Source organism: Xenopus laevis, chromosome 1S (assembly GCF_017654675.1).
Source record: "Xenopus laevis strain J_2021 chromosome 1S, Xenopus_laevis_v10.1, whole genome shotgun sequence".
NCBI classification, from domain to species: domain Eukaryota; kingdom Metazoa; phylum Chordata; class Amphibia; order Anura; family Pipidae; genus Xenopus; species Xenopus laevis.
Window position 1 is genome coordinate 53638749 of NC_054372.1, and position 288358 is coordinate 53927106.

At 38.0% G+C, this 288358-nt stretch overlaps 1 protein-coding gene and 1 pseudogene across 1 annotated transcript; one reads left to right on the forward strand and one right to left on the reverse strand.

Moving 5' to 3' along the window:
- Positions 1 to 18527: 18527 nt before the first annotated feature.
- fat4.S (FAT atypical cadherin 4 S homeolog) lies at positions 18528 to 206560 on the reverse strand. Its single transcript, XM_018243327.2, has 17 exons — positions 200549 to 206560; positions 82376 to 82507; positions 77222 to 77483; positions 73516 to 73866; positions 67258 to 68180; positions 66787 to 66961; positions 52118 to 52298; positions 50003 to 50250; positions 45257 to 49606; positions 43000 to 43104; positions 37408 to 37715; positions 34633 to 34718; positions 33090 to 33269; positions 32639 to 32763; positions 30681 to 30892; positions 22806 to 23067; positions 18528 to 21456 (listed from the first exon to the last, which is right to left on the reverse strand). The coding sequence occupies exons 1-17, from the start codon at positions 205667 to 205669 to the stop codon at positions 19601 to 19603; spliced, it is 14877 nt and encodes a 4958-aa protein (XP_018098816.1). The 5' UTR covers positions 205670 to 206560; the 3' UTR covers positions 18528 to 19600.
- Positions 96438 to 96496, forward strand: LOC121399610 (annotated as a pseudogene).
- Positions 206561 to 288358: the final 81798 nt, after the last annotated feature.

Here is a 288358-nt window from a genome sequence, read left to right on the forward strand (position 1 = left end):
AAGCGATGGGGGGTAGGCAGCATAGCAGAAAGGCAGAGTGATAAAGAGTGTGTATTTGTGTGTATTATAGCATTGTTCATGACCAGTGCATCAATTACAAATTTTTAACCTAAAGCTTGCACTTTTGTCAAAACATGTGTTAGAAGCTTTCTGAATGGGATGTGATTTAATATGCAAGATTTAAATGCAAAACATTAAACTAAGTCCAACTGTTTAAATAAATATTCTGATCATAATTTATGTCCAAATAGTATTTATATAGCATTCCACCCACTGGCATGTGTCCTATGTACATACTGTTTTGGAAATAATGTATAGAAAACTATAAAACATCCTTTTCTTTAGGAAAAGGCAAGGAAGTCTACCAAAAACAAACTGCTTTTTAAATTCAAACAAGATTAAATAATAATTTAATGGTGATAACTACAATGTACTTTTTTTAACTTTGAAGTGCAAAGCACAGAAAGAATAACAACCAAAATACGGAATAATACAACATTATGAAAACAGAGAAAAAAATAATATATTGTGCCAATTCAGTGGTTAATCCAGGGATGTAGTACGGAGTCTTCTTTCGTCCTGTACAGCACATGTCCATAATATACAATGGGCAGTACCAGGAAACTGCACCTAGGTAAGCTGTATTTGGCAACTTACTTTGTTCATACATTACAGGTTCTGTATGGGATCTGTTATCCAGGAAATCCATTTATTTCCCTTTTCTCTGTAGGAATAGAACAATACCTTGTACTTTTTAATATGTTATTAATCCTTATTGGAAGCAAAACCAGATTATTTGGTTTATTTAAAGTTTATATGATTTTGCTCTAGAACAACATGTTGCTCACCAACCCCTTGTAGGTTGCTCCCAGTGGCCTCATTTTTTTAATTCCTGACTTGAAGGCAAGCTTTAGTTGCATAAAAACCAGGTGTACTGGCTAACATATAGCCAATCCCAGCCCTTATTTGGCACCCCCAGGAGTGTTGCTCGCAGAATCTATTTACAATTAATTGTGGCTCACGGATTTAAAAAGTTTGGGCTACCTTGACTTAAGGTATAAAGATCGAAATAACAGAAAGATCTGATTTCAGGAAATCCCCAGGTCCAGAGCATTCGGGATAAAAGATCCCATACCTGTACAACATTACATTGGAATATGCATTCAAGTGTAATAACTTGCTATAGGCTTAGCCAAAGGAATCTCTGAATGATCACATTTTTTGCAAACTAACTAGCACTTAAAGGAGAAATGATTCCCCCCCCTAATAAGAAAATCCGCTACGTACTACCCTAGGTAGTCCCCCTCCCTGCTTCCTCCCTACATATTTAGTTACACCTGAAATTGCCCCTAAGAGTTTGCACCATCTTCCGGATCTCCGGCCTTTTTTGGGTCCTCTACCTTCCTTTTGGCAATTTTTGGGACTTTTGGTGCATGCACAGTTGCTACGAACCGGACGACTACTCCAACTGTGCATGTGCCAATACTGAGCTCACTTACAGAAGTAGACCGGAGATCTGGAAGGTGGTGCACATGAGCTCCGCTCTTAGGGGCAATTTCAGGGGTAACTAACTATGTGGGGGGAAGCAGGGTACTATTTAGAGTAGTAGGTAGGGCAATTTCTTATTCGGGGGGGGGTTTAGTTCTCTTTTGAAGGGGCAAATGTAATAAATGTTCAAATGCAAAAATGTATTCCTTCATGTTTTTTTTGCCAACATTAGCTTTTCCAAATCAGAAACTGTTTAGTGACCACATCTTTTTGTGGAAGAAAGATTGGGAATTTATAGTTCCACCAGCAATTTAATAAAATGCTTTACTGAAAAAGTTCATGTTTGCACCAAAAGGGTACTCCACATTCAAGCACATAGCCCCCAACTGTACCGTTTTTGCGGGACAGTCCCACTTTCAGCTGCCTGGTCCGCTGTCCCAGATTGTGGACTCAATATCCTGCTTCACTGATTTTTTTTTTTGGCACTGTGCTTAGTGAAGCACAATAGATTATGCACGTGACGTCCATGAGACACCTCCCTGAGACCAATGGAGTAGGGAGGGCTGAAGGCTGAGGAGGGAGAACACATACAGGATAGAGGTGCGACTGCAGCCTTGGGATGGATGAAAGAATATACAGGCTGTGGTGTTTATGCGAATGGCCTGTATATGTCACTGTGCTCAAGACATACTATACATACTTCCTGTCAGCTTAAAAGTGAAAGTGAAAGTTACTGTTGTGTAATGCCTGCATGAGCATGCTAATAAAGCACTGTTAAACTCTACTCATCCTCGGCTACCCAAAACATAACAAATGGCGACAAGGATGGCTCTTCTACCTCTGCATCAGCCTGCACCTTTTCTTCCAAATCCTGGTGAGCCTACAATACCTTTTACTGCTTGGATCCGTATGTATGAAAATTACATTATTGCTGCTGACCAAGGGGAGATTTCTGCTGCTAGAAAGTGTGCTTTACTTATTCACTGCCTGGGAGCAGAGGGACAGCGTATATTCTATACATTACCATTTCCTGATGAGACTTATGAAACTGCTCTTACTGCTATAAAGAACTTTTTCATGCCAAGTGTAAGTGTGTTTGCTGAAAGATATGAATTCCACCAACATGGACAGCGTAATGGCGAATCCACAGAACAATTTGTAGCAGCTTTGAGAGAGCTGGTTGTTACCTGTGACTTTGGGAATCTAACAGATGAAATGCTAAGAGACCAAATAGTGGAAAAAACAAACTCACCTCGCATTAGAGAGAGAGACTGCTCCTTGAGCAGGATTTAACCCATGCAAGGCTATTACAGTTGCTAGCCAAATTGAAATGCAGTGGCAGAGGCTAAAACTCTCAGTCAGGGAACTGCTGGGAATGTACAGATTGTGAATTCAGCACTGTGGCCTAATAATGCACAGTCACAGGCAAAATACAGAGCTAAGGAAAGGGATTCACCTACACTGCAAAACCATACAGCAAATACAAATAGAAAATACTGCTTTCACTGTGGTTCAACACAACACTGCAAATCATGTTACATGTCCTGCCAAAGCTAAACGGTGCCGCAAATGCACAAAAGTAGGACATTTTGCTAAGATCTGCTGTAGTTCTGCTAAAGATATTCATGAAGTCACTACTACAAATGTTACAGTATTAAGTGTGGATAAAGCTGGTACATTTATTCCAGACACGTTTATATTCACTGTCAGTGTCAGTAAGTACTGCTTCTGCTGACAAGGGACACTCCATTAACCTGATGCTTGATACAGGTTCAGCTGTTTCTATACTAACAAAAGATATTTTCTTGAAATACTTTGCAAAAGATCTGCTTGTTGCACCTGCCCTGAAACTGGTTAGTTACTTAAAGGATCCAATCCCTGTGCGTGGTTGTCTTCCAGTGACTGTACAATTTGAATCAAATACTGCAAAATGTGACTTTTACATTGGGCACTGCTATACTTGGAAGGGATCTCTTTGCTGCATTAAACCTACAATTAGTTGATGGTCTCATTACTACAGCACCAGTGCCTGCCACACAGCCAGTGTCTAAAATGTCACCACAAAGCAACACTTCACTGGGTTGTGCAAAGATCTTTGTACACAAAGTTAAGTTGAGACCAGATGTAAAACCAGTACCATTTCCTGATTCATCATGGGAAAAACGTGCTTTTGATATTGTTGATCCTTTTACAGATGCTCCTATAGACTGTAGATTTGCTATAACCTTGATAGACTATTACAGTAAATGGCCTGAAATTGCATTTGTTTCTCATATAACATCAGCTACAGTAATAACATTTCTGTCCACAGTCTTCAGCAGAGAAGGTAATCCAAAGGAGTTAATATCAGACAACGGACCACAGTTTGTCTCATCTGAGTTTGAATCCTTTCTGAGAGAGAGGAATATTGTGCATTGGAAATCTTCTGTGTATTACCCACAAGCAAATGGAGAAATCGAGCAATTCAACAGAAGTCTGAAAGAAGCACTACAGACAGCAAATCTTACTGGGAAATCATGGAAAGTATTTACAACAGAGTTCCTACATAACTACAGAGCAACGTGCCATGCAACAACCCAATCATCGCCAGCTGAATTATTACATGGCAGACAGATGCGCACTAAGTTACATGTTGCAGACATCAAACTTCTGTAAAATACTGTGCCTACAAAATCATCTGCTGCTGACATTGTGAAACGTCACCAAGCCAAATGCGAGACTTATACTGACAGAAAACGTGGTGCAAGAGAAGTACACTTTCAGCCTGAATCTTTAGTCAGAATTAAGAAACCAGGAATACTGAAACAAGGACAATCTAAATTTACTACACCACTTGAAGTGAGACGCAGCCAACGAGGACCATACACATATGAACTGTCTGATGGATGCATATGGAATGCAAGTCGTCTTGCTCCTGTTAAATATGACTTTGGAGAAGCTTCATTTGATGAAGGACATTTTCCTACTCCTGATGTCAACTGCAATAGGCCTGAAGAAAGTTAACCTATAAGGCGTACTGAGAGAATCAGAAAACTACCTGCATGGACCCAGGACTATGTGATGTGAATAATGTATATTATTGCTTTAAGATGCATTGCTGTTGTTTAATACATTTGCCCAAATGCGTTCCTATTATAGGGGGAATATGTGGTGTTTATGCAAATGGCCTGTAGATGCCACTGTGCTCAAGACATACTGTGCATACTTCCAGCTTAAAAGTGAAAGTTACTGTTGTGTAATGCCTGCAGAGAGCCTGCTAATAAAGCACTGTTTTACTCTACTCATCCTCGGCTACCTAAAATACAACACAGGCGATTCTGCATTCCTCTGCTGAAACTATTTCAGGACATCCTCAGCCAAAGTCCATGCTATGAGATCTCCTAAGAAAAGGGAATGCGGCTTCTCAAGTCCTGTTATGTCCCCCTTCTAATAAGCCTCTATTAAATCTTCCGTCCTGGCAGTGTATCTCTCTCAGATCTCATCCCTCCTCTCACCTTACTTAGCCTTCACAACTCAGCTGGGCTTTCCTACTTTAACAATTTTCCCCCTCCTCCCTCAGCCTTGACCCCTCATTCATCAGCCTTATCATCAGCCAGGCTCCCAGAGAATATGAACACTGACGAATGAGGACACAGGACTCCTCCAGAGGGAGGAGATAGTTATTGTAGGAGAGGTGATGAGGAGGGATCAGAGGAAATCATTAAAGCAGGAAAACTGAGACTTGAAGGCTGAGTAACTTGACAGGAGGGCTAGATGTGAGCGAGGTATGCAGGCAGGACTGAGGAGTCTTAGGAGTCTTATTTGAAGGGTGAGAAACATAACAAGTGAAGCTGCATTTGTGTGCTTAGTTAGGAAATTGCATCGCTGACTTTGGCTGATTATGTCCTAAAATGGGCGTGACTTGTGGGTTGAGTGGCCATAAAGTTGGCGTGTCCAAAAATTTTGACAGGCTACGCGTGGCAGAACTTTTTGGCCCTCTTTCTTAGTCTCAAATGTTGGGAGGTATGCAAGCCCACCTTGAAAGACAGTGCAATAACTGTCTGATGAAGAATGTTACATTGTGAAAAACTATTTTTTATTCTTATTTATTTTATTTTGTAAATACTTTTATTACATTACCCCTAAATCTCTGCTAAATTACACCAGTGCATTCATTTTCTAACTTGTATCAGCTGAATGAGCACCTGGGTGTGACTGCAAAATGGTGAAGCCGGTTTATTATTAGTTATTATTAATATATTGTATATGTATATGGATGGTATAAAGTTGTAATGTATGTAATATGTGTCTGAAAATGTTCTTTCTTTCAATAATGCCGGGGTTTTATACAGCGTGTGGTAAATGAATGCAATTTATAGGAAAAAAAATATATAAAAAATATTTAACTTTCATAGAAGCAACATATAGGTTTCTGGGAAAATTACCTCTTGTTAAAATATTACAACAGCTACATAAATTAATTCAGTTGGATGGTTTACTCAAAATCTCTGATGCTTGTGTAGTGTTATTTACAAGTAATTTACTTTTAGTAAGCCAGACGAATAATCGAACCAAAAAAATCAAAATAAAAGTAAAACAGCATAAAAGCATAAATCAGCTCTATTTCTGTAAACCCTAGATATAGTTAAGGCTACTAAAGGGATTTTTATTTTACAATAGTGCTTGTCCAGCAGAATCCTGCAAAGATCAAACTGATTTTTAGCATCAATTTTGAAATTTAATGTGGGGCTAGACATGTTAGTTTCCCAGCTGTTTGGGCACCTCTCCCTGGAAGGTTTGCTAACACATCAAAGCTCCAATCTTGCTAATACAATCAACCCCTAACTTAATTACATCATAGTTATGATAAACAGATTATGCTGATTGGGGCAACATTCCAGAGGATATATAGTGAAGCAAGATCCTATGTACAAGTTCTTCTGAATTGAGAAAGCCGGTTGGATGACTGGTGAAACGTCTTCAAGAAAAACACAGCAAGTCCATTTGATTTGACTTATTTCTATAGATACACAATGACCTGGATGAATGAGAACTTTCACAAACATGCCCATGGGCAAATTTTGGGGTTTTAAATTAATCATGAAACCCAATTTTTTTATTAAAACATCCATACCTGTTATACAGTAAATGTATTTAAAAATCTCAGCTGTCAGCCATATATTGCCTGCCCCACCTCTATGCCTTAGGTATAGGCAATTACGTTTACTTTCTATTTTGTACTTCCTAGATGTCACTGCCCTCCTCACTAAGGGGCAAATTCACTTCGCCGCACTTCGCCAGGCGTAGTTTCGCCAGCGCTCTGCAAATTCACTAAAATCCGAACTTGCGCTCAGGGGTAGCGTAAGGTTGCGAAGTTGCGCTAGCGTTGATTCACTATGTAAAGCAAAGTTACGCTAGCGAAGGCTAATTTGCATACGGCGCCAAATTCAAATTTCAATGGAGGAATACGTATCAGCACTACAAATGCCTAGAAAACCTTCAAATCAGCAAATAAAAATTTTATTTTGCCCTACACATGTGCCCACTGTCTAGGTAAGTTGCCATGAGTCAGGAAATGTAGGGGGGAAGGAGGGGAGCCCCAAATAAATTTTCGATCTTTTTCAGCCTATCACCCATTATGTAGAAAACACGCCAGCGTTTTTTTGGGACTTAGAAAAAATTTTGACTTTTTTTGAAACAATCCCTATCTACTCTATTGCGCTTCGCCAGGTCTGAGGTGGCGAAGGAAGTCTAGCGTAAAAGGTAGCGTTCAGTACACTGCGCAAGTTAGTGAATTTGCGTAGTTACATCGCTAGCGAAAATTCGCCAGGCGTAAGGGTGCGAAGTAACACTAGCGAAACTACGCCAGCGTTCGTTAGTGAATTTGCGCAGTAACGAAAATGCCAAACGCTAGCGAATTAACGCTAGCGTTCGGCGCTTAGTGAATTTGCCCCTAATTGTTTAGCCAGTTCATGGACATGGGCACCAGATCCCACATTCTGGCACATAAAGAAGATTTTGGTATGATGTAAAGCTTTCTTAATAACATTGTTCACAAAATGCTGTCTACTTGATGTGATTGTCAATTCCAAGACTGCAGGAAACAACTTTAAATAATTTATATAGTGTAAGTAAAGTTTATATTGCTGACAAACACAATAGAATATAATTTTGAATTATTCCTTAGGGCGAAAGGTCTCCTCTAATTGATTCAAGAATTCAATTTTAAATGGTAGAATGAATTATTTGCAGTGTTCACAGTATAATTTAATAATAAAAAGGATACCATAAGAACCATAACCAAAGCCCTTTAATATTATTCTACATGCTTCTCAGCAGAGTACAGGGAAAACTTTAAGAATGTAAAAAATATGATCACGTTCATAATAGAGGTACATCTGCAAATTACAAGGACAGCACTTCTGAATTAGATTTGTTTGCATGAGCAACGTACAAAGCAAAGAAATTTTCTTTTTGAGGTTATTCATTCTTTAGCACAGTATAAAAAAAAGGAAACTTAGGCTGATGGAAAGATATTCTTTTAACTCATTTTCATTCCCATGTATTTTTAACTGCTGCTGCTTCTCTTACCTTATAGAAAGCCTGTGACACTGATGACGTTTTCATTGGTTGGGGCAATTTTTATGTAAAATAAATATTAATTATATTAAATAAATATTAATGTAAAATATATTTGTCCAGCCTCCTTACCAGTCATATGATTATAATGTATTAATCTTACCAGAGTATATTCATGTTGGTGCCATTCACATAACTAGAAGGTGCCCTCTTTTATTGCATAGGGTTGTCTAAAGGATACTTGCTGTATGTGAGCTAAATGCAAATGTGTGGTATAAGGGAGGGGAGCCCGCTTCCTTAGTTACCATCAAAAGGTTCTGCAAGAAAAGAGAATGAATCACAGAACTATTCAGTCTAAAAGATTGTGCACAATGTTCATGCTGGGTCTATCAATTCATTTTGTTCAGACTCTTCAGTATTATTCAGTAGCTAAAAACACCCAAGCTAATGGGAAATGAAGTTGTATAAAGTGTTGCATACACATAGCATTATAATGTTCTAATTTGCTCTAGATAAATGAAAATCCAGATTTCCAGTTTCTTTTTCTGTTCATTTGTTCGTTTGTGGTTGAAATAATATCAAAGAATGTCAACTATCTGATACCTTCTTGGGAAACCAAAAAACAAGAAAGAATATTAATTTAGCTTATTTTATTCTTTCAAACTCACTGCTAGACTCAAGATAAATGCACTTTTATATGGTTTCCAACTTTGTGTATCCAATGTATTTTGCCCAGAAAATTATCAGAATAAACATATTATAACTAACATCAGACAAAGGTTGTAAAGTTTAATCATGAGATTTCAAACTGATGGAGAAGCAGGGAAGGTGTTATCCTGTTCTAAAGGGTTAGCCTTTTCCTGGATCAACTAAAACTTCTGTATGAGGCTAGTATGGAAGTATGTAATGGCATAGACCGCGAGCACTCACCCGCACTTGTCCCACGGGTCCAAACAGCACTTGTGCTGCAACACAGATCTCGTTCCCGGATTCAGACAAACTTGGTAAAAGTATAAGCAGTGGTACGGAGCACACGGTAGTTGGAGAAATTAAAACAGTATTTATTGAATATCCATTAAAAGCATGAGTTCATTTCATAGATGTAACAATGCCCCCACACTTGACGCGTTTCGTGGCGTCTCGCCACTTCCTCAGAAGCAGTATGGAAGTATTATATGACATGTATTCATCCCTATATAAAGTGCATCCATTATTATAGCAACAGTTACAAAGCATTATGTACTGGTTGTTTGTTTTAGGAATCTGAAGGGACATCGCCAATTTTCTAACAGGCATAGAGGAAAATTTGCTAGCCAAAGAGACCGTCTCTAGTGCAGTTTTGCGCCCTATTGCCAGGCAAATTTTCGCTCAGGCTTTTGTCAGTGACATCATATCCTGTATGTTGGAAATTCATAAAAGTTTTAAAAAACGCTGGTGTTTTTTCATTTTTAAAGCGGGATTGCCTTCAAAAGTCCTGAATATTAAAGATTTTTGTGTTAACATCTCTTTCCCAACCATTTGAGGGGCATACCACTGAACAACACAAGAATAAAGATGCTGAACACTAATTAGACTAAGTCATATAGTGTGAAAGGAGAAGTAAATCCTAAAAACAAATACAGGTATAAATGTTGCATTGTATATACTGAACTTACTGCATGAGCCTTAAAGTTGATAATCTCTATTGCAATAATGATCAGGGGCTTCACAATTGTGTACAGGAGGTCACCATCTTTTGTGCACATGCTCAGTGAGCTTTGAGCAGCTGTTGAAAAGTTAAGTTTAGGGGTCATCACAAATCATCAAGCAAAGGAGTTTTTTTTCTTGCTAATTGTTCATTTCTAAAAGCTCGAGCAATCATGAATGAGACCTATAATGTGCAGCATTTCCGGCCTACTTCTTTGTTTAGTTCTGTTTAGTTAGTGTTAGTTCTCCTTTAAAGGCATGGTGCCATTTACAATGGAAGAAATTCAGGGCACTAAAAGTCACAGCAATAGTCCAGAGTTTAATACAAAAAATGTGCCACTAGGCCTATAAAAACCTACCAAGCATTCATCTATTTAAAAAGTGTCCACTGCTTCTCCTCTCTACCATCGACCAGGTGCGGACAGTGACATCTTCAAACTAAAAGGTCTTAAAGGGATTCTGTCATGATTTTTATGGTGAAGTTTTTATTTATTACTTACACTGTTTACACTGCAAATATTTCACTTGTGTAGCCTGCCATCCGTAATCCAGTATATATTTTTCTAGTTGTAATATTGGTGAGTAAGCAGCCCCCTTAGGTAATTTTGTCTGGTCATGTGCTTTCAGAAAGAGCCAGAGCTGCACTATGGAACTGCTTTCTGACAAGCTATTGTTTCGCCTACTCAATGTAACTGAAGAAGTATCAGTGGGACATGGATTTTTACTATTGAGTAATGTTCTTTTATCTACCAGGGAGCTGTTATCTGGTTACCTTCCCATTGTTCTGCTGATGGGCTTCTGTGGGGGGAAAGGGAGGAGGTGATATCACTCCGACTTGCAATACAGCAGTGAAGAGTGACTGAAGTTTATCAGAGCACAAGTCACATGACTGGGGGCACTTGGAAAACTGACAATATGTCTACCCCCATGTTAGATTTCAAAATTAAATATAACAAAATCCATTTGCTCGGAATTTCTGTCCGGAAAATAGTGGAGCAGCACTATTAGCTGATGTACACGTTTTCCTACGAGAGTAGGATGACAGGACAAAGTCTAGATAGACTGGAAGACAAAGTAAGCTGTAGCATATCCTATCAGGTCTTTGTCTGGTTGCTGGAACACACGGATTCCTTATGATTGATAAGGAAATAACATTTTTGTTATGGTCTAGTAGCCATTATTGTAAAGCACATTCACCCTATATTAATGAAAGATGGTGTCTGTATGGTTTTACTCCGGCTTACCCTGAGAAAATATGCAATTGTAATTACATAATTGTAATATGTGCATGTATTGCGTGTGCTATAGGAGAATTAGGACAAAGCCAGATGTAAACATTAAACACTCTCTTTAATGGGGTATCTAACATGTCAGTACTGCATGCAAAATCTCTATGGGGCAAATTTACTAAAGTGTGAAGCAGCTAACGCTAGCGCAAATTCACCAGCGTGATGTCATTTACTAATGGGCACTGGCGTAAATTCGCTAACGAAGTGGACCTACTCTAGCGCTACTTCGCACCCTTACGCCAGGCGAAGTTTCACTATGGCGAAGGGACGTAACTACACTAATTCACTAACTTGCTCATTTTACTGAACGTTACCTCTTGAGCCAGACTTGCCTTTGCCACCTCAGACCAGGCGAAGTGCAATAGAGTAGATAGGGATTGCTTCAAAAAAGTTGGAATTTCTAAGTCCCATAAAACACTGGCATCTTTTCCTTTTTTAAGGGTGATAGGCTGAAAAAGATCGTACATTTTTTTGGGGGCACCCTACTTCCCCCCTACATTTCCTAACATATGGCATCTAAAATATACAGTGGACACATGTGTAGGGCAATATAACAACTGTATTTTATTTTATGAAGCTTTCCCAGGCTGTGTAGTGTAATGTATTTGCTGCTACATATACGTCCATTGTACTTTAACTTGGCGGCGTAAGCAAATTAGGCATTGCTAGCGTAACTTTGCTTTGCTTGACGAATTAGCGCTAGCGCAACATCGCTACCTTTAGCCTCCCTGAGCGCAACTTCGGATTTTAGTGAATTAGCGGCGCCCTGGGGAAGTGCGGCGAAGGCTGCGATAGCAAAACTCCACAGGTTAATGAATTTGCCCCCTATGAGTCTATATGATGTCTTGCTTGACAGTACACTTATGGTGCCACTTCCTTCTAGAAAACTGCATGCTCAACTCTACTGCATTTAAGGCCACATTCTGATACACTATGGGGCTGATTCATTAAGGGTCAAATATCGAGGATTAATTAACCCTCGATATTCGACTAGGAATTGAAATCCTTCGACTTCAAATAAGGAATATCCTTCGATCAAAAAAACGTAGGAAAGCCTATGGGGACCTTCCCAATAGGCTAACATTGACTTCGGTAGCTTTTAGCTGCCGAACTAGGGGGTCGAAGTTTTTTTTAAAGAGACAGTACTTCGACTATCGAATGGTCATATAATCGAACGATTTTTAGTTCGAATCCTTCGATTCGAAGTCGTAGTCGAAGGTCGAAGTAGCTCATTCAATGGTCGAAGTAGCCCAAAAAATACTTCGAAATTCAAAGTTTTTTTACTTCGAATCCTTCACTCGAATATAGTGAATCGGCCCCTATATGTTCTACTTGAATGACATTGACACTTAATGCGTTGGTAAACTGGTTGTTGCTGGGCTACTGTACACAGGCAATATGAAAGTATCACCAATAGCTCAGACCTTGGTGGCTGAAGTCTATGTTCGCCAGTTGGAAAACCCAGTGAGGTGTACAGCCCTGGTTTCCACAAATCATATAGTGGAGTGTCTATATGAAACCTGAGTTTTATTACTGTATCAGCACCAATAAAACTTGGACAGCAACTTAATTTTCCTTTAGGTCTATGACAAACACAAGATGTTTTGATTTTGACAGTTGAATAACAATGACATGAAGGTTTTGTTTAGCAAGCAGAGCGACATATAAGCCTGCCAATGTTATTAACTAGCAAATATTCCTTGGAAACAATTTCTGTTCATAGCACAGTAGATGCTGTTTTCGTCATATATAATTACATCTGACGATTTCAATTATTTATATTGCCAATATTGGTGTAATTTCAGCACTAAAAAGGGAAAATATGGAACATTTTGAGAGAATGCTATGCTGTAAAAGCATATACACATGCATAACCACAAGGGTTCCTCAACTTTGCAGACTGAGGTACATTCTTGCTGAGCATTCAAAAGAAGGTTTGACAATAAGAATTCCTTTAGTCTTTTGCACATTTGTTCATTTTTCATGACCAATAGACATGGCAGCATTGGTTTTTTGGGTCAGAAGATTTTAACAGTTCTAAGTTGGTATGTCAAACAAGACCATTGATCACGCGCTTCATTCTGTTGCTCATGCACTCGTGTGTGAAAATCTACATTAAAAAGTCTATTGATGGTGATCGTTTGGAATCCAGTGCACACCAATTAAACAAAAGAAATGACAGCATTCCCATCACGGATAACCAGGCCTGAAGTATCGAAAGGCCTTGTTTTAACACTAAATAAGAGCTAACCCAACGCATACACTACAATCTATTGCTAGAAGGCAGGTTTGTTCAGGGCTGATAGTGTTGTGAATTTCTCTTTTTTTTCAGTTTTCAGTGTTTGTTTCACATAGTCCTCAGATTCTGAAAAGAACTAGTTCCTTTGTTGTGATTGAACGGCTTTCTTTTGAAATGTGCTGCATCCATCCTTTTTTTCTCTTGAATAGTTTTTCACAGCGTTTTGTAGTTTATCATGATATCATTCAGTGGTGAAAGAACAATATTGGAATATATATAATTACTGGCTGAAATGCATATCATTGTGGTGTGTCTTTATACCACTTTCAAAATTATAATTTTTAATATACAGTTTGATCCCAATTATATTTATGGAATGTTACATGGGCAAAAACATGTTGTCATAATGTTCCGTATTTGTTGTAGTTATTTATTTTCATTATCTCTCAGTTCATTCTCAAAATATTGTGTGCATGCTAATACAACAGAAAAAGTTACAATAATTACTAACAAAGGTTTTTAAGTGTTTACAATATGTAGGGTTTATATATATATATATATATATATATATATATATATATATATATATATATATATATATATATATATATATATATATGTATACTGTATATATGTGTGTGTGAATGGCACATTTAATGACTTTATATAGTTTATATACCTGGTGGTCTACTGGTGCGGGGACACCCGCCCACATTCTCCTCTATAATCGCACAAGTGCTATGTATGATATCATCTCGCTTGGCATGAAATTCAAATATTTAAAGGGCCCATGGCCAATAATTCACTGCCCAAGGTAGGTCTGTTTCCTGGGTGTGATTCTAAGTGTGTTTAACCTGTTCTTGACCTTGCCTGTCCCTGACCTTGTCAAGTTTGCTGCCTGTCCTGACTCTTGCCTGTTTTTGACTATTCTCTTGGATCAGGATTCTGTACTGTGCTACGGATGTGTTTGGTCCGGCTTATGACCTTGACTACCCTCTTACCTTCTGATTTGGTACTGTTCCGATTGTTATTGACCTGGCCTGTTCCATGATCACGCTCCTAGTTCCCTGTTCTACCTGTTAACATTTAGTTCCCTTGCTTGCCCAGAACTCTATCCCTGGTCCTCTCACTTTAAGACCTGGTGGCATCCGAGTAGCGGAGGGCTCCTCCTTGGAGGCAGTTGTTATAGGCAGAAGAGTGAGCTGAGGCCTGGGACCTTGGGATTTGTTTTGGGGTTGGGTTAACATTTGTAACACTAAGAAACTAACCTCAACATTCTCAAAAGAATAGGGAATGGTTAATTTACAGATCCCAATCATAGATCTGCTATAGATGAAGTTGACAGGCTATTGGCCTGTATGATGCCAAAATACTTTGTTGTAAATTAGGACAAACCCCAAAGTTCCAAAAAGAATGGATAAGGTTCTTATAACGGATACCAATCATTGGGCCAAATTCAGTTGAGTGAGAAAAAAGTTCATCACGTGAAAACTGATTGACGAGATTCAATTTGAGATGCATTTAAATTCAGAAGAACTTATCTCACAGTTTATCGTGTGAAAATTCTATTGAAGTATATGGAAAAAAACTGGTAGTGAATTAGGAGAATATTTTTTTTATCTCTTGCATGAGTTTTGACGTGATAAATCTGGGCCAGATTCATTCTCACTGAACTGAATATAGCCCATAGTCTACTATAGAGGAATATAACAGCCTACTGACCTGTGTATCGGTTCAAAATCATTGAGGCTTATCATTTATGGATCAGGAAGACTGGAGATTATGTCAGGTCTTCACGGGACCATATTTACTTTAAAATTTGGCAAAGTTCAAACGATCAGATCATCCAAATTTGGCCCATTAGTTGGGTGGCCATATCGGGCAGAGATCTTATTGTTAGGTGACACTGTTTTCCATTAATGTTTAGCTTAGCATAGTTACATACAGTATTCATATGTCCATTCCAATTGCTAATTTTATATTTTATGTGTTTAGCCATTTCTTTGCTTGGTCCATTAATAGCTGCAGGGACCCTCCAAAAAGCTATACAAAAGATACCAGTCCCGGTTCCCCCTTCCTTACAATACTGCAGAAGGTTCACAGGTTTGCCTGAACGACAGCAGGTACATGTCACAGAATTGTGTAAAACTGAACTCCAGATAGAGACATAAGGAGATTGTAACTACTGTATGCAGCACATATTGAACATAAACCCTCTCAAGAGCCAGACAGAAACTGATGTGTAGGATCTTCAACAAGTGGCCATCTAGCTGCATTTAAATGAAAACACCTAACAAGACTTTAAGTGACCTTTGCATAGGATTCTTTCAATATATGTTGATGGCCAGCACAACAAACATAAACCACTTTCAGAATTTAAAAAGGGTATCAGATCCACTGACCAGGCTGTCCTTCCTTTTAAAGAAACTTTAGTGTTCATATAATTAGGGATGGGCGAATTTGACCCGTTTCGTTAAAAATTTGCCACCTGCGAAATGTTGCCGACACCCATTTTTTTAGACACGCGTCTTTTTGACGCCCAAAGCCATACAAGTCTATGGGCGTAATTTTTGCGGCAAAACAAGGCGAAAAAAAGTGCCCATCCCTATTCATATTAAAAGCAATACTTCACATTTTGATCAATGTCTTATCAGTGCCTGTTCAAAGAACACACTAAGCATTATTTACCCGTGGGGAAGAAGTGCAAAGGCTGCCCCTTAATGCTCATTCAGCAAGCACTTCATCCCCCACTGGGGCTACAGTTTGCATCTTGCACTAGATAAAAAAAGATCCAGTATGAGGAGCAGACCACAGTTTTGCATGTCAGATCAGGCGTCCAAGCTTCATACACAAATAGCTATGTTTTAAACCCATAATACAAGGTAGTTGAAGGTTTCAGCTAAATAGGGCCCATCACACAATGCTCCAATATACTTTGTAACAATTGTGTAATAAATAATTTTTGCAATAGGTGATTTCCAGTGCACCAATGCCTGTGGCATCACTAATGCCATTATATTAGCAGGAATCAGTTGAGTCCATGGATAAAGCCTACAAAGTGTACTTGGAATGCACTTTTTCGATGCTCGTAATTCAATACATGTTAGTGTCCTACTATATAGTAGTAGTAGTATTATGGTTTCAGTATGTATTTATATCAGGTACGTGTAATGTGGCAGATTAATTATTATAGTCTGGACAACACACTGTTGAATTCCAGTATCTGTACTTTAGATAAAATATGTATATCCCAGCACTTATGTATAACTCTTTCTATTAAAAATATTATTAGAGGGGAACTATCACAAAAATGTAATATAAGCTTCATCATTCTGAAACAAGAAACGTACTTAAATATTCTGCATTGTTTCTGAAATAATCTTATCTTCACTATCCCTCTCTCAGCATCTGGCTCTCTTCATTCTCTCTTCATGCAGGAGTTGGGTGTCAGATATTCATTGACAGTTAGATCCAATATAGCTTATAGGGTGGTTGTCTTTCCAAGCATATGTTTTAGAGCTCACTCAAATAACTGATTCCAGTACAAACAAAATCTCACAAAGTATCTGTTTTTGCACAAATCCTGCATGTAGAGAGACATGGGGGCAGATTTATCATGGGTCGAATTTTGAGGGTTAAAAAACCCTTGAATTCGACCCTCGAAGTAAAATCCTTCGAATTTGATATTCGAATTCGAAGGATTTTAGCGCAAAAGCTTCGATCAAACGTTCAAATAAAAATTGTTCGATCAAACGATGAAATTGTTAGAATCGAACAATTCGAACGATTTTAAGCGATCGATCGAAGGATTTTTATTCAACCAAAAAAAAACTTAGAAAAGTGCTGGGGATGGTCCCCATAGGCTAACATTGGACTTCGGTAGCTTTAATTTGGAGAAGTATGAAGTTGAAGTTTTTTTTAAAGAGACAGTACTTGGATTATCGAATGGTCGAACGATTTTTACTCGATCGAATTAGATAGAATTTGACCAATTCGATGGTCGAAGTACCCAAAAAAATACTTCGAAATTCGAATATTTTTTCATTCGAATGATTCACTCAAGCTTAATAAATCTGCCCCATGATGTCTGATGATTTTAATATAGCGTGCTCTAATACATCTTCTAGGCAAAAGGAGCCCCCTATAAGATATATTGGATCTAACTGTCAATGTCAACTCCTGCATGAAGAAAAAGAATCAAGAGAAACAGATGCTGAGAGAGAGATAGTGAAGATTAACTTTATTATTTCAGAAAAAGTACAGAATTTTTCATTGATTATATTTAGAAAACTAATTTCAGTATGCTGAAGCTCATATTATATGTATATATAGTATGCTTAATTTTTGTGATAGTTCCCCATTAATTATGAAATCCTAGTGCACAAGATAGTCCATGGAAAGCTGAAAAGACTACATGATTTCCAGTTCTAATGTAGCTATGTCCATCCCTGTGAAGTGAACTTCCACAAGATATTCTTGTACTGATTCTGGTACTATGTGCTACTTTGTTTGGATATCGTCCATAATGTTCTAAAAGCAAAAGCATTAACTTTTATGAGAATTTATTGTTAAAGTCTCCAAGGTATGAAAAAGAGGTATTACATTAATGCTGCAACATTTTTGTTTTGTTTTTTCATACTAAAACTTTTAGGGATTTATTAAAGTTCGATGCTGTCCGATTTGTTGTTAATAAATTAGTGATATACTCTTTAGTAGTAAATTAACACAATGGTAGTTAATTTCTAAAACACTAGAAACAGTATAATTAGGAGAGATCCATGGGACAGTTAGACCTTTCACTACAGAAATGGTGCTGGGATACAGGTGATTTGAGGACAGGGCCGTGCAAAAATGTTATACCAGGGCCCATAGACCACAAGTTACAACCCTGCTACTCAGAGCCTCAGTTGAGATTTGCTTTTGATGCCACAGAGGGCATGGTAAAGTATGTGGTGATTGCCTTTACATTTTAGACTAGAAAACAGCCACCTCTTTCACTGGAATTGTTTTATGAATCTCGTCATGAAAAGCACACACGCATAATCGGTAACATGATGACAATTTGTGCCTTGCATTGATGTAGTTGAACACTACAAAGTTGAATTTGACTTCCATAATAAATGATATGATTCCTGTGATTTGTTTTCTATAAAATAATATTATTATAATTTTCCACCATTGATATCACAGCTATAACATTACAACATTGCTACTTATAGAGTTGTCTTAACATGAATTATTTTTTTGCCATCTAAAAATATTTTAGGTGGCACAGTACAGATCAAAACACAATTTTAAATAAATATTTTAAGTTTATTTTTTACATTTACAATGAGAAAAGCATACTTGTATGTTACAGTTGTATCAAAATTTAAAAAATATGAATGTTACACAAGTAACACATTTTTTTTTTACCGAAAAGCATTTTCTTGCTTTCCCTGAAAGTAAGAAAACTATTCAGCATAGGAAAATATCAATATCAAAAACATAGCTCAGATAAAAGCAATTACAAAAACAAAGGTTTTTCTTTTTACCGCACAGTACAAAGTACATTATCACTAATGTGATATTTCTTAGTTCGATGTACAAATGTCCGCAACAGGATTTTTGTAATGTCAGAGTTGAGTTTTATGCTTTACGTTTGTTGAAATTCCAAATCACTTTATTAGTGAATATCTGACGAAAAGGAATTGCTGCTCTTACAAAAATAAACGTTCTCTGTCAAAGTAGAATAGGTTATTTTGAAAAACAGCATCATTTTCACAAAGGGGAATGCATTTTATTAAGAACACATTGTTAAAAAGATCCTAAAGTGCTGTTCATCTTGAACCTACTGTGCTCCGTTTCTTGGAGGACATCCAACAGCAGTCCTCAAGGTTTGGTCTCCCTACGTGGTGTTGTATAAACGTGGGGCTATTATTCTAGAAACTGTGGGCATTTTCTTTTCTTCAGAGACCGTACCTACTATAGCATCTCCACGCATCTTTAAAGAGACATTCCTATTGCTGAAGAATCATAGAAGCATATTGTACCCATCTTGGATGAGAAATTCAATTGAGGTGTCAAACATCAATTATTGCATCACAAAATAGTTGAAGTTAGAAAATCTTTTTTAGGTTGCACGCGGAGTCTTTATTTGTTTAGCATGCATGAGGACTGAATATTGACCAGAATTGCCTCTCCAGCAGCAAAAAGGTTATTATTTTAAATGTGTCTCCCTACATGATAGACTTTTAATGGGCCGTTGTTAAAATGTAGATTTTCAATTGTAAACAACCATACATTTTGTGACTGTCACAAGGTTTTGCATTTTAACAATGTGAATGCAGCTGTAGTTTATCTATACATATTGTTCTGTATCTCCATCTTTGGGAACTGTATTTGCTGCACTGTTTCGGTCATCATTATCACTTGCAGTTGCTTTTTCTGGTAGAGATGCCAAATCTTTAAAAACATCTACATAATGCCCAAATCCTGGACCCCAGTTCAAAAGATTGTCCCAATTAAAATTACCAGCTTGCTGGCTAAGCTTCAAAGGTAATGTACTGTCAGCTGGTAAAGTAGCTGTTGCAGACCCACCTTCAGCTCTGCGGCCTGGATATCTCCTAGGCTTTAATCTAGAACCATAATTGTCTTCATCATCTGCATCTGACTCATTTACTTGAGTTAATTTTGGCATTCTTGATGTGTATACCATGGGCTTGTCTCTATCATACTCCATCTCTGAGCAAGTAAATGAGTCATGGGAATCACTGTCAGATGATGATTCTGGAGCTGGAATGCCATCTGCTGGATTCCTCACTCTTGAAAGAGGCCTTTGACAGTCTTCCTCAGAGGAAGATCTCCCATGGTCTGCACTACAGATGCTTGGATTTCTTGGTCTAGGTGTATTTAGTCTTTCAACTTCCTCTATAGAAAGCCCTACAGGTGGTCCAGTTTCCAAAGGAATTTGTCCTATAGGTTGCTTAAGACGACTTCCTGGCCTCGAGCTATGACCAGCCATTGTCTGTGGACTCTTGCTTCTCCTTCCTAAACGTGTAGCATAATTAAAAATACCAGGCTGGCAAACATCATTATGCATTTCTAAAGGACTGCCTTCCCTTCTTGAAAGGTGTAAGTCTCGTGCAGGACTGCTTCTGTAAAATGTTGATGACTTGGAAAATGGTGCTGGACTGTGGCGGGATAATGGATTAGGAGGAGGGCAACCTGCATGGCCCAGTGTAGCTGTTCTAAGCCCCTGGCTATATGCACTTTGATATGTTAAACTGCTTGCTCCAAGTGGGAGTGGAGATTGTCTTGCAAAACCAAGAGGGCTATGTCTCTGAATAGAAAATTTAGGAGTGTGACTACGGAACTGCTTATAGTGCTGAATTATGTCAGCATCTGATGGAGCAATACTACTGGCATTCTCTATGTCATAGTGTTCTATCTCAGTGTCAGGAACAGCCATGGGAGCACTTGGTATTATTTCAGAGCTGAGTGGTATGTCTGTTTCATCATAGATTAAATATGGATTTTCTCTTTCAATTATATCAGGTTTAGGATTTCCTTCTGGCTGTTTTCGAATAGCCATGTCATCACCATAAGGTGGAATATTGTCAGGATCATCAAAAGCATCATTTTCACTTCCCTTTTTCTTCTTTTCTTTGGGTTTCTTTTCATCTTTTGGCACTTTTGCCTTTCTTCCTCTGCACTGATTGCACAGTATCAAGCTAAGGACCAACAAGGCAAGAATAGTAGCACAGCTGCCTACAATAGCTGGAACAGCCCAAAGTGGAAGAGAAAGTTCTTCTACATGTGTATCCAAGACACATATGTGTCCTTTATGTATTCCACTCTTGCATATATTACCTTGGGGGCAAACAATACCAACACAAGCAACAACAGTTTCACAAAGGTTTCCTGTGTATGACTCAGGACAAATACAGGTAAATCCAGTTTGTGAATTTGGTTCACAACTGCCTCCATGTTGGCATGGGCCTGAGGAGCAATCTCCAGGAGGAACACAGGAGTATGCATGCCACTGATTTATGCACATCAGGTCTCCCCAGCATGGATTACTGGCACAAATATTGGGACCTCTGCATCCAATTTTAGCAGCTGAATCTGACTTGGAAATGCTTACGGTGTTGTGTTTCCCACTGAATGGAAGAATTTCCTTATTATATTTCACGAAGGCAATGCATCCTTCAAAACCTAAAAAATAAAATAAATACATTTTAATACATATAGCATATGTTGGGATATTACTTACCAAAATAAAAATATTTTAGTATCACTAAAAATGAGTCAAGCAGATATCATTAATAATGTACATTTTAAGCAATTTCATTGTTAATTCAATTATTTTTACATAAAAGTAATGATTTTTCCCAATTGTGACAGTATGGGGGGTATTTATTAAAACTCAGATTTTTCTCATTATTTTTAAAATAGAAATTTGACCTAACTCCCATCCACGATTTGGCTTAATTTAATAAAAAATCAAAACCAATTCAAAACCAAATAAAGTGATTGTGCCTAAAATTAATTGTTAAAGAGTGAGTTCATTAACATAAAATTTAGAAAAAGCACCAGCAGCTCATGAGTAAAAGTTCAGAAACAGAAAATAGTACAGCGGTGGAGTTGTCCCGAAGAGTGCTATCTGTTCATTTTTCTAAGCCCTGGGACACCACACGAGAGAAGACAGGACACTGAGGAGTGTGGTCTGGTATTTTACGTTGACTATCTCATTGTGAGAGAACTGACTTCAATAAAAAACACACAAATTCCCAGTGCCTTGGATTACAATGAGATTCAAGAGGACCTGAATGCCGCACTGAGTTGGCTATAATCCTTAGATGGTTTTGCTGATCCGTTAGTTAAAATTTGTTAAAAAGAGAAGAAGATTCTTCAATAATTGTAAATTAAAGGCTTGCCGCCGTGCGTTTCGCATACAATAAATCGTATGCGAAACGCCCATCAGCAAGCCTTTAATTTTAAATGGAAAATCAAAGAATATGTAGACTGAGGAGGCAGCAAACAGAACAGACATCATTTTTGGCACAAGCAGTCTTTATGGAAACCCTGTGTGAGTTGGCCCTCGATTCTTAATTTTATTGTTAAATGAGCATCTGAAAGTGTATTTGTAATTTTTACCCAAACTCTGAGTGCCCCTTTAAAATAGTTACAAATGGCACACAGCATGTAAAACAAAACCCTGATATGACAACAAATGCTTAGAACAAAGCAGTTTTGACTGATGAGAGAATAACACAAATTAAACATATTTAGCCACAAGAATTTGAAGTGCAGCCCTCAACAGTTAAGCAAAGAATGGAGCTGTTACTGCACATTCTTATTGTACAGCTACTTAACTACAAGTATCAAATAGTTGTTTTCAATGTAAAATACCTAACATTTATGAAGACCTGGGATAATTCTTCTATTACCTACTAAAAAATTATTAAATATTATTAAATCATTTTATAGCAAACCCAATATATTTAATAATTACAAGCAAAAGCTATACCACAAATTAAATACTGAAAAAAACAGAAATGTACCATTATGGGAAATTTGGGACACGGATCCAGGCTGAATACCTCCAAGTTGCATTTTAAGAACATTTAAGCCTCCAAAATCTTGTGTTATGTGGTGTATGTCTTTGCTGTACGTTTTGTCCATTGACATAGAAGTAGTAGAACCATTTTTCTCCATTAAAAATGTATGCCAACGACCATCAGATATGTAGATCTCTGGAATGTTCCTCTCTACTTTCCCTGCCACGCCAGCATCAGATACATAGTGTATTTTTCCATTTTTTACCTGTAGTAAGAAATCCACAAAAAAATTAATGCATTGCATACAGTGAAGATTTTTTTCTAAAATAAAAACAGAATAATATATATTGTTCACAGTCATACATAATACTGTACAGGTATGGGACCTGTTATCCAGTATGCTCGGGACCTGGGGTTTTCGGGATAATGGATTTTTCCGTAATTTGGACCTTCATAAAAATTAACCCGCCCGCTACCCCCTGTGCATGCGCCCAAACGTGACTGCGTACAGGTGACTCAATAGCAGGTGGGAGGGAGGGGAAAGTGAAGGAGGGGAGGGGAGTGACTGAGAGGGAGGAGGGGGGAGAGCTACAGAGGTGTAGCGAACAAGGAATAGGGGTAGGCAGAAGACGCTTAATAGGTACCGACTAAGCGATCCCTTATCGTTGCGCAAATGCCTCTTCTGCTGCCCCTTGTTCCGGCCCTAAGGCTGACATTTAAAAAAACAAAGCATAGTAGCCTGAAACGGATCTCGTGTAAAACGCAAAGTTTAGCTTTAATACTAATTGTTTGTTTCCATAAAGCAGAAACTGTATATAATCTATTGGCGTTTGAGAAAAGAGAGCAAGTGCAGAAAAACTCAATGTTTTTGCATACTACTAATGGTTTTCCTAATCCAAAATGTTAAATTAAACTTCAAATAAATCCAAGTTCTTTTTCACCAAATTAAAAGACTTACTCTAAGTCTAAAATAACAAAAGCCTGTTTAATCTTGAAATATAAAATTAATGAGTCATTGTAGTCTCCATGGACAATTTTCAGTGATTTTATTATAAAAGGTGCTAAATAGAGGATAAGAAAACTTTTGTCAGGCAAATAAAATCCCAAGAGTGTAATATTTCACATTAGACACTGTTAGTTCCAAATTAAAGGGATACTGTCATGGGAAAACTTTTTTTTTCCAAAATGAATCAGTTAATAGTGCTGCGCCAGCAGAATTCTGCACTGAAATCCGTTTCTCAAAAGAACAAACAGATTTTTTTATATTCAATTTTGAAATCTGACATGGGGCTAGACATATTGTCAATTTCCCAGCTGCCCCAAGGCATGTGACTTGTGCTCTGATAAACTTCAATCACTCTTTACTGCTGTACTGCAAGTTGGAGTGATATCACCCCCTCCCTTTTCCCCCCCAGCAGCCAAACAAAAGAACAATGGGAAGGTAACCAGATAGCAGCTCCCTAACACAAGATAACAGCTGCCTGGTAGATCTAAGAACAACACTCAATAGTAAAAACCCATGTCCCACTGAGACACATTCAGTTACATTGAGAAGGAAAAACAGCAGCCCTGCCAGAAAGCATTTCTCTCCTAAAGTGCAGGCACAAGTCACATGACTGGGGCAGCTGGGAAATTTACAAAATGTCTAGCCCCATGTCAGATTTCAAAATTGAATATAAAAAAATCTGTTTGTTCTTTTGAGAAATGGATTTCAGTAGAGAATTCTGCTGGAGTAGCACTATTAACTGATGAGTTTTGAAAAAAAACATGTTTTCCCATGACAGTATCCCTTTAAGCAAGACTAAGTTTAGAATTCTACTTGGCGATATAATTCAAAAGAGAAACACAATAAATTCAAGTGTTTGGCATGAATATATGAAATGTTTGAAGGCTGAGCCCCACCAATGCTTAATTCCAAAATAAGTACATGTTTTAACTGGCATTTCAAATCTCTGGATGTAGTAAGGAGTGGCTTATTAAGAAAGTGGACTCAAGATGTCTTGGACTGATTTATGTGTTTCCTCCTGGAGATAGGGGACAAGTCCCTTAATCTACATCTGGTTTAAACCCTCAAAACTCCAATTAGGAAGTTTACTGTGTAAATTTAGAGAAGCAAAAAATTTAATCTGTAGAAACTGTAAGGGTAATGGCACATGGTAAGATTTGTGGCCTGCCATTAAATCTGCGCTACTGTGGATGACAAATCTCCCAAAATAACTTGGCGTTGAATAACATTACAATCACTGCAATTAAAACACGTGCTCGAAGCAATCCATCTTAACCATTCTGCCCACGATAAAGCTGGATCACTGCGAATATAACATTTAATTTTATTGATCTTAATGTTATTCAAGTTATTTTTCAGGTGATTTAACCACAGACGAAAAATCTTACTTTGTGCCATTACCCTAATATTATTTATAAAAAGGTAACCATGATGTCTGTCAATCAAATTGCAAAAGGGCCGTAGGGCTCACAGTTGCATAACAGCTTGTAGTTAAAGGGATCCTGTCATCAGAAAAGGTTTTTTCCAAAACGCATCAGTTAATAGTGCTACTCCAGCAGAATTCTGCACTGAAATCCATTTCTCAAAAGAGCAAACAGATTTTTTTATATTCAATTTTGAAATCTGACATGGGGCTAGACATTTTGTCTGCCCCTGGTCATGTGACTTGTGCCTGCACTTTAGGAGAGAAATGCTTTCTGGCAGGCTGCTGTTTTTCCTTCTCAATGTAACTGAATGTGTCTCAGTGGGACATGGGTTTTTACCATTGAGTGTTGTTCTTAGATCTACCAGACAGTTGTTATCTTGTGTTAGGGAGCTGCTATCTGGTTACCTTCCCATTGTTCTTTTGTTTGGCTGCTGGGGGGAAAGGGAGGGGGGTGATATCACTCCAACTTGCAGTACAGCAGTAAAGAGTGATTGAAGCTTATCAGAGCACAAGTCACATGACTTGGGGCAGCTGGGAAATTGACAATATGTCTAGCCCCATGTCAGATTTCAAAATTGAATATAAAAAAATTTGTTTGCTCTTTTGAGAAATGGATTTCAGTGCAGAATTCTGCTGGAGCAGCACTATTAACTGATTCATTTTGAAAAAAAACTTTTTCCCATGACAGTATCCCTTTAAGCAATTTGGAATACAGTGGATTCATATTCGGAAAGGGTTTTTTTTACAGTGAGAGCTGTGAAGATATGGAATTCTCTCCCTGAATGAGTCATACAGGCTAATACATTAGATAGCTTTAAGAAGGGGTTGGGTGGCTTTTTAGCAAGTGAGAGAAAACAGGGCTATGGAAGATAGCTCATAGTACAAGTTGATCCAGGGACTAGTCCGATTGCCATCTCGGAGTCATGAAGGAATTTTTTCCCCCCTCTGAGGCAAATTGGAGAGGCTTCAGATGGGGATTTTGCCTTCCTCTGGATCAACTGGCAGTTAGGCAGGTTATATAAAGATTTAAAAGGTTGAACTTGATGGACGTGTGTCTTTTTTTAACCTAACTTGCTATGTTACTATGTGTTAGCTGAGAGGAGATCAAAAGGGGGGTCAAATGTACTAAACCTTTGGACCCCAGTGCTAACTTTGTGCCACCCTGCTACCAGTTTAAACAGTATGTATGCTGCCCTGATTATCATTTTGAATATATTGAGGGGGGATCAATAATTGATAAGAATGCACAAAATCCATGATTTTTTATTTGACTGAATATTTAATGTGGAATTACTGAATATTTAATATGTTTGTTGCTTCACATGACATTATGGCTGTATTTCCTTTCCACTGCATGCTAAATATTCTAGATAACTAGATCCAAATATTGCTAGAATACATCCAGTTCTCTGATTCAATCAATTCAATGCTTCCTTACTCAATGTACAGTGTAAAGCTTTATTTGTTCATCACAAGTCCTTTTAATCTTAAAGTACAACCAATAAATGAAATACACATTTCAAAACTAAAAATGCTAAATCAATGTAAAACTAAAAAATCAGGCTTCTTGTGCCAAACAGAAGCTTAATACAAAAAAAAAACATTTGAGCCTTCTTCCCCAATGAGATACAGAATGTATATACATCATATTGTAGGCAGATATCCTTGGAAATTTTGTGGAACTCGTTTTAGAAATGTCTGACTCAAGAATAATTTAAAATGAGACTTTAAAAAAATCCCTTTGACTTGAGTGAATGTAGCGCATGTGTTTTTATATTTGTTTAAAGATGGAAGACTTCACAAAGAATCTTTTAAGATGAAGCCAGAATTTCCCCCTATCATATTCCCTACAGTATAAAAATACAGAGCTCTGCACAAGTTACCTTTCCCAGAAGAACCTGATAAGTTTATTCCCTGGCTATGGCTCAGTCAGCCATGTCATAATTCTAAATGAGTACAGCAGGAATATTGGCAAATCACTTTATTGGACAGGTCACTGGAGAAAAGTTCCAAGTTTCCTGGATTTCTGGGATGTTTCCTTATATATATATATATATATATATATATATATATATATATATATATATATATATATATATATATATATATATATATATATATATATATATATAAATCCTTCGACAGCACCGCTTACCCTAAAGCTACCTAGCTACAAGCTTACATAAAAACCGAAAATAAACGACACCAAGGGTCTTAATGTGAAAAAAATGCTTATATTGTTTCCATTGTATGTGATGCGCTGATGTGTGGATTATGGCATCCGTATACACAATATACTTCTTCAGGGGCAAATCCGCGTTTCGTATACACAATATACTTCTTCAGGGGCAAAATAAAGTGAATTTATTTATCTGAATTAAGAAGAATTTTATTGCCACACGATCCCGTAGTAACGAATCAAATATTACTCCCACGAAACTAAGCTACAACAAAGTTCAAGGTGCATCTACTGACCGGAATCACTTGAAACCGTAATCGCTTTGGACTGAGCTCCACGAGGAAAGCACTTCACCCGGGAAAGGGAACGCCATAATCCACACATCACAGACCGCAGACTGAGGGAACCGATGAGACCATCATAAAACCAGGACATACGACTTGAAAGCTGTGAATCTCGTAAGTACAATCCTGGTGGGGGCCATTTTTGAGACCCTTGCAGTACTTCACCATTTGTGGCTCTTTATTTAATAGGCTGAACCTCGAGGGAGACGTCTGTCCCTATACCGTATGAGTGCTAATTACTACTAATGAATGTGAGTAGTTCTAATTGGGGAAAACGGGTCAAATAAGAAGTTAATACACCATCAGCATATTCTTCTTTTTATGGGCACGTACAGAGCATAGAAAGTGCACTGCTACCTTGACTTATTCTCTCTACTTTAGGGACAAGTGGGTCCCGAAAAATATATTGTTAGTGCTGCTACTATATTTCTAACACAAAGCAAGGAGTCTATCTTTATTGCCATTGTTTACGATTCTCAAGTGCTGTAGCATTCGCACAACTTTAGGCATAGTGGCTGTATGAAATAATGGCTTTCCTTAAAGTGTCATTATGATGTTTGATTGTAAAATTAAAGGGTTTGTTCACCTTCCAAAAACGTTTTTTCAGTTCAGGTGCCATAAACAAAGACTTTTTTCAATTGCTTTCCATATTATTTTTTACCGTTTTCCCAAAATTTTTATTTAAAGTTAAACGTTTACCTGTCTCTAGTGTTTGGCAGCTCAGTGATCCAGGAGCATCTGAACTGTTACAATTTGCTCCATTTAGTTGATACAATTAGTTGATACATTTCTCAGCAGGATCTGTGGAATATGAGCAACTATTGTATCAATTGTAACAGCTGCCTTTAATGAAACTCAGGGATTCTGCTCAGTAGGGACAAAGATAATGAACATATCAACTAACTGTATCAATTTAGAACAGATAAAGAGTCGGCAACCAATCCTCCCAGAGCTGCTTTAGGGTAAGTCCACACTGGGCTCTAATCACGCGCGACGGTTCGTTTCCCGAAGTCGTCCGAATTTGAGGAAACTTCAGGCGACTTCGGGAAACGAATTGCCGCGCGTGATTAGCGCCGGCGTTTTTTAATTTTAGCCGGCTCAGAGTCAGGGAAGGCGTTTGGGGAGATTGGTCGCCGCAAAGACGAGGCGATTAGTCGCCAGGCGACCTTATCTCCCCAAAACGCCCACTTAAGGTGAATAATGAAACTTAACACTTCAACATTAGAAAAATGGTCTCAAAAAGAAAATACGTTTCTGGTGAACTGAACTGAATAACGTGTTTAAAGATGAACAACCCTTTTAAGTGAACTTGGAACCAACCATTCCAGGACCAGCACTCCCTGTGTGACATGGTGTTTTTACTATACAGAAGTCTGCATATGCAAATTAGGGGTGGAAAGGGGAAAACATTTTTTACTTCCTTGTTTTGTCAGAACCGAATTCTGGATTCGGTGCATTCCTAAAATATATATATATATATATATATATATATATATATATTATATATATATATATATATATATATATATATATATATATATATATATATATATATATATATATATATATATATATATATATATATATATATATAAAACATGGAGGAGCAAACACCAAAACACCACATTCATCGCAGTCAGAGTAGCTGATTTTAATAAACAAACAAAAGAAATCTCAACATTCACTTCAATATAGGATAAACGATCACAAAAAGAAAGTAACTGGAACAATTCTTTATTTCTGGGGAACTATCTGAACTGAAAAAAGTGTTTGAAGGTGAAAATCATTTTAAGTTGGCTAATTACAATTTTTGTGTGATATGAATGTTAGATTTAAGGGTGTAACTACAGAGGAAGCAGACCCAGCAGCTGCAGGGGGCCCAGGAGGTATATGGGTCCCATGAGGCACTAATTCATATAGAATTTCAATAAATGTTGGTAAAACAAGTCAACCTCTAGACCTGTAAAATAATTTGCTGTGAGGCCCAGTATTTTCTAGTTACACCACTTGTTAGATTGTAAGGTCCACTGGGGCAGGGACTGAGATGAATGATGTATAATCTCTGTGCCTCATGCCTATTTATGGAAAATTTGTAAAAACGATATTAAATACACACAAAAAAAGGAGGATTGCAGCAGTCCACAGCCTGAAACTAATGTATTCTAGGAAAAAAGGCAAAGAAAAAAATCTGCTTTTTGTGAAGGAAATAATTAAAAAAACACTGCAGTTTTTTCCAAGAGCCTAACAAACAGTGAAAAAGAAAAGAGACAGAAAAAAGAGTGACGGGTCTGGAAATCTGACTGCGAAACGAAGTACCACTAAACCAACTGTAATGGATGACATGGCTAATGAAGATAATTAGATGGTACAGCCTTTGCTGTGGTATTTTACACAGGAAACCAGACTAGCTGCAACTTCAACCAGACCTTTAATGAATAGGTTTGTAGTTCAGGAAGTCAAAATGTTGGTCAAAATGAATGTGAACGGCAATTCCAGACATCAATCCAATAATACATTGGGAACTTTGTCCCAGTATGGCTAAACTTTTTCACCTCTGCTGCTTTCAGACTTAAAACTGTCCATGTTCAATTAGTGATCTGGGCACCCGCACCAGAGTGGGAAATTATAACACGGTATATGTAAACACATAATTGGCTTTCCTCCTTTAATCTTGTATTTTTCTTTTTCTCTGAAAATAGCATCTAAAATTGTTGAAACCTATGTCAATTTGTAAGAAATTGCAAGCCTTCTTTATGGAATGGCAAAACTCAACATATTTCAGAGGCTGAGCACTATAATCTATTTGAATACTGGCACCTCCATGCAATTTATATGTGGAAAACAATTTTTGGGCGTTCAGAGAATAAATGACATACATAAGAACCGCTGTTATCATTGCATAATTATGATGCATAAAACGTACCTTTATAATAGTATAGTTACTGCTCTCAAGGATTTGAAGCAACAGCCCATTCTCACTTCGTGTTCTAAATTTTATTTCCAGCTGATTCACGAACACAGGATCTGAATCCGCACTCCGCGATTTAATCAAATACTCCCGTTTTCTACTCTGACTCAGAGTGTATTCGAGGTAACCTTTGCTTTCAAGTGACAAGGCTGTGTCTGCAGTCATGTCTGGAAAATGGTAAGAAAGAGAAAGGCAAACAAAGCATGACATATTATAAACAAATTGTGCAAAACAACGGTATACACAAATCTAAAATACCATAGAGCAGTACCTGTATACTCTACCATGTAACATTTATTTTAGATTATAAAAATAAATGAGTGCAAGTTGCTGTTACCGCTAAATGAAATATTGTTAATGCCCAGTGATAGCTGCACGAATAAAGACTGTTGTATATCAAGCAGGCAGAAATCCCACTTGCACTAAAAGGAACATTAACATCAAAAATTGAAAGTGATTTAAAGTAATGAAAATAAAGTGTACTGTTTTCCTGCACTGGTACAACTGCTGTGTTTGCTTCAGAAACTCTACTATAGTTTATATGTAACCATTCAAGCACAGGACACATTAGCTCGAGTGAAGGAATAGAAGAAAAAAAACGTTGAATTTCGAATGTTTTTTTTTGGCTACTTTGACTACGACTTCGAATAGAACGATTCTAACTAAAAATCATTCGACTATTCGACCATTCGATAGTCGAAGTACTGTCTCTTTAAAAAAAACACTCGACCAAGTACTTCGCCACCTAAAACCTACCGAACATCAATGTTAGCCTATGGGGAAGGTCCCCATAGGCTTCCTAACAATTTTCTGATCGAAGGAAAATCGTTCGATCGATGGATTAAAATCCTTCAATCGATCGATCGTAGGAAATGCAGTAAATCCTTCGATATTCGAAGTCGAAGGATTTTACTTCGACCCTAAGTAAATGTGCCCCATAGCATATAACAGATAAACTCAGTAGAATCCCATTGTATACTAGAGAATGGATCTGTTATCAACTGTGTATCCTGTACCTTTTCTCCTTTTTTTCAGTTCTGAATGGCTGCCCCCAATAGCTTCACAGCAGTTTGTTTATATAAACTATAATAGTGTTTCTGAAGTAAACAGAGTTTTACCAGTGCAGGCCAACCCTACATTATATAGTGAATAAAGTACCCCCTCTTGTAAAATATAAGGATATTATAAAAATACAGGTCATGGAACTTCTAATATCCTCATTTTTTGCAACTGGGGGTACTTTATTTATTATAATACACAAGTTTCAGTGAGTCATGTGACAGAAATGACATCAGAACTCACCGTTTATAACTGATGACATCAGAACTCACCGTTTATAAGGATATAATTTACAAGATATTCATGGCTTTTGTGTATTATATTTTAATTACTTTCATTATTTGATGTTACTGTTCCTTTTAGAAGACATTGAAGAAAAACACTATGCACAGTTCTAATGGGATATTGCACAAAATGAAAATTTTAGTTTTGTATTTGTCAATTTTATAAATTTATAACTTAACATGGGCCGATAAAAGCTGCCGACAGACCGAGTCAGCAGCTTATTGGCCCGTGTGTGGGGCCATCCAACGGGCATCCCCGATCCATATCTGGCCGAAAGTCGGACAGATGCCGATTGGGCAGGTTAAAAATCCTGTCGGATCGTGGCCGCATCTTTTCATTGTTGCGGTCCAGCGACCGGACCGCCTGTTTGGCCTCCATTCTGATCCGATCATAGGGCCCACTTCAAAGTCGGCATATCAGGGAGAGATCTCCCTGTGTATGGCCACCTTTACATTCCATCAATACAATGCACACACAATATTCTGTTACAATATGATTTAGACTTATGAAATAAGATTCACTAGTCTGCTATACAAAGGACTAGTGCAGCAGCTTACAGCTTAACATACATTTTTCACAGTGCTTGCCAGTAAATCCATCTTTACAGTTGCACTGTTGCCAAGACCAATTATCCACACAGGTTCCTCCATTCTGGCACATACTTGTTGTACACGCACCCTCTACTCTGGGACACCTGTAAGAAAATAATTCAGTTTTATTGTGTGTTCTGCATCCTTGCAATTGCTACATATAAAAGAATGGTTGGTATTGAACTGCATTTAAATAAACATGCATATTGTAACATAGAATGGAATGAAATCAATATATATATATATATATATATATATATATATATATATATATATATATATATATATATATATATATATATATATATATATATATATATATATATATACAGTTCTCTGCCTGTGCTTAGCAGAATAGGTTTACAATGATGCATACAAAAACGAGGACTGATCTAATTATAAGATGCATCTCTTGGCTTGTAAAATTTACCGGTCCAGGATTCCTTGAGCTGACAATGCTTGGCTTGGTTCAAGTGGACGCCCATTAACTGCAAATTCCATTATACAACCTACAAAGTCATGGCTTTGTACTTGTCCTCTCCTTTGTAGAATTGGTTCCAGGGATCTGATACCTCCTACTGTTATTCTGTTTGGCTGAACATCCAGTGTCCTGTTCCAAGAAGAAGAAAAAAAAGAAATCACATTTTTAAAGCAATAATGATCATAGCATAAATCGTCCTTCTTTTGTCTAGACAAAAGAAGTTTATATCATTAACACATGAATAGATATAATTATGTATCACCCCTTCAGACTAGAAGAAAAGAAAATTCAGTTGAAGCAACATAGGTGGTTCTTCACAGTGAGGTTGTGGAATGCACTGCCGGGTGATGCCTTTAAGAGGGGCTTGGGTGATTTCTTGGACAAGCATAATATGCAAGGCTATTGTGATACTAAAATCTATAGTTAGGGGCAAATTTATCAAGGATCGAATTTCGAGTTTATTTTAGTGTAATTCAACTAGGGAATAATCCAAATTCGATTGGAGTGTAAAAAATATTTATTTTTTTTGTGAAAAAACTAGAATCGAATTCGCAGGTCGATCCTATTCACCAAAAATGTAAAAATGTAAACATATTTATTAAATTTCGATTGGTAATTTTTTTTTGCATTTCGAGTTTATGGGGGCATACACTGCCCCCAAGTGTATGAGTATATATAGTTTATGTGAGTGTATATAGGGGTAAGTGTATGTGTGTATGGATGCTGGGTTGAACTTGATGAACTTTGGTCTTTTTTTCAACCCGATCTAACTATGTAACTATCAGCCTTTCAAGCCTTTGTTTATTTGTTAATTACAGTGCATAAGGAATAATATGAATATTGCTTTAGATTGTCAATATTATTATATTGCTGGACATTGTAGGAGAAAAAATGTACATCAAAGATCCAACCAAGAACCTGATGGACTTTTTTGCATTTTCATCTAATATATGAACTGAATGTGGCTGATTCAGCAATCAGAGTGAGTGATGGTAGAACAGAGATGTCAATGGTGACCTTGAGTTGCATAGAATGCTTAGAATTGGCATAGAATAGTGAGATTGTACATGGCAAGTAGGGATAATGTAAGGCATTAAATGATTTGACATTGTAAGAAATGCCTACAACACAAACTGGATAATAATGGCAAGTATGTCTGTAGACAGATACCTTAAAATGGGACATGTGAATCAGCACAAAAAAGCCTAAATCAAAGTTGAACATGGAAAGCTAATTCTGGCTCACAGGTTACACTGCAATGACACCCAAAAAAAACCCACTGCCATGAATGAGCAGCACAAGGCCTTTCAGAAAAGCATGATTTTATGGAAATAAATCAAACACTCAGTCCAATTTGTCTTCAGAATATTCTTCTCAAAAGTAGCTGAACTACAATTAAAAAGCATTGCAGGTTGCATTCATAAGATACTAGAAAAGATGGATTCATATATTAGACTGTTGACTGTAGTTTCTATGGCACAATTCCACTTACCAGTCTGTGGAGAGGGCAGCAGTACTGACAGTGCAGTAGCCAGGTTCCTGCTCATCCAAACAAGTATCAACTGTCAAAGATGCAGACTGAAAAAGATAAACAGTAAGGTCAGAACATGGAACAAAATCTTCCGTCAAAAACAAAACAACACAATTAAGAGTGAATGTGTATTTTTGTGTTACATTGACTGACAAGAAGTTGTGCCATTTTATTCCTCTTTATAACATTTTGGAGAGCCTTATTCTGTGGTATGGGCATGGTCTCCTTTCCATACAGCATGACAGTTAGTTGTGTTGATAAAGAAGACATTTCCATCAAGTTTAGCATTTGAGATTTTTAAAACTGATTCATGTAAGGGAAATCACATGTATAAAAAGTGGAAGCAAAATCCAGAAAATCTAGAAAAGTCTCCTTCTTCATATATCTTTATAATAGTGAAAACCCTTTTATGCTGATTCTGAAACCTTTCCTACTTTGAACATATTTGCTCTAGGGATAAAGTCTTCTAAAGCACAACAAAAGGGTAAACTTTCCAAGAATCTTGTTGGTTGATGACTAAATGCATCGTGTTTGATGTCTTGACTACTCCATGTCTTGGTTTCTCTTTCCCATATTCATGTCATATTCAGGGATCGTGAAATGAACAATCTTTGCAGAAATATGGACTCCCCCAGATATAAATTGTTTTTAAGCAATAGTAATAAGGTGAAGGCATCTGTTGACAGACTTGTAAAAGGCAAAACACTAAGGGGCAGATTTATCAAGGGTCAAAGTGAAAATTCAAATTAAAATAATTTGAGTTTCAAACAATTTTTTTGTACTTCGACTAGGGAATGGTCCAAATTTACTTCGATTCGAGTCATTCGAATGCAGCCTATTCACCCTTCAAATGCAGCCTTCCAAGTATTTTAATAAATTTTGGTTGGTCTTTTTTTTATTCGAATTTCGAAGTTTTTTTTTTATTCGAAATTCGACCCTTGATTAATCGGCCCCTAAGAGGCATAATAATCAAAATTAAAGTTGGTGAATTTTAGAATTTTTTGAAATTTTAATAAACTGGAACGTTTACCAAACTTGAATGTGTGTTTATTTATTAAAACAAATCAAATATAAAAACCTTGATTGAATAAAAATATGAAAAAAAAATTGAATGTATCAAATTCTTCTTTCTACTCTTTAGACCCTTTTCAAAAGGTCTACCAACTCTCAAAAATGTTGAAAAACTTGAATTGAAATATCACCTGAATTTTGTCTAGGACAACTCCCATTAAGTTCTACCGCTGAAAAAATTTGAACTCAAACATTGATAAATCAGGCCCTAAATCTCATCTGTGATTTGCCTGCTCAGTCTGTCATACATTAACTTAAGAGATATTTCAAATGCTGAATGGAGTTGTAGCACAAATTCTTGTTTCCCCTGATTTACCAACTTAATTTCATATGACCAGTATGGTTATAGGAAATGTAAAAGTACACAGAATGGGGTCTGAATGTTTTCATTTGGGGCCAATTGATAGAGTTAAATTGTATACCAGGAACTACAAAATACAGTGCAATTTGTATTATCTTTTGAAATTTCCTTTTGTTAAATCAACAAGCCCCTATGGGTATTATGTGTTTTTCTAACAGTGCAAAGATAAAGTTAAACAAACAGTTTTATCACAAGCAAGGTAAGTGACGCTTGTGAGAAATCATGTAATAAGCAAAAAAAAAAAAAACAGCAACATTTCACATGATTCATTCTGTCGTTTGCCATTATTCATTTCAGTCTGTTATACTGTTGATACTAGAATATTGAATGTTATCAAGGCCTGTGAGACACTGCTTGTTTTTCTTTACACCACTTTTCCAGAGAATGTAGCTGTGGGAAATCACCATGGACTGCTTCTCATTTGTACAATGGGACACTCCTCAACACTCCTAACACACTGCGTATAAGTATTGCTCTAAAACAAGGCACTTGCAGTCACTGTCCATGTTTTATCACTGCTGCTATTCACAAGAGTGCTCAAGTGTAAATATATGCTCCATATGTGTGCAATACTACCTCATGGGTAAATAGGCCAGGATTTATCAACTGATCAAAAAAGTTATAGAATATATTTAAATTTAAATATTTTATTTATATTAAAAAAAACACCTCTTAATTCCAACTCCAACTATGGCGCCCCACTGCTTACAGTTTAGGACTTTTTTTCACGAATCTCAAAAAAATTTTAGTTTTTCTATATTTCTAAAAAGCGCTAAAAATGTTAAATTTATTTACCAAAATTCAACAAGTAAAAGTTGTCAAGGTGCTTTAGAACTCAATCTGATTGGACTGCATTTAATCAATTAAAGTTTTTTTAAAATTTTTTGTAGCTAAGAATTGTCCAAAAAAACTTGAAGTTTTTGTGTATTTTAATGTATTTTAATGTATTTGTATTATTTACCACATCGTTGTGAGCTTTTTTGATTTGCCTTTTATCTGTTTGTATTTTTTTATAAATTAAAGGATAATGGTGGTTGAAGAATTTGTGATCAAACTACCTATGCAACCAATTCACAAGAGTTTTGTAGTCTAGATTTTCCATTGACTTGATGAATTGTGTTTCTACTGTCTGGTATAGAAACAGAAAAAACAAAAATCTGCCCTCAAAATATAAGGAAGCAGAAACATGACTGTTAGTGATCTATTGTCTCGAAATGATTAATTGAACTAACAACAAAGTGATAAGAGGTGAACTGAACAAAATACATTATCCAGAGAGAAAATGTTCAGAGAAAGCAATTTACCATTCCAGCCCTCCGGGCAATCACTGTGTGAAACTGTCCATCCGATACTTTCTTCATTGTTGTTAGCCTGTATGTTCCACTGCCAAGGTTGTACGACAGCCTCATTCTCTCCTCTACTATTTCCAGAGCCAGGAACTCTGCACCATCTCCAGTCTGGTTATCATAATTGTACAGAAGCAAGCCATTGGTTTTGATAGTAGAAAACTTTATATAAATATAGTTGTTGTTGGGATCCAAACTAGGAAACTCCATGTAGGACAACTCTTCAAACCCATAGCTATTTAATTCACAGTGTTTTCCGAAGACACCTAAAGCAAGGAAAGATTGATATCATCACCAATTCAGTAGTGAAACCTACTTTAATTTTTCAAAAATGTTATTGTTGAAATAGAGGCAAAACACCTAAAACCAGAGCAGCAAAATCAAAACATTCTCTATTCCAGACTACATCATAGGTTTATTATATGGTAACAGTATTATTATTCAGGTATAGGTAAAGATAAAAATGTATTCTAGAAGACGTAGAAGGTTTGCTTCCCATGGTAAACAAAGTATATTATCCTAAAATGCATTTTTTTGTACAGATTAGGAAATTGGGGATTCATATCTTGAATGCTGTATGTTGTAACGTTTAACTACATGCTAGAACTGTTGTTATTGAAAGCTGGAGGGCTGCATGTATGAATTTCTTGCAAGGAGAACTTGGCAGAATACAGTTATTGATGCACCTCACTGAAAGAAATGATGGGACCAATGCAGTATGCCCATGACTAAGTGCCTGCAGGGCATGAATCGCTAGGACCTAAGGTGATATGCACATTTTAGATTCTACAAATAAATATTGTTTTTACTGTTTTATTTGGCCCTGCGGACTCCTTTGAGTGCTGGATAGTCCCATTTGTTCTATTTGATTCATCTCGGATGAAGCTGAGGGTCTGGTGCTCCTGGAACACTGATCATAATTGGTAAATTATCCACGTTGGTGCTCTGCAGCACCATTTTTTCTGTTTCTTACAAATGCAGTGCTCCCAGGTATAAAACAAATCATTTCATGCCTTATAAGCTTTAAAACGGCAAATCTTTTCACATAGCATCCATAATTAGTGATGGGCAACGGCGAATTTGCGGGATTCGCCGCCAGCGAATAATTTCGCCCGGAAAAATTCACCGACGGGCAAAAAAACGCTCGCCGGCATCAAAAAAACGGGCACTGGCGTCAAAAACAGGCGCTGGTGTCAAAAACGAGATGCCGGCGCCGTTTCGCAAATTGTTCACGGTTCCCGAATTTTTCGCGAAATTTGCGAATTTTCTGGCGAAGTGAAACGGCGCAAATTCGCCCATCACTATCCATAATTATGGGATAGCAAACCCTCCACAAAGCATTGGATGAACACTAAACCGGAAAGGCAACATCTGTGCAGCTTACCAGCTTTTAGCGACAACTAATATTTTGGTCAAATATTGCAAATATTGTTGGATCTGACCTAATTCTAACCAAATACAGCAGCCCTGATCTGCCTGTACTCTATCATCCCATGAGTTGGTGGCCTAATACATATTTTGTCCCTTTTGAGTATACATTTCCAGCTGTGCAAGTAAACGTGTCACCCAATGCTCATGCATATACAAGGATTAGGTTAGTGGCATCATTGGGCTGCTGTATATCAGGGATATAAGGAATTGCTATGCAAGGCTTTGACATATGGATTTTGTATGAGGTCTTTACAGCCCTCTCTTTTTCCTTTTATCTTAAATGGGTTCTAATCTCCTTTCAGAGGTATAATAAACTGAATATCCAGGAGACCAATTTAAAAGTAATACACAGGTAAAGAACAGAGAACAAGCAATAGCCTCACTAGGCAGGTATTTGTTACTGTTTTTCTTCTTTTGCATGAGAGTCAAACACAGCTTCCTGCACTTCATTAATCATACAGTGTCTTTCATTCCTTCTGGTTTCTTAAGCTAACTTTCACATGTTAACCACTGGAATGAATCTCAAGCCAAAAAACTGAAGCTATATTTTTCATCTAAACGTGTTTTGCATGAGCTCTTTTTCTGCATATTTTCCGAAAAACAAGTTTTAATGATGCACAAAAGTTGAGGAAGTTGGCTTACCTTTTTATGCAGTTCTATTAAATCCTAAATCCTGTTCGTATAAATTTTAGTGAAGTATATCAAATAATCTAGTTAAATTTCTAAAGCAAGGTCATCTGGGAATGTACAGGTCTGGCTTATCTTAAATACGAACATGCACTGCTATACTTTCTTGTAAATCCCAATAATATCAACATACAATATATGAATAATGCAAACGCTGTCTATGGCAGGAAAGGGTTAGCATTGGTACTCCAACTGTTATAAGGCTGCAACTTCCCTGACATTTTTGCTAGCATGCTTTAAAATGTAGTTCTATGTTCTCAAACTATGGAAGAACCTAATGGGCTTACTTACCAACACTGGACAAATTTGCACTTGGGCAGTAACCCATAGCAACCAATCAATTGTTAGCTTTGTAAAAAGAAAAAAAAAACAAAGATAAAGATAAATAAATAAAATGAATTAATGTAGTCCCCTGTATTTCTTAAACAATATTTAGTTTTGTTCAGCCAGCTACAGGTAGATTCATGAAAGCAAAAATATGATTGGTTGTTACAAGTTACTACCCAGGTGCAAATTTATTCAGTGTTGGTAAATGAGCCTATTTTCCCAACAAAATATTATTTTGCTTAAAGGTTACATAATTATGCGAACTTGCAGAAAAACAGCTAAAAGTACAGTCCAAGTTAAACTTGGCTCGATTGGACAAGCAAGAAAGTGCACAGAACATATCTGTGAAACATAAAAAAGCACAAAAGCCCCACAATATGTAAAGATTTTTTTTATCTATGGGAATACCAAGACATACAGGGGCAGATTTACTTAAGGTCGAATTTCGAGGGTTAATTAACCCTCGATATTCGACTGTCGAAGTTAAATCCTTCGACTTCAAATATCGAAGTCAAAGGATTTAGCAATATTCGTTCGATTCAAAGGATTTTAATCCATCGATTGAACGATTTTTGTTCGACTCAAAAAAGCTTAGGAAGCCTATGGGGACCTTCCCCAAAAAAAACCTTCGAAATTTGAAGTTTTTTTTCTTCTATTCCTTCACTCGAGCTAAGTAAATGGGCCCCACAGTGTGCACTGGAGAAAAACATCTTTGGGATTCTTTAATAACTACCTAATGTAATAAGGAGAATAACCATTGCTTATACATGCTGAAAATTAGTTTTAGATGTTTTTCAATACAATACTGCTTCTTGCCAGTTTAGGATAAAGGATAATATTGTTTCAGAGCAGTAGCTCTTTGTTTGCACCTTTTATTACATTACCTCTTATAGACCAGCTAATCACTTCAGGTCATCAGGGACCAGGTTATTTGCCAGTCATTCTAAGGTGCCTATTCTATCACTTATTATAAATTAATTGACCGGCACTTTGTCTCTGTAATCACATAACTTAACTACCTCTTGGGCTGTACAGAAAATTGCATTCACCATCAGCTGAATCGTGAATCGCCAAACAAACCGATCTTTCCCCGATATGCGACTAATGGCCATGGCTATATCGGGGGTAATCTGAACGTTCGGACCTATGGCCAAACGATCAGATTACGATGAGATCACAATGAGCTCCGGCAGGATCGGTCGCGACAAAATCAAACCTGTCCGATCGACCAAAAGAACGATCTCCGCTGGACGAAAAATGTCGGGACTCTCCACACACTGTCTGAAAATCGTACGAATCCTTGATTCGTACGATAGGATCTTTGCGTCTATGGCCACCTTAACTGATGGCTCTAAAGGCAGCAAAATGGCTTTCGCTGGATTAGGTCCACAACTTGGATGGCTAGTTCTAAAAAAAAATTAGCAATTGGCAGCAGTAGTATAATTCAATATTATTATATTAGAAACCCTGTACCCAGTATGGTTGGATGCCCTGTATTTGTAATCATTCAGAAGAGAAATTAGAGATTGAGCACTTAAGATATTTTTACATATAGGGCCCTAGTTATGATTGCTCGCTTGAGTTTGCAAGGCAAATTGCAGAGGGAGTCAGTTAGCAAACTTGCGCAGGGTTTCAATTATGATTGCTCAAGCCCAATGGCTCAAGCAATCATAAATAAGACCCATAGAGTATAAGGGAAAACACAGATGAGAATTATATTTTATTTGTTTCATGTTTCTTATTGTTTTCTTTTTTAATTTACAATTTACCTTTCCCACAACGCTTATTAAAAATAGCATGTTCATGGAAAACATGAAATAAATAAATAAAACCACAAAGAAGGGCAAAATATGTAGCACAAAAGAAGCTGGTGTGGAAAGCACTACTGAAGAACACTGGCTGCAAATTACATGGAAATATGCGCACATTAGCCCTAGGGTGACCCTACACTTATATTGTCTTTGCCAGTATTCCTTTTAGATATTATAAGACTATGGTTTAATAATCATTTCTTTACTGAAATTTGTGCTCTCAATAACATCTGCACTATAACTAATTGACTGTTGTATTCTTCAGTATTCCAACAAATACCAAGCACGCTGTTGATAAATAAGTTATAATCTGGTGGAAAAAAAACTGGAAAACTCACTTTGTCATGAGGTAACTGTAATACAGAGACAATATATCATTTGGCTTTCAAAGAGAATGGAAAGAAGTGATTTGACCAAGTTACTGTTCCAAAATGTATGAAGACATCATTCTAATTATTTAAAGATATCTCTTGCTAAACTTCTCAGCTGTTTTCTCTCCAGCAGTCAATCTTGCTGGCACTTTTCAAAAACAAACTTCCAAATTGAACTCTTATTATTCACAATTAAATATGAGATATGATAAAGGTGAGACTGAAAATACGTGACCTCATTCAAAGAGGAAGTTGTGAGCCATAAATGGAAGTCTGGAGAGTTATTTGAAGTAATAACTCAATGACTTGTATCTTTTTTCTTTCTCTTTCCTGATGAATCTAGCACTTCTTAGTGAGACCACTCAGGTAGGCCAGGGGGGAGGAGGGAGGGGGGCAACACAGGGGAGGGCGAGGGGTTTTGCACCCAGGGGGTTTCCTTCTCCTTTAATTGTAAAACTGCTTGACTATTTACTCCTATTGTAATTTTAATAGTGATGCTTCAATAGTTGATGCTTGGTTACATAGTTACATAGTTAAATTGGGTTGAAAAAAGACAAAGTCCATTAAGTTCAACCCCTCCAAATGAAAACCCAGCATCCATATATACACCCCTCCCTACTTTCACATAAATTCTATATACCCATACCTATACTAACTATAGAGTTTAGTATCACAATAGCCTTTGATAGTATGTCTGTCATAATGTTGCTTGCTATAATAAAATATGTGAGCTCTAAGTGGAAAAAGGAGAAACCCTTGTCTAGACATTCAAAATATTGGTAATACCTTCCCTTTCTCATTAATTAAAAATGTTAAAAGACATCTAGTGGAGGTTCCCAAAATGTAATTGCTAACCCCCAAGAGGGCTCAACTGACAACTGTTAGGTAACTTATTAGGTAAAATGCAGTTTTATTGTACTCACCAAATGGGCAGTGGCAGTAGTACCCATCTACACCACTTTGGCAGGATCCCCCATTAAAACAGGGGTTGCATTCACAGTAGTTAACAGCAGATTCACACAGTGTACCTGCAAGTCAAAAAATGAAAAACATGATGTATTGATATAATATATACACTGCTGTAGTTGACTTTGCACTTGGAAAAAGCACAATTTAGGGTTCATTTCAAATGAAAAAAGGCAGAAAATGAGTGGCAAAAGAATAATAAAAAACTGAAAAAACTATTTTTTCCTTATTTCAGGATCTTTCGAGTGGATCTTCCAATCCCAACACAAAACCCATGCAAGAGGCTTATGGAGGAATGTAATAAAAGTTGCAAAGAGCAAAACAATTTGCACACATAAGAAGGTGTCGTAATCTTTTGGAGCAAACGTAACTTTTTCAGTAAGAAGTTTTATTACATACACTGCGCACTGGTGCAAACTATAAAATGCGCAAACCTTTTTACCTGTCGGAGGTGGTCGCTAAACAGTTTCTGGATTTGCAAAAGCTATATTGAATTTGCGCAAAGGCAAATATGTTCGCACAAAGGCATAACTTTATGCATTGCAAATATTTTTTTCGTTACCGACTTTTATTACATTCCCCCATTACAATTCTATTCAACTTCACCTGTCAAACTGGCCTCTCCGACTTTAGGGAAAAATACTGCCAAAACAAACAATAACCAGGTTTACTTTTCTGGATGTTTTTTAAAGACCAAGCTACAAAAATATATGAGATATCAGAACCATATTTCCAACCATTGCCTGCCCTTTCCACACATTAAGTTTGCCTGCCTTCACATTCCCCAACATGTGGAACTACTGCCATTTTCATATAAATTGGATGCTATAATGGAAAGCCCTACCATTATAATTATGTCCAATGATGTATAAATACATATAATGACTAGATCCACGTTCAAAAACGGTTTCAGTGGTTGCAAGGTTGAAAGCCATTATATTGTTAAATGTTTAACAAAAGGAAAGGCAAGGAGACTTTGCTAACAGTAATTGTTAACATGTTCCAGTCCTTCAAAGCTTTGCATTGTTCTTTACTTGCCATTAGCACAGATCAACCTTGTCTGCAGCCTGTAACTTTAACTTCTTCCTAGTAGCACTATTTTTCTTAGTATATATGGGCTTAAAGTATAATACTAAGGAAAACTTAAACCATATGCATAACAAAATAATGTCACAGATAAAAGTAGGGGGGTGACCAAATGAGCAGTCAAAGGTTGCCAAATAAATCCCATAATAAGGTTTAAATAATGTATCCACTTATTTCTGTATGGCAGTAAGTAATTTTCCTTGCACAGATAAATTCCTGCCCTGTAAAAAAAATGGTATAGATACTAACCAAAATATCTAAATATTTTGGTAGATTTGATAAAAAGAAAAATGTGGCAGTTGGCATAATGAAATTCTGAAGGCTGAATACCTCTGTGACTATATATGGGAGTGGGAACTAGCATAATGGTTATCTGAAGAAATGAATTCCCTGCAGATATCACTAGAACGATAAATGATTTTTGCTTTTCATCTTAGCTGCAATATCCTCTCATGTATTAAAACATATAAAGTAAATAAATGCTTCATGCTGTCACTGAGCAATCGAGTTATAGTTTAAGCACTATTTATAGAGCAAATGAATGTTGATAAAGTGCTTAATTACTATTTTCCAAGTGCAAGATAACTGAGGAGTGCAAAGGAAACCAAAACTGGGCCAAAGTCCTTTTTAGGTTGTGTTCTTTTAAGTAGAGTTATGCAGGGCCCATAGCTGTATGGGGCAGGGGAACCCAGTACACAGGAGGGCAGCAAGTACAGGGCTCTCCAGTCTTTGTGGGACCATTGCTCTCTAGCCTGCATATCTCAAGGACGTTTAAGATATAAGGTTCTCTTTGGGATACCCATAACCTGTCCATGTCCTGTATGTGTGTGGGATTAGTGGTATTAGCTAATGAAACAAAAAAATGTAAGGGCTGTCCAAATGGAGGACTGTATTCCAGATGTTGCCCTCCAATAATTTTATATGACCTTCAGCATGCCCATAAACTCTAATAGTTCCTTTAAAACTCTTCTATTTTGGGTCATTAAAAATCTCCCTATAATAAATGTAATATAATATATCCAGTAATATATACATTTTTTACACATAATTTTAACTTGATAGAAAATGTATAAATATTACAACATTGGCCAACACACTGACACCAAAATGTTGTCATGGATATCATACCTGTTGAGCCAGCTTTGCAGACACAGTTAAAGCCTCCTGGGAAATTCTGGCAAACAGCACCATTTTTGCATGGGGTAGACAGGCACTCGTTGATATCCCTCTCACAGGCTATTCCAGTAAAGCCATCTGGACAACTGCAAGAAAATCCTCCAACCAAATTGTGGCATGTCCCAGCGTTATGACATGGAAGTGGCAGACATTCATCAATATCAGTTTCACAGAATTCTCCTTCATATCCTGGCATACATTTGCACATAAATGTTTTAAGTGGTTCATTTGCAACAATAATTACAGGAACACTTTCCAGGACTTTTGTTAATGGGCTTACGGCAAGTCTCCTCAAACAGCTTCCTCCATTTTGACAAGGGTTATAAGAACAAGAATCATGATCTACAGATTCTATCCATACTCCACTTTGCCTGTGCAGGATTTCTTTGATGCTCTCAAAAAATGTACCTACTCCACTGGGATTTACATATTGGTTACCACCTCTTTTCACAGCTGTCATAATGAAGGTTCGGTTATTTTCTTCATATACTCCATAGATTTGTACTGCAGTTCCTAGTCCAGTAAGCTGTGAACTAGCAATACGCAAGAAATGCAGATAGTGGTTTGTTAAGAAATCCTTCACTGTTGCTACATTAAGGCGAAGAAGTACACTGTTATCAATTGTAGCATTACTGAACCCTGCAAAGAAAACTCGCACATTGTTAGTAACAGGACTGTGTAAACCATCACTGCTGTGAACTGTTAAGTCAAATGTCCCATCAGTTGATCTTGATTGAGAGTTTAGGTCGCAACTGTCAGCTGGAATATTGAATAGACTTGTCACTCCTGAGGTTAGAGAACAATGGAAACTATCCAACACATCTGGGTCTTGAGGCTTTACACTGCCTAAAGTACCACCAGGAAAAAGGTTTCCATAATAATGTACAAAAATATCCACTGCCCTGGGTTCAGAAGGATTGTCATTCTGATCTATCACCATAACGTGAACAGTTCCTGTGGAAGACATCTGTGGAAATCCTGAATCTCTAGTGACAACTGATAAGAAAAACTCATTGATTTGTTCTCTATCAATCTCTCTAGTAGTGGTAAGAATTCCTCCAGGGCTGAGGCTAAAATAACTGGTTGCAGGTCCAGTACTGAGGAGATAATAACTAAATGGACCTTGATTCGGGGGAAGGTCTAAATCTGTTGACTGTAAAGTCATCACATGTGTTCCTGCTCTGTAATTTTCTTTGACTTCCCCTTTGGTAGTAGACAGAGTTGGTCCATTGTCATTGATATCATCCAAAGTAACCAACAGAGCAGCACTTCCTGTAGCAGATGGCAGTCCCGAATCAATGGCTAACACTGTAAGGTTATACAGGGGAGTAATTTCTCTATCCAGTTCTGTGGTAACAGTGACCTGCCCGGTTTGTGGATTTATGGAAAAGGCACCTTTATCGTTTCCAGAGCCAATAAAATAAGAAAATCTGCTCCAGCTGGGAACTGAATCAGAGTCAAAGGCACTTACAAATGTAACATGAGTACCTGGGGGTACGCCTTCACTTATTTGAACATTATATACTTTTAAACTAAAGACGGGAGGATCATTGGCATCAAGTATAGTAATGTTGACATTTACTTCATCAATATCAGCCCCTCGGATACTCCCAACATTTTTTGCTATTATTTTCAAAGAGATCCTTTCTTCTTTTTCTCTGTCTAGGATGCCTGACACAGAGATCTTCCCTGTCTTCTTGTCAATCTGGAAACCTTTTTTCCTGCTGCTGCCAAAGATTAAATAGTGAACATCTCCATCAATGCCTCCGTCTCGATCACTTGCAAACACTTCTCCAACAACTGTAGCTTTGGGAGCAGCCTCAGAAACTTCAAAATAATACATCTTTGATACAAATCTGGGTACATATTCATTGGCCCCCTCTAAATGAACAGTCACCGTGACAAAACTAAATCGCTCTTCATCAGGCACATTAAATGCTTTTACAGTTAGATGATAACGTTGCTTTGTTTCATAGTCCAGAAAACCTTGGGTTGTAATTACCCCCGTGTTTGGGTCGATCACAAAAAGGTCACTGTCAGAGGACTGAATTGAATATGCAATCACTGCATTTGGAGCAGAATCGACATCTGTTGCATTTAAGCGTATCACAGTTGTACCACTTGGGGCATTTTCCATAACACTAGGGAAATATTCATCTGAATTAAAAACAGGAGGATTATCATTTACATCTTTGATGTAAACTGTAACAACACAATAGCCTGTCTTTGCCACCCATCCCCCATCAACAGCACTAACGGTTAAGTCGTGTTTTTGGCACAGTTCGTAATCAAGATTCTTTAAAAGAGATAATGCACCTGTGGATGCATTTATAGCAAAAAATCCAGCGTCATTTCCTGAAGATATGTTATATGTTACTATTCCATTCATGGAAGCATCTCTGTCCCTTGCTAAAATGGTTCTCATAACTGTTCCTACACTGAGGCTTTCAAGGACAGTGACGCTCACATGGCTTTGAGAAAATTCTGGGGTATGATAATTTTCCTCAGTGACAGTTATATTAACCAATGCTTGAGATGACAAGGGGGGTTTGCCTTTGTCCTTAGCTAAAACTTTAATCACAAAGTTTTTATTGATGTCCATAATTAAGGATGAAGCCACTGTTATCCAGCCAGTTGCTTTATCTATCTGAAACTTTCCATTGATGTTTTCAGTTGATAGAGAATATTCCACTTCAGAATTAAGTCCAAAATCCTTTTCATCAACTGCTGTGACCTTAATTAATTTTGTTCCAGTTTTAGCATTCTTTGAAACGGGAGTGAAATATTTTTGTGACATAAACTTTGGGGCATTATCATTGCTATCAACAATATTGATTGACACTGTAGTTTCACTCATTATAGGAGGACTGCCTCGGTCGGAAGCACTAACAATAAAGCTGTGCCTGTTGACATTTATATTGCCGGAAACACTTGGGTTCTGATACTTTAAATGTTGCTTGTTAAAAATGTCTCCAGTAGTAGCGTTGATTCTGAATAATTCAGACTGGGATTTAATAAAGTAATATACTTGACCATTAAGACCCTCATCTGCATCTGTTGCAAGAACTTGGGTTACTTTTGAACCAGCCTCCAATGTTTCTGGAAAATCTAAATAATAGGACGGTTTACTAAATCTGGGGGCATTGTCATTAACGTCAGTCACAAATATTGTCACATCTGTGCTTACTGTCCATCCTGAATCATGTGCAGACACCCGCACAATATAGCGATCGTTATCTTCCCTATTCAGGGGTCTGCTTACTGTAATAACTCCTGTGTTGAGATTGATATGAAAAGGGAGGCTTGTATCTGCTATTGTGTATCTACTTATTGCATGTGCACCAGAGTCTTCATCTGATGTAGTAACTTGTGTAACAAAACAACCCAAAGCAGCATTCTCTGCAACAAAAGCACTAAATATCTGTGAAAATCTTGGTGCATTGTCATTGTCATCTAAAACATAAATAATGACTTTGACCATGGAGCTCTTTGAAGGAGAACCTTTATCAGAAGCTTTAACAGATAAGGTGTATCGAGATGCTTTCTCTCTATCCAGTTGTCTGGTGCTTCTAATCTCACCACTAATTCGATTGATACTAAATAAAGCCTCATCATTACCATCAACTATTGTGTATTCAATCTGACCATTGGAGCCACTGTCTTTATCCTCCGCTGAAACTGTAAGTATTTTGCGCTGGGACAGGTTTTCCATTACTTCTGCTATAAAAGGGTCTTGTTTAAACTGTGGCTGATTGTCATTGACATCCAAAATAGTTATTTCTAATTTCTCATACGAAGAAAATGGAGGAAAGCCCATGTCTCTTGCTTCAACCCAGAGCTCATATTTTGGCATGGTTTCAAAGTCTAGTGGATTTTTGATGTACAATTGTCCATTTAGTTCGTCTATATGAAAGGTGTTGCCAAAATTGCCACTAGCAATGTAAAAAGACAAGGAGCCACCTCTTGACGAGGAGCCAAAGATAGTCGAAAAAAGGGTGCCCACTTCTTGATTCTCAGGAAAAGTGAAAGCCTTGTGATCTGCTCGAATCAGTGGGAAGTCAACTTTGTTAGCAAATCTCACGGTCACTGATGTCGAGTCTGTCTTAGAGTTAAGACCTCCATCTTTAACATTGACAGAAAATGTGATTTCAGAAGCCCCCTCTATTGCACCTGCCGTTCTGATGGCACCACGTAGTGGATCAATGTGAAATTTTTCAGAGTTTCGACCCTTCAGAGAGAAATGCAACTCAGCGTTGGAACCAATATCCTCATCTGTTACTGTCACGGCAAACACAAAAGAGCCTAGAAAAAAAAAGAAGCAGAAATGGAATTATAAATAACAACAATCTAATGAACAAAAGGCATATCATAATTACATCATAAAATATGTACCAATTATATCAAACAACTTATTCAAAATGTCCAGGGAACTGTTTTAGCAACTTTCTAGTTGTGTTAACCTACAATATATATTCCATGTATTAAAACAGACAGCAAAACGAAAAATATTTTACATTAAACTTCCCATGGAAGCACTGTGGGATATATTCTAAGGCCACCCACACAATATGGATGCATGAGGCCATGGTGCAGGAATGGTGGGGCTAGCAAGTCATAACTCTTTTGTCTTGGTAATTTTTGAGGTTAAAGTACCAGATAATATTTGTGTGATAAATGAAGATAAAATAATGTACTTACCTGCTGTTGAGGGTGAAGGGATGTGGGTCACATAGGGGTGATGTAAAAATCTTGGGGGGTTATCATTCACATCGCGAATATTGACTGTCACATTTGTTGTGCTTGTTAGAGGAGGACTTCCCCCATCAGTGGCAAAGACAAGCAATGTGTAGTGGTCCTTCGCCTCTCTGTCTAATAACGAACTGCTGATGATCTGACCAGTCGAAGGGTTAATCGTAAACTGGGAATTGCCGCCATTCATGCTGTAGCTATATTTTAGCAAAATACAACATTAATATTGACAGTTGTTGTAAGAAAATACGTCTTAACGCTTTTCATTTATATATCACCATTACTGAAAAACAAAGACTTGCTAGGCCAAGCATTAAGTGGAAACGGCCTGTGCGAATTCATTAAAATATAAATACTTCATTAAAGCAAGTTCTGCTGAAATAGATTTGATGTAATATTAATAATTCTTCTGCTCCAGATAAGTCCCAGGGATCGTTTCAAATGACTTTAATATTGCAACTATTAGGGCTGGAATCTCATCCTTAATGCATTGCTTCCAAAATAAACAGTTTGTTTTATAAAAAATTAGTTACCCAATATTGACTTCCAATGCAGTATGTTAAGTTCAAAAGAGCTCTCATTTTAATTAAGTTTTTTTTTGGGGGAGGGTATCAAATGTTGGAAGACAAAAATGTGGCACAAAAATGAATGAGAAATGTCACTTTATTTTTTTTTAAAGGAGAAGGAAAGCCCTGTTGTACTTGGGGTGCCAATAGTTAGGCAGCCCCAAGTGATCGCATATACTTACCGGATACATTGGGCCGGGATTCTTCCATCCAGCACCTGCAGCACCTAACTTTTGGCACCCCCAAGTAAAAAAGGACTTTCCTTCTCCTTTAAAAAAAGCAATTTTTTAAAACCTAACCAAAAAATTAGAAATGGGCTTACAAAGTAAAATCATTATGTTTGATAAAAAAATATTCATTTGAATTGGCATGGGAGCAGCTACCAGGAATACTATTGTAAGCAAAAACCATCTTGGCTTTGTAAGCTTTGCCAGTAGACTGTAGCTACCATCTTAAAGAACGTTAGATACCTGACAATAATAAAGTGTAATGGGAGTCAAGTGTAATGAGAAGGTTTGTGTATGGTCTGTGCCCACTGGGTTATAATAATATAGCACTGTGTATATATCAGTGCTGAGCAGAGCACTCCATTCATGCATAAGTTCTTAAAGTTATTAACAAACAGATCACTCCAGGAAGAGAACACGTGCAATTAAAAAGTTAAGAAATCAATGACGCCATACGGCTGCCTTAACTTTGACCAAGTGAGTTTTAATTCAGAATTTTAGTTGCATATACATATATATATATATATATATATATATATATATATATATATATATATATATATATATATATATATATATATATATATATATATATATATATATATATATATATATATATATATATATACACACACACAGGATGTATATACACACAGGTATGGGATCCGTTATTCAGAGACCCATTATACAGAAAGTTCCTAAATTGCAGAAAGGTCATCTCCCATAGACTTCATTTTATCCTAATAATCCAAATTTTCAAAAATGATTTCCTTTTCATCTGTAATAATAAATCAGTAGCTTGTACTAAGGTATAATTCATCCTCATTAGAAGCCGGGCCAGCCTATTGGGAAAGATCCGTTATCTGGAAAACCTTAGGCGTGCGCGCGCGTGCGTGTGTGTGTGTAAAAAGATCTGCACTCTCAGGTCTTATAAAATATTGAAAAATGTATTGTTAAATCACAGATTGACCTTTTAGCCCTCTCCTAACTATCATTAAAAAATGCCTTAAAAACACAGACTGGCGGGAAGACAGCTAATATAAATGAGAGGCATCATAAGAAAAAAGGTTTGAATTCCTGTAGCACTCAGTAGGTAGCACTCTGCCTGTCAATGTTATTTAGCATCCTCATTATACTGCTTAAGGGAAACCTTTAGTAAATATTTAAAATGATGATTTGTCACATGAAGAATAGTAGAGCTAAGAGCAAAGCCATGGGCAGAAAACAGATGTGAATAATGGTGATAAAATTAGCCATTTTACAGAGCTTACCGTATAACACCGTTCTGGCCAGCATCGGCATCCGAACAGTTTACCATGAGAATATCTGTTCCTGTAGGGGCGTCTTCTGGAATAGTTATAAAGTGGTGGTTTAAGGCAAATGTGGGTTTGTTGTCATTGACATCTTCCACTTGTATTGAGATGGTGCCTGTTCCCGTCAGAGCTGGAAATCCTACAACACAGTAACAGAAACGTCAATAACAAGCTTCCTAAATAAGTTTTAAAAACATTCCCGTTTCCAACCCAAACAGCCCCTTTGTTGTCTCCATCTGAGAAACAATATAATAATGTAATAATAAGTATAATATGTCATTTGTTAGGATTGATAGGAAAACAAAAGTAAATCATAACAGCACCGTATAATGTATTAAAACGCATACCATATGGGAAAGATCAGTGAATCAACAAACACCACGACTCTCTCACCTCTGCAAATTTACACATTTTATGAACAGAATAAATAGCAGAGATATTTGTTGATGAAAATTAAAAGCTGCTGTCAGGACAGGGTATGGTCAGGGTATTCTGTAATCAGTAAACTTGAGTTTCTCAAACTGTGAGGCCAGTTTGTAAATTTGGTGAAGCCAGAATGGAATCCCATGTTTTTATTACATGGCAGCAGCTAAACGTAGACTTACAAAGAGCCTATTTAAGAACTGATTGCAGGTAAATATTTTTTTTTAATTACATCAATGTTTATAAGCGATTAAAGGTATTTTAACAAAAATAAATTATTGATTCATCATCTGTGTATTTATTTTTTTACTACTCAGTTCTTTCTAGTTGCACCCAGTCTTCTACTGGAGGAATCAAACTGACGTTGCCTCTGTGGTGATTGTGGACGAATGGAAAGTCTCATATTAAAATATTAGGGCTCGTATCATTTTTGAGCAGTTTAGTATCAGAGAGAAGAATACCCGGAAAATCTAATCACAAAAGTGACATTATGTACAGAACATCAACTCCTAAAAAGTCTCAGGGATCCCATCAGTCAGGTTCATTTCATTCCTATTCGTTGGAGTACAGTCAAGATCATTTTACTGCAGAAATGAGACAGTCTTCTTGATTTCATATAAAATGTGCTGAACACACAAATCTAAAATATTAATTCCCAATTTCACATTTGTCAGCAGCCATAAACTTCAAGTGGGTAAAAAAAAAAACGTGTCATGGCATGTATTATTAAAGAGAGCAGAATTCACAAGCTGATGGTGAAGGTAATAACACTTTCTTTTTCCACTTCTAATTTAATTTCTGTTACTGCACTTGGAAAAAGAGTCTATTCCATCCTGGTTTCCTCTGCACTTTGTTTACAAATTGCACATTATTAACCAATTTAAACATGGTCTCATTGGAAAAACAATCTTTTAATTACTTTATGTGCTGCCATATCTTATCAACAGCCTGTGCTTATACAATTTCTGCTGCATATGCATTAGATTGAAGCTATTCACTTGTATCATCCATACTATAAGACATACCACCCAACTATCCAGTTTTTCGCGGAACAGTCCTGATTTTGACAGCTCAACCCACAGTCCCGTATTGTTATTGAAATGTCCGACTTTCTCTTTGATCTCCTGCACTGCACCAGAAAAAGATACAAAGTTTCTAAAACTTAATTGGCTTTTGGCCAGAGCCCAGAATAAGTGGCAGGTGCACGTAGATACTTTTGTAACAATTTAAGCTAAGAAACAATTGTAACAATTTAAGACAAGCAAGGAAACAATTGTAACAATTTAAGATAAGCAGATCTCTTGGGGGAAACTGTGACTTGCAGTTTATAGGACAATTCACCTTCATGCAAAACTGTAATAACGCATAAAAACCACAGAAATGTGTTTAAACTTTCATAACCTGCCAAATTTGGTAAAATTAACATGATAATTATGGGGTGTGGCCACACAAATGGGTGTGGTCTCCGCACAGCAAATCTTTATCTCCCTCTTTCTATTTCCAAAATCTTTGGAGGTATGCACATGTTACAGTATTCTCAAACCTATGCAGGGCTCATCTCATGATTAAGAGGCATGTTCTTCCAAGGTTCCAAGGTTGATTTCAAATATACTCTATATATTTTACAACAAGGCCATCAAAAAAGTTTCAGGACCTCACAGAGCTCTTAGTGAAAAGGCAGACAGTGCACGGTTGAGATCAATCAACTATTTTTGTATTTTTTCAAATCCTTGTAACTGCAATGAACCTGATTATAAACCTTACTTGGGCACACGGGTAGTCATTTTGTTTATGAATCAGGCCCTAAGAATAACTTTAATATATAAATAATAAAAATATATATGTTAATAGTATAAATATTACATATTTATATATTTATATATTAGCAACGACATTTGTGTAAAGTATTAAGAGTGCTGTGTGTTTATTCAGGTAGTCGTGCATATCTAACCCTATTGATACAGTCCCAGTAGCTAGAGAATGTTTGGTGCTATGCTGGGTTTTTGCTGCTGTGACAACTACTCTGTGTTTAGGCTTTCACAAGGCATGCCATGCATCATTTCATTTCATACAAATCTAATTTGCCCTCAGGGTACTCCTCTCACCTTTCCCTGACCAGTGGGCGACATCCCACCCAGGAGAGCCAACCCTAAGGTCACCTGCATGACCCGTGTCAAATGATGGAATACTTTTTAGGGTTACAGATCCATGGGAATGTTTGCAATGTGCTCACAGCTCACCATTTGGACATTCAATCTGCTCTTGTCACAAGGAACACTGAATACTGGAGCACCAAAGGAATGACTCTGTGAGAAGGAAAAGGAAGCAACTTGCATAATTTCTCTATTTGTTTATCTAATGCAATAGATACAGTTGTCTCCAAGGGCACACTGCAAAAGCAACTATATACATATATAGGGGCACATTGATGATTTGCCAGTGTGACGTCATTTCAATACTTCGCGATTTACTAACAGGCGCGGGCGTCACTTCACTAGCGAAGGAGATAGATGCTCTGGAGAAGGACGTAACTCCGCAAATTCACTAAGATATTACTGGACGTTCCCTCTTTTGCCAGACTTGCCTTCACCAGCTCAGACCAGGCAAAGTGCAATGGAGTGCATAGATCTTCCTCAATATTTAGTGGAAAAAAATTCTAAGTCCCAAAAAACACTTCCTTTTTTCAGCGTGATAGCTTGCAAAAGTCCTAAAAAATATTTTTTGGGTAACCGGGTTCCCCCATACATTTTCTAACATATGGAACACAAACTATAAAGTCAGCTAAAGTTGAGGGCATTATAACAACTTTATTTTCTTTATTAAGGTTCCCTTGCCTTGTGTAATGTAATGTATTTGCTGCAACATATACGTCCATTAATCTTTATAATTTCCTGCCGTATGCAAATTAGCCTGAGCAAAGACCTCTACCGAAGTTGCGCCAGGCATAATTGAAAGCTAGCCCATCTTTTCTTTGATTGCCGACTTAACGCTGGTGAAAATTCGCCAGCGTTCGGCTCCCTGGACGCAACTTCGCATTTTAGTAAATTAGCATTGTCTGAGCGAATTTTCGCCTGGTGAAGTGTAGAGATGGGTGCGAAGCCGTCACTGGCCAATTTTCGCAGGTTAGTAAATTTTCCCCATAGTCTTATAACAACAAAGTCACATTCATGCTCATTTCAATGTATAATGACACAGAGCATATTGGTGCTACTACCCTCCAAATACATTATGTAAAAACTAGCAGAAAATAAGGAGGGTGGGCTGCCTGCATATTCCCATATAAAAACATCTGCATATTATTATTGGCGTTTATTTAAAAATGTCCAGAGTTTTCCTACAACACAAAATATAAAGCAACCAAAAGAACAAACATTGCATCAAACAAAAACAAATGTTTAGCGGCAATGCTTACAATCTAGACTATTTATGCATTGGAATATTTCAATTCACACATTTTTTTTCTGTTCCTATTAAAAACTGGAAGATCTCTAAACATTTGAAATCTAAATATTCGGATGCTCTGATTGCCTACAAGTCATTCTAGTCCTGAGACATAAAGGGGCAGATTAATATCAATCTGGGGAATCGAAAAACATTCTAATATTTTTAATAATTATAGTGAGTGACTAAAGTTTTAATTTGGGTTCTTAAAACAGCTACATAACCTGGGTGCAAAACTACACATTACTATCAATGGGAATTGCCATATATATAAATGTGTAGTAGGAGATACAAGGGAATGGGTTTATAGGCAGTACATAGATGGGATCTGTTATCCAGGAACCTGTTATCAATAAAGCTTCAAATTACGGAAAGCCTGTCTCCCATAGAGTCCATTTTATATAAATAATCTAGATTTTTAAAAACTATTTCCTTTTTCTCTGTAATTATAAAACAGTAGCTTGTACTTGATCCAAACTAATATATAATGAATCCTTATTGGAAGCAAAACCATCCTATTGGGTTTATTTAATGTTTACATGATTTTCTAGAGACTTATGGTATGAAAATCCAAACTATGGAAAGATACATTATCCGGAAAACCCCAGGCCCCAAACATTCTGGATAACAGCACCCATACCTGTATATCAACCTCTTCTTGATGACCCCCCTCAATCTTACATTAATGACAACATATACAGTCAGGAGTCCAAGAACCTATGTGTTTCATGTTTCAGCTAAGAAATACAAAGTGCAATCTATAGCTCTGATTTGCTGCTGAATGTCAGTTCGCTGATTTGTACTATTTATTGCAAATTCAAATTTGGATCAAAACCATATCCTTTTCTTTCACGTGTGGTGGGAGGCAAAAGCAAAAGAATAATTTGTTAGTGAAGTCATGGCCCATAGAAAAGCAGAGTTTGTAACTACTTTACTATGGAGTCTGTGCTTAATACCAAGATCATACTTGTGGTAAGAGATTCTGTTTTTCTTGGTCAGGATCTGTTCCCAGAATTGTTAATTTCACTGAAAGAGCAGTTGCTCCCGAGGCCTGGGTTTTTAATCATTTAACAGTGGACCACCAGAAAGTCTTTCCCAAAGCATCCCTTGACAATCCTCTACACAGGATGACGAAGAAAGCTTTTGTTCTTCAAATGACATGGTCCGTGTACAATTGCTATCAGACGTTACTGTCTTACCATTGAATGTAAATAGTCCTCGTTTAAGCAGAACAAAAATAAACGCCCCATTAGCTATCATTAAATCAATTGAATGATGCAGGTTTGCAGTTTAACTGATGTAAATGAGTTGTTTTTACAGGTGTAAAAACACATTTCTAAAAAGAAAAAAAAGCATATTTAAATCCTAATGCAGACTGAAAGGAGAATGGGTTAGCTCCACAGATGGCAAGCCTGTGTACCAATGCAGTGCTTTGTGGACGCGAGCCAGTTATCCTTAAGACACAGTTCATAGACATAGCTATGTAGTTCATAGACATGGAATCATGTTATATTTGTGCCTAACAAGAACAAACACTTTATTTTCAATGCTTTAAGGATTTATGCACTTATCAGGGGATTAGGGTTGCCACCTTTTGGCCTGTCTAACTCCTGGCAGCTGTGACATAATGGGAGGGGTAGTGACATCTGGGGAGGGGCTATGACACAGCGGCGATTGGCTTCAATTATAGGATATCTTGCCCGGTTTTCCTAAAAACGGACAGGTGGCAACCCTACAGGGGATATAGGAGCCTGGAACCTCAGCACTCCAAAAATATCTGTACATCAGAGGTGTAACTAGCAGACGTTGGGACCCACTGCAGAAAAAATTTCGAAGGGGCCCTGTATCCACACAACCCCCAACCCCGTGCTCTTTAAAGGTTAAAACATGGAAATTCACCGCAAATTTGTGTCTGGCGAATTAATTCGCCCATCACTACTCATAGACTTCGTTTTAGTCAATTTTTTCATAATAATATCTTTTTCTCTGTAATAATAAAATTGCACCTTGTACTTGAACCAAACTAAGCGCATATTGAAGGAAAACAATCCTAAGTTAAAATGATTTTTAAATGACCTTTTAAATGACCTGTTATCCAGAATGCTCGGGACCTGGGGTTTTCCAGATAATGGATATTTCCGTAATTTGGGTCTTCATGCCTTAAGTCTACTAGAAATTCATTTAAACATTAAATAAACCCAATAGCCTGGTTTTGCTTCCACTAAGGAATAATTATATCTTAGTTTTATAAGCATTAAATAAACCCAATAGCCTGGTTTTGCTTCCACTAAGGAATAATTATATCTTAGTTTTGATCAAGTACAAGCTACTGTTTTATTATTACAGAGAAAAAGGAAATCGTTTTTAAAAATTTGGATTATTTGGATAAAATGGAGTCTATGGGAGACAGCCATTCCGTAATTCGGAGCTTTCTGGATATTGGGTTTCCGGATATATATATATATATATATATATATAAAAACAGGCGTGCATGTATTTAATTATTAATTACCAAGTATCAGGTTCAGGAGAATTAATGCTTATCTCACTTGTGTTATCTGGCATTGATTGCTTTTTTAAAAAAATATATATATTAATTAATTTAAAATTAATTATGAAAAGGTAACCTACTCACCAAAACATTAAACAGGGGAAAAATGATCTGTTTATATTTATTTTAATCTGAGTTGTAAATATAACTAAGGGATGTTATCCCTGGCTGTAACACTTGTTTTGATATAATTAAATGATCTTTGTAATCTTGTCCTTTCTTCTTTATACATATTTTGTAAAGCATATAAACCTCTTGTCCCTTGGGCAGGAAGAGTTACACAAAAAAGTAATCTCTGATTAAATCTGCAGACAGCAGACGGTGGCTTTTCAAGCATATGTTACAGCCAGAACTCATGCAGCTTTTGAAGGGAAGGAACTTGTGCAAGCCATGACGTTCCATTACACACAAGCTTTCTAGTCAGGCATTATTGTAAATAGAGAAATTGAGCCAAGCAACTCCATATTTTGTTTTAAATAACTGTGAAATACAAATAAGACAAGATGGCTACAGGACTGAGCCTCCATCTAAACAAAAAGAAATATGACACTCAGCTCCAAGGATATATTAAGTAAAAATAAAATAAACTGTTGTTACTTACTATTAACATTGCACCCCAAGAAACCTTATATCCTTCTCTCGCTGAACCTGTAGCACCCCTAGAAACATCATATTAATATCTCACTAAACCTGTGGCACCACTAGAAACCTCATATCCATCTTTCAATAAACCCGTGGCACCCGTAGAAACCTTATATACTTCTCTTGCTGAACCTCTGGCACCCCTAGACACCTCATATCTATCTCTCAATAAACCTGTGACACCCTTAGAAACCTCATATCCATCTCACACTAAACTGGTGGCACCCCTAGAAACCTCATATCCTTCTCTCACTACACGTGTGGCACCCCTAGAACTGTTGCCTGATGTTCTTCTATTTTAATGGCAGTTTTGCAGCTTGACTTCATAGCACCTTGACTTCATAGCACCTTTGTATTTAACTTCCTGTATGGAGCATATGTATGTCTGGGCCTCTAAGCAGCTCACATTCATATACATTTTCCATTCCTCAATTGTTTCAACTGTGCACCTGGACCATACAAAATATTCAGATATTGGTAAATGATTTTAGTATTATTGCCTCCTGCTTTTAGTTTGAGTACAGAGAATAGATCCAAATTACATTTGGTCTATTTTTTAATCTTTTACATTCCCCCCATGTTTTATTTCCGATTCATTTAGCTTTTAACTTATCCCTTTCCATTCTATTTACAAAGGATTTCCTTGGACTTGCTGACCATAATTTTGGTGACCTTAGTTACGCTCAATTTGTGTGTGACAAAATGAAAATGCTTCCAACTTCTAAAAAATATATCAACACATAAATAGAAAATGGTATAATAAATAGTATAAAGTAATGCAATTTTACCTATTGTGGTGTACTTTTCATTTTGATATTGTTTAATATTTAACTTTTATAAGTATCTACACTTTAGAAATAGTAATTTATAAACAGGCAATTCCGTTTTCTCTTTAAAATTTCAAAATGCATGATTACTAATTTTATTTTTAAATATATTTGGCCTACATTTGTCCTACAGTCAGACTGATGAAATGAATGTCAGCAAATAATGTGGGATCTGAAGCTTGGGCCTGAGGTAAATTTTCCTAACTTATGAGAATGAAGCACACATTGTCTTTCCGTCTCCTTTTCACACCTTAACCAGAACACTGTAACTTCACTGATCTCCAGCCAGTCATTGCTTATACTGTAATTATTATGTTGAATGCACATAGGCAATAAGACAGCGGGAAATTCAAAAGGATATTGAGTTGTAAATAAGACTAAGAGGTGTTCACATGGGACAGTCATATTAGCCTCTGGCCATTGATTGGCTGTAGTTCCCAGCATTAGCCGAGACCTGATAAGGAATACCTCATTCCTATAAATATTTTTATTGGTGTCCTTAGTTAACATTTCCAATTCATTTGCTTTGAGACTTGAATTGAGGTTACCACTTTCCTGAGATCATCCGACATCAATTAAATTATGCCCAGATGTTTCAGACTTAACACGGGAGGATACCAAATTTCATTTAAATCTGGCAAGTTTTGCTGGGGAAAATATTTGATGCTTTACGTTGAGCGTGTTTGTTTTAAAGTGCTCAGCTTAAATGTCCTATAATTTAACCCAAAGTAGCAATATAAACAATATAGTATTTCAGCCACACGGAAAAAACCTGCTTTAAAAAATGTTTTTTCCTTCTGCAAATGCATTTACAATGTGCTCCTTTTGGAAGCTTTATACTACACTTCTCAAATTATTAGAATGACAGCCAGGTGGATAAAGTGGCAATGTAGAAATACCTAGTTGGGGATGTCCAACCTGCCACCCTATGACTGCTGTTAGTATGCAACTCCTAGCAACCTCCCAAGCAGGCAAATTAAAGTTGATTAAAATTGTAGTCATCTTGGATTTAAACCTAGGGGCAAATTTATCAAAGGTCGAGTGATAGATTTTTTTTTACCTCAAATGACCCTGAATGACCTGGACATTCGAATGGCATCTTATTTAAGAAAAAACTCAAAGGTATAAAATTAGTATAAATATTACCGACCCGAAAACTCAAATCGAATTTCGAACGCATATTGAATCAAAAAACTTGAATGTCAGGAAGATTATTAACATCTTTAAATGGGTCAACAGACCTCTGCCATTGACTTCTACATGAACTCGGCAGGTTTTAGGTGGCAACCTTTTGAATTTGAGTTACTTCCAGGGTCGAGGCATGATGAATCTTGAATTCGAGTTTGGATCATTCCCAACTAGTGATGGGCGAATTTATTCGCCAGGCGCGAACTTGCGGCGAATTTGCGTGATTCGCCGTCAGCAAATAAATTCGCAAAACGCCCGCGAAAATTCGCTGGAAAAAATTTGCTTGTCAAAAACGAGACGCCGGTGCCATTTCGCAAATTTTTCGCCATTTCGCGAATTTCGCGTTTTTCGGCGCAAATTCGCCCATCACTGTTCCCAACTCAAGTTTGTGTGTTTTGACCAAAAATTCAAATTCGAATTTACCATTCGAACCTTAATAAATCTGCTCCCTAATGTAATTGCGTAACTACATCATATGGCTGGTGTTATGATAAAGCAAAAAGCCCAAATACTGTAAAATAAATACAGAATAAGTAGAAAATAAACACATAAAACTTCACTGAGCTATAAGACAAATGCTCATAGTCAAGGTCACTGATCTATTGCACTAACCTTCTCAACACAAACAACCAAGGTAATAGTTTGAGAATAAAAGGTGAAACATATCAAAGATCAACCTCATAATTTACTTGTCAGGTTTTGCTTGCCTTTCTATCAGACTTCATTACATCAGTTTTCTTTTTGGCTTCAAATGTTCTTGTTTCTCCAATTACAGTAATTCATTTGTTTGACTACCAAAACCAAAAATCACAGTTTCTTTCTATTCTTTAACAAAGGTGATTTCAGTGTCTACCACAACTGCAACTCATAATTAAAGGCAATAGCAATATGATTGGATGAGCCAGTAGATTTCAGAGTTCAACAGCTTAAACAAGCAATAAAACACCTGGTATTACTCCCTGAGAGCATGCCATTTCCCTAAGTGTCAAATAGGGCAGACAAAACATTTTTAGGATCATAAGTTGAAAGGAAAACCAAACGCCTAACAAAAGACTTCCATTTTTTTTTACCTAAAGTGAAATTTGGCATGAAACATACTTTAATATGTTGACCTGGATGAATGAAAATCTTTCTTGTAAAGCTTTTCCTTGGTACATAGCTATGGATGCACAACTTTTGGGAGACAGCAGTTGTTAAGTGATATTTGCAATGTTTAAACATTATAGGGGTATTTAACAAACCATGGGGCCACAGGTACAAGGGAGCTAATGGGTGCAAGAGAGTGTCCTTTACTGTTTGCTTACAATGCACTCACTTCTCTGGTTTTACTGCTCTCAGCATTAGCACTGGATCAAATATAAGGCATTAGGGGGCATAGCTCAGCCTTGTCCTTGGGAAGGTAGTAAGAATAAGGCCTCAATGTGGGCTGCATCTTCTGTTGCTCCTTACATTGCTCCTCTGTATGACGTATAAGGAAGGGATGGGTAGGGGGATGCCTACATGCTTCCCCCCACTCAGGTCCGGACTGAGAATTAAAATGGGCCCTGGCATTTCAGGGACACAGAGGCCCAATCAGCCCACATAGAGGCCCAAACAGCCCCCACCAGCCCACTAAATACGGACTTTATATGGGACCTTATAGCAGCCCCTCTGGCATTTGCCAGAACCCAGGGATTGCCAGTCTGGCCCTGCCCCCACTCATCCCTCACTAACACAGTATTGTGCAGTATAGCCTGACACCACGCAGAGAGCAAAGTATGAAAAAATGCATGCTTTGTGCCTTTTTTAACTTTGCACACTTTGCAAATATATATATTTGGTGGGGCCTCTAGTGACAGTGTCTGAGAGGTATTCCTTAGATCTATGCAAGTTCCACCTATTATTAACATAATATGATGAATAAGTGGGTGGAGCTCATCTTCAACAATATACAGACATGGGCATTTTTGATCACACTTCACAGCAAAAATTCTGTTGGCTAAATACTGAACAACTTAAAGATTTTTTTCTTGCCATAAAATACTTATATTTGTATACTTTAATATCAATACAATCATCTCAAAAGTATATTATATTTAAAACTACTTCATTTTCCCATTCAAAGTGTTTGTGCTTATGTCAATTAACACTCATTTGTATGACTGGGATGACAGCAATTCTAGCTAAAATACCTGGTCCTTCTCTAGAGAAAGCAACAGCTGTTATATTTTCAGACATTAAACACTAAACTAAAAAGTCACTAATGGCACCAGAAGCTTGCACATTTGATCCATTCAGTAAGAGTGAATGATGAATGAATGGCAAAACACTGCCTACTGCAATTTATAAGGAGTTGTTGGGGAAGTAATGTCTGGAGGTAGAAAGTTATTGAAAGGCTAGTAGAGAAAGTAGAGTAAAAAAAGTGTCATTATGATACATGGAAATGGAGACCTGTGTACCTGAGCAGATGGGCTTGTAGATCAAATTTAAACTATTAGAGGAGGACAAGTGTCCACAGTCCACAGACCAGTATTACTTACTTAAAGGGATACTGCCATGGGAAAAAAATGTTTTTTTCAAAATGAACCATTTCTCAAAAGAGCAAACAGATCTTTTTATATTCAATTTTGAAATCTGACATGGGGCTAGACATATTGTCAATTTCCCAGCTGCCCCAAGTCATGTGACTTGTGCTCTGATAAACTTCAATCACTCTTTACTGCTGTACTGCAAGTTGGAGTGATATCACCCCCCTCCCTCCCCCCCCCCCCAGCAGCCAAACAAAAGAACAATGGGAAGGTAACCAGATAACAGCTCCCTAACACAAGATAACAGCTGCCTGGTAGATCTAAGAACAGCACTCAATAGTAAAAACCCGTGTCCCACTGAGACACATTGAGTTACATTGAGAAGGAAAAACAGCAGCCTGCCAGAAATCATTTCTCTTCTTAAGTGCAGGCACAAAACACATGACCAGGGGCAGCTGGGAAATTGACAAAATGTCTAGCCCCATGTCAGATTTCAAAATTGAATATAAAAAAATCAGTTTGCTCTTTTGAGAAATGGATTTCAGTGCAGAATTCTGCTGGAGCAGCACTATTAACTGATTCAATCTGTCCCATGACAGTACTCCTTTAAGATGATAAAGCTGTTGTTCTATGGAATCTATGGGCTGTGCCCTCATGTGTGATGTTTCATAATTTTGTATTTATAAGCTTGGTATTTTGTCTTTTAACTACATAACTTACTTGGCATCCTAAATAGAACATTCATCTTGTAGTTACTAATGAATGATATTTATGGTCTGAATGCAGCTGTGTTCTTTAAATTGTCTCTTTGGACTAGTAGACCATGACTTTCAGAAGGTTTCCAGATGTGTGGTTCAATGTCCATATAACCAATAAATAAAGGATGTTGAAGACTGAATTTTGGTCATTTCCACCCAAAAAATGTAAGTTAAACACACTTCTCTGTTTGCATTAGTGTCGAGCTTTGTGGTTTGCATTGGTGTCAGGTGTCCAGAGTCTAATGCTTACCTGCCTTTCCTAGGTTAAAAAACGTTCATGTGGGATTTACTCACATATTTATAATCTACAACAATTTCGGAAAACAGACATAAACAACATTGAGCCAGGTGTAAAAGTTTGCCTAGCTTGGACCTAAACACAATTTCTGTTAAACTCCTTCAGGCAACTTTGCAGGCTGCAAAGTAAGTTCAGAAGAAAATATTGGCTCCGCAATAATTTGTGAGCAATTACAAAGTACACAGTTTGGGGGGTGCAAAACACATTTCAGCAACAGCAAGCAGGGCATTATTTACAAATTTTGGTCTAAGATATGGGCTTATGCCAGGAAGGCTACAATCTGTGGTTAGGAAGCCCACACTGAATCTCAAAGAGAGGGTGAATTAGGAAATGCAATTTTTAGCCAACAACTTATTTACAATCTAGAGCCAAGTCCAGCCAGTTTGGGTGGATTTGGGGAAAGACATATTTGGTGACCGAGTTATTCCTGGCAGAAAGATTTGTGCAATAAGGTTGTCTGTAACCCTGTTATAAAGTAATGGGGACCATGACCAAATATAGAACTATTCATTCTATAAACTTATCAGTTTAGTTTGAACAGACACATTACCTGACCCAAACTCAAGCCTCACTGATTCAGCCTAATTATGGAATCCCTTAAGTAATGTACACAAAGATATTTTCTTTAAATTCCATTTACTAGAATTGCTAAATAAGGGTGTACAGTACTTAGAAACCCATAAAAAAGCATTTCTAATTTTTCTGCATAGCCCAAAATTCCCATTCATAGTTAACAATGTCCGAGCATCTGAACTCACAAACACATCCTAATAAAAGGCAGTTGTTTAAAGAAATACACTCTCTAAGGGAGTTTAAATGATTACCACATTTTTTTGCAAAAACATTGGCAATAAATATATGTTGTAAAAATATGAAGATTTTCCATCGTTAATTTTTGTTGCTCAGTTGGAATGAAGAAAAGTGGTGGTACAGATACAACTAAAACCATGTAGCTGATTCTTTTTTCTTTCAATACTGCTACCTGTATATTACTAGAAGTATTTTAGAAAAGGAACCTTTAATGACAATGAAGAAAATGGCAAAAAAAATAGAAAACATTTTTTTTAAAAAATTTAAATTTACATTTTATCTGTAATAATAACAACAATATATTGTCCCTGATCCCAACTAAGATATAATCAAACCTTATTGGTGGCAAAACAATTATTTTACAGAAAGATCCCTTATCCAGAAAATACTAGGTCCCAATCATTCTGTTTGACATGTCTCATACCTGTATACAGTTGCAGAGCTAAATCAAACCATTATGTTTTATGTCAATCAAGCAGTTTCTGTGGCCCCCCAGGTATAGGCTTAATTACAAATAAAGCAATTTCTTGGACAAGTTTTACAAATTGTTAAGTACTTTTTGAATTTGGCCAAATACTAAATCCCACACAAAAGTTTTGATCAAATACCAAAACAAATTCAACCCCTTATTTGTACAGTACATGGAGCAATATCTAAAAGTCTAAGCGTTTTAAAGCTAAAAAATCAACTTTATTTATCAAGTGCTTGAAAATCACTTCTGCTTCCAATCTGAATCATGCAAATAGCACTGGAATTCGTCCAAATTTCTATAAAGGCATAATGATCAGTAATGACTAATTTTTACATACTTACAAGAGACCAATCATAGCTTTACTCCTGTCCCACTAAAATGGATGTGTGGGGCTAAAAACCAGTAAGGTTAAGTACTATTATAAATAAGGACCACTGATTACAATTTAATTTATATTATACTGCATTGATATTGGCTTCTAGGATATTGTCCATCACCATTCATAGGCATTTGATTTTAAAAGCAAAATATTAAAATTTTCATGGTCAATTCTTATCTTATATGCTAAACCCCTGACAGTACTTGACCTTACAGGGTTAAGGCCCACAGTTTTAGTAGAAATTGACTTATCCTTTATGTATGTCAGTTAAATTTAAGTCAGATACAGACATGCAGCTAACTCAACATAAATAATATGTATGTAAACCTACCTGCATCTGTAGCTGTGATATGTAAGCTGTACCACTCCTTTAGTTCCCGATCCAAACTTTTTATAAGGCTTAGCTGTCCACTAGACGACAATGTGAATGCTCCATCTTCATTGCCGGAAGCCAAGACATATGTTAATCTGCTGTTAAGTCCTTGATCATCATCTCTTGCCACAACCTGAAGCAGGAACAATATGAAACACAAAGGGTTAAAAATAGTAATAATAATAATAATGGGTTTCAATCACTATCACTAGAGAAATGTGGTCATTTAGGAATTAAATCAAATCTGTGTTTTAATTTCTTCATCAAGTCAGTGATGTTCAAACTGTTTTACTTCCACTTCCTCCAACCCACTATCTACTAAAATCCTATAACAACTGGAGGACCATCGTCTGGAAATCTAGAATCTAAGAAGTTGTATTGTGACATTCTTTAAAAACAAAATAGTAATACCATTAGACCATAGCTCACCTGAAGTATAATCTTTGGCAGGGTCTCCAGCTTTTCGGGAACACTAACGGTATAGGGTGATAGTTCAAATTTGGGAACAACATCATTGATATCAGTTAGAAGAATACTGACGGTTGCTGTGTCAGAACGAGGGCTGCTTCCCCGGTCCAATGCTTGAATTTTAAGAGAATAAGAAGACTTTCTCTCACGATCTAATGGTCTGGCAATTGATAGAACACCTGTTACTGAATCGATCCTAAATTCATTGCTTGGATTCCCATCAATAATAGCATAGCGAACCATTCCATTTACACCTTCATCTGCATCAGAAGCAATGAGCTGAATAAGGTCTGTTCCTGTTAAGGTGCTTTCACTGATCTCTACTTTAAAGTGTCTCTGTGAAAAGTGAGGGCTGTTATCATTAATATCAAGCACTATAACCATCACATCCATAGTGGAAGAAAGTGAAGGTGCACCTTTGTCTTTTGCTATAATAGTCAGAGTATAATTAGAAATGTCTTCCCGATCCAGTTCTCCAGTGAGACGCATTTCTCCGTCAATAATGCCAATACTGAATTTATTTCCCAGTGAACTAAGTAATGAATATTGGATATAAGAGTTTGGACCACTGTCTGGATCAGTGGCTTGTGCCCTAAATACAATTGTGTCCGTGGGTGTGTTCTCCTGGACATATGTCAGCTTTGGGGAAATAAAGCTTGGTGGGTTATCATTTACATCCAGCAGAATTATAGATACTTCAACGGAGCTGGTGTATCTAGGTGCAGGTGAAACCGCCATATCATGAACTTGAACAACTAAACTGTAGAATGATTGGATTTCTCGATCCAGTAGTTGAAGCACACTTAGGGTTCCATCTTTATTGACTTGAAATTGTCCCATACTGTCTCCAGAAGATATGGAGTATGCTAATTTGGAGTTGAGGCCTGCAGTAAACAAATGCAAGAATGTTATATTCAACAAATTCAGTATTTATTTTTCTCAAATAATGGGGCAGTCTATCTTAGTACTTGCCATAAACTGGTCTGTCCCCATTATGCTAAATAAATTACTGTTAATAAATTACTGTTAATAAAAAGTGTGAAAACTAGTGATTGAACTAGGTCAAACTCCCAGTCTATGATCTGACAGACAGAACCGCCTCAGTCAACAGGCCCACAAAGAAAATGTATCATTTTGGCTAAATTGAAGGTTTGGTTCGCTTTTAGTCATGCATACATTAGTGTACAGCAGGGAGACAACTAATAGAACTTGCTAATCAACACTCAAGGTTGAGAAACAATGTTTGGTTTGGTTGGTTCAGACGGATAAATGTAAAATACTAAACACAATCTTAGCAGACACAAATAATAGATGTTAGAGCATACTGTACTGAACTGAATTCTTAAAGGGATCCTGTCATCGGAAAACATGTTTTTTTCAAAACGCATCAGTTAATAGTGCTACTCCAGCAGAATTCTGCACTGAAATCCATTTCTCAAAAGAGCAAACAGATCTTTTTATATTCAATTTTGAAATCTGACATGGGGCTAGACATTTTGTCAATTTCCAGCTGCCCCGGTCATGTGACTTATGCCTGCACTTTAGGAGAGAAATGCTTTCTGGCAGGCTGCTGTTTTTCCTTCTCAATGTAACTGAATGTGTCTCAGTGGGACATGGGTTTTTACTATTGAGTGTTGTTCTTAGATCTACCAGGCAGCTGTTATCTTGTGTTAGGGAGCTGCTATCTGGTTACCTTCCCATTGTTCTTTTGTTTGGCTGCTGGGGGGAAAAAGGGAGGGGGGGTAATATCACTCTAACTTGCAGTACAGCAGTAAAGAGTGATTGAAGTTTATCAGAGCACAAGTCACATGACTTGGGACAGCTGGGAAATTGACAATATGTCTAGCCCCATGTCAGATTTCGAAATTGAATATAAAAAAATCTGTTTGCTCTTTTGAGAAATGGATTTCAGTGCAGAATGCTGCTTGAGCAGCACTATTAACGGATTCAATTTGAAAAATGTTTTTTTTCCCATGACAGTATCCCTTTAATAAAAGAAAAAAACTAAGTACCTTTGTAAAGGAACTGTGATTGCAATAAAACTCTGTTGCATGCTTAATGAATGTAATATTTAATAGATATAACATAACTATATAATAATAATAATAATAATAATAATAATAATATTTAATAGATTTAACATAACATATAATAAGTTAGTTCCTTAGCCCAAATTTTGTTGGCTGCTTCATTCTAATGCTCAAAAACTCATTGGATAGGAGGAATAACTAGTTGTATCAGTAAAATGACCAAGGTTGAGAGAGAATTTTTGCAGCAGGAAAAAAAAATACTTGAGACACCACACTAATAAAACATTTAACATCTCGATAACTATAAGAAAAATAAAAGTGAAATATGTCATTAAACACCCTCTACACTGTTGGCATAGCTTTGACTACTCTCTTTTCAGTAGGTCTCGTGTTATTTCACTAAAGTCGATTGTACATTTTTGCAGCTGCACTTTATAAATCAATGCAATATGCAATCACACTGAAGTTTTCATAAAAAATGATCAACCACATACATTATGGTCTATTATAGAGTTTACATTCATAATATGATTTATTTTATTTGTATTGCGGCACACTTTGTTTTAGTGTTAAAGACAATCATTTCACGTATTTTCTTAGTGAGTTTTTCCTTCCGCTTTTTCAGAATTTGCACAAAAATACTGCCAAGCACAATAAAGAAATACTTTCACTTACAGAGATTTGTGGTGTTCTTTTCATGTCAGTGGATTTATTTATTTATTTTGGCAATGATGTCTCAGAGCGTTTAGCCTGGAACAGTCTTCGAAATCAAAATCAATGACAGGAAAGAACTTGCAAAATAGATTTTAAATGTCCTATAGAAGGAGAATTTGAAGTCATAAAAAATATTTCACCCCCCAAGGTGGAAATATTGTTCCTATCCATGCTATATATGTTCCACCAGGGCTGGTGCTCAATTCATAGCAATGCAAAGAAGTTAAGGCCATATTGAGTCATGTACATCCATGACACACCCCAAAATGTGCAGAATTCCAGGAAGAACCATGGAGCTTTAGTATAAACTAGTGTGGCATTTACCTTTGGGAGACTTGCTTCCAGTGGGTTATAGCAGGCCTACTCGTCTGATTGGCCCTTATCACTAGCAATTTCTTTAATAGGACCCTATTGCTGAAATTATTGTTTTGGCAATAGGGGCAGAAAGGGGAAGATCACAAAAATGTAACTTTCCCTTGAATAAAACTAATTAGAAATGTATAATTTCATTACACAAGCATTAAGCATGTGATCTTGGAGATAATATGCCATAATAATGAGGTAATATTACCAATATTATCTCAAAAGGTGATTATATGATAAACCATCATGGTGATTCTTTCTCAGGCATCAATGTTAAAGGAAAACCACCCAATCTGCCAAAATTACCTGCCATTTCCTTTGCTACAGTCATACCTGAAACCCCAGCCATAAAATGATGTCTGCTTCTTAGATACAAAGGATGCCTTTCGTCTTGGAATTCTCCCAATTTCTACAAATGGGCTAATTAACTTCTACTCATGTTTCTGCAACTAAGATTGTGAGAGAACATGACAGGTGATTGTCAATGGACACTTATCTCAGATTGGCTTGGTTGCACATCATTTTTATTATTATAATGGGTGCATAAGCATAATCTGTTAGCATGCCAGAAAGTCAGCATGGAAATTTCAAGCAGGTACAACAAAAAAATGGAGCAAAACAAGTAATAAGTTCTAATTAAGAGATAGATTAATTTACCTCAACATGCTAACCATTAGTTCTTATGACAGTTCTCCCTTTAAAGAGAAAGATATGAGATCTCTCTTTAATTGTCTGGCACTTTACCAGCACATCTATCCGATTTATAGCACAATTAAAATATCACCCCTGCTATGAGGCATGAAGTATTTTAGAAATCTAAATGAATGCCTTCCAAAGGTCACTTCATAAAATGCTGAATATTGATTTTGCATAGTGCAAAAAAAGTCCAAAACTATACACTGGTTTACATTAATTAAACCCTGTATGTTTTGGGTGATTCTCTTAAACCCAATATAATATAATCCAGTATATAAGGTAAATGAATATTGCATGTCGTTCAAGTTATTAATTATCTGTAATAATTCAGAGATAGATGAGAGTGCTAGATAATTGTCTACCCCTAGCACCAGTACTCTGCAGGTACTAGAGTTCACCAATGCACTTGGCTTGGCAAGCTTTGGGATTTAGTAAAGCTAGTTATTTCTAGAGTGTGAATGAATTAGGTGAATTGTTAGCGTGCTTGTTGTCTTAATGTATATAATAATGAAATACATGAAAAGTATCAAGTTAGCAGTGAGCTTTTACTAATGACCTTTACACTCATGGTGTTTTTTGAATATACAAAGTTGGTGCAATGTGAAAATTAAACAATTTGTGCAGTCGTGCAATTCATTTGATTGTGATGATCCACAGTACAGTAAGTGAAAGAAAAAAAAAAAATTGGTTGCAAGAATACAGCAATGATACCTGCCACCAGGTGATGCTAGTGTATTTTGGTGTATGCACAATATATGCTTTAAATTAGTTTTAGCAGTGCTGTGCCACATAATAAAGCCTAAAATGCATTCAAACCTTATTTATTAGGCTCCATCACTTAATCCAACAGCTAGTCAAGATATGTCTATCTATCTATTCATCTATGATCATGGTTGTAAATTAATCTATCTACAGAATTAGTTAGAAGCTGTATACAGAATCTTGAAAGTCTACAAGGCTTTGAAATTTGGCATATTTTATTATACAAATTTAAAAATCTTTATTCTAAAAATCTGTATAAACACAATAATGTATAGTTTCTCATCAGGAAACCTCTGAATTACAGAAAAGCCATCTCCCATAGACTACATTATAATTACTTACATCTCGAGGGGAAAAAAAAGTAAAGCCCCTTTTTTTCTTTCTTCTCTTGAATATTTATTATTAGCCATGTTTGGAAAGGCTTAGCCATCCCTAGTCTTAGTGAAAATATGCTCATGAGCCTGATATAAATAATGGCTAATAAAGTGCCACAAGTTGGACTTCTTTAGAATAAAAACAAAATACCAAAAGATAAATATTGGACATAAATAGATTTTGGGAAGCTTCATTGTTATAGGTGAAATATTTTAGACAGACGTCATATGAGTTGCTCACGCTATCTGTTAAAACAAATATTTAAAGCTATTCAATCTAACAATTTACAGAGAAGCTAAATGATGGCTGTCCTTGTATAGAATTAGTATGATGCTTATCTAGTAGATAAACAATTTACTTAAACCATCATCTGACAACTACAAGTACTGACATACGCAAAAAGAAGAAAATATATATTTATTACTCTGCCTGTCTTTAAAAGGTCGCATCTAGAAAAACAATTTCTAAAGGGGTAATATATCTTATTAAAGTATGGTTTGTTGTTCCCTTAATATGGAAAATAGACAGAGTAGCAAGAGGCCCTCACTTGTACACACTAACTCAAAACAGAATGTTTCTTCTCTATATATTTGAATTAATACCAGTGAGTGGGAGCTGTCATATTATTCATCTTAGTTGATGCATTCTCTGTAGCAGTAATGAAGTAGTGCTATTCGAGCCATGACCAATGCTTGGAGAATGAATGTTCTGCGTGCATACACTGAATATACACCCTTTTCATTAGCAAATAAACATATGTGGAAAACAGCTAATGGCTTCATTTTTCTTTTACATCCCAAAATGGAAGACCTATTGCAGAATACAAATTTGCACCCAGGGTTACCTGTACTATTTGTAATTTCTGCTGTATGAACAAGATATTTATATTGTGACTCCTTCAATCAGGTTTCTACATCAATCGGCTCATTTTATATGACATGCTGACCAAAGCCTGGGAAGATACACTCACTGACATGAATGGCCCACATGGGTTAATTGTTCATATTTTGGGTAGTTTTAATAACAGTGGAAAAGCTGAGCTAGTCTTCTAGGTATGACAAAGCCATAAACCATCACATGACTGGCAGAAAGAAAAAATGACATATTCTGTAGCAGTTTCCAAGAACCATGCAAGAAGTTTTCATTTAAGTAAATCCCCTTGTCTAAGCACCACTCTATACTCTTTACTCTTTCATCATACTTCAGGTTGATGACAGCATCCCTTTATATAGAAATCCTTGATTTATTTATTCTGTAGAGGAAGTTGAACGATACATACCATCATCAGCATCTGTGACATTAAAAGTGAGAATTGTTGAACCTGGAGGCAGATTTTCCATTACCGAAGCACTGTAAGAATTCAAGCTGAAAACTGGAGGATTGTCATTCACATCCAAGATGTTGAAATAAACCCTTACACACGAGTCTTGGCCACCGCCATCTTGTGCACACACAGTGAGAACGTAATACTGCTGCAATTCATAATCTAAAGCGCGTGTTACATTGAACACGCCGGTAACTGGGTTCAGAAAGAATATGCCGTCATCATCGTCATCACTAACAATGTAGGTGATTTCTCCATTGACACCAGAATCATCATCGGTTGCTAATATTGCAGCAACTATGGAACCTGCAGCACCAAAACAAGATAAAAAAACAATGAAGACAATATATACATTGTTTGTTGAAAAGTGAGTCTATAAAATATATATATTCTTTAGTTTCATCGATACACAAACCAAAATGGTATGATGCATCTATGCATGTTACACAGACATGACACCAAATCTTTATACAGGGTATGTTTTGGCTTTTGAGCACCATGCAGAAATCAAGAAATGGCATCCCAAATCATTTCTCTTATTTGAACCTTTGAGGACTAAATTGAAGACACTGAGCATGAGCATGGCCATTACTTTTTGTCCACCCACACAGAGCTTCTTTGTTTTTATCTCTATTTAAATTGATTAACGCTAAATGCTGAATGTGAATGTGGCATCAGGACATGAGCACATTTATTTATATCGAAGGACCAAGGTATCCCCTAAGGCAGTGATCCCCAACCAGTAGCTCACGAGCAACATGTTGCTCTCCAACCCCTTGGATGTTGCTCCCAGTGGCCTCAAAGCAGGAGCTTATTTTTGAATTCTAGGCTTGGGGACAAGTTTTGGTTTTATAAAAACCAGGTGCACTGCCAAACAGAGCCTCAATGTAGGTTGACAATCCACATAGGGGCTACCAAATGGCCAATCACAGCCCTTATTTGACATCCCAAGAACTTTTTTCATGCTAGTGTTGCTCCCCAACTCCTTTTACTTCTGAATGTTGCTCACAGGTACAAAAGGTTGGGGATCCCTGCCCTAAGGACTTCCAACTTTTGCTTTGAGTTGCATATAGCAAATTGCATATGTGACAAGCAGTAATGAAATTATTGAAACTTTTTGCATCTGGAGAGTCCGGGGGAGAAAATATGGGTACAGATTTGCTGGAAATGTTCAGAAGTAACATTAATGTGCCATTGATCATAGAAAACTCCTACAAATTAGCTTTTAATGCTTCAGCCTGCTTAATACGGACATGCAGTAGTAAATGTATCTGTAAAATCCATGATCTAAACCCAAGATATCACATGGCTTAGACCAGGGATCCCCAACCTTTTGAACCCGTGAGCAACATTCAGAATTAAAAGGAGTTGGAGAGCAACACAAGCATGAAAAATGTTCTTGGGGTGCCAAATAAGTGCTGTGATGGGCCATTTGGTAGCCCCTATGTGGATTGTCAACCTATACTGAGGCTCTGTTTTGCAGTGCACCTGGTTTTTATACAACCAAACCTTGCCTCCAAGCCAGGAATTAAAAAATAAGCTCCTCCTTTGAGGCCACTGGGAGCAACATCCAAGGGGTTGGAGAGCAACATGTTGCTCACGAGCTACTGGTTGGGGATCCCTGGCTTAGACCATAATGAGTACAGGAAACTATTGTGAATGGCCTTGAAAGACATAAGCACAGAATCCTCTCTAGGTTGTGGGCCATACACACTAAATTGTATTTTAGAAAAGCCAGTTGACAACTCAGAGAAAAAGATTAGTAAGAGCACCATACTCTGCACATGAGAGAGATCATTCAGCTTTAATACCTGAAAATACCAGTTCCTTATTTATTAGATACATTCATCACAGAAAATGTTTAATACAAAATAAATGAACAACAAATGTTTTCATCTTATGATTAACATTCAATTTGATTATAACACAGTTTTGGCGAGTCTTTCTTCCCCAATTATTTGGTACGTGTCCAGGTTAAAAAATAAAAGATGACAGATGCATCTAATAAAATAGTACTTGTTTGAAAAAATGCTTTCAAAAGCAAACCTAATACTACCATAAAAATTCACCACATTTCATTGTTTTCCTTTTCCCAAATAGGAGATACTGACACCAGAAAATAAACTTTTTTAATATCTATCATAACATTATCTTTGAATGCTATTTATAATTTTGCCATAAAAGTATTTGCCTGATGCTTTTGCATTACCTTTCTTAGCCCATGTTCCTCTATGAGGGGGCTGCTATATTTGTGCAGCAGTAGTTGATTAGCATTAGAAACTCTAATGAGATGGGAAAGTCAGGTTGGCTAAACAGTCAGGTTTATGAACTTAAAGGAGAAGGAAAGCTACTGGAGCAGTTTATTGCCAGTAGATTAGCCACAATAGTGCAAGCTATAACACTATATTTATTCTGCAGAATGCTTTACCATACTTGAGTAAACAGCTCTTGAAGTGTTCTGTGTTTATTTTTTTCCTTAAAGTATCACTTTAAGGAAAAAATAAGCACATGTACAAGTGAACAGCAGATGATCTGGCTTTGCAATAGTGGGGCTCATTTATAAATACTGGGCAAATTTGCACTTTGGCAGGACCCCATAGAAACAGTGGTTGCCTTTTTTTCAGCTAGCTGCAGGTTAAGCAGCGAATACAAAAAATTTGATTGGTTGCCACGGGTTACTGCCTGAAGGCAAATTTGCCCAGTGTTTATAAATGAACTTCAGTTGGCAAAAGAACACCAGAATTTATTTTATCTGCAACTATTGTGCTTGGACAATCAACTACATTATGACTGCACAACAATATACATCTATGTATCTATGTTAGGTAAGCTCATGGTGTAGCTAGCATATTGGACCTTCACTTGCCGCATCAAATCCTTGTATTCTATGCAGAGAAGCATATTTGGAACTGCGGCTGCTTTTCAGAACATGTCTTTATTGCTATGACTTTCATTATGACTTATGATAATGCATGAAAATGGAAAATATAATGTAATATCTACACCACAGAGTTTTGTTTGAGTTACTCTATCATTTAGAAGATTTGAGGGATCATTTTTAAAATGATATACGGGGCACTGAACTGGATTTATTTTTTGTAGTTAAGATAATTGCTTGTAAATAGCTGTTGAATCCAACCAAAATTGGCACATAATTCTATGGCCAATAGCACAAACATAAACCATTCTGCACTGACATCCCCTCTGGCTTGTCTGTCTTACCAGAAAGAGAAGAATAACTGCAAATTAATCTTTGTTCAGTACACGTAACAACTTTCAAAGAATATCTGTGATGAGATGCCACAATAAATATGTTTATTTTTGCACTAAACTGCTAAAAGAAAAGGTGACAAGAGGCTTCATGTGGATGATGCCAGACCAAGCCTGTATCAGATCATAGGTACCATACATATTTATACAGTAAAGCCAATTTTCCAAGCTTTAACATTGTGTGTTTCAGTGCATTAAAGACTCATACAAATGTTGCTGCTAGCTCATTTTTACAGGTACAGGTAAGTTATAGGTAAATTATCCGGAAACCCATTATCCAGGAAGCTCCAAATTACGGAAAGTCCGAGCATTCTGGATAACAGGTGCCATACCTGCATTATAAAGACATTTTTAAATGGCCACTGCTTGTAAAATCAGAAAACTGCTTTACCTGGTATTGTGTCTTCTGTCACATCAAATGAGTACACTGCCCTTGAAAACTTGGGTATATGATCATTCACATCACTAATAGTGATATTAATTCTCATGTCGGAGGACTGAAGCCCATCATCAGCTCGGACAAGTAGGGAATATTTAGAGCGGCGTTCTCTGTCTAGGCGTTTTGTGGCAATCAGGTCCCCTGATTCAGGGTCGATGCGGAAGCTATCATCGGCACCACTTATGATAGTGTATGTCACCAGAGCATTCGGACCCTAAAAGAAAATTAGTTGTGGTGTTATAATATTAGCATTATTCTATCTCCATTGATCTTCTAATCTGCTCCATTTGTATTAACATATACCATTCATTATTCCTTTGTTCTTGTTCAGTTTCATTTTGCAGAACAATTACAAGGGCATTTGAAATTTGTGAGACTCCTGCTTAATGTGGTATTTCCTCATAAATCCATTTAAAGAAAAGCTATTTTAAATGCAAGTGTTTAAATCCTCAACGGAATCACCCAGTTCTAATATGTATATAATAACTTGGCAAAATATTGGGCAAACACTTCCTCTTATAAAATATAAGGATACTATGGGGCACATTTACTTAGCTCAAGTGAAGGAATAGAATAAAAAATACTTCGAATTTCGAAGTATTTTTTTGGCTACTTCGACCATCGAATTGGCTACTTCGACCTTCGGCTACGACTTCGAACCAAATGATTCGAACTAAAAATCATTCGACTATTCGACCATTCGATAGTCATAGTACTGTATCTTTAAAAAAAACTTTGACCCCCTACTTCGCCACCTAAAACCTACCGAACCTCAATGTTAGCCTATGGGGAAGGTCCCCATAGGCTTTCTAACTAATTTGTGATCGAAGGAAAATCGTTCGATCGATGAATTAAAATCCTTCGAATCGTTTATTACTTACGATTATTACTTACCGTAGATCGTTCGATCGAATGAATAGCGCTAAATCCTTCAACTTCGATATTCGAAGTCGAAGGATTTAACTTCGACAGTCGAATATCGAGTGTTAATTAACCCTCAATATTCGACCCTAAGTAAATGTGCCCCTAGGAGTCTTGTCACCATGAAAAGCAAGACTCTTACCCCCACATGTAATAAAAGGCACTAAGTTTGCCCAGGAGCAATAACCAGTAGCAACCAATAAGATGTTTGGTTTTAAACATGTGACCTGGAAATTCTACCTGCTGATTGGTTGCTATAGGTTACTGCCCCTGGGCAAACTTAGTGCCTTTAATTACATAACCCCATTAATACTCTCATATAGGTAGTATATTATACAGAAACCCCTAATTTAGAAAGTTCCAAAATTGACCAATATAGATGCAGTGGATGTCCCATTGCAACCAAACAATTCTTAATTTTTGGCACTTTTGGTTACATTTTGTGATAATAATACAATAGGGCTTACTTACTTACTACAGAGCAAAAAAAAAAAAAAAAAAATAGTTTTGTACCCATATGTTCCTTGAGGTCCTCTGGAGCATATGTTGGCACAATTAGACTGAAATTCCTAGAAGTGATGTTCCATTGTGAGTATAAAACTATGGCTAATTATTGAACTTTGCTTTTCTGTAGTAAGTAAGCCCTATTGTATTATTATCATCATAAAATGTAACCAAAAGTGCCAAAAATTAAGAATTGTTTGGTTGCAATGGGACATCCAATGCATCCATATTGGTCAATTTTAAAACTTTCTAAATTAGGGGTTTCTGTATAATATACAGTTAGGCCCATAAATCTTTGGACAGTAACAACTTTTTTTCTAATTTTGGCTCTGTACATTTACACAATGAATTTTAAATGAAACAACTCAGATGCAGTTGAACTGCACATTTCAGCTTTAATTCATTGGGTTGAACAAAAAGATTGCATAAAAATGTGAGGAACTAAAGCATTTTTTTTAACAGGCTCTCATAAAAAATGTGTTCACTGTTGTCCAAACATATAAAGTGAGCACCCATCCCGAACAGGGGCCTCACAGCACAGGAATTTACCATTTATGAAGGGGGGGTGGCTAGAGGGATATGGTAGAAATAGTGCATGAACATTCATGGCTATTGATATTGCACAGAGCTGGTACATGGATTGCTTTAATTAGAGTGAAACATTAATATGGTATTTTCATTACTAGAAAGCACCTTTCTGCGCACTGTCTAGAACTTTAGTATATTTGTTTTATTGCGTGACTATAGAATTTATGTATACCACTAAGAAAATATGTTGAAAATATGTACTGTTGGGTAGACCCAAGGTCTGGATTTCAGAACCTTTGAGCCTAAGGTTGCATCAAAGGCTTTCAGCATGAGCACATTCGTTAAACATCTGTGCTCAGCTCCCAGGTCCTGGCCGTATATAGTATTGTTATATATTTTGTATAAACATCTTTAGAAAATGTAACCTTTCTCAAGTAACCACATTCTTTGCAGATTTCTTTCCTTACGTCTTACAATCCTGCTTCGAAAGCAAATGTTTCGAACCAACATAAATGTCTCATGAAGTCGGTAAAAATTGGAATAATCCAAACATTAACGGCCATGCAATTCACTGTTAAAATAAATATTAGATCGATTTTCATAGCCTCAAACCAAGTAGAGTTTAAGTAAAGTTCATCGCCATTCCCAATTATTCAATTAGGTCCTCTATTCATTTTAGCACTAAAATTGCAATCTCATGGCCTTGTTGTGTTTAGGTGTGATCTCAGATCTCCATCAGTGTGCGTTTGCCATTTTTTTTTACTATATTACTTTATTTATCTTTGTATAAAAATTGATAGATCGTCTACTTAATTAATGCTACAAGTGATTCCTGCTGAAAGATAAGCTGAATGCATAAATGCTTCCCTTGAGTAGTACAGGTGGCTTGGGATCTAGTTACAGACTGAGGATAGGGTTTATGTAACAATACTTGGCCCCAGGCATAATGTGCCAAATAATATTTGCCTTCCTCCGGATCAACTAGCAGTTAGGAAGGTTATATATAGATTTACAAGGTTTAACTTGATGGCTGTTTGTCTTTTTTCAGCCTAACCTACTATGTTACTATGTATTTATACTTGTCCTAAAATGTGACAATAAATAATTTAAAAATGAATACTTTTGTACATTTGCTTTCAACACAAATGAAGTCTTTCATTGCATTGCAAAAAGAGATGAAAAACACAAAATGTCCATCTCTTGGTAAGAACTTGTGGTTTTAGTGGTCCTATTGGTCTATTTGACCAGTCTGATGAAAAAGAAGCAAGGATCTGTCTGATTCGATCACATTTATTTTGTTTTAATAAATACAAATACAGGTAAATTAATTATATCCATTAGAAACGGTTGATCCAAAACAATGTTTATTAAATGTGCCCGTGAGTCAAAGATTGGATGTGGTATATATCTATGAACTGGCCAGATAAAAACAATAACATTTCTGTGCAGAAATACATATCAAGCTGGCAACACCTTAATGCAAAATAATAGTGGTATACGTGAACTATCCACTACCTTTTAAGTAAAGTAATACTTCCCAGTACTGTTCCCAAGCTGTGTCACCAGAAGATAATGTGACTTATCCAGTATCAGAGTGGGCTGACAGCTGTTACATAGCAGACAACTATTTAAGGGTCATAACAGAAGGCAGAGAGAGTGTTTAGCCAATACTTAGTTTCTTGTGAAAAAAAAAATGCATTCTCTTATCTAATTTCTAAATAAATAGGTTTCCTTATAGAACAAAAGTCTTTTTTTGCTAGGGAGACAAATAGGAGACAGGTAAGGTTGGCACATCAGGGACCCTGGCTTCCTGGTGGTATTTTCTTCACACAGTGAATAGCTAAGGTTTGCACATCATGGAATCTGGATTTTATTAAAGAAGGAAAGTCATTTTAACTTAAGGGTGCCAAAAGTTAGGCACCCCCATGTGGTTGTATTTACTTACCTGACACCCCAAGCCGGTGCTCCTACAAGAAGAAAACTGCACCGGCCCGGGGTTCTTCCAGCGAGAACCACAGATCAATCCTCTTCCTGCATCTTCTGTCTTCCTGTGGCTGTGCATGTGCAGTAGAGTGAAAAAACCAAACTTTAACGAAAAAGCCAGCTATTTTATTCTACTGCAGATGCGTCTGCCCTGGGAAATTTAAAGAAGCAAAGAAAATGATCACTCCGTGGTGCTCACTGGGAGAACCCCAGGTTGGTGCAGTTTTCTGCTGATAGGAGCACCGGCCTGGGTTTCTGGTAAGTAAATACAACCACATTGGGGTGCCTAACTTTTGGCACCCCCAAGTTAAAACAGCTTTCCTTCTCGCTATGTGTGGAAAATACAAGTCACCAGGAAGCCAGGGTCCCTGATGTGCCAACCTTAGTTGTCTGCTCTGTGAGGGGAAAGACAATTCACAAGGAAGGTCACTAAATATATTGATCATGGATGGCATAATTTTAGGCCATTTCACGTAATTTAACAGCCAACATAGTTACAAAAGCCATGTAGGCAGCTGACTAATTCATTTTTCTTATCTATCAGAGAACTGGTTTTCTGACCTTGTGGTTCAAGGCTTCCTTAATGGTCCAACCTTTGGTCAGGGGCCACCAGAGCTTATAGCAAAGCTACATATATAATTGTCAGTTATTTAGATATGGTTTCAAGAATATCTTGGATAGCAAATTGTTTGTCTGAAATTAAGCATTTGCCTCCATAGCAATTGGTAGCTCCTTGTAAGGGGGGTAAAACCCTTGATATTGCCCTTCCAACCCCCAATTGTCACTATTATGACAATCTCCTCATATGGGTGCTTTGATGCACTTACTTATTAGAAAACTATGGCTTGGTGTTACACAGTCGTTGGAGATTATTATCTCTAAAGTGAGTGCAACCATACTTGTAGGAGATTTCTCTATTGGTGAATAGGGTGCCAATGCCTTTAAAGGTCTGTAATAACAGAGGAGAAGGTCAGGGTGGCTTACTATACATACAATATATTGCTTACCTCGATAAATTTATGTGCTTCTTCTCAACATTTTACCAGTAAAAATGTTTCCTTTAATAAACTGACAGAACAGAGTTAAGGCTACTGATACTTCAACATTAATGCCAAAAATGGTTGTCAAATGTATAAATCACTGAATTATGCAAAATTTAAATATATGTACCTCATCAGCATCGGTGGCTGTCAGCTGCATTATTTTCGACCCATCGCCTACGTTTTCTTCCACAGTGAGATCAAGTATATCCATGGGAAACACTGGTGGGTTGTCATTAATATCTTGCAGTGTAATTTCCACCTACAACAGTCAATAAATGATAAATTAGAGGGCATATTTCAAATAAGTAGTAATTAAATTTTTGCCAATAATACATCATTGTATAAAGCACTGCGTATCTTGACAGCGCTATATAAATAAATGATGATGATGATGATGATGATAAAGCAAAGCAAATCAATCATTTTGGCAAATATTATATAATTATTTGAAGTTACATTTTATATATTACATGGGACTCTACATTTCTTTCTGATGGCACAATGCTCCCACCTCAATTAACAGAGACCATGAAGAATCCTTTAGACTTGTGGGAGTCTATAAACAATTGATTCATTTGCACCACAGGGACATTATACATTTCCACAGAAGAAGAAGAAGACTTGGGTGGTCTTCTGAAGAAACACTGACATCTTTCTACTGACATGGCATTTCTAACTAGCTGGGAGTCCGAGTGGATGGATTTAAAAGTTGGCCTTCAAAAGATGGTGTTTAATGAGGTTTTGCCTTGTTAATGCCATGAAATGTCATTTTTATTTCAGTCTACATAGGATTCTTGGCATCAGTTGACCATGGTTTGTATATGTTGGCACTATATAAATAAAGGATAATAATAATTTTGTCATCTGCTCCTCTGATTTGTGTTTTAATAAAAACTCAAATTGCATCACTATTTTAAATAGTATAAAAAATAAATGTTATCTTGAGCTCATTAGAGCACTTTAATGAGTTGAAATGAATTACAAGCGTTTAGAGGACCAGTTTAAAGTGTACAACAGAACTAGGTAACTAAAATAGCTAATTTTATATTATACATATGGATTTCAGCAGGAGCAAAACTTTAATATATTAAAACCTGGAATCAGCCATTAGTTTAAAAGGCTCTTTTCTTTGGTATAGCTGGACTTATTCAAATGTGAGCATAATCCAGATTCACACTCTTGGCAGGATGCTATTTGCCAGGAACCATCTGAAAACCTCTATTCAGCCGCTGAATGTAATTGACATACAGATGAGGTAGAATAAAACGTTCTTTGATATGTTTACACGTTGGCATCTCTCAGTGACGGAATACAAATTTCCTATTATATATCAGATCATTGAAGGGGTTTTTTTCCACCCTTGTTTCTTGAAAGCAAACAAAGGTTTTACTCGAGGGCCATCCCAGCCCACTCGTTTATTTGGATCTAAACAAATATCCTTTTTTTTTTTTTACATGTAATGTTTATGTACTTTTCAAATATTAACAAAAGTTTCTGAAAGATACAGGCACGGGCTATTTGCAACTTGTTTTTCACATGCTTGTTTGTTTTACAGGCTCTCAGATGCAAGCAGGAAAGGCTAAACTGCTTGTTTTCTTTACTGGGAGATGGACTGTAGATGGGCGACGCCTGATAAGCAAAAATGAAACAGCTGCTTTGTGTCTACACACAGAATCATTTAGTTCTATACCACCAGGATAACTAAATACTCACTACAGCACAGGGACCACCAGGAAGACAACATTGGGCTGTAGTTTGTCTGAATTTAGCATAATCTGACCTGTGACATTCAGAAGGCTATGAATCATATAATCATATTTTTCCCTTTAATTTCTATGATAATCTGCACTAAGTTTATTGGTAATACCTGTAAGAAAATGTGTATGCGAAGCAATTCCTTTCACATAGATTACATAGTAATCACATAGTAATTATTATAACTATTATAACTATTGATTTTCAATTTTTGCAGACTTTACTTTGGGTAGGTATAGTCTTTTACTCCTCACTTTGAAGTATATACCCTCTACAATTATTTTAATTGCTATAACCCCTTACTGGGTCTGCTATAACCCCTTACTAACTGAGGCCAATAAGATGGTGCAGTATTGATCCATGCTTCAGATCCTGGTTGGTAGATTTCATGAAAGCATTAAGACTTAAGGTGGCCATAGACGCAAAGATCCGTTCGTTTGGCGACATCGCCAAACAAGCGGATCTTTCCCCGATATGGCATTAACGAGAATTGCTATATCGGGGGGGTAATCTGAACGTTCAGCCGTACGGTTACGATGTGCAATGGGCTCCGGCGGGATCGTTCGGGTCAAAATCAAACCTGTCCGATCGACCAAATGACCGATCCTCGCCGGACGAAAAATGACGGCACACTCCACACATGATCCAAAAATCATACGATTAGGATCTTTGTGTCTATGGCCACCTTTAAACCTACTTATCCAACTCGTAACACTACGTAAGTCCTAGTCCACTACCTCTCCTTGCACCTAATTCTTTTGGAATTCATGAAACTGTGGTTCTACACACAAGGATTTTGCTTATGAACCTTCTGCCAACATCTACTTTCCTGTATCAATGTACATGCTGAACTTCTATTTGTGATTTTCACATGTTCTTCATAATTGTATTTTTTTCATGAATTTCCAGACTTTCTCCTAGACTCCAAATTTCTACAGCTCCCTGAAAAGACACCTCTAGGGAAGCTGAACAGGCTCACTAATTACCCTGCCATGACTTCTGTAATTCAGTAGGTTATCCCACTATTAATCACTCCATCTATCTCAGGTTGACATGTTTCTAAACGACCTCATTAAACCACACAGGGCCAATGCACTAATTCTGTTAAATTCATCAACTTCACCCCCATTGCAATGTATTTCTGTGTATTCACTTTGGTCCATGCTGATTGCTCAACCATTTTCTAAGCAGGAGCCTTTTATATGTATATAAAACTCATTATGCTATACTGACATTCCAAATCACTGTTTTATTCCATGCAGCGTACCACAGTTAATGCATAACCATTTGCCTAGTATGCTGTTATCTGTTTCTATGCATTCATTATATGTGGATGAAACCCAGACCCCAAGGCACATAAAATAGTTTTTCCACTAAATCTCCCAGGGAATTCCATGATACTACTAGTTAAAGTTTGTGGTTTTCTATGAGCCTAGACAAGACACAGATGCACACTGTTACAGTTAATATCATTATCATCATCCCTTGTTTGAAACGGACCAAAGCATGCTGTTAAACAATACTGTGAGGTTACTTTAAAATAATGTAACTAATCTAAAACAGGACAGGCTCAGTGTCAATACTTGTGTGGGCAAGCTTGCAACAGGGTGCCTAACAAAAATGGATGTACAAATATGTATACTAGAACAAATCCATGAAATCATCACATTATAGCCTAAATAAGCAGAAAACAAAATAAAGTCTATGGAGTATATGAAACTAACTTTGGTAATTTCTGCAATCTGTTCTACCTTTGGAAGGGTTTTCTTCCCATCATGTTGCTAATTTGGACAGGTCACACCTTTCCATACACAATATAGATACACAGTATTTAAATATTATGACCTTAGGGGGGTTATTTACTAAACTCTGAATGCAAAAATCAGGAAAAATTTGTGATTTTTTTTTTTTTACAAAATCACACTTTTCAAAAATCACAATTAAACCCTGAGGATGGAAAAGTCAGAATCTGAAAATCTGGCATCTCAGACCTGTGGAGGTTGCATATAAGTCAATGGGAGAAGTCCCAATGATTTTTGATGTGCACTTGGTTTCGTGCAATACCCCAAAGTTTTCAGAGTTTTTGGGAAAAAAACTGAGTTTTCAAGTGAAAAATCCAAAAAAAATTTGAAAATCATAATTTTTCCCGCAAAGCAAATTTTCGGGAAAATGTAATAATAAATAAGTGCAAAAAACCAAAGGGGATTAGATCAGAGTTTGTAGCAGAAAATATTGAGATAAATTCGGTCTTTGATAAACAACCCCCTAGGTGTTGAATTACTAATGTGGAGATTACAGCATTAATACCAAAATTGCTTGTAGCTATGTGGAACAGATAATGGCTGCATGTGAGCCCTTACCTGTTGTTAATGGTCATGGTTAGATTGTGAGGTGCAAAGAGGCCACAGGCTTGGCTGAAATAACATTTCATTTGCAGGCCTTAGTGCTCGCCATTTACACTTGGTTTAGCTTGGTAGTGGCCAAAGTGAATGTTTGTACCTAAACTGTATTTTTCTATATCTAAATGGTTGTTGGAAGGATAGCATGTACCACATTCATATTTCAAAACTGTTAATCAGCCAAAGCACTTCTTGACTGTCTCATCCTGGCGCCCCCAACAGTATCAGGCTCTTCTTCATCTTTTTTTTTTTTTTTACATTCCTTACCATGGCTTACTATAGAAATAAAAAAATGTATAAAAGATCAAAGCCCTCACATCCAATTAAAGAGTCAAAAAATACTCTACGTTTCATGCTGACTACAAGGAAAGCCTCCGATTTATGGATGTCTAGGAATGCTATCTGGAAAAGCAGGGAACCTAACATTAGAGACAGTCATATTTCAAACTGAGGGGAACTTGAATTACATAGGACACTAAGTACTCCTTACATTATCTTTTCCCTGCAGGACCATGCATTACATTTTTGTGCATGTGTGAAAGTCTGAATGGAAAAAAAATCCACTCAGCGGAAATAAATTCTTTAACTTGCACTTTCCTTAACATTTTCTACACAGTGTCATCTAAAATCATTATGATAATTATTATGTGGGGTCAAATTGCCATTCATGGTCACTTATTGTTCCCGAGCATAGGCCACTGTTTTGCTTCATAGACCTCATAAAGTATTCATTATTATTATCCATTTAATAATATTATGACACATAGCAGATTACTTACATTACATATCCTGTGAAACTGGCAGATGTAAGTGTCATTCCTTCTACATGTGGGAGCTCAGCCCATGGGTTTTCTTTGACTTTTTTGGAGGGGTCTTTTTGTTAAATTTAGGGGCCCCAAAAAATGAATGTGTAAATAGTCAGAGAACAGCTGGAGAGCTGCAGGTTGGAACATACATAATGTTGGCCACGCACAGTATTACCCCCAGCACTGCCACCACTAAGTACCTGCCAGTTCCAGCCACTGGCCTTTGTGTTCACTTCAAAGACAGATCCAATGATTAGGGAAGCAAGAAGTGTGACTTTTCTTCCAAGAGCAAAGTACATAATGTATATGTATATATGTATAGCAGTAGTGCTACCTGTATACACAGAGTTTTAAAAACATTAACCCTTTAGAATCTAAAGCACCCACATTAAAATCAGTGGCAATGCCATTGATTTAATTTTCCACCCATCACTTTGATCTATGTCATGAGTTACATGGCACACAAAAGTAGGGATGCACTGAATCCAGGATTCGGTTCGGGATTCGGCCAAGATTCTGTCTTTTTCAGCAGGTTTCGGATTCGGCCAAAATCCTTGTGCCTGGCCGAACCGAATCCGAATTCTAATTTGCATATGAAAATTGTGGGGAGGGTGGAATTTCACGTGACTTTTTGTTACAAAACAAGGAAGTAAACCAATTTTTTCCACTTTTTCCTTTCCCGTCCCTAATTTGCATATGCAAATTAAGATTCGGTAAGGTATTCGGCCGAATCTTCCAAGATGGATTCCAAAATAGTGGATTCGGTGCATCCCTACACAAAAGGGTTAATAGTATACAATAGTAAACTGTTTATATATATGCCCCTTTAAAAAAGGAATACATTTCCAATAGAATTGCAAGAGCACTGTAAATAATAGAGTGCATAGATGTTCTAGATAGCTGCCTGATGACTATGAGTGTAATTAGAGCTTTAAGGGAAAGCACTGCCATAAAACAGTTTGATAAGGGTAAGCAGGCAGAAACCCTCTCAGATGCTTCCATCGATTCTCATGCTTAGGTCATTGTTTTTCCAGTAAATTATTACAGATTGTTCGAGGTATGTTATGTTTTATTATTATTATTATCCATCTAAGCTGTTCTAATCAAGCAAAAAAAATAAACAAGAATTAAAAATCAAACTAACTATAGAATGCACGATTAAATGCAAATTCTACTCAATGACTTAAATCGCACTGACCAAATTTGGAATTTCTGTTGGTGCTTCATGCGTTAAAAATATAAACCCAGCGACGAAAACAACACTCCCACTGAATTTCAATCTACCATGTGTTTAAGGTACGTATGAAACTCAAAGAGTTAAAAGACACTTTGCCAACCGACTGTCTAAAAAAGCCTTATTAAGTAAGGTACAGTAGAAAGAAATAAAGAAATTTAGACTCTGGCAATGAGTGCTTTGACATCTGGATTCTCTTATGGTTAAGAAATGGTTTGCATGTGTTTTTACGCTGTAACTTGCTTTCAATTTGTTTTCCAGTTGTGAAGTCCTGAAGGCTGGGTTGCAGGACTGGAGGACAATTATACTGGGAAAGCAAGGGTTGGTTGTTTAATTCTCTGACTACTGCAACAAATGAACACAACACAGTAATCTAAGGACACATAGAGGCATATTTACAGTATCAAAAGTCTAATTTCTAATTCATGTGAGTTTTTAAAAACTCCCCAAAACTTCCATAAATTCCAAATTCGACCAATCGAAATGTATTAATAAAATGGATTTTTCAAATTCTGATGAATAGAATCTACCCAAAAACTCGAATTGAATTTGATTGGAATTTAAAAAACTCGATTGTCAGGAAGGCTTCAAATAACTCAAAAGTGATCCCTGGACCTCTCCCATAGACTTAAACAGCAAGTTTTATGTGACGAATAGTCGAATTTGAGTTCTTAAAGGCCAGAGTATGATAAATTTCAAAACATTTTTTAAAAAAACTTGAATCAAACTCCATAGTCGAATTTGACTGTTTTGACTATAAAAAAAACCTTGAAAATGTGAATTTTCAATTCGACCCTTGATAAATCTGCCCCAAAATGATCAACTTACACTGTACATATAAGTTTGATTAGTTACTTGAACATAAAAATAATAGACCAAGGGCAGATTTATTAAGGTTTTCAAATTTTTTTTGCGTCAAAACACACAAATTCAAATTTAAAAGAACTCGAATGTAAATTTGAATGTGAGATTTATCATACCTCGACCATGGAAACAGTTCTAATTCGAATCTTTGCCCCCTAAAACCTGCCGAGTTCATTTACAAGTCAATGGCAGAGGTCTGTTGAACCATTTGAATACGTTACTTGCCTTCCTGACATTCAAGGTTTTTTGTCAGAGGAAAACTTGAATCGAATTTGATTCAAATTTTCGGGTCAGGACTATTCGATCGAATATTAGACGTTCGAGTTTTTCATAAATAACCTCCCATTCCAGTTGTGAGTACATTCAAATTTATTACAGTAAAAAAATCACATACATTCGAAATTCCACATTTGATAAATAACCCCCGTAATGTAGCCCAAAGACTTGCATCCATCACAATTTTGCTTGTCCCTTTCGTTAAGGTGGGTAGCTTTGCTTTTGTGTTCTACTTGCTTTTTCCCAGCAAAACTGGGGCGATATAACTAATAAAAAATAAGCACAATCCAAAAATCCTTTCTCTGCACCCCTACTAAAGGTTTTGTGAATCTGCAAAAGTGTCTAACAATCCACCAACCAGCAGAGAAAAGGTTATATTAAAAAAGTTAAAACTTGAAAACAAGTACAGGTATGGGACCTGTTCTCCAGAATGCTCGGGACCTGGGGTTTTCCGGATAACGGATCTTTCTGTAATTTGGGTCTTCATTCCTTAAGTCTACTAGAAATTCATTTAAACATGAAATAAACCCAATAGGCTGGTTTTGCTTCCAATAAGGATTAATTATATCTTAGTTGGGATCAAGTACAAGCTACTGTTTTATTATTACAGAGAAAAAGGAAATTATTTTTAGAAATTTGGATTATTTGGATAAAATGGAGTCTATGGGAGACAGCCATTCCGTAATTCAGAGCTTTCTGGATATCAGGTTTCCAGATCCTATACCTGTACTTACAATTTTACTGTTTATTGGGGAAATTTACATAAATACAAACATTTGCATTTCTCAAGGTAATATTCTTCATTAGACAGTTATTGCAGTGAGAATTCTGATTGCACACATAGCAAGACTAGAGGGGTCTTTTTGGCTGCAAATCTAACTTTCCCAGTAAGAAGTTACATTCACAGTGAAGTGGTGCAAAAATAAAATGTGCACTATATTTTTCCACCGGCAGATGGTTCACTAAATACTTTCATGGATGCGTAAAAGCTATATGAAATTCATGCAAATCATTCCACTATATGGGTCTGCAAATACACCTCAGTGCTAATTGTCAGCTTTGATTCACATTGCAGCTAGCAGCAGTCTTTCTAGAGTTGGGAATAGGATTCTACTTCTTTGCTGAATGACAAAGAATCAGATCTTGGGTTTATTTCTAACAAACATAAATGAAGATCAGAATTTAAATGACGTCAAAATGAAATAATTGACCATGCTGTGTACACTAATAGAAAAGGTTCACCAATATGACCCAGTGATTGTGGAATAATAATTGCCACCACTCTGCAAACAGTCAAAAGGAATTGTTTAGTGTAACAAATGCGGTTTGGGTGAGTTAATTAGGGGAGGAGCAATTTTCTTGCATTTTTAAAGGGGCTCCTCTCCTTTAACACTAGCCCCTGCACTATACATACAATATACTAAGGATTTATAAAAACGACCAACAGTAAGGGATACTGTTTTGTCTCATATTGCATTCCAGCTCTCTGCTTCTTACTGCCTCCTCATTTCCCCCCTATTCACTATCATTATTTAATCTCCTGCCAGTTGTATTTAGCTCTACAAAACCAAGCGAGCTTTCTTTGAGTGCCAAAAACTAGTGTTCTTGCATTACAAATACCGCAACATATTCCAGGTGTTCATCTCTCTCAGAGAGCTATATATTAACCAGTATGTACATAATGTACATTTATCCTATCTCATGTGCATCATCTGTCTTGCTATGAGTAATGCTTTGTGTGTCATCTGTTTTGCATGTATGCCAATCTCCATACCGTAGCAGCGTCTTTGCATCCTGACCTGACTCTTATTAGATTATCGTGTTACATGAGCTCTATGAAGCGCATTAAAGTGAGCTCTAAAGTCCAGATATTGTAGAATTACAAGAACAGCAACCTCAAAAATGAAATTATGAATCTGGACAACTTTTTGAGTGACTGGTGAATGACTACCAAAAAAGTTCTCTCTGCTCGCTAACAGTTAAAAACTGTGTATTACAATTAGAAGAATCTCCACTTATTTGACATTTATTATATAGTACATTGTGTGGTCTGTTGTTATGCCCAGTAAGTCAACTAAGGTCAACAGTCATCAAATATAGTGAATTCCTCATAAGTGGGCCTTGCTACAATTTTATTGCACAGCCTAAATTATTAGGACATGACATTTTTATAATGCTGTGGGACTCCACTACATAGCATAACAGAACTGTGAGACCTTTTCTAACTTGAACTACCATGACAGTTTTATTGCTTACTGCATAAAGGATACAAGAATGATTACATTTGAGTTGGTATATGCTGGCAGGCATTTATTCTATGTCAGATCCCAAAGGGATTGCTGCAACCCACTACATTTGTGAAATGCGTTTTTTTAGTTAATATTTTTCAAAAAAACTATTTATTATGACTATATATAGTGCATGAGAATAAAATTCTCCTGGACCTCCCCCCCCTGACTTGGATGTATTCTGTTCTCAAGCTAGCCTTGGTCATTATCACCTTGACCTTGAGGAAGAACCATCTCATCGGTTATATGGGCAGGTTTTTGTTTTTCTGTGCTGTGAAGCAATATCTCTATGCAATAGCAACGGTAATACACTTTTGTGCCTGTAAGTTCTTATGTCATAGGTTCCCAAGTTTATAAAAACTTTAGTTCCTTTGGGTATGCAGAAAATGTGGGTCTATCAGTATTAGCCTGTTACAGAACATCCATGGTGCATCACATTATTTGGTGCTCAAAATTGCTGTTTTGTAGAGTTGCACTCGTTCCTTAGTCCTTCCTGCCTCCTGTTCCAAAATAAATGCTGCGCCTATTGACCCAGCCTCCTAACCAAGTGGTAGCTCTAGTGTTCCCTTGTGTCAATAGGCACACTTACAGCTGAAGAAGCAAACACCGATGTCCCTCGTGGATCGAAGACAAGAAATGGCTCCAGACAGACTTCCACATAGTTGAGTCCAATTTGCTGCGAAGTGTATCCCCAGTTCTAGAATTTTTTCAAATTGGACGCAGTTGCAACAGGCGCAACACTCCCCTTACAACTGCAATGGCGTTGGGATTTTGGGGAACAGAAACACTGAATTGTGGGGAAAATATATGTCAATGTGCTCAAAATTGCACTTTGGTCAATTAACCCAATTATGTTTTGTCCATTATTTCTGTTATTAATAATAATAATAATAATAATAATAAAGACATTTGAATTAAGCAACTTGGCTGTTGTCAACAACAGCGAACAAAAACAAATTAGTCAGAATAGAAATTGGAACAGCATTTTTTCTAATTCAAAAAGCTATGCATGAGAAAGTTAAGCAAATTGCTTCAAACTTTTACCAAACACAGAAATCATCAGAGGTCTGCTCATAAAGAAATATGATATTCTAGTTTGTGCTCAGTAAGATTTCTAATTTTATTTGCCTAAGAGGCACCGCAAAGCAAATGCTTGTATATTTCTGATCACCGCATACATCTGTGAGTAAAGGAGTGATCGGCAATTGGACCGGCTAAAAGAAGTGAGAGGAATGTATCTCTCCTTCCATATCTGCACATTTAACAAACATTTTTCAAGGTGCAATCAATTATTTGTTTAGATTTCTGAAGACTATTTTTAAGGTAACCCTCGAGAATTCTCTCTGCTTGGAGTCTGGATTAATTTTTCTGTGCATCCAGAACACTTCATCATGCAGTTTAGCCAAAATGTGTTCTGGTTTGCTGGTGACTCATGCTGTAGGTATGAGAAAGCCATAATAAAGAACATTTTACATAAAATGCCAAATGCTTGGTAATTTAATCCCTAAACCAAGAAGGTACGCACTGTTTTAGAACCTTACATGGGTTAGCCTCTGCAGACATAGAGGTGTTGTCTGGAAACGGTTATTCTAAATATTACTTGCCATATCTAATTGCACTGTACATAACTATAGCTAAGGCTTTTAATATCTACTGAGACAGAAGCTACAAAATCTTGTGCATACGTTTGTTAAAGGGGTGGTTCACCTTTCAGGTAACTTTTAGTATGTTATAGAATGTCCAATTCCTAGCAACTTTGCAATTTGTCTTGATTATTTTATATAACTTTTTGCGTTTTTGCTTTTCTCTTCTGACCCTTTCCAGTTTTCAAATGGGGGGTCACTGACCCCATCTAAAAAAACAAATGCTCTGTAATACTGCAAATGTATTGTTATTGCTACTCATCTTTTTATGCAGGCCCTCTCCTATTCATATTCCATTCTCTTATTCAAATCAGTGCATGGCTGCTAGGGTAATTTGGACCCTAGCAACCAGATGGCTGAAATTGCAACTGGAGAGCTGCTGAATAAAAAGCAAAATAACTCAAAAACCACAAATAATAGAAAATGAACCTCACAATATCACTCTTTACATCATAGTAAAAGTAAAAAGGTGAACAACCCCGTTGAGGCACTATGATAACAAATACACTTTATTAATTTTTTTATATTTTTTTAAATATTTTTATAACTGCATTGTTAAATGTGTCAGTTTATAATATACTGTAGATATATATCCTGCCCCTTACTGGCTCCCTCTGTGTATTAATGCCACCCAGTGGATTCTATAACATTGATTCAATTAATTAGAATGGCAGAAAATCCATCCGCCATTCGCAGTTAGATAGCAGCTTTTCAAAGTCAGCGCAGAGTAATGATGTATAAGTGCTAACTGTCAAGTAAATAACAAACTCTGACACAAAACCTACATGTAAAAGACAAATTGCTTTAAGGGAGAAAGTGAAGAGTGACTTAATTTCAGAATTGATACAGAAATATTACTCGATTATATAATTTCGCTGGCATGCAACTTTCTTTCCGCGGAAAAACACGTGCAGAAATAAAGGTACAATCCATTCTGGAGCCACGTTCAAAAACCTAGAGTTACCTGTTGATTAAATTTGTGTTCCTTTACAGAATTCTTTGGAGGCAAATGATTTGCCTGATTGTGTGGATAGGTAACTTGCATGCATAGTGAAAAGGAAAGGTTCATTTCTCTGCATCTCCTGTGTTTGTTCAACACAATGTTAGCAGGACTTAGGGATGTAGCGAACGTCGGAAAAAAAGTTCGCGAACATATTCGCGAACTTGCGCAAAAATGCGAGCGGTTCGCGAACCCCATAGACTTCAATGGGAAGGCGAACTTTAACATCTAGAAAAGACATTTCTGGCCAGAAAAATGATTTTAAAGTTGTTTAAAGGGTGCAACGACCTGGACAGTGGCATGCCAGAGGGGGATCAAGGGCAAAAATGTATCTGAAAAATCTGCCTGTGTGTGCTTGGAAGAGATAGTGTAGGGGGAGAGCTGTTAGTGATTTCAGGGACAGATGATAGTAAGTTTGCTGGCTAGTAATCTGCTTGATACTGCTCTGTATTGGAGGGACAGAAGTCTGCAGGGATTTGAGGGACATTTTAGCTTAGGTAGCTTTGCTGGCTAGTAATCTACTGTTCTCTTTAAACAACTGCCATACGTTGACCTTGTAGGCATTGTTTGCCCAGTTTTTTTGGACGCAGCCACTGAAGCAAAGTTGCCATAAAAAATATGCCATATAAATGCTGAAAATAGTAATTTTTCGCCATACGTTGACCTTGTAGACATTGTTTGCCCAGTTTTTTTGGTTGCAGCCACTGAAGCACAGTTGCCAGAAAAAATATGCCATATAAATGCTGAAAATAGTCATTTTTTGCCATACGTTGACCTTGTAGGCATTGTTTGCCCAGTTTTTTTGGTCGCAGCCACTGAAGCACAGTTGCCAGAAAAAATATGCCATATAAATGCTGAAAATAGTAATTTTTTGCCATATACGTTGAGTCAACGTATGGCAAAAAATTTTCAGCATTTATATGGCATATTTTTTCTGGCCTCTGTGCTTCAGTGGCTGCGGCCAAAAAAACTGGGCAAACAATGCCTACAAGGTCAACGTATACACTACTACAGCGGTGGATACGGATTACGTAAAATATATTATGGCTGCTTGAAAAAAGTCACTCCGGTGTTTTTTCTGGAGACGGTAATATTATGGATATTTAGACAGAATGTGAACAAGGTCACACAGCTAGATGGCGGGTTGAAGAAAACAGTGTGCAAATAATGCCTACAGGGCAAATAATGCCTAAAAGGTCAACTTATACACTACTACAGCGGTAGTAAAATAAAAAAAAATGAATATTAAAAAAAAAAATTAAAGTTGGTGCTGCTGAACTACTAGGAGCAGCAGATTAGCACACCAGTCCCACTCCCCAACACTGCTAGACTAATAGCACTGGGCTCTTATAGTAGTAGTAGTAGTAGTAGTAAAACAACAAAAAAATAAATAAAAGCAGTCCTTACAAGGACTACTGTTATTGCAGCAGTCAGCAGATGAGATCAGAAGCAGGACAGCTGCCCACTGCAGCTACATACAGAGCACTGCAGTAGAAGGTAGATTACTAGCCAGCAAAGCTACCTAAGCTTAAATGTCCCTCAAACCCCTGCAGACTTCTGTCCCTCCAATAACAGAGCAGTATCAAAACGATTACTAGCCAGCAAACTTTCAACTGTCCCTGAAATCACTAACAGGCAGCAGCTCTCTCCCTACACTATCTCTTCAGCACACACAGGCAGAGTGAAAAAACGCTGCAGGGCTTCGGTTTTTATAGGGAAGGGGAGTGGTCCAGGGGAGAGCTTCCTGATTGGCTGCCATGTACCTGCTGGTCTGGGGTGAGAGGGCAAAAAAAAGCGCCAACAATGGCGAACCCAAAATGGCGAACGTCGCGCGACGTTCGCGAACTTCCGGCGAGCGCGAACACCCGATGTTCGCGCAAACAAGTTCGCCGGCGAACAGTTCGCGACATCTCTAGCAGGACTCTATTAGCATGGCCCCTGCGCAAGGATGACACGCAAATTCGTGAAGCGTTCCATATTTTTAAAGCTATGGATCCTTTGGGTCTAACATGCTCTGTCTAATTTTAACTATGTTTCTAAATAAATGGATGTTTTAATCAGCCGGTGCTCCGTGATTTCAAGTTTTAGCAGGACTCTATAGTTTAAGTTAATAACATTATCTCATAAAAAATATATATCAATATTTCATCTGCCATGCTTCCTGTCCAGCAATGATTTCTGATATTTGTTATTCACAGAAATTGTCTTGAAAACAAAATACAGAGGACAACTAAATGGTTCTAGTTCATTCTAATATACAGCAGATTATATGTGGGCATGCATTCGTCCAGTATGCTTTTCAGGCTGAAATACTTCTGCCAAGTACTCTAGAAAAGTATATTACCAGATTAGTATTTATTTCACAAGACAAAAATTCAATTAAGATTCAATCCAAGAAAACAATATCCCTCTTGTGGAGCATTTTATACAAAGGCTGAGTATAGATCAGTGTGGTTTTATTACCCTATAAACATGAACTAAAACAGTGAGAGCCCATGTCTGCTGGGAGACGGCGTGTGTAAATAAGCAGCGTGGGTGGGGAAAGAGGTAGGCACTCCTATTTTAAATGGAATACAGGGAAACCTCAATACTATATCATCTGATTTACAGTTTTCCCTCATTCTACACCATTATTTTGTCGTCTCACCAATATACTGTATAGTGCTTCATATATTTCCCTGATTTTGGTCCCCTGAAAATAGTAAAATGGGGGGTAAACAATATACAATATAGAATTCAATATAGATAGATATAGATTAGGAACAAATGAACTTCCTAATTCTACCTCTTCTCTGTCAATTGTCGTACTAGACTAAAACCTTCTGAAAAGAAATACAATAATGTTTTTTTCCAGTATTTTAAGGCAGGCCGGGAAAAAGCCCTCGTGGGCTCCCGCCGACCCAGACCTGCTCCAAAAAACGATAATTTGTGCTATTTGTGTATGCACATGGGCCCTGGAAGTATAGAACCCGGTGGAGCCCCAATGCTCCAGTCTGACCCTGTGTCTAACAATCTATTAAGCACACTTGGTCTGCTTTGTCAGCTGGTATGAACCAAATGGTTTGGACACCAGTATAACTTTTTGTAAAGCAGCCTAAACGAAATTCAGGTTAAATTTTTTTATTTGCCATGGGGTCTAATCCATTAGTCTGCACAGGCCTATCGTTATTCTCAACTGCTACAGATCTTGTATCGACACATGACCAGATCTTTGTGTGGCTAAAATGAAAGCACCCATAGTCAACTGGTTTGATATTTGCAAAGTGTTTCCAGAGCAGCTAGTATGCACCCCAGGGAATATCAATTTCGAATTTGTTTCCTGAGTGCCCTCGCTGCAGTACCCAATTTGTTCCCTTCCGATTGGCTTTTAATCTCTGTCAGAAAGTCAGCATGTGAAAATCAACCTTTATGAAATTGTACCAAGTCACTGTCCCAACAGTAGTTTGTTTTATCAGTTCTTTGGATTATCACTACTATAATCCAGTTAAAAATACAAAACAAAGGGGAAAAGTTAAAGAAAATAAGTAACAGCAAATCAGCCTGTTTTCTTTGTATTTAATGTAATGTTATGTTTCATTTGCCAGCTTCCAGAACAAGCTGACAAAGCCTCTCTGTTCTCTTAGTACTAGCCATCTTAAACTAAACTGAGTAGTTTATATGTTTATATACTCAGTCAATTCATTCCATTTGGAGATTGATAGTGATGTTGTGTTAAGTGCTACAGGGCAAGAAGGGTCAAAGAGACAAATCCATGCATTACTTTACCATGTCTTGAAAGGTTTAAGCTTATGCCTTTCTGTAATAAATACTCGGCAGCTAGCAATAACCCAAACCATGGGCCTAATTTTAGCTGAAGGAAAGAAAAGGGGGAAAACAGAATGGCATTACAAAAAGTCTAGAAATTGACTGCTATTAACTCATACAATATAAGTAAAATCTCACTTGATAAAATACAATTAAGTTATACTGAAATGCTATATAATATGCTGCAAACCAATTAAACTTTACTGAAAGTCTAGTAATTGTAATTGTGTAGAATTTGTGCCAAAAACATTATTGGTAAATGAACGTTAACTCAGAATATACTCTTTCTAAGGGATGTGTCCAGAACTGTTTTCTTTTTATGACTGCGATCAAGTACTGCCACATTGCAATCTGAATAAATACATGTAAAGGTGGTATTAACCTTTATCATCTTTAAATTAGGCATGCAGCAAATTCACTATTTTGGGATTCGGCAAATCCCCGAATCCTTTGTGAAAGATTTGGCCGAATACCGAAACGAATCCGGATCCTATTTTGCTTATGCAAATTAGGGATGGGAAGGGAAAAAATTTGAACATTTTTTCCACTTCCTTGTTTCGTCATGAAAAGTCACGTGATTTCCCTCCCCACCCCTAATTTAGGATTCGGTTCGGCCAGACACAAGGATTCGGCCGAATCCGAATCCTGCTGAAAAAAGACGAACCCTGGCCGAATCCCGAACCGAATCCAGGATTCAGTGCACCCCTACTTTAAATGTTGCTTATCTGGTTCCAGAAATTCTGCAGACAAGTGTAGTCTTTCCTTACAGTTCTGCTACCTGTGACCCACCCCCCAACCCTACCCCCATCCCCCACAGCCATACCACCCAGTGCCCTACCCCTCTTTTCTTGGAACATCTTACCAAATTCATAGGCATTTCACTGATTTAACTGCACAACTAACTGCATTCCAACCACATTGCAGGTCCCTCATTAATCTGCCCAGATTGTCTAGAGAGTCTAGCACCTAGACCACCCCCCCCACTTTCCCTCAGTTTTGGTCACTGGTCTCCAGGACATCCGAAGTCGCATCATTTCATATTGTTTCTCTCTGTATGTGTTTGCCTCTACCGATTGTTGTGCCAGATTCATTTCAGTCTTTATTTTAGTGAGGCTTTTATTTTGTATAGTTTTTAAAGGTCAGCTTTATTTGTTGTATATATATACTGTATCTATATATATGTGTATATATATATATATATATATATATATATATATATATATATATATATATATATATATATATATATATACTAGTTCTTGTGGACGCACACCTTCAGCCAGATCAGAACCCGGGTGCTAGTCAAGGTAGGTTAAATGTAGGTAAGCAAATAGACAGCACTCCAAGGAATATTCACCAGGGTAATATATTCGAATATATTACCCTGGTGAATATTCCTTGGAGTGCTGTCTATTTGCTTACCTATATATATATATATATATATATATATATATATATATATATATATATATATATATATATATATATATATATATATATATATATATATATATATATATATATATATATATATATAGGCTTTGATTCTAGAATAAAAGGTTCATGTCTTGCTTGGCTCTAATAGGGTTAACAGTGAAAAGATACTTCATCCAACAAACCAAAACCACAAAACGTCTCCTGGCAGTCAGCAGCATATGTTCTTTGGACTTAAATGTGTTTGCAGCCATGAAAAAACTAAGAATGTGCAACAGGCAGACCTGGCACACAGCCACAGCTTGCAACAAAGGTCAGAGAGAAAAGACAGTATCTGCTTAGATACATCTTCTAGGGTCACAAGTCTTCCAATATATATTAAGTGTCCAATGACATAACAGGCAGTTTGTTTTCATTAACATTTGTATGTGTGTGTGTAAGTATGTCTTCAAATAGTGTTTTAGGGAATAAAATAAAACAGTGTTTGATGCACTCATGCAAGTCAACATGCTGCCCCTATATGGAACATTTTTCAAGGTAGAAATCTCACACTAAATGTAAACAGAGCCAAAAAGCATGAAAACAAGGTCCGGTATCCGCCATGAAATCACTTGTTTTTTCCTAACAATATAAAGCAAGTATATCCTTATATTTTACAACTTTATTCACTATTTAAATGCTGTAGACATGCCAATATAACACAAACCTATAGCAATAATTTTAAGGTTATTACAAAATGAACTCATAGGGGGTTGTTTATTAAACCCCGAATGCAAAAATCAAGAAAAATTTGTGATTTTTTAAAAGTCAGATTTTCTAAAAAAAAAAAAAAATCAAGAATTTTTCGGAATGTATTAAATCCCTAGGATGGAAAATCCGAATCTGAAAATCCTGTATCTCAGACCTGTCAAGGTTGCATATAAATCAATGGCAGAAGTCCCAATGATTATTTGATCAGAGTTTGTAGCAGAAACTATTGAGATAAATTCGGACTTTGATAAATAACCCCTTGAGTGTTTCTTTTATGGCCCATTGCAACTGACCATGACCCCACTTACATCAAAGCACACCATGGCACCAACAGGAGGTATATGGGAGAAGAAAAATCAAAGCTGCATTAAACCACTTGTTGGGTAATAGAAGCATCAGCTAGACTAAAACAGCAGTCATTAACATTATTGAAACTTAGAGGTAAAAGAAATAAGACTGCTGCTTAATATTTGCAAATAGATCCTTTAATATGGAATCTAGCATTTCCTGTAATAATGAAGACCAGAGTTTAAATGTATATGTGTCTTAAAGATTTGCTTCTTTAGCCATGAGGATATTCTTTTTATGGTACAATAGTTCATTTTTTTTCTTGCATGCGTGTAATTCATGCTTTTATTTATTCAGTGGGCAAGACTTACTTTGTTTTATAATTATTTAATTGCATATTATATAACTCTGTTATATTATGATGCTGTTGGATGGTTTTCTCAACGTCCTTACTAGACAAAGACATAGCAGATATTGTTAATTTATGATTTTGTATCTTCATTCATTCAAATTGCATGATTGATTTTGCTTGTGTGAAAAAGAATAAAGATTTTCTTCTCTATGCAAAACTACAATTAAAGGCTCTTAAGGAAAAAACAGGGTGTAACGGCAAAACTTGTGGTGCCTGGTGGGTCCAAATGAATGGTGAGCAAAAGGAAGCTCGAATGACATGCAGCTTAATTATATGCATATGAATCAATATATACCACAACCCCCTGTTTTGTGGTAAGAAGGGATCACAAGAAGATCTCACAGCAAGGCCAAGTAATTTCTAGTTATGCTAGTATGGTCGTGGAAACCTAAACTTTAATTGAATGGTGAAGCAATAAGAGTCCTCCACTCATTACACTTCTATAAGGGTAATGTTATAACATTTCCTAGGAATTCACTGTATCTTGCAACAGCTGAAGGGCTGCAAGGTTATTATCACAGGCCTAATGTATTCAAGACAATAATATTAACACAGATAAGTGACATACCAAAGATTTCTGATGCAGAATTAGTCAACATTACTGAAGTCCAAATTTAGTTAAAATATCACTTTTACAATATTCCTAAGGAGGGCTATCCACCCATATTGATAACCACACAGAAGCGCTACAGCAGGTGTCAGAATGGTGATTTATAAAGCTAAAATGAGAGGGAGCAGGGAGGGACCTAAACAAACACTTCAGAGAGAAGATAAATGGAATTTGTATCACTTTCCCTTTGGCCATCAGCCAGTGTTCACGCATCTCTTTCATACTTGTCCTGTCTATGTTGGGTACATTTTAATTAGAAGCAAACATTAATCATAATGAAATTGAAAAAATGTTGATATTTCAACAGGCACGTCTTTTCAACTGGGGATTCATCGAACACTCATTTGTTAACAGCACTGCTTATTGGTGGGATTAACAGCTCTGCATCACCTGATATGACACAGGAGTTTATTTATAAACAAGGTACTTTGGGAATTTACCTTTTGACACTGCTATTGTTGCTTATAGAAAATGATTGTGGTAGCAAAAAAGAAAAAAGCACACTGTTAGGGGGTTACTTACTAAATGCCAAAAACCCGAAAAATTTGTAAAATCCAATTTTTTTGTAAAAAAAAAAAACATGAACTTTTCAATATTTATTATACCCCAAGGATGGAAAAAGTCTGAATCCGAAAATCCGGCATCTCAGATCTGTTGAGGTTGCATATAATTCAATAGGAGAAGCCCCAAAGATTTTTTGATCTGCGCTGGGTTTCGTGTAATAACTCAAAGATTTCATGGTTTTCGGGAGTTTTCTGTGTTAAAATCTGTAGAATTTGTACGATTCGTTTTTTTTCATGATTTTTTTGTTTTTTTTTCCCGCAAACAAAATTTTCGGAAAAATGTATTAATAAATAAGGCGAAAAAACCTATGCAGATTTTTTTTCAGAAAAAATGGAGATAACTTAGGACTTCGATAAATAACCCCCTACGTGTGTGTGTGTTGGCAATCAACAGCATTATACACAGCACCCCAAGAGCATTGATTTCACATTGGGAAACACCATAATGGGAAACAAAGTGTAGATGTTTTCTATCACTGCTGTGTGACTGTGTTGTGATAGGAAATAGGAAGCACATGAATGCTCACTATCACTTGGTCAGTGGAATAAGTACCCTGCTAGCAGACACAGTCTTACGAAAGGTATGCAACCTCTACTTAAATGGAGTTTTGCACATAAGGCTTTTTTTTTTTAATCCTTTAGATATTGACGGTGATGTCTATAAAACTGTGTGAAATGACTTTCAACAAAAACAGTGTAAAAATAAACGGAGTATTTGCGAAGTTTACATGTAAATTAAACACGATGCATCATGGAAATCATCCTTTATAAATATGTGCATTTTTCTTCCACCAGACTAAACGCCATTATTTCATACCACTGTAGGCTTGGCATAACTGAAGTCAATTCTGGTGCAAAGGCAAATCAGAAGGTTGGTTTATTAAAATAGGTGCTAATGTGTACCAGTGCAATTGTTCATGGCAACAAATCAGATTTTGCTTTCATTCTCTTGGTAGTAGCATGCCTGGATTTGTGGCGACGCCTAGGGTGGTAAAATTTAAGGGGTGGCATGCCACCCAACCACATCCTAAGGAGCACAGGGGCTGCACAGCTTGTGTGTGAGTTCACGTGAGGGGGGTTGCGAAAACAGCACAGCCCTGGTTGGAAGACCAACAAAAGCTATTACTGATTGGATCCCACACATATATGCACTAGCGCAATTAAGCACCTATGTTTTCAAATGAGACTTCTTATGTAGTGTAAATAGTTCTAAAAAGCGGCAGATATCTAAACTTTTTAATGTCCGAATTTTGCGCTTGGCTACACATGTGCATAAAATAATTACCTGACATTCGGACTCTGCAGTGGTGTTAGTTTGGCAATGATTAGGACTATTTTGTGTGTGTATTGTGTACCCCATCTTTCTTTTATTTGCATACTTGAGGGCAGCCCCCATAGGCACATGACCTAATGTGCCCATATAGAAAACACAGCCCTGCCTTATAAATGACTATCCACACCAGACACACCATAATACATATGAGAATCAACAAACATACATTTTAAAAAAAACTGTTATGGGTGAATCTGTCATTTTTATGGCTGTGAACAAATCAAACATTTCAAAATTATATATTGTACAATGTTAGTGAAGGCCTGGTCCATATATTTTAAAATAAGTACATATCCTTTCCAAGACACATTTCTCTGCATCCCTATAAAACCGATGACTCTGGTGTACAGTTCAGCTTGAACATGTTTATAGGGCAGTTGCAGGCATATAGCTTTTATATAATAACCCAACCTAGAAGCCTCCTCCTACCAAATCACTGTGATTCATGTAATAACACCACAACTGTACTCTTTAAAGGTGTGAATCAGTAAAAAAACAGCTAATTTCTGATAGTTTTACCTACTAACTGCTGCCTTCAGTGGCAGGTGGGTTTCATTATTTTGATGCTGTGTTTTGAGGGAAAAATCCACTAAATTAGCTTGGGCTCTCAAGTAACTATAATGAAATGGTTATTTTTAGATAAAGGTACAAATGCAATGTGTCTAGTAGATTGCAGATTTAAGATAACCTTCAGGAGTGTCAGAAGGAACAGAAGAGCAGCCTTGGTGTGAGAACATTCACTACAATGGTTTCTGGTGACCAGCATGGACACAGGCTTTGCTGTTCTGGGAATGTTTCTCAGAGACAAGAACCAGACATATCTTGAGAATGTGATAAAGCTGAAAAAACTGTCATTAAACGTTAATTAACCTTTTGACTGTAGCAAACCTTTAAAGCTATTTCGGGCTAAATACAAATTGCTTAAATATGACATATGTCTCTTGCTCCAATGGTGTCAATATGTGTACAAAGTTAAAACACAATATCCCATAAAGGTTGATGCATTTTGCAGCTAAATTTCACGGTCAATGTAAGTCCAGCAGACAAGGCTAGGGGGGTAAATGGACAGCCCAGTCTGCCAGCCCACCCTTGGAACTTCCATGTATATATATCACTTTTATCGTATTTTTTCTGTGTGTTTGCTTCTTGTATATCACAGATAGAACAAATGCAGCCTTTTTCAACAGGATTTTAAAAAACAAAGGAACATGATCAGTTAATATGAAATGTTATGATGAAAATCTGAAAAAAAATTGAAAAATTTATAAAAGGAAAAGCATAGGAAAAAAAGGAACAGCATCTTATTCAGTTTAGTGTCTAATACTCTTTTAATATGAAAAATATACCAATGGAAAATAAGCAACAGATTGGATATGTTTTTTTTAGACAAATCTTTAAATCTGTCCTAGCAGACACTGTCAGCGCAATAACAGACAGGCTAACACATACAGCATGTTTTGTTTTATGGCCTTCCAAGGTTTTGCATTAAAGAATTATGTTTTGCAAAATTAAATCTTACGTTTCCTTGAAAGGGGACCTAAGAAACCATGCGGAGAAATACTAAATTTGGTAAATGTTGGACTATACGTTAGTGTGCATATGCAATCATTTATAACCTCGCAATGAAATAAATGACTGTGCTTTACCGCACATTTTACAATTTTATCACAATGTATAAGTTATGCTAACGTTTTAAGGCAAAGACATGAATGTGGTTAATTAGTAAATTCCTGACATGTGGATGTCTACCAGTTCAATTATGGCAGTTTCTAGAATGTTGTGTGAAATGTTTCAGTGAATATTGCAGATGATCTGAAACACCATCAAGTCTACCATGGGTTTTCTCATCTTATATGTGTACTGTCAAAAAGAGAACCAATCATTCTCTACTGTGAAATATACATTGAGTGAAATACTCCTTGGTTGAGCTGGGGCAGGTGGTAGAAAAGAACGCTTGGACTGGTGCATTTGTTCAGGATAATTTGTAAGTGCAGTCATGTGACTATACATTTATGCCAGGGGTGTCCAAACTTTTTGCAACGAGGGCCAGATTTGGTGAGGTAAAATTAGGTTGGGGCAGACCATTCAGAATGCGCACAATGTTTCGGGGTAGTGACCCTTCCTAAGGTGAAAAAAGTTAGAAGTGACTTGTGATATTATATTTTCAACATAATGAGTAATAAGCATGCTCTTATTATGCAGTTATATGGAACACTTGGGAATAATTATCTTTTAACTCCACCCATTATGTTGGAAACAGTCACTTGTACCTTTTTTCACCCCAGGAAGGGTTACTACCCTGAAACATTCTGCGCTTTCCTTTTTCTACAATACATGTGGCTATATAAGCCTTGCACCTTCCTTATCTGGGTTGTCCCATTCTAGTTTTGTTGATGTAGGAAGACGCTGGTAGCACTCCCACTTCTACAAGCTTGGTAACCATGGTCACATATCTCTTGTTTACAAAGAACTGGGTAAATTAAAACCGTTTGGAGTTAATAAGCAACAGCACAGTCCACCACAATTGTCCATATGAAAGTCCAGTAATCCATGTTTATAAACATGTAATAACTGTAATCCAATCATTATAACAGCCAGTAAGTAGCAGAAAATTTATTTTCATTATCATATTATATTGTTGCAGTTGGACTGCGCGTATCATTCTCACCTCCGGCGAGAACTAGCACCTAATCCAGTGATTACGTGACCGCGCGCAGCCGGCGCAGCAAGAAGATAGACGGCACTGCTCAGCGACCGACTCCTGGCTCAAGCTGGCCAATTGGGTGCCAATTTTTATCTGGGCCTGTCCTTGAATGGGCAAATATTTGTTTAAGGTCTAAATTTGAAAACGGGCCGCAATTGGCCCGCGGGCCAGAGTTTAGACATGCCTGTTGTATACAAAGTAATTTCCTATCCTTTAGCTTTCATTACGTCATTTGCATATTTCAAATTGTTATGTGTAATAACTGTTAATACAGAGTTTGCTGAATTAAAGGGCAGCTATGCCTCAAACATTTGCAGGTGAATTGTCCTTATTACGGTGAAATGGTACAGGTACATGTTATCCAGAACGCTCCTGGGGTATTCCGGATAATGGATCTTTCTGTAATTTGGATCTTCTAGAAAATGATGTAAACATTAAATAAACCCAACAGGCTGATTTTGCTTCCAATAAAGATGAATGATATCATAGTTTGGATCAAGTACAAGATACTATTTTAGTATTAACGAGAAAAAGGAAATCATTTTTAGAAATTTGGATAAAATGGAGACTCTGGGAGATGGCCTTTCCGTAATTTGGATCTTTGTGGATAACAGGTTTCAGGTTAACGCATCCTATACCTGTATTATGCTTAGCATAGTATCTATTTGAAGGCAGGCATACATTCTGAAGTTGAAAAATGCTTGCGAAATATATGCCCTGTTGGCCATGGTCCATAAGCACCCAACAGATGGATTTCAGTTATAAAATACTCATTTGAGCTATTGCCCTCTCTGCACTAGCAATTTGGCACCCCTCAACCTGTTCAATTGCAAGAGGGGCAATCACAGAGGAAGAGTTTATGCCCCTGCCAAGCAGTTTGTATGTTCATCCTGGATATGTATGGGTTTCTTCTGGGCACTATGGTTTCTTCAAACAGTCATCTGGCTGTAGGTTCATAGATCTCCACTGGGGTTGGGACAGAATGATGTAGAATCTCTGTAATGAGCTGCAGAATATGTTGTGTTATATAAATAAAGGACTTTCAAAATTTGAAAATCACTGTAAAGAAAGATAAATCTTGTTTGCAATGAATCCAAGTAAAAGACCTACAGATGATCAACAAAAGAATTCTGAGCTAAGATTAAAAATGAACAAGTAAATGTCCTTATATGAAGCTCAAGCAATTCCATAATCATTCAGATGATATAGCCATTCCAAATTTGCTGTAATTACATCTGTTTTATGAATAATGGTGCAGTAGACAGGGTGGAAGCAGGTCAGAAGCAGCTGAGAGGTTTTTTTCTCTGTTATTAGTACTCACCTTTATTCATATAAAATAATATATATATATATATATATATATATATATATATATATATATATATATATATATATATATATATATATATATATTTTGTCTTGAGCACTGTCACCTGCTGCTTTACAAGAGCAGTTAGTTCTATGTGTGATAAAGTAAAACATGTATTTTTATATGTGTTTAATTTACACCAAAAAATTAAAATGTTTCAAAGGAATGACAATATAATGTACTGCACTGTTGCCCTGCACTGGTAAAAATGGTGTGTTTGCTTGAGAAACTATAGTCTATATATAAACAAGCTGCTGTGTAGCCATGGGAACAGCCCATGGCCAGGTTCAGAATACTCAGTAGATAACAGATAAGTTCTGAAGAATCCCATTGTATACTATAGAACGTATCTGTTATCTGCTGTGTATCCTGTGCCTTTTCTCCTTTTTCTGCTTTGAATGCCTGCCCCCATGGCTACACAGCAACTTTTTATATGAACTATAGTTGTGTTTCTGAAGAAAAAATATCAATTGTACTAGTACAGCACAACAGTACATTATATTTTTATTAGTTTAAAACACTTTCACTTTTTTGTTGTTACTGTTTCTTTACGGGCCCTGCTTTTAAAGTGCTTCAGTAGCAGCATTGTCTTTTCCATGGTTGCAATTGACAACTTCAAATACATTATCGACAGATAATATATATTGATGAAAGCTTCCTAATTTTGACAAAAAGTTCTAAATCCTCCCATAGAAATTAACATATTTGAGCTGGTGAACCAATATTAGGGGTTATTTATTAAAGTCTGAATGGTAAAAACTCGAAGCAAAGAATCTAGCCTGGTTAGGGCAGAGACACACTCTGCAAATCGGGGAGATTACTCGCGCGGCGACAAATCTCCTCTTCTTCTGGACGACTAATTTCCCCGAACTGCCTCCCCGCCGGCTAGAATGAAAATAGCCGACGGGATGGTGTTTCGTTTACCGACGTCGTCCGAAGTTTCCTCATGACTTCAGAAAAGGAAGCGCTCTGTGTGCCATCCCGACGGCGATTTTTATTCTAGCTGGCGGGAAGGCAGGGGAGGCCGTTCAGGGAGATTAGTCGCCGTGAAGAAGGACATTTGTCGCCGGGCGACTAATCTCCCCGAATTGCAGAGTGTGTCTCCGCCCTTAGGGTGAGACGGTCTAAAAGGAGCCAAAAAAAGCCATTCATGTGCAAAACATGCAGCACAGAAGGTATTTACTTGCCTTGTGCAATATACATAGCACTGCCTTAATACCAAAAAAGAGAGTTTAACTCTCCCATAAGGAATTATGGGTGGAGACATGCAAATCACTCCTTTATGTCCCTTTGGCCAACTATGCATCCAGAACTGCTGATTTTACAGCACAGATACAGCCTAATGGTTCAGAACCATATATCCAAATTGGTATTTACTATAAATTGAAAACAGCATGTGAGCTCCAATCTTAAATCCAAGTCCCTATGGAATTAATTGCAAAGAAAACGTTATCACTGCCAGACCTTTCACCTTTCCTTTTGAAACAAACTGTTTGTGTTTCTTGGTTTGCTTTTAAATGCTTATTGCTATGCTATGTATATGACATGAGACAAGTTTATGCCTTCTGTTTTTAGAAGGCCTTATGCTGCATGTTTAGCACGTGAAGGGCTTTTTGGATCCTTTTAGCCTGACTCACCCTAACCAGGCTAAGTTCTTTGCTTAGTTAATGAAGCAAATTTTTACCAACAATACATTTTCATTAACTGGTCAAAAATTTCAGAGCACTCTCACATGGGTAATTGAAGTTTGACAGATATATATATATATATATATATATATATATCTCACTGGCTAATTCTAATTATGCTTGTGACCAGTCTACAAGCTGTTGCGTAACTTTGTAGCTTGTTCAAATGTGTCACTTTTATAGACTTCTTGCCAGTTCAAGGCTGATAAATGAAGCATGTGGACTCTGACATTAGTGAATCATGTTAGAGACTCCAATTATTTGTATACTTAGATCTATAAGTTAAAGACAGCATCTGAGCTCCCATTTGAAATCCAAGTCCATATGGAATTAATTGCAAAGAAAACGTTATCACAGCCAGACCTTTCACCTTTCTTAACAAACTGCTTGTGCTTCTTGGTTTTGCTTTTAAATGCTTATTGCTGTCATGGAAAAAGTGTTCACTCTGCACAGATTACTGTTCCAGACAAGATATGCGTATCGCATATTCGGCCCATGTACAGCATTCTATTTTTGTGAAGCTATCCATTTACATTGTTTAGTAGACAAGCTTCTAGGCTGAAACATTAACAACAGTAAACTAACCAACAGACAAATAAATAACTGTAGTAAAACCCTTGTAGGTTGGCTGGTGAGTCATCTCCCTTAACTAGTGATTGGCGACTTTCTCCAGTTTGGATCCGCCGAAAAAAAATCACGAATTTCCCGCAAAATTCGTGAAACGGTGAAAAATTTGCGAAAGCCGAAAACTGTAAACAAACAGTGTCTTTTTAACCCTTTAAGTGCCAGCAGAATTTGACATTTTGGTTACGCGAAATGCCAGCCGTTTTTGAAACATTTTGTGCTCTCTCACTTTAGGGGCATTTTCTGAGGGGAAACCTATAGTTTACCTAGGAAAACTATACATTGTTTTTTTCGGTAGAAACTGAGCTTTCTAAATCTGCCTGAGTTTTCATGTATTTCCACCTGTGCAAAAAAATTTATAGTGCTAAATACCAAAAAAAAATGAAAAATTACCATTTTTCATTGTATATCAATTTATACCAGAAAAATATTTCATTTTACGGATGAAAATCCAACTGATTTGGAAAGCCCCATGTCTCTCGAACGTGCCAATACCAGATATGTATAGTTTTAGAGAGATTTAGGATTTCTGTACAGCAAAAACTCCCGGCAGTATATTACCGAATTTTGAAAGCACTAAGGCAGAAAACGGCATGCTTTAGATTCCAAGGCAAAAAAACCTGAAACCATAGGTTTACCCCAGAAAACCATAAATTTTTGAAAAGTACACATTCTGCCGATTACAAAATGGGTAACTATGTCTCTCTACTCCAAACTACCAAACATAAAAGCTTGTCTGAACATAGCGGTTTTTCAAAAAAAAATTCAAAATTCTGAAAAATCATTTCAAAGGTTTTATTTTGCTGCTCTGTATATCCCAAACTATATTAGGTACCAAGAAAAACCACCTGAAATATGATTGCCAGGGGTCCACTGAACAGTTTGATACCCATTATGCATAGGTTTACCAAAGTATCTGGCATTTAGAGACACCAATATGAAGTTAGCACATCCAAATTGTTCAGGACTTTACTTCAGCTACTGAGAAATCAACACATTGACTGCATTTTTTGTGGGGTAAAAACACAGAAATATATGTTTACCCCCCAAACCCATATATTTTTGGAAAGTACACATTCTACAGAATCTAAAATGGGTACCCATGCCTTTCTGCTCCAAACTACTGAGTCACAAGGCTTTCCCAAAATTGTCGGTTTTGGTGAAATATCTGAAAATTGCCTCAAAACTTCAACTTCCCAGCACAATATCACCCATGTAGCGTTACGCACCAAGAAAAAGCACCCTAAATATGATTGCCAGGATTCCTCCAAACAGTTTGTTGGCCATTGTTCATAGGTTTACAAAAGTATCTGGCATTTAGAGGCCCCAAAATGAAGTTAGCGCATACAAATAGTCCTGTGGGTAACTTCATCTAATGAGAAATCAACACATTGAATGCATTTTTGTGGGGTAAAAACACAGAAATATATGTTTACCCCCCAAAACCCATATATTTTTGGAAAGTACACATTCTACTGAATCTAAAATGGGTACCCATGCCTTTCTGCTCCAAACTACTGAGTCGCAAGGCTTTCCCAAAGTTGTTGGTTTTGGTGAAATATGTGAAAATTGCCTCAAAGCTTCAACTTCCCAGCACCATATTACCCATGTGTCATTACGTACTAAGAAAAAGCACCCTAAATATGATTGCCAGGGTTCCTCTGAACATTTTGTTGGCCATTGTTCATAAGTTTACCAAAGTATCTGGCATTTAGAGGCCCCAAAATGAAGTTAGCGCATACAAACAGTCCCGTGGGTAACTACAGCTAATGAAAAATCAACACATTGACTGCATTTTTGTGGGGTAAAAACACAGAAATATATGTTTACCCCCCAAAACCCATATATTTTTGGAAAGTACACATTCTACAGAATCTAAAATGGGTACCCATGCCTTTCTGGTCCAAACTACTGAGTCGCAAGGCTTTCCCACAATTGTCGGTTTTGGTGAACTAACTGAAAATTGGCTCAAAGCTTCAACTTCTCAGCACCATATCACCCATGTATCGTTATGCACCAAGAAAAAGCACCCTAAATATGATTGCCAGGGTTCCTCCGAACAGTTTGGTGGCCATTGTTCATAGGTTTACCAAAGTATCTGGCATTTAGAGGCCCCAAAATGAAGTTAGCGCATACAAATAGTCCTGTGGGTAACTTCAGCTAATGAAAGATCAACACATTGACTGCATTTTTGTGGGGTAAAAACACAGAAATATATGTTTACCCCCCAAACCCATACTTTTTTGGAAAGTACACATTCTACCGAATCTAAAATGGGTACCCATGCCTGCTGCTCCAAACGAATGAGTCGCAAGGCTTTCCCACAATTGTCGGTTTTGGTGAAATATCTGAAAATTGCCTCAAAGCTTCAACTTCTCAGCACCATATCACCCGTGTATCGTTATGCACCAATAAAAAGCACCCTAAATATGATTGCCAGGGTTCCTCCGAACAGTTTGGTGGCCATTGTTCATAGGTTTACCAAAGTATCTGGCATTTAGAGGCCCCAAAATGAAGTTAGCGCATACAAACAGTCCCGTGGGTAACTTCAGCTAATGAAAAATCAACACATTGACTGCATTTTTTTGTGGGGTAAAAACACAGAAATATATGTTTACCCCCCAAACCCATACATTTTTGGAAAGTACACATTCTACAGAATCTAAAATGGGTACCCATACCTTATTGCTCCAAACTACTGAGTCACAAGGCTTTCCCAAAGTTGTCGGTTTTGGTGAAATATCTGAAAATTGCCTCAAAGCTTCAACTTCCCAGCACCATATTACCCATGTGTCATTACGTACCAAGAAAAAGCACCCTAAATATGATTGCCAGGGTTCCTCTGAACATTTTGGTGGCCATTGTTCATAAGTTTACCAAAGTATCTGCCATTTAGAGGCCCCAAAATGAAGTTAGCGCATACAAACAGTCCCGTGGGTAACTTCAGCTAATGAAAAATCAACACATTGACTGCATTTTTGTGGGGTAAAAACACAGAAATATATGTTTACCCCCCAAAACCCATATATTTTTGGAAAGTACACATTCTACCGAATCTAAAATGGGTACCCATGCCTTTCTGCTCCAAACTAATGAATCGCAAGGCTTTCCCACAATTGTCGGTTTTGGTAAAATATCTGAAAATTGCCTCAAAGCTTCAACTTCTCAGCACCATATCACCCGTGTATCGTTATGCACCAATAAAAAGCACCCTAAATATGATTGCCAGGGTTCCTCCGAACAGTTTGGTGGCCATTGTTCATAGGTTTACCAAAGTATCTGGCATTTAGAGGCCCCAAAATGAAGTTAGCGCATACAAATAGTCCTGTGGGTAACTTCAGCTAATGAAAGATCAACACATTGACTGCATTTTTGTGGGGTAAAAACACAGAAATATATGTTTACCCCCCAAACCCATAAATTTTTGGAAAGTACACATTCTACAGAATCTAAAATGGGTACCCATGCCTTATTGCTCCAAACTACTGAGTCGCAAGGCTTTCCCAAAATTGGCGGTTTTGGTGAAATATCTGAAAATTGCCTCAAAGCTTCAACTTTCCAGCAACGTATTGTCCATGTATCATTACCAGCATAAAGCATCCTAAATATAAACATAGGGGTCTACTAAACAGTTTGATGCCCAATGTGCATAGATATACCAAACTATGTGGTGCACAGAGACCCCCAAATGACAATATGTATAGACATTTTCACGGCTGACACTCTGGCTGCTGCAATATAAGCACCTGGTGTGTGTATTATGCGACATTAGACCCCCCCTAACAGTACAGAGACCCCAGAAAACCATATATTTTCAGAAAGTACACATTCTGACGAATCCAATATGGGTAAATAAGTGTTTCTACTGCAAACTGCCAAACTGCAAAGCAATGCTGAACATAACGGTTTTTATCAAATTTCTGAAAATCGTCACAAAGCTTGAATTTTACCCCATTATATGCCCCACATTTTGTAACTTATCAGCATAAAACATCCTAAATATGAACGGCAGGGGTCTACTGAACACTTTGATGCCCAATATGCATAGATATACCAAACTATGTGGCGCACAGAGACCCCCAAATGACAATAGTGTATATACATTTTCACAGCTGACGCGCTGGCTGCTGCAATATAAGCACCTGGTGTGTGTATTATGCGACATTAGACCCCCCCCCCTAACAGTACAGAGACCCCAGAAAACCATATATTTTCAGAAAGTACACATTCTGACGAATCCAATATGGGTAAATAAGTGTTTCTACTGCAAACTGCCAAACTGCAAAGCAATGCTGAACATAACGGTTTTTATCAAATTTCTGAAAATCGTCACAAAGCTTGAATTTTACCCCATTATATGCCCCACATTTTGTAACTTATCAGCATAAAACATCCTAAATATGAACGGCAGGGGTCTACTGAACACTTTGATGCCCAATATGCATAGATATACCAAACTATGTGGCGCACAGAGACCCCCAAATGACAATAGTGTATATACATTTTCACAGCTGACGCGCTGGCTGCTGCAATATAAGCACCTGGTGTGTGTATTATGCGACATTAGACCCCCCCTAACAGTACAGAGACCCAAGAAAACCATATATTTTCAGAAAGTACACATTCTGACAAATCCAATATGGGTAAATAAGTGTTTCTACTGCAAACAGCCAAACTGCAAAGCAATGCTGAACATAACGGTTTTTATCAAATTTCTGAAAATCGTCACAAAGCTTGAATTTTACCCCATTATATGCCCCACATTTCGTAACTTAGCAGCATAAAACATCCTAAATATGAACTCCAGGGGTCTACTGAACACTTTGATTCCCAATATGCATAGATATACCAAACTATGTGGCGCACAGAGACCCCCAAATGACAATAGTGTATATACATTTTCACGGCTGACGCGCTGGCTGCTGCAATATAAGCACCTGGTGTGTGTATTATGCGACATTAGACCCCCTAACAGTACAGAGACCCCAGAAAACCATATATTTTCAGAAAGTACACATTCTGACGAATCCAATATGGGTAAATAAGTGTTTCTACTGCAAACTGCCAAACTGCAAATCAATGCTGAACGTAACGGTTTTTATCAAATTTCTGAAAATCGTCACAAAGCTTGAATTTTACCCCATTATATGCCCCACATTTTGTAACTTATCAGCATAAAACATCCTAAATATGAACGCCAGGGGTCTACTGAACACTTTGATGCCCAATATGCATAGATATACCAAACTATGTGGCGCACAGAGACCCCCAAATGAAAATAGTGTATATACATTTTCACGGCTGACGCGCTGGCTGCTGCAATATAAGCACCTGGTGTGTGTATTATGCGACATTAGACCCCCCTAACAGTACAGAGACCCCAGAAAACCATATATTTTCAGAAAGTACACATTCTGATGAATCCAATATGGGTAAATATGTGTTTCTACTGCAAACTGCCAAACTTCAAAGCAATGCTGAACATAACGGTTTTTATCAAATTTCTGAAAATCGTCAGAAAGCTTGAATTTTACCCCATTATATGCCCCACATTTCATAACGTATCAGCATAAAACACCCTAAATATGAACACCAGGGGTCTACTGAACACTTAGATGCCCAATATGCATAGATATACCAAACTATTTGGCGCACAGAGACCACCAAATGACAATTGTATATACATTTTCACAGCTGACGAGCTGGCTGCTGCAATATAAGCCCCTGGTGTGTGTATTATGCGACATTAGACCCCCCTAACAGTACAGAGACCCCAGAAAACCATATATTTTCAGAAAGTACACATTTTGTTGAATCCAATATGGGTAAATATGTGTTTCTACTGCAAACTGCCAAACTGCAAAGCAATGCTGAACATAACGGTTTTTATCAAATTTCTGAAAATCGTCACAAAGCTTGAATTTTACCCCATTATATGCCCCACATTTCGTAACGTATCAGCATAAAACATCCTAAATATGAACGCCAGGTGTCTACTGAACACTTTGATGCCCAATATGCATAGATATACCAAACTATGTGGCGCACAGAGACCCCCAAATGGATATATAGAAGATAAAATTTACAAGGCAAAACAAAATAAGGCAGTAAAGAGTGAAATGCAAAAAAATCCAATAAAACCACAAAAATCAATGTTTTTTTTCCAGACTAGTGTTATCGGCCGTCAAAATCACAGTTTGAATATTTTAGCTGGGCCAAACAGGTTATACGGCTAGAAACAAGTGAACACAACATATGCAGAGCTGAAAATGCAATAAAATGGCTAAAAATTCAATAAAATGGCTAAAAATGCACCAAAATACCCAAAATTGCAATATAATCACCGAAATAACATACACAAGGTATTGCACAGTACGGTTAGTGAATACGCTATTCGTAATGGCAATAAAACATTTTTTTCAGCCAAAAAAAGAGACGATGCGATAATAAAAAAAAAAAGCCACAATGCCATGTATGTGCGTGTGCGTGTGTACAAATGGTAAATTACATGTTATGCGCGCGTGTGTGCGTGTGCACGTGTGTGTAAGTGCAGTGAGTGTAAGTGACCCCCCCAATCCCCAAAAATGTATGTGTAAGTGTGTGTAAGTGTGAATCTAAGTGTGTATTACTGTAATAAGTGTGTGTTGGTGTGTTTGTGTGTGTAATTGTTCCACTAACCTGAAAAAGTCGCTGGAGACTGTTGCAGGCGATCTGGAAGGGCCCAGGAAGAGATCTGCGTCGTCATCGCTGTCCCTGTGCTGTGTGGGCGGAGCTGATCATCGCAGTGCAGGCTGCAGCAGCAGGACACGTAAGTAACACGTGCTTGCTGCTGCTTTTGGGCCCCTGGGCGATCGCGCCCCAGGGGCCACTCGATCCCCTGCTCTGCTCGTTGCCTAGGGGCAGGGGATCGAAGCGGAACGGAGCGAGCGGCTCTAACAGCCGCTCCTCCGCTCCAGAACCCGGAAGTGCTGCAGAACGTAGAATCTACGTTCTGTGGCATTTCAAGTTACTTTTCCACAGAACGTAGATTCTACGTTCTGTGGCACTTAAAGGGTTAATTGCATCTATGCATTTCCCCCTGCAATTAGAGCACTGAAAGCCCAATGCTCAATGAAAATTCCATCTCCGTGAATTAATTTAGAAAATGTAAACCTGATTTAAAAAAAAATACAATAATCAAAAATTGGGTCACATTTACATGGATTTACATTGATTTCAGTGCAAAGCAAGTGCTCAGTGTATGTGACCTAGTAGGGCATACAGAATATAACGTAAACCCATGGTATATGCAGTCTGGCGTTCTTCTTTATCATGGTACTGCTGTACCTTCAGTAATGTAAAGAAACATTTTGATAAAAGATCAATACAATAACTATGTAAGAAAAAATGGAATACTTGATGGAGAAGTGGTTAGCAACTCTAGGGACCTAAGTTCTAAAATAGTCAGAGCACCTCTGCAATTTTCCCCATTCTTATGTAGGTTTACTCCAGTTACTTTCCACACTCCAAAGCATACCAATATTTTAAAAGGGTGGATCGCCTTTAAGCTAAATTGTAGTATGTTATAGAATGACCAATTCTAAGCAACTTTTCAACTGGTCTTCATTATTTATTTTTGATAGTTTTTTTTTACTATTTGCCTTTTACTTCTCACTCTTTCCAGCTTTAACATATGGGTCACTGAACTCAACTTAAACAAATGTTCTGTAAGGCTACAAAATGTATTATTACTACTTTTTATCACTCATCCTTCTATTCAGGACCCTTCATATTCATATTCCAGCCTTTTATTCAAATCAGAGCATGGTTGATAAAGTAATTTGGACCCTAGCAACCAGATTGCTGAAAATGTAAACTGGATAGCTGCTGAATAAAAAGCTAAATAACTCCAAAACCACAAACAGTAAAAAATGAAAACCAATTACAAATTGTCTCATATCACTCTCTACATCATACTGAAAGTTTACTCAAAGGTGAATAACCCCTTTAATTTGTTCCAGATAAACTTACGAAAATATGTAAAATGGTCCTTAGACTGTAAGCTACACTGGGTCAGGGAATGATGTATAATCTAAAGTGCTACCAAAATGTTGGTAACATCAGTGGACTGACTTTCCAGCAGAATTGCTAAATTGTGTTGGTCTTTAGTTTTAAATTCTTCCTAGTAGGCTGATAAAATCTAAATGTTGCTTGGTTGCTAGTGGCAATTGTACTGATGCAGTTTGGCATCATTTGCAAATAAGCCCCATGTACATTAAGTGGATATAGGTGGATATTTATTAAAACTCATTTTTTTTCTTTATTATTATTATTTATAAAAATTCCACCAAACTCCCAACCACATATGCCCTTAATTTAGCAAGAAACTGTATGTGCAGGAAAAGCCTCAACAAAAACATGTGACTTTTTCGTATTGTGGTCCAAAAACCTTACATTTTGCAATTTTTTCAAATGAAAACCAGTGTCAAACAGCCTGAAACCCTTGAAGATCGTGAAGGCAAAAAGACATCTTCCATTATTAAAGGAGAAGGAAAGCTATGGAGGCATTTTATTGCCAATAGATTAGCTGTAAATACTGCAATCTACAATGCTATATTTATTCTGTAGAATGTTTTACCATACCTGAGTAAAAATCTCTAGAAACTCTCTGTTTGTTTAGGATAGGAGCTGCAGTATTAATGTGGTGTGACATCACTTCCTGCCTGAGTCTCTCCCTGCTCTGGGCTCAGATTACAGTAGAGAAGGGAGGGGTGGGGGGAGAGGAGCAAACTGAGCATGCTCTTGCCCAGGGCAATGAGGTTTAAGTTGAAGGCAGGAAGTCTGATACAGAAGCCCATGTGTACACAATAGAAGGAAAGAAATGCAGTGTTCCTTTTGACAGGAGACTCAGAGCAGCACTACTTTGGGGGTTTACTGGTATATTTAGATGGACCTTTCTGATAATGCTTACTTAGTTTTAACCTTTCCTTCTCCTTTAAAGGGACATCTGCCATTGACTTTTACATGAATTAGACAGGTTTTAGCTGGAGTATTTTCAGATTTGGATTTTTAATAGCTTTGGAGCATATTAAATCTCAAAAAAATTTAGTTTTTTTTTCTCCTCTAAAAATTTGAGTTTTTCGAGTTTTTCCCCTTAAAAACTCAACCAAATTAGAAGCTTATTATCTTTATTATAAATAGGCCCCAAAATGTATCAGCTGAAGTGTCAGGAAGGGGGGAACAAAAAGGGCTCAAAAAGTAGGAAATGTCGACTACTTTCTATTTTTTAAAATTTGCAACAATATAACCTAATAAGTCTCCATTAATGCCAAGTGCATTAATACTAAGGTGCCATATATCAATATCTAAATGTTTTGCCCCACAAGTAACATTTCCTGATCTTTCTGGGCAATGTTTTCAGGCAAAGTTGTGCAGTAAATGTAACTTAAAAAGTTTCAATTTCAGCTGCATTTTTTGTTACAGAAGCTTTTTGGTGTGCACAGAACCTGACCCCTGCTCTATAAGGTAAATCCCCATACCCTGTAAAAAAGGATCACATTTCTCTTTTCTGTACATGTGTAACAAGATCAATCCACACAGCCTTTATTGCTAGTGGTTATGGCTTTCACTTTTTCGTGTTGTCTAACCTCCTTACTGTGCTGGCACCAGCATGTTAGAGAAACTTTGGCCTTTTTACATTTCCACATAATACCTCTGTTACTGTATGTTTCATTTATTTTTAGCTTTCATTTAAATGTATACCCCTATGGATAACACCCCTCTGTTAGATGACATACCTTGTCTGTGAATGTGTCTGCCCTCCAACTAGCCTTACACTGACAAAAGAAAACTGTAATTATGGAGTTCTGCTTAGCGTATGTCAGTATCTAATGCACCCATGTTGTCTCCTATAAGATGCGTTAAAACAATTTTGATCTTTTTTGCTAAAAAGTCCTATGAGATAACGGAAGTCATGTGTTAAGAATTAGAAGACAGGACCCCTTGGGGCAAATGCTGCTTTATTAGCAACATTTAAAAAAAAATCCTATAAAATTGACTTATGGCTGAAGAGCATCTGCATGCAAAGAAAGAAAATGCTTTTAACTGAACCTAGATACATCAGATAGGGTCAGATACATAGCTAAGCCAGTAGTCAATAATTGTTTTTTTTGTTGTTGTTGTTGTTTTACTTGCTGTCACATTAAACCAGTTTTTTTCTCTTTGGAAGTGAAATATACAATGTGAATATTTTTTAAAATTGTAACCAGTAATTTTGCTTTTCTAGTGGTCAGTTCAACAAGGGATGGTATGGGTAGTCCATGGATTAGGGATGCACCGGATCCAGGATACAGTTCGGGATTCGGCCAGGATTTGGCCTTTTTCAGCAGGATTTGGATTCAGTCAATCCTTCTGCCCCGCCGAATCGAATCTGAATCCTAATTTGCATATGTAGTCCATGGACCGGATCCAGGATTCAGTTTGGGATTCGGCCAGGATTTGGCCTTTTTCAGCAGGATTTGGACGAATCCTTCTGCCTGGCAGAACCAAATCCTAATTTTCATATGCAAATTAGGGTCGGGAGGGAAATCGTGTGACTTTTTGTCAAAAAACTTTTTTTGCCTTCCCACCCCTAATTTGCATATGCACATTAGGATTTGGTTCGGTATTCAGCTGAATCTTTCGCAAAGGATTCGGGGGTTCGGCCAAATCCAAAATAGTGGATTCGGTGCATCCCTACCATGGATACCAACAGAGATGTTTGGAAACCAAACCTCAATGTCACGTTGGTCCCTCCTCTCCCACATGGAGGGTTGCTTGCATGGAGTGTTTGACAGAAAATAACCTTTTAGACTGTAAGCTCTATGTGGCAGAGGACTACTTTTTTTTGCCTCTTTTGAAGTATAATTAGATATCTATCAGCTACTTCTTCACCCTTAAAGGCGAAGGAAAGGCTCTGTTTACTTGTATTGTAAAAATAATCAGCACAACAGGTAGATCTATATCAAATCTAAACATATACATATTTATAGCTTTGTTTTATAACAGATACAATTCACTTGTATACACAGCTGAGTTCGTTTTTGAAAGTGTTAAACATTAAAGTACTTTCAGATTCATGTGGTCAGGCATATGGCAGATAGTTATATAAGAGGTCCATAGCAATTTTAAAAGATCTCCAATTCAAAAGACAAAGAAACAGCTGTGGCCCAGATCAGAAATCTCTATTTTCACTAAATAAACATTTACCAATATAAACATGTTATTTGCGAGCAAGGATGGAGGCTTATTTTAAATCTAAAGCCTGAACCACATGTGTGTTTTTCTAGAAAGACCAGGGTAGGAAAGATGGTGATAGATATACATTTCAGATGATTTGATCCACAGACTGCACATATTGAATGTCAACACATTTTGGACCTTGACACATTTATTTACATCAGCAACATGCTAATATATTCTGATAATAATCTAGAAGCAGGACAAAACTCTGGAAATAATTCCCTAACTGCTGTTATTATTGTGATCATTACCATTTATTTCAGAGAGTTTTTTCAGAGAGCGTCTCAGAAAAGTTTTAATATGATACTTGTTTTCATTGCCTTTTCATACAATTTTTACAGAGAAAGGCTGGAAAATTATAATATTTATTATATTCCAACAATGGTCTTACATATCATTATTTGTCATGGCACAGACAGGATTTTGTAGGACCTTTCAAGGTTTGACCTTGCGATCCAGCGTTATAACCAAAATCTAAGTCGCCCAGGGTTCATGACTAAATTCTAAGGGTCATATAGTCCACATGCACATTCTATATGTCCCCCACTGATTTCCAGTTGCTAGAGTTTACTAGCTTCTGCTGATATGGAGATGACTCACAAGTTATTAAATAGTATTATTCATTATACTTAAGACTTTAAACTGCTATTTGTTATTATGATACTTGATTGAATACATGATGGCAGAGAAATGGGATGGTTGGTTTGAAGCAATCGTTCAATGGCACATGGATTTTTCTTCAACACAATTCAGTAATGTTAGAGGTATTTTTTACTTCAAATAAACTCTAGTTATTGTTAAAAAAAATCATATATTAAAAATTGAGGGGAAAAAAATCGCATGGTTTGACATTTTATTAATAAATCTAAATATGGCATAGATGGATCCTATTGACTTCTACATGACAGTTTTGAGATGTTGACGTTTTACATACGAGCATTACAGATTTTTCGCACTAAATATTGTACATACAAGTACATTGTTTGAAAAATATGAACATTGATAAATCACCCTATATGTTGATAAGATCAGTTAACTAGCCAGATATATATTTTGGAAGGATTACATACGTCTTTATTGGTATGTTTGTATCTATGACCTGGCAGCCTGCTACAACTAAGACTTCAGGGGTTATTTACTAAAATTGGACTGTTTCTCACTTTATTAAAAAAAAGTTTTTACCAAATTCCCACACCCTTAATTTACCAATAAAACTTCTCGAAAAAATCGGTGCAAAATTCATGCCAAAATCTAGAGTCAATTTAAATTGTGCAACATTTTCAAATTGTCACTCCAATAAAACTTGACTTTATCTAATTGTCGCTCCATAAACTCGAATCTATCTGATTATCAAATGAAAACTAGCTCAAACTGTCCGAAACTATCGAGAAGCCTGAAGGTGAAAAACATGTTCCAAAAGGGGCCATCTGCCATTGACTTCTACATGATTTTGAGTTTTAACTGGATTATGTTTGGATTCAAATGTTTAGCAGCTTCAGCATAATAAACCTCTAAAAATTCCTCTAACAATCCAGATTGTTTCCCCCTTTAAAACTCAAGCAAAAAAAATTTTGAGGCTTCATAAATAGGCCCCCTAAGACAAAAGCTCAAATATTTTTCTTATACACTATTCCACAATAATTGAAGAGGACACTCGCACACCCGTTGAGTAGATAATAAGGTTCGCTTGGTGCCCAGTGATTGGAGGATACGGCAACCTCCCAATGTACTGTTAAGGGAACTAGTCCAAAATAAGCCTGTTACTCAAAAAGTGAGAAGAAGAGTAGAGTAGAAACTCAACAGTACTGAGAAATTATATACAATGTTAAAAATGCGATCCCCCAGTTTTGCTGCTCAGTGCATTACCCTATCTACAGCCAGCTGAGGACATCATACAGAAGCAACAAGGACTCAGCATTTGCATCATACAACAGCCACATGGTTGTACTTTTCTCTGCTTTGAAAATGAGGAAAACAGTAGAAAAGTAAAATGGCCACGGAAGACAGAAAAGAAAAAGTATTTTTGAAATCCAAATAAACAAAGTATTAATTCTGCTGTTGTAACTAAACAAAGCAGACAGAATTTATAGAAAAGTCATGGCTCAGGCAAAGGTAATGCATTATACAACCAGGAGAAATATTATGTCTATGATATAATATGAAAGAGATGTAATTTCACGTACCATCCCACATAACCAAACTTGCACTGAAAATATGGAATGATCAACAGCAGAAATAAGTGTGAATGCAATCTGCATAGCTTCTACGTTTACAATTACAGAGCCCTGTGCTTTTGATTAATGGGCTCCTGTGGTTATGAGCCAGCGTGTAAAGATTGAGAAGCAGAGGTCAGCCACCAATGGTGTGTTTGTGGAGACCCCCCAGAGGACTGCAAATAATTGTCCAACATATTTCACAGAGTGAACACTGTGTGTTCTCACTTCTTCTTTCCATGGCTCTCAGGAGATCTGTAATTTACAGCCAATCAGCAGATCCAGTCTAGCTTGTCTAATGGAATGTCTTTCCAGCAACAATAATCACCAATGACTACTGTTCTTACAGAAAATATAGCAATATAAAGGTATTGTGAAGCCTACTGAAATGTAATATGTGCCTTCTTCTTCAAGATAATTGCAAAAAAATAAATACAATGCCAATGTTTTTATGCAGCACATCTATATGTTTTATGAATAATACCGTATTCAAAATTCATGACATTTTAGAAACAGGAAATGATAATTTACATTATTATTCTTGTGTGTGATGCACTCTCTAAAGGTGATACCAAAATGTCCTTTCTTCATAAAAGAGGTATATTTAACCCAGTCCCAAGACCATCAATTTGTTGTTGTGCTTCAGTTCCCAGCATCCCCCAAAGACCAAATGCCTGGTATAGAAAATAAATGATTAATACTATTATTGTTATGCTGGTTTTACATAGTGTTCTACACAAATGTATTCATGTACAATGGGCCCTGCACTTCCATTGATCCAATCTAACAGTTGGAGAATAGAATACAGTATGGCTTGTGAAAACATTGATCACCCATGTCTTGACATATATTACACTGAGCACTTCTCAACCAGTGCCAGTGTTGCTGGGGGTTCTTTTCAGCCTGTTGAAAAGTACCCTTTGTGCCATAAGCCTAAACCAGAATTTTAGTAGTGAAACTAGGAATAGTAGGATGAAAAGGCGGCACTCAGGTTATATTAAAAAGTGGTTTATTCCAACAGGTCACCGACCCCATGAGGTCATGTGGGTCAGTGACCTGTTGGAATAAACCACCTTTTTGTTTAACCGGAGTGCCGTTTTTTCATCCTTTGAGCTACTATGATTCCAGTGGGGACGCTGATGGCAGAGCACCCAGACTATATCAATTAAATAATGGAGCTACACTAACAAGAACACACAGGGGGTGAGTTTGGAGCGGCCTATTTTCTTCTTTTTGAAACTAGGAATACATGATTGGATGGCTGCTCTAAATTACCGATACAGAGGGACAAAAACATCAGCCGCGGCGGCAAATGTTTTTGACCACACCCATTTTATATCCACACCCGCCAATTACCATGTCCTTTTTACAAAATTTGTCAGGTTATGAAAGTTTGAACACATTTCTAAGAGTTTTAGGGACAGGTTTTTTGTGTTATAACAGTTTTGCTAATGAAGCTGAAATTGCCTTTTAAGCTGCGAGTCTCACTTTCCCCAAGAGACGTTAAATAGTTAGAATTGTTTCTTTGCAAATTTTTACAAATGTATCAAGTGCAGTGATTTAGGGGGTTATTTATCAAAGTCTGAATATATCTCAATATTTTCTGCTACAAACTCCGATCAAATCCGTTAGGGTTTTTTACACTTATTTATTATTACATTTATAAATAATCAGATTTTCACAATTCTTACAGATTTTTTGTAATAAAATTACCTGGTGGTCTAGTGGTGCGGCGGCGTGGACAGCCGCCACGCCGCCGCACTCCTGTTCCGGCCTCCAGCGCCGGCGCCATCTTGGTTCTCTAGGGCGCGCGCGGTGCGCCTGCGCACCTCTTAAAGGTACAGCGCGCTGGCGCGATTACGCCAGCGCGCATTGGGCACGTTTTGGCGCGAAATTACTTACTCCCAGCCAGTGCCCGTGATAGAATCTTGATTCTGGTGGTTCCTGAAGCCTTGTGCTGTCTGTTCCTGGGAAATTTGTATCTGTTATTCCGGTTTTGATCCCTGCCTGTTCCTGACTATTCTGATATCCGAATCTTGACCTTTGCCTGCATCTCGACTACTCTTTCTGCCTGACCCCATCTGTTTGATTACCCGGTTTGACCCTTGCCTGCCTGACGATTCTTGATATCTGCCTGCCTCGACCCTGCCTGTCTAACGATTCTCTTGCCTGCTCCATTTGTACCGTGACCTTCGGCCCAAAAGACTTTCTACCTGCCGTGCCCCTCTGCTAGCCAGAACATCTCGCCTTGTACCCCTCGTTAAGTCCAGGTGGCACCCAAGTAAGCTGAGGGCTCCTCCCGAAGCCCAAAGGTGGTCACACTACTGGTGAAGCCGACCCGAGACCAGGGTACTTGGCACCTGTTCTGGTATTGGGTGTCGGCCGTGACATTTTTCATCCGATTTTCACATTTTTTTGGGGATTTTTCACCCGAAAACTTTTTTGACAGAAAACTCAGGGTATAGCGTGAAAACCAGCGCACATCAAAAAATCTTTGGGACTTCTCCATTGACTTCTATGCAACCTCCACCAGTCTGAGATGCCGGATTTTCAGATTTGGACTTATTCATCCTCAGGGTTTAATAAATTCTGAAAAATTTGTGATTTTATAAAAAATTCAGATTTTATAAAAATAAATCATGAATTTTGCATTCAGAGAAAATAACCCCCTTAGTGTTTAGGGGTTTCTGCCAAAAAGCTTTAATTTTCAGAAACATAGTATCTTTTACTGGCATCAGTGCAGGAGATCAAAGATAAACTCGGGACATTTCAGTAAGAAACCTAGGGCGGCTGGCTGAGCTGTCAGAAAACGGGACAGTTAAAAGGTATGTGCATGATCCAGTATGGAGGAGAATGTTCATTTACTATAGCACTGGAACTACAGAATGGTTACTAGAACAGTGTTTTTATACCAGCACTTTGCCTTTTGACTGACATACAGCTACTGTAGGCAAACTACATAATAAAGAAAATACAAGTGCATGTAGACATAATTTCACAAGATCACAAATCAGTTCTGATTTACTGTATTTACCTCAGAGACCTACTCAGCAAAAAAAAATCTAGCTACTTCTATTTTATCGACTTAAAAATAGTAAAGTCGCATTCATTACCTGTTTCCCTGTTTTTTTCTAACCTCCCATGGCAGCCAGGATCACTAGTGTGACCTAATATGGTAATGTGCCATGACAATCATGTTTCTATTACGGCCTGTCAAATCTGCTTCTTTAACCTCCCTATGGAGCTGAAAAGTACATAATATTACGAGGTCTCACCTTCCGTTAGGCGGTATGGGGGATTAAACAATTCCAACATAAATAAATAAAACTCACACTCACACTATCTTACATCACTAGAAATGTCCTCCAAAACCCACATGGAGAAGATTAAATTAAAAAACGCACAAGGCAGAGGTATTTTGCTACCTCTATCCATAAATTCATTTTAGAACTGTTGAAAGAGGAACTTGGCTAGTTTATTTTCTGCTTTATACAATTGCAATTAACTCCTGACAAGCAGGTGAGCGCAGGCTTCTTATCAGATGTTTTAAAGAGTACCTACTGAGCTGCAGCTGCATTTGCCATTCCAGAGGTACAGATATCTCAGACAGTCCCGTGAATCCAAAGACTTTGATCTTAAAAAATATTTGAAAAATATCAAAAGTGAAAAGTCCCAGGTCACTCATGGTCTGCATCCACTTTCCCTGTACCAATAACCCCAAACAAAGGTCAAACTAGTCTCCCAGTGGGTTCTTATTAGCTATTTTCCTTGCTGGCTTTCAGCGCCTTTAGGGTTGGTAGAAGCTTATATTTAGCAAAACATGAGGCCTGTGTAAAAAGTGTTACATTTTCCTTTCAATGAACCTTTATTCAAAATAACGATTGGCAGGGTTATATATATCCTTAACTATACCCCGGACTAAATTCGCCAGACACAAATTAGCGGCAAATTTCCTTGTTTCACACAAGCACATTAATTAAACTCGTCTGAGAAAAATCTGCTTTGTCAAAAAAATTTGACACATTCATATTTTGGTGTTACTGTTCCTTTAATTAAATCCCCACTGAGTGGTAAACATTCACTGAGCTTCTTCAATTATTAATTTATCATAACATTGACTCAATAAGGTGATACATCCTGAAGAGGGCAATGGTCGTGTTACATGAATTTTTGTTTTTGTTTTTTTATAAGATACTTTAGGAGTAAGAGACGGGTCAGGATGACTATGAGGAACAAATGTGAAATGAAAAAGAAAAAATACAACTTTTCACATTATATTAATGAAGGACAGAAAAAGAGCACCACAACATTATATTATCTATGTTTACATTTAGACATAATTAGCTGTTTGGGTTACTAGAGTTGACCCTAATCCCAGCATACATCATCAATAATGACATTATGTTATTCATAAGACATAAATTAGTTGGCACAACATGCTATGGGATCCCTGGAAGTAACATCACCTCAAGGCAGAGCTTGTTTGCACCCATGCACCCATGCACCCATGCACCCATTGACACTCGGAGGCACATTTATCAATGGTCGAATTTCGAATTCACGTGAGTTTTTTTTTGCTTGTCTAAGTAATTGAGCCTTAAAGAAGAATTAAACCATTTTCCAAAAAACCCTACCCCCCACCCTATGTAGACCCCCTCCCTCCTCAGCCTAGCTGCCCCCTGTGGAAATGCCCCATACTTTATACTTACCCCATGGCGCAGATTCAGGCATTGGAGTTCACCGCAGACATCTTCCGGGTCTTCGTGTCTTCTTCTGGTGCTTCGGCAATTTCCATCCATTTTTTGCAAACCAGTAAATTGCTCCAACTGCGCATGCCCGTTCGCCGGTTTGCCACTCAGCTTACCGAAACCCACCTCACATTTAGCACTAACTGGGGCATGTTTATGTTTATTATGTCTCAGCCTATGTCTAGTCTTCACTGCCATTGTTTACATTGGTTGAGGCAAGTAGATGAAAAACAAAAACAAAAAGGGATTTAAGAGAAAGGAAAGAAACAGAAAAACATCCTAAGGAGACAGAGATTACATCCCGGATCAATTTACACCATGTGAAACAGTTGGCAGGTGCCACAGAACTCAGGTGTAGTCTAAGAAGAGGGACTTCAGGAAGAAATTCCCCTGTTTATAAAATTTACAGTGGTTGTAAATTTGGCAAAAGTTTCTGAATAGTAAGCTGATGGGCAAAGCATGTCTAACAGTGTTAGCCATAGGTAATTAAACTCATGCAAAGGCCTCACATACCATGGAATGGCAGGAATGAGCTATTGGCTTACATGTCTAACAAAAATCAGTATATATATATATATATATATATATATATATATATATATATATATATATATATATATATATATATATATATATATATATATATATATATATATATATATACTGTATATATATATATATATATATACAATGCTATATTTCTAAATATCACATGTATATAAACAGTATACAGTAAGAAAGGTGTCACCAAAATGTTGATAATAAACGCTGTGAGCACCATAATTTTGCAGATAAGTAGAAATAATAGATCAATTTTCACTTTTATTTATTGTTTGACCCCGTTTGCTATAAAATTATTGTAAAGCTTCTGTGCCCTTTGATTAATAATTATAATTTGCTTATACGTAAAGTTATAATGATTATTGCCGACTGAAGACAACATATTAACGGGCCTATGGAATATTTTGACTGCCGTTTCTTGTAGCAGCAATGAAAATACCACTTACCATCATGGAATGCTTCCCACTGTGATCATGAGAATCTTTTCACTAATCATGTCCCATTGTTGACAGTTGCCATAATTTGTGCATGGCATTGTTTTGCTTTTTTTATCAAAATTCCTGGCTAGTTACAGCCCTTAAACTTCCATCTCATATAATATGTATAGAACAATGTTGTATGAAAAAGAAAACAATTGAATGGAAAACTTGATTACAGTGTCAGGCCTTTTCCATGTTGTGGGTTGTCAGGCAAGTTATATTATTAATGATGATCAAACCAAGGAGGCTATGGAGGCCATAAGAAAGAAGGGAGGTATTAAAATCCAGTGGAGGACCACATATGGACCGCGAGCCTCCAATTGGACAGCCCTGCTATGAAGTATTTTTCTATGGTGGTCACACATCTGCTCTTGATCAGTAAAGACATTTCAACTTCATATAAGTTACGTCCAAAAAACCTGAATAAATTCTGTTTTTCCTAGAGAAAATCTCTTGGTAATATGTGTTTATATTTCTGATTTGCTCCATTATTGCAAATAATTACACCTTTTTTTGGTTAATGCACAGTTTTCCTTTTTCCACTGAGATGTTGGTTTCACTTGACGCTAACCAAACATACTAAATTTCAAGCAAAATGAAAAATAAGTATTTCTGGCCACTTTTCACCTGGCTGAAGTTTGGAAACAGCCTAAAGCTCTCCATTTTTATGTTTTTGGTAAAGCTACAGAACTCCTTTAAGTAGCCTATTTTTGAGAAGACTTTCAGAAGTCTTTTTATGTAAAATATCAGTTCATAATGAACGTGTATTAACAATATAACAGATGTGTATCTTGAAGTGTGTGCTACAGCCCAATTTTTTAACAGCTTAAGTGAGCAACAGAAAGCTGTTAGTCCTGTAGGTCCACAACATTAGCATTTAAATTTTGGTGATGTAAGAAATATAATACTGTATTGATATAAAGCATATAATGTGTATTTATGTATAGACTAATACTGTATGTGCATAAACTATATTGTATAAGGATAAACCATTTCTCCAGGGTGTATTGGTTCCATTGTTACAAAGTCCCAAAGGGAATATTCACAGTATATCAGCTAGTCACTCATATATAGAGCCAATGAAGAGGAATCAGAAACACATTACTGCATTCCTTTCCTCAGCCCCTGAGAACACAGCATATGTTGCTAATGGAAAATCCAAAATTGTCTGAAAAACTGCAAATCATAGCTTCACACTGATTACATTACAATTGCTGCCAAAGTTCTACCACAATGTGGTGCAGATTTATTTTATTGTACAGGAATGGGATCTATTATCTGGAATACTTGGGACCTGGGGCTTTATGGATATGGCATCCTTAAGTGATTTAGCGCACCATGTCATAAAAATAATAATAACATATAAATACCAAGGAAAGTACAGTTCCCAAGGAGCACCGATTATGCAGACTTTTTACCCCAAGCCAGAGTTCTACTTCTTTAAAAAATGCACTGTCCCTAGGTACTTTACCTTTAACCACTGTGTCACACTCTTGCCTACTTTGCCTAGAGATCACTTAGGATATTTTACAAGGGATATATGGGAAAATTAAGGGGCACATTTACTATGGGTCGATTATCGAGGGTTAATTAACCCTCGATATTCGACCATCGAAGTAAAATCCTTCGTCTTCGAATATCGAAGTCAAAGGATTTACCGCATTTAGTTCGAACGAACGATCGAAGGAAAAATCGTTCGATCAAACGATCAAATCCTTGAGAGTCGAACGTTTCGAAGGATTTTAATCCATCAATCGAACGATTTTCCTTCAATCAGAAATTACTTAGAAAGCCTATGGGGAAGGTCCCCATAGGCTAACATTGATGCTCGGTAGGTTTTAGGTGGCGAAGTAGGTAGTCAAAGTTTTTTTTAAAGAGACAGTACTTCGACTATCGAATGGTCGAATAGTCGAACGATTTTTTGTTCGAAACGTTCAATTCGAAGTCAAAGGTCGAAGTAGCCAATTCGATGGTCGAAGTAGCCAAAAAAAACCTTCGAAATTTGAAGTATTTTTCATTCTAATCCTTCACTCGAGCTAAGTAAATGTGCCCCTAAGTGTCAGACTAGGACACCAGGGGCCCACTAAAAAACCTTAGACCAGGGGCCCACTCTCAGTACTATTATACTTCCTCTCCTCACTCAACCTCTATTCTCTTAGTCTCTTTTCTTTACATACTATAATATATTATTCCATTTATTTTGTCTCTTTTTTCTTATCGAAATAAGGAATGGCCATGAAATAGGCTAAATGTTTAGCAGCATGAGGGTCCACTGACACCTGGGCTCACCGGGAGTTTTCCAAGTATCCCAGTGGGAATAATATAGTGTGCATGTTTAGAGCAAAGGAATCTTGAGGTCTATGTCTACTCATAGTGGACAATAAAAGAGAATTTTAATTAAATTAATCAGAGTATATGAGGAAAATCAGTAGAAGAAGAACAGATTTAGGGAAATTCGGTGCTAAAGGTCATAATGATTTATAGCAGATCCTCTATAAGAACTCTGTATCTATCCTAGATATAAAGCTGGCAGTGAGGATAATCACAGGAAGGAAATCTAGCTCTAACATAAAATATATAATATCCTTTAACAACTGATTTAACTGATTTTCTTTTTAGTTCCTAGACAACACGTATCCTATTAAAAAATATACACAGAAAGCACTACATTCTTTAGTGTAAAAGCAATTTCTAATCACACATTACTCCTTATTCATTAATCTTTCCATGATAGCGACACAAGGTTCTCTTACAATTAAATAGCTTACCAGACAGCCATCTACAAGGCTATAATTTAACAACGAAGATTATGCTGAGCACCAGAAATATGTAAACTATTGTATTAGGTTACAGTACTCATCATCCTTATTTAATCTGTAGATGATGTGCTCAATATGTAGCTTATTTCACAAATTTGTTTTCTTTTCTCATAAATGTGGGAAATTTGTAGAGGTATTCATGACTCTTTTCAGGCGGAGGTAATATTTAGCTAAACGATTCACACATTTTACTGTAAATATAACTTTAACCGATATCCTATTGGTATCTTGGGACATCTATAACCCCACACATTTGGGATAGGAGAAAACATATGGAAATTGGCTACTTTATCAACTGGGGCTGCTCTTTTAGCTGGGTTCTGTTATTCCTATATGTTTTTATATTCATATAGTTTCTATGAATGAGCCTAATCTTAGGTTATACTTTACAGTCATGCAAGCAATATACTGGGGTGCAGGTTAGACCTGTACTCACTGCCTGCTAGAAAACCTTCTTTGTCCCACACCCATTACGGCCTTTGTTTTGAACTTTGCACACTGCATTATTTGAGGTAAATGATCCCTATATTTTTTTATGCAACTATACTGATGTAATCAGCCAAACTTCTGATACTGTTTTCATTAAGAATAATATTTTGTTTGATTTTCTTATAACTAAATATTTTTCTATGAATCCACCTGGCAAATCAGTGAACCTCTTGGGCATGCATATACTTTGTAGGTTTAATTTGAGTCAAATGATTTTGTGTCCTCCTGGAATTATTGGCATTTTAGTCCATTTTCATGTTGAAGACACGTAAATATATTGCGTGAGGCCCCCAATATATATAAGGTTGCCAGCAAAGTTACTTAGGATACTTTTGCCTTACTATGTTTATATATGTGTCAATGTTTTCTCCAAAATGATTACTAAAATGGCTACTTACAGTGTTTGAAAGCCAGGATCTAGCTCACGCTTATACATAAAGATCTTCTGTTCTCCATTGTGGTTATCACTTACAGTATATCACAAAGCAAAAGAGATTATCTTATAGCAATGAAAATTAGGTGTTTCAAAACAAATAAATTACACAGTAGGTTCTCAGCAGTTCCCATGTTACATTTTCAGCAAGTTACTTCATTTATCAATAATTATTGCTTAATTACCCACTCCCTAGCAGTGCATAATTGCTCTTCCAGGCGATGTAGTTTAACATACGGCAATCAAATAATGTATAAATGTGTTTAGTATGGCCAACGAAGCACATTACTGTGCACACAGAATTTAAACGAGTGGTACTTTATTTTCAGAAACTGTAGGCTAACTTTCCATATCTTAATAAAGGAAACAATGTGCACCATTGTGAGCCACACTGAACACAAATCAGCTATTTGCTACTCTGTACATTTAGTACAAGCACACCTCAGTATTTGTAAAAGGAGTTTGCCTAGCTGTTAATGCTGGATCACAGGCAAGAAATCTTGGTTCAAATAGTTGCGACTATTTCTGGAAACTACCATGGATGTCAATGACCTGGTAATCTACCATACTTCACCTAGTTCACCTATGATGATTGTCATGATAATAGTAACCAAAAATTGTCATATTCCATACTGTAAATAACCACAGAGAGCTGGTAATGGACATGTTGGCTGTAAGATTGTACCTCCACTGCTGAACTAACATACCAGGCAGCTTGTCCTTCAGCACTTAAACCATTAGCCCTTTGGGACTCAAGTGAAACAATTCAGACAGAGAGCACGTCAGTTAAATGATTCGTGTAGGCCACACATGGACATACTTTTGGGATATCTTCCAATTAGGCCCATTGGTTGGTCAGATCACCTTACAGACATGCAGAGCCATTACAGTTTTATTTGTAAGAGCATGCAAACAATGAATTGGGTCAATGGGCAGCGTAGTTGCTGGCTAACAAATTAAGGAATAATCACTTTGATCCAATACATTACTTGACATGGGAGGCACACATTTGGATCACCAAAATTGCAGTTTGACTGCTAAATGACCAACTGCATGAAAATATTGCTCCCAATGTGTCACCATTTAAAGGAGAATTCAACCGTAAGGGTCTATGTAGGGTAAGGGGGTAGGGATTTTTTTGGTAATTCATTTCCTATAAAAATATCACCCTGTGACCTTAAATAAAGGATATTATTTTCAATTGCATAAAAAGGCAATTGTCACATTAGTAACCCCTAAAAAAATTGCTGAGAATTCAACATTTTCAGTTTATAGGAACCATAGTGTGCTCTGTGTTGATATAACTACTGATGTCCCTTTGACCAATGGGTGAAAAAGACCTGAAAAATATGTGTTGACTAAAATAGAAATACCATAGGGACACAGTGATACCACATCAAAATGAAGTGGTGCCTAGTTGTGCATTTTTAATATGACTTGAAAAGCAACTGTGTTTTACAATAGCCTGTTGGGGAAAGAGATAAACCAAGCAGTTTCTAAAAATTCATCCGACAGAAGCCGACACGTGGGTTTTAATTTCAGCATTAAGCATTCTGATCGTTCATTGGCAAATCTCAAGGTAACTGTGAGTTCAGCGTATGTAACTTGCCACCAGGGAATTAATTGCAGATATCTATCTATTGCATGGTTTACATTATTTAGAGTGGAGACCACAGAGTCATTTTCCAATATCACAGACGTTTTTGTTCTGGAAGCAATTTCACTGCTGCAGTATTAAAGGAAATGTCTGTTGTGCTTATGCCAACAGGCTCTTTTTCATTTTTTTTTATCTCCTTTGCACTACAGATCTGTCTGTCTGTCTATCTATCTATCTATCCATCCATCTATCTACAAGGCTCCGCTTGCATACTACAATCACGTTATATGGGAATTAGTGAATACATATCTTTGTCATGCCAGTGAGACGCCGAGTTTATTTCAGAGCATTTTCACCAAATGTAATACTTTGTGCCATTGTCAAGTACAACACTTTGTAACTGCACAGTGACCTCAACTGCTCTGTAAGCTGGATGGGTGGCCCAGCTTGACACTTGCTCACATTTCATTGCCAGCATTACTGTGTGAGCGAACCTATTTAGAGGAGGAGTGGAGGGTGGTCTAACCTGCCATAAACTATTTAACTGCTCACCAAGCTTCACAATAACTGTCACATGCACAGCTACACCAATAAACAGCTGCTGTCACTCATTTTTATTCACTTGTGGCTGCATCTTTGAACATATCTAGAGCAACTGATAAGAGAAAACATGACTACACTTGGGCTGATAGAAAAAAGTCAAACAACTTGAACTCATTCTGTTGCTGCTTCACCTTACAAATGACCCCCGCTGACCCATAACTGTTAGTGATGAGCAGGAATGTCATGTTTGTATTGGCATATTTAAACCCTTGGCAACTAAGGGACGGAGTAGCAAATGAAAGTGAAGCTCAAGATGCTTGCTCAGGCTGACTTGACTATTTTCGTAGACACCAACTGTTAAAGATGTCTGATCAGCAAGTTGGGAGTTCACGGGGATAGTGGCCTTCACATTTCAAAATGGCATATGAATAACCATATATCCTAATTCATTTGAAGATATAGAAACTTGTGCAGATATGAAAATAAGTATATTTCTGCAGCTTGCATGCCTTCCAGTTGTTTTCATCTAAAGTACCCAATAACTTGGAAGCACCTGCCGCTGCATAGCTAAAATCATTCAAAGAACACATTAGGTCTATCAAGTTTCAAACTCTGAACATCATGGGGACTGCAAGCCGACCAAATTTGCTCTTTTATTTCATCACTAGACATTAAGCCCGTTAAATTAACGGGCGCTAGAACATATGTAGAAAATTCGCCAGAGACGGTCCGTGGGCAGGGCCGCCATTAGAAATTACAGGGCCCCGTACAGAAAAATTTTATGGGCCCCCTGGTCCCCGCCCACCCCAGCCCCCAAGCCCCACCCCAAATCCTGCTCATACCATAGTAAAAAGTCCATACAGACATCAGCGATGGTAAGGGCCCATCTATAAGTTAAAAAAATTCACATTGGCATCAGGGCCCCACATAAAAGTGTTTAAAAAAACATTTGCGGCCAGGGTAACCCATAAAAGATTATTTTAAAAAAATTAGTGATCAGGGCCCCCCTATAACTTAGAAAAAAAAATCATTTGTGGTCAGGGCCCCCCTATAAATGTATATGAGTGGTAGACCATTCTGTCAGGCATCGCCTAGTATCTCTTGAGAGTCCAAGCAGCTTGGCAGTCCCAAAGATTTTAGTAACTCTCAGTTAGGCACCTACCTTGCTGTGGCCTCAGCCTAGATAAATTGCAGTGCAATCAGCCTGCCTATGACTGATAATTTATAAGGGGTTGTTCACCTTTAAATTAACTGTTAGTATGATGTAGAGAGTGATATTCTGAGACAATTTGCAATTGGTTATCATTTTTTATTATTTGTGGATTTTGAGTTATTCAGCAGCTCTCCAATTTGCAAATTCAGCAATTTGGTTGCTAGGGCCTTAATTACCCTAGCAACCATGCATTGATTTGAATAAAATATGAATAGGAGAGGCCTGAATAGAAAGAGTAATAAAAAAAACATCAGTAACAATAAATTTGTAGCCTTACAGAGCATTTGTTTTAAGATGGGGTCAGTGACCTCTATTCGAAAGCTGGAATCAGATGAAAAAGACAAATAAATTATAAAAACTACACAATGAAGACCAATTGAAAATTTGGCCATTCTGTAAAATATTAGAAGTTAACTTAAAGATGAAGCACCCCTTTAATGCACCTACTAATAGGGTTAACAACTCATTACAAACACTGCATTACAAACACATCCGCAGTCTGCAATTTGCACTGATTGGATTCAATGATCTTATGAGCAGAGATCGATTCTCAGTGCCTGCTCTCACACCACCTGAAGCTGTAGCACAACCTACGTTATGAAGCACAAAAGTCCTGCACAAAGTATTTCACCATTTTCTACTCTGTAGGGTATCTTTCTGACTGCCTCAAATTCTACTACAGCAGAACATTGTACACACCTGCCTTCCACTGCCTCAATTCAACAGAGCACAGTTCAACTCCCGTCCTATGTCATAAGCCCCGCCTCTGTTTGTCAGTGCTGGTCACATTTGCTTTCTCATCGGCTGTCAGGGGCGTGTGCAGAGGATCGGCATCAGGAGAGGGCGTGGAGGTGAGAGGCAGCACAGCATTAGTTCATCTGCTGAGAACTTATTGTACTTATTACTTATTGTATGGGGATTCTGCGCATTGGCTCTATTCTTGCTTTACCGGCTGGAGGAAGTGAGGGGGGACTTTATGGGACATTGTAAATTGCATAGCGCATCGCGTAAGGGGAGGCCGGCACTGTTGTACCCCCTGTGCCCCCCTGATGGCAGCCATGTCCATGGGGCACATGCGCAGTAGCGCCAGAGACGGTCCGTGGGGAGCATGCGCAGTAGCGCAATCCCACGGACACAGGGACTGGACGCAGAGACACTTCAACTTTATTATATAGGATAGGGTACCAATTCAATAATATTTCCAGGCATGGCCATATCTATTTCACAGAATGGTTGGCTAGTCCATGATCAATGGAGTACAACCATTACTGATATGATCATTTTCTCTTGTTCTCACAGACGTTGTAAGTTATTTCTTCAAAGTTACGTTACACTGAAATACCAGGAGCCAATAACTCTCTTAACAAAGATATATATTTGTTTAACATTTTACACCCCCTCACCAGCAGCTTCTGTTTGTACAGAATTCAAGTGTATCCTCAACATTATAATTACAGTGTTATTTTATGTCTGGCTACCTTGTATTTTTTCCACCACAAAATGATGGATATGTTTTAGTTCCTGTAAGACTGTGCTATAATATAAATATATATATATATATATATATATATATATATATATATATTCAATTTCACAATATCACAGATGATTATCTGAAAGTCTGGGCATAAATACATTTAGGTTAATGCTACAGCTTGATCAACAACAAAAATTATGGCAATATGCAGAATTCCAGTATTTCAGCAAATAAACATTTTCTTTGGAAGGAAATGAAAATTGTCAAAAACTGTTTATAATTAACATGAAAAAGTATTCTTCTACTCAGCGGTCCGGGGCATTATACATGTATTTTCCTGATAAAGAGCAATCAAGTCCTGTTTTTGCATTGGTAGACTTAGGGGATCTCGGCCTTGGGAACTTCAATCTCTATGGGAAAGACTGAATCGTTCTATTGTTTACGTTATTGCATTAGGATAAGGAGTTTACCGGATCCATTCATCAAAGTCAAAAAAGCAGGGGAAGATTTGCATGGCAAATCCTCTTTAGTTCCAATGTGTAGCATTGTTCTAGCACAACTTATTCATCCAACATTTTGCAAATATTAAATGCACCATGCCAAATATTAAATGTACCATACACATAACACTTGCAGGCTTAAGGTATATATATATATATATATATATATATATATATATATATATATATATATATATATATATATATATATATATATATATATATATATATATATACCTATATACTTTGAAGCAAGTTGTATGTGAAATAAAGAGATTTTACTGTTCTGAACCCAGTACAAAAGAGTGCTGGAAAATTCACACATTTTCTATTCATTCCTGTGCGTTTTTTTGATGTGTATTTATCGATGGGCGAAAGCTTCACAATTCAAAATTGTTTCAAGAAAATTTAGTGGATGCTGGCAAAAAATAGATGAACAATATCTTGACATGGAAAAAAATGCATTATTGTTTTGCGCTAATAGAATATTTTTGCTCCTTTCTGGTTAACTGGTTTCAAGTTAATGGACCTCATACCTACATCATACCTAATATCAAGAAAATTCTGGGCCATAAAAGAAGAAAGACTTTATTTTTAAGAGTATTAACGCCCCATAGAACTAAAAACTCAACTTTGTTGCCCAGAAAACAAGATTAAATTACTCATCCTAGGCCAAAAAGAGTTGACATAAATATTGTCTCACCAAGAATCAGAACCCCCTCTCATTAAATCACTGAGCTATGCTATTGCCCATTCTAAAATAACTATTATGGAACAATGCCAACATTTATGGCTATACTTGTGCATTTCAGTTGAAGAAAATTTGATTTTTTTTCCTGTAATTTATTCTTCCTCCATGTTATTTCCCAGTTCATAGTGAAACAGTAAATAAAGTAAAATCTTGTGCGGACTCAACTGGTATTTAAATCTCTTGATTAATGGATGAAACCACTAGCAATAAAAATGACAAGTTCTTAGGTTACCCACTGAGGGAGATAACTGCACTCCCTCAAACTAAATTTACTGTGCCATCCCGTGTCCTCCTCCGTTCTGATCCACATAGAAATGCGCACACATAAACATATTTTTCTACTGCTTAAGGCGCCTCTGTGCTCATGGAAACATATTCTGTCATTTTTGTAATATGCCTTAATTATGCTTGGCAATGTGCCTAGTCAGTCATAATTTGTAATCATATTAACATTGGCATTCTCTTACAATTCAGTATATTCAGTTGTGAAGATCTGAAAGAGAACAGTTGTCACTATATTGAAATAATATTGTTTGCATTAATACGTTGGTCAAAATATGCTGAAACTGTGGCAATATAGAAGTGCTACTTGAATGTTCATAAGCTAAGTGCTCGCATGTAGCACAGATGCTGTTGCTTAATGTCCCAGATGCAGTAAATCATAAAAAAAACGATTTACAGTTTAAGCTAGTGGAGTGGCTTTATAGGGCCCCGAGTATCTCTTAAATAACACAAACAGACAGGAAGGGTAACACGAGGGCCTTTTTCGGCCATCTGTATCAGTCTATAATTTTGAATACTTTCTGCTCGTAGTACAGCAGTAAAAAAATTACACAACTACATAATGATAAAGCCATTGCAGTCTTCTAGAAGTTTTCCAACATCAGGACATCTGTATTAGTGGGTCAGGGGAATGTCTGTGAGAAGTGGCACACACCTTGCTCCAGGTGCACAGTCTGGAGGGTAGAAGACAGAGATAGCCTCACGAAAGCCATGCAACTATAAAAACCATAGGTTTGCTTTCACAATACAAGTTTCAGTTGTAGCTTTAAGAAGTAAAGCTTAGCTAAAAAAGTAGAATAGAAATGTTGTACGTTATGTTTTGGGCTTCTGTACCAGCCCAAGGCAACCGCAGCCCTTTAGCAGGGAAGATCTGTCTCCAAAGATGCCCCAGTAGCTCCCCATCTACTTTTCTGCTGATTCACTTCACATGCTCTGTGATGCTGTCACTTACTGAGCTTAGGGACCCACTCACAATATACAGTACACATAGAATATAAATGTCACAATATAAGGCTGATTAATAATTAACACAGATAATTACTACATGGCAGCACAGAAACCAGTGCAACAAGTATCAGAATTTAATAATCAGCCTTGTAGCATCAGCTTATATTACAGACAAATCTCATTTTCTGCTTGATAATTAGTGACGACCCCTAAGCTTAGCTTCTCAACAGCTGCTGAGAGCCCACTGAGCATGTGATTGTCGCAGACACTTTCCAAGATGGTGACCCCCTGTGACAAGTTTGAAGTCCTGGATCATTGCTGCTATTGAAAAGCTGAAACTTTAGGCTGGTGCAATAAGTTAAGTATATAAAATATGGCATTTTTAGCCAGGTAGACATCAGCTGAGCAATTTTACCTCAGGAAGTTGAATGACTAAGATAACCCCTAGCAGGGTAGCTTGTCTACCTCCTTGCATGGAAACAGGATTCCTATTCCCATTAGTTGAAAATATACTCACTTAACATTTTCATTTTGGAAATATTTAATAGGGAGAACTTTACTAAAACAATTATGCTCCCACTCCCCAAAATATTCTACTCACAACCGTACGTTGCTGTTGTTTCCTTGAAAGATTTAGAGCTTTCTATGAATGTATGGTCTTCTCTTACAGGCCTAGTGCCTCCTATGCATACTATTTCTTACAAAAAATTTCCTGACACAAACATTGACTAATCACTAGCACTGCCACTCTCACAAATCCCATTGATCTGTTTGTTATGTGACTTACACAGAGAGCTTTGTTCACAGAGACTGGCTACGTTACTGAGAAACAGAAAAAATACTAGAGTTTCACAAATGTATCTTTAATCTCAATTAGCTGTTTATAACAAAAAAACAACTTTGCCCCGTTACTGAGATGATTTACAATAGAGCACCCAGTCTAAAGAAATATTTGGGTACAGGTATGGGATCTATTGTCCAGCGAGCTCTGAATTAGGTAAATACCATTTTATATAGAGTCCTATTTAAGAAAACAATTACTACTTTTTGGCAGATTTTCTTTTTATCTGTAAAAATAAAACAGTGCCATTTATGTACTTAATTGTAATTAGTGATGGGCGAATTTATTCGCCAGTCGCGAATTTGGAGCGAATTTGCGCGATTCGCCGGCAGCGAATAAATTCGCAAAACACCCGCGAAAATTCGCGGAAAAAAATGGCCGGCGACAAAAAAACCGGGCGCCGGCATCAAAAACGGGCGCCGGCGTCAAAAACAAGACGCCGGCGCCGTTTCGTGAATTTTTTGCCGTTTCGTGAATTTCGCACGAAATTCGCTAATTTTTCGGTGAAGCGAAACGGCGCAAATTCACCCATCACTAATTGTAATTAAGGTGCAAGAAATCATAATAACCCAATTTTTCTATTTTTAATGTTTAAATGCTTTTTGAGTTGCTTTAAAGGAGAATTTAACTCTAAACTTAAAAAAAAAAACCCTACCGGGTTTTTTAAGTTTATGGTTGAATTCTCCTTAAAAGAATTGTGCTTCAAATGACTGAAACCCAATATGCAGACCCAAGGATTTGAGAGTTTTGTTTGAAAAAGCAGATGGGTGGAATGCTTTAGCATCTGAAATTTATGGTGTTCGTGGTGAAAAGCCCCACATCATTCTCCATTGCTTCCCATAGAGTTAAAGGGCAATCACAGAAAGAACTGAAGAAAGACTGGTGCATGTGATGCGTAAATGTGTGTGTAAATTTGTGCCACAGATTGTTGAGAAGCAACAGAGCTGATGTCTTCAAGCAATGGAAATGTTATGAAATGTGGGGTGTGTTACAGAATTCAGAAAACACACAGCAGGTGCCTAATGTCCACAACATGTTCCATATGACTTAAGTGTCCAGATGGAACCGGCCTGTGGAAAGTCCATGTAAAACATTGAGTGCGCTAAACTTCAGCCTTGCTGCTGTGATGGTGTAGAAATATGTGTTGCTCCCAGGGTTGTTTTGAGTATTAAATGTGAAAAGAAGAGGGGGGGGTTCAATTGTCATTGCAAATTTGTATAACAAAGCCTTTCATATAAATGCCCTACTTGCTGTCGATTACATCTTAAAGTACAAACTCAGCGACTCAGGGAGACGTATGTGTATATTTCCAAACATTGTGAAAAAAGGATATGGATTATTGTGCTTTCGATGCAGTTTTAGAAACATACATGAAATATTAGAAAAAGATCAAAAGATATTTGCTTTCATTGTGGTTTCACTTGCCGTTAGGAAACTTTGCTTCATCAGCAACAGTGCGGCCAAAAAAATGATCAGCATTCCCTCTCGCACGCCAAGGGATAAACTATGCATTTCCAATTTTCTTTAGGGTTATGTACAGGGACATATACATAAGTACAGCACAAGGAAATGTTTTTTTCCAGCAAACAGGATAACTTATCTACCTTTGACCTTTTGTATATGAACTGAAATTAGTCCATCACCCTGTTGTGTTTAGTACGGCTCATAGTTCATTAGCAATGCATGAATTTCAGAGTATTTTAATCTCCCATTCAGACTTTGATTTGGCCTGAATCCATGTGATTCAACCATAGGGGAACTCCGGCTTCCAAACCAAAATTTGATAATGAGTCCACATAACAAAGAAACCCCTAATATACCCATCATAGTTACCTGTTTCCTCAAAAAGTATGAATAAAGGCCATTTTATATGCTGAAATCCAGCTGTAGGGATGGGCAAATTTTTTCGCCTTGTTTCGCCACAAAAAAGATGCCCATAGACTTCTATGACGTTGTGCGTCAAAAAAAAAAGACGTGCATCAAAAAAATTTCAGATCATTTTTGGCGAAGCAAAACGGGTCAAATTCTCCCATCCCTATCCAGCTGTTTAACAGTTCTTCTCTTTCTGCATCATTTGAAATCCTGGCAGGGAAGGAGGGACTAAACACTGATGTTACAGATTGTAACAACTTCTCCACAGCTCACAGACAGCATGCAGGAACTACATAACCCACAATGCATTGCACTGTGATGTTCTGTTCCTTATTGAAATCACATGTGCAGGGTATTGTGGGGTTTGGAGGATGCAGGCTATAGAGAGATGGCTGCTGATACAAAGTAACAGTAGTCAGCCAGCTCAGCAAAGTAGTCAGACAGATCAGCAGGAGAGCAGGCAGCTATGCTTAGGGAACAGTTCCAAATCATTAAAAACCATGAAAAGTCTGCATATTTTTCCATTGATGTATATTGCAAAGTTGCTTGAAATTATGCTTACTTTTCAAAAAGCTTAAGTTATGTTTGTGTGGACTTTCCATTTAAGAATGAAATCATGGGGGGCTTTTTTTTGTCAAAAAGGCTTTGTTTCAAATATGATCGCAAATATAACAGAAGGAATGAAATATCAAAACAGCACAGAAAGTATCATTGTCATATGGATTTTGCCGCTACACGTTGCCTGTACATTTTCAAGGAAACCATCAATGGTAATTACGTAGCAGATTGTAAATCACATTGCCAATACTGTATTCTATAAGCAACCATGCAGGCATCCCCATGAAGATGAGCCACCGACATAGGTTCGCGTCAGAGTTACAGAAAGATGAAACCCAGACATGACTGGTGCCAGTGTGGATTCTTTATCCTCATTAAGTGGCAGGCCATACTGATTAGCTGGATTGTATGACAGGAAGATAGAATCATTAAATAAAGTATGTATTAAAGGTGACAACAGTAAAAAAAAAGTTGAATATTGAATATTTTTTTGCCACCAAAGGTAAAGAATAAAAGCTAACACACTTTTGATCCATTTTGTGTGTGTAGTGCTCTATTACAATAATGGCTTTTGCTATAATTCAGTGTACTGTATACAATCCTAGATGCATGTAGTGAAGTGGCTCAAAAAATACTGAATGTCTATCACAACATAGCACTGCAGTGTTTTATGCTCCCCCACACTTTAAGGGCCTTATTTTCAAAATCCGAGTATTTAAATAAAAAAAAGTCCAACCAAACTATAAAATCGAGAGAAAATTCACATTGTACATTTTTTTTCAGAGTCTTTTTCTTGATCACATGATTTTTGCCAAAAAAGTCCAAAATAGGCGCATGTTCAGGTTAATTTCAGCGCAGACCACAGAAACTTCCAAATAGGACAGGGACCTCTCCCATTCGGCAGGTCTGAGATGCCAGATTTTCAGATTCAGACTTTTTCCATCCTTGGGGTATAATACATTTTAAAAAATGTAAGTTTTTTTTCCCACTAAAAATTCGGATTTTATAGTAAAAAACTCGAGTTTTTGGCACTCAGAGTTTAATAAGTAACCTGTGCTTCACAGTGGACCGTTGCTTGTCTTTTGCATAGAATCCCTGGAGCAGAGTCACCCATATGTAATTTCTTTTAGTGTTCAGTGGAGTTAATTTAGTAAAGCTGGGTACTGTTACCAGTAGAATCAAAGCTATTTGCTGACTACTTGCTTTTAGTAACTACACTGGGGCAAATTCCCAGTTTAACGAATCTAAGTACTTCTTATTAAATGCTTTTTTATATTCACTCTGATATCCCATCTTCCTTAAGCAACTGCATAAAAACCAACCCCAAAACTTGTCACCTATTATGTTCACCTAACTATTCAAAAGGAAAGAATAAGAGTGTTCAGCTTTGGATGTCATGACCTGACCTGGGTCATACAGAAAATTTAGGCAATAGTACAAATTGCATTAAAAAGCAGAAATCATGAATGAATATCGGAGCATGATGTAGATCCTCTTTTACACGCTTGGCTTCTACTCAGCATTACAATTTGAGTAGCAATCCACATAAATCTCATTTTTAACATAATATACTAAATATATACTAATATATATACTGATAACAATATATACTAATAAAATACTAATATATATAAACTATATTTTTGCCTGCAACCCTCCAGCTTGGTCCCCTAGGGTATCCCAGCATCTGTAATTATCATTATTAGTAACATATATTTATGAAGCAACAGCGTATTTTGCAGCCCTGTACAATAAATTGGAGTAGCCACTGAATATACAGACAGCATAAGTGATATTGGATTCAAGAGTAAAGGGGCCCTGCTCAAAAGAGCTCACAATTTAAGAAGTGTATTCCTGGGCTTCTCTTTATAAATATGTTACATTTTGATACCTCTCCAAAAAATAATGATAACTATAAAATAGCTTATGAAAAGGGAACTGTACATTGAATTTCAATTGCATACAGTATAGTGGAACAGTGCAACAGCCGCAGCTTGAAGTGGTGAGAGTTACAAGCCTTTTCACTTCATTAATTTGCACAGTTTACAAAACAATGTCTGAGGGCTCTCAGAGGCCATTCACACCACACAAACAGCAGACTGCTCTGAAAACGACAGCCCCCTATAAAGAAGGTCCATGGCCTTTGTTGTTGCAGCATGCAAACACTTCCCCAGGACACATACCCTCTGTGTGCCGTGTGTTATACTTTGGAACCACTGCTCTTATAAACTCTGGCAAATAACTTGCCTCTCATTAGCATCTCTAAATAAATATGTTGAATGTCAGGGGAAAAGAGGTTATAGCTAAAATTGGCTTCCTAAAACCTTTAGGGTAAGGGCACACCTGGCGATTCGGGGAGATTTAGTCGCCTGGCGACTAATCGCTTCTTCTTTGGGGTAACTAATCTCCCCAAACAGCTTCCCCCTGTCTTCTGCCAGCTACAATAAAAAAAATGCCTGTGGCATGGCACACGCGGCACTTCGTTTTCCGAAGTCGCCCGAAGTTGCAGGGAACTTTGGAATATGAAATGCCGCGTGTACCATGCTGCAGGCGTTTTTTCATTATAGCTGGCGGAAGACAGGGGGAAGCCGTTCGGGGAGATTAGTCGCCCCAAAGAAGAGGTGATTAGTCGCCAGATGACATCTCCCTGAATCACCAGGTGTGCCCTTACCCTTAGGGTGGTGGCAGACATGGCTACTGAGGGAGATTAGTCGGCCAGCGACAAATCACCTTTACTTCAATGGACTAATCTCCCCTAAATACATTCCCGCTGGCTGGAATGTAAATCGCCGGCAGGATAGCACTCGGAACACTTAGTTTTCCACAGTCGCCCAAACTTGCCTCACTTTGGGTGACTTCGGAAAGCTGAAGTGATACGAGTCCACACCCACCGACGATTTAGCTTTTTTGCTGACAGGAATGCATTAAGGGGAGATTATTCACCCGACGAAGAGGCGATTTGTTGATGGGCAACTAATCTCCACCAATAGCCACGTCTGCCACCACCTTTTTGTGTGGCAGAAATTTTTAGTAAAAATAATTTTTTAAAAAGTGCTGCTCATACAGGATTTATTTTTTATGATTCACAACTTGTAACATATTCACAATCCACACATTATTTTAGCTGGCTAATTGATGACAGTCCTCTGGCCCTAATAATATAATCGTTTATCTCAAAGATTACTATCCTGCTGTGTTTTACAAACACCTTACAATAGGAGGCCAAAATCAGCTTCCTGTAGGTGATGACTATAAAGGGAATTGGTTGCTCTTGCTACTATTATTCAACATTGCTTTCTCCAAAGAATCTACAATTACAATCTTAACTTTGCAGATAAAATTATGTCATATAGACACTGTAAAAAATACAATGCACATGGTATATCCTGTTTATTGAAATGATGTTTCTGTATTCTGAGGTCCTGATGTAAACCCATTACCAAATATTATCATTAGTCTTGTTTTTAAAATCCTTTGGAGAGTTTTAAGCATAAACTTCAGGTGGCACTTTACCAGGTTGCCAAGTAGCTGCCCTTGACAACTGTAACTGCCAAATTTCCATTTTATTTAAACCAACAATTAAGCTCTATAACTGCAAATAATGGAATTGTATTCTTTGCAGTAATGATTCAGCCCCAAACCCAACCTTGAACACAAAAGTGAATGTGAGATGGGGAGTCTACAGGCCAGAGTGAGTGGCAAAGAACTACATTACAGTGGTGAGGTCTGGGATATGATTCTGATCAGCTCCATGGAATTTGTATGTTCTCACTGTGCCTGTCTAGGTTTTCTCACATGCTGTCGGTTCTCTAAATCCTAATAAGAATGATAGTGTGTGTACAGTGAGAGGAAATTAGATTGTGAGCTCCTATAAAACAAAGATTAATGGGAAACATTCATTATAATGCCCTGCATAATGCATAAGTGCCGGAAGCAAAATGAACAGTAGGAAACCTATATCTTAGCCAAAAATAATACCGGTATCTCAACACTGTCCTCACACAGTGATAGGAAGATGTCCATACTCTGACCCTATAGCTGCTCCCTGCTTCTCCCTAAGCCAAAGGTATAGGGTAATGCTGAGAGTTGTAGTTTCAACATCTTTGTACGCCAGTTTACACTGAAGAGCACAATGCAAAAGAGAAAACAAACACTTTGCACAGTCCACAGCAACAGAAATTAACACAACTATTTGAATCATGAGAATGGACTTCAAAGACAGTGAAAAAGCTTTGAGAACAGTCTTCCTTTAATAGCCCTTGGAATTGTTATTCAAATTATGGCATTCACTTTTTCTCCACTATAAGGCTTTATTTCTGTGCAATTACCTGGAAAGGAGCTTTCTGAATTTACCCTATTGTGTGTTATATTCGTCTTAGCTTGAGATTTTGTTGGCCTAATGTTTTCAGAGCAAAAAAAACTGGGTTGTTACCTTTCCTTTGTATTCCTGTAGCATTGCACCAGATACACTGCAAGTGTAATTGTGAACATACAGTATATCTATTCATTTGAATGTATTTATTTATTATTTCTACAGTATTATAGCTTTGAGCACATTACCAATATAAAATTGCAAGATGGGGAAATGTCTCAAAAAGGGAGCAATCACGTACTTACTCATGCAATATGGAAAGTGCAATTTTGAGCACAATTGACATGTTTTTCCCCCTGCAATGCACAATTTTTTCCATAATTCTAGTGACATTGCAGGCAATGTGGTGGTAAATTGGATGCAATTTGTGTTGCATCTTGCACAACTGCAGTCTGCCTGGCGTTAGTTCTGGTGTCTCTTGTGTGACTGATGTCTGTGCCCGATTCTTTAAGCACAAGTATGCTGCATTTATTGACAAACGCTGAAGGAAACCTCCTCAGGAGGTGATGATAGCTCCAGGGTTTGTACAGCACCATGTTGCTGAGCGCAACTGTACTGAACTACCTCTAATGAAAGTCGGTTTTAAGGACCCTAACTTCGGGAAAAGTGCAAGTTGTGTCGTTTGCAGGCATAAGTGAGACCTATATACCGTTTGTTAGAACTGCACTCTCTTGCACACTACACACGAGTTGCCTTGGATATGATGTAGTAACAATTACCAATCAAATCACTAGGGTCCTAAAATGTTTAGGATCAAAGAGGAGTGGGTTTGGAATGCCACTTGTCTGCTCGTCTCATCCTTGTGTGTGATCCTCCTGTATTATTAGTTAATAAGGGAACCATGGCTGAAAATGTCAATGGAAACTCTGATATGTGTTTTATTTTAATTTAAAAAGGTATTTATTTAGTTGTGTACATAGAGAATGGAGTGAGTGAACACAAACTGGAAACAAGGAATGTTAAGTTCATTAAAGAATAAGGCTGCAGAGAGGCACTTAGCTACACTAATTCTTTTAGGATTAGACTCACATCTGGGTTGTCATATTTAAATTTAATTTAATTTAAAATAAATTTCAAAAATAAAGACTGAAATCGAAGGTTGCTGCTTAGGCTTCTGTTCACTGAAAAGTGGTTTGGTATAGGCAGATTTGCTCCTTGCTGAGGTGCCTACCTGAACTCTGGACAGGTTGTTATAATTGGCAACCAGAAAATTGAAGTCATGAAATAGGATTTGTAATAATTACTTAACAAATATACTATATCAACCAACCCGAGTCTTTATCTTAGTGTTATAAATAACTACCCCCCCCCCAAACAACTGCTTATTTGTAACAATCTAGTTATGCTGTAAAATGAGTGTGAGCAATATGATCTCTACATTGCTGTGTTTTTTAATGCTGACCCCCAGGAAGGATCTTTTGTTGGACTGTCGCAGTTGTTCAACAAAGTGGTGGCATGGAGCAGCTTTTATCAGCTCCCTGTTTGGGTTTATGAACTAAGGAGAATACGTGTGGAGCATTGATGACTGAAGACAAAACATCATTGAATCAGCAGGGTAGCTTCTTTGGGGATATCGCAGTGTCAATCACTGAAGGCAGCTGTGATAGAGACAATGTTCTGCTGTGCCAAAATAAGTTTAATCAGCTTCCTTGTGCTTATGTATGCTGATCTTGGATGAGATCAGCCTAATGTGTATTAAGATGCAGAACAAGTCATTCAATGAAAGAAAGAAAGAGGAGACTGAGAAGAACTTGGAAAGAAAAGATTCAAAAATTGCAAATACATTGACATAGTTACATTTGTTCCAAAGGAGGTTATATGTAGACTAATCAGACACATGAAGAAATATTGTTTTAATATGTAACTTAAAATGCAAAAGTAATTGTTTCATTTTCAGTAGAATCCAGTTAAACAGCCATATATCAGAAACTAGCACCAACACAACAACCAATGCACTTTGGGTGGGTAGGCGCTCCATTGAGTCCCTGCACAGTGTACTTTACACCTTACGCAGGGAAAAAGTGGAATAGCTTTTGATGAAAGGACCTTTGTGAATAGCATAAGATGGATGAAAGTTAGTGAGCAATTTTAAACTATGCAATTTCCATTATTAAATGAATTCTAATTCATTCATGCCACCGGCAGATTAACTGGATACATGGCAGGACAACCAGTGCATGGTCGACTTTAGAAGCTTAAAGTAGAAAAAATATGGCAAGTTAGCATAGTCTGTAAGCACCAGTGCTGTAACTACAACGACACCCCTCCCAACACAAAAAAATTGTCTAAGGTGCCTAGCATGAACAGCATTCCCTACCCAGCCTCCTCCTTGCTCTCTGTCTGCTTTTACCACCATAGGTAGGAGAGTGGTTGAGGAGGGGTTGATTTCTAACAACTGTAGAAGAAGCAGACCCCACTGTCCTGGCCCCCCACAACCGAGTGGCAAGCAGTCTGAGAAGTGGCAACAGACAGGATGAAAATGGCAACAGCAAAGTATTACGATTAAGTAAATGTAAGTTTAATTTTTGTGTAACAAATCTTTTGTGATCTTAATTCCTTTGCTGCTTGTCTGTCAGTAGGGATAATATTTACACCTATCCTCTTAGAATAGGATAAAAAACAATGACCACTTGAGCTTGTAATATCCAGCCAGTTTTGTGCATTCTGGCACTTTAATGTATTTGCACATATCAGCAGTACTGCACATTTCAGCCATCAGAATTCACAGCAACTGAGCCGATAAAACTGTGCTTTGTGTGCAGCCTGTCTCTGTGCATGACAGTGCTGATATTACAATTTTAGAGGAAACTTACTATACTTAGGTACTGAATTCTATCTCATGCTGGTAACACATAATGGACCATTTTAAATGGCTGAGAATTTCCTTGGACATAGTTACCTGGCTGGAACCGAACCCAGGATAAGGTTTTCTCACTGAACTGAATCTGTGCCAGGATGTGGTATGTAGTACTGCTGCTATATGGCAGGTTATAAAAAGTAGGAAAAATAGACTGTAGTTTTGTATTAGTTGATTGCTTTCCAATTTCTATAAAACTATCAATGAAATTCCATCTCAACAATAACTTAATAAACATTAACTTTTACTACTTTCTAGGCCTTTAGGGACAAAATGACAATTTATAGTCACCGTTTACTGACCGTTTTTCATAGCACAACTGAAATGCTTGTAAAGGAAAGAAAAGAGCTTTTATTAGAATAGACATAGGCAGCAGCATTTTCCAGAATTTTCCATTGAGTCGTTTTTGTCTGACCCTAATATCCAATAGGTTTGTTGTCTGTGGAGCTAAAGACAAGCAGGCTGATGCTTAATTTTACTGAACTATTGTTATCTATTGGAAGCATCTGACTTTTTATATGGAAGCGTCCTTTGTGTCTTTGTTTCTTTTCCCTTCTCCAAAACCTTGGAATAGTATGTTCATGCAACTTTAATATAATGGCCTGTCTATAGTATTTGGACAAATATTGCCATGTGCAGCACTGGGGTTCATATTCTTAGCAGGGAAAATGTTTGGCCTTAACTTGGGACCCAATGACCCATAGGAACTTAGGAAAGCAGGGCTTGACAAGGCTAGAAAGGCCTACCCCTTTTTTATCAAGTGGGTTTGGCAAAAATGGAAGGCTCCAGGGATAGCTTACCAGTTCCAGTGGAGCAGGTAGACCGCCCAGCAGTGAGACAGTGCCCCCCCCCCCATATAATAGAAGTCTTTAGCCGCAGATGGGCGTGGTTTGACTCTAGACCCTAAGGGGACTGAAATGGGTAGCTAGAAAAATTAGTGATAGTTATCCTCGAATGGGTTTACTTGTTAACTATGATAAGCAATGGTTAATAAACAACTGCAACCTTCTCTTTCCAAATCTGTGTCACTTAAAGTTATTGTGGGTAAAGGGTAATGGTGGAGGGGGGCAAGGCAAATCTCAATGCTGGACTTGCCATCAGCCTTTTAAGTTGATCATGTAGCACATGGGCAATGAATGCATGTAGATGTGTTGAGAATATTAGTACTGAACCATAATCACTATTAGTTTTATCAGCTGTCAAGCCAGACCATTTCCTTGACTGGGAATATATGATGTTTACGTATCTTTATTGAGAGCGGATAGTGAGCGGACACGGAAAATTATTGTAATGGAAGTCTCTCCTTGTACAACATTAAAAACTCATGCTTACAAAAAATAGACAAAATCTTGCTGGAGATAAATCAAAGGCAAATATTTCATGATCAGTTTTTTCCATTTATCTAAGACTATTTCTAAACATGGAGGGCATTCAAAAAAAAAAAGTACTAACCAGAAGCAAATTACAGTTCGGCTACATAACTGCTCTTGTAAAAGTTTTATGGCTTTTAACAAGTTGAAATTTACAGTACTGTATATACGTCACCATCATAAATCTGAGTAGACTGTGTTTGCTTATCCCTTAATGGTGCCCCATTTTGAGAGACAAAACATGCTGTGAGTAAACCAGCTCTCTGTAGGTCTGCTGGATAATACTTTATTGCACTTAGTAAAATTCTAACCCAAGTTAAATAAAACTCCATAAAAATGCCACAATGTTTATTATTCCGCTGAAATAATTTGGGAATTTGAAATAGTGTCATTTTATTGCACTGTACAACATTTGAATTCAACACCTTGATGATTAATATCCCAAAAATATTGAATCTGTAATTTCTCTGATGGGGTTCCATTTACTTATGATCTTATTTAATACCAACAAAGGGGCCACCTATGCTGAAGTATGTCTGCACAGAGGCAAATGCCAGAACTCTCCTCTGGATCTCATGGAAATGGAGAAGGAAATGGGTCTCAGTGGAGTTCAACAGCTGGACGTATTTGTGGATGTTTTTGGAGACATCCTGAACTGTAAATTTCGTAGTATACACAAAGGCATCTGAGTCGTAACTGTAAGTCCACTGGGTGAAACAGGGTATTTACAAGTAATCTGAGACAACAATCTTTGCTGTATATCAATAAAGTGACAGACAGTAAAATAAGGCTCCATTGCAGTTGTTTGATGTGCTATATCTCATTTAAGCCTCTAAGGTACCATACAGATTTCCAATGCGGACAGTCAAGAAAAGTACAACATATTTTTGTACAGTAGAAAAGACATCTTTCTGTTACTATCACGTGTCTACCATTTGGTTTAACTTAGACAGTTAAGTGCTGAATATTGTTTCTGGGTTTTCCTTAAGCTTTACATTGAAAATGAGCTGCCATAGTAGCTGACTGAAGCATTCTCCAGAGACAATAAAAGCAAAACTTTATCTTTATGACTGCTAGGAATGTCATTTTACTTTGGATTATAGAGTATATCCACGCTGAAACACACAGTACAATCAGTCAGATTACACACATATGTACTGATTAAATACAAATATGCAAAGAAGGAATTTTCTATGTACACAGTATAGTAGTTTTTTTTCTAACATAGTAGCTTTTTAGAAGAAAAAAGTAAAATAAACTCCTATAATATTTTCTGCTGCTATAAAAACAGCAATAGGCAACTTTTTTTTTTTTTTTAAAGTTTTTATTTATCATTTTCCATACAAACAATAAAGGCATAAAGAAACAAAAAGAAGGGGAAGAAGAAAAGAAGAAAAAGGGAAAAAGAAAAAAGTACAAGACAGCCGTATGCAGCAAAAAACAAAATATACAAAGTAACATACCCTCCACATCCAGATACAATAAGAGCTAGTGGTCCCACACCCCCACCACAGACCAAAGTAGATCCGGAAAACCAGATGGATTTAGACCGTCAGCTATAACAGTGTGTTAAATGCCCACGTCCCCAACAGCATGAACGTCTAGCCAGGGGGACCACACCGCATCAAACTTCCCAGAGGAACCTCGAGCTTCGTAGGTAAGTCGAATAGAGGGGAGTACTTTATTAACCAGGTTAACCCAGTGGGCAATAGGCAACTTTTAGTGCTATAAACGCTGAATGGCAATTCTCATCCTCAGTTTAACTCTGTTCAATTCAAATACTGAGATACTCAGAATTTTTCAACATATTGGATGCAAAATGTTGGCTTTTTCTGCTTACATGGGGGTCACACTGTAAAGTCAAATATTGGAATTCCCATGTAGAATTCATGAAAGCATCCCCAATTTATTCACCGGTTCCCCTCTCCCCTGACATTTTGTTATCAGGGCTCATAAGGAATGGTAGCTCTAGCTAGGTTGGAACGGATATCCCAAAACTCTGCTTCTATCGATGAATGATCTATTTGGTACTATATTTCATACCCTTTTGGCATGCATTGTAGTTATCATTACTATCCTTTTTATATATTTATTATATACAGTATATGTATATATTATACATCATTTAAGGTGGCACCAATTACGATCGTTCTTGGAAAAGATTAGTTTGTTTCAATACACACGTGTAGAGCTGAATCATCAGATATACAGGTAGAAACAATAGAATTCTACCTGACAATTCAGCACTAACAATGGCCAATGTGTGGGTGCCTTCAAAGGCAGCCAATCAAAATTTTCCGTCCGGCCTGATGGACAAGCCGACCGATATCCAAGCTGTCGATATCGGTTGCTTTGTATCCCACCATAAACGAACCGAATATTGTACGAAAATTAGTTTTGTATGATATTATCTGTGCGTCTATGGCCACCTTAAGTCCCTGCCTCAGTAGAGCTCACAACCCAAGGACCTTATTGCACAACACAAACTATGGTCAATAGAGTCTGTTAAGCTTCTTGTACCTGGAGGAAACCCACTCATGCACAGTAACAATAACATAATTGCAGAGAGTTCAGCAACATTAGGAGAAGAGAAGGAAGGTCATGACTGGAGTTTTGGTGTAGAAGTATTTATTGAAAACTAAAAGCATTTGATGGAATGATCCATTTAGTTTGGTTCTGTTACATGTTGCTCTGTGGCATGGTTTGCAAAAAAGAGGCAGCTGGATATTTTCACCAAACAACTTAAATTAACTGCTACAAATCATTGCTCACTTTTCTCTAGGTACATGGGAGAAAACAAAAAATGTGGGTTTGTACAAATTCCAAACATCTTACGGCATTGGCACATGGGGGGAATTCAAGCTGCCGAGCTGAAAATCATGTGGATGGCAAAATGCCCTTACCTTGCATTTTGTCTGTTGCAGAAAATGCTAATAAAGTGTTCTGCAATATCACAACCTGAAAAAAATTCTATTCTTCATTTGGAATTGGTATTTTAAAAAACCTTGGAAAACTGAGACAACTAAACAAAGTAATCAGTGTCAGCAGGCCTGGAGTTGTGGAAAGGCCACCAAGGTCCGGGCCTAGGGCAGCAGGATTTTAGGGGGGCGGCAAGCTGCCCAACCACCCCCACATTGGTTCAGAAACACTGGGGATGCACAGGTGAGTGAATCGTTTTTTGAACTGCAACAATCCAAATTTGTGTGAATAAACGGAAGGGATGGGGTTTGACAAACAGTAGGCCTAGCGGTGCCCGCTATGTAAATCCGGCCCTGAGTGTCAGCAGACATAAATTATCTTTATTACATGTGTGTGTGTTCATTTAGCTCGGTGCATATACTACAGATATTCATCTACAGCTGTGATTTTTACAAGGCAATTGATTAATGTAAAACAAATAGAGTTTGAAATAAAAAAATAGCTAATATTTCATAACAACAAGCTGCAAAAGTGGTACTTTCAATTTTCTCATCAAACAAACCGTTTTCAACTAGAACAGAAGCTTATCGGATGTTTCAATGTCCTTGTAACCTTGGCTGCTTTATGTCACACACAGTGACAGCATTTGCATTATCTGTGATATATAGAAATGTTAGTAATACATTAAATAAAGCTAGTACAGGTATAGGATACCTTATCCGGATATCCAGAAAGCTCTGAATTATGGAATGGCTGTCTCCCATAGACTCCATTTTATCCAAATTTTTAAAAACGATTTCCTATTTCTCTGTAATAATAAAACAGTAGCTTGTACTTGATCCCAACTAAGATATAATTAATCCTTATTGGAAGCAAACCCAGCCTATTGGGTTTATTTAATGTTTAATTGAATTTCTAGTAGACTTAAGGCATGAAGACCCAAATTATGGAAAGATCCGTTATCTGGAAAACCCCAGCCCCGAGCATTCTGGATAACAGGTCCCATACCTGTACAAACAAAATGGCAATATATCCTATTTATAAGTAGTTTTATGTATCCTACACTATATATACTAAATAAGAATTTACTCTCATTTTCCAAACCAGTTCAATATAGAGATAACCGAGTGGAGCAAATACAGTATTCTTCCTTTAAATAGTTCTCTATAGATCATCTATTATTTATATGGTTTAATGTAACTGACCAATGTTGTGTATGTTACATGCATTGAAAGACATTACATCAAAGCACACTCTTTGTACTTCCAGATAGTTAATGCCATTGCATCTGTCCTGTCTCTTCTACTGATTCTAAATATTTAGGTTTTGAGGATGTCCTAGTGTACTATGTCTTGAGAAAATCTCTGAGTGAAAAAAAATAAGATCACTCTTTATTAAAGTCTCCTGGGTGTTCAAACATTGCTATTTATTCAGATGTTTCTATGGTGTTCCACATCCAGTACTAATGTCAGTGGACTTGATATGAAACAAATACAAATGACCCAAATGACTGTGCCATGACCCTGTAGATTAGGTTTCCCTATTTTTATTCTCCATTATTATCTCATTGACGCTTCCTGTGTAAAATATTCTCAGGCTGCAGCAAAACAATAGGATATGTCAAGGATCTGGCCTGATGCATTGACTCTTGAGAGAGAGGACATTCGCATTCTATGTTTGGAAAGATGTGCACCAGAAGATACACCAGCCTCAATCTTGATATTCAGCTCTCTATTGGTGTGGGTGTTAGTTATTGTACATATTGATGTGAATGGATTTATCTCAATTGTTCCTGCCATACCTATATTAATATTGGCTTAACCAGACCCGTCTAGGTTAATATATATATATATATATATATATATATATATATATATATATATATATATATATATATATATATACTGTATATATATATATATATATATATATATATATATATATATATATATATATATATATCCTTATTATTTTAAAACAGTAATAACTACATTGTATGTACTTTGTGACCCAGCACTTTGAGTAGAAGTGCACTAAATTAATCAATAATTGTTCATGTACTATTAAAACATAAACATCTGACATTATAAATGTAATAATTTTTTTCCAAACAATTACCTGCATCTTTTCAGCAATTCCACTGAAAAGCATTGAACACTTCCACTCCAATGAGTAGAATGGCTGCTCCAAGCTGTGTAATGTATAAATATGTTAAAAACTTTCCTTACTGTGAGGAAGCTTTTCCAGACCTGCCACAACCAGAAACACAGTGTTCATAAATTCTTATATACGGTAAGTTTGCTCTGGTTCTTCAGTTTCAAAATGGCTGGACCTTGCTACCAAATATAATACAGCTTTAAAAACTGAGTGCACAGTTCATAGTATAGTAATTTGCCTTACTAAACTTAACGTAATAAGAATATATACAACTGCAAGACACGTAGGGTGGCCATACACAAGCCAATCCTTAAGTTATTTAAACAGTCAGGTGCCGGCTGCATGACCATTAACTGTACAAGGGCCATATAAAGTAGCGATGAGTATAACTTTTCACCAGGAATGGATACACAGTGATTTTTTTTAACAAAACTGCTGTAAAACTTTGCCTTAAAAAAGTAAGATGCCCATAGACTTTAATGTATTTCACACACAAAAAAGTTGCAGTGAAAAAACACCTATTTTATGGCCCAGCAAAATGGGAGATTCAGAAGTCACTAGTATACAGTATGGCCATCTTGCATATTTTTTGGCCAACAGCCCAAGCAATAGGAACAGCAGGAAGAGGCTATGGATCCCCTTTACTTCATCCACTAAGCACTGGTCAACATGGTACATCAGCAGATCTGCCAAGCAAGAATCACAAATGTTAAGTTAAAAACAAAAACCTTTATTAGGCCAAATGCTTCACGGATTTCGTACTCCAACAATAGGCATGAGCCTGTCGTTCCAATAAAAGGGTTTTTTTTTTTTACTTATTTTTCCTGATGACCTTTGTGGTTTTTTAGTGGACGTTCCCCATTTTTGTGGTTGCTTTATATGGGCTTTCTGCTGACGGTTGTGGGCTGGTGTACCTGGACCATGTTTTATATTTGGTGAGTTCTTATTTATACTCATTATAACAATGTGGTTTATTTTTGGATGTTTCTCTGCATCAACAAACTAACCAACCAATCGTACAGCACTTTATTGCACGCAATGTTATCAGTACTGTATGTACATCTTAGAATTATTATACTTAAATCTACTAAATATTATGTCTCTGTATTGTAGTAACTGGAATTAACAGATGATAAATCAAAAGATCAAAACAGAAAATCGCATTAGATTTTTTTTTCTTACATCAATATATAAACTCATATTAATTTATTTGTTATTTATAGTTTTGTGAGCATCAGCAGAAAATACCACAATGTTTGGCTCATCCCAATTTTCTACTGTAGGCTCAAAAGGCTATAAATCTGGCAGTGTTCATTGTTCCTCGTTTGGAAGGGGAACACAATTAAATACAACTGAACCTTACTATCTGGGCTACCTTAAATAGACAATCCTATAAAAAATATTGTTTGTAAAAAAAAATGGTTACTTTAAAAAGAAAATATAATGCTTATAATGCAACGCCATTGTACTTCTACAACAGTGCTTTGCTAATGAAACATAGCACAGAAATGCTGGAAAAGAATTCAAGAAACCCCCAAGATACCATTAAAACAAAAGCAAGATGGTTACTTTGATAAAGCTGGAAACAGAAGTGATGAAGTTATTGAGCATTCTTATAAAACTGATATAAAGCAGCTACCAGGAATGTTTAACACCTTCATGACAATGGTGACTGTGTAAACGCTCTTGTCTGTTACCTATACAGTAATGCCCTGACAATTATTTCTTACTTTAATAGAATTGAATATATGTCCTCAAAAGAATTAGCTAAAACGTTCCACCAATTACTATATATCTGTCTCTATTCTCATTGGCCTTCTTAAATGGGCAATGCTCCTTTCATTTAACTTTCAATATGTTATAGATTGGTTTCTAGCAACTTTCCAAATGGTTGCAACAAGTCATAAAAAGTTCTGGAATATCACTGTATGCACTAAAATATAATTTTAAGGTGAATTATTCTGTTTAATGTATATATATATTAATGCATATAACTGCCGTTCCACTGCAGATAAATAGCAGGACTATACTATGCCTTTTCTCAATTTCCTCTTCTTACCTTTTGAAACAATATAATATGAGCAATGCTTGGTCTGGTGTATCAGCTTGCACAACAACCATGTTTGCAAGAGATTGAATCTCATGTTTCTGCTTCTGGTTGTCATTTTGTATGTAGGAAAAAACAGGAAAATATATGATAAGAGATAAAAGTGATAATCTTTAACATATGAGCCCTCCTTGACTCGTTACAAATGTAGTCTGGGAATATCTAAATTTCTGTAAGATTATTATTATTAACATGTATTTATAAAGCTCCAACATATTCTGTAACATTGTACAATAATTTGGTTTCCAGTACAGTGTAGACAATCCCATGTACATTTGGCCTAAGGGCAAGGCCAAGCGTGGCGTCTTTGCGGTGTTTTTACGTTGCATTTTTAAAAAAGAACAGCCAGGCGTAAATATGCATAAACTGCACTACCACTGAAACTAATGGAAAACGCACTATGGCAATTCACACAGGGCGCTGGCAAGCTGAAATCCGCCACAGGACGCCAGTATTGGCGTTTTTTAAGAAGAAAAGCCAATACGTCAAGAAACTACCAAATCAATAGACTCTATGGGATCTGCAAGTTTAAAACCACACTTTGCGTAAATACGCAGCGTATTTTAAATATGGTGTCCAAATTCTCAATGAGAACAATGAGAAGTGCATGTTGGGAAAAGAATCCTACGTGCTGAAAAACGCATGAAAAACGAATGTTGACGGTCACATGTGGTTTCAGTGGCGTATTTACGCCTGGTTGTTCTTTTTTAAAACCGCAATGTAAAATCGCAGCAAAAACGCCATGTCTGGCCTTCTGTATCTTCTTTGATAAAATTGGGAGAGGTGCCGACCCCTCCAGCCAACACTAGGCAATTATCGACAGGAGAGAATCTAGGGGAAATAGGGATTGTTTTGCTGGCCTTGCCCTAAGACATTGAACTGGAAACAATGTATGCCAACAAGTAGGGTTACCACCTTCTGAAAATGATTTTACTTGCTGGGCTGTGGTGGGCGGGCAGGTGGTGATAAAAGGGGGCTGGGTGTTGCAGCAAGGGGGCAAACCAATAATGTAATTGGCGGACCATGGACAGATTCTATTGGGGAAGAGAAGAGGTAATAATTGGTTCAGATCAGGGCTATGATGGGTAGGCCAGGGTGCAAGAAAAGGGGCTCACTGGGTTTTGGCAGGTGTTTCACTGGCTAGACAACACTACCATGAAGCAATCATTAAATGGTACTTACTACTGTCCTATTTTTAAACTCATTTGACTTACTAATTTTAGTGGCAGCATATTTTAGAAGTTATGCTTGGACAGATGAAATGGCTAAACATTTATTGATTACACTCATTAAAGCGGACCTGTCACCCAAAAAAAATTATTCAAAATCCTATTTTATCACAATAGTCAAGCAAAATGAACTTTAATTACACTATATCAATTATTTGAATCTTGTTTCCTTCAGTCTGGGAATTCATACACTGTTATTAAGACAAGCCTTGCATTATCTCAGAATCTTGTTTGTGCACCAGAATAGGGGACCTGATGTCCATCCCCATGCCCTGGCTACACAATTAACGCTGAAGAGAACGGGGGAATGTGGGAAAAGCAGTGGCATCTAGGAAGTGCTGAATAGAAAGTGAAAGTAATAGGGGCAGACAATATTTGATTGACAGCTGAGATTTTTAAATGAGCTTACAACAGCTATGAATGCTTTAATAAAAAACAGAAATTGGATTTCATGTTTAATTTGATAATGACTTTTATTATACAGATTTTTGTGTCTGGGTGACAGTTCCACTTTAAGCGAGAAATCAACAGAAGACAATTAAATGTCTATCAAAGTGATATATAAATTAGTAAGTGAAAAGAACTATTTTACATCATCTTGCTAGACACTGGTTTTCTTCTGCCAAAGCAAACAGAGCATGTGTGCAGCTTTAAATAGTAGTCTACACTATTCCAAATCTGTTTATATCAAGTCTTATCTGATAATTGTTAGCCTTTTCACTTAATCTTTGAAAACAAATTATTTTGCCAACATTAGTCAAACAGTGCCGCAGAGAAAGACTTTTAATAAACATTACTCTCGTAAACATATTATCAAAAGGGAGATTAGGCACACATTATATAAACATTAAGGGAATATAGAATTTTCAGATTGTGTCCTCTCTGTGCATTCATTAATTGAGGTGCATTTATTAACAAACAAACACTGATACAACAAACTATGCCTTATTTTCAAATACAAGACACGTGCAATACCTTAAATAATATAGATATTTTTTATACCGAATTCCTTGGATTGCATGCATTTTATTATGGCCATTGATATGTATACATATATGTATGCAATGGATCATGTTGAAGTGAAAAAATATGCACATTATGGGGCAGATATATTAAATGGTTGAATAGAAAACAGATTTTTTTTTTGGTGTCAAAATTCACACATTCTAATAGGGGGATTAAAATTAGAATGTGTGAATTTTGACACCAAAAAAAAATAAGTTTTCTATTCGACCCATTAATATAACTGAGATTTATCACACCTCGACCATGGAAACAGTCCTTATTCGAATATTCGCCACCCTAAACCTGCCGAGTTCATGTACAAGTCAATGGTAGAGGTCCGTTGAGCCATTTGGAGATCTTAATAGCCGTCCTGACATTTAAATCTTTTTTTGGAGAAAAACTCGGTTCATACAAATTGGAACCGTTCGATTGAATATTAGACATTCAATTTTTTCTTAAATAACCTGTGAGTATATTCAAATTTATTAAAGTTAAAACAAATTCACATGAATTCGGAATTCAACCTTTGATAAATGGCCCTCTATATATTTCACTTCTCTCCTTCCAAAGAGAAAAACTGGCTTAATGTGACAGCAAGTAAAAAATGAACAACAAAAAAAACCCCAATTGTTGGCTACTGTTGGATTGGCCCCTATCTGGTACATTTAAAAGCTTGGTCTTTATTTGCATGCAGATTCTCTTCAGCCATAGGGCAATTCTATAGGATATTTCTTAAAATGTTGCTAATAATGCAGCATTTGTACCAAGGGGTTCTGTCTTCTAATACTTAACACATGACTTGAAGTGACATAACATCCCAAAGACAGTATAGCAAATATAACACGTAACTATAAAGGTTACACATCCAACTGATATTTTCACATAATGGCAACCCTTTCTATGTGTATGGTTAAAATATAACAACAGTTTACATATGCTGTAGCATACTGGGACCATAAGTGCCTATTATTGAGTTATTCTTGGTACTAATAGCTGGATACTAATTGACTATTAAGCTGACATTTACTTTTCAGTGTTTTTTATTTGTTCTAGCATTCCATCACAGCATACAGCATCTACCTCAAAGCATTTTCATTTTGTTACTCATATAAACGATGGAAATTGGTGAAAAAAGGGGTAGGAGTTTGTTCAGTTGTCATTTACATCCTGAGTCCAAAAAAAAAAAGATTCCTGAATGAATTCAGTAGAGACGTCAACACAAAAAGTATTTTTCCCTGGACATACCCATATCAGAACTCACTGGGATATCCCCGCCCCCATGCCCCATCAGAAGGACCCTCCCCAAAGCTTTAAAAGCCAGCCCCACCCCCTCTATGGTGTCTTCTATCATATTGTTACCCATCTGATAGCTTTATCAGATATGGTTCTGTTCACAATGATGTTGGTTTATATGGTATTCTTGCACAGAACTGCTAGTTTTCGGTTATATGATTAGAGACTTGGAAACCTGCTTAGGATACAGTATATTCCAAATTGTGATGCATTTCAATCTGTTCTTTGTATGCCTCTTCATAGATAGGTTCTGTATTTGGTCCTATAATTGGTTGACACTATCCACCTCTGGCTAGTGATGTAAGATGGTCTGTCTCAGGGTGAGTTCCCTTTTAGGACTGGGTCCCAGCAGGATTTTCTTCCTCTTAGTATAGTTCGCTATAGGGATATGAGATGGTCAGTCTCAATGTGAGTTCCCTTTAGGACTGGGTCCTAACAGGATTTTCTTCAACTACAACTAAGTATAATTGTTCATTGCTCTCTTCCTCTAGGATTGGAGTTGAGATCAGCTAATCCTATAAGATGTCTCCTGTACATTACTAGGTTCTGCACCTGGAGCTGATAGTATGTCGAGTGCTGTACTTCACAACAGTTAGTACTGCAATATTATCCAGGAGTCTATTAGAGCCTAGTTCCCTCCCAACTGGGCATTAAGCTTGCTATGTCCCGGTGAGTTCTGATATGGAGTATGTCCAGGGAAAATTGTATCATACTTATCGTAATTTTCCTTTCCTGGACATACATACAGCTAGTTCCCAACCCTTCTACAATGATTGTCTTAAAGCTAGTAACAAAGACGCCATAGAGGGGGTGGCTTTTAAAGCTTTGGGGAGGGTCCTTCTGATGGGGCATGGGGCGGGGATATCCCGGTGAGTTCTGATATGGAGTATGTCCAGGAAAGGAAAATTACGGTAAGTATGATACAATTTTCCCTTTTCTGTGCACGTGATCCAAAGTAAGTGTGCAGTGAGAATCCAAAGAGCATTTATTAATGCTTACCTACAACATACAGTAAATTGAAGAATGCCTTTTTGAAAGTCTGGGGCACAAAGTCATTATTTTTGTCCTTGATATAGCATAGACTTTAGGATCAAAACATGGCACAATACTGGCTGTTAGGAGCATCATACTCACATCATACATTCTCCAGATCATGTAGGAAGTATGTTTTAACAAATTAATTCACTTGCAACATTTGAATCATAAGAATAGGCGCCTACACAAACACAATCTGGCTTTTTGAATGGAAATGTAATAAACGGTATGAAAAGCCTATGTGTATGGTCTGTTTAATGTGTTATGGCAGAAGCATGAAATCAGGTTGGAATATGGGGCAAATGTGTGGCTGATTTAACTGTCAAAAAAGCTGACAGTAATATTTTTGAAAAATACTTAACCTCTATTTTAATTATAAACGTTGTACCACTTCTCTTTTGAACTTGACATCATTTTATTTAGGCCATTTATATATTTGTACAATAATTCTCTCTGAGAGAATGTAGTAGACCACATGCATTACAGCTCATAACCACTTTCCTATTATTGTTATCACTAGCCAGTAATGTTTTCATCGGCCTATAAAAACAAAGTCAATGTTTAAAAATCCTATTCGTGCATTTTGCTTGCATGCGTGATATAAAGATTAGCTTGGGGTTTTTTTTTTTAAGCATTTGCCAGGTCCGTGAATTATGGCAGATTTTCGCTCTGCAAAAGAGTTAACCCAAAAACAAGGGAGTACCCCAAATTCTAGCATAAAGGCAGTGAACAGGAAAGTCATAAAGGAGCAACATGACACCAGCCAGAAGCCAGTTCTACAGTCTGTAATGTGTTCTTTGGAGGGGAAGTGAATTTCCTAGAGGCAATTCAAATTGTCAGCTACATTTCAACAGTGGAAAAAAGTCTCACTCCTCTTTAAAGTAAAATCCAGTGCCAGAAAGGTAAGCACCATACTGCTTGACATGGAACGCCAAAGCAGATTGGCGCAGAATTGGTCTCTTGGGGTATAAATGAAATGTATCCCCCTCTCTCTATATATATATATATATATATAGTTTATACATACATACATACACACTGTATATATACCCTACTATATACACACACTATACCCTGCGTATTTACATTGTACAACTCTAACTATACAATGCACAGTACACAGCAAATACACGCATGTTCCCCACTAACTACTTTGTAAACTGCAGAACTGTTCAACCCAATTTCGTGACTCCTCCACACAAAGACCCTTAGGGGCAAATTTACTAAAGGGTGAAGTGACTAACGCAGGCAAAAATACACCAGCGTGAGTAATTTTGGTACTTCGTCGATGTTGCCGGCGTAACTTCGCTAGCGAAGGAGATAGACTCTAGTGGTACTTCGCTACGCTAACGCCTAGTGTGCTCTGGCGAATGGACGTAAAAACGCAAATTCACTAACGTGCGGATTTTACTGAACGTTGCACCAGACTTGCCTTCTCCACCTCAGACCAGGCGAAGTGCAATAGAGTTGATAGGACTTCCTCAAAAAATAGTTGAAAATGTTTCTAAGTCCCAAAAAACGCTAGCGTCTTTTCCTTTTTCAGGGTGATAGGCTGAAAAATAGCGTAACATTTTTTGGGGGTATCCGGCTTCCCCCCTACATTTCCTAACATATGGCACATAAACTATACACTGAGCTCATGTGTAGGGCAATATAACAACTTTATTTTATTAAGTTTTCCCTGGCTTGTGTAGTGTAATGTATTTGCTGCAACATATACGTCCATTGAAATCTAACTTCCTGCCGTATGCAAATTAGCCAACGCTAGCGCAACTTCACTTCGCTTGGCGCAGTAACGCTAGCGCAACTTCACCAGCGTTGGCGCCCTGGACGCAACTTCAGATTTTAGTGAATTAGAGTTGTTCTGGCAAATCTACACCTGGCGAAGTGTTGCGCTGTGATTGCCGCCGTCGCTGGAGAATTTTCGGAGGTTTGTGAATTTGCCCCTTAGTATTTTCTGCTTGTCTACGAAGACCATTTAATTCAATGTGATAAACAGTAATCTATTTACCAGTGTCAATGTCACTGTCAGGATAAGTAATGAAGACTGGTAGTTGTCCTTGATGCCAAAAAAGCACAGGTTTAATTCTGGACAAGTTTTGGATGAATGCAGTAATAAATGAGGAACAACAGAATACAATCATCAAAAAAGATGTATGTAGTCCAGGGAAAATAGGAAAATTAGCACATTTGTTACAATAGACAAAAATAATTAAATATAATTGGCAACATTTTTTACTGCAATGAAATTTCCTCTTATTAAAACCATTTATCTGACAGAATTGCAATTAGAATGTGTTGATTCTTTTCAATACACGTACATGCACAAATGTACATTTCTGAAATGTAATGACACATATTAAACATGTTTAACTTGTTTCTTCTGTTCTGAGGGGCAATGGGAGTTGTCATCCTCTACAACTGTAGGGTTATTATCTCTTAATATTATAATATACAAATAATGATACAAGACCTCTTGGCAGTGTGATACTTTACTCACAGCGAGGGATTTCAGCAATTGCAAAAGAAAACATTTATGAGTAAGAGTGCACACAGAGTAATGTTTGTGTATAGAAAGCAGTTGATAATGACAATTCCTTCCTTTGAAAGTGCTTGTTTCAGTGATTTATTTACATCCAACACTGTGGTCTAAATCACACTAGGTCTGGTATTGCTCCTGCTATTGTCAATCCCAGTCTCACACTAGGGGTTTCTACACATTTAGGGGCAGACTTATGAAGGGTCGCATTGAAAATTCGAGTCGAATTTGATTCGAGTTTGCAGGTCGATTCTATTCACCCAAATTTTAAAAAATTAAAAAAATTTAATAAATTGTTAAATTTCGAGCTTATTGGGAGTTTGATAAATATGCCCCTAAAAGCTACTCCAATGCAACATTTAGGGGCAGATTTATCAAGGGTGAATAGTCCGTATTCACTCGAATTTGTCCGAATTCGAATCGCACAAATCGAAGTAATAGCGAATTCGAATCATATGAATCTAAGTTTTTCCCCAAAAAAACCTTTGATTTTTCAAAGTCCAAATGACTCCCAATTGACTCCAAATAGGTTGTAAGAGGTCCCCATAGGCTAAAACAGCAATTTGGCAGGTTTTAGATGGCGAATGGTCGAAGTTGAATTTTTACGCATGATAAATTTTGATATTCAAATTTTCTACTTTTTTTCAAATTTGATTCGAATTTGGACTATTCCCTAGTCGAAGTACACAAAAATTAGCTTGAAATTAAATTTTTTTAAATTCGAATTTTTTTTGATAAATCTGCCCCTAAATCCCCATGAGATTCCAGTATCAACAGATTTTGTCATTTCTGTCTAGAATATCAGTTTAAACAAAACTGCCTAATATTCCATGCTTTTATATATGACATATTTTTCCTTTAACCAATCCTCCTCCAACATATTTCATACTCCCCTTTATACCACAATTGTTACTGTTATATGTTGTTTGTCCTGGTTATCAATAGAAAGGTTTTCCAAATACAGAAGCTGTACATTTTTACTGCCCCTGGCAAATGAATATTTATATCTTACAAAGATGAAGAAAAATGATAGAATCACCTTATGGAAAAAGTCAACAGCATGTCAAAGTCCCTTTTAGTGAAAATGGTAAGGAAAGTTAATTTAAAGGTAATATACATTTACAGAATCTTTACTTTCCACCTATTTAAAAAGTAGTCATGGCAAAGCTAATACTACACAAGCAATTTAGAAAAATCACACACCCTCAAACAAAACATCCCGATGCACAATATTAGTGGATCAGCAACCTCACAATTGGTCGTAGAAGAAGGATATCGGCATACGAGGCAATTAGCATTGCAGGGAACACCCTGCTCATTTATTGTGAGTGCGGCTAATCCTACCCCACTCTGAACTTCCTAAAATGTAACATTCTGTAAGTGTGAGCTGGGCTGCCATCAGGGGGGCATAGGGGGTACTCCTGTACCAAGCACGGGCCTAAAGTGGGGCTTGGGGGCTGGGGTGGGCGGGGCTCAGGAGGCCCCAAAATTATGCTGTACAGGGGCCCCGTGATTTCTAATGGCAGCCCTGAGCAGAACTGTATATATACTCTATGGCTCTATGCCATTCAGGAAAAGTTATTTGGAGATATCCTTAAAAAGCTGCATGAATAGCAAACTGTATTTAACGTATTTTATCTCAAAACAGGTATTTTCAAAGCTAAATTAAAATGTATCATGAAGACAGTGTCCAATTGCACCTTTTTTTTACCAGCTGCAGATATTCTACACCAAAATTTCCCAACCCAAGTACATCTGGGCATCAGCCTTTGGGCCAAACACTGGTCTATGTGCCTGATTTTAATTACTACTCTCTAAAGTAGGAACATTGTGAACATTGAAGCAGCATCCCTTATCCACCCAGGACCTGGCAAGTTTTTGCCCTGAACCACCAACCTTCTGGTAAGCCATGCCCCTTTTTTTGGGAATGTTGAAGTCTTGGTTAATAATAAATGTTTCTATCACCTCTAAAGGGTTTTGTCAAGTTTTATCTTATCTAAATAAAAACATTATGCTTTCTAGAAAAGTGCAGAGTAAGGGAAGATTATAGAGCTCATTTACTACTGCTCAAGTGCTTGAGTTCTAAGAAGCACAAAAGAGGCCTATACAGGGAGCACTTGCGCTTGTAGCATTATAGGGGCTGCCACTCTCTGGTGTCTTGTGTCCTGAAAGTTCTACTGAACACTTTGCAGCAGAATATTGTACACCCTAAACAACAAGAAGGCCATTTTTGGATTCCAGCACATACCTTCATTGTTTTTTGCAGGACAGTCCTGACTTTGACAGCTCAACCCACTGATAATGTTACTGAAATGTCCCGAATTTCTCTTCGATCTCCTGCACTGAACAGCCAGAAAATGATACAGAGTTTCTAAAAACGTAATTGGCTTTTGGCATAGAGTCCAGAATTAGTAACACATAAAAACCACAGAAATGTGTTCAAACTTTCAAAACTTGCCAAATTTTGGATATTAAAGTGGAAATTATGGGGTGTGGTCACAAAAATGGGTGTGGTCAGAAATTGCTGCACTCCACATGGCAAATCTTTTCTCCCTCATTCGACTTCCAAAATGTTGGGGGGTATGTCTGTTTTGTCACTGAATTACATCCTCTCACTCACTTACTGTACAGCGACAGAGCAACTGCGATGAAAGCAACAATGTAGCTGATTTAAAGGAGAACTGCACATGCTCTCTGCTGCTGTCACTTACTGAGCTTAGGGACCGACTTACAATATACAGTACATGTAGAATATAAATGTCACAATATAATGCTGATTAGTAAATAATACAGATAAATAGAACATGGCCGCACAGAAACCAGTGCAACTAGCATCAAAATGTAATAATTAGTCCTGTAGCATCAGCGAATATTACAGGCCAACCTCATTTTCTGCTTGACATTTTGCAATGACCCCTAAGCTTAGCTTCTCAACAGCTGCTCAGAGCCCACTGAGCATGTGAGTGTCGCAGACACTTTCCAAGATGGTGACCCTCTGTGACAAGTTTGTAGTCCTGGATCATTGCTGCTATTGAGAAGCTCAAACTTTAGGCTGGGGCAAATAGTTCCGTGTACAAAAATGTTTTAGCCATATTCATTTTTGGTTTACTTCTCCTTTAAGGGCCTCATGCGGCTTCAAAATGCAGACTGATGCTAATCATAGCTCTCTGAAGCAGAGCAGGCCTTTTCCCTTTCCGAGGATGTCAGCATTCCTTCAGATTATTCCAGACACTGACATAAACTACGAAAGAACGGTTCCAATCCTCTTTTCATCATCTCGTCTTCACAAGAAGTGTTCAACTGCAACATACCCATGTCTCATGTCAATTTCCATAAAGATGATAAAGAAAGGGAGGAGTGAGAGAAGTGCTTTTATCTGGATGCTAACAAGTATTAGCCAGTCAGCTTCAAGACACAAGGACTACTGTTCCCATTCAGCATGTTGTTTTAAATATTGCCTTGTTTTTTCTCAACAAACCATAGCGTGATCCTTCACTGCACTCAGCTCTCAAACTGAAGCTGTCAATAATGGGGCTGTTTACCCTATGAATATGCTGTGCAGAGTCAGGCTTCCCATGAAAATCAAGTCATTGACCTGACTACCAAACTGCTTGCGAACCAAAAGGGGACTATAATTTTTCCCCCCTTTAGTTCTCACATGTAAAAGTTCACTTGTTACCTAATACAAAATGCATTAATTCCTCCAATGTGAGCACACCATGAATGATCTAATTGTGAACGATTAGACATAGTTTTTTTTCTTGGTTTCAGGGGAAAAAAACAACTCTGATTATGTTGAGAAATGTTTCCCTTAAAGTCTGCTTCAGCTTTATTATCTAATCAAGTGGAAGACAAAGGGCCTTTGTTTCTATTGGCCCATCCACAGCCAGGCAATAAAATGTTTTCAAGATCTTCTCGATCTTTTGTTATCCAAAGAGACCCGAGTCTACTGAATAGTTGTCACATAAAATATATATATAAACAAAACTAATTGAGTATATGGAGTATAGGAACAAAGGTTTATCTCTTATTTTTGAGGCTGAAAAAAGATTCCTTTAGCTAGAAGTGCAGGAATCTGATAACGACATTTCACACTCACAAGATTTGCATCAGAAAGATATATGTAAGCCTGAATTAAAGGTCTTTTCCCTGTGACCATAGAAACATTAGAAATGGTTTAAAATTCAGTCCACTGAACTTGAAATGACTTTATTAATGTGTCACTAATCAGGACCCAAAGACACAAAGTTTTAGTGTTTAGGCTAACTAACTGAATAACCCTCAAAAGCCTAATGACCTTCTAAGAGCGTTGCTTTAAGGAAACCTTGTAGACAGCAAGTTAAAAAGGAAATCTTTCAACTGTTCCCTCTTAAAGATTAATCTTGAGCAGATCCCAAGCACTTAACTGTTACCTCTAATACTATGTAATGCGAGCGCATGAGAACTATTGGCTGCCGAGGCTGACATAAACCATGCCGTTTCTTTAATTAGGAATAATAATGTGAGCTGTCAAAATGCACGCCCCAAAATTAGCTCCCATGTAACCTAAACAGAAGCAAATGACAATATTAGTATTTTGTTAAATGCATTATTTAGCACATTTTATAGTACAAAATATGTTTAATGAAAATAAATCTGTACTACATAGTTTAGAAATGAAAGTATCAGACTTTTTCAATAATAAAAGGGGGTTTTATAGGTCATCTCAATGTAGAGTCTCAGAGATTTAGTCTTTTTGTTTCTTTGTGTCTTGCTCAGACCACAAATCAGCCTTGTGTCATTTCTGGTGCATTATAATGACATCTGCGTGGGATTCTTTAGGTGCAATGTCTATTGAAGCTGTCTGCTGGGGGAGTGGTAATGTATGAATTATTTAGGATTACTTAAATAATCCTCTTCATAATCATTTTGTTTTTTTAACAAGTAAATAACTGAAGGAATTTCTGCCTTAAAATCGATCTAGTATATTAAGAGCTGGCAAATGTTGTAAATACCGAATGTAAAAACTGATACCATTGTTATTGTCAGGGCATAACTTCCTGGCGAGGCAACTTTGGGCGAATTCGGAAAACGAAGCGATCCGAGTGCCATCATTCTAGCTGGTGGGAATGCTTTTCGGGGAGATTAGTCGCCTGAAGAAGAGGAGATTTGTCGCTGGGTGACTAATCTCCCCGGAATCTTAGTGTGTGTCACCACCCTAAGTGGCTTGCTGAGACAGCTTGAGTTTCAAAGACACAGTAAAGGAAACCGCTCAATGGGAAAGAATAACACATTAGTGCGAAAGAACAACAGGGTCCTTCTAAGCCAAAAACGGAGTCACCACATGTACACAAATTACCAGTAGCAGGAGGGCCAAAGAAATCGGAATAATTAGTTCTACCCTCTGCCTTTGTACCATCTGTGCTTTCAGTTACAACAAATAAGGAGGGTTTCATTTTTAAAAAGGGTATAAAGTGGGGCTGAAATTGAGGGTAAACGATTCCCTCCTTTCATTGATCACAGTAACGCTAAATGGTTGAGGGGTTGTGTATAAATGAGCTGCGCCTCTGCACTGTTCAAAGATAGTTGTATAATGGTCTTTTAAATCAGAGGTCTCAAACAAGTGGCCCTCTCCCTGCAATTACCTGTTTTCTACTCAGCCACTTGCACTTGAGTTAAGACTGGAGCACTGCCTTATATTCACTCACATGGCAACTTACAGGCTGAGCATGCCAAGTACTGCTACCAAAATAAGAGCATTTCAGCACTGCAATCCTCATCTGTTCACTACATTTGTTTAACAACTTCATATACAAAATACAGATGTCACACATCAAAGCCAGTGTGCTAGGACTAAGTATGAATGTATAGCCATGAATATCCTGCAAATAATATCCTTATAAATGGCTTAGTGATGTCATCAGCTATAAACAATGCTAAGAGAGGTCATTTTAGTCAATTAAGACTTACTAAAACTTGTGTATTATAATAAATAAAGTACCACAATATGAGGATATTAGAAGTAACCTCGGAGTTCCATGACCTGTATAAAAGTTGTCATGGAACTCCTCAGGGACTTATAATATCCTCATGTTTTACAATAAGGGATACGTTATTAACTATATAATGTTCCTGGCCTACCTGATGTTATTGATGACTATACTACAGAATTACCAGTAACACTGTCCAGTGTGAAAATCTGCTTAGTTGTATCATATCCTAAAAACACGTGGAAGTTGCTTGCCCTTCCATTCTCAATAGGGATGCACCGAATCCACTATTTTGGATTCGGCCAAACCCCCAAATCCTTCGCGAAGGATTCGGTCGAATACCAAACCGAATCTGAATCCTAATTTGCATATGCAAATTAGGGGTGGGAAGGGGAAAACATTTTTTACTTCCTTGTTTTGGGACAAAAAGTCATGCGATTTCCCTCTCTGCCCCTAATTTGCATATGCAAATTAGGATTCGGATTCGGCCAGGCAGAAGGATTCGGCCGGGCAGAAGGATTCGGCCGAATCCGAATACGTGCTGAAAAAGGCTGAATCCTGGCTGAATCCCGAATGAAATGTCATGTCAGGAAAGAAGATTACACAATGAGCATCTCAGCCGAACTTCTATTTTGAGTGGCCTGTTTCCTACAGCAATTATTTGCGTTGGGAAATATTCCCATCTGACACTGGCTGGGAGTTATAGAAAAAATAAATAAATAAATAAATAAAATAGGTCTGGCTTCCAACATTGCTGCTCCAGAAACAAATCCAGGTGGCGTTAGCTATTCAGTACAACCTTAAAGCCAGAAACACGAGCCTATCTTAACATAATGTAATTACTTAATTAATTTCTATGGCAATATTAAAATTGCTGCCAAACATATTTGCAAATTTGGATAATGACACGATTTTTAAACAAACAATAACAAGAATATGCTCAGGCCCAATTATGCACAAAATTCGGTTCAGAAATATTTGACATAAAAGGAATACATGTGCCAGTGTGCTGTGAGCTTTCTTGTTACATTATTAATCCTAACAATATTTCAGAATTTTACAGTGTAAAGACAAATTTAAGGGGCAATTTAACATACTGAGTATAAAATAATACACCGCAAATTGCCACGCTTCGCCATGTAAAAAACAGTGTAAAAAACGTACTAAAATTTGTTGGAGTTTTTTCCTATGTGAACACACTTTTGCCATTTATTTTACATAGCCTAAATGTATAAAGATAGATAGATAGATATATAGATAGATAGATAGATAGATAGATAGATAGATGCAAAGCCTGCTCTTTTCTCTTTTTAAGTTAAACTAAAACATCTAGTACCATAACTTTGAACAAGTTGAACGAGTTTCCCTTCTACTTTCCATAAGGTCAAAACTCAGACAACCCAAGTGCAATTAAGGAAGACATAATAATAAATAGAACTCTTTCTTGTGGTAGGAATGAGAAGCGCATAGTTTTAGCAAAATACAAGATCTGGTAAAGCGATTAATGGCACTTGTAATGCACAGATTTCAGTAGGAAATTACAGTAAGACATCTTGGACATCATTCAAATCAGAAGGATTTTTTCCATTAGATGGAGCCAGATAAGAAATTAAGGTCTGTAACATACACAAACCAAGGGAGACTAATGTAACTCTGCATCTGACCACTGAAATTTACAAATACCTTTTCCTGTTACATAGATCATCACCTAATACTTATTCAGAACTGACAATTCATGCACACTCATAAATTAACATTTAATATTAAAAAAAGAAAGCATGTGCTAACAAAATATGAGAGGTTAGATAGATACATACATAGATGAGAGAGAGAGAGAGAGAGAGAGAGAGAGAGAGAGAGAGAGAGAGAGATTAAATAGATAGATAAAAAGATGGATGGATGGATGGATGGATGGATAGATGATGATAGATAGATAGATAGATAGATAGATAGATAGATAGATACTGTAGATAGATACAGATAAGGGACCTGTTATCCGGAAGGTGCATGACCCGGGGTCTTCCGGAGAACAAATCTTTCTTTAATTTGGACGGTCATACCTTTAGTCTACTAGAAAATCATGTAAATAAATAAACCCAATAGGCTGGTTTTACTTCCAATATGGATTTATTATATCATAGTTGTGATCAAGTACAAGGTACAGTTTTATTATTACAAAAATAAAAAAAAATTATAATGTGGATTATTTGGATAAAATAGAATCTATGGGAGACAGCCTTTCTGTAATTTGGTGCTTTCTGGATAATGGGTTTCTGGCTAACAGATCCCATACCTGTAGTTAGATAGCTAGATAGATAATAGATAGATAGATGATAGATAGAGATAGATAGATAGATAGATAGATAGATAGATAGATCTGCAAGCAGGTTATGGTGTTTTCAGTTTCAAAGTTCATCCTAACTGGACCATAGCAATGCAAATGTCCCATGTGGAATGGGCGCTAGCGAGAGTGTAGATACAGTAAACCATCTTCCGTGGATTACATGGGAAAGTGCAAAATTAAATGATTCTCAAGATTCAATGTTTAATAAGAACACAACATTTGAACAATTGTGGGTGTATTGGGCTTGTGTGGATAAAAATTGCCCTCAAAGCATTTTAATGACAAATATGGTTTTAAACAGAAGCATACACAACTGATCAATGTAAAATCCCTGGAATGTGTATTGTTCACTTCCTTCCTTATTGTATGTTTCTAGCAAATTTGGGCAGATCAGTCGTGGTACCATTGTTCTTTATTATGCTTTGAGTGCTCCCACAACCCCCTTTGTGTATTGTAGCAAATGCGTCCATCTTAAAAATTAACTTGTGACTTAAACAATGAAGAACAGACTCTGATATACAGTATAACTTTAAAGACAGCAATAAACAAGGATGATGTCTGAAAACATGTTTCTAGGCAATATTTCTCCCAATTTCCAGGTTGGGCCAAATATGAATTATCATCCTGTATCTTTTATAAATAAGGGGATTCAACACTTTTATCACAAATGGCAACAGCTGACCTTTGTTGATAGAAGAATGCACAAAATGATGTGAAAGCATTGCTTTGCTAAGATTATGATGAATCATTTAAGATGCACCAAGCATAACTCTAGACATATATTTGTATAAATTTGGCAATTCAGGACCTGGAGACATGTGGTTTGGATGTTGTAGGTGTGAGAAGAGGAGATATCTCACTCTCAATGAAACCAGTGGAAACTATGCATCAGTTTTCACTGCCCCTATATTTTTGTTGTTCAACATCCTGATCCTATTAGCATTTTATTTAATCTGCCAAAGAAACAAAATCTCAAAAACTGTTGGATTTACAGTGTTTTCCACTTTGAACTCTATTACATGGTTGTCTATTGCAAATGAAAGATTGATAACTGTAGCACAAATTCCAACCTCTTCCGCAACACTGAACATCAATCAACTTCCACCATTATTACCTGTCTCTGCCTAATACAAAAATATTTCTGCATACCAGCCCTAATCTGTATTAGACAATACTAATGAACCTGTTTACTAAAGATCAAACATGACTAAATGCATAAATAGATACTCTTAAGACTTAGGGGTAAAGTCATAAGAAGTGCAATGTTTGCTATAGGGTCATTCCCCTTAAGCAACCAATCTGCAAGAAGCATTTACTGGTCACTAGTGATGGGCGAAAAGTTTTTTATTTTACTGACCGTTAACTCTATCGCCATACTTGCCTCAGACCAGGTGAAGTGCAATAGAGTAGATAGGAGTTCCTAAAAAACGCTGGCTTGAGGCTTGAGAAAGGGCCCAGTTGGGTCCGAAACGTTCCCTTGCATGTATCTACTTTTTGGGGCCAATAAAGAAATTTTGATGCGCTAATCTTCAAGTTTGGTGTGCTACAGTGTACCTGGTTTGCTCCAAAAAACGCTGGCATCTTTTCCTTTTTACAGGGTGATAGTCTGAAAAAGATTGAAATTTTTTTTGGGGTACCCTCCTTCCCCCCTACATTTGATAACATATGGCACCTAAACTAAACTGTGGGCACATGTTTAGGGCAATATAACAACTCTATTTTATCTTATTAAGGTTCCCTGGACTTGTGTAGTGTAATGTATTTGCTGCAACATATACGCCCATTCAACTTTAACTGCACGCCGTATGCAAATTAGCCAACGCTCACGTAACTTCGAACTGCTGGCGTATTTTCACTAGCGCAACTTCGCCAGCATCCGTTACTCTGTACAGAACTTCGGATCTTCATGAATTAGCGTTGTCCAGGCGAATTTGCGCCTGGCGAAGTGTTGTGATGTGTGTGAAGCCAGCACTGGCGAATTTTCACCAGTTAGTGAATTTGCCCCACCCCACCCTAAGATCTGCCACGCTAAATCTGGCTTGCTTGCTATTGAACTGGTGCCCTGATCAACACCTAGGTAATTACATTTGTAAGCATCTTCCAGGTTAACCCCTGTGTTATTGCCATTATCAGCAAAAATACACAACTTCTTGTGCACCCATCCATTATGCCCTTGTCCAATGCCTAATTATTAAACTGTTCGGGTAACCACATCCTAAATGGTTGAACAAATGTATACATTTTTGGAGGACTTACATTAAACATCCACTAAGGAGTCCTGAAAATGCTTCAGATCCTTAAAGCATCTGAAAATTGTCTTAATTGACCTAACAGTCTCTTAGAATACCACAGCAACTGGAAATGAATCCCATTTCGAAATGTAGCTCTGCCTTTGTGTTGTATTTTGCTTGGATAGCAGTTTGGGATTATGGGTTTAGAAAAGTAAAAAACAAAACCTAAACAACATTCAACACTGGAATGGCTAGATGTTTATTGCAAGATGAAACCCTTTCATTAAGCAATACCATAGGCTATTTGCTTGTGCTAATTTTGTTGTCATTGTTTGTACATCAGAACATTTTCCTCCTAAAAATTGCATGAAATCATCCATGAACTTTCCACATGTGCCTTGTCAAGACCATAATGGTAACATGCAGAGACTGTGCAATGCCAGGCAAATTCTCTGCTGGGGTTTATTTCACTCTGCGGGTGTGGCTGACAAAGCCGAGCGTTCATTTATCAATGATTTTCTTTTTCTTTTAAGAGATGTCATCAAATATGTTTGGAGTTTTTATTGGATGCAAAGAATTCCCTATTCTTTTTATCAAAGTTATAAAAAGCAAATCTGAGACATAAAGACTCGTTTGTTTGTCCTTGAAAAATGAATGTATTTAACATCTGTTCCCTGTAGTCTGGCCGCCAAAGTATGCGATAAATAATTCCCTAAATTGACTTTAGGCTTTGTCTACAAAATTAAAATGAAAAAGAATTCATCATGTAAAAAGTATTTTGGGATGCTACAATCAACAAAAAAACTACTCCATCAACTGCATTTCTTTATTTATAGAACCTCAAGCTCATTTACTTGCTGAGGACAACAAAGTAGATAAACTATGGAGGCAGTCACTCCCAAAAGCGCTGCAGAGAAAAAAGGTTTATGGTATGTGTTGGCTCTATACTTTACTGCAGCTTTGGGCTAGTAGTGGACACAATGCTACTGCGGATCTGTACACTGAGAATATGAATATTCAGTGAACAAAGTGAGCTGCACCAACTTGAGCCTAATAGGGTATATTTTTCTGTGAAAAGTCTTCTGAAGTGGTTTAAAAACTTCATACTAACTTTCTTACATAATAGAATGTTCAGGGAATGCCTTGGTGTTAGTGTCAAAAAAGAATATTTAGTTCATTATTAACCTCATCATGTTGAGAAAAGACACGGTGAAGCCCCCACTTAATTGGAATCTTTAGTGATTACAAAAAAGTGTTCTGAGACTATTCACTTTTAACTTCCATTGACAAGCTGTGCAGATTGTTGTCACCACAAAACAATGTGATCCTATTGAGAAAGAGTCACACTGTATGCATCTTTGGCTCTTTTCAGCTCTTTCTCAGCTGTGCTGCTAAGCAGCCCCTACATGGCTCCAGAGCTTGTTATAAAAATATTCAAAGAAAACAGGCTACAGACAGGACCCCTTTGCAGGTTATTATTAATATATTAACAGCATATGTCAAATAATAGACCTCTTCAAATTGAAGATGGATTCTAAACTAAAGAAAGCAAATAGGTGCAGCAAAGGTATGTTTTTTTTTTATTAAAGTCCGAATGCTAAAAATTCGAAACATTCTATTTTTTTTTACTATAAAATCCAAATTTTTGGTGGAAAAAAAAGAAAACTTGAATTTTTTTGAAATTTATCATACCCCGATGTTTCAAAAAGTCTGAATCCAAAAATCTGTCATCTCAGACCTGCCGAGGTTGTATATAAGTCAATGGGAGAGGTCCCTATCCTATTTTGTTTCTGTGGTCTGTGTTGGAATTAACAGGTGGGCCTGGGGGGACTGAATGTAACCAAATATTTTTAATGATAATTTAAATAAAGAAATTTTTTATGGAAAAGCAAGCCTTTGGGACAGCTATCTTTTGGATACAAGGAATTTTGATATATGTGTTGGAATTAACCCAGAAATTTGACTATTTCTGGCTTTTCAGGCAAATATAAAAAAAAATTGGGCTTTTCAGGAAAAAAACCCAAAAAAATCATACCCAAGTTTTCCCCCTGATCCTTTTAAATTGTGTTTATTTAAAAAACAATAAATACGTTAAAATCGTGGATTCTAGTTTGGTTTTATAAAATCTGAAACATTCGGGTTTTGATAAATAACCCCCTTAAAAAAAACTGAAGACCTTGCTTTTAAGAATATAAGTACAGGATCTCTAAATCAGTCAATATTCTCATTTGTGTATCACTATATAATACACAAAAGCCATGAATATCCTGTAAATTATATCCTTATAAACGGTGAGTAGTGATGTCATCAGTTATAAACGGTGAGTAGTGATGTAATTTCTGTCACATGACTCACTAAAATTTGTGTATTATAATAAATAAAGTACCCCCAGTTGTAAAATATGAGGATATTAGAAGTTACCTCGGAGTTCCCTGACCTGTATAAAAACACTCGGCCTTCGGCCTCGTGTTTTTATATGGTCATGAAACTCCTCTGTAACTTATAATATCCTTATATTTTACAAGAGGGGGTACTTTATTCACTATATAATACACAAAAGCCATGAATATGTTGTAAATTATATCCTTATAAACGGTGAGTTCTGATGTCATCAGTTATAAACGGTGAGTTCTGATGTAATTTCTGTCACATGACTGAAACTTGTGTATTATAATAAATAAAGTACCCCCAGTTGCAAATTATAAGGATATTATAAGTTACCTTGCAGTTCCATGACCTGTATAAAAACACTCGGCCTTCGGCCTCGTGTTTTTATATGGTCATGAAACTCCTCGGTAACGTATAATATCCTTATAATTTACAAGAGGGGGTACTTTATTCACTATATATTATACTAGTTGGAGCCTCATAATAATAATTTTATCTTTTCAAATATTAAGCTGATCATACCAAGCAACATAAAGTCTTCTCCTGACCATGAGGCCAAAATGATGGTCTCCTCGATCGAAATCTGATTGGGGCTCACTGATATATCAATGAGGAGACCTGGCTTCTGTCTGGGCAGCACATGTGATATTTGCTGTATGGGCAGTTGGGTAACTAGATGTTATTGGGCCCAACAGCAAATTCAGTTTAGGGCCCCAAAACATTAGTAAGTTGACTTATTCTACCAAGATATTTTGAAATTGCTCATTAATTATGGTCTTTCTGGGCCCCCTTCATTCCTGGGTCCTCTGCAACTGTAGGTAGTGCTTTCTCTGCAGTTACATCCCTGTGGGTGGGCCAAAAGCCTGGATTAGCCTTATTTGCTACTGACTTGATAACTATATTTGATTTTGTTTCAGCTGTACCTATGTAGTATTTCTATGACTGTAATAATAATTCTCTTTAACACTGGAACACATTTAGCTTCACTATATATACCACCATTTAAAGCAAAGCTATAACCAATCTTGGTAATACAATATAATTTTGCTTAACTAAAATAACGGCCATTTGCCAACAAAGACAATGAGAAAATATTTTCATTAAAATGAAGCTCACTCCTTGAGGAAAGCGATATCATTATTAGTACTTGAATTTCAAGAAAAAATAAAGTTGTTATCAAAAGAAACAGATCCTCTTAACACTGCTTTCCCTTCTTTGTAGATGTTGTGTTTAGGAATTAGATGGTCAGAGAAGACTTTGTGTCTTTCCAAACATATGTATATGTCAAGAACACTCAATTACTGTCTTTGTCTGCTATCACAAAGGCTCCCAAAAAGATCAGAGCTCATAAGTTTAGTCTATAAACATGTCTTAGTTTGGTGCTTCAGAGATTCTCCTTGTCATCTATACTAAGGGGCAGATATACTAAGTTCTAGTCGACTATCCGATCATTCGATAATCAAAGTACTGTCTCTTTAAAAAATACTTCGACTTCATACTTTGCCACTTTAAACCTACCGAGGTGCAATGTTAGCCTATGGGGACCTTCCCCAGCACTTTTCTAAGTTTTTTTTGATCGAATAAAAACATTCGATCGATTGCTTAAAATCGTTCAAAACAGAAGCGCATTTAAGCATGCGCTCTGATTTGACTTGGCAGCTCACACCAGGAGCTCCGAGCGCTGGTTGGGTTCGATTTGTATTCAAATTCGAAGGATTTTACTTCGAGGGTCGAATTGAAGGGTTTTTTAACCCTCGGAATTCGACCCTTGATAAATCTGCCTCTAAATGTCAAAATCTATTGGTGATTTCATTTCAATGGAGATTACAGTATTACAGTATATACGTTATATATGTATATATAAATTATGGTTAAAACTTGTCTTTATTTACCCATCAGGCTTTTATAATAAATAAATAAATACAGACAGGTGCTGTATAATCTCAAGACAGTTGTATCTCTTTGGTTGTGGAGAGGACACAGAAGAAATAGCTGGCTCACTTATGTGGAGCACTCACCTCCCCAAATCACACTTTTGTAGTGACAGGTGCTGTTCTGTGAGACCCACTCCTGTCACTGGGTCAAATCAATATCCAGAAAAATGCCAGCAGCACACTGAGTCTGGTTGCAGTAGTGTTCAAACTTGAAAATGTATTAAGCCCATATGTAAGAAGGCAACGTTTCGAGCCTACCAGGCCCTTTATCAAGGCTTGATAAAGGACCTGGTAGGCTCGAAACGTTGCCTTCTTGCATATGGGCTTAATACATTTTGATAAAGGGCCTGGTAGGCTCGAAACGTTGCCTTCTTGCATATGGGCTAAATACATTTTGATAAAGGGCCTGGTAGGCTCGAAACGTTGCCTTCTTGCATATGGGCTTAATAAATTTTCATCTTCGAACACTACTGCAACCAGACTCAGTGTGCTGCTGGCATTTTTCTGGATACAGAAGAAATAGCTGTGAATGTAGTCATCAATGTACTTTAGTATAACACATACTGTAGCTATTGTATATGAGGCCAGGCAGAAAGTGACAGGGGAAGAACTTGGATATAAAAGCAAACACTGACAGTCCATTAGAACAGCTTCACTTATTTCTGTGGGAAACACAAAGAACATTCTGTAGTGCCCCATGCAGTACATTTAATTTACCAATCGTATGGAATGCAGCATCAATAACTTTACACTCTACCAAACCTAAGCTGGTGGCAAGTTTAAATATTGGCGATCAGCAGCATACAGATCCCAAGAGTGTCTCTGATTCCAAAACCCCACATTCTTGCCCCTTGAAAAAAAAGTATTTTCAACAGAAAAAGCCTCTATTCTCAAATTGTAGGAAGAAAACTGAGGTAAATGTTTCTACAGTGCTACGAGGCTATAAAAATAGTTCGTAAAACAATATGTCACATTTTGCCTAGAAATTACAACAAATGGCTGTTTTAGAGACTTTATATGGTGCTGGAGCAAAATGCTGGTGGCAGTAATAGTCATAAAAATCTAAGCAAGATTAATTATATTCTGTGTAAACTTCATTAGGTAATTACTAGAATTCAGTGGGCTGTATATGTTACCTTTCAAATTGGATATACAGGGACCACTGACCTAGAAACAGCACAGTAATATGGGATCTTTACAGCAATACAGGGGTGCCAAAGACTTAGATGACTTTTGGGGATTGTTACAACAGACTATCCTGCAATCATGATACAGTTGATCTGCCAAACACAAAACTTAAAGATATTAAAGTAACAGCAGCTACTCATCATCCCTATATATATCTGCCCTTTTAAGCCTTCACACCAGCCATGTATCCCTGGTGGCTGTTTGAATATCTCCATAAGGGTTCTGCAGGGGTAAAGTCCACAGTTTAGGAAATTCTTAAATTCAATGCCAAATACAACTGGGCCAGGGGGACACTGGGAAAAAAACAGATGGGCCTGGCTCTTTTGGGCCCTGCCGGCTCCCTTCACCTGCTCTCCTTACCTCCCTCCCCTGCTGACGTGTGGGAGAAAGGTATGCAGGCGTGGGGGTGTGCGGCAGAGGAGGCTTTGTGACTGGGGGGCCCAGGGGATGGTGTGTGCCACCTACTAGAAAAAAAGTACTATGTGTCCGATTTAGTTTTTTTACTTTCTACTTATTTTTCTACTGATAACTCTGACATCTAAAACCAATTTTACCACCTGAAACAGAATATTACCAACCACATGGCAAACTTAGTGTGTTATAGTGCCAATGCAGCAGCACTGTGGTTTGAATTCTAAGATTTTTTTGGTAGTTTCAATGTAAATGTATAATATGGCCTAGCCAAAGCTTAGCTTGAAGAATTCCAGCCAGAGGTTCTCCAGAATTTGGACAATAAGAACCCCTCGTACATTCTGTACCTTCTAACATTTGAAAAATGGAAAGATATCCTGCGCGTATTGAGGCGTACATTTTTGACTATATCCATTTTATGGCTACACCCTCGTATTACCATATTCATTTTAAAAAAATTGGCAGATTACAAAACTTTGAACACATTTCTTGGAGTTTTAAGGCCATGTTTATGTGTTATAACAGTTTTGCTAATGAAGGTGTAATAGTCCTTTAAGCTGTGAGTCTTAATTTTTCCCAAGAGACCTTCTTATCTTAAATAGTTACAATTGTATCTTTGCTTTTCTTAAATTGTTACAAATGTGCAGCAGCTGAGTATTCTGGAAGCCTCTTCCAGCCTCTTATTTTAATAAAGTTTCAAAAACGTTGTATCTTTTTCTGGCATCAGTGCCGGAGATCAAAGAGAAACTCTGGATTTTTTAATAAAAATCAGGAACTGCAGGCTGAACTGTCAAAATTGGGATTGTCTTGTAGAAAACTGATGTTTGAAATATTTGATTTGATTTTCATATTAAACAAATTAAATGAAAATGACAGCAAATTTACAGAAAACTGGACAGTTGAAAGGTATCCCCTAGCAGACCAAGGATCCTGGAAATTCTAGGTCTCGAGTAGTCACTAAAGCATACTGTCATCATCAGTGATCATTTGATTTAACAGGCTTACAGCATGCACAAATTACTTAATTTTACTCCAGGGCATATACTCTTACATTGAGGCCTTCAAACAAGCAGGTAATTAAATACATTTTCTCTTTTTCTTAGTTCTACTATTTTTTTTTTTTCTGAAACATGTCAGAGTAAAAACTAACAATGGGGCGACTTCTGTTAATGTCTTGCAGATGTAATATTCCCATCCTATATGAAATCACATAAAAATGTATATTAAAGTGGATTAGATAATGGAACTTCCTTAAAACCTAAATATGCATAATTAGAACCACCACAGATATTGCAAGAATGGAAAAATTCAATACCAGTAACAAGCAAAAAAAAGTTAGAAAGAATGCTGTGTGTATATATGTCCTCAAGCCTTCATATGTGTATTTTATTTCATTATTATGTATCCTGTAGGAGTTGACCTGATCTGGCCTAATGTGAAGAATAAGGGAAAACAAGATTAGTAATAAGTAATCTCAGTCTTTGTTGCAGACTTGAAGCAGTGGCCTTTACCGTATATTATCATAACTCCCATCATTTACAAATTGAAAAATAAGAATAGAATTGAGAAACTTATAAAAGGGTGAACAGTCCTAGTCCTGCCTTCAGGCTAACCCAGTGGATTTTGACAAAGGTTCATTACCATCCAATAAACATGACCAGTAAATAGGATGGGGATATAGAGAACCTCCATATTGGAACAGATGTATATGCTCTAACCCAGATAGAGGGGTTTATTTATTAATGTCAAAAAGTTAAAAACTAAAAAATTCGAATTTTGATGCTGCAAAAAGTCTGAATCCGAAAATCCGGCATCTCAGACCTGCCGAGGATGTATATAAGTCAATGGGAGAGGTTCATATCCTATTTGAAAGTTTCTGTGGTCTGCACTAAAATTAGCCCAAAAATCCGACTATTTCGGACATTTCGGGTGAAAATCCCAAAAAATCAGGCTTTTCAGGAAAAAGCCAGAAAAATCTAGCGAATGGTTTTCAATCTATTTTATCGATTCGATTAAATTCTGCTTTTTGAATAAGGTCCAATCGTGGATTCTAGTTCGGTCTGACTTTTTTAATTTAAATTCTCAGCAAAATCCGGATTTTGATAAATAAGGCCCTAAGAGTTGCGACTGCCTGCACAGAAAATGCTTGTAGGAGGAACAACTGGAATTCAATATTTTGTCAGTTTAAAACATCTGTATGTAGAAGAGGCAGCAGCTGCAATCAATGGGTTAGGAACATGGAACCATTCTACCATAACCAGGTTTGTAACCGGAAAGTGGAAAAGATTGACTGAAAGTTAAATGTAGACTCTACAACGCTGACATGGACAAGTACCGATGTGGCAGTTTTGTACATTATACATATCTGGTTTCCGTTACATTCAGTGTGGGATTGAGAGTTCTCTGGCAGCATGGAACAGGTTAATTCCTATTTGCCTCCCACACTAATGTATGGGGAAGGGCTCCTCCACTAAATCCCCTAAATTGTGTTCTGGTATGAATAAAATTCTTTTGTTAATACTCTTTTTTTAACATATAAGAATATGCAGTCTTTTACCAGGCGGCTATTTGCCGACAATTCTGTTGCTGACGTTGAAATATTGTAAATTGCTTCCACGTTATTCCTAAATTCTTTAGAAAAAAATGATAGACTACTTGCATCTGTGCTATATCTCCTACCAGTTGCTTTGCCTGCCAGTTAGTCAGTCCCAATCATCTGGTTCAAAGCAGAGTTATTATTCTTTATAATCCCAGCTAAATCTTTTAAGGGTGGGTTTTCATTAAAACACTTCCTCCTCTGTTATGCCAAAGAGTCCCACCAAAGTACACATGGGGAGTAGATGGAATTGTGGCTTTGCAAAATATTATGATAAAAGTATTAATATGAACAGTAATCTAGCAGCTAATAAAGGGACAAAGGCTGATACTAACCTCCGTAAATTTGCCAACGATGGCTTCGCTCACATCGCAACACTTCGCCAAGCGTAGATCCGCCAGGACAACGCTAATTCACTAAAATCCGAAGTCACGTCCAGGGCGCCGAACTATGGTGAAGTTGCGCTAGCGTTACTGCGCCAAGTGAAGCGAAGTTGCGCTAGCATTGGTTAATTTGCATACGGCGGGAAGTTAAAGTTGAATGGACGTATATATTGCAGCAAATACATTACACTACACAAGCCCAGGGAAACCTTAATAAAATGAAATAGAGTTGTTATAATGCCCTACACGTGTGCTCAGTGTATAGTTTATGTGCCACCAGCACCCGTTAGTAAATCGGAGAAGTACCGAAATGACGTCACGCTGGCGAATTTTCGCTAACGTTAGTCACTTCGCCCTTTAGTAAATTTGCCCCTATGTGGGCAGTCATAATCAAAGAGCATATCTGGGAAAGTCCAATAAATCACTGTTGCTAGTTACCTCAAACAAATGCAAGCAAAACTTCCGATCGAAACCTTGTGATGCACCTCCGCCGTGCGTGCGAACGTATCAATCCACAAAATAAAGTTTTCAAGGAACGATCCAGACTGCAGGATTAACTGCTCAATTAGGTGTTTATTGTTCAACACTGTTGAACAATAAACACCTAATTGAGCAGTTAATCCTGCAGTCTGGATCGTTCCTTGAAAACTTTATTTTGTGGATATCTGGGAAAGTGTGCAGCAATAATAAAATCTAGTTGCAATATCAGCCCTGTACCCATGATTGCATCCATTGATCAATGTACTGTATGTATCATCTCTGTGATCACATTCATAGCTTCCAGCACCTCTCTATTGAGGACTAGTTATCTGCGCCAGCAAACATGAGATTCACATGAAATTAGTGCACAAATATCTATTGCTTCCTATAACCTTATCTATGCTACTGCCAAAGAGAAAGAAATTGATTTATTTTGTTTAGTCATAGGCACATTTAGGGGCAGATTTATTAAGGGTTGAATAGTAAATTCAGTGTCGGACTGGGACACCAGGGGCCCACCTAAAAATCTTAGACCAGGGGCCCACCAAAAGACCTTAGATCAGGGGCCCACTCGCATTACTATTATAATTCCTCTCCTCCCACAACCTCTATTCTGCTAGTCTCTTTTCTTTACATACTATAATCTATCATTCAATCTATTTAGTCTCTTTGTTCTCATAGAAATAGAGAATGGCTATGAAATATGCCAAATGTTTTGAAGCAGGAGGGCCCACTGACACCTGGGCCCACCAGGACTTTTCCTGGTATCCCTGTGGGCAGGTCCGGACTGAGACTTAAAATAGGCCCTGGCATTTCAGGTACACAGTGGCCCAATCAGCCCAAATAGAGGCCCAATCAGCTCCCCCAGCCCTCTAAATACTGACTTTCTATGGCATTTTATAGCAGCCAATCTGGCATTTGCCAGAACCCACAGATTGCCAGTCGGGGCCTGCCTGTGGGCCAGTCCGACACTGAGTAAATTTGAATTTTCGAATTTGAATCCCCCCAATTTGAATGTGAATTTGAATGTGAGATTTATCCAACTCGACCATGGAAACAGTTCTAATTCAAATATTTGCCACCTAAAACCTGCCCAGTTCATTTACAAGTCAATGGTAGAAGTCTGTTGAACCATTTGAATATGTTAATTGCCTTCCTGACATTCGAGTTCTTTTCGGAGGGAAAACTCAATTCAAATTCGATTCAAATTCAATTTGAATTTTCAGGTTGGGACTATTCGATTGAATATTAGACGTTTGATTTTTTTCTTAAATAACCTCCCATTCGAGTTGTGAGTATATTCGAATTTATGAGAGTAAAAAAAAATTCACATAAATTTTCCTTTGATAAATCTTCACATTAATAATTTGGGTCTAATGGTCACTTTTGAAAACTTTCCACTTTGCACATTTATCCTCAATTTTGTACCTATATCAGTGTTGGTTGACCCATATCCCTTCAGAGTTGTTGCTGATGTAAAACTCCCCACATCTTAAAATTAAGGTTTGAGAGTATTACTTTATATGTCTATTGGGGCCCCACAGAGACCCATTTAAAGATAGTCCTAGCTGTTCATTAATAATCTGCACAGAAAACAGACAGGTGATAAACTGCAAGCGGAAGAATGTGATTTTAATAAATACACCCACAAATTTCAGTATAAAAAAAGTCATTGCAATCTATGTAAAATATATACAGCAAGGGACTACTTTGAACGATTATGTTCCACAGCTCTTGGTTTGGTAACAAAATATATCTACAACTGCAGCAAATCTGTTGAAAGTTAATATTTCAGATGATCATTTTTTGGCATGTGTTCTCCCTGATACGTTTAACAGACATCTTTTTTTTACTGGGCTGGCCGTAGAAATAATAAATTACAACTGGTGGCAATTAAAGGAAATTTGATTAAAGGGGCAGTGTCATATAACAGACAAAAATAACAAATTCTGCCCAAAAGTATTTGGCTTCCTGGAAAATATTTAGTCATCCAAGGTGAAAATTGTAACTTTAAAGAGAGTGAAGAACTGATACTGCAGCTTCTTGTGATTCGTAATTGACAAATGAAACACACTAAGCACATTAATTAAAATAAACATAATTAAGATTTAAGATTAATTTGCCAGATATGTTTTTGGTGCACATATTCTATTCTCTGAATAAGACCAATAACACCTAAAGAACCCAAGCAGGTATTAGAAAATATGGGCCTCCATCAGAAACAGAAAAGCCTGAGTTATTATCCCCAGGAGGTAGGCCCTAGTAAATAAGTAGAATAGGGCTCCAATTAAAAAATAATGGTTGTTTAAATAGACACATCTGTCCTGTCCATGTCAATTAAAGTAAAAACTGCTCACGATCACCTTCATCTCAGTCTATTCCATTAAAAGTCCTTTCCCTTTCAGAGTCTGCAAATCTGGACTCTATTGTTTATGCCTATCTGATGTTGCATTCCAAAAAAATTATAATTTTTTCTAGTAATATTATAGGGGTCACTAATAAACGCAACTGTAAGCATGGCATGCTAAAATAAAGATGCATTAGTGTAATTCGTAAAAGGTACTTTTGCCCATACATGACTCCTTGACTGCTAGAGAACCCTTTAATTACCACAGCCTGTATATGGTAGCTTCAGGGTTCGACTAGCTGGTTGCATCAATAACTACTACTGACTCAATATATGTGGAGGCCCTAATGTGAAAAGCTTTGGGTTCACGCACAGCTTTATGACTTTTGCTCTATGCATCTTAGCAACATCGGTGCTGACTACCTTCCTTGAGACCTCCAAGTAAGGCAGTGCGGCAGGTGAAGTTTTTTTTTATATAAACATTTCATAAAGTTAATGCTAAATGCCTTATGTGTGTGACCCAAACCCACCACAAGCCATCTGTTTTTATTTTCTCCTTATATGCTGTCATCTGCATCACCAAGCCAAAGGCATTGGATAGCATTACAGTAGGACCAACAAGGCATATTGACTTATGATGAATGACTGCAACACTAACCTGAGCCCTTTGGCTGAAATTAATGGAGAAAACGGAGCCATCTCTCAAAATATTTTGCAAGGTAGACTCCAATTGAAAAAAAAGCTATAATCAGGGGAAAACACAAAATGATGAATCTTAATACAGATGTATGTGGATAATTTTTATTTCCTTTACAAAACACACACATATATTAACTCCTTCCACTACTCCAAGCAATCTCTATGAAACGCACTATGTTACTAGAATATTTTTGGGAAACGTTTGTTAAGTGGCTGAATCTCAACCAGCCCTTAAAGGGCACCTGTTGGCTAAAATATATTATCCCTAACCAAAGGTGCAGGCTAATAGAGCCCGCACTCCAGTTGGGGGTAACAGTCGTTTTTTTTATTATCTTTTTAAAATTGCCCCCGCCAGCGCTAGGACACTCACACCAGGAGAGAGCTCCTAGTGTGAGATGCCAAGTCAAATCAGAGCGCATGCTCAAATGTCACATGCATTTTCATTATGAGCAAGTTGCAGCATTCGCTCATTATGCACATGCATGTGCCCCAACATGGTTGCTTATACCAGATGTTCCCACCCAGTGCGGGTGGCCTAGTGCTGGCAGGGGGCAATTTAAAAAAAACGACTGTTACCCACAACCGGAGTGTGGGCTCTATTAGCCTGCACCTTTGGTTGGGGATAATATATTAAGCCAACAGGTACCCTTCAACAAAGACACAGATGTTTTTATCCCACACAGAGAATGTTCTCTTTAAATGTGGTCCCTAAACATTTTTAAACGGAAAAGGCTATTTATTTGAAACATACCTAATTTATTTTCTCTTGCTATCAGTTAACAAACTAAACCCCATCAAGGTCATAATCACCCCAGACAAAAAAACAAATCCAGACATGATTCTGTCTTATTCTGTGTATTAAGCAGTTTTTGTTTACCTCATTTACTAAATTGCTGGCTCTGTAGCAAAACAGGAGAAGAAATTTTTTTAAACACAGCGGGTGGTTAGAAATTGGCGTCAAGGAGTGCTAAATTACAGGAAATAATTTATAGCTGTTTAGACCCACATAAGAATTTATTGCCCTATACGGCACTCCTGTATTCTTCCCCCATCAGTAGCTGAAAGGGAGCCATTGAGAAAAGAACACAACCTCAAACGCTGCATAGAAAGTGTTTAAATAAAAATAAACTTAATTTATCCTTAGCTATAGGGAAAGCAAGAATAAAAATGCAATTTAATAGTTTAACCCCCCCCTTGAAAGTCAATAAATATAAGTTAAAACAGAAACTGACATACAGGGGTGTAAATATAGAGAAAAAGACCATGCCCAGCGGGCAAAATGTCTTACGGAACCCTTAAATAATTTTGCTGTGGTAACTTCTAATTATGCCACTTCTGACATAATATTAATGGAGCACTCTCTATAAATGATCAGTTGCACCACTGATCCCTTTATGCCATTAGCCATACGCATGTTTTGCAGAGTTGCTGTTGGAGGGCAAATATCAAGAATGGCATGGCATTCATGGGAAAGTTGATGGATGCAAGCCTTTTAAATGATAGCAAGGCAGTGTTTGGATCAGTGCACCAACTTGACTCCATTTGCTATAGCTGCTCCTATATCTTTATAGAAGTTCATAAGGCTGCTGGTAAACAGATTTTTGAAGCAAACTGCAGCAACTAACAAAAGTATGGGAACCGTTATACGGAAACCCGTTATCCAGAAAGCTCCGATTTACAGAAAGGCCGGCTCCCATAGATGCCATTTTATCCAAATTATCCAAATTTTTTAAAATGATTTCCTTTTTTTTTGTAATAATAAAGCAGTAGCTTGTACTTGATCCAAACTAAGATATAACGAATTCTTATTGGAAACAAAACCACCCATTTTGGTTTATTTAATGTTTCCATGATTTTCTAGTAGACTTGAGGTATGAAGAACCAAATTATGGAAAGATCAGTTATCCGGAAAGCCCCAGATCCCGAGCATTCTGGGCAACAGGTCCCATACGTGTACCATCATGCTACATTTAACATATACCTCCCACCCATTGTGTAAGCGATATGAGAGATTTTAAACATGCTAGGGATCTGAAAACGTTGTAATTTTTAAATCAGGTTCAATTGTGAAGCTTAATGTTTCTGACACGAAATTCATGTTCTCATTATTTAATTCTAAATACTTGCATTTAAATGGTCTATAGTCTCCTTATCCCCTCCACCTCCCACCTCATTGATTCACTTATATTACTGGTATTGCAAAAATACAGTATCTTAATCGTTGCCAGAAGTTCAGATTGCAACTGCAATATATTTATTATATTTTCTTTGCTTGCATGATGACAGAATGATGGATCCATTGGTTTAAACAAATGACACACTATAAGATAACATTATGGAACTGCATACTACAAGCATTAGTATCATCTGTGAGTCCTTGGCTCATTGCACAAGGAAAAACTTAAGGAGTTTAAAAATGGGGTTAAATGTAAATGAGGTAAAGCAGAGTCTGCCCAGGGCTAGTAACCCATGGCAACCAGTAAAATTACCTCCCTGCTTTTAAAGCCAGTATCATACGGTGGCTACATGATTTGAATGTGTAATGTGCTGATTTCCCTTTCTAAGTTTGTAACAATATGTTCCTCCACCTAGCTGTCCAACCTAAAGAGTCATTATACATTCAATTTTAAGTCCTTGAAACCAAACTGGGCCTACAACTCTCAAGCCAAGCCAAGGATGGAGCAACGAGCTAAGAGTTATTGTTCTCAGTAGGCGATGGTCCCTTAGTGTGACCAATGTAAATTGTTACATTCTAAATATGTCCCAATAATGACAGCACTTCCTAAAAACTATTTTTGTAAGGGTGAAGTGTTTTACTACCTTTTTAAGAAAGGATGACAGTAGGCCCTGTCAGTGATCATTCAGAGGGTTTTATTTGCAGTAGTGTAAAAATGGAAATGGGTATAAACACACTGCTTGCAAGATGCAACAGTACAGGGTGAGATCAAACAATGTAGACCTGCCAAAACTGAGTATATCAAATTAAAGGATCACAGATGGCTGAATCCGATAAAGGTGATTCATATTGTTAATGCACTCAGCACTGTCGATTTAAGCAGTTGCCCTCTCTCTTTCCATTCTCACTGCACTAATAACTCTTCAAAAGCTAAAAAACCACTGGTAGATAGCTGCACGGTTTTGCACTTCCTTTCCCAGGTTAAGCTCCATGAGCCGGGCCATGTAGTTAGGTTAGAGATTAGGGAATCCAAGGGAGCTGCAAAGCTGAAATTCTTTTGGTTAATTGAATACTCATACCCAAAGTAAATTGTTCAAAGTACTCCCACTGTGCATTATCAAAGTGAACAAGATGTAACACTGTGTTCTGAGCTAAAGAGAAGTCTTCTATGTATAACATTCAGCGGGGATAGGCCTTTGCACATTGGAATTGCATAGCCTTTCTTCTCATTTATATTTACAGGCCCCATGCCTAGTTGGAACAGATTCTATAACACCAACAACCGACCAGCTCCCAGATAGCTACTGTTATATAATTATATCTGCTGCCATTCCCAGAGAGCAGCTCATTAAATGTCCAAACATTTAAGGGGAAGACAGGTGGTAGGAATTGAAAGTAAAGCCCCATTTTGCTTTTGGATCAAAAGAGCACAATAATAAAACAAATAAGCAGTCCACTGAGAAGTGTCTGTATAATGAGTTGCTCCTTATCTCACAGCCTAACAAACTGTATCTGGGGGAATGGGTGTTTGTTTACACAGAGACTTCTTAGTGGACTGCTGATTTGTTTTGATTGATTTTGATTTCGAATTTCGAGCTATTTTTTGTGTGCTTCGACTAGGGAATAGTCATACTTCGATTCGAATTTGAAAAAACTTCAAAATTCGAAGGTCAAATTTTTTTGAAGTACTATCTCTTTAAAACTTCGACTTCGACCATTCGCCACCTAAAATCTGCCAAAGTGTTGTTTTAGCCTATGGGGGACCTCCTAGAACCTGTATGGAGGCAATTGGGGGAGTTTGGGAGATCGAAGTTCGAAGTTATAAAAAACTATGAATCGAATTCGGCCCACTTTGACCCCAAAAAAACTTTTTAAATTCGAAGTTAGACGTTTTTTTAACTTTGACCTTTGAGAAATATGCCCCTGAATGTCATGATTTTGATGTTGCTGTAGGAATCCTACTTATTATGGAGCACTGCTGTGCAAACTATGCAGAAAAATAGGCAGAAAACTGATTTTAATGCTACTTAGTGACCGAGGCCTAAGAAAATAGATATAGAATCCAGACTAGCATTCACTCTCAAAACACTGTTGTTCATGAGCCACGAAAATGTAATCTATTCCCAAAGGGTGTCAAATTTCAGGTGGCACTTATTTTATCAAAAACTTAAAACAAATGATGACATTATTTAAAAACAGCGCAAGAATAAGATTTAAATAATTTAATTTAAATAATTTAAATATTCAATTTAATTTAAATAACTGAAATCCTGTTTTTGAATCCTTAAAAGAAAAAAGCTAAATGGTTACATTTGTTATCTTCCGGGCTGCTCTTTAACCAAATATTTTCTATATTGTGATATTGGGGGTCTTACCCATAGGCAATATGTGGCTTTTTTCCTTTTACAACCCTAACACCCCATGTGTACAATCACAGGATGGAGGCTCTGAAAAATCAGAGTTAATGAAAAAACTGAGCAAAATATATAAAAAGTAAGTCCAGCTTGGGGCCAGGGGGCAGCACATAGGCCTCCAAAAAGTTATAGCCCCCAAACTTCCCTGAGGCTCCACAGAACTCTTTGTGTAACATCATTATAACAATATTCCAATTATTTTAACTTTCACATGTATTTGTAATACCACAAATTGTAAAAATATAGCATTTCTCTTACATAACACCTAAAGAAAAATCAGAGCACTGTGGAAATGTTACAGCAATGACTGGTGGCAAATGTTTAGGATTTCACTATGTCTGAAATGAATTAACAAAACTCTGCGTAGTCACTACAGTGGGAAAACTCCAAGTTACCTAGCAACATCCTCGGATATGACAGTACGGCCTGATCGGAATTCCAGTAGACAGGAGAATCTAAGCACAAAGGCCGAGAAATCCTAAAACTATTCAGAACCTAATGTGACACACAAACAGTGAACACATACAGAACGTGCTCATATTTGTCATTTTACAATTAAAGGAATAGAACAATTAAACAGGAAGAGCATGGTTTCCTCTTGCTTTCTATTCTGCTCCAAAAGGAAACTTTAACCCCTCCCCAGCTGGAAGCCCATCTGTTGCACAGTGGATATCAGACTTCACTTGTTGTAGGTAAATTGCTTTGGACTAGTTGACAGATGGTACAGAAAATACCTTGATTAGCAAAGGGGTTACATGGACTTCTGGCAGACAAAAGGGATAGATATGAGGAACTCCTTCAGACACTTCTGTTTAATTTATGTCCACACAGTAAGGAAACCATTCAGGCCCTCCCAACACCAGTTATCTTGATACATGTTCTGAGAGGGAACGGAAAGTTGTGTGGCATTGCTCCAATCCACGAGGAGGACTTTAATGCTCCTTTATGGCCAAAGTTGACCTATAACTTGCTGTTCATTGTATTTCATTAGCAGAACTGTGGGATTGCATATGTTCTGAAATTAAATTCAACTACACTTGTCTACAACAGAGTAGTAATTCATTGCTTTGTATTACAATAGCAGGGACAGTGGAAAGGTTGGTTAACTGTCTTTTTAACATCTTACTTGGCCATGTGGGCTAAAGCAGCTAGTAGGATAGTTCAAGAATGGCATGTCAGCAAGATTTGGGCATTTCCCAAACGGTATTGCTTGGTAAAGCCAAGCAACCATTCTACCAATGGTATACAATACTTTGGTTGCTGATGGATACCTACCTACATTATGACACAGTACTGTAGGACAGTAAGAACATTAACCCTGCTTAAAAAAGACCACTTTTAACTTCTATCACTGTGTGAAATGGGAAAGTTTGAAGGAGAACTAAACCCTAAAAATAAATGACATATTTTTAACCCTAATGTTTACCTTCTACTCTGTGTCAAAGCTGAAAGTTAGGAAAACATACACAGGGACTATATAAACATATATTCTACATCACACAGATGAGCCCACGTTTTAATGAAGAAATACAAAACCTTCTAAATATGGAAAGTTGGAGAGCTATTCAAAGTACATCAATCTCAAATAAGAATTTTATTATGTGAGAAGCTATACTGTGACATCCGCATAAGTCTGTGTGTGTATAAGTGTGTGTGCGTTTCCCTATAACCTAAACAAAATTTTATATTGCTTCAGTCTCATTATTGCCAACTAGGTCAGTGACTCAGTAGACCGCAATGAAGATTGGAAAAGTGTGAAGGTTACAATATGCCCTTTAAAATATGGAAAATAAATGTTAACATGTCATGTTTCACAATGTCATGTTCCTTCATGTACTAGGTTCAGCTAAAGAAGTGCTGTATAGTTAGAAAAGTGTTGTGTGTTCCTAAAAGTAGCAGCATCCTCTCTTGTATAACACAGTTTAAATGGATGGATATCTTATTAACAGTAGAGTATGTACTTTTCATCCCCATCTTCAACAATTTCCCTGGGATCTCTTACAGCTGTCCATGACCATTATTTGCAGTCTAGTAAACCTTTTATGTGAACTTGCAAGCACCAGCCCAAGTGCCCAAGGTTTACAATTCACTGGGGGTGGAGGTTTCCTAACACCCCAGATTAAATTTTACTTCCTTTGTATTTTAAGACAACATGATGTGATTTAGCTACTTTGATTAAGAGCTAGCTAATCCTTGCTTCTCATACCTCCTATCCTTTTGGATTGTAAACTCAGCTGAGCAGTGCCGGTTCTCCCTTATTTATTCATCTATGGGAAGATTCACAGCCATTGCTTTCACTGGCGTGGACACATCATGTTGCAGCCCTTAAACTGGCCATAGACGCAAAGATCTGATCATACGAATCGAGGATTTGCACGATTTTCGAACTGTGTGTGGATCGGTCGTTTGGTCGATCGGACAGGTTAGAAAATTTCTGTCGGCTGCCGATAATATCTCTGCGTGTATTGCCAATCGTACGATTTTCAGTGGGAGACTGTCCCTAGCTTTGGTTGGACATAGATATCTTATGATTGCTGTCAGGGGCAGAACATTGCTGATCTGTTTTTTAACTAATCTGACTGGTAAGACTTTGATCTGAATGGTTAGTGGCGGGTCGGGAGATTAGAAAGTCCGATCGTACGATGATTCATACAATTGGATCTTTGCATCTATGGCCAGCTTTACTCAATTCAACTCTATCCAAAGCCAGTAAAGAACATTAATCTTGATATTTCTTGAGCAACTAATGATGATTGTAAAGCTGGCCATACATACAGAGATCTACTCGTTTGGCGAGGTCGCTAAACAAGCGGATGTCTCCCCGATATGCCCACCTTAAGGTCAGATAACAACAAGGAGAATACGGACAGTCTGATCGAGGGTCGCATCAATGAACCAAGAGGATTTTTAAACCTGCCAATCATCAATTGTCCTACTGTCGGCCAGATATTGCTCAGGAAAGCCCATCAGAGGGCTGTCCAATAAGATGCAATTTAATCTGTAAATATGACCTGTACAGATCCCCAGTGAATGGCTTAGCAGACACTAACACTTGAAGTCATAGTTGTGTATAGATAGGGCTGTCATTTCTGTGCTTCAGTAGAGATGTTCTATACAGACAATATGTATCACAAATGCAGTGTATTTATGACTACTAGGAGTGCTGTTGAATGTAGGATGTCTCAGAAAGGCAAACAAAAATGGCAGCTACCAGCACATGTTAGATATATAAATATAAAGAAAAGAATGGCTTGCTAAACAATGTCCTATTTATTGTACCAACATGGACTGTTTTTCATAATTGTATTCCACGTGGAGTTGATTTGGAAATGTATCGCTTTAAATAATGAATGCCAAGTTTCTCCGACTTAGATGAAATCATATTTAAATAGAAACCTGATTATAGTGCATTTGTGTTTGCTATAAACAGCTAAATTAGCTGGAAGCCAGGCCATTCACTGGGACGGTAAACCTTCAGCTTTACTTTTGGTAAGAAAAATTCAGTTTATTTTAAAACAGACACAGTAAATTCTGTTTGAAATGGAGGATGGGGCATTTTTATCCCAAGTAAGAAAAGAAGCCATGCATGCATAAACTTCAGCCCTTTAAGCTCAGATCTTAATATGACTGGAAAGGAAAACATTTGTTTCTCATTTATGGCGGGGACTGTGCTAACTAGCAGAACCCAATCGCTTGTGGAAGGACTGTAGAAATGCCTACTGCTACATGGCTCTGAAATATGAGCTATCAGACTGGAGCACAGAGACTCTGCTTGCTGCAAAGTGGAAATATACACAGCTTCACTTACTTCAAGTTTAATATTGGGCACAGAGCTTTCTAGTGGTTCCACTTATGCCAGGGATAAGGAACATGCAGACCTTCATGTGATCATAAATTATTTCCATAGACCCTCTAAAACCTTTGGCTGATGATAGAATTTTCTACAACATGTAGAGGTTGATCTAAAAAATGCAACTTGTTGATATCAAATGCACAGCATTCATATTCATAGGTTTCCGAGGATGAAGGGCATAGTACATCCTGATAGCCGCATTGCTGTTATTATGATATTCATGTTATAATTAGTCTCTGGATACAACATAATAAAGTTAGACTTTCAAACCAGCTATGTCCAGATCCCCCATCTAACAAACGATTGAATTCCAGCAAGCCTTACTACTGCTGGAATGTAGCAGACAGGACCTAATAAAGACCTGAACTGTATATCTTTTAATTCCCTGGGGGATTTCCCCAACTGCAGTGATACATCTGTCTGTCACAATAAATACCCTCAGAAATGAGTGGCACATATATTCTGGATCTGCGCCTTGCAAAGACTTCCCTAACTCCTTCATTCAATACATTTGTATTGAGCTGAATGTTAAGTGAGTGAAAGACTGCGCTGGAACTGAAGTTAATGATTTGCTATGTGACATGTTTGCAACACAGCACTTTTTGGGTTGATTCCCATTAACATACACTGCAGCAGGAGATTGATTAGTACCAAGTACTGCATTGCTCTTTACCTTTAGAGTACATGATATGCAGGATGCAATGCACTGTAAAGAAGAAAACTAAAAGAGTAATTTACTAGGCGGAGGTGCCTAAGTGCCTCCCCCCACTTGCAGGCAATGCTTGATCTAAAGGGCATACCGCAGGTCTTCTCTGAAAAAGCAGCTCAAATGCCACTGGCAAAACACCTAATACAGATAAACCACCAAAGTGCAAAGAAATGGCTGATTTTAATTTGCACTTTGCACATTGTGTGATACATGGCAATCACCCTGTCGAAGTATATTCCATTGCCACTTTTTAGCGAATCTTTGTTGTTAATCTACAACTCCCAGCATCCTCTAGCATTCAAAGGCTGTCATGTTACACACTGAACTGAAGATGAGAGACCGATGCCCACAGACTGGAGGTTTCAGGGAACGGTATTCATATTTACTAGCAATTTGAAATGATGTGACGCACACTAAACAAGCTCTACATCCATGATAAACAATAATAAATATGTGAGGAGCAGTTCACCTTCAAGACAACTTTTAGTATATGAATGTCCTATTTCAACTAAATGATTTGCCCTCCATTTCTGCACTTTTCAGTTTAAAATGCTATCTGGTTCTTGGGGGTCAGTGACCCTGGCAGCCATAAACCTATTGTTCTGTGAGGCTACACTTGTATTATTACTTGTGATTACAGGTATGGGACTTATTATCCAGAATGCTCAAAACCAGTGGTTTTCCTGATGAGGGAACTTTCCATAATTTGGATCGCCACGACTAAAATTCAATTTAAACATTAATTAAACCCAATAGGATCATTTTGCATCCAAATAGGGTTCATAATATCTTAGCTGGGTACTGTTTTATTACTACAAAGAAAAGGGAAATCATTTTTAAAAATTTGATTTGTTTGATTATATTGGAGACTATGGGAGATGGATGGCCTTTCTGTAATTTGGAGCTTTCTGGATAACGGATTTCCAGATAATGGATGCTATACCTGTACATCTTTCTGTTCAGGTCTCTTCTCTCCCAGTCTTTCATTAAACCCACTGCCCCATTGCTAGGGTAAACTGGACCCTAGAAACCAGATAGAGAGCTGCTGAACAAAAAGCTTAAAAATATAAAAGTCATAATAAGCACAAAAATGAGGATCAGTTGCAAATTCTCTAAAAAATATCCATATCATACTAAAAGTTCATTTAAAGGTGAACTAGCCCTTTCAGTTATTTTATGCAGATGTCACCTTAACAATATCACAACTTAAAGGGGTTGTTCAACGTTTAGTATGATGTAAAGAGTGATATTCTGAGACAATTTTCAATTGGTTTATATTTTTTATTATTTGTGGATTTTGAGTTGTTTAGTTTTTTATTCAGCAGCTCTCCAGTTTGCAGTGTCAGCAATCTGGCAACCATACATTGCTTTGAATAAGAGACCGGAATATGAATGGGCGAGAACCTGAATAGAAAGATGAGTAATAAAAAGTATCAATGCCAAATTTGTAGCCTTACAGAGCATCCAGTTTTTGAAAACTGGAGTCAGAAGAAAAAGGCAAATATATAAAAAACTATATAAAAAATAATGAAGACCAATTGAAAGTTGCTTAGAATTTGCTATTCTAACATACTAAAAGTTTACTTAAATGTGAACCACCCCTTTAAGTAAAATTAAAGTTTTTTTTAGGGCAAGTAACAGTGATGATATTGAAACAAAGAGTTACATCTTTTCATGTGTAGAAGTGCAAATGGCAAGTTGCAGTGTACACTGACTGCCTGTTACTGCCACTGTTTCCTGGGAAAGTTTTCAAATAAGAATTAATCACATAGGATCATGTCATTCTGTTCTAATATACTGATATGTTCCCTGCTCAGATCTGCAAAAGAAGCATCTCATTCACATTGTGCCAAAGAATCATGTCTTACCTGAGCTCTCTGGGTCTTGGGCAAGCTGGTTTCCTTCTCTATGGCATAAACGTCCACCAGGTACAGTCGGGCCCCACGCTCACGGTCCAGCACAGCTGCGGTCTGGATGATGCCAGTCTTGCGCCCGATGGTGAACAATCGCCCTACAGTCCTGCCCTCGCAATTGACCGACACAATGAAGTATTCCACAACAGAGTCGGTACCGCGGGGGTTGGCAGCTTCAATAGATATCACATTGGTACCGATTGGCTCCCCCTCTTTCAGGATGGTGATGTACTTGGGTTGTGAGAACACAGGCCCATTGTGCCCTTCCAGTATAATAGTGAGCTCGGTAGTGGTGGCTTTCCGCTCAGTGCCCAAGTCAGTAGCAGCAACTATAAGGTTATAGAGCAGGTGAGAGGGCACCAGGGGAGAGGCAACTCTTAAATCCCCGCTATATCGATCCACTATAAATGTCTCAGTGTCTCCATTGATAATCTCGTACTCAATCTCTCCGTTGGACCCCTCGTCTGGATCAAATGCAGTAATGGTGGTCAGCACCGATCCGATCACCAGAGAAGGGTCGGCGGCAAAGGCATTCTGGGAGACAAATGTGGGCACATTATCATTGAGGTCACTAATTAAGATGGTTACATTCTTTATGGCATATTTCCTTGACTCCAGAGGCACAGCCAGGTCACTGGCTCTCACAGTCAGCTCAAACAGGTTGGCAAACTCCCTGTCTATCTCCGCGTTAGTGTAGATGGTGCCCCTCACCTCGTCAATGACAAAGTGATTGCCCCTTGGCTTCTGCTGGATGATAGCATAGGTGAGCTGCCCATTGATATCAGCGTCGGGGTCGGTGGCAGTAACAGTCAGTATGGAGGTGCCAATGAGAAGGTTCTCTTCCACTGATTTGAAGATATCCCCTGCAGGGAAGGAGGGTGGGTTGTCATTGAAGTCTCTCACCTTGATAACCACTGACATGGTGCTGGAACGAGGGGGGCTGCCCTTGTCCTGTGCTGTGATGTTCAGCTTGTACAGCTCCTGGGTTTCATAATCCAGCTTCTTGGAAAGGAAAATGCTGCCAGTGTTGGGACTAATACTGAATGTGCCATGGTTATTAGTCCCTGTTATGCTATAGTGAACATCTGCATTGTCCCCAGAATCAGAGTCAGTGGCTGTCACAGAGGACACCAGCTCCCCAACTCTCATATTCTCCACAACATCCACAAATAAGGTTGCTTTGGGGAAAGAAGGGCTGTTGTCATTTTCATCCAGGACCTCAATGCTTAAGGTGGATGTTGCACTTAATGGAACTGCCCCAGAATCAACAGCTTGAATGATCAGGGAGTAAGAGGCTGTAGCTTCATAGTCCAATCTGCCCAAAAGTGCGACCTGCCCTGTACTACTGTCAATTGTAAAATGCTTCCCCTCATTCCCCTTCACAATAGAATAGCTTATCAAACCATTATTGCCCTCATCTACATCAGATGATGACAACCTTAGCACCTGTGTCATGTTAGAGGCCAATTCAGATATGCTAGCTTGGTATAAGTCTTTAGAAAATTTAGGATGGTTATCATTGATATCCCTTATGTAAATCTGCACAGTGGCTTGATCTTTCAGTGGCTTTGGCAAACCTAAATCTGTGGAGGTGACTTTAAGGGTAAAAGCTGCAGCCCCTCTCTGCCTCATGAGGGCCTCTCTGTCAAACTGATGGGTGCTTGTAATGTCCCCAGTAACTGTGTTCAGTTCAAAATCAGGCTGCATTGTTTCAAAAGCATACATTATTTCACCGTTGGAACCGGAGTCCTTGTCCACAGCATAGATTCTCCCAACAAATGACCCCCCACTGTTTTCCTCCTCAAAATAGAAAACATAATTGGTGCTATTGAACAATGGTCTATTGTCATTAATGTCCTCCAGTATTATTGTAACATTAACAGTGCTACTGAGAGGCTCAACAGCTCTGTCTGAAGCAGAGACCTGCAACACATATAAATCCTTAACCTCTCTGTCCAGTTCAGTCTTTACATAGAGTTGGCCATCTGGGAATATACCAAAGGCCTCACCCACATTTCCATGTGTTATAGAATATGTGATTTCTCCGTTGAGCCCTGAATCTTTATCAGTAGCATGAATCTTAAAGAATCTTGAATTAACTGGTTCTGACTCTAAAAGGGTCACTTCATAAGAGAGCTGATCAAAGACAGGGGTGTTGTCATTGACATCATGCACTGAAATGGTTAATATGAAGCTAGATGCTAATTGCGGTACTCCCATATCTGACGCTATAATTTCTACCTGGTATGAACCAGTATCGACATCAAGGGGGCCAGTAAGGCTCACAGCACCTGTAACCTCATCAACATAAAACAAGCTTTGAGGATTTTGCTTTAAGCTATAGGCTACCTTCCCATTGATTCCTTCATCGGGGTCTACAGCCTTGGCCTGAAAAATTATATGACCAGTCTTCCAGTTCTCAACCACATTGACATTTTCAACTGCATTTACAAAGTGAGGGGAATTGTCATTTAAGTCTTTAACTGTGATGTTCACAATAGCTTCCCCCGTTACAGCCCCACCACTAGCCACCACTTTCAACTGATAAAAGTCGTGTTCCTCCCTATCTACCACACTTGCAGTCATGATTAGTCCCGTGGCTTTGTCAATAGTAAACACCCCCTTTTGGTCACCTGTAGTAGCCAGGTAAGTGATATTGGTATTCAGATCTAAAGAGGTAGCTGAAACCATTCCAACATTATAACCTACCGCCACATTTTCAAACATAACAAAACTATATGAGCCCTGGGAGAAAGATGGGGGATTATCTTGAGTGTCCAACACAGTGATAGTGACTATGGCATGATTGTGGGATTGCAGGCCCCCTCCATCTGAAGCCAGCACCTTAAGCTGGTAGGCTGTTTTTTCCTCCCTGTCAAGGGCTGCTTTTGTAGAGATTGCGCCAGTCTCGGGATCAACCTGAAATTTTGATGTGTCCCCAGCTCTAATAGAATATCTGATTGTGCCATTGATGCCCAAGTCTGGGTCAGAAGCTGTGACAGTGGCCACAAAACTAGCAGGTGGTTCATTCTCCTGAATGTTGGCAAAGTACTGCACTGGATAAAAAACTGGGCTATTGTCATTTACATCCAACAGAGTAACAATGACCTTGGCTGTGGAAGACAGGGGAGGGGTGCCAAGATCACTTGCCAAAATCTGTAAAGTGCAGCGATCCTGCTGCTCTCTGTCAAGATCTGTCCTAGTATTTAATTTGCCAGACAAAGGATCTAGCCGAAATTGTCCCTGGCACTGGCTAGGGTTATCAGCATCAAAGTAGAAGCGAATGGTTCCATTGTCCCCTAGGTCACCATCAGTAGCCTTGAGCATAAGCAATTCAGTGCCAATCAAAGAATTTTCTGGCAGAGATACCACATGGCCATTCACATGAATCCCAGTAAAAGTTGGTTTTTGATCATTGACATCCAAAAGGTTGACAAGGAGCGTGGCATAACTTGTTTTAGGCTGTGGCCCCTGGTCCTGGGCACTGATATTTAAAAGCAGCTGTGGAGCTATTTCCCGATCCAGTGCTGAAGTACTAGTTACCAATCCGCTGCTCTCACTTATAGAGAACCAGCCCAGCGTGTTTCCAGACACAATAGAGTATCGTAGATTGGCATTTAATCCTGTATCCCCATCAGAAGCAGAAACCCCACAAATGTAGGATCCAGGGGGTAAATCCTCACTGATCTGCACTTTACTATGTGGCTCCTGGAAAACTGGAGGGTGGTCGTTGATGTCATTAACATATATGACTAAGCTGGCCACAGAGGAGCGGGGCCTGGGATGACCCTGATCTGATACACTAACTGTCAGGTTATAGGAAGGAATTCTTTCTCTGTCAAGAGAACTGGCCACTTTGATGAGGCTGAGATTAGGGACTTTGGAAGTCTGTACTTCAAAATGGCGCTGTTCATTGCCCCCCAAGATAGCAACTGTAACATTGCCATTTGCAGCAGGAGAGTCTGCATCAGTGACAGTAAGCAAAGCCACCACTGTCCCAACTTGAGCATTCTCATCAACTGATGCATAGCGGGAGGTAGCAGGAAAATAGCGAAACTTTACTACAGGGTCATTATCATTTACATCAATTAGGCGGACCAGTGCCTCCGAGCGGCCAGTAAGTGGTGGGGTACCTAGATCTTTGGCCTGGATGCTGAGGGTGTATTGCCGCCGGCTCTCATAATCCAGAGGCTCCCTAATAGTTACAAGACCACTTTCTGGGTCAATTTGAAAAGGGGTACCTTCTGCAAGCTGATACCTGATGGCAGCATTAGGGCCTTCATCTCTATCAGTGGCCTCCACTTTTAAAACGCTTAAACCTACTGGGGAGTCTTCCTCTATCTTGGCCTGGTACTGGGAGCTGCTGAAAACTGGTGGGTTGTCATTAATATCTTGCACAGTTACATTAACGTGAAGGTGACCTAATCTTTTGGGAGTGCCTTTATCCTCCACCTCCACCAGCAGATAATAGCATGGGTTGGTCTCTCTGTCTAAGGGACCTTGGGACATCAGGTGAAGAAAAGCCCCCTCCCCGCTTGGGTTAACTGTAATGCCCAACTTGAAGCGCCCGTCCGGGTTACCTGATACAATACGATAGGATCGATGATCTACACCGTTGTTACCAGCATCAGAGTCTGTAGCAGTGTCCAGTATGACTTGACGCCCACCCTGTGTGTCCTCCTTAAAGGAAACGACAATGGAGGGCTCTGGGAAAACAGGGGAGTTGTCATTGATATCTAATACAGTAATCCGCACTTCTGTGGGGTACGTTGGCTGGCTGGAGAGCACCACCAGGTTGATCACATCACTGACCAAGCTCTCTCTGTCGATATTGGAGGTGGTGTAGATGGAGCCAGTAGTGGAGTTAATATTAAACAAGACATGGGATTCGCTGAGTCGGTAGGTAAATCCAGGCTTGGTGCTGATGGTGCCCACATACGTCCCTGGGGGTTGTTCCTCCAGCACCTGAAAGAGCTGCCTGGGCTGAGAGCTGCACAAAACCCGAGGTGCCAGGGACTCCAGCAGCACACACAGCAATATGTGCAAGGGACAAGTCATTCCTAGGAAAAGGCTCATTCTGCCAATCCACTATCTTTTAACCAAAAGGATAAATCCAACTTGCAGCGGCGCAAGAACAATGAACTACAACTGCCCAGGACTAAGGCAACTCCAGTGAGTGTAGCGTTCCCTCAGGTTCCAGTAGCGCCGCATTTATAGCGCCTTACACATTGTACATCCACAGCGAGCATCCAGCAGTGCTTTAAGTTTGCGCCGCGCAGCCGGTGAGTAACTTGTGGATTGGAGGTGAGTCTGGAGCTGTCACTGAGCCTTTGTGTCCATCAGGCTTCTCTGAACTCGGGTTCCCCCCCGCGCGATCCCCTTCAATGCAGAAAGATGGGTGAGCTCGGTAGAGACGTCTCGCTGCTCATCCCAGTGCCGGGGATTGTGCTCATCCAATAGCAGCAGCGATTGCACAGACCTGTGAGACAATTCCCCTCTTTGTATTGCGGGGAGTAAGGTTACCCCACTATTGCCGGCTGCAGGGGTGTTGCGGAGTTCCTGGGCAGGCTGCAGTGTGTAGCACAGAGACCCGCTGCTCCCGACGATAGAATGGAATGGAACTCACAGCACAACTCGCTGCTGCTGAAGAAACAAAAACTTTCTTCGCTCATTGAATCCCCTTCCCATCAGGCAGGATTCAGACCCCCCCCTGCATACAATCGCACCGCCCAGCCACACGCCTGTCACTTCCAAGCCCACCCTGCTGCCTCCTGATTGGTCATTGGCTTCTGGTGCCGCGCCCCCTCGCTAAATCCTCTGAGGTTTCCCGGGCTGCCCCTGCTCCCCTCCATTGGCCGGCAGCGCTGCTTGTTCTCCGCTCTCTGGGACCCAAACCATTAGCTCGCTGGGAACAGTGGAGGTGGGGAGGGGGTGCTAATAATGTGCGCATTTACTTAACTCGCTGGCTGCCAGGACTGGTCTATACAACTTGCTTACAACAGTCCAGTACAAGCAAAAGTGCACCACTGTCCTAACCAATAGCAACTGTAAAGCCTCTGTTTTATTGTGAGAGGAACTTGAAGCCTCTTGTCATTGCTGCTCTTGTGTTTCATTCCTCCGCAGCCCCTGAGGTTGCTTCTGCGCTATAAAGGAATGGCACCGCAACCCAGTTCTGGACTGGGAGTCAAAATAGGCCCTGGCATTCCAGGTACAGAGAGGCTCAATCAGCTCCTCACCAGTCCACTAAATAGTGACTTTATTTGGCATCTTGTGGCAGCCCCTCTGGCATTTGCCAGAACCCACAGATTGCTAGTCCGGGCCTGCCCCATCCCCAACGGTTATTTGCACAGCTAGGTCCAAACTGGGCTTAAAAATAGGCCCTAGCATTTCAGGTACATAGAGGCCCAAACCGCCTCAGACCACTAGTGAGTGTCTGTGGCATCTTACTGTAAGGGGTTGCCACCTTTTCTGGAAAAAAATCCCGGCTTTCCTATATTTTTATGCTTTTTCCCTATAAATTACATAAGCATCAAGCAACATTTTTACCGGCCAGGCCTGTAAAATACCGGCCAGGTGGAAACCCGAATCTTACAGCAGCAGCAACATCATCATCTGTATAGTTGCAGTTGACCCATTATCCTTTTTATTTTGGATAGACAAAGGGCTATTTTCACCTAGGGACGTCTCATGACGAAAATATATTTTGCTGGGGTGTTTTAATTCTATAATGAAGCAAAATATCACAGCTGAACACTGTGCCTTGCGCGCCTGTCATCTCTTCCCTTCTCTATAAAGTCCCCGGGGAAGAAGAGCAGATAAATAAACCGCAGCACTGAGGAGCATTAAAGAAAATCACAGGACAAGTCCACAGAACATATGTTCTCATTCTTCAACTCTATGAGGAATAAAAAGAGAAAAATGTGAAATCGTTTCTGGTGTGGGTAAACAGTGTCCTCCAGTGGTGAGATGCATGGATAGCTCTAAGCAAATCATTTCTAGGTGCTGAAACAATAGAAGGGGATGAGTGGCCTCTGGTTCTTTGTTATATTTTATGTGAAAAAGACCTTGCTATAGGTCTCTAATGTCATCTAACTTTCATGTGAAGATTAATCTTGTCTCTTCATCTTCTCCAGCAAGAAGAACCATTTTGTACACTTTTCTGAGTACTAATTCCAGGTCTGGACTGAGATTCATAAAATGTTGTGATACTTCAGTATTGGGCAGTTGGGACACCTGGAAAAAACCCAGTGAGCCCTGACCTTCATGGGCACCACTGACACAGGCTTCACTTTTTCTGCCTGACCCAGGCCCACTACTGTCCCCTTTCCTCCACCTGGACCATCCCCTATCCCTGATCATAGGAGGAAAGGGAGGTAAAACCTCCCAGTCTGAACCTGTACACAAAGACCCAAATAGCCCCCCACAAGCCTAGTAAATAGTGACTGTGTTTTACATCTTACAGCAGCCTTTCTGGCATCTGCCACAATCCACAGATTGCCAGTCTGGGCCAGACCAACTCCCTCTGTGTGTAAGCTGCATGGCTGGGATCTCTGTGTATAACAGACGTTTCCATATATAGACAATAGCACTCTGAATTAATAAGCTAAATCCCAAAAGTTTTGAGCATGACCATTGCAGTAATGTAATACAAATAATGTCATTAATCATCCCATAAAATGTGACCTAATGTCCCTTTCTATAGCTGGTAGGGGGGACCCACACACAGTTGGAATTGGCCATTTTGAATGATGTGGTCATGGCGTTGGTGGGTGGCTGGAGAGTCGCTTCACCTTCTTGTCCAAGATGAACTATAAATTCTCCAGCAGGGGGCATTACTGGGGCTCTCAGCCCTCCTCCATGCATTCCAGTATCCTTTCCAGATGTGCTCCTATGTATATGCTCTACTTAGAAAAGGACATTCATATGTTCTTGTAATAGAAGAACAAGGTCATTTTGGGTTCATCAGTGTGGCAGCCACAGAAGGCGTACTTGAAATGCTAGCGCCTATTTTGAATCTCAGCATATCTCCCAAAATTTGAAAAAGAGGGACAGAAAGAAATGCCATGCACATTTTTGACCATACCCATTTTATGGCCATTCCCCTTAATTACCATGTCCATTTTACAAAATTTGGCAGGTTATAAACACATTTCTGGGAGTTTTAGGGACATTTTTTATGTGTTATTTCAGTTTGGTAATGAAGGTGAAATTGCCCTTTAAGCTGTGAGTCACAGTTCTCCCAACAGACTTGCTTATCTTAAATAGTTACAATTGTATCTTTGTTTATCTTAAAAAAGCCTATAATTTAATAAAGTTTCATAAACTTTGTATTTTTTTCTGGAGTCAGTGCAGGAGATCAAATAAAAACTGGACTTTTTAATAAAAATCCGGGACTGCTGTCAAAATCGCGACTGTCCAGCAGAAAACGGGACCGTTGGAAAGTATAAATCAGTACAGACACACCAACCAGATTCAACTTTCTGATGCCCATAGCAAATTAAGGCACCCAAATTCCAAAGCATGTTCTTTAGAACTAAACAGTTCATTATTCCCTAGCAGCAGTGTCCCTTCAGCAAGAGGCAAGCTATACATTTAGGGGCTATTTATTAAAGTCCAATTTTTTCTGGTCTGGAAATTTTTGTGAAAATGTATTGATAAATGGGGGGGGAAGTCCATGCAAATTTGGTTTGAGTGGTTTTCGGAAAACAGAGAGAACATTTCAGATTTTGATAAATAATCCCCTAAATGTGAAGAATGTACAGTGTCAGGGCATTTACCCTGATATTAACCCTGATAGTTGAAATAGATTTGCGGTTGATATCTGGGTTTTATTAATGGCGTATACTGTTACCCACAAAGGTAGTAGACTTTTGTCACAAGTAATTTAATGCTCACAGAAATATTTGCCCTTTGACTATATCTATGTTGGGCTCCCCCAGACACAGTTGGAACTGGCCATTTTGGATGACCCTGATGTCACTGTGTGGGTGGGTGGGTGGCTTGCTTATTACTCAACCTTCTTCTCCAAGGTGAACTATAAATTCTCCAGCAGGGGGTATCATCATGACTTTTAAGCCCTCCTACAGTGATTTCACTGTCATGTTATGATTTACTCCAGCAATAACATGCTGCTGCTGATACTCCACCATGCATAAGGAAAGGTCTCCTTAGGTTCACCAGTGTACTAGGCTGGCCACAACTTCATAAATAGGGTCTATATACCCCTCCAAAGGCACCCACTGCAGGTTATAAAGCAGACACTAGCCTGTCTAGAGCCAGAAGTGAGTTATGCTATAGAAAACCTAATCTGTAATGGGAGTCTTAACTTCATTATATATGGTACTACATTGATCCTTCCTTTTGTTTTGGGGTATTATATATTATATATGAATATGGTACTAATTGTAATCTTTCTTGTATTCTGGAATATTATATATGAATATGATACTACATTTAATCTTCCTTGTATCCTGGGGTATTATATATGAATATGATACTACATTTATTCTGCCTTGTGTTCTGGGGTATTATAAATGAATACGGTACTAAATGTATCCTTCCTTGTATTCTGGGGTATTATATATGAATACGATACTACATTTATTCTTCCTTGTGTTCTGGGGTATTATATATGAATATGGTACTAAATTTATCCTTTCTTGTATTCTGGGGTATTATATAAAAATATGGTGTTAAATTTATTCTTCCTTGTATTCTGGGGTATTATATATAAATATGATACTACATTCATTCTTCCTTGTGTTCTGGGGTATTATATAGTGAATAAAGTATCCCCTCTTGTAAATTATAAGGATATTATAAGTTACCAAGGAGTTTCATGACCATATAAAAACACGTGGCCGAAGGCCGAGTGTTTTTATACAGGTCATGGAACTCCGAGGTAACTTCTAATATCCTCATATTTTGCCAAAGGGGGTACTTTATTATAATACACAAGTTTCAGTGAGTCTTGTGACAGACATGACATCAGAACTCACCGTTTATAACTGATGACATCAGAACTCACCGTTTATAAGGATATAATTTACAGGATATTCATGGCTTGTACGTATTATAAATGAATACGATACTAAATTTATCCTTTCTTGTATTCTGGGGGTATTATATAGTGAATAAAGTACCCCCTCTTGTAAAATATAAGGATATTATAAGTTACCGAGGAGTTTCATGACCATATAAAAACACGAGGCCGAAGGCCGAGTGTTTTTATACAGGTCATGGAACTCCGAGGTAACTTATAATATCCTCATATTTTACAACTGGGGGTACTTTATTAATTATAATACACAAATTTTAGTGAGTCATGTGACAGAAATGACATCACTACTCACCGTTTATAACTGATGACATCACTAGTCACCATTTATAAGGATATAATTTACAGGATATTCATGGCTTTTGTGTATTATATATGAATATGGTACTACATTTATTCTTCCTTGGATTCTGGGGTGTTATATGAATATGATACTACATTTATCTTTCCTTGGATTCTGGGGTAATATAAATTAATATGGTACTACATTTATCTTTCCTTTTATTCTGGGGTAATGTATATGAATCTGGTACTATATTTATCCAATCTTGTCCTGTTCTGGGGTATTATGTGTATATAAATATATTTAAAATAAGCAATTATGCTGTCCCACACTGTATATTATTACATTTATGGCCAGTGTATGCTTGCTCAGCTCTTTAGCCTTTCGGACCCTGGGTATTACTATTGGCAGGGCCATTGTTAGAGCAGGACGGAAAAAACATTTACTTTGAGCCACCAACCTCACAGCTGACCCCCACTGCCACAAAAGTCCAAGTAACATTATTAAATTATACAATAATTCCTTGGCAGGGATTATTATTATTATTATTAACATGTATTTATATAGCGCCAACATATTGCGTAGCACTTGTGTAGCAGGGATGTTAACCCAGTGGCCATTCAGCTGTCATTGAACTACAAATCCCAGGAGCTGCAGCAGGGTGATTGCTGCTGGGGATACAGGGAATTGTATTTCAACAACTGCCAGACAACCACAGATTTACATTCTATTTCTCGAGTTGGGTGTCCAAACTTCCTTCATCACCTTAGCTCCCATATTCTCTAACCTCTGTCTTGTGTATTAGCTTCTTCTTAATGAGATGCCTTTCTGCTGCACAAAAACTTTCTTTATTTTCCAGGCTTTGAAAGAACCTTCATGGAGAGCTTCTTGTGGGAGGTATTCTCCAGCCAGTGCACATTATGTTCAGTCTGACTGCACACAGAAAACATCATGCTTGTACACATAAACCTCTTTCATGCACAAACGTGTAAAACAGCAAGGGGCAGTCCCAGGCAGCCTCACACACAGCTCCATGTATGCTGCTCCTAGCCTTATACTCTTGTTTGTGCCAAATACAACCGTGTCCAACCTTCTGCTTCTCAAGTAGCCCACAGGGAAAAGGCTTTTTTTACACCATTGGAAGTTTTAAAAGACAAAATGGGTTTTGTTTAAAATTTTCCATTATGTTTTGGATATGGGGAAACACTTGAAACTTGATGTCATGATTATTAAGATCCAGGTTGCAAAGAACTGAACCCTGGCTGATCCTGTCACCGATTTATTCTGCACAGTTATATTGCATTGGAACACAGTATTTATGCTGAGTTGTGTCTTTATATGTATAGGAGAATATCCGCAGCAGTTATAAACAGAAGAGGCCCAGATAAGAAGAAGCTATAACATGCATTGCTGAAAGCCACCCGATAACATGTATCTTACTACTATTATTTCATTATTATATGTGTTTATGTATGTTATTTATTTTTTTTTAAAATTGATACCAAGCTACTGAACTGTATACCAAGTTTGGTTTAGTTAATAAACTTGTCTACCAAATGTTGCAGCAACAAAACCCCTATATCCCCTTTTCACCTATAAGGGCAATGGAACATCCATTAATTTGAATGGCAATAGCCTGGACACTGCAGGTACGCTCTTGGGCCATGCAATAGATGCTTGAAAAGACATTTTCAAGACTAACTGATCTGGGTTATTCCCAACAGTATGAATGGGAGAATTCACCCACTGTGCTGGCAAAACAAAGTGAATTGCCCCATCTACATTTGCCCAAAATCAGATATTAACTAGAGTGCCTCTCCAGTCCACTCAAGAACAAAAGTGTCAGATTATCCTAGTTAACTTTACAACAGTCAATCCACCCCATGTTTAGTAAGTACTGGCATGGCAGCCACACATGGGGTGGATTTCAGCTCGAAAATGCACACCAGGTAGCCAGAATTTAGCCAAAGATAATGCCCAGGGTCGGCGTGCAACCTTTCTTTGCTCAGCAGAGGCCACCACCATGCTACAGCCCGTGGAAGGCCCAAATACCAGATGGGCTACTGTAAGATGCCATAGACAGTGATTAGCTATTTGGGATTCTGTATACTTGATCCTGTACCAAGGTCTATTCAGAACTGAAAGCAGGCTATATTTCTCTTAGCAAAGAGGCATCACTGACATAACATTTTATGTGAGGTACTTAGGGGCAACATGTACGTTTCCTAAAATGTTGAATATTGTCCATCACCCATGAGACTAGGGTGGGATATAGCCAGTGGCGTAACTAGATATTACTGGGCCCCACAGCAAATTATTTTTCAGCCCCCAAAATGTCTAGAGATTGACCTGTTTGACCAATATTTATTGAAATTGTATATGAATTAGGTCCTCATGGGGCCCCTTTACTGCCTGGGCCCCCTTGCAACCGCTGGGTCTGCTTCCTCTGTAGTTACGCCCCTGGATATAGCATGCTACTGCATCTCCTTTTAAATCAGATTTCAAATTTAGCACAGTAGTTTGTTTCAATAATTCCTTGGTGCCTGTCTGGCTGCTCTTTATAGCCTCCACATAGCATCTATACCTACTTAATGCCCTGGTTATCAGGAAACATTTATTATCTGAGAAAGTCTAAGCTGTAAACTCTATACAGTAAATTTTCCATTTTCGCTTGTTCAACGAAAAACTGATTTAGTACAAGAGCAGCCTCTAGTGGTTGTTGTACCACAATGCAATCTTGCTGAATATTTCTTCCCAATAATTCCAAGCAACAAATGTGAAAGTGTGTTTTCATTTAATTTCTCTGGCTCCTGTGTGCAGATACAACTGATTCCGGCAATATGCTATGAAATAATATTCACTGACAATTCTTTTTACTTAAATATCAGCAAAAGCAGAGTTTAAGCCACTGTGGGTCTTCGCTGATTCACACATTCTCACTGTGGAACTCTGCTGGGATTATTGTGTGTGTGTATTTTTATATAAAGGGAAAGAAGAAGTTAAAATGCTGAATGTTAGAGAAATGAGGGCTAAGCATTGCAAGAAGACTGAGACCCCAATCAAAGGGGAAAAAGGGATGTCAAACCTCCATTGTTTAGATCTTGTTAACATATTCCAAGGAGACCCCATTGGCAAATGTGCTTTATTTCCTATGGTAAAAAAATCTTGTACAGAATTATTGGTGGAAATGCAGGACTGCTGCAATGAGTGGTCACTGGGAAATCACTACTGATTAATGCAAATCGTTCTGGCTGGAGAGCCAACATGAGCACATACCAAGGCTCAATAACATACAAATTGAACTAACTGGGGAATATCTTCTCTGGTCCATTAACCACAGCAATCAGTTAGGCTAATGGCACAAATTGTGTTTTCTGCATTGGTGTAACACGGTTCTGTGCCATTAGCCTTAAGTTAGCGTATAATTGTCTAGTGCAATTTGCCTAATGATGTCTGGGGCCTTTGCCACAAGGGATTTCAGCAAAGGTTTCTCCACATGCTCCTTAATACATTTTAACATACAGGTACATACACAATAAGAGTCATCAATAAATTATAAAATATATACTTACAAACAGTGCTTAGTGAAGTAATTTATATAATCAACTGAGACCTGTGCATTAGTGATGTGCGGGCTGGCCCGATACCCACAGGTTTCCTTGTGGGTCGGGCGGGTTCAGGACAACCTTACACTCTTCTCTGCGGCTTCCGGGTTCTTCTTTTATAGACACTATGCCTGCTCGCCCTGCCCCTTTTGTGATGTCATTGTGGCGGGGGTCAGCGCAGGTCTATAAAAGGAACCTGGGAAGTCGGGTTTGGGCAGGCGTGGGAGGTCGGGTGGCGGGTGGGTGCGGGTCGGGGAAATACCGACCCACACATCACTACTGTGCATTTTAAAAATCAATGTATCCCCGTTCTCAAATTTGGTGATAACCTTGGAGCTCTATGACCTGGATAAAAATCAGTCAGTCTTCAGGAACCAGTACAGTATATGTTGCTCACCAACCCCTTGAATGTTGCTTACAGTGGCCTCAAAGCAGAGGCTTATTTATGAATTCAAGACTTGGAGGGAAGTTGTTGTTGCATGAAAAATAGATTTTCTGCCAAACAAAGCCTCCTGTAGGCTGCCAGTCCACATAGGGGCCACAGTTCCTGGTCTGTATGTCAGCTCTCTTACTTTATCCTCTGTTTGATTCTAAAAATGGTCCTCCTTTTATTCAGGTAGTAATCTTTGATTTACCTAACTGGAATCCTGCTTTTACAGTACCAAGACACCAAATAGATATTTCAATAGACATTTCATCCAAATACATTATAAATCCATAAACCACAAAGCCTCCTCTTGATTTGATGGTTGAGTCAGATGATTGCTATAATCCTGAAATTGCAATGTTCTGTGTTAAGTACTAAGCTGTGGATTTTATTTTCTAACATGACATCATCAGATGCAGTTCAAGGAACTAGAAATAAAATATAAATATTCACTTTTCTTTGCAAATTTGAAGACTTGGCAAGTTCCTCTAAATGTAAACCTGGTGTGTGGGGTTTGCCTCAACTATGCAGACATGCAGCAAAGATGTAGGGACTAATTCTCATACTGGAGATCTCAGTTCTCTGGGTTTAAAATAAGATGCTTATCCAGCCCTGAAAATGTAAGGTTACCTCAGGTACCCTGAATAGCCCTATGCTTCCCATAAACATTCTTGCTGCATCAGCTCTCAGGAACTTCTCATAACAGCTTTACATTCACAGCCGGAGTTGCCATCGATAATTTGCTCTACACCCTCCTCTGTATCAGGAGTTTGATCTGCTGCTGAATTCTTGCTGGTATTGAAATCATATTGTCTTGAAATTACTGCCTGCCTCCTGTTCATGGCCTTTTCTTTGGACCCTTATGTGCCAGTTGCATTCTGACGATTGCCTGGTTTTTTTGACCTTGTCTGAGTTTGATAATCCCCTACCTTGGTCTATTTCGCTTAGCACAATTCTCAGTTCATCCTTATTTAAAACTATTCCAGTTTTATTTTCGGATAGAATCCTGTATCTTAAAGCTCAAAAAAGACTTTGGCTAGAAAGGGTACATCTTGTTTTGGACTTTTGTACCAAGTGTTTAGCAGTGAAGATGTAAGGTTTGTTGAGGAGTGGCAGCAAAGTTCAAATCTGAAGGCAAAAGTAAATTCAAAATAATCCAAAGAAGGTCGATCTGCAGTGGCAGGAGCTTCAAACAAGTGTATGGTGGTGTTGGTGGGGCATTGGGAAAGGTGTATCTCTTGGCCCAACATCAGCTTCTACAACAGATGTAGCCTCACTTTCCTAATGTTTTCATTATTAAAAAACCTTAAAAGAGACATTAAGGGGCCCATTTACTTAGCTAGAGTGAAGGAATAGAATAAAAAAAACTTCGAATTTCTAATGTTTTTTTTGGCTACTTCGACCATCGAATTGGCTACTTCGACCTTCGACTTCGAATCGAACGATTCGAACTAAAAATTGTTCGAATATTCGACCATTCGATAGTCGAAGTACTGTCTCTTTAAAAAAAACTTCAACCCCCTACCGAGGTGCCATGTTGGCCTATGGGGAAGGTCCCCATAGGCTTTGTAACAATTTTTTGGTCGAAGAAAAATCGTTCGATGGATGGTTTGAAATCCTTCGAATCGAACAAATTTTGAACGATTTTTTGTTCAATCGAACTATTTGCGGTAAATCCTTCGACTTCGATATTCAAAGGATTTACATTCGACAGTTGAATATCGAGGGTTAATTAACCCTCGATATTCGAACCTATGTAAATCTGCCCATTAGTGTAAAAAATAAGAATGTACCAGTGCATTATACTCATTTAGATATAGAAGAATTGTACTTAAAAAGTAGTGTTTCAGGTTGATTTATTGAATATTTCTGCAAAAACCCTAAAAAACCCTCCCTTCTCTTCCACTTTCTGCTCCCTGAATTCCCAGGCTGTGCAGGGGAGCCGACAGCTCTCAGCTCACAGCACTGTAGGTCAGGAACCAATCAGCAGCTAGCAGGACCTGATAGGGAACTGAAGCCTGTCTGTGCTTGTGTGACTGTAGGGCTTTGATTGTCTCCCTCCTACTGTGCTTCTGGCAGGGAAACAGGAAACAGGGAACAATGAGCATCTATAGGGAGCTCCAATAAAGGGGACATTTTTAAATATAATATTCATTTGCAGGCTAATGTAAAGCCAACATCATATATGACTTATAATTGCCTACAAAATTAGTTTTTTTTTCATTAAACCTATATGTCTCCTTTAAGCCTAGCTTTTTAACAGCAACCCAGAGGACTCTGATCATGTGAACTGTTATGGTGCCAAGTTTATTGTCCTCCATCCATAATAATTCAACCTTTTCGCTAGCAATATACTGTACAGAAATCTAACTAGAGCCAAAGTACAGTAGCCGTGAATGTTCTTGAAAAAAAAAACCAGTGTGGTACATATTGTATTTATAGGTATCACACAAATAAGAAGTAAGAAATTATTTAGCCTGAACTCATCCATAGAATTCCACCTTGAATTAGATGCCTGTGCTGACACAACTGTCAGTCCCTTGGTACTGGCTTGCGCCCCGGCAAGAGGTCGCGGCGTGTGTGCGCACCGGCGCGGTTGCGTCGAGTTGTGCGCGCGTGCGTGGACGGAGGTTCGCGGGCGCGCGCACGTCTTTGACGCGCACGTTTTGACGCGCGCGCACGTTTTTGACGCATGCGCACGGTGCGTAAAAGGACGCCGAGGCCTGCAAGTCACTGCGAAGTGATCTTGCCTCTGACACTAAGCGTTTTTGAATTCCACATTGCTGATCCACTGGTTTCCTGATTATTGGCCTGTTTTTGACTCTTCTCTTGGATTTCCCCTGGTACCGCTGATTCCGTTCCTGACCTACGCCTGGCTTTGACTACGTTTCCGCTTATCCCTGTTTGGCTACCTCGACTAGACTTTTTACAAGTGCCTATCCAACATCTATTACCGGCACCTCTGTTACTCTCCATCTGGACTTATTCCTGTCTCCACCCAGGCTCTAAGTTCCAGTGAGAGGCATAGGGGAGGCTATTATTTCGTCGGACCCATTACGGAGCTTGATAGTATCACTTCGCCAATATGGAGTCTGGCGGTGATCAAGCCTCTCAGCCTTTTGATGCCCTCGTTCAGCAAATCACATCTCTTACTAAAGCAGTACGGGACCTGCAAGGAGGTTATCAACAGATCCAGATTCAACTTCATGATCTTACTCCTCCTGTTAATCCTCCTCCACCTCCGGTGTCCCAAGCTCCAACCCAACCTACCGCTTCCGCTCCTGTTTATTCCGAACCTAAGGTGGCGCTACCAGAAAAGTTTTCCGGAGATAGACAACTTTTTCGTGCATTCTTCCATGGTTGTCGACTAGTATTCTCCCTGAAACCACAGACCTATGCCTCCGAACAAGTCAAGGTTGGAGTAATTATTTCCTTACTGTCTGGGGAACCACAAGCTTGGGCACACCGTCTGATGGAGAGCCAAAGTCCACTCCTGAATGACTCTGATACTTTCTTCCAGGCCTTAGGTCAAATTTATGATGACCCCAGACGCGACGTTTCTGCTGAGGCCGCCATTCGTGTGTTACGCCAAGAAAGACGGCCGGTAGAGGACTATATTTCTGATTTCCGCAGATATGCAGCAGACACAGAGTGGAATGACAAGGCTTTGAGACATCAATTTCGTCTTGGACTCTCTGATGCCTTAAGAGATGAACTGTCTCGTGTTGCAATGCCCACCGATTTGGAAGGCCTTATTGATCTAGTAATCCAGATGGATCAACGCCTGAGAGAAAGACGTGCTGAAAGGTCTTCTTCCTGGCTTCTTCCCAAGGCTCCTTTGCTCCCTCGCCTTTCTGCCTCTTCTCATCTTGTGGAGTCGGGTGAACCTATGCAAATCGGTCTTCTAAGGTCTGCTATCTCTCCTGAAGAAAGACTTCGCAGACGCCAACTGAACCTCTGCCTGTATTGCGGGTTGTCTGGTCATTTTCTGAAGGACTGTCCCACTCGTCCTTCTGGTAAAGCTGGACTGTCTTTTTTATCTGTTAGTACTTCGTCCAGAGGATTCTCACCCTTAACTCTTTCCATTTCTCTACAGTGGCTCGAAAGAAGAGTTAAAGCATCGGCCATCGTTGACTCTGGGGCGTGTGACTGCTTCATTGATTCTGAGTTTGTTAAGACTTACGTTATCCCTATTCGTCTCAAACAAGAGCCCTTCTCTGTAAGGACAGCCGATGGTTCATCGCTCTCTTCCGGGCCTGTGACGCATGAGACGATCCCTTTGAAGGTTATGATAAACTCCTGCCATTCAGAGTCTATTGTTTTCAATGTGATTTTTTCTCCCCTTTTCCCTGTTATTTTTGGCTTACCTTGGTTAAAACGTCACAATCCTTTAATAAATTGGTGCACTGGTACCCTGCAATTCGACTCCGAAGTCAGTATTTCTCATTCAGTTACAGAAAATAAAGAGGTTTCCATGGCTCTGTGTCCCTCCTCTGACGATCGTTTAACAAAAATACCATACTTTTTACACGAATTCTTGGATGTCTTTGATGAGAAGGGAGCTGACAAACTTCCCCCTCACCGTGTTTACGATTGTCCTGTCGACCTTTTACCTGGAGCAGCCATTCCTTTTGGGCGAATTTACCCTCTTTCGGAACCTGAACTGTCTGTATTAAAGAACTATATCGACGATAATTTAAAGAAGGGTTTTATTCGTCCTTCCACTTCACCAGCTGGGGCAGGCATATTCTTTGTCGAAAAGAAGGACCACTCTTTACGACCATGTATTGATTATAGGCAATTGAATCATATAACTGTCAAGAATCGTTACCCTCTTCCTCTTATTCATGAACTTTTCCAGAGTCTTCGAGGGGCAAAGATATTTTCAAAACTTGACCTACGAGGTGCTTATAATTTGGTGAGGATCCGAGAGGGCGATGAATGGAAGACAGCTTTTAGATCCCGCTATGGACATTTTGAATATTTAGTCATGCCGTTTGGCCTATGCAACGCCCCCCGCAACTTTTCAGCATTTCGTCAATGATATTTTTAGAGACATCCTCGATCAATTCGTTATCGTTTATTTGGACGACATACTTATCTTCTCCACATCCTATGAAGAACATGTTACACACATGAAGAGAGTTTTCAATAGGCTCCGTACTCATGGTCTCTTTGCTAAGCTAGAGAAATGTGAGTTTAATAAATCTTCCATCGAATTTTTGGGTTTCATCATTTCCGATCAAGGGATATGCATGGATAAGAAGAAGGTTTCTACAATTCTGGAATGGCCAGTTCCTGATAATCGTAAAGCTGTTCAGAGATTTGTTGGTTTCGCCAATTTCTACAGAAAATTTATTAAAGACTTTTCCAAGATCATCGCCCCCATCACAGATTTGACCAGTTCTTCTAAACCCTTTGTCTGGACTCCTCAGGCTCAATCTGCATTTCAGAAACTTAAAGAGTTATTCGTCTCTGCACAGATTCTTAAACACCCAAATCCAACTTTGCCGTTTGTCCTTGAAGTCGATGCCTCTGAGGTTGCAGTCGGTGCCATTCTTTCTCAAAGGTTTGGAGCCCAAGGTTCTCTTTTTCCTGTAGCTTTTTTTTCTAAAAAGCTCTCATATTCAGAAAAGAACTATGACGTTTCCGACAGGGAACTCCTTGCAATTAAAGCTGCATTTGAAGAATGGAGACATTTGTTGGAGGGGGCTTTACATCCTATTTTAATTTTTTCTGATCATAAGAATTTAGAATACTTACGTACAGCTAAACGTCTCAAGCCTCGACAGGCTAGGTGGGCTTTATTCTTCTCCCGTTTTAACTTCCATATTACCTATAGACCAGGAGCAAAGAATGGTAAAGCCGATGCTCTTTCCCGTATATTTTCTGAAGATGATAAAATTCCTGAACAGATCCATACCATTCTCCAACCTCAGAACTTCCTTTTATTACAGTCTGAACTTATGTCCAGAGTTAAAGAAGCTTCTTTTTCCACTAATATCTCCCCAAATCTGGAACCAAAGGATGGTTTTCTTTTTTTCAAGAATAAAATTTTTGTCCCTGAGACACTTCGTGTGGACGTTCTTCAGTTTGTTCATAGTCATCCTCTGTCTGGACATTTAGGTACAAAAAAGACTATTAATTTAGCCAAAAGACTTTTTTTCTGGCCCAGGATGAGTAAGGACTGTAGGCTGTTTGTCAGTTCTTGTGAGACGTGTGCTCGTTTTAAATCTTCTCATTGTCGACCCATGGGGCTTCTTCATCCGTTACCAGTCCCTGACAGGTTTTGGGGATCACTTTCAGTGGATTTTATTGTGGAATTACCTCCTTCTCAAGGCTTTAATACAATCTTTGTTGTGGTCGATCGTCTATCCAAGATGGCACACTTCATTCCCATGATTGGTACTCCTTCGGCTGCTTCTACTGCTGAGGTCTTTATTAAAGAGGTTATCAGACTACATGGGGTTCCGGATGAGATTGTTTCCGACAGAGGGGTACAATTTACGTCCAAGTTCTGGAAAGCACTCTGCCAGTCTCTGAAGATTAAACTTCTTTTTTCCACAGCCTTTCACCCTGAAACTAACGGACAAACAGAAAGAACGAATCAAACCCTTGAACAATATCTTCGTTGTTTCACTTCCTTCCTACAAGATGATTGGCATCAACTTCTCCCATTTGCCGAATTCTCTTACAATAACTCCGTGCACTCATCAACTAAGGAGACGCCTTTTTTCGCCAATTATGGTTTTCATCCTCAAGTTTTACCTAACCTTCCTAGAGAGGTGACACTGCCCGTACTTCAAGACCGACTTACATTTTTGTCCAGTAACCTTCAAAAGATCCGACAAGCTATGACTGTGTCACAAAGAAATTATAAATTTTTTGCCGACAAGAAGAGAAGAGGGAGTCCGGGTTTTAAAGTGGGGGAACAAGTGTGGTTATCCACCCAACATGTTAAATTAGACTGTCCTTCCAAGAAGTTGGGGCAAAAATTTCTTGGTCCGTTCCCCATCATGCAACAAATCAATAATGTGGCTTTTAAGCTGAAGTTACCTGCATCTTTCAAGATCCACCCAGTATTTCATGTATCTCTTCTCAAACCGGTTGTCAAGAACACGTTTCCTGGTCGTTCTTCTTCTCCTCCAATACCAGTAACCATTCAAGGAGTTGAAGAATTCGAAGTAGGTGCAATTTTGGATTCCAGGTATCACAGAGGTCAGTTACAATATCTAATACATTGGAAGGGTTATTCTCCTGAAGAGAGGTCTTGGGAACCAGCAAACAATGTTCATTCTCCTCGGTTTATTAAAATGTTTCACAAACGCTATCCTGCTAAGCCTGGGCCCGTCCAGAGGCCGCGCCTCGGGGGGGGGGGCAATGTCAGTCCCTTGGTACTGGCTTGCGCCCCGGCAAGAGGTCGCGGCGTGTGTGCGCACCGGCGCGGTTGCGTCGAGTTGTGCGCGCGTGCGTGGACGGAGGTTCGCGGGCACGCGCACGTTTTGACGCGCGCGCACGTTTTTGACGCGCGCGCACGTTTTTGACGCATGCGCACGGTGCGTAAAAGGACGCCGAGGCCTGCAAGTCACTGCGAAGTGATCTTGCCTCTGACACTAAGCGTTTTTGAATTCCACATTGCTGATCCACTGGTTTCCTGATTATTGGCCTGTTTTTGACTCTTCTCTTGGATTTCCCCTGGTACCGCTGATTCCGTTCCTGACCTACGCCTGGCTTTGACTACGTTTCCGCTTATCCCTGTTTGGCTACCTCGACTAGACTTTTTACAAGTGCCTATCCAACATCTATTACCGGCACCTCTGTTACTCTCCATCTGGACTTATTCCTGTCTCCACCCAGGCTCTAAGTTCCAGTGAGAGGCATAGGGGAGGCTATTATTTCGTCGGACCCATTACGGAGCTTGATACAACTTTAGATTAGATTTAGTGTTTTATAACACACTGAAGCCAAGACACACACTTTTTGTAACCCACCAGGGAAATCAATCATTTAAGGCATAGCAGAATCCTTCTCTGGCAATTCATCAGGACACTTTACACAAATTTGTAAAAATGACAGCTATCCTGTGTCTGCCAAAGTGTCCTATAAAGTCATTCTATATATATTTGTTCATGAAGGTACATTATTCACCCAAAATAACCACTAGAGACCATGAAAAATGTTAATGGTGGTAAATGAACGTGGTCTCAATTGCCACATAGTTTTCAAATGATGCGCTTGTGTTTGTACATGTCTGAGCAACTAGAAATCTAATGGTGGTCATATGGAATTTTATATATGATTCATTGTGCCTTTGACCTTTCACATATTCCATGTTCATTTGATAACAATGAAACTGCAGAACATTGGGGTATATTTATCTAATAATTGAGACAATTCAGAACATAATTCACAAAATAAATACTTATTAAGCGTATTCTTTTTCAGTACTTGCAAAGTTCTATAACAAACGGGATGACATGCATTAAAGAAAACATTATATGGAGACATGTCCTTGTACAGAAGATCATTCAGTCTAGCTGAGTAGGTTTATAGTAAGTGCATAGGGGGTAAGAGTTTCTTCCTGGAGCTACTACCTGGTTCCTTTAACAGTTTTCAATGTTTTCATAGTGGAAGCTTGACTGAAATAAAGAGACAGCTTGAATGATGCATGACCCAAAGAGAAAGAAAAGGGCTTAGTTGGAAATGGCTCTTATCAACTCTTAAAGGAAAACTAAGGGGTCCGTTTACTAAAGTGCGTTAAAAATATTTGCACAATATATAGACAGAATTTTCGCCAAATATGTTATCGCCAGTTTACTATCCTGCGGTAAATACAAATTTGCGAATTTTCTTGCGCAAGAATAATTGTTCGCCAGTTATCGCATTCGCTGAAAATAACGCTACGTACACTTTAACGCATGGTTTACTAAACAGCGAAATGGGCTAAAGACAAAATTAACGCCAGAATATTCGCAAACTTTTACCGCCACCTATGTAGTGGCGTAAAAGTATTTTTTTCATATGATTTTATTGGCAGAAGGGTTTATATGATGCAGACATGTTTAATTGGTGTTACTCTGGTGATGTTGTTGGATGGTATAATCATCAGTCAATAAAGTTTATGAGTTTTGAAGATGCATTTCTGGCCATAAATGTCACAGTAAAAATTGCCATAATAACCGCCATAAAACAAGACTATTTTATAGCATAAATATTCGCAAAAACTTAATTTTTCGCCAGAAAATTCGCAACTCGCTAAAATTACCGCTAACGTAAGCTGGTTCCTTAACGTAGTTACCGCAAGTGATCGCAATGACTTCTGAGCGTATCGCTGTTTAGTAAACTTAGTCGCTGCGAATATTCTGGCGTAAAAATATTCTCAGCGATAACATGCGGAAACTTAAAGTCAGATTTACCGCACTTTAGTAAACAGACCCCTAAACCCTAAAAATGAATGTGGCTAAATATGCCATATTTTACATACTGAACTTATTGCACCAGCCTAAAATTTCAGCTTTTCAATAGCAGCAATGATCCAGGACTTCAAACTTGTCACAGGGGGTCACCATCTTGGAAAGTGTCTGCGACACTCACATGCTCAGTGGGCTCTGAGCAGCTGTTGAGAAGCTAAGTTAAGCTGGCCATAGACGCACAGATTCGATCGTACGAATCCTCGATTCGTACGATTTTCTGATTGTGTCTGGAGTGTCCCGACATTTATTTTGCAATGCCGATCGGTCGTTCAGTCGAGCAGACAGGTTCGATTTTTGTCGGCTGCTGATAATTTCTTATTTCTGCCGATCGGACAATTTTCAGTGTGAGACTGTCACAAGCTTTGGTCGGACATAACTTTCTACGATTGCTGTAGGGTAAGAACATCAACTGATCTGTTCTTTTACTGCTTTATTTGATCTGAATGGTTAGTGGCAGGTCGGAAGATGAGGACGTGCGATAGTTCGTCCGATATTGAGGTCAAATCTTTGCGTCTATGGCCAACTTTAGGGGTTGTCACTAATTATCCATCAGAAAATGAGGTTTGTCCGTAATATAAACTGATGCTACTGGGCTGATTATTAAATTCTGATACTAATTGCACTGGTTTCTGTGCTGCCATGTAGTAATTATATGTATTAATTACTAATCAGCCTTATATTGTGACATTTCTATACTATGTATATTGTGAGTGGGTCCCTAAGCTCACTAAGTGACAGCAACACAGAGCATGTGCAGTGAATCAGCAGAAAAGAAGATGGGGAGCTACTGGGGCATCTTTGGAGACACAGATCTTTACTGCTAAAGGGGCTAGAGGCTGGTACAGAAGCACAAAACATAATGTACGACATTTCTAGCTACTTCTTTAGTTTAACTTTCCTTGTCCTTTAAGAATGGTTACTTCCTAAACCAAAGAACAGCGAGGCAGCTGTCTTGGACATTAAACTGGCACATGGAATCAACACAGGAGAAAGAAACTGAGCCAGTAGCAAAGATTGGGGTCAGAGACAGATAGGAGACTTTTGGACAGCATTGGGACATATGAAGGTTCAAAAGTGGAGATATTGGGAGTTTTCATGTAACAGGCAAGCAAGGGCAACATGATGGGGCCGATTCACCAAGGGTCGAATATCGAGGGTTAATTAACCCTCGATATTCGACTGAGAATTAAAATCCTTCGACTTCGATATTCGAAGTCGAAGGATTTTAGCTCAAATAGTTCGATCGAACGATTATTCCTTCGATCGAACGATTAAATCCTTCGAATCGAACGATCCTTCGATCAAAAAAACTTAGGAAAGCCTATGGGGACCTTCCCCATAGGCTAACATTGAGTTCGGTAGGTTTTAGATGGCGAACTAGGGGGTCGAAGTTTGTACTTAAAGAGACAGTACTTCGACTATCGAATGGTCGAATAGTCAAACGATTTTTAGTTCGAATCCTTCGATTCGAAGTCGTAGTCGAAGTAGCCCATTTGATGGTCGAAGTAGCCCAAAAAACACTTCGAAATTCGAAGTTTTTTTACTTCGAATCCTTCACTCGAAGTTAGTGAATTGACCCCTAAGTGTACTGTCTGGTGTCAGTTTGGTATATGACAAAGTGCATGTACAATGATGTCCCTGTGCCGCTATTCTTCATCTCACTGTTCTATACACAGAGCCTTTCCGGCCATAGTTATACAGGCACATTCCTACAACATTGCAAGAGTTAAAAAGCTAACCAACAACAATGCAAACATTTGCTTTGTTAGCTTAATTTCATGTTAGGTTGGCCTCTGCTTATATGTATTAATGGTGGGTAATGGCAAAGAGTTGTTAACTGAGGATGGAAGTTACTGATATAAGGCAGAAGCACAATGATTTTAGAGAGCGTTTGTTTTTAGATGGTGTCAGTGACCCCCCCCCCATTTGAAAGCTGGAAAGAGTCTGAAGAAGAAGACAAATAATTCAAAAACAGAACAAAATAAAAAATGAAGACCAATTGAAAAGTTTTTTTAGAATTGGCCATTCTATAACATGCTAAAAGTTAAATTTAAGGTGAACCACCCCTTTAATAGAGTGATGATAAAATTCTTCTCTCTTGACCTTGGCACAGTGTCAGACTGGGAAAGATGGGGCCCACCTCCCTCATCTCAGGGCCCCACTACTCCACTATGGCACGTCATAGCCTGTCCATTCAAGTGGACATTGTTACCTATACTCTGGTGTAATGTGCTGCGCTTGGCATTGTGGGTAACTTCCTAAAACAGGGGGTTGTTTTGGCAGAAATGACTTTTATGTTTCATAAATATGGACGGGGCCCAACCAGGTTATGACTGACAAGCTGTGGATTCTGGTAAAGGCCAGTGAGGCTACTGTAAGATTCCATGGCCAGTCACTATGTATTATTTGCATTATTTAAAGCCCAGTCCCTACTTGATGCAAAATCAAATTTTATTTCTGTAGTTCTGGTTGTGATGTTGACCAGATAAGTTACACTATCAAGTCCTTCAAGCTTATCAATATGTTGGCAAAGGACACAGATAAATCCCTCAATAGGAAAGCAAATAAAAGAGTACTTTGTTTTTTATCACTACTTGAATCTTGGATAAATAAATGTGGTCTGACCAATGTACTCATCATCCCTCTTGTCGTTTTTTTCATTATGCCAAAGAAGAAGCCAACAACTGGGTTATCCCCTTCAGTCACAGCATTTTGTCAGATTGTTCATCACTTAGTTCCATCTATAGGTCCCACAAATACATTCTAATGGCTTCTGTAAGCGCTTCCAGGTCTGCAAAGGTTTTTGTTATGGACCAACCCCTTCATTTACACCAAATATCTCATTACATGCAACATATTTAAGCAGTGCTGTCAATCTGCATACCTCCCAACATTTGATAAGCAGAAAGACAGACAAAAACAAGAGGAGTATATATAGCGCTGCCATTTTTTACCAAATCCACTTTGTGACTAAGCTCCTAAATACCACACTGATTTTACCAAAAACACACACGTGCCAGTATAATAACTACATAAAATGGATAATCATCATATTAACCCTAAGGGGGGTTATTTACTAAACTCTGAATGCAAAAATCACGAAAAATTTGTGATTTTTTTAATAAAATTGGACTTTTAAAAAAAAAAAAATCACAAAGTTTTCAGAATTTATTAAACCTCAAGGATGGAAAAGTCAGAATCTGAAAATCCGGCATCTCAGACCTGTCGAGGTTGCATATAAGCCGATGGGAGAAGTCCCAATGATTTTTTGATGTGCGCTGAGTTTTTGGCAATACCCCAAAGTTTTCTGAGTTTAAGGGTCAAAAATCCGAAAAAATCTCGAAAATCGGATGAAAAATCCGAAAAAAAATCATGAAAATCAGATTTTTCACGATTTTTTCCCGCAAACAAAAATTTTCGGGAAAGTGCATTAATCATTAAGCCCAAAAAACCCATGCGGATTTGGTCTGAGTTTTTTTCAGAAAATATTGAGATAAATTCGGACTTTGATAAATAACCCCCTATATGTACCAGTATAATTACAGCAAAAATGGCTAATCAGCATTAACCCTAGCTGTGCCAGTATACTTACTACAGACAATGTATAATCAGCATAGTAAGCCCAGATGTGCCAGAATAATCACTAAATAAAATGGATAATAGGCATATTAATCCTAGACCTGCCAGTATAATGATTACAAAAAAGCATAATCAGCATAGATGTGCCAGTATAATCACCAAATAAAATTGAAAACAGGCTCATTAACCCCAGATGTGTCAGTATAATTACTACAAAAATGGGTGATCCGCATATAAAGCCCAGCCAGTGAATATCCATTAACCCCTGATGTACTATTAAGTTAACTATAGAATTTTTTTTTTACTCTGCCTGACCTTGATTTCTGTGTCCCCCATTTTACATGTCCCTGCACTTTAGTTTTTTTTATTTAGTTCCCTGAAATCTAAAATCGAGATTGCATTGTATTGGGTTGTCATCTACAGCATAATTCTTATTTTCCCATATCCCTTGGTAAACCTACAGACCCAGGAGGTTTAGTCAGGCGCATGGCCTCAGCACCATAGTAATCCTATACCAACTGATTACACAAAAGTTTAGCGTATAACAAGAGAGTGAGTTTAAGATACACATGCAGTGTGTGTATAGAATATAGAAAAGACCGTTCATATCACTGACTGTGATTTAGTTGACATGCTGCATTCAACCCCCCTTTAGCCCTTTATTAAGGATATTGTGCAGGTGACATTATTATATTTATAAACTCTATCTTGTACTTTATAAAGCACCATAATAATGACAAGCTGCTTTTGTTACATAGCTAAATATAAGTAAAAATTATACTTTATTCTCACCACAAGGTGCCACTGGTGTGCATTTATCGTTTTTTCGGGCCACATAGGGGGTCATTTAGAAGAACTCTGGGCCACAGTGCAGTCACAGTCACCATATTTACAGGGCCCTTGACAAAGGCCATAGTCATGGGCCGAACGTTGGGGATATTCTCATTTTCTCAGTAGGTGTTTCAGCTCCTTGTTGTTTGTCTTTTTTGCTGAGCAATACTATTGGCTGGTATATGCAGTATATGTTCTGTTATGTGATGTATATACACAGTACTTTAATAGTATTTAATATTGAATTGTTTTTGATGTCTATCCAGCATAACAGTAAAAATTATTTTTTAAATATACTACTCTTGCCTTTGAATTTTTAAACCTGTGTACCTGAGTGTACGAACCCATGGATAGATTGTACTGTATTCAGTTATTCTATGTGGGGGTAACTTTTAGTTTCTGCGCCTCATATTTTGCTTTATTAAATATTTTGCTAAATCGGTGTGCCCTCCATCCATGGCTAATTTAGTGACTATGAATCCTGTGACAGTGTGTGACATGTCAGCAACACCTTGGGGCAAATTTACTTACCTTCGTAGTTGCACCAGCGTTGACTTTGCCGCACTTCACCAGGCGTAGATTCGCCAGGGCTGCGCAAATTCACAAAGATTCGAAGTTGTGCACAAGTTACCGATTGTTTGCGAAGTTGCGCTAGCGATGTTACGATCAGGGGTTCGAAGTTAAAGTACAATATGCAGCGGAAAACACATTACACTGCACAAGGCCAGGGAACCTTAATAAATTTATTCTAATGCCCTCTAAATTCTAAAAATTACGATCTTTTTCAGCCTATCACCCTTAAAAAAGTAAAAGACGCCAGCGTTTTTTGGGACTTAGAAAAAATGTCAACTTTTTTTTAACCAAGTCCTATCTATTCTATTGCACTTCGCCTGGTCTGAGGTGGCGTAGTAAAGTCTGGCGCAAGTTAGTGAATTAGCGTAGTTACGTCCCTTCGTCAGATCGCAACTTTGCCTGGTGTAAGGATGCGAAGTAGCGCTAGAGTAGGTCCACAAAATGACGTAACGATGGTGAATTTTTGCTAGCGTCAGCCACTTCACCCTTTAGTAAATTTGCCCCTTAACACAAAGCTTAAGTATAATAAAATATCTTTGGCCTAAAATACACTTGGCACTGCAAAGATAGCATACTCATAGTCTCACAGTCACTGGTTGAATTAGCACATGTTCATACATGTGAGCAGTAACGCCACGTCAAGGCTTCAACCCTGTTACTGACCATTCACTCCGAGCGTAACATGCCTCAGGGGAAATCCAATGTGAATAATTTGCCATTGGCTCCCCTATAAGTGAGATGACATCTCACTCCATGTAACATTGAAATATTATCACATATACATTATAACAGTTTTATAATATTATACTAACTACAGTAAAGCTTAAAACCGGAGGCTGAAAAGGCACATGTCTATGAAGATCACCCTTTGCTCATATCATTCTATTTAATGCTCTAACTGATCCAGAGGAAGGAAAAAAAACCCCATCTGAAGCTGTTGCCAATTTGCCCCAGAGCGTGGGGGAAAAAAATCCTTCCTGAACTGGATCAGCAGTATATTATAAAAATGGTGAACATTGCACAGACACATGCATGAAGGCAAAGCAGGTTGCAATATTAGCCCCTGTTGCCTTATTGTTACGCCCTTGGCCTTTCATATCTCACATTCTCTCACACATTCACACACCATGCGCTGCATATACTATTATACTATCATATTCTATACTATTATATATACTATTATACTATCCTATACTATTATATATACTATTATACTATCCTATACTATTATATATACTATTATACTATCCTATACTATTATATATATATATATATATATATACTATCCTATATATATATATATATATATATATATATATATATATATATATATATATATATATATATATATATATATATATACACTATTATACCTAGTGATCAGCAATTGTATATTTATCTATACCTACCAATACTTATCTTTACCTATTTATACATATCAATACTTTTTTATACCGATCTATATCTTACCCATTCCTATTATGAAATTGTTCAGTGGCAGCTGATGGGAGGGAACAATTGAGGAGAAAGTTAGTGATTTCCTACTTATTTCAGCCAAGCGGAACTGGAAAACGAAAAGCCAGGAATGTTGTTTTCTTCCTCTGCACTGATGTTTATCTGAGCTGACTCCAAGAATGACAGCTTCTTTCCATATGGCACGAAGCGCTTCTTTGATGGCTGAGTAATAAATAATTATTTTAGTCCGGATGATGAGGAATGCATATTTATGACATAAAAATAGTACAGCATCAAATACTGATATTACATCCTAGTGGTCATAATTAAATAGCACTGTTGATTTTGTACACTACAGACAATATACTGGCAAGGCAATTAGTAATGTAAAAAAAATCAAATAGGCAGAAGAGAAATATTGTGTGTACCAGTGAGCATTAATTCCTTTTTAATTAGTGTTTGGCAAAAACATACTTACTGCTTTTGGCTGGAAAGGGGGTGGTATTCTCTTCCTCTCCAGCTCCACCCAGTTGATCGATGAGTAGAATGGGTGGTGTCTCACGCTCCCATAAACACCGAGACGCTTCTGAGGATCCTTTTCCAGGAGCTAAGGTTAAAATATGACCATTATTTAAATAGATAACTTACCCTTTGGAAAGTAACCAAGTAGCATCCTCACATTGCAAAGTCCTATACACCTTGGGCTTTCTAGTCGGCTGGATTGTGTGGAAACCATTAAAGAAATGAACGGGTTCAGATCAGTGTTCATACCAACCTTTCCTAGAAGATCCTTCAAATCCTCATTCAGGGAAGGAGGGATCTTCGGCTCATCATTGATGGTAGACTGAATGACTTTCTCATTGTTGCTACCATCATAAAATGGGCAAATACCAGTGGCCATTTCACATATGATTATGCCCAATGACCACCAGTCAACTGCCACATTGTAGCGCCTCTTCTGCAGGACCTGGGAAACAAAAAGAAAATACCAGAATTAATTCACTTAACAAATGAATTCTCCAGTGGTGGTGTAAATGGTGTAAAAATATGGAATTGTATTTCTTACCTCTGGTGCCATGTATCCAAGTGTCCCTGCTCGGCCAATGATGGTCCTGTCACCGAACATGTTCTTAACTGCCAGACCAAAGTCACATATTTTTATGTGACCCTCTTGATCCAGCATGATGTTTTCGGGCTTCAGATCTCTGTAATAAAGAGAGAATTAAGTATTTATACAGGTGTTAGAAATAATAACAATTTAAACGTTAGAGAGACCAGAGCTATACTGACCGATGGACAATGCCGCTGCTGTGGAGGAATTCCAGACCACAAACAATCTCCGCTGAATGGAACCTAAACAGAAAATAGTTTACATAATTCATATAATTGCTCATGTATTTATTGCACAATTACTCAATAGAATTATAATGTATTTTCTGTGCCAGTTCATTTCAACTAAAGCACAATCCCATCCAATACTTACAGTACTCTGCTCATCTCCAGATGTCCATATCTTGCCAGATGATCTTCAATGCTGCCCCCACGGATGAACTCCATAGTGATGAACGCATGCCGCTGATTACAATGATGATTAAAAAGGAAAATAAGAATTGGCACAAAAATGAAACAATTTAAACACCAATATTGATCAAAATATTAACCTGTGTTTGAAATGCAGCGTAACCATGGCACAGGAATGGGCTTGCACTGGCGAGCTTAAGCACACTGGCCTCAGTCACGATGCTGCTGAACCGGCACCCAGGTTTTTTCTTTATGATCTTCATAGCCACATATTTCTTCCTCTCACCTAGTGTAGCCAACATAACCTGAAAAGGGTGAAGAGAGTTCATATTAAATAAGACATACATAGCTATATAAATAATTGGTTGAAAAATGACAACACATTCTGAACTCCAGTACTTTGTAACTGAATGCAAATGTAATACCCACACATATCCTACTTATGCCACAAACTGGGGCATTACTCACCTTGCCAAAACTTCCTTGACCAAGCTTAGAATAGAAGGTGAAGTTGTCAATACTCAGTGGATTACATCCTGTAGCATTGACTTCTTCCACCTTGTTTCCACCTATTGGAGAAAAAGATATCTATGATTAGGTCCTACATCTTAACAACTCTATCTGCAGTATAAATAGCAAATTTCTGGCCAATTACATTTGTGCTGCATGAGGATAATTGGGTTTGGTGTTTATGACAATAAATCATGACAAATGAACACTGAGGTAGGAGTGATGTGTGTGTCCAGGGTCATGTAGACTACCAATACCAGACTTTTCTTAGAAATCAAGTTCAAATATAAAATATATATACAGTTTGACCATATTTATGAAATAGTGAAGTCAGAAATCTCTACAGTCTGCTAGTCAAATTCTGCCACTCTCCATTCATTTCTCTGGGATTTTTAAAAGAGTATTTATCAATGGGTGAAAGTGAAAGTTCACCCTATGATAAATATGCCTTTAAAAATGCCATAGAAATGAATAGAGAGTGGCAGAATTTCCCTCTAGCAGACTGTGGAGATGTCTGAATAACACTATTTCATAAATATGCCCCATAGTGTGAGGCTTCAAATTTTTAGGGAGTTTTACAGCCATATATAAATAACAGTAAAGGATTATGGGACAGTTGACAACCATGGGGTTTTCTCATATCAAAATCTCACAACAATTCCTTTCTACCATCTTTTCTTACCTGCTTCTCCATCTTCCCTGTTGTTGATTTGCTTCCTCTGCGTCTCATCACTTCTGGATCTCTCCATGGATTTTTGTTGTGTCTTCTTAAAAAAATAAGAGAACTATTAACTGACAATAAAACCAGATTTAGTTTCAAAAGTTAAATTATTTTTATTCAAGTAAATGGCACCTATATGTTTTTTCTTCCCTGCACTGTAGCTGTTTAAACTATACCTGATGACATTTGCCTAAATAATACTAACACTTCACTGATGTCTGTGATGAATAAACAAAAACTGAATTGCTCACCTCTGGGGCTGTGTATTCCAGTGCCCCTTTCTGAATGGTGTTGGTCCTGTCATCTTGGTCCAGCAGGATGTTTTGTGGTGCGATATACCTGTAAAGGCATTTATACAAGTGTTAGAAATAAATGGCGGTACTGGGTGAGAAGGGAATATTATGGGTACAATGAAGATATACAACTTTTTTTGCAGAGTTTAATGGCCACCATTGGAACTCACAGGCCTCAATACTACATTGTTGGTAGACTCTTCATACTCTGTCTGACCAGGCCCCTTTGGTGGTAGGCCCTGCTAAGCAGAATGGAGACCTGGGTATAAACAATCCTCACAAGATGTCCAGCCAATCTAGGGCCGGAACTAGGGGTAGGCAGAGTAGGCACATGCCTAGGTTGCAACGCTAGGGGGGCGCCAGGCACACACCTTCTCTGCCTCTCCTACCCCTAGTCTGGTTCCCATTCTGGCCGGCGTGTGCGCTCTGTCCCCTTTGCAGCACATCCTTGTTTCGTGCATTCGCAATCTCGCTTTTTCTCGCATGCGCACTAGTGCCTGTTGGTCGGCAAGAGAGCATAGAATCCTATGGAGAGTGTTGCCAGAGGAGAAGGTGTTTTTCCCCGCAGGGATTGTATCAGGGCACAAGCAGGACGTTTGTACAGGAGAGCGGCGCTATTGGACAGTTAGTAGAGACACGTCATAGGGGGCGGGCTCAGTCTATCCTCTCTGGGAATGTGTTGCTTTGAAAGCCAAACACTTTACACATGCCTAGGCGGCTCAGCGTATGTTTGCAGGACAGTTTGTTGTAGTTTAGCTCAGCTGACATCTCCAATGCCCCACGTACTCCTGCACTACAGCCGGGCGCTACTAACCCCCCCCCACACTCACAAAACACACGGACTTGTTTTATTTTTTTGTAACAAAATGAAGTACGGGTACCCGAGGAGTTACGCCGGGAGACCGCCGCAAAGAGATGTTTTATGGGAACAGTTGACCCAATATATATAACACTAGGGGGCAGATTCACTAACTTCGAGTGAAGGATTCGAATGAAAAAAATTCGAATTTCGAAGTATTTTTTGGGTACTTCGACCATCGAATTGGTTCTAAGTGCAAAGTTATTCAATAGAATCCTTTATCCAGTGCCAGTGCCTCTCCCTGTAATCTCCCCACTTACAGTTTTCTGGTTATCCTTAGACACCAAAATCGCACCAGCTGATCTCCAACAAACTCCATCATGAGGAAGGCATAATGCTGGTTACAAATACAAATAAAAGAAAAAAATAATTAGAAAAGATAGCATACCATGAATTAACTGTGTGTGTGTGTATATATATATATATATATATATATATTTATATATTTATTACACTCCATTAAAGCATAATGCCCTGATGCGAGTATAAATTTGTTCTAAGTAGAATTCGTCTGCAGGTTAGTGTTCATTGAAGAAAGTATAATATTAGACCAAAAACTTACAAAGTCAGCTGGGCCAGGCACGAAGCCTTGAAAGCCCTGTTGACTGAAAGCTAACCAGTTCAGACGTAGTTTGAAATCGTTAAAAACTAAAACGTAACTTTTAATCCCAATAGATAAAATCCACACACACACCACCAACAAACTGAATAACAAAAGACTCCATAGTGGAAGTGATGAAGTCAGGGAAAAGAGTCCCTAAAACCATTTAAAAACCAGGCTACAGGTGGAACGGTGAGCTAACACAGCTTAGACCATAACAAATGACCATGCTTGCTGCAAAAACTTTAAACACTGGATGCCAGTCGCAGTCCCAGAACCCTCCCTTCCAATAGTCCCCCAGAAAGACTATTGGGATTAAAAGTTACGTTTTAGTTTTTAACCATTTCAAACTACGTATGAACTGGTTAGCTTTCAGTCAACAGGGCTTTCAAGGCTTCGTGCCTGGCCCAGCTGACTTTGTATGTTTTTGGTCCAAACTCCATTAAAGCACTCACAGCAGACGCCATCCAGCGTGTATCAAAAGGTTATTTATTAAAAAAATTACCTTTTGATACACGCTGGATGGCGTCTGCTGTGAGTGCTTTCATGGACTATAATAATTATTGATTGGTTAGCACCAATCAATCCTATGAATGGTGAGTGCCGATAACCTCTACATATATATATATGTAGAGGACTTATTGAAAAAATATATCAGGACTTATTGAAAAAATGTTTGTTTATTTAGAGAAACTAACGTTTCGGCTGCAACATCAGCCTTTGTCAAATGTTGCAGCCGAAACGTTATTTTCTCTAAATAAATGAAGTCCTGAGCAGTGCGGCTTCTTTTGGAGAGGATTGTATGCAGCTATGTGAAGCGTGCACCCAGGCGACGTGAGTGCATTTATCGTGAGTGCTGGGAGTTTGGGGGAAAATATATATATATATATATATATATATATATACGTGTGTATAAACAGATCCAGATTTGTACCTGTACTTGAAATACAGCATGTCCTCGGCACAGGAATCGGCTTGATCTGAAGATCCTAAGCACAAAAGTCACAGAGCTGATGGTACAGCACTGATGGCTTGTCTTCAGAATTTGGCCTGTGATCATGAAAAACAACAGTTTCAGAAGAGCATTTTTCACATTTTAAATAATGCTAAAAAACTATTCAGCAAATAATTTTTCACATGGATTTCCTTGTATTTAAAAGGAAGAGGAATTTTAAACTTTTGTCTCATTTTTCAATTTAAAACACCTTATATATTTGACCACTATGGATAAAGGCATTGAATATTGTGACTTTGTGTCACCTCAAATTTATTGGGAGTGAAAATACCTGAAGATATATAAATCTTAATAACACACATGGCTGTATGTTGTGTAATAGATGCTGCTTTGCATATGCACAAGCCTTGAAGAAACAAAGTCCCTTACCCTTCAATGGTCCTTTGTCCATTTGTTATGATACACTGGGGTTCATTTACTAACACACAGCAAGTTTGCCCCAGTTCAGTCACCCAAGGTAACCATCTAATCATTGCTTATACTATTCCTTCTTGGTGCTGTCTAAACAACAAGGGTTTTCACTGATTCATTGTCATCTGTCTATACGCATATCCATTAATTAAATGTCATGAAAAGTTTATTCTTGGGCAGTGTCACCCAATTGCTAAGGATATAATGATTCAACTCAGCTTAAAATAACTCTTATTTTGAAGGAGAACCCACATATCAGAAAATACAGCCATCCCAAACAAAAAACATTAATCTGTATTGTATAATATGTTAATAAAGATGAGCAGCCATCATGGGCGTCCACAGAAAAATTTGCAGGGTGGGGCAAGTAGCTAAAAGCATCACAAGCAAAATGTTTACAAATATTTTCATGGCAACAAATCTAGAAATGGGATTATTAATACACTTGAAAGAGAGAACTATTGGTCAGCTAAATTTTTAAATAGATGGTGAAAAAAATGTGGCACAGAGGAAATAATACAAGAGTCATAACTCTAAGCCAATGTGGACATCTTTATCCACTTTACAAGCAAATCATGCCTTAGGTACACATATTAGCAGGTGAATAAGATACAATGGTCAGTAACGTAGTTCTTCTTACTTACACACTTGCATTGACTCACACACTTGCATTAACAGTCTCAGACTAGTGAGAAACAAGTGATCTGCTGGAACCCACTCACTTTTGCCTCTTCATTGACAGGCCCAGTGTTGGCCTGGGTACATATACACAGAGCAGATTTTGGATTGAAAACATGTATTTGTGCTGAAACCCATTCTGTGTATATTTACCCAGGCTGAAACAGTGCCCTCTCGTTGCAGACATAAGTAAGTGGGTTGAAGCCAATAAACGTGTGGCACTAGCATGAGATGGACACATATGTGAAAGAAAAAACCTGCATTATTTGGAGAAGACATTAATTTGATCCTTTACACACTAGTGTTGCTGGGAGCTCCAGTAGTGGTGCAGGCACAGGCAGTTTTGCTTTGGGAACGTTAATCACAGCTATAAACTCAGTTAACTGTTTCATAGTCAAATGGCACTTCATGCAAGCACATACAGTGCAGTGCCAATCTTATACGTAATGCCCCAGAATAGAGTTTCAGTGCCAAGGTCATGTAAATTGTCTCCATGTAGTAATAGGGCCAGATCTGTGTATAATAGACCTAAATATCTCACAGTGTCAATTCAATAAATAATCACCCAGAACACAGTGCAGAATAATTTTTATAACAAACCAGAAAACACACCAGAATTAATATAGTGCCAATAACAATGGTGCCAGTTCCATTAATAAGGCCTCTAGAAGACTTGGCTGGATAGATACACAGTGCTAGTTGTAAAGCTGATAGCTCAGATCACATGGGAGAATAAATAGGGCCAGCAATGTACATGGGCTTTACTCAATCAGGGACTCAGGCAGGTGCACACTCATACACACACATATATACACACAAATACAGTATATACACATACAAAAACACACAAATATACACACTGTGACAGAGTGTTTGGAAAACACCACTGTCTTGCAGGAAAGTACATAGAAAAGAGTACATTTAAACTGCAAGATGGGTGTTGCAGAGGGATACTCGGCTCAGGTAGAGTTAATATTCCCTCTCAGCCAGGTAATTAAGTGGCAACTTAGAGAGGATCTACCTGGCAATGTAAAAGGGCTGTGTGAGCACAGCTCAAGGCTCTCCAGGGAAGTGAGGGACTGTAAGAGACAGAGCTGGGCAGAAGGAGCTGTTCTGCCGGCAAGGAGTTCCAGAGCTTGGAGCCTAAATCCCTTGTGGGGAAAGAAAGAGGAAAGGACTGGCAGAGGCTAGTGAGTCTGAGTCCCAGGAGAGTGTGAAGCCCAAATACTTCAAGGTGCAAGAGGGTGAGAGTTTCCCTTGATGGTGAGCGACCAGAGGGGGGAAAACCCTGAATGTTTTGCAGTGTATTTGCTGAACTGTACCCTGCATGTTCTACAGTGAAGTTGGACTGTAACCTGAACATTTTTCTGTTGCCTTTTTGTTGGGAATGCCCAGTGCTTAATAAAGCTGTGTTTTGTCCTAAACCTTGGTGTCCCTGTCTCTAAGCTCCAAATCCTACGCTACCAAACGCTAATTCCCCCAAAAAGTGCATGTGCAGGCCAGTGGCATGTCACAACACACACAGTATATACACACACAAACACACTCATACACACATATATATATATATACACACACACACACAGTATATACACACACAAACATATATATACACATATATATACACACACACACACAGTATATACACACACAAACACACATATATATATATACACACAGTATATACACACACAGTATATACACACACAGTATATACACACACAAACACATATATACACATATATACACACACACACACAGTATATACACACACAAACACACACACAGTATATATACACACACAGTATATACACACACAAACACACATATATACACACACAGTATATATATACACACACACACACAAACATATACATACACACACACACACATTATATACACACACACACATATATATATATACACACACAGTATATACACACAGACACAAACACACACATATATACACACAAACACACTCATACACACATATATACACACACAGTATATACACACAGACACAAACACACACATATATGCACACAAACACACACAGTATATACACACACAAACACACATATATACACACACAGTATATACACACACAAACACACATATATACACACACAGTATATATATACACACACACACAAACATATACATACACACACATTATATACACACACACACACATATATATATATACACACACAGTATATACACACAGACACAAACACACACATATATACACACAAACACACACATACACACACAGTATATATACACACAAACACTCAAACACACACATATATACACACAAACACACACAGTATATATACACTCAAACACACACATATATACACACACACAGTATATACACACACACACACAGTATATACACACACACACATATATATATATATATATATATATATATATATATATATATATATATATATATATATATATATATATATATATATATATATATATATATATATATATATATATATATATATATATATATATATATGAACTTTAGTGCTGTTACCTTTCCTTTGCCTGCACAAACTGCTTATCTTCCCCTCAGTCTAAGTCCAGGTACAGCTGCACAGGGATTGGCTAGGATGCAGAGTGAATCCTACCAGTCTATCCAATCGTGTACAGCTTCACAGTGATTGGCTATATTGCTGGGTCAATCGGTGTTCAATTGTACCGGGACTTAGACACAGAGATCATATCTAAAGGCTTGAAACAGCATCAGTTCAGGTCAGAGACTCCAAGGGAGGGCAAGTGCCCTTCCCTTGCCCCTATTTGTGGACACCCATGGCAGCCATGGATACTGCACACTACTATGGGATAGAGGATTTGCAGGCTGTGTATTAAAAAGGTGCAAAGTTTCATACACATCTAAACATGTATAGCACTCAATAAGCAAACATCTTATCTTTTCTTCTGTGGTAGAGCCCACATGTAACAAAAATGTAGAAAAGTAAATCAATTACATTAAAGGGGAACTATCACGAAAATGAAAATGTAATATAAGCATAATGAAATTAGAAACTGTGTAAATACAATCAAATAAAAATTCTGCATCGTTTCTGGAATAATCAAGTTTATGTTCACTATCCCTCTCTTTTCATGCAGCAGTTGGGTCAGATAGACATTGACAGTGAGATCCAATATATTTTATAGGGGGGCTCCCTTTCATAGCAGATGTATTAGAGCTCATTCAAATAACAAATTCCAGTAAAGCAAAATAACTGCATTTTGCACAAATCCTGCATGTAGAGAGACAGGATCCTGGTGATTTTATTTTTTATTGCAATTGATTGTATTTAGAAAGTTTCTTGTTTCAGTATTTTCCCCTTTAATATTAAAAATATAATGTCAGGCTTGGAAGAGTGGCAGGGTGATTAACAGTCATGCGCAGATAACAGTAAATGCAGTAAATAGTAAAGGGGAAGAGGTAACAATTAGGCTATACTGATGGAAAGATGATTGAGATGCAATAAAATGGGCAAAATTTGCTATAGCTGTCGCCACATAGGAAATCCAATCCAGGAACTCAATCAGCAAGTGCTGTAGTGGGCAGTTTTAAAAGCAAGCATCTCTTTAGTTTCTATGGGTTACTGCCCTTGACAAATTGAGTGGCTTTAGATTATATCTAGGTGGGTTCATACCAATTTTAAAGGCCACTTCTCCTTACCTTCTTCCCTGCCTTGCCATGGGATCCTCTCTCTCGTATCCACATCACCTCCATGTCTCTCCAATCTCCTTTCTTGTATCCTCTCCATCTTCTTTTGATGTTAATCCTTTCTTCTATTCTTCACCCTATCTCCTCTCCACACTCCTAGAGGGCACCGATCCGAAAATGCAGATTTTATAGCTAAGTAATCGCTTTGAATGCCAAAAAACTTGCGAGCCTCTCACTACCACTCCTCTCTCGCAAGCAGTCTCAGCAAAAGACAGTTAAAAACCGTTATTCTGTGTCAAAGCCTCTTGCATGACATCATCACCTTGGGCTCATGCTGAAAAATACTGTTGCATTGCAGGCCCAGGTACATATCTCAGCTGTCAAAGTGTGGAGCCATATACATAGGTAACTATGCATATATACGATGCTGCTTGCCTTGTACGGATAACTTCATAAGAATATGCTGTATTTAGGTCTATGAATTATCTCATGAACATATCTTTGTATTATGAGGGAAATAAACAATTAAAGCAGAAGATTTCTCTTATAAAATCGGAATCTGGCATGTCTAGGAAGTGATCATGTAGCAGAAAACACTGTATAACACTCAGAGATGTCACCTTGGGCTGATTGTTGCCTGGGAGGAATGCCTGTGTGCCCAACACATCACAGAAACATTTTATTGCCACCAGTGACAAAAAAAATGCTGACACTACTAGTGACATGAATGCTGCGCATGTGGATAGTGGATTTCACATAGAAAGTTGAAAATATCAGAAGAATGACTTAAGGAGGAGACTGGGAGGAGGCTGCAGGATTTGTTTAACTCCTAATAAAATAGGGATGTTGACAGCTCTGCACACTGTACCACAACACATACATTGACAGTGAGCTAATAGTATCATTTGTGCAATATTTTGCCAAACTTCCTGGAAGTGAGAATGGGGGCAAATTTACTAAAGAGTGAAGTGACTAACGCTGGCGAAAATTCACCAGCTTGATGACATTTCGGTACTTTGCCAAATTACTAATGGGAGCAGGCGTAACTTCGCTAGTGAAAGAGACTCACGCTGGCGCTCATTCGCACTCAATCGTCAGGCAAAGTTGCGCTCTGGCAAAGGGACATAACTGCGCAAATTCACTAAGATGCGGATTTTACTGTACGTTACCTCTTGCGCCAGACTTGCCTTCGCCACCTCAGACCAGGAGGAGTGCAATAGAGTTGATAGGACTTCCTCAAAATTTAGTTGAAAATTTTTCTAAGTCCCAAAATACGCTGGCGTCTTTCCCCTTTTTTCAGGGGAATAGGCTGCAAAAAAGCGTACATTTCCTAACATATAGCACATAAACTATACACTGGGCTCATGTATAGGGCATTATAACAACTCTATTTTCTTTTATTAAGCTTCCCAGGGCTTGTGTAATTTAATGTATTTGCTGCAACATATACGTACATTCAACTTTAACTTCCCGCCATATGCAAACTAGCCAACTCTAGCGCAACTTCGCTCTGCTTGCCAAATTAAAGCTAGCACAACTTTGTGGCCTTCGGCGCACTGGACGCGACTTTGCGTGTTAGTGAATTAGTGTTGTCTGAGCGAATTTACGCTTGGCGAAGTGTTGCGCTGCCTGCGAAGCCATCGCTGGCGAATTTTTGAAAAAAGTGTGAAAACTGTTACCTTACTCGTGTGAAGATTAGAGAGGAAAGGTGTATTTATTTGTTCTATATTCTTATTTACGAGAGAGACAAACTGCATAGTTCATGTTTAATAGACCATCCCTAGAAAACATCCACGTGAATTTGTAATTTAGGACCTGCACATTAAATAACTCATAGACATTCAGTGACATGTGGCACTTAAATCCTGTGAAAACCCTTTCAGCAGGATTCGGATTCGACTGAATCCTTCTGCCTGACCAAGCCAAATCCTAATTTGCATATGCAAATTAAGGACGGGGAGGGAAATCTTGACTTTTTGTCACAAAACAAGGAAGTACAAAATACTTTACCCTTCCCACTCCTAATTTGCATATGCAAATTAGGATTTGGTTCGGTATTCGGCCGAATCTTTCGCAAAGGATTCAGGGGGTTCGGCCGAATCCAAAATAGTGGATTCGGTGCATCCCTAAATGCAACTATAACAAATAGTAGTCCAGAAAGTTCCTAGCACAATTACATGTTTAAATTATTCAGATGTAGGAGATCATTCTCTTGTGCTTTCAGGATAAATCTAAAATGACGGGGAGGGATTTGTATACAGACAGCTCATTTTCATATAACACAAAGGTTGTGAATATTTGAAATTCAAGTTTTTTTTCTATTTTGAATCGGGTCGGGACTATTCTATTGAATGTTATACTTTCTAATTTATTCATAAATAATATAATATACCATTTGAATTGTGAATAAAATAGAATTTATTCGAAAAAAATTCCCATGACTCTAAAATACGACCTTTGATAAATAACCCATTACGCGTCCTATAACCTACATACAAATAAGATACGAAACGCGTCAGGATGCTATGGTTTTAATGTATTTGAAATAAAGTTGAATTTTACCTACTACAAGAGGCTTCCGGAGTGCTCGCCGACTTTCTTCATACTTCTAACTACATACAAATAAAACATGAACCAAGGCCTCATATCTAATGGAAGTGGAAGAAGAGATGGAAGCAATGCAGTTTCGGTAGGGGGGGTTGGGCATTAATTATAAGAAAACAGAGTCTTCATTCTATGTTCCAAAGCAATGTACAGCTTATAATACCATTGGCTGTCATGTTATTAATAAAACTCAGTAGCTGTATAGAAAATCTTATAAACAGATGAAAGCAAACCAAATTTGCATCTAGCATAGGTATGAGATTGCTTATCTAGAAACCTGTTATTCAAAAAGCTCCAAATAATGGAAGGGCCCTTTCTCATAAAGCCTGTTTAAAGCAAAAAAAAAGTTCTATTTTTAAAAAATTATTTTGTTTCTTCTGTAATGGGTTGATTCCCTTTTTCTCTGTAATAATAAAACAGTAGCTTGTACTTGATCCAAACTAAGATACAATTAATCCTTATAAGAAAACAATCCTATCAATATCCAGAAAACCCCTGCTCCTGCACATTTTGGATAACAGGTCCCATACCTGTAATATACCTGAAAAGCAAATCTGTGATATAAAATTACAAAAAGGGTGTGGGGATCTGTTATCCGGAAATCCATTATCCATAAAGCTCCAAATTACAGAAAGGCCATTTCCCATAGACTCAAGTTTATCCATATAATGCAAATTTTTATCTGTAATAATAAACCAGTACCTTGTAATTGATCCAAACTCAGATATTTATCCTTAATGAAAGCAAAACCAGCCTATTGGGTTTATTTAATGCTTGTATTATTTTCTAGCATGAAGATCAAAATTACAGAAAGATCCTTTATCTGGAAAACCCTAGGTCCCAAGCATTCTGGATAACATATAACTTTTTGATGCTCCGTGTGTTCTATATTTTTATGTCTGTGCCTGTAGAGGGACAGGATAACACGTGTAACACAGAAGAAAGATTTTGGTAGGGTAGTGCGCTCCCTCAACTTTGACTGCATAGCCTTTCTATTCCCATGTCTGGTGATTCTGACCTTTGGAACAAAGCAGCAGAAGACAGTTGATTAACAGATATTAGGAATGCACCAAATTCAAAATTCAGTTCAGGATTCTTCAAAAATTTGACCTTTTTCAGCAAGATTTGGATTCTCTTTTCCCCTTGTTCCTCTAATTTACATATGCAATATTTCAATATTCAGACACATCTTTCACAAAGGATTCAGAATTTTCAGTTGTAATTTATATTTCAGGGCTGCTTAGAATTAATTTTAGTCAAAATGTTATTTTTGGGTTTACATACTCAGGAACATACAATACATATAAGTTAATGTGGAAGCCTCTTTTGAAGCATGGAAGGGTACTTTTATGGCTAGATATGAAATATTTTTTGGCTACTAATCTTTGTTTGCAAGTCTTAGACTTGTGCAGATGACTTACAGAGTGTTTTGACTGCTGATAAACTTTGGCCTTTGCACTAGGAAATTGGTAGATTGATTGCATTTAAACTTTTTGGAGCAGAGAATAATCAGATTTTTGCTTGGCTTTATGTCCCTCCATGTGACTGGTGGCCCATTTAATTCAGATAAATACCATAATAACTTTCTGTATGAATGAGGAGACCTTATATGTAAAGGTGTTTTGTGTTTTCCATCAAAAGATTTGGGATGACTAATCACAATAGGGTCTTCATATTTTTGTGATCAACGTTAAACATTGTTAGTGTCTTAGTTATGTCTTAATAAAGTAACACACATATTGTAAATCTGTATGCACTCCACCCATCTAAAAATATGCTCTCTGTGTAATGTAAACAATATTTTTTGTTCAAATAGCCAGAAGAACTTACAAGGGCTCTATTAATACACCTGTGTTATGTGCAGCCAAATCTGTGACTTATGTTGATCATTATCTGTATTTAAATAATGACAACAGGGCCAGTGTCTATCATGTAATATAATATGATATGTGATATAATGAAAGTGCTAAATGTCCTAATCAAATTCCAGTGTTCTGTTATTTCTTTATTTTTCATATATTTGATTGAATGACAATAATTCACCCAATATTAAAATAAAAGCAATAAGTGGATTCATATACAGTAACTGTTTTCTCCTATATCAGTATTATTCTCCATCTTTATATCTTTAGGTTTGCACATTTAGGGGTTATTTCTCAAAATCTGAAAAGTTCTCACAATTTTTGAAAAACTACTACTACCAAATCTGCACAGAATTGTTTTCCCCTATTTATCAATGACATTTTTCCGAAAATTTCTTGTGCGCGAAAAAGAGCAAGCATTTTATTCAGCATTTGGTGGCGCATGCGCAGTAGAGGGATTTATCGGTAAGGATCTACTGCGCATACGCTGAAAGTCATGAAGTTTCCGAAAAGATAAATCGGAAACTTCATGACTTTCGGACGCATGTGCATTATATCCTTACTGGTAAAGCCCTCTACTGCGCATGTGCCACCAAATGACGGCGAATACAGGAAGAAGAGCGCACGGGTGAACATGGCTGCCGTGAATTCGAGAGGAACTGCAGGGAGGGGTCAGAAACAAGTTTGGGGCATTTGTCCGGGGGTGAGGTAGGTCGGGTGGGAGGAGGGAGGGGGCAACACAAGGGAGGGGGAGGGATTTTAGCGCCAAAGGGGTTGAATTCTCTTTTAAGGTATGAATATCCAAATTACAGAGAGAGACTTTATCTGGAAAATCACAGGTCCAAAGCAATCTGGATAACAGGTCCCATACCGTTACTAAACAAAAGGTTTTTGCACACAACTAGTTGGCCTGCATTATTTGTGTAACACTTCACAGTTAAGAGAGAACATTACTATTTGACTATTAATACTACAAGATACAGTTTTTAAACAATGCCAGAAACTAGTTTGTTCATGTTTGAAATTTCTAAAACTCATGCTGCCCTAGTCCAACTTGAGTGAATCAGAGCTTTCCAAAACTTGCTACAGTAATTCATATAAAAACGGCTGTTCACCTTTAAATTAACTTTTAGTATGATGTATACACTGATATTCTGAGCAAATATTGGTCTTCATATTTTGTTTTTTTATCTTCAGTTTTTAGGTATTTGTTCAGCAGCTCCTCAGTTTGGTGTTCAGCAGCTGGTATCTAGTATCTAATCTAGCTTGGGTCATATAACTTTAGCAACCAGGCAGTGGTTTGAATGATAGGCTGGAATAAGAATAGGAGAGGACCTAAATAGAAAGATAAATAATATAAAGTAATAATAATAAAATTGTAGACTCACAGATCAATAGATTTTGGCTGCAGGGGACAGTGACCCCCATTTGAAAGCTGGAAAGAGGCAGAAGAGGAAGACAATTCACTCAAAAACTATATGAAATAAATAATGAAAACCAAAACACAATGTTGCTAAGAATAGGGCTTTCTATAACATACTAAAAGGTGAACCACCCCTTTAGCATAGAGCTTTATTTATTTTTCATTAGCATTCCAAAAAAATAAAAAATTGTGTTAGTAACTCATTTAAGCCTGAGATGCCTGAAGGGATCTTTTTTTTAAAAAAAAAAAAAAAGAATACAGTGATTCGTGGCTGATTGGTCAGGACTCAAAACTTCCCATGTTTCCTATAACATGGCTCTGTAGCTATGGAGATAGCTATTCAAATTGAAATATGGCTAAATGGACCAGGTTACATAGAAGATTACAGATGACCTTAGTAAAACTCCATTGTGTTCTGCAGAGCTTATCTGTTATCTGCTTTGAATGACAGCCCCATGGCTACACATCGGTTTATGTAATAGTCTATCTGAAGTAAACACATGACATTTACCAGTGCAGAGAAACAATACATTATATTTTAATTACTTTAAAATCCTTTTATTTTTTTTTGGTTACTGTTCCTTTAAAGTCCCAGCAGGGGATGTATAAAAGTACTGCTGTAGCTTTGGAACATATGAATGCTTATTTGTGATCAAGGAAAAGGGATTCTGCTGTTTGGGTGTACATTGCTGAGTTACAGTTCAAAGAGGAAACCATAAATTCATGAATGCCACAAGTGTTCTAGTTTGGATTACAGACTAGATACTACCTTTATTAAGACTTTTCAGGGGTGTAAGATACTGGGCCCAGCAAATAGTTTTAACCCGTCCCATGTGACCTGAGTTGTACTTGGATATCACTCCTTGCTCACGTCCTTACACCTCATGTTGCAAATTATATACAGTAGGTCTCATTTTGCAGTCAGCATAGGATCCAATAGATGTACTTACTTATTTAGTGTTGGTTTGTTTATGGGAGGAATTCTAGCATACCATCACGACAATAGTTGGGTATGCATTACTCTATCAGAATACCACCCTTTTATCTACTCATCTCCCAGTTTTTGATTCCTATATATACAGGTATGAGATCTGTTTTCTAGAAATCCGTTATACAAAAACCCATCTTTCATAGGCTGCACTTTAAAATAATTCAAATCTTTAAAAATGTTTTTTTTTTTTTTTTTTTAATAATAAAAAAGTCATGCTTATTGGAGGCAGAACAATCATTTTGGGTTTATTTAATGTTCAAATGATTTTTCAGTAGACAAGATATGGAGATCTAAATTATGGAAAGAGCTCTAATCCAGAAAACCCCTGGTCTCGAACATTCTGTATATGGGACCTGTTATCCAAAATGCTCAGGAACTGGGGTTTTCCAGATAATGGATCTTTCTGTAATGGATAGGTTCCACAGCAGGATAAACAGAAGGTATAATTAACTATTTAAATTTTTTACTTTATCCCTGCTTTGTCCCTGGAGGGTGCCAAATGTTAACTGCACTGGGCAAGCACCACAGAGCAATCATCTTCTTCTGCTTCATTCTTCAATGGCCCCAGGACAACACATTGCCAATACAGTGAAAAAAAGCGTCTTTTTGCTTGAGTTTGGCTTTTCATTCTACTGTGCACATGCACCCATTGCAGAGGAGGGAAAAACAGATTGCTTATTATTGCTCGCACAGAAGTATCCCGGGCTTGGACTCCTGTTAGCAGAAAACTGTACTGGCCTGGGGTACCACTGTGCAAGCAAAAATAGGTATCAGATAAGTGATTATCATCACTGGGAGGTGCCTAACATTTGCACACCTAGTAATTTAACTTTTTCTTATTCTTTAACCCTGTTCAAAGCATTCCATGCTTATCACATAAATCCTCCTTTCACTACTACCCACTATTCTTCCTTCCAATCATGGGACTAGACTCACCCGATCTACATGTATCTGCGGAACGTGTGGCATTGATATGTTGTGTTATTCATTTTTGAGAATGTTTATTTAGAATCAGAAATGTGAAATTGTAGGATACCAATATTCCACGTCTAGCAGGAAAAATCACAAAATAAAATGTCCATTTGTCCTTTAGATTTTATAGAGCTGGACTATACAGTATATTTAGCTCCGTTACATAAAGAAAGTGTAAATGATATAAATGTAAGAATATGTAGGGCTTACATATGATATAATAAATATGGCTTATTTATGTGATAACAGTTTAAGCTTGCTAGTTCTTATTAACACAAAAGCTGAATTGAATTGTTTCACTAGAGGTCAGTATTGTAACATTTGTTAGGACTATGGTTTCTTCTTTCTACCCTTGTACTTTCAATGACTATAGCAGTGGTCCCTAGACACCTGGTATAATATCTAGAGTAATTCACAGTTATTGCAGATAATATGAACTTGAACGCAAAACATTAACTTTGGCCAAATAATATGTCCTATTATCTATCAATGAGTACAGTATACATTTTCACAAGTGTCTTGCATTCAAGGATCTTGCCATAGACATGAATAAAGCTGAATAGAGAATGGTGAAAAATTGCCTAGTAATTACCTTTGTATCCACCATCGCCTATCCAGGAACACAATGATGAATATAGAATTAAACGAGCTATATACACTGAAAGTAATATATATATATATATATATATATATATATATATATATAGATATACAGTGTATATATATATATATATATATATATATATATATATATATATATATATAGAGAGAGAGAGAGAGAGATAGAGAGATAGAGAGATATATATATAGATATATATATATATATATATAGATATATATAATGTATAGGATCTGTCCAGATAGCAGATCTTTCTGTAATTTGGATCTTCATACTGTAAGGGGCCCATTTACTTAGCTCGAGTGAAGGAATAGAGTAAAAATAGTTAGAATTTCGAATGGTCGAATATGGCTACTTCGACTATCGATTGGGCTACTTTGACCTTCGACTACGACCTTCGACTTCGAATCGAACGATTCAAACTAAAAATCGTTCGACTATTCGACCATTCGACCATTCGATAGTCAAAGTACTGTCTCTTTAAAAAATTCTTCAAGCCCCCATAGGTCCCCATAGGCTTCCTAACAATTTTCTGATCAAAGGAATATCCTTTGATCGATGGATTAAAATCCTTCGAATCGGAGCGATTATTCCTTCGATAGCTCGATCGAAGTCGAAGGATTTTACTTTGACGGTCGAATATCGAGGGTTAATTAATTCGACCCTAGGTAAATGTGCCCCCAAGTCTGCTAGAAAATATTAAATAAACCCTATAGGCTGATAAGGATTAATTATACGTTAGTTTGGATCAAGTACTATATAATGTTTTATTTTTACCTAGAAAAAGGAAATACTTTCAAAAATGTTAATTATTTGGATAAAAGTCTATGGGAGACGGCCTTTCCATAATTCAGAGCAGCAATATTTCTGTAATGTAGCAGCATCAAAAGGTTGAGAAACCCATTCCTCACTTGTGGTTTCCCAAAACTTTATATAATCAGATAGTGTGGGGGTATGAAGGGGTATGGCATTGGTAAAGCAAAAAATATATGGCAGATGAGTGTAACACTGAAACAGTGGAAATTTCTTAAAGTTTTTATTTGTTTTTCTACAAAAAGTCCCCGTTTGTCCAGCAGGTGGCACTTTTCTCACATTTATGAAAATATTCACAAATGTAGGCCAAAGTTGATTTTTTGCGACTCAAATGTTATCACAGCTTTTTACCAGAGCTGAAACATTTGTATTGATGTGGCTAATTTATTAAAGCATTTATCCACTTTCCCTTTTGTTCTTATCACCAAAAAAAGTATTGCCAATTTTGGGAAGATAAATGCTATTCTATCCTATGGGCCCCAAACTTCTATCTTTGCTCTAAATTTTATCAACCAGCCATGAAATGAAAACTGCAAAAGAATTAGTCACATCTTTTCATAAGAAAATGCTAGCGAATACTTATAAATAATCGTGTCATTTGTTTCATTGAAAACCCACAAATCTTTTTTTTGACCTATCATATACTGTATATGCCTCAGTAGCTATACACCCCTACAAATTTGCATCATTCTGCTCTATAAAGTACACTTGGATTTACCCTCCAACTTTTGAGATGTAAAAATCAGGACATTTTATAAAATGCTCCTGTTGGCAGAGAACACACCTAGTTATGCCCAACCACATCCTGAAAAATCCAAAACCACACACATATTCTGGCAACCCTGGCTTGGATTTTAGATAAGCAGCTCTGGGCAGTCCCATTTAAACAGAGAACATTGGAAGGTGCGCTGTGTGTGTGTATGATTTACACAAGGTCTGAGAAGCCAGTGTATAAGAAACATGGTTCAGGTATAGGATCTGTTCTCCAGAAACTCATTATCCAGAAATCTCTGGCTTATGGGAAGGCCATCTTCAGGCTTCTTTAAAATCAGACAATTAACATTTTAAAAATGATTTGCTTTTTTCTGTAATAATAAAACAGTACCTTGTACTTGATCCAAACTAAGAAAGAATTAATTCTTATTGGAAGCAGAACAATTCTGTTGGATTTATTTCATGTTTACATGATTTGTAGCATTTTTAAGGAATCGAGGTCCAATTACAGAAAGACCCCTTATCCAGAATACCCTGGGTCCTGAGCATTCTGGATAACAGATCCCATACCTGTATCTATTTAATCAGGTATAATTAGTGTCTACCAAAGGCTACATACAGGGGCACATTTACTATGGGTCGAATATCGACAGTTAATTAACCCTCGATATTCAACCATCGACTTTGAATATAAAGTCGAAGGATTTACCGCATTTCATTAGTTCGATCGATCGTAGGAAAAATCTTTGATCGAACGATTAAATCCTTCGTATCAACCGATTCAAAGGATTTTAATCCATCGATCGAACGATTTTCCTTCGATCCTAAATTGACAGGAAAGCCTATGGGGCTAACATTGATGTTCGGTAGGTTTTAGTTGGCGAAGTAGGGGGTTGAAGTTTTTCAAAAATGGTCGAATAGTCGAACGATTTTTAGTTTGAATCGTTCTATTCAAAGTCGTACTCAAAGGTCGAAGTAGCCAATTCGATGGTCAAAGTAGCCAAAAAAAAAAACGTTCGAAATTCGAAGTAGTTTTTATTCTATTCATTCACTCGAGCTAAGTAAATGTGCCCCCTACTGTTTAGATACCATTATGTCTATTTGTCATCAATTTTATCCTATCGTAATGGAGGCACGCTCATTTTCTGAAGTTTATTTAACAAGCAAAAATAAGTTCTTTGTTTTTAGTGTTCCAAAATTCCCGCTCTGCTTCATGCCTTACACTGTATGTGCTTCCTATGTCTCTGATGAATTAATTTAGCCATCTCTTTAATTTTTTTTTTCAAGCTTTCAGAGACTGGAGCCAAACATTTGGGGTCAAATCAGGGCTTTTCGTTTTTGTAAATAGTATTTTGCTGTGAAAGAAATAAGTCAATCAAGGACACCTATTCACATCAAGATTTCTGTTCTTCAGTTGAAAAGTTCTGCAAATAGAGTGCTTAATAATTCTGCTGGAGTGGTGTGGAGGATTTATACACAGTTCAGTGCACAGTGTTCTTTCCACAACAAACAACAAATCTTGACCAGTGCATATCTGATTAATGCTTTAGAAGTGAAACTCTATATTGTTCCATGCACAAAACATATATTTTCATGGTTTATTTTCCTTTATTTTGCCTGTTTATGAGTTTGTAATAATAAGGATCTCCCTCAGAACCCACCCACTGCAGTGACTGGTATGTGAGATTTAATACTTAACATTTGTTATACAGGTATGGGAACTGTTATCCAGAATGCTCGGAACCTGGGGTTTTCCGGAAAACAGATCTTTCCATAATTTGGATATTTATACCTTAAGTCTTACTAGAAAAACATGTAAACATTAAATAAACCCAATATGCTTTTGCTTCCACTTAGGATTAATTATATCTTAGTTTGGATCAAGTACAAGGTACTGTTTTATTATTATAGGGAAAAAGAAAATCTTTTGGATTATCTGGATAAAATTGAGTTTATGGGAGACGACCTTTCCATAATTCTGAGCTTTCTGCATAATGGGTTTCTGGATAATAGATCCCATACCTGTATTAAAATCACTTAGTTACATTTGTATTTGGATGGTTACTGATTTATAGCAGTACACTTGTATGATTCAATGAGCAGCACCGGATTTCCAAAATACGCTCCACTAGGCTGGCTGCTTCTGGCACCCCTCCCTCCAGTGCATGCGCTAACTCACATATTTGCTACCTGCTCCACCATGCCGCCCCTTAAAATCTGTCACCCTAAGCCTGGGCCTTTGTGGCCTTGCCACAAATCTGGGCCTGTCAATGAGGATTATAGAAGACTTCTCGTGAAACAATTCAATCTTTATTGTGGTGACTTCTTCACAATGAATAATTACAGCCCTATCCTTTCCCTGGCACCAGGGTCGGACTGGGCCGTCGGGACACTGGGAAAAAACCTGGTGGCCCTGGTCCTTGTGGGCCCCAGATCTGCTCCCTGAATCAAGATTTCCACAAGATTAGTAAATTATGCGGCGGGGGTGGTTGCAGGGGCAGCTGCTCGAGGGGTTTGTGGTTGGGGCATTGCAGGCCCGATTCTGACTGCAACATATGAAGGGGGTGGTTGTGGTGGGGCCTGGGGGTTTGGGGCTGGGAGGCCCTGGGGTATGGGGGCCCCTGAAGTCCCCCACACCCCAGTCCAATGTTGCCTGGCACTGGCTTTTGTCCCTCACACTTGCAAGACTGGCCACCGCACCAGCTTTATTTCTGAACTATTAACACAAACAATTAACATTTCATACCCTTATATACTGGCCCAATCATATTTAATTATTTGGTCAACCTGATGTTAACTTTATGTCTTACTGAGAGACAGCAAGTTTTATTTATACTTTCTTTCATTCTTTTTTATTTTCTAGTGTCTATTGAACACTAAGCAGTTATCATGTATTGTCATTTATCTTTATAATGAAGTATGAGCCAGTGTTTCACATGTATTGTATTTGTGTGAGATGCATAAAAAGTGTGTACATGCTGGGTGGGTCCAAGTAAATAATCAAGTAGGTATGCGTATCAGTTAACAAAACTAGAGAACAAGGGTTATGATGCCATGTATGGATCCCACTAAACGTACCTGACTGATCTAGTGGGGAGCATTGTTTCCCTAAAGCATTCTACATTTGTAGGATCTCCAGAAATCCAATATCCAAAAAGCTACAAAGTATGGGAAGGTTGTCTGATCTTGGCCTGCGTAGGTCAAATAGTAACCCAGAAATGTGAATTTTATGGAGCCAGTAGGTCCCTTACATCTAGCGGAGAAGAATTTAAGTTCTATGGCAGGCAAGCAGTTAAGCCAAGTAAATTTTTGTGATAATCCATTGTAAGGAAATAGCACAAATACAGCTGTTTTTAATATTTATTTTGTGGTTTCCATGGAATTTCGCAAACATTTCTGTGGCAGCTTCACAATCTGCATTGCTGTCCAACATCAGCTGCTCCTTACACAGTACATCTTCTATTGTCAAGACAATCAGACTTCTCTTGTTTACTGTATCTATCATTTTAACAGGAGAAAACTTAGGGGCCGCACATTCCTTTACTCCATTTTGTATGGCCGTGCATTTTCCGCTTACATTTATGTAAGATTACTGACATTATTATATCCCGGGTGATTCCATGTAGAAAAGAATGTACATTTGTTGCTCAATATGGTAAGACATATTTTCCTGTAATTTATAAAAAGAGAAACACAAAATATGTGCGGGTGAAGTCATTACTTGTGTTTTAGACATTAATTTGAATAAATATTAATAGGACATTTTCACAATTTTATTTAAGTGCAGGAACATTCAACTATCATGCACAAAAGTAAATATATCTATTTAATAAGAACGCTCTTATTTTAATGAAAAGGCTACATTTTTACGCAATATCCTTGTTGTTTGCAAATACAGCAGCTAAGGGTAATGGCAGACATTAAAGCTTATTTTACTACCATAGCTGCAATTGCGATCATGCAAAACAAGAGGATATATTGATGACATTCATTAAAGGTACATGAGTCTAAACACACTTTCTGCAAGCTCCATTGCACCTATCTAGTACAGGTGTGTACAAGTGCAACTATTAATGAGAGGAACCCTGGAGACAATAGGTACACCAGACGTCATTTGCAGCAGAAAAGATGTAATCCCCGCTTTAAAAATTTTGAGTGAATAAAAAATGTTGGCTTAGCACTAGGCAATAAGCACTAGGCAATAAATTAGGTTTATAATTGTACTAATTTACACACCATACTGTACGGCTCATTTATCACCACTGGGGAAATTTGTGCATGGGCAGTAACCCAAAGCAACCAATCAGTGATCGGCTTTTTTCAGCCAGCTGTGGGTAGAACAATGAATGCAATAATTTCATGTTGGGTTGCCATGGATTATTGCCCATGGGCAAATTTACCCAGTGTCAATAAATGACATCCAATGAGTAAACATATTTGCCTCTGGTATTGTGAAGAAATGTACAGTTGTGCAAGCAGCCAACATTTTTGTGAATGCATGCTTGAATTATGCCTTGTACAACACAGACTTTTGTGCCAAAAAACCCATGAAAATAATTATTATCCTTAGCCTTGCACATCAACCAATGGGATGAGAGCCCCTCCCCCATCCAGCCCTTCTCCTTTCTGTCTTATAACTGTCCGGTTGTCATGTTTGGAAGAAATCGGCAACATATCTTTATTTCTATGAAGAACAGTTGTGGCATAGTGGAAAGGAGTTTCTCTAACAATGTAGGGCAATGTATATACTGTTGCACAATGCAAATTCCCTTAACCATAATGTAGTTTTGCAGTCCTGTTCACTCCTATGCATTGTTGTGGTTTCACAATTTTTCTGGGGTTTCACAATTTTTCTTTGGTTTTGCTAATTTAAGTTAAAAGCACCACTTCCACTCATGACTAACTGTTGTATTACATAACCCCATAAGTAAGCAGCAGTGATGCATTAAAGCAGAGTAGTGTAGCAAGGCCTACTGAGTTCTTCTAAAGACTTTGCAAAAGCAAATGTCAGAGAGCTGCCTAGTGATAAGATTTTCCTTAATCCCGAGGTGGAGAAAATCTGACCGAAACTCATTATTTTGTTTCACCAAGAAAAAGAACTCAATGTCTGCAGAACAAAGAGCTGTATACATTATCAAAACAGGCTCCTGACTGTGACCAACAGTGTAAGGGATAAAGCAAAATACACTTGGCAGGATAGTGCAAGATAATTAGGGCTGAGGCTTCCGAATGCTTGAAGAAAAATTATATATCACACATTACAATATTTGGGTAAAATTTACTGACACTATTTACCCTTCTTATATCTTATATAGGTGAATTGGTGCTTTGCTAGCCTTGACATCTTGCCCTCCTAGTTAAGGGTAGTTCCTATATTATAAATGTAAAGTGCTTAATCCCAATAGATACAGTCAATGTTATCACAAAACAAAAACATTTATGCTGAGCACAGGCTAAGATTAGTGATGGGCGAATTTGCGCCGTTTCGTTCGCCGAAAAATTCGCGAATTTCGCGCGAAATTCGCAAAACGGCGAAAAATACGCGAAAAATTCGTCTTGTTTTTGACGCCGGCGCCCGTTTTTGACGCCAAAGAAATTATTGCAAAGAAATTATTGCAGAGCATATAAGTACAAGGAAATGCAATATGATAACATATTAAGAAGCAATACGTACATCAGTATCAAGGTAATCGGAAGCAAGTTCCAATGAGAGCATGTATCAGTACAAATAAGCTTCAGTAATATGCCATCAATCAAATCAAAAGACATGATAAACAAAAAGAAAGAAGAAAGAAAAAAAAAAAAGGAAAAGATTAAAGAGAAAGAAAAGTCACTTGCCCTTCCAATAACAAAGTTCTATCAACATGCAGGTTAGCAAAATAGACACAAAGTATAACAGTCTGGTAAGTTCAAGTAAGCTCCTAGTCCATATGTGGCTATTTTCATCGATTTTGTTCCAGGTATTATACCCAAGGAGCCCATGACTAAGCACCCTGAAGGGTGTGAAACGCATAGGGTGGATGGAGATGAAGCTTTATTTTTAATTTTTCTACCAATAAATTTATCTTTTAACTGAGCATCTTTGGTCTTGTGGATCCGTTTGAGTGCCGGTCAGCCCTGCTTCTTTATCTTCTGCTGTACCGCTCCCCGAAGCTGGGGGTCTGGGGCTGGTGCACCCGGACCACTTTCACTGTTTGGTGAGTTACCTTACAATAAATTCTGGAGCACCTTGTTGTCCTCTAACCATTTGAATAATACCCAAGGAGCCCAAGTACCTATAAAAGCCTCTTGTTTCATATAGAAATAACTGAGCAATTCCTCCATCCGCATGATATTACCCATTTCAAAACATGGCAGATTTGATGTGATTTAAGTATTTTCATTTAGTTCTATTCATCTGTGCACACTCTATTTCTAATTCCAAGTCGTAACATTTAGATTGGATTAATATAGCATGTTATGGAACAATGCTATCACACTAGCCATTGCTCTTAGTAGCTTCTTTGCCCTGACACTTCCATAATGCCTTTTCACCTATATGTTGCAGAAACTGCACACTCTGTTTCCATTGGGCATCCTTTATATTTCTGCAATGGCAGGACATCTTCTGTCTGTCTCTGAATTATACATAATTGTGTGTAATTGTTTTATAGATTCTAGCCATTTTCCTTCCTCCACTCTCTTGACCTTTAAATGGAAATAAAGGAAGGGAAATAAATAGAGACTGTCCATTAATGGTTGTTTATAGACAACATGCGATTTCCTTTTCCACATTTGCAAGCAATTTTTTTTTACTGTATTTGTGACCATGTAGTAACTTGAGAAGGAGCCAGGAAATAGCAACAGATGCTCCCTGACACTTCAGAGAATCCCAATTTAATGTAAGCCAATTCTGTATGTGAGATTCAGATATGTCCCCTGAGTCATTTCTGTAAATCTGATTATGAAAGGAAGAAAAATCCATGTGCCCTAAACATCGAGCCAAATTACTGAACATCTTACACATACAACTTAAAAAACGGAGAGGAAAACACGACGCATGCTGCCTATCAGTTTTGTCACAATATTCTTAAATGACAGGCACATATCACCATTAAATGTACATAACATACATCAGAGCTGCACTAAAGTTAATCTGTTCCTATAGAAATATTTTGTATATATTATATGTCCAGGTGTGTGTATATCCTTAATCGTTAACACCGTTTTCTCTTGCAGGGCTGGCTAGAGATCAAGTACAAGCTACTGTTTTATTATTACAGAGAGACGGGAAATCATTTTTAAAAATTTGGATTAAATGGAGTCTATGAGAGACAGCTTGTCTGTAATTCGGAGGTTTCTGGATAATGGGTTTCCGGATTACGTATCCCATACCTGTGCTTGTCTTTGCTAGTCTGTGCTTTCTGGTCAACCAAAGTAGACCCAGTTGTACACAATTTTCAGTCAGTTTTACTTCCGCCAGTATCTAAAGACCTTTTCCAGGCAGTGCTCTGAGCTTTTGGTCAAGCACAGACAATGCCACTCTTAGAATAGATTTTTAATAGTGACTAGGATTTTCCTATTGAATGTAACAGATTATAGGATTGTATAATAAAGGTGTAAAATTAAATAAACACCTTGATAAATCAACCATTTATTCTGCACAGCTTCTTACACAAATTTTTCATCATAAAACATTTTGTACAGCATGATACATAGACCAGAGCTGGAACTAGGGGTAGGCAGAATAGGCACCTGCCTAGGGCGCAACACTGTGGGGGCACTGGGCAGGTGCCTGTTCAAGATTCTTCGGCCTACCCCTAGTCTGGATTCGCTCCCATCTGCAGGTCTCGCCTACCCCCTCTGTCGCTCATTCCTCTTTCCCATTCTCCCTCCTCTGTCTGTCTGTCCCTCCCTCCATCCGTCCCTCCCTCCATCCATCCCTCCATCCCTATCTCCACTGTCCAGCCCTCTTTCACTTGTTCATCCCTCCCTCCTGTGTCCATTGCTCCCCTGCCCCAAACTGCCCTTCGCCTTCTTGCACCTACATTATGGTGTGCACGCACGCATGCGGAGGAGTGGGGTAAGCCAACGGGGTTACCTATGGCGCCCGGTTGGCTTGTCCCAGCAATGAAATAGATTCATAGATCCTGCAAAGTGCGCGAGATTTAGAAATCTATACCTGGAATCATTCCAAGCTGGGCCTGCATCCATTGCTTTGGACTATGCAAGGGGGTCAGGCCCGGTGATAGGGAATCTATGCACTAGATGGTTCACCTTTCCATTAACTTTTAGTATGTTATAGAATAGCTAATTCTAAGCAACGTTTCACTTTTTTTATAGTTTTTGAACTTCTTCTGATTCTTTCAAATGACTGAACTCATCTAAAAAAAAATATGCTCTATAAAGCTATACATTTATTGTTATTACTACTTTTTATTACTCATACATTTTTTCAGACACTAATTTGCGGCGAATATCCACATTTCGCTGCAAGCAAATTAATTCACGAATCTGCAGTGTTAATCCACTGCGTCAAAATTATTTGGACGCTCATTGACTTTAATGCATTTGGACCAAATAGTCACTTGTATAAAAATTGTCGCTAGTGTCAAAATTGATGCACGCCTAAATTATTTTGACTCCCATAGACTTCAATGCATTTCGCAAATTTTGTGCCATTTACGTGGCATTTCGTGGTAAATTTGCGGCTCAGATTCGCCCATCACTACTCATCTTCCTATTCCAGCCCACTTGCATTCATAGTCCAGTGTCTTATTCAAATGAATTCATGGATGCTATGGTAATCTGAAGCCTAGCCTAACCAGATTGCAGTAATAAAAAAGCAAATTAACTGATAACCCACAAATAATAAAAAAAATGGAAACCAATTGCAAATTGTCTCTGAACATCACTGTCTACATCGTACTAAAAGTGAATTTAAAGGTGAACAACCCCTTTACCAACTAATGATGAAAAGTTGAAGTAGCATCTGTTTTGCAGAAATAACTGGGCTGGTGACATCTTATTCACAAATATTTAGCTGGTGACAAACCACTAAAATGTGTATTATTTGAAAACGTGCCGAATTGTTTACCCTATGTCAATAGACTTCAGTCTCTGTGCAGCGCCACTTCCAAGAACAGCACTAAGGATACATTCCAATATGCATTTACATTTGTGTCTGCCCACTCGTAGGTCTTGATGTATTTTTGTTTTTGTCTGTGTTCAATTTGTGTCTTTTCTTAGAGGTATATAGATACAGTATATGGGACCTTTTCTACTTATGCCGTAGTGTGGAGACTGGAGAGCCCTTTGAAAAACACTGAATACAGTTTAGAGCGACAGGACATTCAAATGAGTCTGGATTTAACAAATATGCTGATATTGTGGCTTCCCGTTTTGGCTTTAACAGCAGAAAGTTGTGTACAGTATGTGAGTTTTGCACTTCATGTGACTTTGCATCAAGATACAGACAATGAAGGAGGAGCTGCAATATTATACAATGTGTTTTAAAAGTATTACAGTGACCTTGTATATTTCCCCCATACATGAGGCTAGTGGTCTTGTTCTCTTTTTTTTAATCTACCTCTTTGGCTGTCTGCAGTTTTTCAGATGGAAAAATACAATTTGCAATTGGATGTTCAGATAAAATACAGAAATGTCACAGATGACATCAATACAAACACGCAAAGCGTAATATGCCAAGCATTCAGCTCCAATCATTTTCTTATGTGCCATTGATTAGATTTGACCTTTTGCAGTAACGATTATTATGCTATGAATATTAAGGGAGGCTGACATTTTGATTAAATTATTCAACTAAGGCCAATAGTCTGAAAACAGAAGTCAAACCTGATTTATACTTTTTATTTCACAAAAAACCCACAAATGGTGAAATGATGCCAATGATTTGTATGCCGATGGGTAGCGTAGTTGTGAACTGATGCGAAGTGAGTGCTTATGTGGAAAGTGCAATTACATAGAAAAGGAAGCTATCATTTTAGAACGTTGTAAATTCATGAGTGGATAATTAAATCATTTTTCAAAATATCTGAAATAGTTAGCAGCACCAGCTAGACAAATGTTTATCATCTGTTGAAAGAAGTACACGGTCACTGCATTTCCTAACGCGTTATGCAGGTACAGGTATGTGACCTGTTATCCAGGGGGTTTTCCCGATAACGGATCTTTGCGTAATTTAGATCTTCATACCTTAAGTCTACTAGAAAATCATGTAAACATTAAATAAACCTAACAGGCTGGTCTGGCCTCCAATAAGGATTACTTATATCTTAGTTAGGATCAAGTACAAGCTACAGTTTTATAATTACAGCGAAAAAGGCGATTATTTTCAAAATAATTCCGGATAACGGATCCCATACCTGCACTGAGGAAACGGAGCTACTGTACTTTTAATATGCAACTCTCCCTTTCTCATCTCATTCTGTTACTCACCCTTTGTGAGTGTGAATCCAATGGAAGAAAAATTGCCATTCCATATTCAAAAGAAACTAAATATGTTATACGGTATACTATATTACATGGCAATATACCATTAAAACTAAATTAAAGGGGCAGTTACAAAGATTTGTGGAAGAGTACCAAGGTAGTGCACACTTAAGAGATTATTCTTTGCTGAGCACAAGGTTAAGGACAGTGGCACACAAAGCTACTGGGGGAGATTAGTCACCCAGCGACAAATCGCTTCTTATTCGGGCGACTAATCTCCCCAAACTGCCTCCCTGCCAACTAGAATCTAAATCTCCGGCAGGATGACACTCGGAGGACTTCGTTTTCCAAGGTCGGCCAAAGTTGCCTCACGAGGAAAACGAATCGATCCGAGTGCCGTCCCGCCGGCGATTACATTCTAGCCAGCAGGGAAGGCAGTTCGGGGAGATTCGTCGCGACTAATCTCCGGAAATAGCAGCGTGTGTCTCTGCCTAACCTGCAATGGTTGGCCAAATTTCGACAAAGAGACCTGAGGCAATTCAGAGAGCATGAAAGGCAGGGTACAAAGTGCAAAAAATGGCCCAGTTTTTGCACTTTGCACTCTGCCTCCCACATTGTATATAAGCCCTTATATTCCATGGAGATATATAAACAAAAACTGCTATATAATTTCAGCAATTGCAATTGATTGATTAGGTTATTCTGATATTCTATATAAGAGTTTCCGTACTCTAACTCCTTACTCTCCATTTACCTGTATGGAACCTCACTTATTTCTTTCTAGAATGTCCCAAAAACAAATTCAAACGATATTAGAACCAATTTCTTAGTATTTATAGGAACAGTAACACCAAAAAATGAAAGTGTTTTAAAGTAATACAAATATAATGCAGTGTTGCCCTGCACTGGTAAAACCAATGTGTTTGTTTCAGAAACACTACTATAGTTTATATAAATAAGCTCCCGTTTAACAATGTGGGCAGCCGTTCAAAAAGAAAAGGCTCAGGTTACACGGCAGATAAGCTCCGTAGAACATAATGGTGTTATCTGTTATCCATTAGTTAACCTGTGCCAAATAGCCTTTTTTCAATTTCTGCCAATGCTACAAAGCAGCTTGTTTATATGAACTATAGTAGTGTTTCTGAAGCAAACACATCAGTTTTACCAGTACCGGGCAACAGTACTTTATATTTTCATTACTTTAAAACACTTTCATTTTTTGGTTTTACTGTTCCTTTAAGATATAAGGACTCAGGATTCAGCAGCTATGTATTAATGAGAAATACCACACCAGTTTCTCACAATGTGTAGTTTCTTCATGTATGCACCCGGGGATTTGGTCATATTTATAATAATCACATGCTGTACAAAGGCCAACTGTTCATTGTGTAAGTGATATTCATAGCATTATCTTAATTAAAATGTTAATTGACTTTTTAATTCCCAAGCAAACAAAGTGTGATGCTGCCAGCATCTGCCATGTGCAGATTGTTTCCAAATCAAATGAATGGGAAGCTGCTCAAGGCAGGAAAAGGTGATATTGATGCTAATACTACACTTGCCTCTCCATCAAATGGAAAAAAAAAAAAGAAGAGTTTTGCTCCTGAAATTCCCATTGTCACAGTAACAGACTGAAGCACAACCACTGAGCATTCCATGAAAATGAAAATTTCAGGGGAGAAAATCGGTTTCTTTTCCAGGATTCCTCCTGCCTTATTTCAGAGTATTCTTTGTATGATGATGTGTTAGTATTAAATATATATACATGAACTGAGAGAGAACACGTCAATAAATCAACATGGCATCATAAAAACCAATGATATAAAAATGAAACATATGTTTATGAATGCTAATGGTACCAGTATATGTAAGGAAAACATATTATATAATGCATTTTAAATTGCAATTAAATTAAAAGATTTTCAAATGTGTCATTTGGGGGGTTAATGTTCCAATAAACTGCTTATTCAAAACCAAGTCTTGTTTAAAAAAATCCAAACACTTTTTTTTAATAAAATGGATGCAAAATGAGCATTCAAATGGCAGAAATGTGCTACTATCCCATTATTTCAACAGGAAATCTAATTTCTGCAGGAGGTTTATCTAAGGTCAATGGTAAAAAGTTAATTTATGCTGTATATACAGTATGTGCTTCCTTGATGTTTTCCTTACAAACTCATTAGAGGAGATCATTGCACTCATAAAGTATATATCTATATCAAGCAAAAATGAAACAGGTTTATTTAGTTTGATTTATGAATCAAACTTATCCAGAAAAAAAATACCAATAATCTTAAAGGTAACACAGTATATGTGTAACGAAAGCGAAAATTCACCAAAACGAAAATCCACAGGGATATTGGCAGTTAACTAACAGGCATAGAGGACAAGCAGAAGAGCTTATTGCTAACGAAGTTTAGCTCCCTTTCACCAGGGGAATTTTTGCTCAGTTGAATGATCGTTACTCCGTAAATTAATCAAAGTGCAAACTTTCCAGTACGTTACCATTTTCACCAGAGTCAGCTTTGCCATGTTATACTTGGCGAATTGATAAGATGAAGCTACATCGTCAACAAACTTATGTCAGTGACATTATATCCTGTATGTTAAAAAGTCATAAAAAAGACAAAACGCTGGCAATTTTTCATATTTCAATGTGGGATTATGTTTAAAAGTTGTAACTGTTAAATATATTTTTTGGTAAAATTTGTTTTAGCCATTGGAAGCTCATTCCACATTTGTTTTAGGGTGGACTCATGTCTAGGACAATAGAGCATCTCTTTTGTATTTGATTCTGTGGACAGTTTTAATAAGTGGCTACTTCCAGCAACTTCACCAACAATCACTAATAAGAATATATGACCTATATGTACCCTCCATATTCAGATTGACTTAAGCGCAAGTATGTTAACATCGTTTTGCTAGGAAGAAAGTAACAATAGCGAACATTCAATTATAAATGTCCACAATGACGAATTTGTCGACGGCGAAACTTCACCAGCGTTCGTCTGCCGAGACAAAACTTCGCATTTTGATAAATAAGCGTATGCATTGCGAATTAATGTTGTGCGAGGTGTGGCGGAGCCTTCCGAGGCAAAAATTTGCCCTTTAGTAAATTTGCCTCCTGGACTGCTTGCTGTAAGCTGGTGGTACAGAATAGGATACTGTTTTCTTGCAAAAGTGCAGGTATTTAGCAGATTGCTGGAGAAAATTACAGATTGGCTTGGGGTGCTGGTCAGCAGGTCACAATTCAGGTTGTAAACCTGTTTGGGTTGTGGTTAATGAATTGGTTTCAACGTTTCTAGCGGGGGGCAGCATCTTGATTTCAGCCCCTACTGCTGACAGAAGCCCCTTCTTCTTTCTCGTCCAGAACTATTGTGTTGGCTCTGGTGTGGACACACTTTACGGATTTCGACATTAAATGCAAAGTCTTACTGCTCTTTGCCAAAATGCCAAAATCTGCTAAGTGTGTTCCGGGCATGAACAGAAGAGGGAGGCTGCTGCCAGATGTAGGGGCTGAAATCGGGCTGCTGCATCCCCCCCCAGTGAGGCCTCTGAGCAGGGCCGGCCCAAGCCGGCCGGGCACCTCAGGCAACCTGACCGGCCTCCCCGATCCCCCAGCGTGCGTGTGCCACCGGTGGAACGGGGACAGAGGTGAGATTGACGGAAGGGAGGGGATGCAGTGGAGGAGATCGACGGAGGGGAAAAGGGCAGAGCGACAGAGGGGAGGGGAAGGGGGGAGATCGGCCGAGGGGGGAGAGCAGCGGAGGGGAGGGGAAACCAAAGAAAGCTGTGAAAAGGGGTAGGCAGGTAGAAGACAGTTTAAGAGGTAATGGTTTGTTGCTGGTGAAACTTCACCAGCGTTTGTCTGCCAAGACGAAACTTCGCATTTTGATAAATAAGCACATGTGCACCTCTGTCCTTGTGCTCTAGGCAGGTGCCTCTTCTGCCTGCCCCTAGTTCCGGCCCTGCCTCTGGGGCAAATAGACTTTTGTTTATTTTCGCAGAATGGAAATCGCAATTGGATAGCTTCTCTATTAACTAATAAATAAATAGTTAATAGCTTAAAGCCTACAGTATACAACATTTTTATCTCTTCTCTAACCCATTTTTCACCTTGTTCTGGGAGGAATTCCAAATCCTGATCTCCCTGAGCCACTTTTTCCAGTTGAATTCAGTACTCTTTGAGCTTAGGCCAACAATACGACTAGGGTATATTTTGCCATACATACTGAGGAAGCCTTTTACTAAAGCACAGCACAGGCTTACACTGTCCTTTGCCAGTGTGGATGAAATAAATAATATTCTAAAAGCAGATTTGGTATATTCATTGCTAAAAAGAACTGACATGGGTAAGGAATTTCGCACAATGCTACATGAAAGCTTTTGTACTGAGCACATGGCACCCTCACACATTATAATAATACTAAACTGTTTAAGAAAAGGAAACCTTGGGCTAAGTGATTACTGAACATTTCAGGTAAAACCTTATCTATGACCTGTCGGCCATCACATGAAATATAAACGTGTAGCAATCCCCTGAGGTAAGTGCAGTCATTTGAGACAAAGGTGAGTCAATCGGCTAAAATGTTATCTCCTGCACCCTGTCTGTTGACTTCATCCCTCTGGTTCCACGAGCTGGGCAATTAGCTGCGAGGGGAGCTAATCCTTGGCTATTTCTTCTGCAGATATGTGATTACATCATGACCTTTACCTCTACATCAAAGCAGATGCCTATATTTGGGAGAATTTCCATCAATAGCTAAATCCTGACTTTACTACCTATTTGATGTGATGTTTTTGATGGTTTAATTTCAGAGAGCTCTGCTTTTCATCACAGTGTAAAATTGTTTGTAACGTGAAAGATTAGGACTTCAGATGTTGCTTCATGAGTTTTTTTTTGAAGGGGTGGCAATTTTATCATTTAACAGGAAAAGGACAGAAGCCATGTGAGAGCAAGGAGCTGTAGTAAAAAGTGTCTGCTAAATGATTTCTTTCTCAAGTCAGTAATCAACGACTTCCATTAGTCCTGCCTAATATAGCAACAAGGATCTTCTAGTTAATGTCGCATGCAAATTCATTTCATGTTTTTTGTTTGTAGAATAGCCCCTTAGAACGAGCTGAAATCTAGCAGATATTTAGCAGAGATCAGGCAATAAAATAGAATCTTTATACTCTTTCTAATTATTGCAACTGCCTTGTCTCCTTTACATACGACAGAAATGAGTAACAAACTGAAGTAGTCTAGATGTGATCTAGCAAATATTGTAGGAAAGAAACAAAAAATTTACAGGATCGAAATCATATTCCCATCCTCCATGGTCTTAGTAAGTATTATTATTATTATGTAGGGAATAATGCACACCCTATTGGTAATATACATTGAGGAGTTTCTTGACTGTATAAAGGCACAAGGCAAAGTTGGAGTAATATGACACAGGTCATGGATAGCGATGACCGAATTTACTCACCAGTCATGGATTTGCGGCGAAATTCCGAATTTCATCATGTGCAAATTTTTTCCAAAACTGTAGGGAAAATTTGCCGCGAAAAACACGCCCATTGACTTCAAGACTAGTGGCAGATGGGGAGATTAGTCGCCCAGCAACAAATCTCCTCTTCTGCAGGCGATTAATCTCCCCATACTGCCTTCCCGCCGGCTAAAATACGAATTGCTGTCGGGATCGATTTGCATTTCCGAAGTCGCCCAAAGTTTCCTCACGAGACATATTTGCTCAGCACTAGTCATGGAACTCCAAGCTGACTTCTACTATCCTCATATTTTACAACAGGAGGTTTATTATTCATTATAATAATCGTGTTTCATTGTCATGTGACCAGAATTACATCACTTATAATATATACATACATATATATATATATATATATATATATATATATATATATATATATATATATATATATATACTGTGTGTATATATATATATATATATATATATATATATATATATATATATATATATATATATATATTCCACCATGGTGTAAGCACTCACGAAAAACGATTTTTGTATGCCTGGGTGCAGAAACAATAATTTTATCCACAACACTCCAAAGGAATCCACACTCACAGGTCTTAAAAAAGTAAAAAATATTTATTAGAACAGATGACTAATGTTTCGGCCTCTTCACTTTGAGAAAGGCCTCGGAGAGGCCGAAACGTTAGTCATCTGTTCTAATAAATATTTTTAACTTTTTTAAGACCTGTGAGTGCGGATTCCTTTGGAGTGTTATATATATATATATATACATATATATATATACATATATATATATACATACATATATATATATATATATATATATATATATATATATATATATATATATATATATATATATACATACAGTATAGTATATAAATTTCAAACGTACCCGCACTCTTATTCCATTATTCAATGCTGGGTGCTTGGTCAAAGAAGTATTGTGTAGTATTCAAAATGGACCATCCATTCATCCATTTTGAATAATATATATATATATATAAATATAAATATATATATATATATATATATATATGTATATATATATATATATATATATATATATATATATATATATATATATATATATATATATATATAACCAAAGGAATGGTGCACTCCATAGACAAAATTAATAACTGGGTGCCAGCATGGGAAATAAGCAGTGAAAAAGGATTGCGGCACTCACAGGGTTTTAGTGAAAAAACAAAAACATTTTTATTCTTAAGCCTCAACGTTTCGATCCCCCACAGGGATCTTCGTTTGTTTTTGCTCCTGACGAAGATCCCTGTGGGGGATCAAAACGTTGAGGCTTAATAATAAAACATTTTTTGTTTTTTCACTAAAACCCTGTGAGTGCCGCAATCCTTTTTCACTCTATATATATAAATATATATACAGTATATATATTATATAATGTATGGGATATTCATGCCTTTTGTGTATTTTTAAAAAAAGAATGTATTAGAAGTCATCTCAGAGCCCCAAGACCTGTATAAAATCACTCGGCTTTGTGTCTTTATATTGTGATGGAACTCAATGCTGATTGCTATTAACACTGGACGCAACTTCGAATGTTAGTGAATTAGCGTTGTCTGAGCAAATTTCCTAGAGAAGTGTTGCACTGCCTGCGAAGACGTCACTGGCGAATTTTCGCCGCTTACTAAATTTGCCCCTATGTGTTTTGGAACAATGCAGTTCTGGATACAGGTACAATTAAACTACAGATACACTAATGAATTGTAGGAGCATACAGGCCAAATAAAACACTGTTCTCGTCAATAGCTGCAGCAAACAGATGCACAAGAAAATGATAATTGAACATTCCTTGTTACAGGTATAGGATCTGTTATCCGGAAACCCGTTATCCACAAAGTTCCGAATTACAGAAAGGCTGTCTCCCATAGACTCCATTATAATCAAATAATCCAAGTTTTAATTAATGATTTCCTTTTTCTCTGTAATAATAAAACAGTACTTTGTACTTGATCCCAACTAAGATATAATTAATCCTTATTGGAGGCAAAACCATCATATTGTGTGTATTTAATGTTTACATGGTTTTCTAGTAGACTTAAAGTGGGAAGATCCAAATTACGGAAAGACCCATTATCCGGAAAGCCCCAGGTCCCGAGCATTCTGGATAATAGGTCCCATACCTGTACCATGTATTATTCATTGTACTGCATGCAAGCCCATACATTCTAAACAAAGAAGGCTTGTGCTTTCAGTAATATGTTTTTCTTGGAGATCTCAACTTATTTTATATTTGAATCTTGGTCAACCAATATGCGCTGCCAAAGAAATACCTTCCCAATAAAATGTATTAAGGCTCCAGGGTATGAAATAAGCCCTCGGGGGTTTGCAGGTCCAATTCTTTAAAGGAGAGGGAAAGGCTAAAATTAAGTAAGCTTTATCCGAAAGGTCTAGTAAACCCTCAAAGTAAAGCTGATCTGGGTCCTCCTTCTATTGTGTACACATGGGCTTCTGTATCAGACTTCCTTCTTTTAGCTTAAACCTCCAGGGCTAGGGCTTGAGCATGCTCAGTTTGCTCCTCTCTCCCTCTTCCCCTCCCTGCTGTAATCTGAGCACAGAGCTATGAGTGAGCAGGGACAGACAGTCAGGAAGTGATGTCATACCAAGCTACTATGGCAGCTGCTATCCTAAACAAACGAGAGAGTATGAGTAGTTTACGGTATGGTAATGCATTCTACAGAAAAGAAATACTGCTCTAGCTTGCAATATTGTGGCTGATCTATTGGCATTAAACTGTCTCAGTAGCTTTCCTTCTCATTTAAAGGGTAAAAGCCCTTACTTAGCTCTCTGGGAGTCAGCCTTAACCCCTTTCCCAATAACACATTGTATGCACACTCACACACCAGAAAGCCATACTTTATATGTATATTTCTGTACAATTATTGACCAAGCAGACAGGAAATCAATTCACATTGTCACACATAGTATAAGCATTTGAACAAAAAATATATAATGTATATTGCTATACTGTATGAATATGTTTAATGCCCACTAAGCATTGCTTGACCTGACCCTGTATGATATTAAAATCCACTGAAACATGGTGGCAGACGAAATACATGCTGGCATTAGACAGCACAAAGGGGAATGTGTTGAAAAGGTAATCCTTCTGCAGGATTTAGAAGATATTGTTCCTTGCTGTAGACCCCTAGCAGGACATGAGTAAACATTAAGCATGGAGTCTCCAGTCACCTTTTTATAAAAATCACATGAAAATTCCAGCACTGGCATAAGCACATTTTCAGGCAAGAAGCTCAATATTAAAATATAAAAAAGGAATATCAAATGCTGTCATTTTCCTGCCATTCCCATAATCATTTTTAGAATACACTTAATTAAGAGGCTTAGGAATTCACAGCACCTGGCATTTTTATAGGAGAATGTGGGCAGCAAACCAGCTAAATAAGCCTCTGAGTGAGTTGGACCCAGATGGAAGGCAGGTGTATGTAGTCAATGTACTTTTCAATTAAAAAGGTACCATATCCAGCATATACAACCCTTGGTACTACTTGAGCATGATTTTTTTTAAAAATATTGTTAGTATGCCTTTAAAGAAAAAAGAGACTCCAAATGATTTCATCTAAATTCAGCAACAGTTAATTTAAGGCACTTTACAGTGGAAAATTAATTTGTGGTTGCAATGTTTTTATCTCACCCAGCAACCAATGAAACTGTGGAATATAGCCAGAATACATTCTCAGTTAATTTAAAAAGCTTACATTTACTTTCTAGCACTACTTGTTCTCTGTTTAACTGGCATCTCCCAAAAAGATGCATTTGTCTCTCATTCCATATTCTCATTCCACATGCATAAAAGTAATTTAACACAGTAGTTAAAGAGATTAGGTTTAGAGAGGAACTGACTGCTCTTTGTATAACAGAAATGATTAATGATTGATTTTGTCTCCAAACTGCCCATTAGAAAATCTTTTGAATCTCTCTTTATAAAAAAATGTAGTCTAATGTATATTTAAATAGCACAACACTAAACAGATTTTAAGACCTTTGGTTGTAGTGGTGTAACAAGAGGGCCTGGAAGAGGGCATCAGAAGGGCCTGGCCTCGTGCCCCCACCTCTTGCCCGCTGACCCACACATAAGCCCCTGCTCCCGAGCTGGTGCACAAATATTTAAAGAAGAAAAACTGCTTGGAACGGGGTACTTTTATGCTTTTGAGGAAGCCAAGCCTGCAGTCTGGACCCCTGTCCCTGGGCCCTCTGCGACCATAAGGTTTGCTTTCTCTATAGCAGTGATCCCCAAATTTTTCATCCGTGAGCAACATTCAGATGTAAAAAGAGTTTGGGAGCAACTAAAGCATGAAAAATGTTCATGGGAGGTGCCAAATAAGGGCTGTGTGTTGGCTATTGGTAGCCCCTACATGGACTGACAGCCTACAGGAGGCTCTGTTTGGCAGTACACCTGGTTTTTATGCAACCAAAACTTGCCTCCAAGCCTGGATTTCAAAAATAAGCACCTGCTTTGAGGCCACTGGGAGCAACATACAAGGGGTTGGAGAGCAACATGTTGTTCACGAGCTACTGGTTGGGGATAACTGCTCCATAGATTTGCCACTGTGTGGTTGTCATTTAAAGACGATAGAGGTCATTCTAAAAACCCCTGGGTGCAAGTGCAAATGCAATAAGGGGTGCAAGAGTGCACAGAGGCTGCAGCAGTTTTCACAGTGCCCCTACGCAGTGGGCAAAATGAATATGCCTTAATGTATACGCCTATAACCAGGAATACCTGGTCTCCACTTTCCATCAATACTCTAGATGATTCTAACCTTTCATCTGTGTTGATGCTTATTCTTTTAGTTTTCTGATTTTTCTGGAACCAAACTTGAGTTACTGTAACTTGGAATTCCACAATTTCAAGAATAATAATCTTAGAACTTTACCCCAAGACCTTAAATGAATGTCTCTTTAAAATTAAATTCACATTACTAGTTTGTAGGGATGCACTGAATCCAGGATTCCGTTTGGGATTCAATCAAGAGTCGGCCATTTTTAGCAGTATTAGGATTCAGCCGAATCTTGACTGAATCCTGGATTCAGCACATCCCTAAAAACTAGTAATGTGAATTTAATTTTAAAGACACATTCATTCCAAGTCTTGGGGTAAAGTTATAAGATTAGATAGGCAACTGCTAGATTTCATCTAAGGCACCAAGCAGTTCTATGACCTGTATAAAAGCTCTTTATAGGGTCATTAAACTCCTTGGTTACATCTAATATCCTACATATACAGTTAAAGGCAGATTTATCAACGGTCGAATTTCGAGTTCATGGGACTCCCATGAACTCACATATACTCGAAATTCGACCAACTGCAATTTATTTAAAAAAAAAAATTGTACTCGAGCGAATAGGATCGACCCGCAATCAAATTCGATTCGATTAGAAAAACTCCATTTTCAGGAAGACAACAAGCAACTCCAAATTGATCCCAGGTTGTCCCCCATAGGATAAAACAGCAATTCGGCAGGTTTACGGTGGCAAATAGTCAAATTTGAGTTCTTAAAGGGCCAGTGTATGATACATTTTGAAAATCAAAATGTGGATTTTTAAAAAAACTCAAATCAAATTTTAACAAATCCCTAGTTGATTTGACGGTTTTGGCCATACAAAAAAGTGAAAATTTTAATTCGAAATTTCGAATTTTCACTTCCACCATGATGAATCTGCCCCTAAATGAAATCACATGTACAGTATATGGGTGTATATGAGTGACTTCTTTTGGAATTTGGCAAATGTGTAGTTATTGTATATTGTGACCTTCTTTAGCTGGCCAAACTGAATCTGAATCCTAACAATTATGTGACTTTTCATCAAACCAACAATGCAGTGGCGTAACTACCGGGGGAGCAGGGGGGTGCGAATGGGCCAGGGCCCGCACCCCCTCAGGGCCCCCCGGCAGCTCTCACGCCGCTGATTCTGGGCGGATTCCGGGCGTACGGAGGGGGCCCGGCTGCACGTCCCGCGCCAGAGCCCACTCCCCTCTAGTTATGTTGCTGAAATAATGTATTTACATATGCAATTTAGGGTTCAGATTAGGTTTGGTATTTGGCTTTATAGTGGATATGGTGCATCCCTAACAATAGAAGCTATAGATTTTTGCCTTTAGATGACTAAATGGAAAGTAGTGATGAGCTGAACATCGTGTAATACTTTGATATAAAAACACATTCTGAAAGAGCGTACTATTGTATTTAATTAATTTATAAAGTCTAACGTTTCAGTGACCCCAGGAATGACTACTTGATTTAATCCTTCCCTAGCTTATTCACTGAGGCCATGTCACGAATCGGCACCCAGAATCTAAAACCAATGCTAAGCTCCCTGGTCTCGGCTCTTTGCTTCCGCCTTTAACAGCTGCCTTTCACCTTGGGAGGAGCCCTTGGCTAATTGGATGCTGCCAGGTCTTATTAAGAGAGGAGCCAAGCGAGGGTTCTGGACGAGCAGAGGGGCACGATCGTTAAGTAAAGTCTTTGGGCAAAAGGTCACAGTTCAAGGATTCAGACGAAAACGTAGTCAAATAGGCCGGGTCGGTGCGGACAGAATTCAGTCAGACAGGCAAGGGTCAAAGCCAGGAGATCAATCAGGAGTGGTCAAAACAGGCACAGGTCAGGTTACAGAGTGTAGAATAGTCGGTTTACCAGACTGGGATCAGGATCACAGAAGTCAGAATATCAGGCAGGGGTCAAAACAGGAATCAGAATATCAGGATTATAAGAAATAGCACCCAGGAACTCACAAGGATGAACCAACAATGGGCAAAGGACTGTACACAGAATTCCCTTGAAATAGTGTTTGAATTTCGCACCATTGCGTCACGCCAGCGTCAATGCGCCTATAAGAATGGGAAATGCGTGCGGCGCGCATCCTAAGAAAACTGGCACTAGAGTTAGGAGCAGCGTGGCGGGCGTCCCTGCCGGCCCACTAGACCACCAGGGTAAGTCCTCACAGGCCACAAAGCTTTCCATGTGATGGTCTCTGCCTGTCCAGCATCAAATGAAGCAAGGGAAAGGGACAGTAACTTACTTTTATCAAGAAATTAGCAACACCCTCCTCCCCCCTTCCCTTTGAGCTGGCTAGTTACTTTTAATTAACAATCACGTTGCTATATTTCAAAGTATGATAACAAACATAAAGTGTCTCGGTTTTCTATAACCAGTTCAGTGATCACATGCCTGCCAAGGCATCCTTTATTGTTCTCTCAGCAATGCTAAAATATGCAGCTCCACATAAAACTAAAGAAAGAAATCTTATAAAACAGCTGGAATCACAGTTTGTTTGCTATTGCAAAACAATAGAACTATATGTTAATAGTTTATCATTACCTAGATTTTAAAGGGCCAGTGGAGTCATTTATGATCAAGGCACAGAACAAACATGTCATTTTGCATCACCACTTTTAATTTTTCATTTCTCGGAGGTAGTAGGAGTGATGGAAAGGATAATCTTTATAGCTGTATGTCTTTTGTGTAACAGCACAAGGGTAGCCCTATAAGTAATATAGCCCAATCCTATCATGCACTCATGCATCAGTACTTCCCATGGGATTGGTCTGTATTTACATTTATATACGTTACAATTGATTGAGACATTACGGATGAGTAATGATTAGGCATAAGCAGATCAGAAGCCTGTACGCATTATAATATCTGAACTCATCAATTCTCTTATGCTCCTAATTCCTTTTACTTCTTTAGTTAAATGCCTCTGTATACCTATCCACCGTGCTTTGCATGTATTTATTATTATGTATTTATTTGTAAGTATTTATTATAAGTATAAAATAACATGATATTTAAATATCTGCTTTGCTTTTCAGTCTCTGCTCTAGTCACCAACCAAAGTGACACAAATCATTTTGTATGGGGTGGATATAAGATGTCATTTAAGACACATATTTTTATTGCAGCTGGTTAATAAAACGATATAAAACGAAATGAGTAAACAAATATGACCTGTTCTCCTGAATGCTTAGGACCTGGGGTTTTCCAGATAAGGGATGCTTCTGGAATTTGGATCTACTAACAAATTATTGAAACATTAAATAAACCCAATATGATTGTTTTGCCTCCAATACAATTTCATTATATCTTAGCTGGGACTAAGTACAAGATTCTGTTTTATTATTATGTATAGAAAAGGAAATCATTGTTAAAATGTGAATTATTTGATTGAAATGGAATCTATGGTAGATGGCCTTTCCATAATACAGAGTTTTCTGGATGACTGGTTTCCGGATAATGAATCCCATACCTGTATTACTGTATATTTAGGTACTATGGTGTGGCAATTAAAGAAACAAAAATGTAAGCGTTAATAAAATAAAGTGTTAACAAATACTTATATGAATTGCAGTGGAGATCTTAAACAAACCTTCACTGAATAACTGTTATAACAATTAAGGAATATTATAAAGAGCATTGTCTGTACATGCTTTGTGTTTCAGGTAACAAACTCCAGCTGGACTATTGGCAGCATTGAAGAAAAGGCAGCCTAAGTGTTCAGCAGGACGCCCTAAATGTTATATAGAGGAGACATCACTACAAGGCTGGGGTAAGAATCACCCTCCCCCACCCAGATTCTAGTAGCTCTTTGCAGCAGCTCCCACCTGCCCCAGTGCACTGCTCCCAGGCAGCTACAGCATAATGCTCCTAGTCAACCCCATCAGCCAATCCCAGCCACAGGCTGATTTAAGTACCCCCTCCCCACCAAGGGCTCAGAACGATTGGGGGAGCAGCCCAGCATCATCCCAAACCCCAACCACAGCCCAACAAGCAGTGGGAGAATCCCTGGGTCTAGTAGGCTGTGATCATTCTGTAAGGCTTGCATGGAAACCAATGACATGGGCCATCATTAGGGTTGCCACCTTTTCAAAAAAATTCTACCGGACAGTGGTGGGGGCGGGAACAAAAGGGGCGAGCCGTGATTAAAAAGGGGCTGCCTGTGATGTAAGGGGACGGAGCAACATCATGCCGATGGCGAGAAGGAGGAGAACAGTTAAGTTTCCAGTGGATTGGGGGCGGGCCAAAGGGCAACTACATGTAAATTTGTATTACCAGCCGGGGGGCAACCCTAGCGACTATGGGGGCATGCGGAGAAGAGGGAAACCAAGAAGAATCAGGCAGAGGGCTCTGGGCTCCTCCTTGATGGATTCCCCCAATTAAAAAATTACATGTGATGTGAATTGGGCTGCATTTGTGATGAAGACTAATTGTTAATAAAACTGTGACCTCTAGTCCCCTCTGAATTTTTCCAAGAAATTTGGTGTGCAGTTTAGTTCTTTGTGTGTTAGGTTCTGTTGGTAAGGTTATGCAAGTTTATATTGGAGGATTAATCAATAGGGAACATAGAACATTTAGGTCTCAGAAACATGCACCCCTCAGGCTCATCTGTTCATCTGTTTGGTCCTGTAGTTTGTCTTGGTTGTTGCAAACACTTCTCAACCCTTACTAAATTGAAGGTTATAAGTCACATTGTACCATCAGGGTCTTATTTGAAGGCTTATCTACTTTAAAGTATATAGGTTATCAATAAACGCTTAGAAGGGAACAGCGGCGGGAGAGAATAACCTCAGTGTTATTTTTATTTTTCTCAGTTTCATTATCTACTAATATTCTTTATATTGATTATCTATTTTGCACAGTACAACACTTAAAATAACACCGAAGCCATCAAAAAGCAAATTGCAAAAATTATGGCAGATCTCATGATTCTGATTCAAAAATTTTATAGCACTATTGTGTGTTGTTTAGTAAAGTGTTTAGTCATTAAACCAGCATCTATTTAATTACTATCCACCACCAATCTGTTACACATTATTTTTTCTTACATTTCAGCCCATCTGCTATTCCTCCTCGGGCACTTTTATCACACAAGTTAAGATTAGCTAAACTGTCAAACAGTACACCAATAGGGTGAGTTGCAGTTCTACAATATGCCATTTATTAAAGGTATTCACATCTAAAGTCGCTCCTTTCACATCTGCATAGACACAATAGCATCAGATGCATTGCCACCTCAAATCCACAATTTCTCTGGCATAAAACAAAAAAACATTACTAATCAATTACTAACATGAAGTATGAAGTCTTAGCTGGAACCCTCTATGGCCAATCAGGTATAGAAGCACCTTATCTACAGTAATACACTCCAAGCTCCTCTGGCACCTCAAGTCACCAGTCCAACACATGAGATCTGCATATATGACATTCCTCCATCAATTATTTGATTACATACCTTGCCATTTTAAAATAAAGAAATAGGAAAATTTAAGCTTCATCCCATTTCTACTCTCACTATGTCCTGTTTTCCCAGATATAACTCAATCTATCTGAAACTCTATCGACTTTCTATGAAGCCACACTATTCTGGGACTCATCTCTCAGCACTGTCATGTAGAAAAAGGGACATTTGGGAGTTTTGCATTGAGGGAATCAGGGTGTTTACATGCCATTTTTGCTTTGTTACCAGCAAAATAGGACATACAAGTGGATTGTGGTCATTTCTTGCTGCATTTCACTGCTGTTTCCAGCTACCAACTATTTTCAGTTTTGAGTAATATCACTTTCAACATTCATATGTCCCAGTTAAACAGCAATTTAAGATCCCCAGTTTTCTGGAAAAAACATGACTATGCTCGTTGGATCCAGAGTCTTGTCTATTTGTGTTCCTTGAGTCTTAGTTGCTTAGCAAACTTGGTACAGAGCTTGGTACATAGACAGACAGTTATGAAATAAAAATGACATTTTTAGGAAGTCCTTCATTTCCTTTGCATATTAAACTGCATGTGGAAAAGAGCCTTTCCCTTGCATGCTAAAGGGTCCCAGTCCTAAAGTAATGTTTTAATTTCTTGTGATTTAGTTCTGATAGAGTAAATTAATCTAAAGACCCAAACACATGAACACAACAGATCAGTGACATTTCATGATGAGTTATTCACCATAAGGGGGGGCATACAGTTTACCAGCTAAGGGGGTCCCTCTGTTAGAAGGAAAACAGAATAATACTAACTTAACATATAATTGTCCACTAAGTAATGCACATTTCAAAAGTAAAAGTAGTAACCTCTGCTGTATGCTGGCAAATTCACGGAGTTTGTCAGGTAAAATGGGAGACCTAGAATTAATTGCATGCTCTAAAAATTATGATATACCTGTAATTGGTATCACTGAGACCTGGTGGGATGAAACATGTGACTGGATTCTGAATTTAAATGGTTACACCCTTTTTAGGAGGGACAGAGGGATTAAAAAGGGTGGAGGAGTGTGTTTGTATGTAAAGTCTGAATTAAAGCCATGGGCTAAGAAATAACCATTGCTGGCACTGGTGAGGGTGTAGAATCACTCTGGGTAGAGATTTTGACTGGTCAAAAGGTTACAAAGAGAATTATCATTGGTGTATGCTATAAACCACCTTGTATAAGTGTCGAGTATGAAGCCCAGCTACTCTTGCAGATACAAGCGGCTTCACAGCTGGGTCAAGTTGTTGCTATGGGTGACTTCAATTATCCAGACATTGACTGGGGTAATGGGGTTGCTAAAACAGAAAAAGCTAGTAGGTTTGTAAATATGCTGAATGACAACTTTTTATTCCAGCTCGTTCAAGAACATACTAGGAATAACTCACGTTTGGACCTTGTAATAAATAATAATACTGAACTCATCTCTAGCATTTGTGTGGGTGAGCATTTAGGGAATAGTGATCATAACATGGTCTCATTTGAGATTCTGTTGCAGAAGCAATTCTATAAGGGAGTAACTAAAACACTAAATTTCAGACGTGCAAACTTTGACATTATAAGGGCATCTCTGCAACATATTAAGTGGGAAATGTTTTTCACAGGGTTAAACACAGAACAAAAAATGGGAAGTCTATGTTAATAGTAAAAAAATGAAGCAGGGAGGGGTGGGACCTTTAGTATCAGAGGGGGGTCAGCTGGTTGATGAAAACAAAATAAAAGCGCAGATTCTGAACTCATATTTTTCATCTGTCTACACAATTGAGGAACCAGTTAATGAAGGTTTCTTTCTTAATAGTCCCAATTCTAGTAATACAGCTAATGTTGCATGGTTCTCACATGAGGATATTCAAAAGAGACTAGAACATGTTAAGATTAACAAAGGTCCGGGCCAGATGGTGTTCATCCCAGGGTTCTTAGCGAGCTTAGCTCTGTGATTGCCAAACCTCTTTACTTAATTTTTCAGGATTCATTGAGGTCTAGCATAGTGACAAGAGACTGGCAAATTGCTAATGTGGTGCCTCTATTGAAAAAAGGATCCCGTTCTCAGCCTCAAAAAAATAGGCCAGTTAGTCTGACGTCAGTGGTAGGAAAGCTTTCCGAAGGGTTAATAAAGGATAAGATACTGGACTTCATAGCAAATCATAATACTATGAGTTTGTGCCAGCATGGTTTTATGCGTAATAGATCTTGCCAGACTAATTTAATTTATTTTTATGAGAAGGTAAGCAGGGACATTGATTCTGGGATGGCAGTGTATGTGATTTACTTAGACTTTGCTAAAGCATTTGATACAGTACCACACAAAAGGTTACTGGTAGGGATGTCGCGGACTGTTCGCCTGCGAACTAATTCGCGCGAACATCGACTGTTCGCGTCCGCCGAATGTTCGCGAACGTCGCGCGACGTTCGCCAATTTGGGTTCGCCTTAGCTGGCGCTTATTTTTGACCTCTCACCCCAGACCAGCAGATACATGGCAGCCAATCAGGAAGCTCTCCCTCCTGGACCACCCCTACACCCCCTGGACCACTCTCCTTCCATATATAAACTGAAGCCCTGCAGCGTTTTTTCATTCTGCCTGTGTGTGCTTGGAAGAGCTAGTGTAGGGAGAGAGCTGGTTAGTGATTTGAGGAACAGTTGATAGTAACTTTGCTGGCTAGTAATCTACTTGATACTGCTCTGTATTGTAGGGACAGAACTCTGCAGGGATTTGAGGGACATTTTAGGTTAGGTAGCTTTGCTGGCTAGTAATCTACCTTCTACTGCAGTGCTCTGTATGTAGCTGCTGTGGGCAGCTGTCCTGCTGCTGATCTCTCATCTGCTGACTGCTGCCTGTAACCCAATAGTCCTTGTAAGGACTGCTTTTATTTTCTTTTTTGTTTTTTTACTTTGCTACTATAAGAGCCCAGTGCTATTAGTCTAGCTGTGTTGGGGAGTGGGACTGGTGTGCTGCTCCTCCTAGTAGTTCACCACTACCAGCACCAACCAGAGTCAAAATTGTTACAAAGTATCTTATTTGCACCTGTTAGCTGTTCTGAGCTCTTTGCCAAAAGTTAATTAAGTTAGCTGTTCAGTTCAGAGAAAAGAGGGACTTTCCAGTACAAAAGAGGGACAGGGGGTTGAGTGGTCAAAAGAGGGACAGTTGGGAGGTATGCAAGTGCCACCTAGCTGTGTGAGCTTTTTCACATTCTGTCTAAATAACAATAATAATTCTGTGTCCGTAAACATCACCTGAGTGATACAGCAGCAATAATATATTCCGTATCCACTACTGTATACGTTGCCCTTGCAGGCATTGTTTGCCCAGTCTTTAACCAAGTGCCACCTCGCTGTGTGAGCTTTTTCACATTCCGTGTCCAGAAACATCACCTGAGTGACGTAGTGTGATTTCTGCCCTTTACAGCACAAAACGCAGCGCTGTGTCAACAATGTATTTTTCAGATACATTTTTGCCCTTGATCCCCCTCTGGCATGCCACTGTCCAGGTCGTTGCACCCTTTAAACAACTTTAAAATCATTTTTCTGGCCAGAAATGTCTTTTCTAGCTTTTAAAATTCGCCTTCCAATTGAAGTCTATGGGGTTCGCGACGTTCGCGAACCGTTCGCATTTTTGACGCAAGTTCGCGAATATGTTCGCGAACATTTTTTCCGCCGTTCGCTACATCCCTAGTTACTGGTTAAATTAAGGAATATTGGCCTGGAACATAGTATTTGTACCTGGATAGAGAACTGGCTAAAAGATAGACTACAAAGAGTGGTGGTAAATGGAACATTTTATTATTGGACCAGTGTTGTTAGTGGAGTACCGCAGGGCTCTGTACTAGGTCCCTTGCTTTTCAACTTGTTTATGAATGACCTGGAGGTGGGCATTAAAAGTACTGTTTCTATTATTGCAGATGATACTAAATTGTGCAGAACTATAGGTTCCATGCAGGATGCTGCCACTAAATTGGGAAACTGGGCAGCAAACTGGAAAATGAGGTTCAATGTTGATAAATGCAAGTTATGCACTTTGGCAAAAATAATATAAATGCAAGTTATACACTAAATGGCAATGTGTTGGGAGTTTCCTTAAATGAGAAGGATCTAGGGGTTTTTGTAGATAATAAGTTGTCTAATTCTGGGCAGTGTCATTCTGTGGCTACTAAAGCAAATAAAGTTCTGTATTGCATAAAAAAGGGCATTAACTCAAGGGATGAAAACATAATTATGCCTCTTTATAGGTCCCTGGTAAGGCCTCATCTGGAGTATGCAGTGCAGTTTTGGACTCCAGTCCTTAAGAGGGATATAAATTAGCTGGAGAGAGTGCAGAGACGTGCAACTAAACTGGTTAGAGGGACGGAAGACTTAAATTATGAGGGGAGACTGTCAAGGTTGGGGTTGTTTTCTCTGGAAAAAAGGCGCTTGCGAGGGGACATAATTACACTTTACAAGTACATTAGAGGACATTATAGACAAATAGCAGGGGACCTTTTTACCCATAAAGTGGATCACCGTACCAGAGGCCACCCCTTTAGACTAGAAGAAAAGAACTTTCATTTGAAGCAACGTAGGGGGTTCTTCACAGTCAGGACAGTGAGGTTGTGGAATGCACTGCTGGGTGATGTTGTGATGGCTGATTCAGTTAATGCCTTTAAGAATGGCTTGGATGATTTCTTGGACAGACATAATATCAAAGGCTATTGTGATACTAAGCTCTATAGTTAGTATAGGTATGGGTATATAGAATTTATGTGAAAGTAGGGATGGGTGTGTGTATGGATGCTGGGTTTTCATTTGGAGGGGTTGAACTTGATGGACTTTGTCTTTTTTCAACCCAATTTAACTATGTAACTATGTAACCATAAAACAGTTTATTGACTAGCTATTGCTTTATTTAATGTATCATATGCTAGAATATTATATTGGGAGAGAAAGTCTCTCTTCTGAGTTTAATAAGTCCGATTTTTTTCTGGCTGACACTTTTTTCCACAAAGTATAAATATATTCTTAGTACTTACAACCTGACCTGTTGTCTTGGAGTCTGTCACGCTTACCCTTATTATCATATTGAGAAGTATATTACACGACTGTTGGATGAAGACGCAACATGCAGTGTTCGCATCCAACAGTTGCGTTGTGTCGGATGCAATCAGCTTCTACGCGCGACATTTGTATTATTTACATTAGATTTGGCGCATCCCACGTGACACCTGCGATAAGTCTCATCGCTTCGGAATGGAAGATATCGCAGGTAAAATCACCTGTAGAGTTCTACCCTTAAACTATCACACTGTTAAAAATACATTAAGCATGGTGGAAACAAGGCTAATATACACGGAACTTATAAATTAATTTTTCGCAATTGCCATACTGCAATTAAAACAACAGTTTACATGTAAATAGGATTCTAAAAACAATTTATTTAGTTTGCATTAAGTGGTGTCTGAACATACAGCTATAACTGCATCCAGACTTATGTTTTTAATTTCCTCTTTTATTTATATTGCAGCTGAAACTGCTACAACAGCGAGCAGAAAAAAAGTTTGGCTAGTCTATTTCTAATTAAAATCTTTCGTGATAAAACTGCCATGGTGAACTGATGAGTGTCTCTGTGAAATAACTGCTAATTATCAGTGGCTGGAAGGATTCCCATTTTTATGTCTTACTTTTTACAAATATTTTCAATCTGAAGTTTTATCACAGCAGATGGTTGATTTCAGTGTTTGAGGAAATACCCGGCACTCATCCATGGCTAACTGAGACAGACTGGAAACAGGTGAGGAGCTCCTTAGTTCCATAGAAGTACTTTTAATTTGCATAGCTCTTCCTAAGCATCAACTTCTGTCTCTGTGGCTCAGTATAAAAATAAAAGATGATTAAAGCTTATCATAGACTTTCCATGACTCCCTCAGATACCATGGTTTAGTGCCTGTTTTTAATTTCCCCCCTGTCACTTTTGGCAGGTATCAAAACAGGATCTTCAACATGCAAACATAGATGAACCTCATTCTTTCTGAAAACTTTTGTGCGTTATTTCCCCTCTCTCTTCAACCCTGTAATGACTTATTTGCATTGCTGTATGATAACTATGAAAAAGCAATATTCTCTACACCTAAACATTGTTGAATTTCCCATTCAGCACCTTTTCGGTCATCTATGACATAACTGTATGCCCAGGGAGAAAGAACTGATGCTGTTTGTATGCTGTTTGTATCTAAGGGGGCCCAGGCACTACAGAGGACTTGATAGGTTTCTCTTGCTCATTTGCTTTTTTAAAAATGGATCATTATAAGCATGCCAAGTACCTTTTTTCAACAATGACCAAGCCTACGGTACTCCCTCTGTTATCCTGTACAACAGGGATCCCCAACCTTTAGAACCCGTGAGCAACATTCAGAAGTAAAGGGAGTTGGGGAGCAACACAAGCATGAAAAATGTTCCTGGGGTGCCAAATAAGGGCTGTGAATGGCCATTTGGTAGCCCCTATGTGGATTGTCAACCTACATTGAGGCTCTGTTTGGCAGTACACCTGGTTTTTATACAACTAAAACTTGCCTCCAAGCCTGGAATTCAAAAATAATCACCTGCTCCCACTGGGAGCAACATCCAAGGGGTTGGAGAGCAACATGTTGCTCATGAGCTACTGGTTGGGGATCACTGCTGTACAACATTCCCATACCCAACAAGAGGACCTATGCAACTAAATCCTTATGCCCCCCCCAATATTGCCTAAAAAACTATGGAAACCTCAAAACATGCATATGCAAAGTAACATGTTTGTATAATTGTTCGTTAACTGATTTAGTGTAATTATAGATAACATGCACCTATTCTAGCATTACCATGTATCCCCTGTACAACACTGCAGGCAAACTGGAAGGTATAGTGGTTCTTTCAAGATGTTGCTTATTCCTCCAGTTGCAGTTTAACGGTTTGACAATAGATCCGCCAAAGGGTTCATGTACCTAAACAATTCATTGTTTGTAAATGCAAATGTTTAATTACTGTTTTCTCTAGAAAGGGCCTGGGCCAATAACAGGAAACACAACATTTGTACAGTATTTGACAAGGATTATGTAATACACTTTTGTTTATTCTACCAGGAGTGCCACAGACACTTGGCCTACTGTACTTTTTTATAGAGATTCTTGAAGGACTTGATTATAATTCCATCTGGTTATGATAAATAAAATGTATAGCCTGTGTAGTGCGTCCTTCGGATTCATTCAGATGCAGTTGGAAATTCATATGGACCTTTCATCCTGACCTAAACATACAGTGTAAAACTGCAAAAGAGAGAATATCTGTAGTAATAAGTCAAATCAACTGGACTTGCTGTGTTTTTCTTGAAGAAGTTTTCACCAATTTCTCCTTGGATTATTAAAATAGTTAATTTAATTAAAAAATTTTTAATTCAAATTATTAAAGTGCCAAATAAAATTGGGGGCTTAACAATTACAGGCTATAAAAACAAACATTTATCCTGCTATGTGTGTTCTGGGTGTTATAAATTACATTTATAATGCGTTTATTCTGTCTTGCTTATTGTGTTGCTCATTATAGATGGAATTAGCATTGAATTGATCCTACATTGTTTTCTGGGGACATAATGCATGAAACTGGCACAGCAGTGGGAACTGAAAGGTAGTTACAGGTTATCATATTACAACAAAAATCTGACATCAAGGGGGTTAGTTACTAAAACTCAACTTTTTTCACTTTATTAAAAAAATTCAACCAAACTCCAAAACCCAAATCCCCTTAATTTACCAATAAAACTTTTTGAAAAAACTGGTGCAACAAAGTGTCAATTTGAATCATGCTACTTTTTCAAATTGTCACTCCGAAAACTCAACTTTATAAAATTGTTGCCCCGAAAACTAGATTTTTATCGGATTATCAAATGAAAACCAGCACAAGCAGCCCAAAACTATTGAGAATACTGTTGTTAAAGGGACCATCTGATTTTGACAGGTTTTAGCTAGTTTGAGTTTTTTTCCCCTCTTAAAATTCAAGTTTTTCCCCCTTTAAAACATAACTTGAAATTAGAGGTTTAATAAATAGACCCTCAAATAAATCACCCTATGTATGGCTAACTTTAGCCTCTGTAAAAATTCCACCTATGTGCTTCCCCCAGAAAATTCTCACCAATCGAGCCAGAATTAGTGATGTGTGGGCTTGCCTGACATCCAGGTTCATCTTTTGTAGATGATGCGCCTGCTTGTGGGTCTATAAAAGCAACCCGGAAATCAGATGCGGGCTGGCGCGGGCCAAGGTAGGGCGGGTTAGGGTTGGGGAAATCCCGACCCGCACATCACTAGCCAGAATCTACCCCAAGTGCAACTGATGTGGTTGAGGAGAAAGGATAGAGGAGCTCTGCAATGGTTAAAACAAAAACATATCCAGGAATTGATTTTCACTTTTTATTATTTTTGGTTTTGAGTTATTTAGCTTTTTATTCGGCAGCTTTCCATTTTGCAATGCCAGTAAATTACCCTTGCAACCATGAATAAGAGACTGGAAAAAGAATAGGGGTTTAAATAGAAAGATGAGTAATAAAAAGTAGCAATAACAACAAATTTGTAGCCTTACGGAGCACTTGTTTTTAGATGGGGTCGATGACCCCTATTTGAAAGCTGGAAAGAGTCAGAAGAAGAAGGCAAATAATTTAAAAACAATAAAAAATAAATAATGATGATCGAATCAAAATTGACTTAGAACTGTCTATTCATACTAAAAATTAACTCAGCCCAACCACTCCTTTAACCGGAAATGCCTAATGGATATAACTCATGTCATGTATTCATCAATTGAGAAATTAAAACTTAAAACTCTAAGGGGCAGATTTATCAAAGGTCGAGGTGAAGTTTCGAAGTGAAGAACTTTGAATTTCGAGCAATTTTTTGTGTACATCGACTAGGGAATAGTCATACTTTGATTCGAAGTTGAAAAAAACTTTTTTTGAAGTACTGTCTCTTTAAAACTTCGACTTCGACCATTCGCCACCTAAAAGCTGCCAAAGTGCTGTTTTAGCCTATGGGGGACCTCCTACAACCTGTATGGAGGCAATTGGGGGAGTTTGGGAGATCGAAGGTCGAAGTTAATAAAACTTTGATCGAAGTACGATTCGTAGTAGGTCGAATTCAGCCCACTTCGACCCCCAAAAACGACTTTTTCAGTAAGAAGTTTTATTACATTGACTGTGCATATGATATGCGCAAGCTATAAAATTCGCAAACGGTCTTCCGCTGTCGGAAGTGGTCGCTAAACAGTTTCCGGGTTCGCAACAGCTATATTAAATTTGCTCACCGCAAAATTTGTTCGTGCAAAGGCATAACTTTTTGCATTGCTAATAGTTTTTCCGTTACTGACTTTTATTACATTCCCCCGTATATCTTTTATTTTGTCTTGTCTCAATAGCTCCACTGTTGTGAAGTCCAGAGCTATTTATGTATTGATGTGATGTCTCTTAAACCCTAAAGATGAAGCATATATTATATGATACATATACAATCTAACACTTGAACTAACATTATATTCTGTAAATTTAATTGTCAAATATAAAATATGCCTTTGTTTGGAAAAAAAAACAAAACTCAAGTTACCTCTCCCAGAATCTAGATCCATTTTGGGACAAAAGCCTGGCCATTCACAGTTAAATCATTTGCAACGCAACTGTTTAATACAGATATATGTTTTCCTGGAAATATTTACTATCAACAATTTTGACTACACTTCCTGCTGTCTCGCTTTCAAGGTCCAGACTGATTTTATTTACATAAAGAAGGGCATGTGATATCCTTAGCTATGTAGAGGGTGTTTGAGGGGAAAAAAAACTATACGGCTGAGAATAACAGATTTCATTTTGTGTGTTTAAATCTCTGCTTTCTTTACGTAGAAAGATTAAGGATGAGACAGAATGCCACTTTCAAACGTTACAAAAGAGGGGGGAAAAAAAAGGATTATTTTGTTAAGCAAGTTGGTGAAGCACATGGAATGAGAATAAGACCTTTGGCACATCTGTGGTTCATATTCATAGGCCCCAACTGTGAGTGCCAAACCTAGTTTCATCCTACTGGTCCAGTCTGACAAAATGCATTAGTATCCCTTTACTGAATTACATGGAAACTGGATACAAACTAATTTTCATGTTCAGATATACAGATAAGGTATATTTTTTTGCTTAAATATAATTTTTCCAAAATGTAATATAAAAATCACATGGCGCACGACACAAATAAGGTATATTTTTTTGCTTAAATATAATTTTTCCAAAATGTAATATTACAATCACATGGCGCACGACACAGAAAAATGATGCCTCATGCACACCATATGTACCTACTGATATATATACTGTACATACAATGGCAGATGCTTACTATAAGGTGCTTTGGATAAAAACTTCAGAACCAGAATTTTAGATAACTTAAAACTGCCTTCTTTTCTTTGTGTAAAAGAATTGTGTTCGATTTTTAGACCTGCTACCTATCACTAGTTACAGATTTTTTCGCAAATATTTTCAGCTTTTAATAATCATCTCCTGTTAAACAGAGGATCAGCTTCAGCTCAAACCCTCTTCCAGCATCGGACTGGGGGGCCCAAGGCCCACCGGGCCTGCAGCCTCAGGGGCCCCCACACCATCTCCTGGGCCCCCAACTGCAAAGTCCTCTCTGTTGCCAACCCCCTCCCCCTGTGCATGTGTCTTTTTCTGGTGTGTCAGCTTGACTGGGGTTAGGGAGAGAGTCAAGGAGAGGGAGTGCAGGGAATGGGTCTGGGCCGAAGAGGCCCAAAAGAGCTGGGGACCCGCCGGGTTTTTCCCTGTGTCCCGCCAACCCAGTCTGACCCTGCCCTTTTCACCCATTCTATTTTTCGTTCCTACTTGCCTTTATCTCACACTGCAAACACTTTTATGTCTTTATGCCTTCTGTGTGTGATTGTGAATGCCACAAGAGAAAGTGCACAAGAGAGAAAA

Excerpts from the sequence above, each read along its gene's own strand:
- fat4.S (XM_018243327.2), bottom strand. The coding sequence starts at position 205,669 with ATGAGCCTTTTCCTAGGAATGACTTGTCCCTTGCACATATTGCTGTGT. Across the intron at positions 73,867-77,221 it reads GACAGAAGACACAATACCAG|GTTCCATAGTTGCTGCAATA; the intron begins GTAAAGCAGTTT and ends TTGGTGCTGCAG. Across the intron at positions 32,764-33,089 it reads GCTCAAGGAATCCTGGACCG|GTGTCCCAGAGTAGAGGGTG; the intron begins GTAAATTTTACA and ends ATTTTCTTACAG.